Source organism: Oncorhynchus tshawytscha, linkage group LG17 (genome assembly GCF_018296145.1).
Source record: "Oncorhynchus tshawytscha isolate Ot180627B linkage group LG17, Otsh_v2.0, whole genome shotgun sequence".
NCBI lineage: Eukaryota > Metazoa > Chordata > Actinopteri > Salmoniformes > Salmonidae > Oncorhynchus > Oncorhynchus tshawytscha.
In genome coordinates this window covers 6,020,306-6,308,663 of record NC_056445.1, presented here as the reverse complement: position 1 = coordinate 6,308,663, position 288,358 = coordinate 6,020,306, and the positions used below count along the sequence as shown (strand labels likewise).

The window sequence follows — 288,358 nt, the reverse complement described above, 5'->3', positions numbered from 1 at the left end:
CCAAATATGGTGCTGCCCACATGAAGAAATACTATAGTATACCATGGTATGAATAATATAGTATTCACTGTAGTGTTTTGCTAACTTTACTGTAGTAGTCACTGCAGTGACAATATAGACAATAGACTTTTTATAGCCCGGCTACTGTTGTGAAAATCCCTCATTTTTAAATGTATTTGTGTTACATTACTCAAAACAGCAGTACAGTATTTTTTCATCAACATCTTTATGCTTTCATAAATAAAATAAATTCATGACAAAAAGACATTCAAATGCGGATGTTTATATAAACTACATTTTAGTTGCACTTCTACCCAGCTCCACGACCACATGTAAAACCTTACTAAGAACATCAATTTATTTGTTGTATCATCAATTTCTCTTGCCAAAACATCTTGATGGCGTTGACCAGTTCATCTTTGCCTGTCAGCTTGGCAGAGTTACAGATTACTGTTCTCAGTTGATGCCAAACAACTTTGATCGGATTTAAATCAGTAGACCTATATGTAGAGATTTTTTTTATTATTATATTCTGTAGGCCTACCAAAGGTGTTGTAGGTCTTTTATTCATTTATTTTTATTTAACCGTTATTTTACTACATACCTTTTGCTTTGTAAACAGCCAAACTTACCATCAAAAATAAAGTATGGGCCTTAGTGTAACCTTTATTTAACTAGGCAAGTCAGTTAAGAACAAATTCTTATTTACAAGGACAGCCTACTCCTTCCTCGTGCCCTGTGGGGATTCTTTAGCTAAATAGCCCAATACTGTACTGCCAACCATCACGTTGTACAGCGCCATATTTTCCATTCCATCCTAATGGAAACCCTGAGGGTTTTTCATTTTTCTTGGAATAGAAGATCATACTATGAATCAAATGAATTAAGCCAGTACCATTCAATAGTTTGGAAGGGACTCCCAGGAATCCCAGTTCGACAATTAATGACTGATTTGTTCCATAAAGTTCCATCATTTATGTCCAAATAGCCACTTGTTGTTAGCGTGTTCAGCCCAGTAATCCATTTTCATGAGGCGTGAGCATTTCATCCAGACAAAAACTCAAAAAGTTTTGATACAGTCCTTTAGAAACATGTCAAACGATGTATGGAATCAACATAAAACATCAATAATGTTCCAACCGGAGAATTCCTTTGTTTTCAGAAAGGCACTGGAATGAGAGGTAACTCTGTCGGGAGCGCGCGTGTTGAGACCGAGGCTCTCTGCCAGACCACTGACTCAAACAGGTCTCATGAGCCCCTCCTTCATAGTAGAATCCTCATTCAAGTTTCAAAAGACGGTTGACATCTAGTGGAAGCCCTAGGAAGTGCAACCTCATCCATATCTCAATGTGTACTCGGTAGGCCAAGCTTTGAAAAACCACAAACCTCAGATGTCCCACTTCCTGGTTGGATTTTTCTCAGGTTTTCGCCTGCCATGTGAGTTCTGTTATACTCACAGACATCATTCAAGCAGTTTTAGAAACTTCAGCGTGTTTACGATCCAATACTAATAATAATATGCATATATTAGCATCTGGGACAGAGTAGGAGGCAGTTCACTCTGGGCACACTATTCATCTAAAAGTGAAAATGCTGCCCCCTATCCCAAAAAGGTTAAGGAGAAGTCTATCTTTAATTATTTGAATAACACTTGTATCTTTTATCAATGTTTATTATGATTATTTCTGCAAAATCACCGGATGTTTTGGAATCAAAACATTACTGCACGTAAGGCGCCAATGTAAACTGAGATTTTTGGATATAAATATGCACATTATCGAACAAAACATACATGTATTGTGTAACATGATGTCCTATGAGTGTCATCTGATGAAGATCATCAAAGTTTAGTGATTAATTTTATCTATATTTCTGCTTTTTGTGACTCCTATCTTTGGCTGGAAAAATGGCTGTGTGTTTTTTCGACTTGGCGGTGATCTAACATAATCATATGTTGTGCTTTAAATGTAAAGCATTTTTGAAATTGGACACGATGGGTAGATTAACAAGATGTTTATCTTTCATTTGCCGTATTGGACTTGTTAATGTGTGAAAGTTACATATTTCCCAAAAATATTTCTGAATTTTGCATGCTGCCTTTTCAGTGGAATGTTGTCACTAGAAAGGTTAATAAAAAAATTATAAAAAATACTTATTCAAAATGCAGATTGTTGATTTAGTTATGGATCCATAACAAATTACTATGGGAATAAATATCAGTGATTTACATAAATATTGGAACAAAGTTGTCTAATGAAGGCAAACTATTTACAATCCTCCAATCCGGTAGCTTACTCCCGAACGTCACGTTGTACAGCTCCCTATTTTATATTCCATCCTAATGGAATATAACCCTATAACCCTGACGGTTTTGTTTATCTCTGAAAAGAAACACCATACTATTAATTAATCCCATATACTATGTTGTTACAAAAAAAGTTTTTAAATTCTCTGGTAATGCCAATACAGAATACTATTAAATGCTTCTCAAAGATGCCCGCTGGTGGTCAAACTAGCAATAACTTGCAGTAACAGAAAAAATGGCTTGCAATTAAATTACATGCCACAGAATGCTGCGGCAGTACGCAAGTTGTGCCTCAGTTTGACACAACTTTTAAAGAAGGAACCACTGTAGATACTACTCTGGTAAATATTCTCTAGGGGGGAAACCAGATCATTATAGTAATAGCAGGCCAGGCCACCATCAGCCAAGGGATTTGTAATTAATTCAGTTATTATTATGTTCTCCACTTCTCCCATTTCCCCCAATTCTTAGAAACAGCACAGCTAGGAAAATAAGGAAGGCAGCATGTGACTACACACACAGGAACACACGAAAACACACACACACAATAAGATGTCATGGAAACACTGAACACATGAAGAGCCATGTGACAAGATGTTATGAGAATCATGACAATAACAATATCTCCTGACTACTGAGCAGCAGCAGGCTTCTGCAACTACACGATAGCTACTAGCTGCTCTAGCAGAACAATGTGGAGAAAGAATTACGACTGGTAACAGGATTCTAGGATGCCTTCTGAAAGGCAGAGCAATGCTGTATGACACACACACACGCACATGCACACACACACACATACACACTCTCATACACAGAGTTAGAGGGTTGGAGAAGCTTAGCTCCCAGCTAAGACAAAGGCTACAGATGGCTCCTTTTTCCTTTGTTGGGGTTTGAGTTGGAGAGCTGAAGTGCACCAGCATATACACACCAAACCCACAAAAATAAATTGCTCACACACTCACACACACACACACACGCACACACATACCAACCATGTCAATCAAAATCCCCCATCAAACACCAAATCATGCCCTACCCCCGCCCCCCTTTACCTCACTTCACCCCTACACTACATCAGTGGTTCTCAAGTAGGGGTCACGACCCTAGAATACATGTTTTCATACATATTTTAATTGGCTACTAAATTATTGTCTCAAACACAGCTGCGCATCTTGATTGTTGACCAATGACTACACTTCGACCAACTAACACATCCCTGTGTATAGTTAGGGATGACATGTTGTGTGACTTTTAACACATCCCTGTGTATAGTTAGGGATGACATGTTGTGTGACTTTTAACACATCCCTGTGTATAGTTAGGGATGACATGTTGTGTGACTTTTAACACATCCCTGTGTATAGTTAGGAATGACATGTTGTGTGACTTTTAACACATCCCTGTGTATAGTTAGGGATGACATGTTGTGTGACTTTTAACACATCCCTGTGTATAGTTAGGGATGACATGTTGTGTGACTTTTAACACATCCCTGTGTATAGTTAGGGATGACATGTTGTGTGACTTTTAACACATCCCTGTGTATAGTTAGGGATGACATGTTGTGTGACTTTTAACACATCCCTGTGTATAGTTAGGGATGACATGTTGTGTGACTTTTAACACATCCCTGTGTATAGTTAGGGATGACATGTTGTGTGACTTTTAACACATCCCTGTGTATAGTTAGGGATGACATGTTGTGTGACTTTTAACACATCCCTGTGTATAGTTAGGAATGACATGTTGTGTGACTTTTAACACATCCCTGTGTATAGTTAGGGATGACATGTTGTGTGACTGTGTTGACACAACATGATTTGTATAAATGTTTCAACACATTTTGTGTCAATTCCTGCAATTGATGTCTTAAAAGCTGAAAATCACACAACACACCCTAGATGTGTTTGATTATTGACCAATCACATTGTGGATCCGAAGTTTTCATGCATCTACGTCGTGGCCCCACACTCTGGCCCTCAAGCTCTGAAAAATGAAGTGACAACTGACAGCCTGGAGTGAGCCTCAGCCAGCCAGCAGGAGGAATAAGAAACAAGGTACATTTACTCGTTATCTAAATGAGGTGACCATTTGAGGCTAAAGCGGAGCCGACATGGCAACATTTTAGCCATGTTTTTACATGCACATTGATTGACTGATTAATCTTATGCTACACAAAGATAAATAACATATATTTATCTAAACTAATCCTATCAGTTAGTTCGAATTTTTTGCACCTGCTACTGAAATGGTACACTTCGCCAGATACGTCTTGGAGCAATTCCTACCTCATGGCTTGGTTTTTGCTCTGACATACATTGTCAACTGTCGTGACTTTACATTCATTAATTTGATGACTGTTAAATATTTCATCCACTAACTATGTTTATTTGTTACCCAATTAAATTGATAATGTAACAATTAACTCATTAGAATTTGGGGCACCACGGAATAAGTTGTGTAGAGGGTTACCATCTCCCGATTTAAACTCTTTAACTATTTAATTGATAAAGTCATCTTATTAATCATTACCTATTATAATATTATCATTCTGAACAGTCGTAACCTTCTTGGATCTGCAAAAACCCCAGCCTTGCGCATTATTCAGTACTACACAAATTGGTTGAATCATTTACTTCCACTCTCACATCAAAACATACCTGCAGATGAGAGACACATGAATAGAGAGCATGATTAAGCCTTGTTTGTTTTATTCTAACACAGTCAGTCATCATAATCATCAGGTGAAATACAAAACTGACCTTGGATCATTAACTCTGGGACTACTACATCTCTATCTGCATTTCAATGTAAAGTATCTCTTTAATAATACTTCATGTTGACCCAACCAAGTGACCTCTCACTTATGATCATGCTGTGCCCTCTGTGTCAGCCAATTCAGATGTGGGAGGGGTTCACCAACACAGCTGATATAACCTAAAGGATTTAGGGAGAAGGGGGAGAGGGATGAAGTGAAGGAGAGAGACTGTTATTGTGTGTGTGTGTGTGTGTGTGTGTGTGTGTGTGTGTGTGTGTGTGTGTGTGTGTGTGTGTGTGTGTGTGTGTGTGTGTGTGTGTGTGTGTGTGTGTGTGTGTGTGTGTGTGTGTGTGTGTGTGTGTCTCACCTGGTGTCCACACTAAGTGGCTACAGAGTACTTTAGGCTGAATAACAGACACATGAGGACAAACAATACAAGATAATGTCATTATTAGACATAAATACCACTTGAAACTTGATGATGACTTGATCATTTGAATCAGCTGTGTAGTGCTAAGGCAAAAACAAAAATGTGCACAGGTGTTTGGAGCATTCCGACATGCCACAGCTGGTGAGGTGTCAGGTTCGCCTCTGTACTTAAAAAGGGTGATTATTCCAACTCTCTGTGAAATGCTGCAGATGAGGTAGGAACACATATCCCACACAGAAGAGGTGGTTAGAATACGACAGGTCAAAGTCTCCTTCTTCATCCAAACTGTGCATGTGAGACAGGTTCCATGTACAACAAGACAGGCAGAGAGGAAGAGAGAAAAAGAACACAGAACAGTTTAATTACCTCTGGTTATGGACACTTTTGCCAGCAATAAAGCTTCCACGGCCTGTTCCTCGGATAGTGAACATCTGTCAATATCTACATTTTCGACCCCTTGATCAGCTTGCACTCTGAAAGTAAAGGAAGTAGCTTATTTTTTGTAGAAAACAATAACTGAGATGTGACCGTTCAAACCTAATGCAGCAGATGTCATTTTCAGGATACGTCAATACAGCACAGAAAGCTTAACACCAGACTGGTATTGTACAAAATAATATACTTGCCTGTTGTATCTTGAAAAAAAGCATTGGAATTTAAAGTGAAATGTTTAACCTATTAACCTGCTGCATTATTTATGTATTACCAGTTGAAGAACAACTCCAATTTCATACATCATTGAAAAGGAATAAGTAAGAATAAAAAAAGTTAAATTAACTTCTTAGATATGATGGAGACATTATACATCTTAGTACCTTATCAATGTATGATTTGTATCAATGTGGACGAGAGACAGGGGAGCAGGAACAGAGTATTTTTGCCGAGCAATGCAACGAAGCTGGATCATTCTGGCAATGATACCTGCACCAAGACTCCCTAACTCTTGGCCATTGTACACGATGGCCCATTGCTCTGAGACTTCATTTGACCATTCTAAAGCCCGCATGGGGGCATCTTTGCCTTAAATGGCGTTGACTTTCTGGTCAAACTCTTCATCTGACATATCAGAATAGTATTCCCTGGCAGACTTAAAGTGTTCTTTCATCCGTCTGTAGAAAAAAAAGCTAACCGTTACACTGTCATGAAATGTGATTATATATTGACTATGAAACAAATAGGACATGGTCTGCTTATGAGTTTCCATGAAAGAAATTTAGATGAATTCAACTGAAAATGGCAAGAACAGGCATTTGTAGCTAAATGCTTTTGGTTAGCTTGAGAATAATAATTGCATGATTTATCATTCTACGGCATGTATGTATGTATGTATGTATGTATGTATGTATGTATGTATGTATGTATGTATGTATGTATGTATGTATGTATGTATGTATGTATGTATGTATGTATGTATTTATGTAATATAGTGCAATGTTATGAACTGACACAGGCTATGTAAAAGTTGGACGGAAGAACGCCCAGTGCCGCTTACCTGAGATGCCTTCATCACACTGTCCTTCTTCTTAGGTGTTTGCTATGACTTCCTTTGTGTCGGAAAGGAAGGCTGAAATGGCCAAAATGGAGGGTGGTTGATAGTGAGTTTTGTTTTCAAATACATTTTTTGTTCTCTAAATATTCAAATATTTGGGGGGAATAAAATGCATAAAGTTTTGCGCCCTTTACAAAAACAATTATTTTTGATTGAAAATAAAAAAAGTTTTGCTCTTGACAAAATACATCCATTTGTTGCAAGTTGGGGAGGGGGGCTAATAGCTGAACAATATACTATTCAACCTTTACTAAAGAATAGTCTAATAGCTGAGCTAGGTGTGAAAAAACCTGGTCCTATCACAGACCAGTTTTGCCCTAACGACCAAGGAGGAGTTAGAGCACTGATTATGCTTTTGGGTCCCAATGCACTACTGTGTTTCTAACTGACAATGAATGGGCAATATAAATCAAATAATAAACTGTTAATTGTGCCCAACTTCAAATGAAACAAGCAGGGAGCAGGTTTTGAACCCTCAACCTTCTTGCCCAAAGACCAGGGCATTATCAACTCTGCACCATAAGCATACTCAAGCCACAGTCGATAGAGCGCGTCCTTGCAGTAGCTTGCTACTCAATGTAAGAAAGTAATGCCTTTTCAAATAAGTTACCTTACACGTTATGTTGTCTGACAATTTGTTAGCTACGCTGTCCCTATGAACCACATAGCATATCATTACAGCAGTATGTACCGGTATGTTAGCTATCTACCTAACGTTAGTAGTTATACATCAAACTTGACAGTATATTAACTGTAGTCTATCTAACTATCCAACGTTTATTGACTTGATTATTCCCATCATTCTAAGCTTAGCTAAATGGTATAGTTGATGTGTGTTCTCAATGGACATTCGAGTGCTTTCGTAAATTCGCTCTGGCTATCTACTCCAATTTCAGAGCACTCTCGCTTGAGTGTACCAGAGCGCAGAATAATTAATTTACGAGCGCTCAACACCCGTTGAATATGGCAGGTGTCACTAAATTTTGGCAAAAAAAGCGTAACTAAATTGTTTCCTGCAGCACATTAACAGTACCAACGCTCTTTTTAACACCAAAAAAAGGGTGAGTAAAAGAGTCTCATTTGCTCTGGCTATCTACTCCCCCGATTTCAGAGCACTCTCGTCTGAGTGTACCATAGCGCAGAATAATTAATTTACGAGCGCTCAACACCCATTGAATATGGCAAGTGTCACTAAATTTCGGCAAAAAAGCGTAATTAAATAGTTTCAAGCAGCACAGTTACAGTCACCAACGCTCTTTTTAACACCAAAAAAGGGTGAGTAAAAGTGTCTAATTTGTGTCTGGAAGTAGCTAGCAAGCTAGCCAACGTCAGCTTGGGTGCTTGACTGCCGTAGTAAGAGCAGAACGCTCAAATCAACCCTACTCCTCGGCCCAAACGTCCAGTGTGCGCTCCGAGAGTGTTTTCTGTTTTTCATGGAATAGAAACACCATAATATTAATCAAATTAATTAAACAAGTACCAGTCAAAAGTTTGCACACACCTACTCATGCCAGGATTTTCTATATTTTTACTATTTTCTACATTGTAGAATAATAGTGAAGACATCACAACTATGAAACAACACATATGGAATCAGTTAAGAACAAATTCTTATTTACAAGGACAGCCTACTCCTTCCTCCCTTTCGGAGGATTGATCCCCAGTCCCCCATTCGGTTCGCACGACACAGGGATTCTTTAGCTAAATAGCCCAGTACTGTACTACCGACCGTCACGTTGTACAGTGCCATGTTTTCCATTCCATCCTAACAGAAACCCAGAGGGTTTCTCATTTTTCATGGAATAGAAACACCATAATATTTTCTAATTAATTAAGCAAGTACCAGTCAAAGGTTTGGACACACCTATTTATTCCAGGATTTTTCTATATTTTAATTATTTTCTACATTGTGGAATAATAGTGAAGACATCACCACTATGACATAACACATATGGAATCAGTTAAGAACAAATACCCATTTACATGGACAGGACTCATTTCTCCCCAGTTGCGTGCCCTCCCCATCTCTGGTCATGCCAATATGGAAGATCAAAGATGCCCTCTGGTAGTCACCTAGCAATAACTTGCAGTAACAGAAAAAATGGCTTACAATTAAATAACCTGCCATAGAATGCTGCGGCAGCCTGCAAGTTGTACCGCAGTATGACGCAACTTTTAAAGGAGGAACCACTGTATATGTAGCCACCCTTGTGGAACGGAGCACACAGTGTACTATGACAGTGTCATTGTCTCCTGCTCTTCCCTGCAACAAGAAGAAGAGTGATGTAGTGCTGCATTCGATGACATGGCCTCCACAATCACGCGACATGATTGAAACGGTTTGAGATGAGTTGAACTGTAGAGTGAAGGAAATGCAGCCAACAAGTGCTCAGCATATGTGGGAACTCCTTCAAGACTGTTGGAAAAGCATTCCTCATGATGCTGGTTGACAGAATTCCAAGACTGTGCAAAGCTTTCATCAAGGCAAAGGGTGGCTAATTTGAAGAATCTGAAATATATTTAGATTTTCTTAACACATTTTTGGTTACTACATGACTCCATATATGTTATTTCATAGTTTTGATGTCTTTTGTCAAGCCCTGATCAGTTTCACCTGTTCCTGTGTTTGTCTCCACCACCTCCAGGTGTCGCTGATTTTTCCCAGTGCATTATCCCTGTGTTTCCTGTCTCTCTGTGCCAGTTCCTCTTGTATGTTTCCAAGTCAACTAGCGGTTTCCCCGTTCTCCTGATTTTTGCATTCTCCCTTTTCTAGTCCTCCTGGTTTTGATTTTTGCCTGACTTTTTACCGACCTGCCTGACCATTCTGCCTGCCTCGATCACAAGCCTGTCTGCCACTCTGTACCTTCTGGACTCTGATCTGGTTTTGACCCTTTTGCCTGTCCACGACCATTCTCTTTCCTACCCCTTTGGATAATTAAACATTGTAAGACTCCAACCATCTGCCTCCTGTGTCTGCATCTGGTCTCGCCTTGTGCCTTGATAGTCTTCACTATTATTCAACCATGAAGATAAATGTAAAAATAAAGAAAAAGGTTTGAGTAGGTTTGTCCAAACTTTTGACTGGTACATAATATATAATATATACACTACAGTTCAAAAGTTTGGGGTCACTTAGAAATGTCCTTGTCTTTGAAAGAAAAGCACATTTTCTGTACATTAAAATAACATCAAATGGATCAGAAATACAGTGTAGACATTGTTCATGATGTAAATGATTTTTTAATCTAAATTGTAGATGGAACCATCACTCCTGTGTTCAGATTTTTTTATCTAAATAAAAGGTGTACAGAGGCCCATTATCAGCAACCAAATGCATCAGCATTTGTGGGTTTTGATTACAGGCTCAAAATGACCAGAAACAAAGACCTTTCTTTTGAAACTCATCCGTCTATTCTTGTTCTGCGAAATGAAGGCTATTCCATGTGAGAAATTGCTAAGAAACTGAAGATCTCGTACAACGCTGTGTACTACTCCCTTCACAGAACAGCGCAAACTGGCTCTAACCAGAATAGAAAGAGGAGTGGGAGGCCCCGGTGCACAAATGAGCAAGAGGAACAATACATTAGAGTGTCTAGTTTGAGAAACAGATGCCTCACAAGTCCTGAACTGGCAGCTTCATTAAATAGTACGCGCAAAACACCAGTCTCAACATCGACAGTGAAGAGGCGGCTCCGGGATGCTGGCCTTCTTGTCAAAGTTGCAAAGAAAAAGCCATATCTCAGACTGCCCAATAAAAAGAAAATATTAAGATTGGCAACAGAACACAGACACTGAACAGAGGAACTCTGCCTAGAAGGCCAGCATCCCTTAGTCGCCTCTTCACTGTTGATGTTGAAACTGGTGTTATCTTTTGTTTATTTTAAGTCCCATCCTTCAGCTCCACTCAAACCCTCCCATCTCTAAACACCATACAGTTTTGATTTCTATTTGACATATATTTTTCAACAGTGCTGTGATGTTTCACAAAAGTTCTGAACCTTTCTATTCTCATAGTTTCTACAGATTGTAAATGAAATATTTAAAAAAAATGAAAAGTATATTATTTTATTATTAGTCGATCGACAATGACTTTTTAAAATCACCCAGCAGTGCTATTTGCAGAGTTCGCTCCAGGTAAATGTTGCAATTCTTCAGCCATTCCTGAACTTGTGACCAAAAAAAAGCTAAAGTGGAAGTCAGAAGTTTACATACATATTAGCCAAATACATTTAAACTCAGTTTTTCACAATTCCTGACATTTTATCCTCGTAAAAATACCCTGTCTTTGTCAGTTCGGATCACAACTTCATTTTAAGAATGTGAAAAGTCAGAATAATAGTAGAGAGAATTATTTATTTCATCTTTTCTTTCTTTCATCACATTCCCAATGTGTCAGAAGTTTACATACACTCAACTAGTATTTGGTAGCATTGCCTTTAAATTGTCTTCCACAAGCTTCCCACAATAAGTTTGGTGAATTTGGCCCATTCCTCCTGACAGCTGGTGTAACTGAGTCAGGTTTGTAGGCCTCCTTGCTCTCACACACTTCTTCAGTTCTGCCCACAAATGTTCAATGGGATTGAGGCCAGGGCTTTGTGATGGCCACTCCAATACCAATACATTTCTTCAAAAAGTACGATCTTTGTCCCCATGTGCAGTTGCAAACCGGGGTCTGGCTTTTTTATGGCGGTTTTGGAGCAGTGGCTTCTTCCTTTCTGAGCGGCCTTTCACGTTATGTCGATAAAGTACTCGTTTTACTGTGGATATAGATACGTTTGTACCTGTTTCCTCCATTATCTTCACAAGGTCCTTAGCTGTTGTTCTGGGATTGATTTGCAATTTTCGCACCAAAGTACATTTATCTCTAGGAGACAGAACGCTTCTCCTTCCTGAGCGGTATGACAGCAGTGTCGTCCCATGGTGTTTATACTTGTGTACTATTGTTTACACAGATGAACGTGGTACCTTCAGGCATTTGGAAACTGCTCCCAAGGATGAACCAGACATGTGGAGGTCTACAAGGTCTGATTTCTTTAGATTTTCCGATGATGTCAAGCAAAGAGGCACTGAGTTTGAAGGTAGGCCTTGAAATAAATCCACAGGTAAACCTACAATTGACTCAAATTATGTCAATTAGCCTATCAGAAGCTTCTAAAGCCATGACATTTTCTGGAATTTTCCAAGCTGTTTAAAGGCACAGTCAACTTAGTGTGCGTAAACTTCTGACCCACTGGAATTGTGATACAGTGAATTATAAGTGAAATAATCTGTATGTAAACCATTGTTTGGAAAAATTACTTGTGTCATGCACAAAGTAGATGTCCTAACCGATTGTCAAAACTATAGTTTGTTAACAATACATTTGTGGAGTGGTTGAAAAACAAGTTAATGACTCCAACCTAAGTGTATGTAAACTTCCGACTTCAACTGTACATATGGACAGTACTAAAACAAATTCTCTAATGATTCTGTCTCTTCGCAGCAAAATCTGCAGAGCTGGGAAGTTTAAAAAAGTTAGCCTAAGCAAGTCATTGTTAATGATTTACATTATCTCATTCTGTCACTCTATGACAATTTACATTTGTTATAGCCTACCTTTGTTGTTGCATTTTTGCCGTTGCATTTGAATCTAGTCTACTTTTTTTGTCTACTTTAAATTGTGGGTCTTGAGCTAGGTTATGGCAACTGCAATACCCTGCCATACCCAACAGACGCCCTTGGGAAGGGCAGCCCCTGTGTTACTACTGTGTCAGTCCCACGTGCTGGATGGAACATTTCAACACTAACACATGCTTCTGTGTTCCTAGAGAGAGAGAGAGAGAGAGAGAGAGGCCAGGCAATATGGATTCAATTAGCCCTATTATCCTAATCATAATCTCTACATGACAGACTGCGCTAGAGGACCACAGAGAGCAGAGGGGAAGCAGAGAAAGGAGGACAAGAGAAGAAATTAGGAGGGGAAAAAAGGGGGGAGAGAGAAGTAGAGCAGCGAGAGTGGTTTGGCTTCCAATGAACAAAGGACTCATTATCAATCAGCTTTGATGCATAAGAAATCAACTTCTTGATTCCTCATATCTCACTCCCCCTGAAGAAGCTACTCAGGAAGGAGAGGATAATTATTGGAGAATGAATGGAGTGTGTTACGCCCCTGTACCATGTACAAGGGGCTCTGAGACCTAGTGAACAGCGCCATATGAATCTAATCCATTGTGATTCATCCATTATTGCTCTGAGGGATGTGTGTGGGTGTCACATGAACCATGACAGCTAGTGTGGTGTGACGCGACATGACCCTGTAGACTAGAGATGCATAGTAACGAGAGGAGGGTGGTTGTCCAATCTCTGTTTGGGTTGTAAAGAATGATAACTACCTTCTTTGTAGTAAAATGATTAACATTTTTTTGTCACTTGATGTGGTTTATCAAATGTGTAAATGTAGCCTACATACTGTATGTGTAAGATAGGCCTACATTTGAAACAACTCACTTTTGACTGACAGAGGTCTGAAAAGGGTTGATTGATGGGGGACAGATGATTTTGGGAGTGAATGGGTGTGACCCTGTCGCCCTACTGGACAGGCTCTGTGTCACTGTGGTCCTGAAGCTCATACAAACTCAATCCATCTGTCAATCATACAGGCCAGAGTGGGAGAGGCTGCCTTTCTCACTTCAGATAGAAGAACAATGCACAGGCACACAAAGAAGAAGCAGACACTTCTTACTCGTGTTCTGTGTATTATGTGTGTGTGTGTGGGGGGTGTTCCTAGAAGTAAGGGTGTGCATGCCTGCATGTGTGTGTGTCAAGTGCATGTGGCATGCATCAGTTGGGAGGTGAATATAATGAGGGGTGTGTTCCTAGAAGGGAGGCGGCAGGCCGTGGCACATGGGATCCTTTTCACCGCAAAAGAAAGAAAAGGAGGGAAAGAATGAAGTGAAGGGAAAATCCCCAATGGACCTTGAGAAGATTTTGAGGTGAAGGGGGAGGGGTTCAGGAGTCGGAACAGATGGCAGGCCAGGCCGCCTCCCCCACCTTTCCCCCTCCTGGAAAACTTAGAGATGTTGAGCAGGGGCAATTAGTGGCAGAAAGGCAGGGGAGGGGGAGGCACACATACAGTACACACACACACAATGGCATATTAGCAACAGGCATTACAGTCACAGAGGGCCACTCCATCATCTCCGCCCTCAATGGGGCTAAAGAGCACCTCCCTCCCCCTCCCTGTCTCCGGTGGGGCTCACAGCTCCATTAGCCCACCAGAGACAGGTGCAAGGTGTCACCTGTCACTCAAACCTCCCCCACCCTCCTCACCCTATAGCACTTCTTAGCCTTCACTCACTGCCCCCCTTCCCTCTAACCTACCCTCATCCCCTCCTCACCCCCCTTCTGCCACCCTGATGATGACAAGACGCAGCCCTCCATATCCTCCTATATACTCTGCTAGTGAGAGGAGAGGAGAAGAGAGGAGAAGAGAGAGAGGAGAGGAGAGGAGAGGAGAGGAGAGGAGAGGAGAGGAGAGGAGAGGAGAGGAGAGGAGAGGAGAGGAGAGGAGAGGAGAGGGAGAGGAGAGGAGAGGAGAGGAGAGGAGAGGAGAGGAGAGGAGAGGAGAGGAGAGGAGAGGAGAGGAGAGGAGAGGATGCAATAGTGTGAATATTGGAGAAAAAAAAGCTCTACTATAGTAAAGCCACATAACAAGTACAGCGGTACAACACCTGAAGGTGAGTATTGTATATTACTATAAACCCAAACAGAACCCCCTCCTCCTCCTCTTCTTCCTCCTTTTCCTCCATCCCATAATGGTTCAAGCCCCAGTTTCCACAGCAATTACCAGCAATCCATCAGCAAGCAGACATTAATAGCCCGGCCCCATGGGAGTTGTAGGATCATTTTAAAATATTTCCCCAGAGGGACTACTACTGAAATGTCCAACGCCCACAGGTGTCCCCGGGGTCGTGCTCCTCGTAAAGTCCAAGGGCCACAACAATTTCCCAAATGTGACAGGAGAATGTGGGGATGACAATCAAAAGCAGGAGGGGAAAGGGTTTTACAATCAACCACTATCACAGAGGCTTTGATGCCCAAATGATGTTCATTTTTTCTTATGATAATTTTATTAATTGAATTAGCTAGTTTTTTTGGTGATAATCAATTGAGATAATAATAATGACAGCTTTATTTTAGTACTTTTCATCCATTGTGATCCTCAAAGCAATGACATGAATATCGCACGAGAAGAAGGCCCATACAAGGCAGGTGTATGCGGATGTTGGAGGAAGCATTACTATGTGCAGCATCACACCTTCAGATGATTCTTGGCAGCCGGTTTTGCAGCAAGTTGAGTTGAGTTGAGTTCAGCTACTATAAGATTGTGCTACTACTGCTGTTCTGTTCTCCATCCTCAGTACTGTATCTGCTGCCAAGCTTCCTCTTCATCCTACTCCTCCTGCTGCTGGTACTCCTACTGTCATATGGTAGGATCTCAAATGGCACCCTATTCCCTATATAGTGCACTACTTCTGACCAGGGCACATTTGTACTATATAGAGAATAGGGTGCCATTTGGGACAGAGCCTATGAGAAATACTACATCATAAATACCATAAATACCATTACGATGAAAATAGTCAATGACGTATGTAAAAAAAAAGTGCTATATTGAACCTAAAATGGTTCTTTGGCTGTCCCCATCGAAGAACCCTTTGGAGAACGCTTTTTGATTCCAGCTATAAAGAACCCTTTTGGTTTCATGTAAAACCTTTTCCACAGAGGGTTCTACCTGAACCCAAATGGGTTGTACCTGGAAACAAAAAGGGTTTTCCCATGGGGACGGCTGAATAACCCTTTTGGAACCCTTTTTTCTAAAAGTGTATACGGCTGTAAAGAAATATCTGAGCCGCATGTGTCTCCATATACTGGAATACTTCCTCTAAGTCTAAATGGCATTTTTTTTAAATCAACTTGTTTCTTCTCTTCTTTTTTCTCCTCTTATCTTCTCCTCTCCCCTCTCTTTCTCTCTCTTTCTCCTTTCCTTCCCCCTCTCCTCCCCTCTCTTTCTCTCTCTCTCCACCCCTTTGTGTGTGTTGATGCAGTAGCCTAGCAGTGTGTCCTGGCACGGAATGCCATTGTGCTGCCTGCGCTAGGAGGGCTCACAGAGCTGTGTGAAGCTATGCCAAGCCCACCACCAAAGCACCAAGCAGTCATTATCACCCTGGGTCTGATGATAACCATAGGGCTTGTAGAGAGCTGGCACAGGGCCTGGGTAGCATCCCAAAATGCACCCTCTTCCCTGTATAGTGCACTACTTTTGACCAGAGCCCAGCCCTGATGATAACTATGGGGCTTATGGAGTGTTGGCTGGCAAAGAGCTGGCTCTGGTACCCACTACACCCCCAGCTAGGCCCCAACCGAAGGCTTCTTATAGCCAGCTCGTCTTACTCTGCCCGCTGTCAGCCTCCCTCAGTAGCATAATCACCTCATATTATACTCCCTCTTATCCTCTTTCTTACCATAGGTACACACACACACACATGCATAGTTGCGCTCACACGCATTCAAATACACACATTTAAACATATACGCACACACTATAACCTCCTCAGTCAAAGCCTATCTACCTTCTGCTAGAGAAAAGCTAACCTTCTTATGTTGGCCCAGAGTTTGGTTTATAATTATCATCTTATTTATCCCCTCAGTCAGCCCACTGAGTTAGTCAGTCAGTCAAATCTTCAGGGATTAACTAATAAATTACAGGTTACACGCATTCTGATCAATAAAAGGCCATGAAAGAGCGTTAGCCCCTCTAGGCAGCTGACCTCAGCGGAGCTCAGCATTGTGGCCACAGTGACCCCTGACCTTTGTGTAACCCCGGCACATGCCACACACTCCTGATCCTTGAGCTGTGTTTGTTGTCACGTTAGCTATGTGAATGCACAATGAAAACTGGCAACCTCCGCTTCCCCTCGCTGCCCCCCTGCTACTTTCCCAACTGCTCCCCTCATACACGTTATGAAATGGTACACGTTAGCTGTTCCCATTACATAACCTGGCACATTTAGCCTTATCCTAACCTAACCAGGTGGTAGTGAATATTTCCTGTAACAAATGGCATTACTTAAAATAGGTCAACCAGGCTACCAGAGAGATATTTTAAACCTCCAAATTCAAGGATTACTTTGTTTCCCTTCACTTGGTCTGTCTCAGGTGTGGGGAGTGCCAGTATTGCATGATTCAAAAGGCTAACATATATGACAAAATCCTACGTTGTTGCTTTTCCGTTTCACGCACATCCATGTGTTTTTATGGAGAGAAGATAAATGAGATCCTTACAACATGTAAGTTTATTGTACATTGTAACAAAAATAGTCTAAGAACCTTATAAACTTGTAAAATAGCTGTTAAGTGCAGATTTCTCCATAATGCTAGGTGGCAAACAACATTAAATCGACTGTTGGTTTAAACCCTGCTCGCAACAAGTGAGTTTATATGTCTATATTTTTTTTTACATTGTGTTTTCAACTTACGTATTTGACACACATGATGTATGTTTATTTATACAGTAATTGTTATTCAACTTATCCTCACCTAGGATTTGAACACATAACCTCCTGGTTAACAGCATTCCAATCTTTCTGCTATGCCACCACACTCAATAGCTGATTTCACCTGTATTCCTACACTTTGGACTGAATCTCAGCTTTGTTTAAAATAAACAACAACAAAAAAGATGATTTTCATCATAGTGATTCAGGAACACAAATAACAGAATAAAATGCCCCAACATTAGACAATTATACAGAAAACATCAAAATGGCTTAATAAGTAAATTAAATCTATGGTGAGAAAAGAGTCCGATTCATTAAAATAGCAGTGCAGATGGCGTGCTTTTGCTGAGTTCAGAGATGTAATATAAGTAATACATGTGTAGAGGAATGTGTATAGGAATGTCGTAGATCTTGTGACTTTGTGGAGGTTCAAATCACTGGTGGGGTTATATTTTAGACCATCTGCAACCACCATCATGTGACGTCCTGCCGACTGATAAAATAAATGTCTTGAGAAACTTTAAGAAACATCCTAACATGGTCATCACCCTTACGAGAAAACCACCTGAATGTCAGGTGATCACCTGTTTTTACACGTGAAGTGTTCCAAAACCACGTTTTCACATGATTTCATGTGAAATGTCACAAGGTAATACCATGCGAGTCATCGAACAACTCATTCCAAAATCATGGGCATTAATATGTAGTTGGTCTCCCTTTTGCTGCTATAAAAGCTTCCACTCTTCTGGGAAGGCTTTCAACCAGATGTTGGAACATTGCTGCAGGGACTTGCTTCCATTCAACCACAATAGCATTCATCCCAAAGCTGTTTGGTGGGGTTGAAGTCAGGGCTCTGTGTAGGCCAGTCAAGTTCTTTCACACCAATCTCGTCAAACAATTTTTGTATGGACCTCGCTTTGTGCATGGGGGCATTGTCATGCTGAAACAGGAAAGTTCCTTCCCTAAACTGTTGCCACAAAGTTGGAAGCACAGAATTGTCTAGAATGTAATTTTATGCTGTAGCGTTAATGTTTCCCTTCACTAGAACTAAGGGGCCTAGCCCGAACAATGAAAAACAGACCAGTATTCTTCCACAACCAAACTTTACAGTTGGTACTATGCATTGGGGCAGGTAGCGTTCTCCTGGTATCTGCCAAACCCAGATTTGTCTGTCAGATGGTGAAGCGTGATTCATCACTCCAGAGAACGCGTTTCCACTGCTCCAGAGTCCAATGGCGGCGTGCTTACACCACTCCAGCCGACGCTTGTCATTGCGATCTTAGGCTTGTGTGCGGCTGCTCGGCCATGGAAACTGATTCCATGAAGCTGACGTTGCTTCCAGAGGCAGTGTTGTAGTGAGTGTTGCAACCGAGGACAGAACATTTTTACACGCTACGCCGTTGTTGCTCCGAGACGTTTCCACTTCACAATAACAGCACTTACAGTTGGCTGGGGCAGCTCTAGCAGGGCAGAAATGTGATAATCTGACATGTTGAAAAGGTGGCATTCTATGTCGGTGGCAGAAAAAGCCGAATCCACTCATTTGAAGGGGTATCCACATACTTTTGCATATAGTGTATTTGTACCTGTGAAGTTTTTTACTTTTTTGTACCCCAGGGAACAACACTGTACCCTAACCATATCTTTATTTGATTTTATTGGTAAAGTATGTTAATACATGTTCCAAGTAATATGGTGGCACTGCAGAATCATTGATGCATTCAACCAAGAGGATGCAAATTCAAATCCCCAAAACTTCAATATAAAGTATACTCTACGTTAAGTGTCCTTGTGTACTGCTAGTTTTACATTGATGGTGATAATTGGACAATTATTTACTTGATTCTGGGCAGCTTTTAGCTAGGTGCAGGAACGTAATTCTTGCCAATACATCCATGCACTGAGCTACACCGGGGTTAGGGGGGGCTATAGCCCCGTCACAAATTCTACGTAGCCTCAGTTAAGCCTCCTCTTTTAGAATTATTTTGTTTTTAAAGAAAGAAATATGTCAAAGTTAATAACCAGTCATTCTGTTCCCAATCCGAGCGCTGGCTGCGTACTCGTGCCGCGAGTGTACCCTATGACGTGTGTGTGTGTGTTGGGGGTCCGGTGTGTGTGCTCATGCACGTTAGGCTACGTTATGTGAGCTAACTTCTAGCTAGCTAGTCGTCCATCTTGCCCCATTGCAATGGGCCATTTTCTGATCAAGAGAAGAGCGCGGGTAGAAATTGAAAAACCAGACCTGAGGGGGCCAAAGAAGAAAGAAAAGAAAGATGAGTCGGAGAGAGAAACTCGTGAGCCACGACGTGATGGAGCATCAGAGCAGTTCGTCACTGCTAGCTGCTCCACAGCCACTGTTAGCTGCACTGGTAGCACAGCCACCTGATTTAAGCCAGTCACCTGTTGAAGAACCAAGGCACCCTCTTTTTCAGCATTATCCAGCCACAAAAGTTGGACAGCAGGATTGCTACTTCAATCGTAGATGATATGAGGATTATAAATGGCCGGAATATTCTATTTCAAAGGACAGTGTTTTCTGCTTTGCATGCCTCCAATTTCAACGTCCAGGAAACCATGGTGGAGAGAAGGGGGCATTTACTCACGATGGCTACCAGACCTGGAAGAAGGCAACAAGTTTTTTTCAAGACACAATGCTAGTGTGGAGCATGAATATGCAATGGCAGCGTGGAATGAGTGGACTGTTCAGAGAGAGTCTGGCTCAACAATATGCAATGCTCTAAGTGATGGACATTCGAAAATAGTCAGAGAGAACAGAGAGTATATGAGAGCAGTTGTGGTATAATTGCGTTACTCTGCATACCGGGGACTTTCACAGAGAGGAGACATAGAAAACGACATTGGCCGTCAACCAGGGAAACTTCCTGGAACTTTTACAGGTCATAGACAAAGTCGACAAAACAGTTGCACAGAAAATATCAGATGATGCTAGAAATGTACACGCATCATGATTTACAGAATGAAATACTGGGCAAACCCTCGACTCAGCAACCTTGAATGCCTGTCGATGACCAGAAGATTATAGACTCATTTGCGCTGAACCACAACAGACGCATCGTCCTTCAATAAAACAACACTTGCTGAGTCTCTGAAAGGCCTTTTATTTATTGACAGAGAGCGCCTGTCCAGCGGTGGGAACATGATCCAATCGCGTTGATCTGGATCTGGATGGAACAAGAAGACACATGCATATTGTCGACCAGTCGGCCTACAATCCCTTAGATTGTGGTGGTAGCCACCTCGTTCTACACCAGTGGACAAGCACAGGGTAAATGCACTTCTCATGTGGCTGCACTGTGGATATTCATTTCATTCCTGACGTTGTGATAGACATTTCATCCGTAACATTATAACCAATGCACAGCAGGACGCATGTGCTGAAGTCTTTCGCCTTTGCAACGTGAAAGACGTTCTTGTCGTTGTGGTCACTTGTATTAGTATTATAGCCATTTTGTTGAATATTATTTGGCCAAATTCAATTAAAAACTACATTTATATAGAATGTGCTGTGTGCCATATCTGCGTTTATTGAAAAAAATAGTCAAGTCATAAAAATAAACGATTTTCTTAGCACCCCCACGTATTGTTCAAACCCCCCCCACCGTGCCTGAATACATCTGTAGCCATATCTCTTTTATGCTATCCACTGATGACACATGCACACACACACACACACACACACATATATACACACACACACACACACACACACACACACACACACACACACACACACACACACACACACACACACACACACACAGATCTGGCTGCACTGTTTACATGTGGATGACTCAGAGGTTCCTTTAGCTCCATTTGTCCAGATATACAGTAATAGGATTTACCTATGGGCCAACTCACTCAATTTGCCTGTTGTGATGTGGTTTATTGACTGAGTGCCTCACACTAAGACAGTAAGACAAAGCTTTCTCGGCCTGTGTGGAACATTCCCATCCCTGTCAACACCCCTTCACACACCTCCAATCTCAATAAGCTTGTCAACTCTCTTCCTCCAACACCTCACCCCTGTCAACTCTCACCCCTTCAGCCCTAATCACCCTCTCCTCAACCCTTCACCACTGCCTTAATTTCCTCATCTGCTAAATTCCTGCTGTGTGACATCAATGTCCCCATGCAGCAACATGAGTGACAACCCGCTATGCTATCAGTTATCTATCCTATCTCCTTGTTTGTTTGATTGTTTTTGCGTACAGCTCTCCTGTTAGCGCCAGCGGTTAGCATCAGAACAGATTCCAGACTTTTCAGGCTGGAACAACATGACAGGGGTCAGAATGCCTGGAATGCTGAAAAACACAGATTAGCTCATTCCTGTTCTGTTGTCTCTGGACTAGAGTGGATGGGCTTGTGATTCTAAACTCTATTGTGTGGTGCTCAGGGCTTAGGACATCAGCGGCTGAACTCAGGTCCCCGGAGTGTGGGGCCACAGGACCTAAACCCTAAACACTAAACCATAGACCATGTATCATATCTCATACATAGTGTTAATTTCAATATGTAGAGTTTCTTTGGGGCTTAGGACATCATGGCCAACTGAGAGCCCACAGCCCATAAACACAAAACACTAAACCCTGAACTCTGCCCACTGACCAGCCAAAATCTATGTAAAGTGTGTCTTCTTGTCATCTGACTGAACCCACAAAGATGATTCAACGACTACATGTCAACAGTCTTAAGTGCCTTCCTGTCGTTGATTACTTTTCCATTACATATTATTTGTTCCAGCCTGTACGTTTCCATTCGATTAACCACTGACATGTGCTATACAAACATAAATGGCTAGAAGAGTATGGCAGAAGCCATGGCATTTGTGTAGTGTTTTCTCTCTGTCAATAGTAATCAACACTGCCACCTTGTGGTAGATCTTTGCAGTTGTAAGAAAATTCGAACTATTCTCATAATGTCCTATAGATTGCACCATTTATTAATAAAGAGTAAAAATCTATATTATGACTTCACTCAAGTATAGTATTCTATCCGATGTAACCACCACTTTTCAAGGGTGTCGGAAACATGTAAACTGTTTGCAAGTTTCATTGCTGAAACCTTTCACTACTGTGTTTCACATTTCACTGACATATGAAGCACCAGTATAATATTCTAGACACTAAAGAATCTCTCTCTCTCTCTCTCCCGCCCCTATTTTACATTTGACCCTTCCTGTTCCTGAAAAAACAGGTAGCAAACATAAGCTGACATTTAGTACACTTCTTCCTCCTTTGCAACAAATGAATAGTCGTTCCCATTCTTCCACCATTAGTATGCTAGGCCTACTGTAGTAGTTTGTCATATCTCTGATACTGTTTTAATCGTCATGGAATCATTCATTCAGTAACTTAAATGTAAACTCTGTTATCGTTGATAAGTCACTCTGATAATTGCATTCTGTCAAAATGAATTTCCCAATCACATGAGTAGTCATGTTTTACCATGTTATTTCTTGAACCTTTATTTAACCATCAGTGAGAATCTATGGCCTATTATAGGGGGCACGTACGTCAAAACAAATCAGGCGTATTTGAATTTCCTGCTTAATTCCTGATAATCTCTTACGTGCTGAAGTGATCTGTGTACGCATGTTGATTCAAGAAATAATGTTTTTTTATTTTTTATCTACCTTACCAGACAGTTATTTGCATATCACAATTAACTACATGCACTTCATCCCACAAACAAGGAAATAATCCATCCCACAACCTAGAAATAGAATCAATTCACTGCTTTCAGGAAGTAGTTCACAGGGTTGGTTTCTGCCAATGTGCACGTCAGACAACACTGCACGTCACCAGTAACGCAGAAGGAACACTGCTCTCTTCCTGGTATCCTGGTTAGGTGGACCCTAGTTTGCGTGTGTCATTCATTTGCCTATGATAATCTCAGGGAAGTTGTAGAAACAAATGAGGTACAGTAATTCTGAATCAATTAACTTCCTTTTTTTCAGAGAATAGGCGATAAGACTCCCATGACCTGGCTCCATTTATACAATAGAACTCTGTCTGACGCTGTGGTCAACAGTGGGAGAGGATGAGCAATGTGGGGGAGGAGAGGATGTGTGGTATTTTTGTCTGTCTTTGACAGTTGGATCTATCTCGATAGTCTAAATCAGCTTCCTTCGTCATCTCTTCTCCATCTACACAGATCTGAAATCACAGGTGAAGGCAACACGTTGGTTGCTGACTGGGCATCTGCTGTCACCTGTTCCTACACTGAAGGAAAGGAGATGATATGAAGTCATGTTGGACTATTGAGAAGTACTCTTGGATTTAGCAAAGTCATGTTTGTATTTATAGAAAGACCATTCAGAGGACTGGAATTCCAACCTCCTCCTCTTTGTGTAGGTTTACCAATGTTTAAACTGTGGTAAAGGAACTCCATCACAGCTCAACTCAAGGAAATCCCAATGCTGTGTACACAAAGACAACACAGAATTCTGGTCAATCTGACCAGGAAGCTCATTTACTATACTGGAGTCAAATGCTTCATCATTCTACTTCATGCCCACATGGTGGCTCAACCCTAGCCCTAGGCTCAATCCTAACCCTTACCTTAGTGTAAACATTTCCCCACACGAGTCAACTACACTGTTAAAATGAAGTGCTTTGTAACACCAAAACTAGCTGCAACTGAGCTGCCACCAACTAGAAGGAGACAAAACTTGAACTTTGCTGGAGTTTTGAAAAACATCATCTTGAGATGTTTTAAAACATTGTAACACCACTAAATCAAGCATTAAATAACCCCTATGTTGGTGTTTTTTCCACTCATTAAAGCTTCTAAACACCATTATGATGTTTTGAATCTTGTCTAGTGCATAATTAGATCCTTTTTTCTGAAGCGTCTTAATGTTTAACATTATTTTATGTATTTGATTATTTACCTTTATATACCATTTTGGCAGGCATTGCCAAGCACAGTTTTCAATCTACCAGCAGTAGCTGGCAATGGATCTGCATGAATTGAAAATGATACTCATCCACTGCCAATCAACAATGTGGGAACTGTTGCTGTCCACATTGAGCGTACATTTTTCTAACTGTTTCGATATTCGTTCCTCATGATCCATTTCACCTCATGGCACAGCAAGCTTAATACTAATATAGAAATATACTTTTCTTTCTTCAAACATGCATAGAACATTGTGTGAAAGAATCATGAAGTCAAAACATTTGGAATTACCCACAATCCTCTAAAAACAGAGTCACGTGGCAAGATAGTGAATGCAAGGTGATTAAAACCAAAGACTTCCAATGAGTTCAATCACTCTATTGTCTCTAGCTTTGGTTATCCTCATGAAAGATGCTTACATCTTGAGCAACATGTTAAAGATGCACGACACAGAAATCACTCTGCCATTTCCTGGTTTGCTAAAATTCTAACAGCTCTCCTAATTTCAGTTTATGTGACAAAACAAGCAAGTATTGTGTAGAGAATCATTGCACAATAACCAAAAATATAGTTTTTTCAGGTGTTGTGCTAAATCGAAAGTAAAAGACAAAAGCTAAACTTAAGCATAGAAATAGATTAAATTAGATTATTTTAGAAGAAATCTACCGCTTCTTAGACTTGCGTTCAATGATAATGACATATCTATATCACACATTTCTATGTCAATTTGGTTAGGTCACCCAAAAAGGTATATATTGCAGCTTTAAGATGGATTTACATTATCTTGGTCAAATCAAATGAACAAATCATTGAAACCACGTGCATACATTTTTTAAAATACATTTTGGGGTTATTTTGACACTTTACTGAGACTGTTATGAAATGACAGAGGGATTACAGATGGGTGGTAGAAGGGTTGGAGTGGGGAAATGTTATTTGGGGAGAGTTGTGACCTGTCTAAGTCAGGTGCGATACCACTAGACTACGGGCTCTGCACGACTTGCATTCATTCCCTATTAGATCATTATTAACATTAAGTTTATTAAAAGTATGTTCATTAAGAAATTATTCTGGGTTGAATTGAAATTGACATATATTGTTGGTTGTTTTTTGAGTCAATTTCAATTCACCCCAGAATAATTTCTTACTGTGTGGTTGAGTGGGTACAATTTCAACGAAATGTACCATCTTACCCCTCCTTTCTAAACTGTCCAAATAAAGCTAAAAAAAAATAAAGGTGGAATTCCACAAAAAATATTTGTATTTTTAAACTATTAATTTCATGAGAAACAATGTATGTGTTTTGATGCTGCTTTTTACATGCACTGAAATCACAAAGTTTTTTCATCACGCTCTCTTAAAAACACCAATAGTCAGGTTGAAGAACCAATTTGGGTGTTTCACATTCTGTGTATTAAAACACTTACATTGGGTTTACATTCAAACACTCTCCAAACACCAGATCTCAGCTTAGGTGCACTACTTTTCATGATTTCATTACACAATCATGGTGTTTTGAGACTTTTTATTTTTACAAGGTAGACTCCATTGTGTAGGTTAAAAGTCCAAGAAATAATTATGCAAGAAAGATAATGTATTGGTTTTCTTAATTTAACACTGAGGCAGGTTTGCTCAGGACAGCATAAAATAACTAGTGCTGGAGGGCTTTTATTACAGTTCTTCAAATGCACAGAAACACAGAAATGGCAGCAATAGGAGTTTATCTAGAATATAAATGCTAAATATTACAAAACATGTATTACAACCATCACATACATCACATACAGTAACATTTTTCCTCATAAAGTTCAAGTTAAATATATGAAAACATACTGTACACACAACACAAAAGCGTCTGAAATGTCAGTCATAGTCGACTCCTGTAGGCAGTCCCACCACAATAAACCGAGAACTTATTTTAGCTTTATAACTTTTTATTGGCTTCTTGTAACAAGTCTATCTATTTAGGCTTAGGCCTAAGTGCAATGTTCAGCCTGTGAATCATGTCAGTAAGTCAGTGTTAATTTTGTCAACAACTAATTACTAAGGTGATCAATTCGAAAATGCAATGCTTAAATGCTCAATTGATACGCAAACATTATAAATGCATTTGTATTTTCATATAGGTGCACATGATTCATGTCACGATAAAATTGCAATGTTAAAATGAAAATTGTAAAATGGTTTATTGAAAATTGGAAACGGTAAACAGAAATTCTAAAATGATTAACAGAAAATGGTCAATGCAATGTAGAAAGTGGCTTTTTTTATATTTTACAACTGCCCATTTAGCATGTTCTATTGTCTTTTCTTTCTTAATTTTCAATCTGTATGCAAATTGCTCCTTGGAGGTTTGGACTAGGAAAGAAACACAAACACCACCTGCAGTTGTACATTTTTGACATGTCATGCGCTCTGTTAACGATGGGGTTCAAACCTGATGTCTTGTAAACAAAAATAACATTTTAGCCTGCTAAGGCAAAGCTTAGGCAATGTAGCTTGGGGAACCAGACTTTGGTTTAGCGGACTAATCAAACCAAATCAAATTTTATTGGTCACATACACATGGTTAGCAAGTGTAGTGAAATGCTTGTGCTTCTAGTTCCGACAGTGCAGTAATATCTAACAAGTAATATAACAAATTCACAATGACTACCTTATACACACTAATGTAAAGGGATGAATAAGAAAAAGTACATGTAAATATATGGATGACCAATGGCCGTGTGGCATAGGCAAGATGCAGTAGATGGTATAGAATACAGTATATACATATGAGATGAGTACTGTAGGATATGTAGACATTATTAAAGTGACTATTTGTAAAGTGAAGAGTAATACCATTATTAAATCCATTATTAAATGTATTAAAGTGGCAAGAGATTTGAGTCTGTGTGTTGGCAGCAGCCACTCTATGTTAGTGATGGCTGTTTAACAGTCTGATGGCCTTGAGATAGAAGCTGTTTTTCAGTCTCTCGGTCCCAGCTGATGCACCTGTACTGACCTTGCCTTCTGGATGATAGCGGGGTGAACCGGCAGTGGCTCTGGTGGTTGTTGTCCTTGAGGATCTTTTTGGCCTTCCTGTGACATTGTGTGCTGTAGGTGTCCTGGAGGGCAGGTATATTGCCCCCGGTGATGCATTGTGCAGACCACACTACCCTCTGAAGAGCCTTGCAGTTGTGGGCGGAGCAGTTTTTGTACCTGGCGGTGGTACAGCCAGACAGGATGCTCTCGATTGTGCATCTGTAAAAGTTTGTGAGTGTTTTAGGTGACAAGACTAATTTCTTCAGCCTCCTGAGGTTGAAGAGGCGCTGTTGCGTCTTCTTCACCACGCTGTCTGTGTGGGTGGACCATTTCAGTTTGTCCATGATGTGTACACTGAGTAACTTAAAACTTTCCACCTTCTCCACTACTGTCCCGTCGATATGGATAGGGGGCTCTTCCCTGTGCTGTTTCCTGAAGTTCACGATCATCTCCTTTGTTTTGTTGACATTGAGTGAAAGGTTATTTTCCTGACACCACACTCAGAGGGCCCTCACCTCCTCCTTGTCGGCCGTCTTGTCGTTGTTGGTAATCAAGCCTACCACTGTAGTGTCGTCTGCTGATGATTGAGTTGGAGGCATGCATGGCCATGCAGTCATGGGTGAACAGGGAGTACAGGAGAGGGCTGAGAACGCACCCTTGTGGGGCCCCAGTGTTGAGGATCGGCAGGATGGTGATGTTGTTTCCTACCCTCACCACCTGTGGGTGGCCCGTCAAAGTCCAGGACCCAGTTGCACAGGGCGGGGTCAAGACCCAGGATCTCGAGCTTAATGACGAGTTTGAAGGGTACTATGGTGTTAAATGCTGAGCTGTAGTCAATGAAAAACATTTTTACATAGGTATTCCTCTTGTCCAGATGAGATAGGGCAGTGTGCAGTGTGAGATTGCGTCGTTTGTGGATCTATTGGGGCGGTAAGCAAATTGGAATGGGTCTAGGGTATCAGGTAGGGTGGAGGTGATATGATCCTTGACTAGTCTCTCAAAGCACTTCATGATGACAGGAGTGAGTGCTACGGGGCGATAGTCATTTAGTTCAGTTACCTTAGCTTTCTTGTGAACAGGAACAATGGTGGCCATCTTGAAGCATGTGGGAACAGCAGACTGGGATAGGGATTGATTGAATATGTCAGTAAGGATGCGGCTAGGGATGCCGTCTGGGCCAGCAGTTTTGCGAGGGCTATCACGCTTAAATGTTTTACTCAAGTTGGCCACAACGAAGGGGGGCCCACAGGCTTTGGTAGCGGGCCGTGTCAGTGGCACTGTATTGTCCTCAAAGTGAGCAAAGAAGTTGTTTAATTTGTCTGGGAGCAAGATGTTGATGTCCATGACGGGGCTGGTTTTCTTTTTGAAATCCATGATTGACTGTAGACCCTGCCACATACATCTTTTGTTTGAGCCATCTCGTGTTTGAGCTCTCTGTAGTCAACAACCTATTTTTCCTGATGAAACTAATGATGAGATGAAATGCTCTGGAAAAAAACTATAACTATTACCAATTACTTTTAATTGTAAAATGTAACGAGGCGAGAATTCCACGTGAGACAAATGGACATTCAATTTCACATGAAACTCCTTTAAATCTGTTTTGTCCAATTATAAGCATGCATCCCTGTGCAGAATATATAATGCAATCCTCTCATTAGCCGATAACATCTTTCTGTTGCATGGGCTGGTTGTATTGATCTGGCTCTCCCACAAACACGGCTCCCAGTCACTTTAATCACTAATCTCGGTCTCTCTTTTGAGCTGATGCGCAGACAGTATACTTAAATTGTAACAAACTAACCTCAATTAGAAACAATAATGTATTTTAAATCTTTGCTTTAATTTTAGTAATTTTTGCTCTGATCACATCAGAAGCTCTATTGTGCCATGTGCACTTTTATTAATCTGTGTTGGCAATAGCGAGGTGCAGTTGCTTTTTCCAATTGGGAAAACAAATGATTTTTGCGGAATATTAGGAGTATAGTAATACTTCTGGCATTGTGGGAAAGCTCATATTCTCCTATTTTGAAGGAAAGCAGGGTTTTTGTCAACTGAAAATAACAAAAATTAACAAAAGATTAAATTATAAAAATGTAACGAAGCTAAAATCTAATTTAAGACTAAATCTAAGACTAAATTAAAACTGCAGTAAGTTATGCCTTTCGCAATTTTCAAACGGAAGAGTGTAAGGTATGGGCATCTCTTTATGGAGAGTAGTCTGATCTTGGAGTCCTGGGGTGGCGCGGTCAACAGCAACAGCATGAGATTCTGAAAAGCATGTGGTATTATTAACCATGGGTATACACTGAGTATACCAAACATTAGGAACACCTTCCTAATATTGAGTTTAACCCCACATCCTCACTTCGCCAGGGCATGGACTCTACAATGTGTCGAAAGTGTTCCACAGGGATGCTGGCCCATGTTGACTCCAATGCTCCCCACAGTTGTGTCAAGTTGTCTGGATGTCCTTTGGGTGGTGGACCATTAGATGCACACAGGAAACTGTTGGGTGTGAATAACCTAGCAGCATTGCAGTTCTTGACACAAACTGGTGCGCCTGGGCACCTACTATAAATACATACCCTGTTCAAAGTCACTTAAAATGTTTTCCTGCCCATTCCCCCTCTGAATGGTACACATACACAATCCATGTTTCAATTGTCTCAAGACTTAAACATCTTTTTTTAGTCTCCTCCTTTTAATCTACACTGGTTTAAGTGGATTTAACAAGTGACGACAATAAGAGATCTTAGATTTCACCTGGATTCACCTAGTCAGTCTATGTCATGGAAAGAGAAGGTGTCTTAATGTTTTGTATACTCAGAATATAATTCTTTATGTGTCTATATTGGGTTAGGGTAAAAGCTAAGATTGGGGTTACGGTTGAGCCAGGTTGTGGACATGACGCTAGGGCTAGGGTAATGGTTTTGTTTGAGGCTAAGGTAATAGTTCCTACATGAAAAAATACTAGTTTACTACAGAATCCTACAGTACATACTATGTAATTCTATAGTAAACTAAAGTATACTGTAAAATACTATACTACACACTGTAGTATCCTTAAATCACGTGTAGTACTTATAAAATATAGTAGAATGTTGTAGTATACTGAAGAATACTATAGTAAATACTATTTAATTTGCATATACCTATTCCCCTCCCCATATCGCAATTTGTGCCACCCATGAGTGAGAAACCTACATGCCAAGTATAGACCCCCTGTTCCCTACAGCTTATAGAATATAGTAGAAGCTCTGATCTATTGGATCTGACCTCAATCCTACCTACAGATTGTGGAAAATGTGCTCTTTTAGTAGTTGTGGGCATTACAAATTAATTTCTGTGAGCTGGCACATTTGGCTTCCAAATGGCTTTTCATGCAAAATGCTTCTAAATTGGCCTAGAACCAGGGAAGAAAGAAAAAAATCTACATTGTAAATCTCAAATGGTAGGCTACCATTATGTCAGATTGTGAAATGCTCCGTCAATGTTTTTTATCTGGCCAAATTATTAGAAGGCAGGGGGGGGGGGAATGAATTGGACCAGATTGAGGCGTTCTCCCCACTAGTCTGCAAAAACACGACATTACTATAGTATATAATACCATTTTTTTACTACAGTATTTATACAATAGTTAACAGTAAATACTACAGTAAATACTGCAGTGAATACTACAGTAGAGTCTAAAAAAACACTACAGTGAATACTAAAGTATTCATACCATAGTATACTACTGTATTTTTTCATGTGGGTTGAACCGGTATGTGGACATAAAGCTAGAGTTGGGGCTATGGTTAGTGGATGCACGGTAGAATGGTCTTACCTGTTTGTTGTTTCAATGTACAGACCCCATGCCGTCCTTTTCTGTGCCTCCTCTGGTGAACTGTAGATAGATAGATAGATAGATAGATAGATAGATAGATAGATAGATAGATAGATAGATAGATAGATAGATAGATAGACAGACAGACAGACAGACAGACAGACAGACAGACAGACAGACAGACAGACAGACAGACAGACAGACAGACAGACAGACAGACAGACAGACAGACAGACAGACAGACAGACAGACAGACAGACAGACAGACAGACAGACAGACAGACAGACAGACAGACAGACAGACAGACAGACAGACAGACAGACAGACAGACAGACAGACAGACCGTGTACACAATCAGTCAGCACCCCATTTAAACCTGGGACATTAGTGCACTGTGCTAGCTCGAATTGATTATTTTCAGCACAGTTCCAGCAACTACGATTGATGCTGCCTAACCAGGCCAGTGCAGAACATCTTGGCTCTGCTTTAGATGACTGTGAAAGGGGTAGTTATCATTCACTCAGTTAGGGAGAGGTGGATACATACCAGTTATTAGGGCTTTGATGACTAGAGCTGCCACTATGACAGCAGCAGTGAGACAGGCCACAGCTGGCACCACTACCCAGATCAGCTCCAAGTAGCCTTGCAAGGCCGGAGTTTGCCCAACCATTGCAGGGGCATGGGCACGGCCACGGGCATCCGCTAGGTCCACTTTGAAAAGCAAAGAGAGAGAAACAGCAGTCAGAATCAAAGCTCTTTGCATGGTGGATTTCAGACAAAAAAAAAGGAGGACTCTTCAATGTATACTTCAGTGTGTTTTATATAAACAGTGGTCGTACACTTTGACTTCAAGCACCTTTTCAAAGCCATAGGATGTTTGTATCTTTATATCTTTCTGTGTAATATTTCCTAATACAACCTATTTTCTGTTTGAAACCTGAGTGGTTCGTGAATGTGTTGAAAATAAATATTTTTTGTTGGTATGAAGAATTCCATCATGTTAGCAGTGTTTCCTGAGCCCTGTCCATAAAGCCCGTTAAATAGACTGGAAGCATTGACTTTTTCCACATGTTACAGCCTGAATTCAAAATGGATTACATTTAGATTGTGTGTCACTGGCCTACACACAATACCCCATAATGTCAGTGGAATTATGTTTTTCAACTTTTTTACAAATTAAATGACAAATTAAAAGGTGGAATATCTTGAGTCAATAAGTATTCAACCCCTTTATTATGGGAAGCAAAAATGTGCTTAGCAAGTCAGATAATAACTTTCACAGTGTTAAACATGAACTTGGTGAAGTTATTCATTACACTTTGGACAGAGAGGAAGGAAACTCCTCAGGGATTTCACCATGAGTCCAATAGTGACTTTAAAACAGTTTAATGGCTGTGAGAGTAGAAAACTGAGGATGGATCAACGACATTGTAGTTACTCCACAATACTAACCTAAATGACAGTGAAAATAAGGAAGCTTGTACAGCATACAAATATTCCAAAACATGCATCCTGTTTGCAAAAACACCAAAGTAAAATTGCAAAAAATGTGGTAAAGAAATAAACTTTATGTCCTGAACACAAATAATTATGTGAGGGGCAAATCCAATCTACATATTACTGAGTACCACTCTTCATATTTTCAAGCATGGTGGTGGCTCTTTCATGTTATGTGTATGCTTGTCATCAGCATGGACTAGGGAGATTTTTACGATGAAAATAAATGAAATAGAGCTAACCGCAGGCAAATTCCTAGATAAAAACCTGGTTCAGTCTGCAGATATTGTACAATCCAGGTGTTCAAAACTCTTAGAGACTTACCCAGAAACCCTCACAGCTGTAATCACTGCCACATGCGATTCTAACATGTATTGGCTCAGGGTTGGTGATTCTTGTATAAATTATATTTTTCTGCAATTCATTTTCAATAACTTTGCAGAAATGTCAAAAAACAGGTTTTCTCTTTCCCATTATGGGGTATTGTGTGTAGATTAGTGAGTTTTTGTTTGTTTGTTGTAATCCATTGAATTCAGGATGTAACAACAAAATGGGGAATAAGTCAAAGGGTATGAATACTTTCTGAAGGCACTGTACATTTAGCATGTTCAGTGTCGTTCAACACACACACACACAGCCTCAAACAAAATATACTTAAGCTGTGAAGTCAACAGTGTTTGTGTCAGATAAGGGCCAAGGCAAGGTGTGCATGCCAGGATTACAGTTTAAAGAAGGTGGAATGTAGCTGAATAAGAGAATACCTGCCTTCTTGAGAATTTTGAATGAGTTAATGTAATGAAAGGGGTAAGGTGAACCACACAAGCGTGATGGGTAACCTTGCCTGAGGCTTACTAGATTTCCTGACTACTTGCGTTAGTTACCATTGCCAATACCTTGGCTTTAGCTCAATGGGCTAACATGGTTTTGTGGGCTAACACGGTCTTGTCGGAGACCCTGTAGGAACCCAGTCGGTCACTCGAGACTGAATGGTCACAAGGCTGAACTCAAGAGTTTTAAATGAGCTCACTTCTTCTTAAAAACCCCTGTACAATAGGTCAAAAAGTCACACAACACTCACAGCATCGTATATGGCAATGAAGGATGGTGACAGCATACTTGACGTTAAGCCTCTTCACCTGTCGAAATAGAATATGCATCTATCAATCAATATCAAAATGCCTGTGAAATCTATACATGTAAAAAACATTTACATGGACAGTATTCATCTTACCTGGACACAGGTGTTTGGTAGGCATACGTCCACAGTCAGGTTGAGATTAGCAGATTTCTCCTGCAAAAGGAAGACATAAAACATTTTAGTATACTTCAAAACACTCTCCTGTAAAAGGAAACAGAATACAAAAACATGTCAGTTAGCATTAGAAGAAGAAACAGATTCCCTTACGGCTTCTGTTGTACTTCTGTTCAGGTGTGTCCCCTCCCTCTCTCTCTCTCGAGTATCTTTCATGTACTACCTGGTATTGTGTTTGTCAGTTCTTCACAGTAGTAGACTAGCGGTTAAGAACATTGGGCCAGTAACCGAAAGGTCACAGTGAGGACATAACATTATAAAGACTGCTTGTGCAAAATGTTACTGTGAAAAAAGTGTGGCCTACTCAAACGCTGACAATCATAACTCGACTTTCTAATGAAGTGTTTTAATCACACCGGTTTGAGCCTACGCTGCAGGGACCACTTTCGAATGATTACACCCATGTATTCGTACACATTCATCAAATTGGAAATGAGCTATTATCATGCTGGTTAATGCGATGCATGTCTGTTGAATTTGGAAAAATCGGCCCCACCCCTCCTACTGAGCCAATCAGGAGCTGCTATTGCGTTGCGGCTGTGGCATACTGCATAATTTTTACTAAAAGGTACATGCTAAATAGTATGCAACGATGAGTAAAGAGTATGCAGTTTAAGTATGTAGTACGCTAGTATGGGTATTCGGACACAGCCACTGTCTCTGTGTCCTAAATTGAAACAGAAAAATTACACAGGAAAAGCTTTCTTTTTGTGGGAGCACTTTAGAAATATTTAGGACCAACGTATTCCTTGCCACCCACTCTGAAACTAACTTCAGCTCTTTGTTGAGTGTTGCAGTCATTTCAGTCGCTGTAGTAGCTGACGTGGATAGTGTTGAGTCATCCGCATACATAGAAACTCTGGCTTTACTCAAAGTCAGTGGCATGTCGTTAGTTACATTGAAAAAAGCAAGGGGCCTAAACAGCTACCCTGGAGAATTCCTGATTCTAACTGGATTATATTTGATAGGCTTCCATTAAAGAACACCCCCTGTGTTCTGTTAGACAAGTAACTCTTTATCCACATTATAGCAGGGGGTGTAAAGCTATAACACATACGTTTTTCCAGCAGCAGACTATGATCAATAATGTCAAAAGCTGCACTGAAGTCTACCAAGACAGCCCCCACAATCATGTTATCATCAATTTATCTTAGCCAATCATCAGTCATGTGTGTAAGTGCTGTGCTTGTTGATTGTCCTTCCCTATAAGCATGCTGAAATTCTGTTGTCAATTTGTTTACTGTCAAATAGCATTGTATCTGGTCGAACACAACTTTTTCCAGAAGTTTATTAAGGGTTGGTAACAGGCTGATTGGTCAGCTATTTGAGCCAGTAAATGGGGCTTTACTATTCTTAGGTTGCGGAATGAATTTAGCTTCCCTCCGGGCCTGAGGGCACACGCTCTCTAGTAGGCTTAAATTGAATATGTGGCAAATAGGAGTAGCAAAATCATCTGCTATTATCCTCAGTAATTTTCCAAAAAATATCTATTTTAATTCCAGGTTGTAAGGCAACAAAATAGGAAAAATGTGAAGGGAGGTGAATACTTTCGCAAGCCACTGTACTTAGGCCAATTCTGGGCAGTCATTCATTTTGATTCCGGCCCGAGTCCGACACCCGCTTCTGGGCCGATTCCTCATTGCTAGCTGGGATGAAAACAGCCTAACCAGCGCTGCTAGGGCGAGTGAATTGGTCAGAGTTTGGGTGGGGGCTGAAGCTTAAGATGATTATTATGGCATTATACACGGTCATTGTGAACCAGAGTGACTTGACACAGCAAAGAGCCAAGCAACGGAAACGACACAGGACATCTTATTTAATGAAAGGGGTTTCTGCCTTAAAATTCACCCATGTATACTGGTAAGAGTCTAGCTACAGTTTCAGATATTATACTTTTCTTTCGACAGAATGTTGTTTTCATTGCAAGTTAAAGCATATTGTTGACTAGCTAACATTGAACCTATTTGGTTAACGTTAAGATAGCTATGACAATCGGTTTTTATTGCAATACTCAATGGACTGGGATTATGGTTCATTGTTTAGGAATCGATGGCAACACGTTTTGATTATTTCATTGACCTCCAACATGATTGGCACTACTTTTATTGATCTCACATTACTTCTGTATTTTCCAGAGTTATGTGTAGTGTGTTATCATTTTAACTTTTTTTATTTTGAACTTTCCAAGATGATGTTTCTGTATGCAGTGCTGCTGCTCTGCACATTTGTAGGTAAGTGAAACTTACCTAATAATGAGGCATTATGTCACATTTTCTTTTCATTAACTTATCTTAATGTTATTTTGTTGTTTGCATGTGCACTATCCTTCTGACCCCATGCAGCCAGGTCCCATCTACTTTTTAACTCCTCGTAAGTGTGGCTTGTTTGGTGTCACAACAAGTCAACTACGTGATTGATGAAGGCATGTCATCCAGCAAAGGCAGCAGCGCAGTCATCAACTACATCAACTACTGCACCATTTCTTCACCAACTACGGAGTCGGGGAAACACATGTGGACCTGAATTGTGATAACTGCAGTGGCCAAAACAAGAACTCTGGTATTGTGCCTGGTTGGATCATTCACAAGCTCCACCACAGTCTGGACCTTCACTTCCTGATCGCAGGCAACACCAAGTTTGCCCCCGACTGGTGCTTCGGCCTCATGAAGCAGCGCTTCAGAAAGACCAGAGTGAACACTTTGTCTGAGATTGCTGGTGTTGTGAAGGACAGCACTGTGATGGGTCAACATCCCACAGCTGGTTGGACTGGAGGATGGTACGGTGCTGGTGGAAAGCTATGGCTGGCAACAATACCTGTCTCCGTACTTCAGGCCGCTGCCACAGTTCAAGCAGTGCCAGCACTTCAGGTGAATATAATTTTCAGTGCATTGTATGAGGTTATTCTTCTTATCTAAACTTGGGAGGTGAATTGATGTAGTGCAAGGTTATAATGTCTTAATTTTTTTTATTTCCTGTTTTACAGCTTCGATGCTCTTGAGCCTGGTGTTGTTGTCGCCAAGGAGCGTTCAGACTATCGGGACCAGGTTTCAGCTGCTGCGCAACGCTGACATCCTTCCTCCCATAGATGGCCTGCCTGTACAACCACCATCTGGACTGGACACAGCTAGACAAACGTATGTTTTTGAGAAGATCAGGGAGTTTTGCGACGAACAGGCTATGGACATCACATCCCCTGCACCAAAGTCAAGGGCAGGACAGAAACAGGCTCTCCGAATATAGCTTCCCTTGTTCATGCGTGGTTCGGACAGACCAGTCATCAGCACTATCTGTGGTGCCTCTATTCAAATGATTCTCTCCTAACACACACGCCACTCATTGCTCCAACTATTTGTTTTATTTATCCTGCAGCTCAGTCACTTTACCCCTGATTGTATGCATATAACTACCTCCTCTATCACTGATATTTTTATTGTTCATGTACATACTTATATTTACACTATTTATAATATTGCTACTATGCAAGTAACCCTTTGGCTGTACCATTTACACCTTCTGTGGAGACCCATCCACTTGGCAATATCTGGCTGGGGATAGAGCATTTCTTTCACATGACCCATCAATTTGGTGTGTCTGGGTAAGCATAATCTAACATTTATAAAATATTTTTATCTGGACACTTTGTTTACCTGTAATTTTTCCTTATTGTAGGCTGCTACTTTTAGTCTTAATCTTTACTACACTACTCACGGTTTAGCGCATGGCCTCACATGTGAATCCTTAAAGAGATGGGTGGAGCTGGCTTAAGAGGGTGTGAACAATGCTGAATGGGTGTAGACAAAGGAGAGCTTCCCAGGTACCAAAACATTCAAAGGCCATTTTCTCAAAAGTGAATTTACAAGTTTATCAACTTTCCGAATCACTTTCCCATTGTTCCTCAAATGCAGTCTCTACTTTTACATCTGTCAAGCATGGAATTAGCTGCCAAACGAGATTACATTATTGCTCAAGCTACATACAGTATGTTTTATAATTGAGGCATGATGACAATTGTTGACACTGTTTTTCTGTTTGACAATGTGCACAGTTGGGTGCCAGACTGATCCCCTGGTTATGAACGGATGCTGGGACCTACCAGAAAGTGCAAATGTATCATACGATGTCTAGCAGTGTGGTTTAGTGACCTCCCCCCCAAAAAAAAATTCATTCACTGTTCACTTGCTATTTTCACAGCTTTTCTATGGAATGCCGTTTGGGTCTTTGAGTGTCAAAAAGACAATACATGTCAAATAACACTATCTGACATGTTAAATAAGCTTTTCATTTGACAGGCCAAATAACTGCTGAATTTTTCCCGTGCAAGCCAAGCTCCACCACTACGATCAGTAGCACTGTCAAAGAAAAGTCTGGAAACAAGCACAACCGGCCACGAAAAATGTGTTTACAATACCGTGTTGGTAAGAAGTCATTATTTGTTCGACCGACTGGGAAAAAGTCTGTGTGAGCATTTGAAATAAGATCAGGATCAATTGAGCAGGATCAAAAATGTTTGCAAATATCTTTGGTACGGATGTTATTAGCAACTTCTGCGGTAGCTAGCAATCTTTAGCTTTGTACCTAGCTAGCACCAATGCAACCAGCCTGAAAACAATGACCAGTAGAAACTGCAGTCATTTTCAATATTTTTAGCAATGGTTTAGGAATCCATGTGAGTAAGTATTAGCTAGATAGCCACTTGTTGTTGAACTCCAGTTCATGAAAATAACTAGCTAGCTTTTTTCCCAACGTCGTCTTCAGAGTTGTCACTCTAAAACATCCACATTGTATTATTTTTCCTCTGGAATAGTGTTCAATACACATAGTATGTTGACTGGTAGAATAAATGTGGCTCAATTCAGTGGTTTTAGAGTCCTGCAGTAAGAGCTACGACAATAATATTCCCTGGGTGTCACTGAGTAGACTCATACCCCATCTCATTGATCCACAATCCATAGGTATGGCTGTACAGTGAAATAAGTATGACCCCAATGCAATTCTAAAGTCTAATACGTCCAGTGTGATTTCAACAGATTTTTCTCAAATTAACAAATTATTGTCTTTTGTTGAATTTATATAACAACATTCCAACCTCGTTTTGCATGATCTATTCAATTATGGCATAATTCCACTATGTGTATTCATTTGCATCACTGTCAATGACACGCAAACTGCAAATTCCATTATTGTGGCTATTCCTTATTGTGCCTAGCTTCACATAGGTGGGTCCGACCACCAATAATCAAATAAGAAATATCTTGTAAATTAGAAGTATTTTAGATGATGACACCTAGCTAGGTAGTTAGTTAGCTAACTATAGCTACTGAAACAGATAGTTGTTTTGCTATGTTTTTGGGAAATAACATTGTTTACATCCTTCAGCTAGCTAGCTTTTTTATGACCAGCACTGTCCAGAGCTTGGGGAAGTGTGTCTGCGCTCCTTTGGAAGCTGCGCGAGACAAAACTTTACCAGCATCATGGCATACGTATCGGTGAATCGTTGTGACATGTGAAATATGAGTGATAGTGTAATCAATGTGTAATAACTATGTAAAAAAAAATGTATGAACGTGTTAAATTATGTGACATGCAGTCATATTCAGGTCCTGATTGGTCAACAAGCGTATTTGACGCGTCAAACTGTGATTTGACGTGTAACTTTTTTGACGCTGAAAGATCCAAACGGCGTTCCAGACCTCAGAATAAAAGTAATTTCGATTTTCAAGTGCATCAGCAAAAGGTTTTGTCCTTTCTTTAGAACAAAATGCAATTGACCACTTGGCTGTCTATTACATCACACTGTCCCAGGCCCTCCCAGTCAATACCACCTCATACGATTGCCTGCTACAGTTTTCACAGGCTCATCATTTTTACAAAATGACCCACTTCATTACTTTGATACATTTGATAACCCAACTGTGAAACATAATTTATGTAAACTGACATTATTTATTGCTTATTTTTTACTTCTTAGAATGTCCAGGGCATAACCTAGCCTGTGGCCACCATTCAATTTAGCTTTTAATTATATCTGAAGTGTAAAAAAAGGTGGAATGGAGCGATCAGGTTGGTTTCACCAGGCTAATCATAACCCACTACATGTGTGTGTGTGACCGACCAGTATCTTTGATGAAGGGTCAGGAGCTGATCTATGTTGCTTTGCCCATCAGTGGGGCTCTGGCAAAGACCTCACCTCTTGCCTCACTCACCATTGATCGGGAAATCAGAATTTGGTAGGTTTAGTCTGACTTCAACATAGTTCATATCTGACACAAACATATACTATCTCTAACTGCCATAGTTAGAGATAGGTCTTATCAGAACAGGGACTGTGTGTATGTGTTGACAGATGCATGAGATTCAGAGAGACCTGGCACTCAACACATCCACCACGAGGTGATTACCGATAATACAGTACAGCACAAAGGTATTGTAATAGCAACACCCTTTTCATTCCAGGTGTCAACTCTGCCTCAACTCTGCCTATTTCTACAGATGGACTGGATATGATTTTGCCAGACGGCAGCCTCAGTCACTTGACGTATTCAAACATAGTACCTGTTTGTGTGTCAGATACAGTATCACCTATCCTCACTGCCATTGGTAATAGAAGAGTGACTATGGAGACATTGAAGAGGAAGTCCAGACTGACAAACTGGCTTGATACCGATGTATCTGAATGGAGAGAGACCTGGCACTCGGCATGAACATTTTACAAGACAAGTTTTACCTGTATTGTCTTTTTTTATTATTGATTTGAATGTATCAGTCAACATGGGGAGGGAGAAACCCTGTGTATTCTCCAGCAGGATCAGTGAACTCCTGGTGTATACGGGACACCACACAGGAAGATATGACCACTCTGACAAGTTTGACAAGGTAACCCCATTTACCACCAGACAAAATGCTGATAGGCACAGTATCTGTACCAGCTGGGAATGACATGAAAGGTGCACATTGTTACATTAGCAGAACACTGATGCTATTGTATTATGGAAAGGGTTGTTTATTCTACATGGACCTGAATGTTGTCAAAACATGTAGTTTAGAATATCTACACAAATTCAGCAATTTCATTCTTCTCATATTGTTCTGTAGGGTACTGACCTATTCAAGCTTCCTCCAGAATCTCACCATACTGTACATCTGCCTGTAGTTATTGAACTCAACCTGCAAGATGTTTCTTTGTTGTGATTGAGTGGGGGGAAACAGCTGTGGGCAAGGTTCTGACAGATGGGTGTGTCTTTGTGGTGGTACGGAGCAAATTAGTTTTGCATGGCCTGTCATGGCCCGCCAGTATTTCTTCAGGAGCAAGCCAAAAAACGAGGCCAAATCAGCGGGTGTAGTTCCCCTTTAAGTTGATCATGCACGCTGATTGGAGTCATCCTCGGTGGTCAGGATGTGTTGCACCTGTCGCTTCGTTAAGTTTCACCTGTGCTGGCACAGGTGATATTTAAGAGCTGCAGAGCCAATGCTCCAGTTGGCATGAGAGATGTTGGAAGAGCTAGGCTGCACTTTAACTCTCAAAAGTCTATGACTAGAAAGACGGGTGTTGTATGTGGAGGATGAGGGCTGCAGTAGGTATCTCAGATAGGGGGGAGTGAGGCCTAAGAGGGTTTTATAAATAAGCATCAACCAGTGGGTCTTGCGATGGGTATACCGAGATGACCAGTTTACAGAGGAGTATAGAGTGCAGTGATGTGTCCTATAAGGAGCATTGGTGGAAAATCTGATGGCCGAATGGTAAAGAACATCTAGCCACTCGAGAGCACCCTTACCTGCCGATATATAAATTGTCTCTATAATCTAGCATGAGTAGGATGGTCATCTGAATCAGTGTAGTTTGGCAGCTGGGGTGAAACGGGAGCGATTACGATAGAGGAAATCAAGTCTAGATTTAACTTTAGCCTGCAGCTTTGATATGTGCTGAGAGAAGGACAGTGTACCGTCTAGCCATACTCCCAAGAACGTGTATGCGGTGATTACCTCAAGCTCTAAACCCTCAGAGGTAGTAATAACACCTGTCGGAAGAGGAGCATTCTTCTTACCAAACCACATGATTTTTGTTTTGGAGGTGTTCAGAAGAAGGTTAAATGGTAGAGAAACTTCCCTGTCTCCCTCTTTCCTAACCCCTCCCTCTCCCTTCTCCCTCCCACTCCCCCCACCTCTCCTTCTCTTTCCTACCCCCTTCCTCCTCTCAACTTAAGGTGGTGGGGGTTCTATTCTTTTAGTTTGACTGTATCAGGCAACTCTAATGGGCATCCATGGTGGGTGTTAAGACCCTACTCTAGCTTGGCCAGCACTCCGTAGGCACCCCCATTGATGCCTTTCAGAACCTATTTTAAAACCCCACCTGGTTTAGTTTTGGTTGTCAGTGACTCGTTTGTTCGTTCCCTTTATGTTGAGCAATGATTTTGGGTTGGTTATTAGGGAAGTCGTACAGTCAACACAGCTCCTTGATACAGCAGACTTCATAGTAAGCAAACACCCTTATTTTTTTAAATAATAATTACTGTTGCCTATGATAAGAATTAGGTGCAGATAGACATGTATTTACCACATGTACAGGGAGTGTGTGTTCTGGGTGGCATGCAGAGGTCCCCGTCTTCACACACACATGAAGAGAGAGGGGTGCTCTGACCCGTGACGTTAAAACCAGCCCCAGCTGGTCGACACCCAGGTCCCAAGCTGGAGAGCAAGGCAATATCATCATTCAACATTACTTACTGTATGATCACCTGCAGTATAGAGCCCCACAGTGGAGGTGTCATAATACCCATAAAACCTAGTGGTCAAACAGGGAAACTTTCAATAGTTTTTCCACCATTCATTTCTCCCATAGGGGATTTTTAGAAACACTTAAAATAAGGCCTGTGCCTCATGTAGACTTACCCTGGCGTGGCGTATTGATAACCATGTAAATCTCTCTCGGACAAGGTGACTTTTATCAATATATTCGACTCGATTTACTCAGACTTGAAAATAGTAATTAGCGTCAAAGTAGACATCATGCAAAACTACAAATCCCTGCAAGCTCCTGCACGTCATCTCTGGCCGATACCTTTACTTCAATTGTCAATTTAAAACTTGCACAAGACTGTTCACAGAATTGTCCATTTAAATAAATGTACCCTATTTATTCATTACTACATTTAGCTAACATTAAATAGTTCATCGAGAGATTCTTATCTTTGCCTCAATTCGGCAGGCTCGTCCAGATCATCATGGCATTTGTAGTTCATTATGATAGCAAATGAGCATTTCAATTTGAGGAGGGAGGGGGGGGGGTTTAATGGTCAATACAGGCAATATACTGAAAAAAGTCACCTTCTCCCAGAGAGATTTACACGGTTATCAAACATCACACCAGGGTAAGCCTAAACGAAACGCAGCCCTTATTTTAAGTTTCTAAAATCCCTATGGGAAAAAATTATATATATATATATTGGTAATACTAGATAACGGACCTGGGTTCAAATAATATTTGTTTTCTTTCAAAAACATTTGAGAGTTTGATGCAGCATGCCTGGAGTGCCATATGGCTGGGGTTTGCACTTCTGGTACTATTCCATTGGTCCATTGTGTCAGACAAGTTCAAAAAATGCTATTTGAATCCAGGTGTGCCATAATATTGCATTAGTGTAAAGACTGATACTAGAGTGTGGGTGGTTTCTTATCCTTGGGTGTTATGGGTTTGATGTACAAACTGTGGTACCCGTTTCCACTTAAAAGTCCGTCATTCACGACTTCAGACGGATCACTCATGATAATTATAGGCACACTATTTACAGAGAGCTATTACCTTGGAAATTCCCATCTGCAAAGGGGCACCGGATCCAGGATCCAGAGTCTGTGGTAAACTGTACATAAAACAGCCAGGAGCATGCATTTGTTAGATGAATTTGTTCTGCACACTCAAAGGGGATATGTACAGGAAAGTTCAGATAGTAAGTGCATTCAGTCGTTGAATACAGGCGAAGGTGGTGTCTCACCTTCATGCAAAGCTGTGGGTGTGGATCCACTGTGGAGAATGTTATCTGAAAGGAAAGTTAAATGAGGACTTGAATCTATAATAGTTATTGTAAAACAGTCATCTGGTGATATAGCCTTGGTGCCTGACTGTTTCTATGTCATATCAGTCTTTTGTCTTTGAAACAGCCCTTTAACTGTGAAGGAGTTCAGAGGTACAGATGTGAGGCTGATTGATAGAGGCACCTAACCTTCTCCCTGTTGAGGGTCTGTGATGAACCAGCCAGATCGTCACACTCATCGTACCCTTGTTTTTGGCACAGTGAGATCACCGCAACAACAGGACACACCGGTTCCCATGACAACAACTCCTCCACCGGGTCAAAGTTAATGCCGGACCACAACTCCTCCAGATCTTTGGAGAAAAGAGACGCGGTCAAAAGCAATGCACTGACAATCTTGCAAATTTCGCAATCAACCAATTAATAAAACATGCAGTGTAACAGAAATTGAAGGACACTCACTGTCTCTGAAGGGAAAGACTTGAACTCTGGGTGCATCAGAGGTGGCAGACCAGCCCTGTGGGATAAATATATACAGTGCATTCAGAAAGTGTTCAGACCCCTTGACTTTTTCCACATTGTTACGTTACAGCCTTATTATAAAATGTATTAAATAAAACATCATCAATCTACACACAATACCCCATAATGACAAAGCGTAAACAGGTTTATAGAAACGTTTGCAAATGTATAAAAAATATTAACTTATTCGAATAAGTACTCCGACCCTTTGCTATGAGACTCGAAATTGAGCTCAGGCGCATCCTGTTTCCATTGATCATGCTCCTGAGTGGCGCAGTGCATCTCAGTGCATAAGGTGTTACTGCAGTCCCTGGTTCGAATCCAGGCTGCATCACATCCGGCCGTGATTGGGAGTCCCATAGTGAGGCGCACAATTGGCCCAGTGTAGTGTGGGTTTCATTTTAAAAATTGTCCTTGAGATGTTTCTACAACTTGATTGGAGTCCACCTTTGGTAAATTCAATTGATTGGACATGATTTGGAAAGGCACACACCTGTCTATAAAAGGTCCCACAGTTGACAGTCCATGTCAGATTAAAAACCAAGGCATGAGGTCGAAGGAAATGGCCGTAGAGCTCCGAGACAGGATTGTGTCGAGGCACAGATCTGGGGAAAGGTATAAAAAAATGTTCTGCAGCATTGAAGGTCCCCGAGAACACAGTGGCCTCCATCATTCTTAAATGTAAGACGTTTGGAACCACCAAGACTCTTCCTAGAGCTGGCTGCTCAGCCAAACTGAGCAGTCGGGGGAGAAGGTCCTTGGTTAGGGAGGTGACCAAGAACCTGATGGTCACTCTGACAGAGCCTCTGTGGAGATGGGAAAACCTTTCAGAAGGACAACAATCTCTGCAGCACTCCACCAATCAGGCCTTTATGGTAGAGTGGCCAGAAGAAAAAGCACATGAAGGGCCCACTTGAAGTTTTCCAAAAGGCACCAAAGACTCATCACCATGAGAAACATGATTCTCTGGTCTAATGAAACCAAGATTGAACTCTTTGGCCTGAATGCCAAGCGTCACATCTTCACCATCCCTACGGTGAAGCATGGTGGTTGCAGCATCATGCTGTGGGGATGTTTTTCAGCAACAAGGACTTTGAGACTAGTCAGGATCGAGGGAAAGATGAGCAGAGCAGAGTACTGCAAGATCCTTGATGAAAACTTGCTCAGGACCTCAAACGGGCGAAGGTTAACCTTCCAACAGGACAAAGACCCTAAGCACAAGGCCAAGGCAATGCAGGAGTGGCTTCGGGACAAGTCTCTTAATGTCTTTGAGTGGCCCAGCCAGAGCCCGGACTTGAAGCTGATCTAACATCTCTTGAGAGACCTGAAAATAGCTGTGAAGCAACGCTCCCCATCCAACCTGACAGAGCTTGAGATTATCTGCAGAGAAGATTGGGAGAAACTCCCCAAATACAGGTGTGCCAAGCTATTAGCATCATACCCAAGAAGACTCGAGGCTGTAATCGCTGCCAAACGTGCTTCAACAAAGTACTGAGTAAAAGGTCTGGATACTTGTTTAGATGTCATATTTTTGAAGTTTAAAGAAAAAAAAAACCTTTTTTTGCTTTGTCATGATGGGGTATTGTGTCTAGATGGATGAGGGAAAACATCAATGTAATCCATTTTAGAATAAGGCTGTAAAGTAACAAAATGTGAAAAAAGTCCAGGGGTCTTTCGAATGCACTGTAACACCACAATTTCCACAATACAGTCCAGATCGTCATAGACATTTGATTACATAAAGGTCAAACAAAATTATCTAACAAGAAGATAAAGATTGACCTAACTAGATAATGATCAGTTAAAAATCTTTACCTCGATGCAGAGACAGGGCAACGGTGTAGAATACTGCAGAGTAGTATTCTTCAGCACATCCTCCTTTCTGATCTGCGGAGAGGGAACAAGGGTCAGACCTGGGTTCAAACATTATTTGACATACCAGTCTACCTGGAGTGCCAGATGGGCCTGGTTTGCAAATTTGCCACTATTACAAATGAAGTTGGAAGTGTACATACACTTAGGTTGGAGTCATTACCACTCCATAAATGTCTTATAAACAAACTATAGTTTTGGTAAGTCGGTTAGGACATATACTTTGTGCATGACACAGGTAATTTTACAAATAATTGTTTCCAGACAGATTATTTAACTTATAATTCACTGTATCACAAGTGGGACAGACGTTTACATACACTAAGTTGACTGTGCATTTAAACAGCTTGGAAAATTCCAGAAAATTATGTCATGGCTTTAGAAGCTTCTTTTGACATCGTTTGAGACAATTGGAGGGTGTACCTGTGGATGTATTTCAAGGCCTACCATCAAACTCAGTGCCTCATTGCTTGACATCATGGGAAAATCAAAAGCAATCAGCAAAGACCTCAGAAAAACAATTGGTTGAACCGAAAAGTCTGGTTCATCCTTGGGAGCAATTTCCAAACGCCTGAAGGTACCACCTTCATCTGTACAAACAGTACAAGCAAGTATAAACACCATGGGACCACATATCCATCATACCGCTCAGGAAGGAGACGCATTCTATCTCCTAGAGATGAACATATTTTGGTGCGAAAAGTGCAAATCAATCCCAGAACAACAGCAAAGGATATTGTGAAGATGCTGGAGGAAACAGGTACAAAATTATCTATATCCACAGTAAAACGAGTCCTATATCGACATAACCTGAAAGGCTGCTCAGCAAGGAAGAAGCCACTGCTCCAAAACCGCCATAAAAAAAGTCAGACTACGGTTTGCAACTGCACATGGGGCCAAAGATTGTACTTTTTGGAGAAATGTCCTCTGGTCTGATAAAACAAAAATAGAACTGTTTGGCCATAATGACCAATGTTATGTTTGGAGGAAAAATGGGGAGGCTTGCAAGCCGAAGAACACCATCCCAACCGTGAAGCACGGGGGTGGCAGCATCATGTTGTGGGGGTGCTTTGCTGCAGGAGGGACTGGTGCACTTCACAAAATTGATGGCATCATGAGGTAGGGAAATTATGTGGATATATTGAAGCAACATCTCAAGACATCAGTCAGGAAGTTAAAGCTTAGTCACAAATGGGTCTTCCAAATGGACAATGACCCCAAGCATACTTCCAAAGTTGTGGCAAAATGGCTTAAGGACAACAAAGTCAAGTTATTGGAGTGACCATCACAAAGCCCTGACCTCAATCCTATAGAAAATGTGTGGGCAGAACTGAAAAAGTGTGTGCGAGCAAGGAGGCCTTAAAAACCTGACTCAGTTACACCAAGCTCAAATTCACCCAACTTATTGTGGGAAGCTTGTGGAAGGCTACCTGAAACGTTTGACCCAAGTTCAACAATTTAAAGGCAACGCTACCAAATACCAATTGAGTGTATGTAAACTTCTGACCCACTGGAAATGTGATGAAAGAAACAAAAGCTGAAATAAATCATTCTCTCTACTATTATTCTGACATTTTCACATTCTTAAAATAAGGTGGAGATCCTAACTGACCTAAGACAGGGAATTTTTACGATAAAATGTCATGAATTGTGAAAAACTGAGTTTAAATGTATTTGGCTTAAGGTGTATGTAAACGTCCGATTTCAACTGTATATTGGTTCCATTGTGCAAGGCAAGCTCAATCAAGCCCAGGTAAAGTACTTAATTTCAAATGGCATTTGAATCCAGGGTCTGATCGAGTAGAGCACAACTGATTTATGATGCCTGTCTCATACCATCTGGTTGAGGCATTTCTATGACCTTCCTCTTCCCTGTGTTACTATCAGAGTATGCACAAAGTGTTGACTATCACCTCTTTTACAACACTTACTGGCAGTGGGAGGAGTGCCTCAACATTATCAGTGCCTAGCCTGGAATCCACACACTGCTTTCATTTCACTGAGTGAAACAATAGTGAAATATACATTATGGATTCCAGGCTAACCAGGGTCTCACTATTTGAACATTAACGTTTTAAGGTCTCCATCTCTTTAAGGTCCATCTCTTTAAGGTCTCCATCTCCTGGAATCTTACCAGTGCGTTGGCCCCTGTGTCTCTACAGGTGTAGTCTTTTCTGTGACACAGTCTCAGGTGATAGTCTTTATCCTCCAACATGTCTGAGACAGACACAGCCAGCTCCTTTCTGTCTGAGTCCACAGTGTACGCTAGCCTCCCAGCTGTCATAGGACACAGTCAGTCAGTAATCACACAGTCAAGGGAAATGGATGCACTGCCAATATATGTAGGCTGATTTGTACACAAGGAAATGCAGAATGAGTATGTTGTTGTCGGGTTTGGCAAGGCAAAAAATGTAGCCTTGTTGAACGCAGAAATAGTCTGTCATTGTAACCCATGCTAAGGGATATCTAGAGTGATTCAATTGTTGTGAACTATAGAACAATAGAGAAATAAAATCTAGCAAACTTACTGATGCATTCTGGAATGTTACTCCGAAGATCTCTGCTGCTACATTCTGAAATATAGTTTAAAACCAAGTTAAGGTTTGTTCTCTGTAAAACAAACAATGCTTCGACATATGATCATTGTGTATGCACATTGAATAAGAGCATGACTACCCTGCTAATCATGCTGGTCTATGCTGTTTTGCTCAGCAGGGTAGTGTGACTTTCGGTTAGGAAATGAGGGTTTTATGACATTTAAGTGTTTGCTGACTAACTAGTTTTGCTTATGAACGCCTGCAGTGTCAGTTTACTCACCCAACTCAATAGCTCTTAAATAATCAAAGTACAGTCAGGTTTAACCAACATGATCCACTGGGAATCTGTGTGTGCAAGATGCTGAAATGGCGATTTCAATCAATCGGTTGATATTATGGCCACCTAATCATCTCCCTCATTCCTAATTGGCATATAACCTCACCTCTACACCATGCTAGCTGATGTGTAGTGAGCGTTCTGGCACAAGATGGTTGCAGTGAATCACCCGTGAGTGCCACACATTGTTGCTGGAAGAGGTAAGTTTCCCCCGTATTATGTAAAGCGCTTTGAGTACCTCAGTTAGTAGAAAGGCTCTATATAAATCCAATCCATTATTAGTATGATTATTATTCACCATTGATCACGGTCCTCATCCTCACCTGGGACTTGGTAAGTGCTTGTCCAGGTGACTCCACAGTAGCTTGGATTTGTCTTTAGAGTGACGTGAACGTATTGACCTGGCCACACCTCAGAGCAGTCATTCTGAACCTCCAACTTGAGAAAGCGAGAAGGAAAAGAAACAAATAAACATACCAGCCATTACAAGTGTTCTTAAGCCAGATCCATATCTGTTCCTATCAATAGAGAAGTGTTTTTGTTGCCACAAGCACACATTAATGTACAGAAATGTTTTGCTTGGCTTTGATTAACAAAGTGTAATGTTCACAACAACAAAAAATATCTGACTGTACCTGTTGTCCCTCCAGTCGCTCTGTAGTAGTGTGTGGTAGTTTGTAGTGTGGTAGGGTGCATGGTGTGGTAGTGTACTACTGTACCTGCTGTCCCTCCAGTCTCTCTCTGGCTACTCTGGGGAAGCTGACGAGCCTACAGATTTCCAACATCATCCCTGCAGTGACAGTGCATATGGAGATGCCATGGATGTGCTCTGAGGAAAAGTAGCATTAAAAAAATCACGAGAATGCAAGCTATACAGGGTCAGTACAAGTGCCGTAATTACAGTGTATATGTGTGTGTGTGTGTCTCAGGGTTGGGCTCAATTCAAATAGAATGCAGTCAATTCAGGAAGTAAACAAATATGACATTTCAATAATCAAATAAAGTTATTCTCAATAAATTGAAAAGTAGAAATTATTTATTTAAAAACTTTTTAAATGGCAGAAATGTTTCATATTTAAATTTTAGCACTTCCTGAATTGGCTGCCTTCAACCTGTGTGTGTGTGTGAGCGTACGTGCATGTCACATGCGCTTCAGGAAGCAGCGTGACCCTGAATCAAAGGGCCAGATAAGATATTATCGCAGGGGTTTCCCCTCTCAGGCCACCATCTCGCTCTCAGCTGTACAGAACTGACTATGGAAGTACATACTATGGCTCCGTTCATTGTGGTCTATCTGGTTTCAGTGGTATGCTGTTTTCACAACATAGGTTGCATTCCAAAAACTTAACAGAAACACCCTCTCCCCTCAGCTCTCAAATTAAGTGGACACTTCTGATGACATGCTATGACATGCTATGTCTGACGAGTATACACTTGCAGGGCAAGGGGCGAGGGAGGAAGGAATTTTTTTTTTTAAATGGACCACCTTCGCCAGGAAATTTGTCACTCGTTCGATTGTGTTTTCAGCCACCGGTAGCTTGTGGGTGCTTTTTATGCGCTACAGTCAATAATGATTGCATGTCTATTTATATTAACTATATAATTATTAATATATGCCTACAAAAACATGATTACTTTTGTGTTTGTGCATTAGTAGCACAATTTCTAAATGATTTACATTTGTTTTTGTTTTTTTCATAATGCTTCAGCAAATATACATTATGCCAGCGGTGTTGGAAGGCACAATGTAAGTAACCTAATTGATGTCCCTCTTACTGCTCTGAATGCCTCTGCTGATCCCACAGCCTTTGTATGCGGTAATCATGTGCCTATGAACCAGAGTGATACTGTTAGCACTGAGGCGGTGTGCCCTAGTAGGAAGTCCACTGTGTGCAGCACTAACACAAATAACATGAGCATGTCTACTTCTGATAAGCTTCCCAGTAAGCAATAAAAATAATCAAGCATCCCAGAAAAGTGCTAAAAATAGCCCACGTTAGCACATGTACAGTGGGGCAAAAAAGTATTTAGTCAGCCACCAATTGTGCATGTTCTCCCACTTAAAAATATGAGAGGTCTGTAATTTTCATCATAGGGACACTTCAACTATGACAGACAAAATTAGAAAAATAAATCCAGAAAATCACATTGTAGGATTTTTAATGAATTTATTTGCAAATTATGGTGGAAAATAAGTATTTGGTCACCTACAAACAAGCAAGATTTCTGGCTCTCACAGACCTGTAACTTCTTCTTTAATTAAGAGGCTCCTCTGTCCTCCACTCGTTACCTGTATTAATGGCATCTGTTTGAACTTGTTATCAGTATAAAAGACACCTGTCCACAACCTCAAACAGTCACACTCCAAACTCCACTATGGCCAAGACCAATTGGGAGGACCTAGTGAATGACCTGCAGAGAGCTGGGACCAAAGTAACCAAGCCTACCATCGGTAACACACTACGCCGCCAGGGACTCAAATCCTGCAGTGCCAGACGTGTCCCCCTGCTTAAGCCAGTACATGTCCAGACCCGTCTGAAGTTTGGACTTCCCGTAAATCCTTGACGTTAACAAGGCAGAAAATATTTCAACATGAAATCTCAAAACAGAGAGCCCAACCTACCACTGAGCTGAAGAGCAGTGTGAACTCGAAAGTGAAGAGAGCACTTCTGTTTCCCCTCACACCTCATCACTGTGGACAGGCTGACGTTGTGGAAGACAACACTGGTGTTTAGGCCTGCTTTCTGGGTCCTGCATGGGGCAAAGGAATCTGTATGGGGAAACAGGAGGTTAAAGTCAGTGGATGTATTCAAGTTCAAGCTTTTTTCCATAATAAATTCATTGGAAATCTTACTCACATTCAAAATAGCTAAACTTTCAGGACAAATGTATACAAATATACAACAAACAGCAATATCCAACATCCAGCAATGTAATGACAAGAAAGGAGTCAACTCTACTCATACTTCATGCGAAAGCCCTGACTACTACCTTATCAGATGATAGATATCAAATCAAATTTTAGTCTACTTGGACTATGACTATTGTACTGTATGGGGGGGTCCATGCTTCAATGAACAAACCTGCAAAAGTTGTATCACTCAGACCACCCATACCTCAAACATTGGAACTTTATCCTTGTATTGTAAATGTATTTCAGACATCAATTTATATCTGATCACAGGACCCATCAGAGATTTACCATAGTGTCATTGTCAACACAATCATGCACACACACAGAGTATAACAACATTGTTTGTAATGGGTATATTGTAATGCACTCACAGTGGGTTTTACTTTTGCAATGGAGGCCCTGCAGAGAGAAGATGAAAGACAATGTAAGATATTTATTTATGCACTTGATATACACTTTATACTACTTATACACATTATACACTTAACAGAGTACTCACAACCCCAGCTGTGCAGTACAACAACAAAAAACAAGCCCAGCTGGCCACTATTCCGGCTAACAATTCTAGGGAGAGAGTACATTTTTGTAACATTACCAGTAATGTTCCCCTAATGTTTGTTTGTCCAGTTTTCCATTAGTTAGGGCTACATTATGTAAGCAAAAACCTTCTGAGAACCTTTTTCAGCATGTTTGTGTGAACATTCCCTCAAACAGAACATATCTAGAATGTGGTTATAATGTTCTCAGAATATACAACAACGTTCTAGACGCGTTTCATGGGAAGTTTCAAGAACATTTGCGTCCAGTTTTCTAAGGGTTAGGAGAATATTGCAGGAACATTTGTGGATCAGTTGTCAGGACATCGCCTGATTGTCCCAAAGAAAAGTTCTCTCCCCGAAAAATGTAATTACACATTGTTGCTGTTGCCAAGCCCATCAAGGCCCTGATTGGTGAACCACTGATCTTTTTTGTCTGTTGGCAAGGTTATGGATACTGACACACACAATGCTTTTCACTTACATATTTGACAAACATGATTACATTGTGCATGTTCATTTCTACAGTCATTATTATTCAACATGTCCTCACCTGGGATTTGAACTCACAACTTATCAGTTCACACCATTCAGATCTTTTTTACTCCACCATGCCTGTCAGTTATCAGTTCATTTGACTGTTCTCTCATCTTTGACTTATTTCCAACAATTTCTCTATTCTGCCCTACAAAGACAAAGTGCAGTAAATAGGAATTTGGTTTTAAAGTCTTTGATCTGTTGTATTGGCAAGGTACAGTATATTATCTGATAAATGTGGTATTTAGTTTCCTGACACAAGAACAAGCCAGTTGATCAGAATGCATCATGGTATCAGAAATTGCGGTCTGTCTAGAAAGAAAAATACATTGAAGTCAGGGGAGTCATCCTACTCTCACATTCTTAGCAATATATGTTAATGTCATTATTTGGCAACAGTTACAACACACCCATCTGATCTAAATAAAATGGGTTTCTCATTCTAGATAGATGAGCATCTAAAAGAAAACTCTTGTCTTTTTGAAATCCACACCACATGTAGAACAAACGTGTCTGATTAGGAATCCCATCGGATTTCATCACTGCATTTCTAGCGTCATACACACCTTGACACACCTGTATTTGGGGAGTTTCTCCCATTCTTCTCTGCATATAATCTCAACCTCTGTCAGGGTGGATGGGAAGCGTTGCTGCACAGCTTTTTTCAAGTCTTTCCAGAGATGTTCGATCGGTTTCAAGTCCGTGCTCTGGCGGGGGCATTCAGAAACTTGGCAGGACATTCACAAACTTGTCCCGAAGCCACTCCTGCGTTGTTTTGGCTGTGTGCTTAGCCTCTCTGGGATAGGGGGCGGTATTTTCACGTCCAGATGAAAAGTATGCCCAAAGTAAACTGCCTGCTACTCAGGCCCAGAAGCTAGGATATGCATAGTATTAGTAGATTTGGATAGGGAACACTCTGAAGTTTCTAAAACTGTTTGAATAAAGTCTGTGAGTATAACAGAAATGATTTGGCAAGCGAAACCCCGAGCACAATCCATCCAGGGAAAACATTTCTTGAGGTTAATCTGTTTTCCATAACTTTTCTATGGCAAGCCCGTTTTAATAGAAATATGCTTGCAGTTCCTATAGCTTCCACTAGATGTCAACAGTCTTTAGAAATTGGTTGATGTTTTTCTTTTGAGAAATTATGAAGTAGCCCTGTTATTTTCCTGTGTCACTCCAGGTGCACTCTAATGTTTTGGTGCGTGCGACCTGGAACGTGCTTAATAATAATAAAAAATCCCCATCAAAATCGGTCAGTTTAAGCTACAGATATGTTTTTTTTGCATGGGCTGCATCTCAATCTATAACCCCTGCCAATAGCCTGGTCTCATAAACTAGACGTAAAATCCGGGACACTCAAATTAGTATGATATGTTACATTTGGTATGGTTACATAAGACAGGTGGTTACTTAAGGCAAAAATGAAAGTAGGATGGATGGGTGTGTGGATAATGGGAACATCTAGCAACACAAAGATCGTGAGTTCAAATCTGATCACAGATAACTTTTGCCTTTTAGGTCATTAGCAACTTTGCAACTACTTACTACTTGTTAGCTACATTGCAACTAAACTCAGCAAAAAAAGAAACATCCCTTTTTCAGGACCCTGTTTTTCAAAGATAATTTGTAAAAATCCAAATAACTTCAAAGATCTTCATTGTAAAGGGTTTAAACACTGTTTCCCATGCTTGTACAATGAACCATAAACATTAATTAATTAATTAAAATTAATGAACATGCACCTGTGGAACGGTCGTTAAGACACTAACAGCTTACAGATGGTAGGCAATGAAGGTCACAGTTATGAAAACTTAAGACACTAAAGAGGCCTTTCTACTGACTCTGAAGAACACCAAAAGAAAGATGCCCAGGGTCCCTGCTCATCTGCGTGAATGTGCCTTAGGCATTATGCAAGGAGGCATGAGGACTGCAGATGTGGCCAGGGCAATAAATTGCAATGTCCGTACTGTGAGATGCCTAAGACAGTGCTACAGGGAGACAGGACCGGACAGCTGATTGTCCTCGCAGTGGCAGACCACATGTAAGAACACCTGGACAGGATCTGTACATCCGAACACAACACCTGTGGGACAGGTACAGGATGGCATCAACAACTGCCCGAGTTACACCAATAATGCACAATCCCTCCATCAGTGCTCAGACAAACCGCAATAGGCTGAGAGAGGCTGGACTGAGGGCTTGTAGGCCTGTTGTAAGGCAGGTCCTCACCAGACATCACCGGCAACAACGTCACCTATGGGCACAAACCCCTCGTCGCTGGACCAGACTGGACTGGCAAAAAGCGCCCTACACTGACGAGTCGCGATTTTGTCTCGGATTCGCGTTTATCGTCGAAGGAATGAACGTTACACCGAGGCCTGTACTCTGGAGTGGGATCAATTTGGAGGTGGAGTGGCCATCATGGTCTGGGGGGTGGTGTGTCACAGCATCTGAGTGAGCTTGTTGTCATTGCAGGCAATCTCAACGCTGTGCGTTAGAGGGAAGACATCCTCCTCCCTCATGTGGTACCCTTCTTGCAGGCTCATCCTGACATGACCCTCCAGCATGACAATGCCACCAGCCATACTGCTCGTTCTGTGTGTGATCTCCTGCAAGACAGGAATGTCAGTGTTCTGCCATGGCCAGCGAAGAGCCCGGATCTCAATCCCATTAAGCACGTCTGGGACCTGTTGGATCGGAGGGTGAGGGCTAGGGCCATCCCCCCCAGAAATGTCTGGGAACTTGCAGGTGTCTTGGTGGAGGAGTGGGGTAACATCTCACAGCAAGAACTGGCAAATCTGGTGCAGTCCACGAGGAGGAGATTCACTGCAGTACTTAATGCAGCTGGTGGCCCCACCAGATACTGACTGTTACTTTTGATTTTGACCCCTCCTTTTTTCAGGGACACATTATTCCATTTCTGTTAGTCACATGTCTGTGGAACTTGTTCAGTTTATGTCTCAGTTGTTGAATCTTGTTATGTTCATACAAATATTTACACATGTTAAGTTTACTGAAAATAAACACAGTTGACAGTGAGAGGACGTTTATTTTTTGCTGAATTTACATAGCATGTTAGCTAACCCTTCCCCTAACCCTTTAACCAAACTTCTAAACTCTAACCCCTAACCCTCAACCCTAGCCTAGGTAACGTGAGCCAACTAGCTAACTTTATCCATCTCGCTAGAATTTGTAACATATCATACGTTTTTCAAATGAGTAACATATGGAACTTTTGCTAATTAGAAAGTATTGTACATTTTGCAAATTGCAATTCGTAACATATAATACAAAATGGTTGATGGACATTTGCTAATTAATACATAACATTTGAAATGTAACATATCATACTAAATGAGGTCGCTCAGATTTACATAATATAATAATACGAAATGCTCAGAGACCAGCATCTGCTGTGAAAGTTGGCAGAGCTAAAGTGGTGTTTTTCAGACCATGAAACGCGGTCTTCTCACGAAAACGTCTGTAGCATCCGAATGGAAATACCCCTCTATGGAACGATGAGACTCTCACGAACACGATGGTGTTCTCAGTTTTGTTCTACAACTCTCACAAGCATCACGGGACTCGTCTGAAGTCCGTACAGCCTATCTGCATACTTCTGTCTGTAGCGTCCGAACAGTTTGGGCTACACACTAATATAACCCCTCTATTGAAAGGTGAGTCTCTCACGAACACATACATGTGACATACATGTGACATACATGCGTCCGAACAGTTTGGGCTACACACTAATATGACCCCTCTATTGAAAGGTGAGTCTCTCACGAACACATACATGTGACATACATGTGACATACATGTCACATACATGTCAGTTGTTTCGCTCCGAGACTAGTCTGAAGGTAGCTGACCAAATTCAATCGGATTATTGTTTTCAATATTTTTTAATAGCTTAATGGATCCAGAGGAGGCTGGTGGGAGGGGATATAGGAGGAGGGGCTCATTGTAACAGATGGAATGGAATTAATGGAACGGAGTCAAATGTGATTTCCATATGTTTGATGTGTTTCATTTATTCCATTCAAGCCATTACAATGAGCCTGTCCTCCTATAGCTCCTCCCATCAGCCTCTGATGCGAACACAGGCAGAAAGTATCAAGGCTAACAGAGGAGTACACTACAAAGCAGGATCAATGAGTTAGCCAGATAACATTGACAAGCAACCAGAAATAACTATTTTATAGCTCATATTCTTGATGATGAATGTTGGGATCACAAAATCAACCAAATTTGCTAGTGGTGCTAATACAGATGTAGGATCTTAATTTGATCCAGTTTACAGCTACAGTACAGCAGGAAAATAGTCCTGCAGCAGGAACTTTCCATTATTATATGGATTGTAATTCATGGACATTTTTTGTAGCGGTTGATACATTTTTCGTTTGGGCAAAACCAGTCTGACATTTTAAAGTGGAAATTCTGAAATTTAGGAGCCTTTTTAAACCTTGAATACAGTACAAGTCTGCATTTCATGGAAAGTTCTCAGCAACAGAAGAGGGATCAAATTAAGATCCTACATTTTGTAGCTCTTAAAATACTGCATGTGATTTTTCAAAGTTAAATACTTTAAAAAATAATTTTACACACTTTATATCTGATTCTGGGATTAGTCATTAAAGTTCAGAATGGAGTATATATTTCATATAAATATATTATATCAAGATTTTAAATAACACAGCTACCCTTTCAAAGCCTCCCACGACCCAATTTGGGTCTCCAACCACCAGTTAAGAATCTATCCAGTGCGTGATATAGGGTCGTTTTGTAATCGTTAAACTACATCACAATATTGAAGTTTCAAATGGTCAACACACCTAAGTGATAACTCTTCATGTCCTACACTCAGCCACTGTGTTTCACTGTATTAAATGTAAAAGTTCAGTCAGAGTATAGTCAGAGCCACTGCCAAATGAAGTGATGAACTCTAATGGTGTAGCAACTCTACAGAATCATAATAATCCTTTACTTTGTTTGGTTGCCATGGTAGCTCAGAATATATGGGGAATATGATATCAAGGTTCTATTACGTGCAAGAGGGAAAATATGATACACTGATACTACAACCTATTGGTCATGGTATGACAAACACTACTCTCACTTCTGATTATTGTTAACAGTACAGTATGCTCTGTTTGTAGTTAAGCTATAGTCAGTTTTTAGAAGCAATAGTAATCATATTAGCAGTAGTATTCAAAGTGAAAGACACTTGAGAAGTGTTTGAAACAGAAACAGTGTTTCCTCAGAAACATACAGGAAGGGTGATTTCCTACCTTGGAGCATCTGGTTTTACATTCCTGGATCCTCTCCATTCCTTCCCCTTGGGCCAGAGAGAGCCCATAGAGAGACACCATCAATATAGTAGTTAAAATCATCTTCACTCCCAGTCCTGCGACCTCACTATAGTGCTGAAGTCTGTTCAAAGTTTGGTTGGGAGATGTCTTCTTTCAGGTATGCTGGTTTGGTATTGTACTCTAGCTGTGTGAGGCAGGCGGCTGGTCTGTAGCTAACCCTGTCTGTCACTGTGCCTGTTCCAGTAAGGGATGGTTGTAGTGTAGTAGATGGTTCACAGACAAGAGAGACAAAAGCCCCACAGATGACAAGTAGGGCAATGATTGCATTTTAAATAGAGGGAAATCTAGAGCCTGCCCACAAGGCTCTCTCCCTATCCCTCTCCCTCTCTCTCTCTCTCTCTCTCTCTCTCTCTCTCTCTCTATATATATATATATATATATATATATATATATATATATATATATATATATATATATCGCTCTCTCTGTCTCTCTTTCAGTTATTCTTAACCACTTAATTGTTTGAAATCTGTTTTCTTATAAACATTTCAAGACACTCTAGGCATTGCCCAGGTATATTGGCGAGAGCTTAAGACAATATTGTGCAATGTATCAAGGTGGGGCAGCTTTTAGTCTTTTTTTTCTGTCAGCAGAATTATTTCCTTCGGGTTCCTAAAGAAAGTATTTCCTTTAGAGTCAGATATTTTATGGGCTACATGCAGTAGCTAGTATTAGTACTGCTATGTGTACTTAGTCCAAAATATGTTACAGTATTGCTATTGTAAGAAAATCAAACATACAGTAACTCATCATACAACAAAAATATAGATTGTAATTTGTCCATGAAATGTAATGTTTATGCATTGCCGTTATGAATAGACAGGTGCAGATTATGCAGATTATGAATAGACATAATCTGCACGTGAGGAATTTGTCATGTTTGTGAAGGAAGTGATCTGTGGAGTGTGGAAACATCCTTACAGTACACATACAGTACCGACACTGCACTGTATCAATGTTGCTATGTCCACAGTAATCTCAGTTAACCCAGAACTAAAATTTTGCGTAATTTGTACCTTTTACGTTTACGTATTCTGTCCACGATAGATTGTCTGCAGTGCCATTTTGCCATTTCACAACAAATGTTTGTATCATAGAGGAAAATGCCTGTTACATCCTGAGACATCTGTTTTAACTGTAGGTTTAGTATAGACCACGTTTATAGAAAATAGCACGAAAAGGTCCTCCCGAGTGGCGCAGCTGTCTAACGCACTGCATCGCAGTGCTTGAGGCGTCACTGCAGACCCTGGTTCGATCCTGGGCTGGGTCGTAGCTGGTCGAGACCGGGAGACCCATGAAGTGGTGCAAAATTGGCCCAACTCCATACGGGAGTTGCAGTGATGGGACAAGACCATAACTACCAATTGGGGAGAAAAGGGGCTAAATTTAATGTAAACATGTATTAAAGAAAAGAGAGGAAAAGATGGTCCTAGTACACAGGACTGTATTGGTTGCTGTGTGTAACTTGACAGGAAAGACCACTGAAAAACTGAAGTTTCTAAAGAGTAAACCAATGATCTTCCATTATTGAAATGCCACCATCAATCAGAACCATATACAGAGATATATGGCTCTGGCTACCATTGATTCACATCTGAAGTTTCATCGTCATGGAAGGCTTTGATGAGATAAACTGGAAAAGGAAACAGAGACATGTTCCCCTGTTTATCTCAGACAGTGATTGCAGTCATACAAATGTTCTCATAGCGCATTCACAATCAAACCATTTTAAAAAAGGAGCATTTTTCAATAAACAACATGTCGATGTGTGCCTGTAGCCATGGTGAGAATGACGCATTTTCTTTATTCAACCATAAAGCCCCCATGGCAGCTGCTGACAGAAATGAAAACATCTCAAAATACCTGCAGAAGATGCACCCGGACTATATTCAAACATCTGTAGCATAGTTTTAGTGCAGCCATACAGTTAAAAATGGAAAAAAAGAAGGAAAAACCCGAAAGCGAAAGAGAAAAAGAAAGAAGGGACCCTCTTTGAACTTCTGAAGGAAATCCCATGTTTCTGATGCTTGGAAAAGAGACAAGATGTTGACATGTCCTCACAGGTGTAGTTGTATGGGCTATCCCCGTGTACCCAGGAGCAATATATTACTGGAAGTTGATGTTCTTCTCTAGCCTTAAAATCAAATCAAATTTTATTGGTCACGTACACATGGTTAGCAGGTGTTATTGCGAAGGTAGTGAAATGCTTGTGCTTCTAGTTCCGACAGTGCAGCAATATCAACAAGTAATCTAACAATTCCACAACAACTACCTAATACACACAAATCTAAGTAAAGGGATGGAATAGGAATATGTACATATAAATATATGAATGAGCAATGACAGAGCGGCATAGGCAAGATGCAATAGATGGTATGAAATACAAATCAAATAAAATTTGATTTGTCACCTGCGCCGAATACAACAGGTATTCGACCTATGACCTTACAGTCAAATGCTCACTTACAAGCCCTTAACCAACAATGATTTAAGACTTTCCGAAAAAAAGAAAATAAATAAGTAGAAAATAGAAAATAAAAGTAACAAATAATTAAACCGCAGCAGTAAAATAACAAGCGAGGCTATACGCAGGTAGTACCAGTACAGAGTCAATATGCGGGGGCACCGGTAGGTCGAGGTAATTGAGGTAATATGTACATTTGGGTAGAGTTAGAGTGACTATGTATAGATTATAAACAGAGAGTAGCAGCAGCGTAAAAGAATGGTCTGCGTAGCCCTTTGATTAGCTGTTCAGGAGTCTTATGGTTTGGGGGTAGAAGCTGTTAAGAAGCCGCTTGCCATGGGGTAGCAGAGAGAACAGTCTATGACTAGGGTGGCTGGAGTTTTTGACAATTTTTTTATTAAAGTGGCATTAAATAAAGTGACAAGTGATCAATTTGTTAGAGTGGGCAATGATTTCAAGTCTGTATGTAGGCAGCAGCCTCTCTCTGTTAGTGATGGCTGTTTAACAGTTTGATGGCCTTGAGATTAAAAAATAGCTTCTATCGCTCTGTCCCAGCTTTGATGCACCTGTACTGACCTTGCCTTCTGGATTGTAGTGGGGTGAACAGGCAGTGGCTGAGGTGGTTGTTGTCCTTGATGATCTTTTTGGCCTTCCTGTGACATTGAGTGCTGTAGCTGTCCTGTAGGGCAGGTAGTTTGCCCACGGTGATGCGTTGTGCAGACCGCACTACTCTCTGGAGAGCCCTGCGGTTGTGGGCGGTGCAGTTTCCATACCAGGCGGTGACACAGCCCGACAGGATGCTCTCAATTGTGCGTCTGTAAAGGTTTGTGAGGATTTTAAGCCTCCTGAGGTTGAACAGCCTCCTGTTGCGCCTTCTTCACCACACTGTCTGTGTGGGTGGACCATTTCAGTTTGTCCATGATGTCCATGATGCTGAGGAACTTAAATCTTTCCACCTTCTCCACTGCTGTCCCGACGATGTGGATCCCTCTCCCTCTCCTGTTTCCTGAAGTCCACGATCATCTTCTTTGTTTTGTTGACAATGAGTGAGTGGTTGTGTTCCTGACACCACACTCTGAGTGACCTCACCTCCTCGCTATAGGCTGTCTCGTCATTGTTGGTGATCAAGCCTACTACTGTTGTGTCGTCTGCAAACTTGATGATCGAGTTGGAGGTGTGCATGGCCACGCAGTCAAGGGTGAACAGGGAGTACAGGAGGGGGCTGAGCATGCACCCTTGTGGGGCCCCAATGTTGAGGATCAGCAAAGTGGGGATGTTGTTTCCTACCTTCACCACCTGGGGGCGGCCTGTCAGGAGGTCCAGGACCTAATCGCTCAGGGCAGGGTTGAGACCCAGGGCCTCAAGCTTGATGATGAGGTTGCAGTGTACTATGGTGTTGAACACTGAGCTGTAGTCAATAAACAGCTTTCTTATGTAGGTATTCCTCTTGTCCAGATGGGATAGGGCAGTGTGATGGCGATTGCATCATCTGTGGACCTATTGGGGCGGTATGCAAATTGCGGTGTGTCTAGTGTGACAGGTAAGGTGGAAGTGATATGATCCTTCACTAGTCTCTCAAAGCACCTCATGATGACAGAGGTGAGTGCTACGGGGCGATAGTCATTCAGTTCAGTTACCTTTGCCTTCATAGGTACAAGAACAACGGTGGCCATTTTGAAGCATGTAGGGACAGAAGACCGGGATAGGGAGAGATTAAATATGTCCGTAAACACACCAGCCAGCTGGTCTGCGCATGCTCTGAGGATGCGGCTAGGGATGCCGCCTGGGCCTGCAACCTTGCGAGAGTAAACACGTTTAAATGTCTTACTCACGACGGCCAGGAAGGAGGAGAGCCCACAGTCCTTGGTAGTGGGCCGCGTCGGTGGCACAGTGCTATCCTCAAAGCGGGCAAGGTGGTGTTTAGTTTGTCTCGAAGCAAGACGTCGGAGTCTGTGACTGATTTTCTTTTTGTAGACTGTGATTGTCTGTAGAACCTGCCACCATACGTCTTGTGTCTGAGCCATTGAATTGCGACTCCACCTTCTCCATGTACTGACATTTCGCTTGTTTGATTGCCTTGCGGAGGGAATAACTACATTGGTTCACGCTTTCAGTTTTGCGCAAATACTGCCATATATCCACGGTTTCTGGTTAGGGTAGGTTTTAATAGTCACAGTGCGTACAACATTTCCTATGCACATCCTTATCAACTCACTCACCGAATCAGCATATAAATCTATATTATTCTCTGAGGCTACCCTGAACATTTCCCAGTCCGAATGATCAAAACAATTTTGAAGCATGGATTCCGATTGGTCAGACCAGCGTTGAATGGTTATTGTCACTGGTACATCCTGTTTGAGTTTCTGCCTATAGGAGTGGAGAAGCAAAATAGAGTAGTGGTCAGATTTGCCGAATGGAGGGCGGGGAGGGCCTTGTATGCATTGTGAAAGTTAGAGTAGCAGTGATCCAGTGTTTTGCCAGCCCAGGTACTACAATTAATATGCTAATAGAATTTAAGTAGCTTTGTTCTCGAATCTGCATTGTTAAAATCCCCAGCTACAATAAATGCAGCCTCAGGATATATGGTTTCCAGTTTTCATAAAGTCCAGTGTAGTTCCTTGAGGGTCGTTGTGGTATCAGCTTGAGGGGAGATATACACGGCTGTGACAATAACCGACAAGAATTATCTTGGAAGATAATACGGTCTGCATTTGATTGTAAGGAATTCTAGGTCAGGTGAACAGAAGGACTTGAGTTCCTGTATGTTGTTACAATTACACCATGAGCCATTACTCATGAAACATACAGCCCGCCCTTCTTCTTCCCAGACAGATGTTTATTCCTGTCGGTGCGACGAACAAAGAATCCCGGTGGCTGTATCGACTCCAACAGCATGTCCCCAGAGAGCCATGTTTCCGTGAAACAGAGTATGTTTCAATCCCGGAAGTCTCTCTGCAAAGCAACCCTTGCCCTAAATTTGTCAATAGCATGTAAGTGACGTAATTAATAGCATGTAATGATGTTGCGAAGAGAGACAGATAAGAGGTTGTCAGACAGGTCCTTGTTTTATGATCTCATATAATTAATTAGTCTTATCTCTCTGTGTAATGACTCCATCTACTGGATATGACTGTGTATTACATTGTGTTTCTAGAAAGGTACAGTAAGAGGTACAGTATGTTGGTCAGCATCAACCTGTCATTCAGAGCAGGTGGGGCAAAGGCTGTTTTGAGCCCCACCTGTTTAGGAAAAAAGCCTCACCATTTTGCATATTATTTTGGCATTAATAAGTGTCAAATATCAGTTTGACAACAATGCAAAAAATATAATAAAAAGTTTGGGGTCACACAAATGTCCTTGCTTTTGAAAGAAAAGTACCTTTTTTTTGTCCATTTAAAAAAACATTAAATTGATCAGAAATACAGTGTAGACATTGTTAATGTTGTAAATGTTGTACAGCAGTGAAGGCTGCTGAGGGAAGGACAGCTCATAAATAATGAAAGGACATCAAACACATGGAACCATGTGTTTGAAGTATTTGAAAACATTCCACCAATTCCTCTCCAGCTGTTACCACGAGCCTGTTCTCTCCAATTAAGGTGCCACCAGCCTCCTGTGACTTACAGTAAATATATACACACATTAAAATACAAAAACACAGTCATGGGAAGCACAAATAATACATCCCAAATCACCCAGAAAAACAGTTACATTCTTCCACAAATAAGTCACCCATTAATACTTTAAATTGCCCGAGGGGCACCAGAATATCAAGATGAAATATATTTAGAATTTTGTTCCAGCAATACGGTGCATTAAAACTAAAAGCAGATTTACCTAGCTTAGTGGAGACCCTAGGAAACTCAAGAGTTAACCAATCCCGTTAACGGGTTAGGCAACTCAGGTGTCTATACTTCAACAGCAAAGTTAGATAAGATGGAAGTTTATGAAGTAGGGCCTTGTAAACATAAAAGGAGTAATATAGAGCTCTATGGGTCTTTAGCGAAGTCCAGCCAACCTTTCGATACAAGATGCAGTGATGAATATCAAAAGTGTCTCCTGTAACAAAATGAAGGGCACGATGGTAGATGGCATCCAAAGGTTTAAGAGGAGCATCAGAAGCACTTTGATAAATAATATCACCATAATCAAGAACAGATAAAGGTTCACTGAATAATCTGCTTCCTACTGCTTAGAGAAAGGCACTATCTGTTTCCATAAGAAAAGACAACTTTAAATCCTAGCTTCTTAAAGTTAAACATCAAATCCATAACATATGGACTTGATGAAGCTACCCGACTAGAGCTACCTGCTGCAGAAAGGTAAGATTTCTCCATCACTTTATGTAGAATACTTAGCTAGATCTTCTGTCGGCTGATGGTGTGAATTGACTGAGAAATAATGAACCACCGTTACTGTAAATGGTTACATATCTGGAAGTTTGCATAGCTAACTTAGCAATTGCTTACACATACAACAACATCCAGTCAAGCTATAGACCAGGGGTGTCAAACTCATACCGTGGAGGGCTTAGTGTCTGCACTATTAAGACCTAGACAATTAAGACCTAGACAACCAGGTGAGGGGAGGGGTGAGGGGAGAGGTGAGGGGAGTTCTTTAATAATTAGTTACCTTAATTCATCAATCAAGTTCAATTATGTGTGTGTGTGTGCGTGTGTGTGTGTGTGTGTGTGTGTGTGTGTGTGTGTGTGTGTGTGTGTGTGTGTGTGTGTGTGTGTGTGTGTGTGTGTGTGTGTGTGTGTGTGTGTGTGTGTGTGTGTGTGTGTGTGCGTGTGTGTGTATTCTGAATGTTCCCGCAGGAGAAAAGCACAGTATGGCATCTGAGCTGATCATCATGAATGTCATGTAGTCAGCAGCCAATACAGTAAGTTAAAATAACACTTTTAATTGGTATGGGTATACTAAACCAACGTCTTTTCCTACTCACTGAAGGCAGATGTAGGCTATACCCTTCAGTTGTGAACACGACTATTGCTGTGATAATTGGCCTACTTCTCTGAATGTATACAGGTGTAGGATCACCCTGTTGTTGCAGGAAATGTCCTGCACAGCAGGAAATGCAAACTTGTACTGTATTCAAGATTTAAAAAGGCTGAAATTTCCACTTTAAATATATCACTATTCTTGGACTTCAGCTGAGACCCTCCTCTCCTTCCCCACCCTTCAAAGAAATACCCCAATTTACACTTCCTGTTAAGCATGATGCTCTCAAAGTGTCTCTCCATTTCTCTCATGTCGTGTGGTTTTAGCTCACTCTCTCTTTCTCTCCAGGATACATCAGGGGAGTTGTTTTTCTGTTGGCACCGATCCCATGCTGACAGGCTGCCAAGTCAACTACTTTATCCCCCTCATACTAAACTTTGCTCACTCTTGTTCAACTGCCCTTTGATTAAATCAGTTCAATTCAATGTTCAAGTGTGATTTTTCCTGACCGTTGACAGATAGAGGGATGTGGGTGTGGGGGGAGAGAGTGTCATGGAAATATTCACTCAATCATATTTCTCTGATACCGGAACTTGTGAATTCAAATAGACTTTATTACAAGGTAACAAGCCGAGCTGGCCCATAGACCAACTGCCGGACTCAGTCTCAGTCCTTTTATACAGTTTCATGCTTATTCAAGTTTCATAGTCCCTCCACTTTATGCTAATAACCATATCACCTTGGCTTTACTCCACCATTGTTTCCAAATCTAAGTTATTTCCTCTAGGCGGGGTTTCCCCTCCCCTCTAGGTCCTTGGATCAATTATATTAGTGGCGAGCCTATACATTATTTCCAGAAAGTAATAAGTGCAGATTACTCCAAGCAATTATAAGATTGCTACATGCCATTATTGGACTATAATATTACTACGGGCCATTATAGAATTATACCAATAAGTATACTTAATCCCAGGATTACACATAGTGCCTTTGCTTACTTCCTTTAGTGCTATTTTAGCCACTTAACAGAAAACACCCATAAGAGTGGATAGATGGGTGTAGATGGGATTGGTTGAAGAAACTCCCTTTCCTCCTACCTCCCTTCCTTCTCTTGATAAGTAATACAAGTGAATGAAATTGCTGCATATATCCTGTGATCCAAAATAAAATAAAATATTTTCTACGTTTACAAGCGAATGCTAAATTAGATTTCATGATATTACTTTGTCTTTACACATCTATTTACTACAGGCAAAATGCAGTCACCATCCACCAGTTAGCACTTCCTGTTTTTAAGCCTGTTTGCGCATTTTAAGGTAAAGCACTTTGAATGAAGTATCAAAAATGTGACACTGGCTGTATTATTATGCATATCAGGCTTGAGGCTACAGCCCACGAACAAATGACCAGACAGGATACCCCACACTCCTCCAGTACACTCTTTTTCCACGTCCCCACTTACTTACACACATACAATTCAAGAAAGATCTGTGTGTATTCACAAAGTCTCCCATTAAATGGTCTGTGTCTCAATTTCCTGCAACAGGGTGATCAAATTACGATCCGACACCTGTATACACTGAGTATACAAAACATTAGGAACACATGCTCTTTCCATGAAATAGACTGACCAGGTGAATCCAGGTCAAAGCTATGATCCTAGATTGATGTCACTTGTTAAATGTACTTCAATCAGTGTAGATGAAGGACCGGAGACAGGTTAAATAGTGTTTTTTTAAGTCTTGAGACATGGATTGTGTATTTGTGCCATTCAGAGGGTGAATGGGCAAGAAAAAAACATTTAAGTGCCTTTGAACAGGGTATGGTAGTAGGTGCCAGGGGCACCAGTTTGTGTCAGGAACAGCAACGCTGCAAGGATTCTTATGCTTAAGTATCTCATGTGTATCAAGAATGGTCAGAATGGACATCAAATCAAATCAAATCAAATCAAATGTATTTATATAGCCCTTCGTACATCAGCTGATATCTCAAAGTGCTGTACAGAAACCCAGCCTAAAACCCCAAACAGCAAGCAATGCAGGTGTAGAAGCACGGTGGCTAGGAAAAACTCCCTAGAATCACATCCAGCCAACTAGACACAACTGTGGGAAGCATTGGTGTCAACATGGGCCAGCATCCGTGCGGAACTATTTTGACACCTTGTAGAGTCCATGTGCCATGAATTGAGGCTGTTCTGAGGTTTTCCTAATGTTTGGTATTGTTGAAACAATAGTTGTATTCACAACTGAAGAGTATAGCCTATGTCTGCCTTTCAGTGAGCAGGAAAGGATGTAGGTGATGTATACACATACCAATAAAAGGGCTTATTTTAACTTATTGTATTGGCTGATGTAATTACGTGAAGTTCATGATGATCACATGAGATGCCATACTGTGATTTTCTGCTGCGGGAACATTCAGAACTCTCTCACCCCACAAACACACACGCACAGATCAGCTCTGACTATTGCTTGATTGGATATTGTTGTATGTGTAAGCAATAGCTAAGTTAGCAAAGCAAAGTGCCAGATAGGTAACCATTTGTAATATCTGCTGTTCATTATTATTCGGTCAATAAACACCAGCAGCTGACAGAAGATAGAGCTAAATTAAATAAAGGAGAAATCTGGCCTTTCTGCAGCAGGTAGATCTGGCCGGGCAGCTTCATCTTGTAGCATGTTGAGGGACTAACTCACTTCCACTAGCTATTACTAGCTAGCATGTCTATAGTCAGTAACCAGGTGGGGCTAGCTAGCAACCTGCTAGCTAGAGCAAGCCAACTGTCACGCTGGTGTAAAGAATTTTGGAGACAGACGCAGGAATACACAATAGGGGTTTTTAATACACCCAAAACAAACATGTATACAAAAACACTGGGCTGTACCCAAACAAAAGAGCGAGGGTAAACCTTGTTGAACGCCACGGGATGATACCCATAATACACAATATATATCACGCATCATAACAGCTGCACCAACATATATGTACTCACACCACCAACAGACATGGGAACAATAACCGACAAAGACAGAGGGAACAGAGCACAGATATAACATACTAATCAGTGGGAATTAGGGGCCGGGTGTGCACAATGAAGGTTCCAGAGGGATCCATGACACCAACTTTGATCAGCTGTTGTTGAGTTTGTTATATTGGCATGCTAACTTAATCTTAAGTTCTGCATCTTAGCTAACATAAGTATTTGTATCTTCCTGTCACACTCACACAGTTTAATCATTTCATTGTGCTGCCAACCCAGACTGTAAACACACACCCTAAGCCCCGTGAATATTCTATGAGGGGGGTGTACTTCCAGGTGTGAACAAATAGAAAAACAAAAATAAAAAATGGAATTAATATTGTTGTTATTTGTTTTTCATTATTCCATGTCCAACCAATTTCAACAATATAAATGAGAAAACAAGTCCTATCCGATTTTCATTTTTCAAATTCAGAAACAAAAAAAGAAAATGAGCTGTTTTCTGTTTATCCATTTTTGACTCGACAATCAAAATAATATAACTGTCACACCCTGACCATAGTTTACTTTGTATATTTCTATGTTTTGGTTGGTCAGGGTGTGAGCTGAGTGGGCATTCTATGTTTCATGTCTAGTTTGTCTATTTCTATGTCTGGCCTGGCCTGATATGGTTCTCAATCAGAGGCAGGTGTTAGTCATTGTCTCTGATTGGGAACCATATTTAGGTAGCCTGGGTTTCACTGTGTGTTTGTGGGTGATTGTTCCTGTCTTTGTGTTTGAGGTGCTGGCTAGCGGAGTAGAAACTTGAAAATAAAAGAGCCGCACACTCTAGGAGCTCAGATGCAAAAATGTAATTACCAACGTTTCGACAGCCAAGCTGTCTTCATCAGGGTATAATCACAAACACTGCGGGATGACTCATTTATATAGTGTCAAAAGACACAGGTGTCTGTATTCATGGCCAAGAGTGGCCTAATATCATTGGTTAATAATCAAATATTAAAGTGTCAGACAAAGAACAGCATACAAACAACAAATGGATAGCATATGATCATAGATTAATTTGACTACACAAGTTTACAAACAATTACAATGGCAAAGTCACAATAATCATAAGAATGGCTTCAGATCAAAGTCTACGTTGAGACCGAAGGGCGCAAGGGTCTTTAAATTGAAGATCCAGGCAGCCTCTCGTTTTAACAATACATTATCAAGGTCACCCCCTCTCCTAGGGAGGGTGACATGTTCGATGCCAATATAACGCAGAAACTAAATCGAGTGGCCCGCCTCCAAGAAGTGGGCCGCAACTGGATAAGTAAAGTTTTTACACCAAATGGTGCTACGATGCTCTGAGATACGTACTTTTAATTCGCACTTTGTTTTATCTACATAATTTTTACCACAAGGACAAGTTATAAGATAAATAACTGCCTTAGTTTAGCACGTAATAACACCTTTTATTGGGATCTGTTTCCCTGTTTGTGGGTGTTTGAAGGATCTACATTTATAAGTGCCATTGCATTGAGCACAGCCATTATATTTATAATTTCCATCCAGTAGGGGCGTAAATAGACAGGAATATTCAGGAATATCTTGGGGTGGTAAATCAGAGTTTACCAATTGGTCTCTGAGATTTCTGCCCCGCGAGAATACGACCAAGGGAAGGTCTGAAAACACATTACCGAGACTATCATGGGATTTTAGGATGTGCCAACGTTTGTGAACAATTCCCTTAATTTGTGCAGAGCACTTTGAATAGCGGGTAGTTAGAACGCAAGAATGCGTCTTTTTGCGAGACTGACCTTGAAAAAGGTCCTTCTCGTTTTGTTTAGAATTTTTTTCAATGGCAATATTAATCTGATCATTCTTGTAGCCCCTCTCCTTGAACTTTCTTTGCGTCTCAGCCATATTTCTGTCGAAATCGGACTGTTTTTTGCAAATTCTTTTGATTCGACAGAATTGGCTGTAGGGCAAACTATTTTTCAAGGGAAGTGGGTGACAACTATCAGCCCTCAACAAACTGTTACGATCAGTAGGCTTCCTGTAAAGATCAGTGTACAGAACATTATCTTCACACAAGATCAGAAGATCAAGAAAACTGATTTGACGTGTATCAGATTGCATAGTAAATCTCAGATGCTCAGATTTGCGCCCCTACTGGATGGAAATTATAAATGTAATGGCTGTGCTCAATGCAATAGCACTTATAAATGTAGATCCTTCAAACACCCACAACAGGAAATCGATCTGAATAACAGGTGTTATTATGTGCTCCACTAAGGCAGTTATTTATCTTTAACTTGTCCTTGTGGTAAAAACAAAGCGTGATTTAAAAGTACGTATCTCAGAGCATCATAGCACCATTTGGTGTAAAAACTTTACTTATCCAGTTGCGGCCCACTTCTTGGAGGCAGGCCACTCGATTTCGTCTCTGCGTTATATTGGCATCGAACATGTCACCCTCCCTAAGAGAGGGGGTGACCTTGATAATTTATTGTTAAAACGAGAGGCTGCCTGGATCTTCAATTTAAAGACCCTTGCGCCCTTCGGTCTCAACGTAGACTTTGATCTGAAGCCATTCTTGTGATTACTGTGACTTTGCCATTGTAATTGTTTGTAAACTTGTGTAGTCAAATTAATCTATGATCGTATGCTATCCATTTGTTGTTTGTATGCTGTTCTTTGTCTGACACTTTAATATTTGATTATTAACCAATGATATTAGGCCACTCTTGGCCATGATTACAGACACCTATGTCTTTTGACACTATATAAACGAGTCATCCCGCAGTGTTTGTGATTATACCCTGATGAAGAGCGCTTGGCTGTCGAAACGTTGGTAATTACATTTTTGCATCTGATCTCCTAGAGTGTGCGGCTCTCTTTTACTTTGACAGTATTACCTGATGTAAACTTAGGCTACAATTTGGATGACAGTTACTGTATTGAAAATGCACAAGGCTGCACTTCTATGGCATATATCAATTTCAATAGTACTATTTACATATTACTGTATGTGGGTATTTGATTGAAAGAGACTGGACAACCCAAGGGGCACAAAGGAAAAAAAACGAAATTAGAAAGAAACACAGGAAACCACCCCTAAGGCATAACTTTGCCCGCAGCACTGTTGTGCTGTCTCTACACATCCAGACGTTCCTGTCTGTCGGCCCACATATTCTCATCCACATCACATCGGATATTTTCCCTTCCAATGCAACGTGGAAAGAATCTTTTGGAATGCCTTATCCATCCTCTGCAGGTGTCTACTGTGATGTCCTCTCATGCTGCATCCATTGCAGCCAGCAGGGTCATCTGTTTGTGTGGCTGACGATCGTACATCTTCCACCTCCATGCTGAAAATAACTCCTCAATTGGGTTAAGGAATGGTGAATAAGGTGGGAGGAATTATATGAGCATCCTCGGTTGGGTCACAAACCATTGCCTTATGATGTTTGATCGATGGAAACTCACATTATCACAAATGACCACATACTTTGGCAAATCCTCTCTAAACAGACCCCTCTCATCATCAGGGATGAGAGCCCTGTAGAGAGTCTCTAAAAGGTTGAGTAGATGCTGGGTGTTGTATGGCCCTATAAGGGGGATATGGGTTAGGACACCATGCTCCGAAATAGCAGCACACATGGTGATATTTCCTCCCTGTTGGCCTGGCAAATCCACAGTAGCTCTGTGACCGATGATATTCCGACCCCGCCTTCTGCATTTGGTCAGGTTGAAGCCAGCCTCATCCACGTATACAATGTTGTGAGAGGGTTCACTTGATTCCAACTCCATTATACGCTATATCCCAGAACACACAGTTGAATTTGTTTTGGTAAGGAAGAGTGACATAAAATGTACATATATTGCATGTCCCTTCCACAGCAATGGAAATGTGTGCAGTTTATGCTTACTGTACTATGTATCACTATAAAATGTTGCTGTAAAGTAGTGCCTGAAAAGGCGTCCTCTGCCACCGGTTTGAGGTAATCTTGCAGTCCTATGTGGGGAAATGCAGTGATGCATTGCACACTTTCACATAGACAAAAACTACGCGAACACACATTTTACTGTAAAACATACAGGTGGGTGCATGTAAGGTGCAGTATGTATCTGTATAGAGTATATTTCTTTATGCTGTGAAATACAAGTGGACTACTGTAATATGAAGCATTGTAGGAAGTATACAGTATACTGCTTATATACAGTAACAGTGCACTGTACACTGTTCTCTCTTCGAAACGTTTGAACTATTGAGGACTCGGTTGATCTCCCAATATTCGGCTACACCCTTCGACCCGCCTCAGCCATTGTAAGGCCATGATTGACAACATGGTCTACAATAGTGGCCCTTATGTCATCAGATATGCGCCTATGTCCTCTTCTGCTTCTTCCTCTGTTTTGCCTTCCACCACGCATCCGTGCTCCTCTTCTTCCTCCTCTTGGCTGTTGAACCTGTTTGTTTCCTGGTCCATCCATTATTGGAAAATTGCAACTCTGTGTTGTGGTCTGTCTATATATGCTTGCCAATTGATTCTTCATGAAATGCACCTTTGAGCAATTTAGACAACTGGTTGATTGTTAGTTGAACTAACACTTTCCATTCCTTCATGAGAGAGGGTCAATTTCACCTGCACGATTCATTAATTCACGTTTTTGTTCAAAAGGTCTAATAGAAATGTGTAAAACTATGCCTGACAGTTTGACAAATAGTTCAACAATTTTGCATGTAATGGCTTATGCAAGGACCTAATACCTAGATGTTTTGAGGGGTAAGACTATTCAACAGAGAACCATCTACTATATTTTGATCAACATGACATGATCAATTGATAATGTGGAAAAAAGCTGACACATGTACATTATCAATTGCAATTTGTTCAAAGGAATAAGAAATTGCTTTAATGATGTGCACAAGTGACTAGATTATTTGGAATTTGTGCAAGTAGTATCAAGAATTGCACTTTTGATCTAAGAAATGCACCAAAGCGACTGAGAACTGTAATCAGCGATTTCCCAGCCATCCTCACTATAGACTGTAAAAATAATTGTCATGCACTGTTGCACCTACGATACTAATCTAGTGAGCACTATTGGTGCATTCAAGACAACTGGGAACTCTGAAACAAATGAGGTAAAATCATGGCGTAATAGTGATCTTAAGGTCGGAAAGTCGGAGCTCTAGAAAGATGCCAGAATTTCTAAAGGTCGGAAAGTCGGAGCTCTAGAAAGATGCCAGAATTTCTAAGTTGGATGACCATTGAAAGCGATTGTTCCCAGTCCGAGCTTGTTTTCTTTCGATATCCCTGTTGTCTTGAACGCACTGAAGTCGGAAGTCAGAGATTTACAAGTTCCAAGATCTGAGTTCTCAGTTGTTTTGAATGCAGCATATTACCAGGGTTCGACCTCTATTGAGAACTTCCCCAGGCTTACCCATATTAGGGAAGCCTGGTTCTCCATGAGGCTATCATTAAATACATATTTTTGATTTCAAGTGTAATGTTTGGGCGTTTCCATGAAACACAGAAGAACAGTTAATTAATGTTTTTATTTTTGTCACTGTTAGCTACTACTAGCTAGCATGACTATAGCCAGTAACCAGGTAGGGCTAGCTAGTGCCAGCTAGTGCATTTTGGCATATTGCGGACCCAATTATAATAACACACAGGGGAGCAACTTTCACTGGGGACAACATTCAGAAATTGCATTTTTGTCCCCTCCAGTTTTATAATTTGAATGTGATACCAAACAAGGCAACAGTGTTTTTTAGGACCATGCAGACCCTCAGAATGGTCAGGTAGGGTGTTTTGAAGTGTTTAACCGACTGGATAAAACATTTATAAAAATGTAAAAAAGATATAGATATATAAATGTCCCCCCCATTTCTAAAACCAAAGTTGCCCCATGATAACACACACCTCTGGGAAACTCCACGATGTGTGTAAGTCCAGGGGTTGTCCCTGACAGGTTGTAGACGTTGTCTACAATGCTCAAGACCACAGGATAAGTGATACCTTTGACCCTCAACTGTTAGTCAACCCTATAGCTCAGTGCTCGTGCGGTGGCCCTGGCGACCAAATCCAGCAGCTTGATAGGTTGGAATCACATGACTCTGTTAATCGCGAGTGTATTTCCGCGTCCACAAGGGGACTTTAGCTCTCTCTCCAGCGGCTTTGAATAAAATCCTGAATAGGAGGAGGTATTTTTTGCATCCTTCGCGCTGTCGTCGAAACGTGTCGCCGAGCTGGGGGGAAATTCGGGAAAGGGGAGCCGCGCTGGAGCACCGCACAGCACCGACACACGACGCGGCACGAACATGCTCACTCGGGTTAAATCTGCGGTGGCCAATTTCATGGGAGGCGTTGTGGCTGGTGGCGCTGAAGGTGACTATTCCGGATCAGAACTGCCGCTGAAATTCCCATACACGAGACCCGAATTCCTAGGACTGACCCAGGATGAAATCGAGTGCTCTGCAGATCACATAGGGCGGCCGATTCTCATCCTCAAAGAGACGGAGAGATTGCCGTGGGCCACTGGTTACGCAGAGTAAGTACGTTAGCCTAAACTGATGTAGCCTATAGATACGTCCATCTTCCAAGATTTGTCAACCCTTTCTTTAGTTTCATTGCAAGGCTGCACCCATAGCCCATCTCTGCCTCAGCATCCGCTGCCTTTTACAGATAACGGTTTTGGAACTAGATTCAAATGCGTGCCACGTAATAGAATGAAACATGTAGGCTATTGCCTATCGTAGATTTGTGTTGTGTGTCACAGTCCAATATGTTATTCGCATGAAACAGAGAGAGAGTGTATGCATGTATGAGGATGGAGGAGAGAAGACAGCATCTGGGAATTATCATGTTATTTATGGCCATGGAGTTTGCGTGCCACTGACAGCTCCTTGCCTGTCTGCTCCCACGCACAGCTCAGCTCAGACGCATGAGAATAAATCTTCCAATGTAGCCTGCTCATCTGTAGATAGATGTAGGCCTAATAGAAATTCCTTGTGTAGACCCATGCATTTACTGGAAACGAAAACAATCCTGAAGTCCTAACTTAAATGTGTGATAATAGCGAAATGTTTGCCATAATAGCTCATTGAAATAGCCTAATCCTTTGTCTTTATGCAGTTATTTTATACTGCACACTATTATGCTGATTTTAATGGCCCACGTGTTTCATTCTCCCATTTATCGCCTGTTCTCCGCAAGTCAACATCGACAGGGCGAAATTCCATCAGATCTCACTCAGTTACATCATCCAATATGCAGCAGTTTTCCACTTCAGAAAAGGGGTCTAGCTCTCATCAGTCCTGGGAGCTGGGTCTTTACCAGTAGCGGTGTGTGAGTAAAATCACTGGGGTAGCCAAACCAAAAAAATAGCTATAATTTGGTTACAACCTATGTATATGTATATATATACATACATACATACATACATACATACATACATACATACATACATACATACATACATACATACATACATACATACAGTGGGGCAAAAAAGTATTTAGTCAGCCACCAATTGTGCAAGTTCTCCCACTTAAAAACATGAGAGGTCTGTAATTTTCATCATAGGTACACTTCAACTATGACAGACAAAATGAGAAAAAGAATTCCAGAAAATCACATTGTAGGATTTTTAATGAATTTATTTGCAAATTATGGTGGAAAATAAGTATTTGGTCACCTACAAACAAGCAAGATTTCTGGCTCTCACAGACCTGTAACTTCTTCTTTAAGAGGCTCCTCTGTCCTCCACTCGTCACCTGTATTAATGTCACCTGTTTGAACTTGTTATCAGTATAAAAGACACCTGTCCACAACCTCAAACAGTCACACTCCAAACTCCACTATGGCCAAGACCAAATGGGAGGACCTAGTGAATGACCTGCAGAGAGCTCCACTATGGCCAAGACCAAAGAGCTGTCAAAGGACACCAGAAACAAAATTGTAGACCTGCACCAGGCTGGGAAGACTGAATCTGCAATAGGTAAGCAACTTAGTTGAAGTGTACCTATGATGAAATTACAGGCCTCCCTCATCTTTTTAAGTGGGAGAACTTGCACAATTGGTGGCTGACTAAATACTTTTCCCCCCACTGTGTGTGTATATATATATATGGTCTCCTCCCGAGAGTGGCGCAGGGTCTAAGGCACAGCATCTCATTGCAAGAGGCGTCACTACAGTCCCTGGTTTGAATCCAGGCTGTATCACATCTGGCCGTGATTGGGAGTCCCTTAGGGCGGCGCACAATTAGCAGAACGTTGTCTGGGTTTGGCCGGGGTAGGCTGTCATTGTAAATTAGAATTTGTTCTTAAATGACTTGCCTAGTTAAATAAAAAAAGACAAGAAGAAGACACAGTTGCAGAATAAATTCAACCACACCTTTGTTTCATCACAAAACTGGAGAGCATCTTCTTACATGACCTACAGAATGGTCAAGCAAGTTCATGTTTCCGAAATTTTCAGACTACGAAACATCTATTGATTTAGAACCATGGAGAGTTACCACAAGACGCAAAGAAAACAGGAGCGGCCTCCACTATTCCAGCCCCATTTCAACTTCAACGTCATCAAATCTCCTATGCAGTGGCGACCCGTCATTGAGCCCCACATCTTTAGCAACAAAAAATATGTTTATACACTGCTCAAAAAAATAAAGGGAACACTTAAACAACACAATGTAACTCCAAGTCAATCACACTTCTGTGAAATCAAACTGTCCACTTAGGAAGCAACACTGATTGACAATAAATTGCACATGCTGTTGTGCAAATGGAATAGACAACAGGTGGAAATTATAGGCAATTAGCAAGACACCCCCAGTAAAGGAGTGGTTCTGCAGGTGATAACCACAGACCACTTCTCAGTTCCTATGCTTCCTGGCTGATGTTTTGGTCACTTTTGAATGCTGGCGGTGCTTTCACTCTAGTGGTAGCATGAGACGGAGTCTACAACCCACACAAGTGGCTCAGGTAGTGCAGCTCATCCAGGATGGCACATCAATGCGAGCTGTGGCAAGAAGGTTTGCTGTGTCTGTCAGCGTAGTGTCCAGAGCATGGAGGCGCTACCAGGAGACAGGCCAGTACAGATTGGCAAATTTGCCACTGGCGCCCTATGCTCTTCACAGATGAAAGCAGGTTCACACTGAGCACATGTGACAGATGTGACAGTCTGGAGACACCGTGGAGAACGTTCTGCTGCCTGCAACATCCTCCAGCATGACCGGTTTGGTGGTGGGTCAGTCATGGTGTGGGGTGGGGTGGCATATCTTTGGGGGGGCCGCACAGCCCTCTATGTGCTCACCAGAGGTAGCCTGACTGCCTTTAGGTACCGGTGCGGTTGGCCCTGGGTTCCTCCTAATGCAAGACAATGCTAGACCTCATGTGGCTGGAGTGTGTCAGCAGTTCCTGCAAGAGGAAGGCATTGATGCTATGGACTGGCCCGCCCGTTCCCCAGACCTGAATCCAATTGAGCACATCTGGGACATCATGTTTCGCTCCATCCACCAACGCCACGTTGCACCACAGACTGTCCAGGAGTTGGCGGATGCTTTAGTCCAGGTCTGGGAGGAGATCCCTCAGGAGACCATCCGCCACCTCATCAGGAGCATGCCCAGGCGTTGTAGGGAGGTCATACAGGCACGTGGAGGCCACACACACTACTGAGCCTCATTTTGACTTGTTTTAAGGACCTTACATCAAAGTTGGATCAGCCTGTAGTGTGGTTTTCCACTTTAATTTTGAGTGTGACTCTAAATCCAGACCTCCATGGGTTGATAAATTTGATTTCCATTGATAATTTGTGTGATTTTGTTGGCAGCAAAATTAAACCATGTAAAGAAAAAAGTATTAAATAAGAATATTTCATTCATATCTAGGATGTGTTATTTTAGTGTTCCCTTTATTTTTTTGAGCAATGGATATGTTCTTAAATATATATATTAATCGATTTAAACAGTAACCCTTTTCTCTCCTATCTTTCAAATACCACTAAGCGTCTCACTGTTTGACTTCATCTAAAATCATTGATTTTAGAAAAAACATGTCTATGAGTGGCAATCTCTAAAGTCCTTACATTTCCTTAATCAATCTGTCTTGATCCTAACAATAATCCTAAATCATCACAGATGTCATATATCCCTGTAAATGTAATACTATTTAAATAAAAACTTCTTAATAGTCAAACAAAGCCAAAACAAATGCTAACCATATCAAATCCTTCCTACACTAATAAGCTCTTTCCTTCAGGCATCCACAGTATTTTATCTGACAATAACATGAATTAACCTTAAAATCAGTTTCATCAATAATTTAATATATGTTGCATAGTGTTTATTTTCATAAATACGTTTTTATGCTTATAAAATCACTATTTTTCTATGTAATTTCCTGCCCTATTGGCTTAATATATCTCCTATCCAAACCTCAATGTATCTTATCTCCCTTATTTATTATCAATGATAAATAGGATTTTTTTCTGTTGAAATACCAAATCAATAATAGCCAATTCAAAAACTTCACAGCCAATGTGGTAAAACAGAATCCTGAACCACTTTCTCATCTGTGGTTCAAACTATAATTATATCCCCAAACTATAAACTCCATTATAATTAATTTACCTTAAAACTAGTATCCCAAATGACCACAAATTCATTATACAAATGGCTCTCCCCCAAGAGATAGCCACGATAAGGTCAAAGGTCATACCACCCTTTTATAGTCATGTTCCATACCACATTAGACATATTAAAGAACCCTTTATCCTTAAAATAAAAAATAAAAACTTGTGTAATTAAAACTCAGAATATAAAAACTCATAAAATTCCATATGTGCGCGTGCCCCTTTAAAATACCTTTGCACTAAAACAAATAGTCCTAGCAAATATTTTATGTGTGTATATTTGCAAACCTTAATGAAAAACAAAAACTTCCAGGCCTTTTTCAATTTTGTCGTTTATGGCCTCAATCTCACCCACTCTCCCCAAGATTATAGTCCCAGGAAACATCTAAAAGAGAGACAATAAAACTCCCATTCTCCCAGAAAAACACAAAACGCCTAAATATTCACTATGCATTCACTATGCTACATCGATTCAGAAACTCAAATCTCCCTTTCTCACAGCCAAATATAGTCCAATACACGCCACAAATCAATGATGCCCACCTAGCGAATCTGCTGCTAGTTTTTAGCATCTTTCCTGACTACCCTGACAACTTACAGCTACTTTTAAAAATGTATTTGGAAATGTTTATCAACTTTTAAAAAGTGACTCAAAACAATAATGCACACATTTTCCCTCTAAATGACACAAACAATTTTCTCTGTCACCCCCAGTCACAACATCATTACCGTGGCGACAAAAGTGCCTTGCGAGTGATGTCATCAACAGGCGCTCAACCTAGACCCAAGCCGCAACGACTTTCAATGAATTGTAAATAATTGTTGGCTGTCTGCAGCAACAGCAGTACCGGTTAGATAAACCAAACCTAATTCATCACATCTGTTGAATCTTGAATTAGGACTTACAACATTAATCAACATCTCTCATCTCTCAATTCGCTAAATTTATAAGAATATTTCGATGGGCACAAATCTATCGTAATTGTCTCTTGATTATTATTTAGAATTCATTAGATTTAAGTAACTGTCTCGTCTTTGATTCAGCATTTTAATTACGACTCTATTCCCAATACATTATTCAAACAGATCATTTAGTGAACAGACATCGTCTTGTATCACAATTCGCTTCGTTATTATTTTAAACTGAATGAATTAGTCTATTAATTTAACCTAAACAATCTATTAAAAACGTTCAATTTATCCCTTCTATCAATTTGAACCAAACAAGATATTAAAACGTTCAGTTTATATCTTATACAAACATTAGCGACCATATCTTTCTCAGCAAAACATACAATTTGTGTAATTACAATCAAAAACTCTGAAATCAGTCAACGCCTTGGCTGGGAACCAAACCCGGGACTCCAGCTTGGAAGGCAGCTATGCTCACCACTATACCACCAACGCTATGTAAATGACTAAGATTTTCTGCAAATAGACCCATTTTACAATTTTCTGTATTCGTAACTAATCGGGACAGCAGAAAATAGCCCTAATTTAAAAGCCCAAAGTTTTCCTCAGTGAGGATTCTCATTAATCTCGCTCTCTTTGTATCTGACCCCTTTTTTCCCCCTGATTGTCGCTCCTGCAGCTGTATTCTCACAACCACTATTTCATCGATAAGATTACCTCTGTATACCCGAGAAGGATATAGTTTGTTACCCTCATCCCCGCCCAATTAGCTAACTTTTTCATCTGTGGGAGCGGAGGGCAGCGCATCTCGGCTCTTTTTGGGTTTCCTCCTATTTTCACCCTCACCCTCTCTTTTTTGCTAGGAATGCACTCACTGCCTTATCAAAAACACCCCAAGAGCTAAGTTTTGTCGGTTCAACCATATTTTAACTACCTTATCTGCTTACTTAATCCACAACCCATTCGTCTCTGCCTAGTGGGAATGGTGTTCATTAACTTTAATTACTCCTTGTCCGTGTCACACAATCCCTTCTTATGAACTCATATTGTTAATCAGATATAATAAAACAGAGTATAAGTTTACTTAGTTACAGATCCATTTAAAATGAGAATATTGTTTAGTCATTTATTCATAATATTCCTAACATCAACGTCTTGGCTATATTTCCTATTCGTTTTGCAACTAATTTCATTTTCAACTCAGGTTGCATGGCCTTAACTTATGTACGGAATACTATGTGATAGGTGCGTGTGTAACCGTATATAAAGTATGCTAATGTTTGGTGTGAATTGTGATAGACGAATCAGAATTAGTTAGATAACATTGATAAATAAGATGTTTTATTTACATAATAATGCTTATGTGAGATATTTGTCATTAGGAAGTATTCTTTTTGGATGATACTGTTTGCAGTTTGCAGTTATCCCTTCTCTGCTAGGGCTCAGTTACTTAGGGCCCAGAGAGGGGAGAGGTCAGGTTAGTCTTATCTGTGGATGTGTCTGTAACTATTCTTAAACCATGTGAAGGGATGGCGTGATTAAAGGGGAACCAGTTAGTTGTCTCCACAATGTCTGTGTGCCAGTCACTCCTCTCCGTGAGATTGTTCAGGAGGGATTGTATTTGAGATGGGGGTATCTAGAATTGACAATTGATATATGCCATTGGATGAGGTAATGTTTTGGTACTATGTTGTACCAAGAACGAGAACTAGAACCTCGTTTTAGGAGAGCAAACTGAACAATAATTTATAGCTAATGCTGTCTGGCTATGGGATACTCCTCTCTCAAGTAAAGTCTTCCTTTGTATTGTTCTTAAGATCTGTTATTTGTCATGTGAGTTGAGAGGGGTGTGTCTTGCCTATAAATGATACTAAGAACTGTTTTGTAAGCACTCTCAGAGAATTCATTTATAGACACTGAATTGATCTGAGAGTCACAGGGCTATGGTGAAGCTCATAATTAAATATGGACTTTATGATATAACTCTGACTTGTGTGTGGTTTGCTCTCTCATGATTTGGTAATACAGGACATTTCCACGACAGAAGGCATTTGGGAAGTGGTGTAAGGTACTACTTAAGTATTTTTTTTTTGGGGGTGTATCGGTAAATTACTTTACTATTTATACTTTTGGCAACTTTTACTACATTCTGAAAGAAAATAATGTACTTTTTACTCCATACATTTTCCCTTACACCCAAAAGTACTCGTATACATTTTGACAAGAAAATTGTCAAATTCACACACTTATCAAGAGAACATCCCTGGTCATCCCTACTGCATCTGATCTGGCAGACTCACTAAACACAAATGCTTTGTTTGTAAATTATGTCTGAGTGTTGGAGTGTGCCCCTGGCTATCCATCAATAAAAATAACAAAAAACTCTACCGTCTGGTTTTATATAAGGAATTTGAAATGATTTATACTTTTACTCAAGTATGACAATTTAGTACTTTTTCCACGACTGGATGTGGCTGGGGGTTATAGCGTTTCTTTCACATGACCCATCAATTTAGACAAGTGTGTCTGGGTGAGTGTCATCTAATATTTAGAAAATATTTTCATCCGGACGCTTTCTGTTTGCCTGGAAATGTTCCTTATTGTAGACTACAACCACTTTTAGTCTTAATCTTTGCTACACTACTCACTGTTTAGCACATGACCTCACATGTGAATCCTTAAAGAGATGGGTGGAGCTGGCTTAAGAGGGTGTGAACTATGCTGAATGGGTGTTAACAAAGGAGAGCTCTCTAGTAGGTACCAAAACATTAAAATGCCCTTTTCTCAAAAGTGAGTTTACAAGTTTATCAACTTTCAAAGCAGAATTACTTTCCCATTGTTCCTCAAAAATGCAGTGTATTATATACCATTTTGTAGCTCGGAGTCTCTACTTCTATCCAATGCAACAACAAACAAAAAACATTTGACATTTTGCTACATAAGACTGATTTGAGCCGGTCAGTCACACATGCCCTTTTTAGTTATCCTACATTTTTGACTTAATGTACAGGGAGAACACTGTAAGAATGGCCCATGTTCTGAATTCTGTCCCTGTACATTTCAAAAGTGCTGAACAAATAGTTATATTGACTCCGTCCGTCCTAGCTCGTTCATTAATGTCTTAATCGAAATTACGGATTGCCTCGTATTCGCTTGTTGTCCCCTTATGCCGTAGTTTGTACATCTCAATTGTCAGTAGAAACCATTGGCATTCTGCTACTCCTCTGTAACATATTTTGAGGCGTGCTTTGTATGAGGCTATATTTGTTGTACCCATTAGTGTGACTGCTGTACCCCACAGAATACAGTGGAATCCCATATTTTTTAAATCTAAAATCTTTGATCTGTAAATCTACAGTAACTTCCTGGCTACTGTGCTGCCAGTAATTTACTGTAATTCAGCACTACCCCACAGACTACAGTACCATGCTGTATTTTTGGTATCTGAAAACCTTTTTCTCTAAATCTACTGTGATTTACTGGCTACTGTGCTGCCAGTAATTTGCTGTAACTCAACAGCACCACACAGAATATAGTACCAAACGGTTTTTTTTTGAGTGCCAAAAACATTTAGAACATTAGTGGGTGCATGATATTGTTGTTTCTGTCTCATTAATATGTTTTGAGGCGTGCCTTGTGAGGGGCTATATTTGTTGCGCTGTTACTGAGAGTGTTGTACCAATTTAACGGAAATGTGGTAGTAGTTCTCTAACAATGTAATGTGTATAAGGAACATATCAGTGTGGCAGCAAGACTCAAACCGTAAATGGTTGAGTGTTTAGTCCCTGCCACTTTAGAAGGTTTTGTTAAGACCTTTACAAGTGCAAGTGATATAAAGCACCACATATTATTGGTATGCTGTAATATATGATTACATATTCACTGTTAGCAATTGCTGTAATTTTATTACATTACTATTTAACAAAGTACTGTATTATTTACTGCAGCATTCTGTAAATTACGGTGCACAGTGGACACATTTTGTGGGAGGGTAAAGAGTTGCTGGCTCATTAACCGATTTCGAGCCAACCTGCTTGCACCAATCCCATGTAATAACAGTCAACTACTGTTAAATACTAATATTAAGTTTACAGTAGCATTTAATTTCTACAAGTATAGTAGGATAATTTTACACTATTGTGATGTCCTTTTAATCAACCTTAGTTTAATGCACTGATTGTAAATTGATTTGGACAAGAGCATCTGCTAAATTATGTAATGGGAGGAGGGCTGATAATCGGCAGTAATGAGTAATCTGACAATTTGACTGTCTGATCTGGAAGAAACTGTGGGGTTCATCCAGACTACTCCATACCATTGTTTTTCTCCTTGTGGCCTTCTGGCTGTTTTCTCAATCATAACCTCACACAATCCTTGGAGAACAGCCACTAGAGTAATCACATTGTGGCCTAGCATCCCTGAGACTCATTGAGCTATCAGTGAAGAGGAGAGAAGTGTTTGACTGACAGAGGTGACACTATCTCTCTCGCTCTGTCTGACCCTTGGGTGATTTTCACACACACAAAGACACACACACACTCACACACAATGTTTCAGAAACAAGGTTTCTGCTCTGAGCAGTAGATATTGAGTATGGGTGATGCTGCTACATTTGCAGAGCAGACACCCACAGACTGGTGCTACAGTGAGGTTCAAAAGTATTTGAACAGTGACAGTTTTTTGTTGTTGTTTAGGCTTTCTACCCCAGCACTTTGGATTTGAAATTATACAATGACTATAACTATAAGTGCAGACTGTCGGCTTTAATTTGAGGTATTTCCATCCATATTCCCCCATTTTAGGGAACCAAATGTATTTGGTCAAATTCACATATATATATCAGTATATCACAAAAGTGAGTACACCCTTCACATTTTTGTAAATATTTGAGTATATCTTTTCATGTGACAACACTGAAGAAATGACACTTTGCTACAATGTAAAGTAGTGAGTGTACAGCTTGTATAACAGTGTAAATTTGCTGTCCCCTTAAAATAACTCAACACACAGCGTTATGCTAATTAGTGTCAGTTGATGATTACGCTCCCGGATCCGGGATTGGTAGTTACAAGAGTTAATTAATGTCTAAACCGCTGGCAACAAAAGTGAGTACACCCCTAACTGTTCGAAGAAGTATGGATCATCCTGATTTTGACCATATAGATTAATGAGCCAAATCTCTTTTTCATCGACTTTCATATTCAAAAAGATCATTCCTAACTAATTTGCACATTCAGATCAAAATGTATGTTAATTAATATCACACCTTTTGAGTTCCTTTGTCCATGACAGAAAATTATTTCACCATCCCATTCCTTTTTCCACACAACTTCATCTAAGGATGTAGAGTGAGTTTCCTGTAAACAGTATATGTTATATTCCTTTTCTTTTAGCCACGTAAAGACTGATCTTCTTTTTTTATAATCTGATAAACCATTACAATTATAAGTAGCTATACTTATTTCACCCCTTACCATAAATAGATACTATTCTCAGTCTAAATTGACCATAATTAGTGCTTGTAAAGTTACTGCCATCAGAGGTATTATGTCAACTAGAGCTTTCAAATGTCTGATATTTAGAATTCAAGAAACAGGTTCTAGCATTATATGTTTTATTCTCTTGCCTGTTTGCCTGTGAGCCAATGCCACAGATGTTAGAAAAGTGAGACAAAATATTGTGTGTAGTAAATCTGAGTAAGTTGAAGTGAATGATATTGGATGTGATTTAGTGAGAGTGTGTACGATGTCTGTATAAGAGTAAGACTATAATGCATGCTGTCCAAATAAATAATAACCCCGCCAATTTGCATGGTTGAGTGTCTATGTGTGTAACATGTAGTGCGTATAGCCTTAATATTCATGATGATAATCGTAATCAATATTGTATCACCATCATAGTTGAAATGAAATGTGCTAAGGTAAATGGATGAAAACTCATGAAAAAACTCTTAGATGGTATCTCCTTATAAGGGAAGGATGAGTCAGAGCTGTGCGTTTGCGCGCTCATATTTATCATCTGTTGCCTGTACGGCTGTAACTTCTTCTGGATGCTTTTACAAGACCAGTTTATGTTTTTTCCTGCTACACTCCTAGAAACAAAGGTTTATATTTGTTCTTAAAGGGGTACAAGCACTAGTCACCGTAGTGGTACCATGCAAGATACACCTTTGTACGTTTAGTTATAGGTACATAATACTTAAGATTTGACCTTTCTTACATATAGGCCACAGGTACAGAAGAATGCCTTAATAATAGGTAGCCTTTGTAGGGTACCACCACAGTGAAAGAGCCATTTATTTATTGTAAATGGCAAAAATGTACCTGTGACCACTCTACCATAGACCACTTAAACTGGTACAACACTTCCACTAACGGTTGGCTAAAAATAACTGACTGAAAGCCACGCCTCCAAAATAATTTCCCAGTGTGCCTAGCCTTTTTAAGTGAATTGTTAATTACCACTCATGACTGTTTTTTGTGAAGGTTCTTAATTTGTTCATTTGCAGTCCTGTGGCCTTCACCAGTTCCTAGGCAAACATCATTCAGATGTAACTCTTTATGACAAATTACATAGCGCATAAGGCCTTATTTTGAGGCCTAGATTTACCCTAATTCAGTGGCCTGAAACTCATGGTTTACAGGTCATATCAGGCTTGTAAGTAGTTACCCTACCTGCAAGTCACATTATACTGCTAACAAAGTTATGTGTAAATCCTATAGGACTCCAGCCAGAGTTACGCTATCCAACAGTTGGAATTTGTATGTCTGCCAGCGTTAGAAATATACAGGATAGTACCTAAGCCATTTAAACTGGAACGATTTCAGTAACTGGTGCAAAATATCCAACTAACTGATTGGATTAGTTTAGAAAAATATGTTATTTATCTTTGTGTAGCATAAGATTAATTAATCAATCAATCAATCAATCAATCAATGTATATGCAAAAGCAGATATTCAACAACAACAAAAATCTACTTTATATAGAGCATGCTGGGAAATACATATTTGCCTTTTAAGATACCGCCACAGTGACAAAGCCGTTAGTCCTCATTGTACTTTATGGTGGGTATTGAGGGTTCACAAAATATGTTTGTACCCTGGGAAACAGAAATGTAACTTCACCTTGGAGTGTGATTGTTCCATTTTTGTATTAAAAATATTGGTCACAGAAATGAACCATTTATACTAGATTATCCATACAAGTACCCAAAAAGGTACCAAACAGAACCATGTGAGATCATTGTGTGCCTCTGAAGATACATGATGTGTATTTTGATCTTTTTGTACCTCAGGGCCCAGTCTTTAAAATGTTATCTAATCAAATGTTGGCACTTGGATAGGATTAAATGCATAGAAATACAATGAATAGAATGGGCGTATCATTGACTATAATTGGGACTCCCATTCTATTCATTCTATTTATATGCATTTAATCCTATCCGATTGCTGAAATCCAAATCCGAAAACTTAATTCTTTGGAAAACTGGGCCCAGGGAACTATTTGTAGCCTAACCGTAGGGTGAAAACAATTGGAGTTGAAGCGTTTTTTGATAATTGATGTTAAAGGTTTAAAAATGGCATGTTTATTAAAACCCTTTTTTTCAATAAATTATTCAATTTGTTTGAAAACACTGTATGTAAGCTTTTAAATTATATCAAAGTCAATCTGTCTAATAATGGTAGGGTGGGGTATGCAAAATGGTTCAACTTTGAGCACCTCTATATCCTTAATGTTTTGGCATTCAGTTAAAAAATGTAACTTTCTGACCATTTCTTCGTATGCAAGTTTGTTCAAATCAAATGTGGTGCGGTCAAAAAGTGATTAAAATCAAATAGAATGACCCCTTACCATTATTTCTAAGAGTGTAAGTAGCTAATCCTGTGTGTTTGGTATGTGCTCCCCTCTCCTCCAGGGTGATCAACGCAGGTAAGAGTTCCCTGAATGAGGACCAGGCGTGTTGTGAGGTGGTGGTGGTGAGAAAGAGACCAGGAGACTCCACCACCCCCATTAAGACCCCCACCGCCAAGAGAAGATCCTCGCTGCCCAACGGAGAAGGCCTGGGGTTGAAGGAGAACAGCGCTGTGAGAGACAGAGGCAAACACACACAGGCACACACACACATGGGTGCCCATACATGTACAGTGCATTCGGAAAGTATTCAGACCCCATGACTTTTTCCACATTTTGTTACGTAACAGCCTTATTCTAAAATTGAATAAAAAAAAAAATGTCCCTCATCAATCGACACACAATACCCAATAATGACAAAACCAAAACAGGTTTTTAAAAATTTTGCAAATGTATATATTTTTTAAAAACAGATACCTTATTTGCATAAGTATTCAGGGCCTTTGCTATGAGACTCAAACCTGAGCTCTGGCGCCTACTGTTTCCATTGATCATCCTTAAGATGTTTCTACAACTTGATTGGAGTCCACCTGTGGTAAATTCAATTGATTGGACATGATTTGGAAAGGCACACATCTGTCTATATAAGGTTCCAGTTGACAGTGCATGTCAAAGCAGTAACCAAGCCATGAGGTCAAAGGAATTGTCCGTAGAGCTCCAAGACAGGATTGTGTTGAGGAACAGATCTGGGGAAGGGTACCAAAACATTTCTGCAGGTCCAAAAGAAGGTCTCAAAGTATCTTCCATCATTCTTAAATGGAAGAAGTTTGGAACGACCAAGACTCTTCGTAGAGCTGGCCGCCAGGCCAAACTGAGCAATCGGGGGAGAAGGGCCTTGGTCAGGGAGGTGATCAAGAACCCGATGGTCACTCTGACAGAGCTCCAGAGTTCCTCTGTGGAGATTGGAGAACCTTCCAGAAGGACAACAATCTCTGCAGCACTCCACCAATCAGGCCTTTATGGTAGAGTGGTCAGAAAGATGAGCATAGTACAGCGAGATCCTTGATGAAAACTTGCTCCAGAGTTCTCAGAACCTAAGACTGGGGCAAAGGTTCACCTTCCAACAGCCAAAGACCCTAAGCACAAAGCCAAGGCAATGCAGGAGTGGCTTTGGGACAAGTCTCTTAATGTCCTTGAGTGGCCCAGCCAGAGCCCGGACTTGAACCACGATCAAACGTCTTTGGAAAGACCTGACAATAGCTGTGCTGTGACGCTCCCCATCCAAGCTGACAGAGCTTGAGAGGATTTGCAGATAAGAATTTGAGAAACTCCCCAAATACAGGTGTGCCAAGTTAGTAGCGTCATATCCAAGAAGACTCGAGATTGTTGAAGCACCTTTGGCAGCGATTACAAAGTACTGAAGTACTGCGTAAAGGGTCTGAATACTTAGTCAATTTTTAATTTTTAAAATGAGGCTGTAACGTAACAAAATATTGAAAGTCAAGTGGTCTGAATACTTTCCGAATGCAGTGTACACACACACACACACTCTGTTACGTCCGTTGTTAGAAGGAGACCAAGGTGCGGCGTGGTAGGCATACATTCTCTCTTTATTTGAAAACGCAACACCGGGAAGAAACAATGAACACAAACCGAACGTAAAGCTAGTCGTGCATAAAGCAACAAACAAAGACAAGATCCCACAAAACTCTAAAGGAAACTGACAACTAATATCTTGGGAATCAAACACACCAACATAGAAACATAAAACCTAGAAATCCCACCCTGATCACACCCTGACCTAACCAAATAGAGAAATAAAAAGGCTCTCTAAGGTCAGGGTGTGACTCTCTCTCTCTCTCTCTCTCTCTTTCTCTCTCTCTCTCTCTCTCTCTCTCTTCCACACATTCTCTCTATCTATGTGTAAGCACATACACAGTTGTCTCTTTCCCTTAATCCATGATACTGTTGAGATTTAACCAATAGGCCATGCACATCCACTGGCCTTTCTTTTTCTCAGAATCCTATACCTTGTCTAGAGACTATGTCAGTGGTCTGTGGTCTACTGCTTCCTGTGTTGCCTATTGCCCTGAGCAGGCCGGGGGTGACTGTCACTCAGCCAGTGCCAGCAGGCACATCACAGCGCTGCTCAGTGATTGGTTTGACCTCTGTAGCGTACACATGTGATTGGTCAGAGTGAGTCATGATGCGTTACTCCAGTATTGCTGTCTTATAGAGCGAGCTCGTTACATGACTCCTACAAAATTACAAAACAAACCGAAATGTCTTAACACCAGCATTTCAGCTTTGTTTTTCATTGCTCTTATCCACTCATGCAATACGTTCCCTTCATCTTTTCTGCCATAGTTTCAATGATTTTGTATTTGAAGCAGCAGGGTACACATGTAACCTCCAGTTGTTTGATGCCATAATTGTCTCTACTCTGATATAATTGCCTAACCTTTTTTCGCAGCTGTTGAATGGGGCTTGTTGCAAACCCACAGTGCGCACACAAACACACACACACACAGAGCGAGAGAGCAGAACCCAATAACCCTTATGTACTGAATGTTCTACAGGGGTAATTTGTCATTCAAGCAACTCTTTCTCTCCCATTTGATGACTTAGTTCTCTGAGAAGCTGTGCTGATATATCTAATAATAGCAGGCCATTGAAACACTAGTGTGGCTGAATGAGTGGGGATGGTTTATTATGTAGAGTTTAATGTGTATACTCTGATCCTCTTATAGAGCCCTTCTAGGGACAAACAGACAGGCTCTTGGCCAGAAACACATGAGCCTGGTACTACATTGACTGGCACGATAGATTTTGTACATACTGTATTAAAGCAACAGTTGGCCAGTTATAACTACGGTAGTTTGATTACCCATTTAGAAATCCTCCCGAATGAAGGATGAACTGTGATTAAACACCATGAAAATAATCAGTTTAAATTAGATTAAGCATATTAATCTGACATGCTCCCGCCGGCCACCTCCAGGAAAATATTTGATGAAATTAAACACACAATAGCCTCCTGAGTGGCGCAGTGGTCTAAGACACTGTCTAAAGCGCTGCATCGCATCGTTACATACACCCTGGTTTGAATCCAGGCTGTATCATAACCGGCCGTGATTGGGAGTCCCATAGGGTGGCGCACAATTGGCCCAGCGTCGTCCGGGTTTGGCCAGTGTAGGCCATCACTGTAATTAACTTGCCTAGTTAAATAAAGGTTACATTTTTAATTTATTTTTCTGATAGCAAATCAATGCTATTGAAAAATAGACTACAAAGTATCCATTCTATTATATTTCTAAGCAAACATATTTATATTGTCCCCCCCCCACACACACACACCCCTACAGGACTCAGAGAGTCTGGTATTCTACTACTGGGCATTGTTCGACGGCCACGCCGGCTCCGGGGCTGCAGTAGCAGCCTCCAAGCTCCTCCAACACCACATCGTCGAGCATCTCCAGTCTGTCCTCGAGGTCCTAAGGAACCATGCCGTTTTACCGCCCACCATCTTCGGTGAGGAGTCTAACCACCACATGACCCCCGGGATCCACCGGTCCACCCTGACTCGGGCCGCGTCACTCCGTGGAGCCGCTGGCGCCCCCAGCTCCCCCTGCACCCCTCCACCACAGAGGTTCTTCACAGAGAAGAAGATCCAGCACGATAGCCTGGTGATGGGAGCCATGGAGAACGCCTTCAAGGAAATGGTGAGTACCTGCCATGGCTGTTGTTGTTGCGTTGTGTGCATCTCAATGAGACGCTATTGTTTGAGGGAGAATATCAGAGTTGCGGAGATGTTGCCTCTGTCCTGGTTAGATGTGCCTTGTAGGTATTTTTCCTCACAGACCTCTCCCTTCCACCTCAGCCCCGACCCGTCATCCCACCACCACCTTCACCCATTTCTTTACCTAACGTTTAATTGATTACGTGATTGAAATAAACCTTGCAACAATTAAACCATTAATAACCTGGGGCACCACGGAAGCATTCATTTATATAGAGCAGTTATCTCCTGAATCCACTCTCTTAAAGTTCTGAAGATTTCAATTATTAATCGTCACCTCGATCGGTCTCATTCTGATTGTCGTAAGTACTTGGTTATCTGCATGAACCCTAGTTGAATCAGAAATACACAAATTGGTATAATTATTTATTTACTAAATACCTAAATAATCACACATAATTACATATATATATATATATATATATATATATATATACACAGGATAGATCATACATCGATTACTAATCATGTCATGAAAAGCCCCTAGTGGGCTAACCCGATATGAGGGCTGGTTACACAAAGGAAGGGGGTTGGGTTTGAATGAAAGAGCGGGAAGACTGAGGGACAAAGGGATTTGGTCTCTATCGGACCTTGAGACGCTATGCTACCGTAAATACAGAATATTATGCATTCTAATAACCACCCTTTCAGGAAAGGAAAATGCAAGATATATATTTACTCTGAGCTGCACTTCGATAGATGGGTCGAAGATTGAAGACTGGTTTTCCCAGCAGAGATCACCATTGTCCTTTTGAAGAATCTTTCTGGTCGTAGTGTTGTAGAGCGCATACGTTAAAGAACCCTGTTGTTCTTAGGAGATTGTCTGTCCTTTCCTAGGCCACGTACGTTTACAGCTGCAGCTGATAACTCAACGTCTAGGAGGTATCACTTCTTCTTTAGTGAATAATAGTTCAAAGTTCATACCAAGTTGCCATAATCAGCTCGCGCTGTATTCTGGCTGGTCTATTTGAAATTCACCATTCCAGCGTGGTGATCGTCACCTCCACGTTGAAATTCGCCCTTTTAAATGTTAGGACAGCAGTCCTAACATTTGTGGAACTAAATGTTATTTTTGTTAGGGTGTAGTTAAAATTAGCCCTTTTAAACGTACGGACACCAGTTCTCACGTCATCGGGAACTGAGGTTTATATCCGTCAATGGGCTTTTGTATTGGGGGAGAGAAGGGCGTGTTTCATAGTTCTCAACCAATGTCTGTTCACTTGGGTGTGGCCACTGACTGGGCCTACGTTTTACTATGAAACAATCTTGTTTAGGAGGCTAAAATGACATTTAATCATTTCACAAATAGTTTCATATTTAAATATTTAAATTGCACAACAATTCCATGTGAATCTGATGCACAACAATTCCATGTGAATCTACACTAGAATGTGTAGACTTTCCAAGATACAATTTGTCATCCAATCATCAGATATAATCTCCCAGACACCAACTAATATTGTTCCATTCCCCAGCCTTTTGATGTTACCGTACTTTCTCTGTGGTAACACAAAGCTTTCCAAGAGTCCATTCTCTAAAGTGGAGAGAAAAGGGGGAAATGTATTTATGGGGGGTCATAAACCCCACCCAGCAGGGCAATTTTATGACACAACACAAATGATTAAGTGCATTTTATGCAACACATTCATATAAAATCCCAAGTGGCAGATAATTACAGTCAGAGATGGGCAGTATTTGTGTTGCATGTATTTGAGATATGTATTTCAATTACTTCTAAGTATTTTGTCATTTGTAATACACTTGGCTGAACTACACCCCAATGCATTTTGTTACAACATACTTTTCTATAGCGTTTTTTTTTTTATAATGGTTCACAATTTTGTGCCCCCCTTTCAACCTGCATTGGTATCAGAGGTCTAATGCACTATGGCGTGATAAGAAAGCCTACTGAATTAACTAAATATAAATGTATATGTAAAAATGAACAATTGCAACGGCATGCTGAGAATTATTCTAGCGAGCTCCGCCTGAAACGTGGCCAATAGAAGTATGTTTATTTTCACATTTACATTTTGTTCATTTAGCAGACACTTTTATCCAGAGTACATTCAACTAAGGTAGATAAACAACAGCATATCACAGTCATAGACGTTTCTGTAACCGTTACGGATTAAACAAACAACTAGAGCTGAACTGTTTTCTCTAGTATACATAGTTTTTCCTATACTGACCACTTTTGCGTAATTCCTTGCTCTGCTGAGTTTCTGATTATCGCCATGGTTTCTGTGTGTTTCTATACAATTTATTTTACGCACCAGTGCATAGTCTGTCTTTTCCGCACGCAACTCTGATAGAGTATCTTTTACCCATGTCCTTTGTATACATTCCTGTGTGCTATTTTTCATGTTGCATTCATTTTTTAAATGTTTTTCATGACGTGATAATGTTGTAGATTTGTTTTGTATAGAGTTATTTACCTGTCATGTGACATTTACCTGTCCCCACCCCTATTTCTAGACACACGTCAGCTCCCGTCGACAACGCTGCCTCATTTTTTTATTAAATAGATTTTAAAATACTATATATATAATATATATATTTTGTAGTTTATTTTGAGACATTGATCTTAATGGTATTTTGTCGTTGTATTTTGTCATTTTTACCCAGCCCTGATTACAGTCAGTTACCAACAGCTGTTTTTTAGGCAGCTAGGCAGCTTCCTCATAGTAAAGCTAGGCTTTACTCATAGTATTTTTTATATTCAGACTCAACGCTCCTCATCGCTCAGAAATGGTGTACTGTATATGGCCTCTAGATGGCAATATAAGTTAATATAGGATGCTTTCAAGTCTCCCACCCTGAGCTTCTTCCCATGTAAATTTAATCTGCCTTACTCAAGCTTATCCTATCTCATGTTCCCCTAACATTTAGTAAGGCTAAGGCCAGTGAAACTGCCTGCATTTTGAAGATCCTGAGGCTCAATCACCCAGGAGCATGATACTGTAACCTTTAAAGAGCATTACCTGCTGCAGGGCTCAGTTAAACTATCCATCAGGGCAGAAAGGATGTATAGTACAGTAGTATGGGAGATGAATATATGAACATATCCTTTCTCTAGACTGAGTACACTGGTAGGCTTACTCCGGCTGAACTTACTGTATGCGTTGGCTGTTCTTTTTAAAACTCATACCGACTTAAACTGTCTTCCAACTAGAGGTCGACCGATTATGATTTTTTCAACGTCGATACCGATTATTGGAGGGTCAGAAAAGCCGATACGGATTAATCGGCCAATTTTTTCAAATGTATTTGTAATAATGACAATCACAACAATACTGAATGAACACTTATTTTAACTTAATATAATATATCAATAAAATCAATTTAGCCTCAAGTAAATAATGAAACCTGTTTCATTTGGTTTAAATAATGCAAAAACAAAGTGTTGGAGAAGAAAGTAAAAGTACAATATGTGCTATGTAAGAAAGCTAACGTTTCAGTTCCTTGCTCAGAACATATGAAAGCTGTTGGTTCCTTTTAACATGAGTTTTCAATATTCCCAGGTAAGAAGTTTTACGTTGTAGTTATTATAGAAATTATAGGACTATTTCCCTCTATATCATTTGTATTTCATTAACCTTTGACTATTAGATGTTCTTATAGGCACTTTAGTATTGCCAGTGTAACAATATAGCTTCCATCCCTCTTCCCGGTCCTCCCTGGGCTCGAACCAGCAACACAATCACAACAGCCACCATCGAAGCAGCATTACCCATGCAAAGCAAGGGGAACAACTACTCGTAGGCTCAGAGCGAGTTTGAAACGCTATTAGCGCACGCTAACTAGCTAGCCATTTCACTTCGGTTACACCAGCCTCATCTCGGGAGTTGATAGGCTTGAAGTCATAAACAGCGCAATGCTCGACACACAATGAAGAGCTGCTGGCAAAACGCCCGAAAGTGCTGTTTGAATAAATGTTTACGCACCTGCTTCTGCCTACCACCGCTCAGTCAGATACTTAGATACCTGTATGTTCAGTCAGATTATATGCAACGCAGGACACGCTAGATAATATCTAGTAATATCATCAACCATGTGTAGTTAACTAGTGATTATGATTGATTGTTTTTTATAAGATAAGTTTAATGCTAGCTAGCAACTTACCTTGGCTTACTGCATTCGCGTAACAGGCAGTCTCCTTGTGGAGTGCAACGAGAGAGAGGCAGGTCGTTATTGCATTGGACTAGTTAACTGTAAGCTTGCAAGAGTGGATCCCCGAGCTGACAAGGTGAAACTCTGTCATTCTGCCCCTGAACGAGGCAGTTAACACACCGTTCCTAGGCCGTCATTGAAAATAAGAATGTGTTCTTAACTGACTTGCCTAGTTAAATAAAGGTATACAAAATAATAAAAATAAAAATCTGCATATCGGTGCCCAAAAATACAGATTTCCGATTGTTATGAAATCGGCCCTGATTAATCGGCCATTCCGATTAATCGGTCGACCTCTACTTCCAACCCCCACAGAGTTTGAAATTATCTATTTATTGTTGCATATCTTTACTTTGTCTCAGAATGTCCTGCATTTCCCAGCAAAAAATGTATGTACTCTTTGAACTCCGGTCTGGTGGGAGTGGAAGGGCATTATCATGGCAGTGCCCTCAGCTGCCCCCGTCTGTGCTGTTCAGAGTCATCAGATGGCCGATCAGCATCCAAGCAGAATGCGTAGGAGAGAACCCCCCCCCTAGCTCCTCTCTCCCGCACAGACACCTTCTGCACAGACGGCACACACAGCAAACACACACACCTTTCACAGTTCAGTGCATCTGCTTAGCCCCAGATCACTGTTTCTTGCCTTTTAGTTGATTCTCTTCCTTAGAAACCTCTGAAGGAAGTCTTATTGCTTTAACTAGGTGTTAATTGTATGTTATATTTGTATTCTGTCACCTATTAGTTTCATAGATTTTTGGGGGGTCAAATTAAAAGCCAACATGTTATTCACTGTATTCACATCTAATTTCAGGTTGACAGGTTGTGTGTGTGCGTATGTTTTCAGGATGCCCAGATAGAGAGGGAGAAGCAGGTGTATAACATCACTGGAGGATGCACAGCACTGTGTGTTGTTTATCTGCTTGGAAAGCTATATGTGGGAAACGCAGGAGACAGCAGGTTAGTGTGTGTGTGTGTTGTATCTATCCTGATTTGATCCTGAACTGCTTTGTCCCAAAAATACACAAACCTACTCTTAACATATTGGTGGTACTCTAGGCTAATCTAACATGTCAGTGTTTCCCCTATATTCATTTTTTTCATTTTGTTAATATTTCTTCCAAGAGGCTCTTTTTAAAGGGATAAGTGTGAGATTTTGGCAATTAAGGTCAATGTACTCGCCCCCATGGAAATCGAATTAGCGTAATACAAAAATCCACATAAAAATCTTGATTTTTTTTCGTATTGGATGAGTCTCAATCCATGGATCTGTGACAGCGCTAGAGCAGTGTTTGTCAGACCATGAGACATCCCAAAAATCTGTCTTCTTACCAAATCGTCTGTTGTGTCTGAACGGTTTGGACTACAAACTATTATGACCCCTCTATGTAAAGGTGAGAATCTCACCCCCACAAGCATCTTGGGTCCAAAACAGTTTGGGCTACACGCTAATGCCCACAGGCACCACAAGACTCATCTGAAGGTCCTCACTACCTGTTAAAAAAATCTATGAAAGTATATATGGAGACAGTTTAGTGCCAAAATAAGGGGTTAGATACATGTAAAAATATATATATGTATATATATATATATATTTAATCTTATATCTCAGATATAGGACAGACACTTCAGAACAAACGTCCTCTAGATTTTTCTAGATGCATTTGTATGGGCTAATAGCAGTAAGGCCCCCCCCAAAAAATGTATCAACTAATTTTTGGTATCTTTTTTTTATACTTCAAGCAGTCTTAAAAATCAAATAGCAAAAGGATCCTTGGTATGACCTTCCATGTAGCTTAGTAGAACCCCCCCCCCACCCCAGTTTAGATAGGCCTTAGACTTTAATGGGTTAGTACAATATTTTGTTTCTACTTACCCAGAGTCAGATTAATTCATGGATACCATTTTCATGTCTCTGCATGCAGTTTGAAGGAAGTTAGATGTTTCTGTAGACTTCTGTAGACTAGCATTTTCCAATGCTATGTAGCATTGGCTCGCAAAACTACCTTCAACTTCCTTCAAACTGCACACAGAGACATAAAAATGATATCCATGAGTTAATCTGACTCTTGGTAAGTAGAAACGAAATATTGTGCTATCCCTTTAAAATATAGGAAAAAATGTGGGGGAAACACTGACATCTTAGACTAGCCTAGCGTACCGCCAGTATGTTATGAGTAGGTTTGTGTATTTTTTGCGACAAGCAAGTTCAGGATCAAGATCTCAGTTCAGGATCAAGATTTTGTCAATTATCTCTGTAAATTCATAGTGACAGGTTACAACATACTGTACCAGTCAAAAGTTTAGACACACCTACTCATTCTAGAGTTTTTATTTATTTTTACTATTTTCTTCATTGTAGAATAATATTGAAGGCATCAAAACTATGAAATAACACATATGGAATCATGTAGTAACCAAAAAAGTGTTAAACAAATCAAAATAGATTTTATATTGGAGATTCTTCAAAGTAGCCACCCTTTGCCTTGATGAAATCTTTTCACACTCTTGGCATTCTCTCAACCAGCTTCACCTGGAATGCTTTTCCAGCAGTCTTGAAGGAGTTTCCACATATGCTGAGCACTTGTTGGCTGTTTTTCCTTCACTCTGCAGTCCAACTCATCTCAAACCATCTCAATTGGGTTGAGGTCGGGTGATTATGGAGACCAGGTCATCTGATGCAGCTCTCCATCACTCTCCTTCTTGGTTAAATAGCCCTTACACAGCCTGGAGGTGTGTTGGGTCATTGTCCTTTTGAAAAACTAATTATAGTCCCACTAAGCGCAAACCAGATGGAATAGCGTATCACTGCAGAATGCTGTAGTAGCAGTGCTGGTTAAGTGTGCTTTGAATTCTAAATAAATCACAGATAGTGTCATCAGCAAAGCACCATCACACATCCTCCTCCATGCTTCACGGTGGAAACCGCACATGCGGAGACCTTCTCTGGATCTCACAAAGAAACGTTGGTTGGAACCAAAAATCTCAAATTTGGACCAAATTACAGATTTCCACCAGTCTAATGTCCATTGCTCGTGTTTCTTGGCCCAAGCAAATCTCTTCTTATTATTGGTGTCCTTTAGTAGTGGATTCTTTGCAGCAATTCAAACATGAAGACCTGATTCACTCAGTCTCCTCTGGACAGTTGATGTTGAGATGTGTCTGCTACTTGAACTCTGTAAAGCATTTTCTTTGGGCTGCAATCTGAGGTGCAGTTAACACTCCTTTCCTGTGGCGGTCCTCATGAGAGCCAGTTTCATCATCGTGCTTGATGGTTTTTGCTGCACTTGAAGAAACTTTCAAAGTTCTTGAAATTTTCCAGAATTGACTGACCTTCATGTCTTAAAGTAACTCTTTGCTTATTTGAGCTGTTCTTGCCATAATATGGACTTGGTCTTTTACCAAATAGGGCTATCTTCTGTATACCATCCCTACCTTGTCACAATTGATTGGCTCAAACGCATTAAGAAGGAAAGTAATTCCACAAACTAACTTTTAACATGCCACACCTGTTAATTGAAATGTATTCCAGGTGACTAGCTCATGAAGCTGGTTGAGAGAATGACAAGACTTAGTGCAAAGCTGTCATCAAGGCAAAGGGTGGCTACTTTGAAGAATCTCAAATATAATATATATTTTGATTTGTTTAACACTTTTTGGGTTACTACATGATTCCATATGTGTTATTTCATAGTTTTGATGTCTTCACTATTATTCCACAATTTAGAAAATAGTATAAAATAAAGGAAAACCCTTGAATGAGTAGGTGTGTCAAAACTTTTGACTGGTACTGTATATGTTTAGCAAACAGAGTGAACAGTGGCGCGAATGAGTGCCCTACAGTGCAGAGGCATTCATCAGTTTTATTTCAGGTGGTCCTACATAATTACATTTTCATGCATTTTGGCTACATTTGCCATCCCCTGCTGAAAGAAAATCTGTGTGTACATTATTAATTGTACCCTTAAGTGCTGAAGGCACCATAATATATTGTGTTGTAAATGAGAGAGTATGTGTGGAGAAGCCTGGCAGTTACAGGATGTCTAAATACCTTTGGTCCACTGACACTGTACTGTACTCACCCAGGAGTGAACATAATATTATGCTCAGTGAAACCAGTCAAATCCAGGTATATACTGTACTATATACCATATACCGCCTACATGCACACTGTAAAGGGGTTACCATGAATTTGACAGCAATTTACAGGCAGCTCAGTGGCAAGTAAAATTAAGTGTTTAATATTACAGTACACCTACTGTAATATAAATACGGTATCAAAGCAAGTACTGGGTAATGACACAGTACAATACCATAAAATTGACTTTATTGTACTGTAAAAAAGTCGATGCTTCCTTAAGAGAAGAGGGGTTTGTATTTCTGTATTTTACTATAATTACAAGGGCTTGGTTCAAGCAGGTTGGCTGCTAGGGAAACTGACTTGCCTAGTTAAATAAACGTTAAATAAAACCATATAAAAAATGAAAGGAAATGTGCACAATCCGTATTTTCTTTTGATGTTTATTTTCTGGCAGAATGTACCTCAATTGGGGATTTGCACCATTCTGCTTGAATTTTTATTTTTTATTGTTTGGACCTTTTCTTTATTTTGTGTGTGTGTGCTTGTGCGTTTGTGCGTGTATCCCCAGGGCGATCATTATAAGGGACGGGAAGGTCATACCCATGTCCACAGAGTTCACTCCAGAGTCAGAGAGACAACGGCTACAGTTCCTGGTGAGAAGAGAACCGTGGCTCACTTTTTTTCATGGACACCAGTCATTTACATTTATAATATATAGCTAGCTATGATTATAAGTCAGGATACCTTGGACCCTGCATGAAAGGTTACAGTGTGTGATTCTATACAATATCATGAGACTCCCTTGTTGTTTTTTCTTTTGAGCTTCAAGGATATTTTAGAAATGTCTGACAGATTGCCTTGGCTGTCAGGGCATAGATGGCCCTGTCTGAACATAGCCTACCAAATGTAATGTAACATTTTCTGTCTGTGTGCAGGGCTTCATGCAGCCTCACCTATTGGGAGGAGAGTTCACCCATCTGGAGTTCCCCAGGAGAGTACAGAGGAAGGAGGTGGGCAAGAGGATGCTCTACAGAGACTTCACAATGAATGGATGGTCAGTACACTTCATCTACCAGATTGAATTGGTTACAAAACACATGTAAACTGAACAATACAGCCTTCTAAAAGCAGTCTCTGTATGGGTATCTTTCCATCATCTTTATCCACTGTACTGTATGTAGGCCTACCTATAGTTATTGTGCGCCTGTTCTCTCTACCCTATCTCCTTCATTGTTAACCACCCTATATAGCTACACTTATCACCCTCCTTTTTTCTCTCCCTCTCCATCTTTATTCATACCAAGTATCTATCACTATTGCTGCCCCTTTTCACTCCATCGTAATTCACCCTAAGTATCTCTCCCTCTATCCCCCCCTTTACTCCCCTGGTGTGTGTGTCAGACAGGGTGCTGTGTGCAGTACTCGCATGGTTGCTAGGCCCACCAGGCAGGATGGGCGGTGCTCTCTCTGTTTTGTGTCTCTGCAGTGTGTTAAAGGGATGGATGGTGTGTGCCTAGTGCTTGTACAGACACCCTTCCTCCTTGTTCTTTAGATGAACTGTGGAGGAAGGGGAGAGAGAGAAACAGGGGAAAGACAGAGGGAGGTAAAGAGATGCATGGGTAGGGGAGAGGATGAGAGAGGCTGGGCTGGGCTGGGGATGAGGGCAGAGGGAGCAGAGGCAGCATGTGGCTGGTGCTACAGTGTGGAGCTCCTTTATACAGTGGTGAAGCTCTGCTCTCCTGGGACACAGCATTCAGCTCAGTTTGGACCAGGATGGACTAGACAACTCACTGTGGGGAAGCAGGCCATGTCTCATAATGCGTTATGTCTAATCCTCTGTATTTAGAGCAGCCAGGTCACACCAAATCCACTTCAGTATTCAACATGTGTCGGGGTCCCCAGGATGTCAGGAGATGCCTTCAATACCGGTCACTAGGGGCAACGTAAGCACCTATTACCATAGAGGAATGGCTTAAACCCCGCTACGACTCCGAGGATCGCGGGTTCAATCCCGGTGCTAGGCACTCGTTTAAATGTTTTCTGTTTTTAACCCTGTCCCTTACCTTATCCAGTTTGAATTCATGTTTAACTTAAAGGGACATTTCACCCTGGCTCTGCATATAGTCATTACTATGTTAACAACATTACGTTTTTGTCATAAACATAAACAATGATCCATAACACAAGCATTTCACTGGTAGTCAGGAAGTTTTGACTTCCTGTGTATTTGTCTGCTCATATGGAACCACAAAGTCCGACATTCATAGCGAATGCAGATACCGCTCCGCTAGGTAGATGGGGCGTGCCCACCAACTTGGATTTAGATGGTGTTGTTACTTCGAAAGAACAACACACAGTAATCTCAGTACTTCTCTATACCAAATTTCTTGGGGAAACGTTTGATAACGTTTGTCATCATGCCAGTGTGGTGTTCTGTGCTAATTAAAAATGAGTTATAATTCACCGTTCTACCTACCAGAGATTTACCCTGATGCTTCCAGTGGCTTGTGGCTATGATGAATGATGTTTACGGTGACCAAAGATTATCAGAGGGATTTTTTTAGGCTGAATTGATGGAGAATTCATTTCGACGCCAGCTTTTTTCCTTCACAACAAAACAGAAGATTCTCAATTTAAGGTAACCTACAATTAGCTAGCTTGCTAGCCTAGCTGGACTAAATTAGCTAGCTCGCTACAGTACTGTATTGAACTCTGAAAGCCATCAGTTAAATCGCATAGCTATCTTTTGGATACACACTAATGTCAAACAATTTGGCCTAAGCAATGCTAGTCACTGCTAGACTGGTAGCTACCTTCAGCAGATTAAACATATTTGACTAACGTTAATGTAAGCTAGCTAACGTTTGCAAATAAGAGTATCTGAATCTTGTAGCCAGAATTTTCACTCTTGTCTGAAAAACACTTGTTACTAAAAATAGAATTGCCAACATAGTTAACTCTCTGTTTGTGTGTTGTTAGCAATGATTAATGTGTATCAATTGTCTATGGTTAGTTAGCTTGTTGGTTCTCAGCTGGCTAGACATCTTGCTGCCAATTTAGTGATGCTAACTAGCTAACAGCAAGCTGACAATATTAAAATGTCCATGTTAGGTGTGCTAAGCTAGCCAGTCTAATACAGATCAATACAATTAGTGGTGTGGTTGAATTGTGTATTGGTATGTATTTTGTTTTATGTGGTACAGAATCCACCAGGATGATTTTCCAACTGCTGGCTCTCCACAAGGTGAAGGTAAGTTGACAAAAATATTTACGAGTTGAAGGCTAAGATAGCTCAATTTACAATAAGCAACATGAATTGGGTAGTGTTTGTATGAGTTTGTGTTATGGGGTTAGATGTAGGACCACAGAGTACCTCCCAGACCATGTAATCAATTTAGTCTACTCCTTTTCTCTTTTTACCTTTTCTCTTTGTAAAACTCTGGTTATCCTCAGGTCCTGCTGAAATATACACGAGCATGAGGGAGCGGACACACCTTGCAGTTATAGAGTACCACAAGACTGTGGGACAGAAACCACCAAGGGACACTGAAAGGTATAAAATCAAGACACAACCACCACATTCTTCTCTCTGCAGATTCTCAAAAAACACAATACAAAAACACTACTACAAAAATCCCCCTGCCAAGGGAAACTATTGACAAGAATGATCTGTCAAAGTCAATGGGCTGGGGGAAGTTTACAAACAGGTCTTTGAGATGAGGGAGTTTTTTTTGGTTGTGCAGGGTTGTGTTTAGAGACAGAAAATGTACTGTTGTGTATGAGAGCTATTGAGGTGCCATTTCTCCTCAATCAGTGTAAGAACTGCCCTCCTAAGAATTTTCAGACCTATTGCAGCCTTTCCTCTCAAATGCAGCTCCCAATGTCCCTCATTGTCCCAAACAATACACTAGCCTGTCTCTAAACACTTAGGTCCCATTCAGTTGACACTTTTATCAATAAAGCTGTGCCCTACGTCCCTTCCCCCAAATTAGTGTAAAATGCTAACACCACAACCATGTCTTTCCAGGAGACGTGCAGTACCAGCAAAGAGATCTGCAAGAGATCCAAACAGTTGGTGTTTAAGAAGGTCTATGAGCCCTGCACTCACCACTTCTGGCAGAGTCTTATCCAGCTGGCTGTACGCCGCAGACAGGACAAGACCATTCACCACAAGCACAAAGAGTCTCAGCGTCCCCAACCCACCATGCCAAACACCATTGTCAGTGTACCGAAGCCGGATAAAGGACAGTGTGGCTCAACATAAGACCATGTAGAACGACCATAAAATAAATACAGATATTTTCTATTAATCTTAAAAATGTGTCTGCCTTTATGGATTCACAGAATATTTGTATTTAAGTTATACAGGGCTTTATAGCATCAAACAGATGTTAAAGCTTGTTTACAGTCCGTATATTGACATGCCTGTAGACAATTGTCGTAGCAACATCATGAACATTCTATTGTTGTCCGACATCAAACTTATCGTTGTCGTTCTGAAAAAGTATAAACACAAAATGACAGCCTCTGCATAACATCAGCAGCCCCGTGCTCCAAATAGCATACTTTCTCTATTTTAATAATAGAGATTAAACACATTTAAAAAATATATATATTCAGTAAATGTCAACCAATCAAGCCAGGCAACTAAAAGCAATTTTCTAAACAATATTTTGGTTTGTTGCTAGCTAGTGTCTAAACGTCTAGACTTTAGTTACTTTTTTATTCATTATTACAGGTAAATAAACCCACAACATCATTATTTACAAGCTAATGGCGAGCTTACAGAAAATAGGTTACTGCCACAGTGTGATGAAATAAAAGTAGGTCATTCTATCTGACAATTTTAGAACTCCTGCATCATCTGGTCTCAGGAGGATTTGGTCTGGTTGCTGTGGCAGTCCGGTAACCACGTCAATGGACGTTGCGACAGTCGCAGAGACTTATTTTTTTTCATGTTTACAGATATTCCACCCCCAGAGTATAAACTGGCCTTTAGACATCCTCCCCCAAAAAAGATTTGTCAATTTCTAAAATACAGGGGAATGTGCACTATTTAATGCTAACTCAAAATGGGAACTGGGTGATCAGCAGATGAAGTGAGAGATGGTCATGATGAAATTGCCATTCACAAAGAAACATACAGGAAGAAAATACAGTATGATCAATGTAGTAAAGTGCAGGGAATATTTGTCTGAGGTGTAAAGTGCAGACATTTGTTGATCAGCAAATGATGGGAGGGGTGTTGTCATGATTAACATGCCATTCAGCTCCTCTTGTCATCATAATGTCCAATCTATTGAGAGGGATACAATTTTGCTCCAATGAAAACACACAGGCGAAGGAATTATGTTTCTCTCTATCTAGAATCCACTCCAGGAAGAAGCCCAGGTACCACATGGTATTGTCTGTAAGACAAAAAAAGATTTACAACAGTAAATTGTTGCATTATTGTTTCTCCTCACTGTTAGTAAATCTAGCTGGCTGGATAGCTAATAATTGTTATTTACATCTGTTTGGAATCCTATCACGTGTCATGCTTATAGTTTTTAGATTGTTTATGATTATGACAGTGGATGCATTTCAATATCAACCTTTGTCAATTATATTAAATAGCTAGCTAGTAAAATGATTTACAGTTGTTGATGTTACATATGTTTGCCAACAGGTTACACATGTGAGGCTTGGCACATAGCAAGTTTGCAGGCACCAGACAAACTAGCTAGCCAACTCCAGTCAAGCTAACATTTACTGGTAAACCTAGCTTTAGGTTGCTGGTTGTCATGTTAGTAGCTTGCTGTTCAGTAGAAATTTCTATGAAAAAAAAATATATACGTTTTACAATCAAGATAAAATAGATCTTGGATTTGTAAAAACCTCTTCTCTTTTCAGTCATAGATATGGCTACCGGTAGCTGTTTAGCTAACTTAGCTAGCTAAACTAGCTACCTACCTAAATTAGTAAACATAACAATAATTTGAATGGCAATAGAATATCAAACAATACTCCCTCGTCAAATTTGTGTTGATGAGAGGAATCATTTGAAGCCATTGCGGTCTGGTCAGTTCTTCGTTTTTCACAAAGAATTTTATGTTGTGTCTGCCTCCCTTTCAACAAAGCCTGTATTGGGGGAGGGACGGGTCCAGATCAGGAGGCACTGCACCACAGGAGTTGTAGTCTTTCAGAGACTGGAAAAACAATTGTCACCTTGTATACAGTGCCTTCAGAAAGTATTCATACCCTTGGACTTATTCCACATTTTGTTGTGTTAAAGCCTGAATTCAAAACGGATTAAATTATTATTATTTCCTCACGCATCTAAACACAATGCCCCATAATGACAAAGTGAAAACATGTTTTTAGAAAATTGTGCAAAGTTATTGAAAATTAAATATAGAACTCACATAAGTATTCACACCCCTGAGTCAATACTTTTTTTGGGGGGGCTATCTTATGTATATCACCCCTACCTTGTCACAACACAACTGATTGGCTCAAACACATTAAGAAAGGAAGTCCACAAATTAACTTTTAAGAAGGCACACCTGCTAATTGAAATGTATTCCAGGTGACTACCTCATGAAGCTGGTTGGGAGAATGCCAAGACTGCGCAAAGCTGTCATCAAGGCAAAGGGTGGCTATTTGAAGGATCTCAAATATAATATATATTTTGATTTGTTTAACACTTTTTTTGGTTACTACATGATTCCATATGTGTTATTTCATAGATTTGATGCCTTCACTATTATTCTACAATGAAGAAAATAGTACAAATAAAGGAAAACTCTTGAATGAGTAGGTGTCTAAACTTTTGAGTGGTACTTTATGTATAGAAAATATATACACTACCTTACAAAAGTTTGGGGTCACTTAGAAATGTCCTTGTTTTTGAAAGAAAAGCACCTTTTTTGTCCATTAAAATAACATCAAACTGATCCGAAATACAGTGTAGATATTGTTGATGTAGTAAATTACTATTGTAGCTGGAAACTGCAGAGTTTTAATGGAATATCTGCATAGGCCCATTATCAGCAACCATCACACCTGTGTTCCAATGGCACGTTGTGTAAGATAATCCAAGTTTATCATTTTAAAAGGCTAATTGATCATTAGAAAACCCTTTTGCAATGATGTTAGCACAGCTGAAAACTGTTGTCCTGATTAAAAAAGCAATACAACTGGCCTTCTTTAGACTAGTTGAGTATCTGGAGCATCAGCATTTGTGGGTTTGATTGCAGGGTCAAAATGGCCAGAAACAAAGCCCTTTCTTCTGAAACTCATCAGTCTATTTTTGTTCTGAGAAATTAAGGCTATTCCATGCGAGAAATTACCAAGAAACTGAAGATCTCATACAACGCTGTGTACTACTCCCTTCACAGAACCGCGCAAACTGGCCCTAGCCAGAATAGAAAGAGGAGTGGGAGGCCCCAGTGTACAACTGAGCAAGATTACAAGTACATTAGAGTGTCTAGTTTAAGAAACAGACACCTCACATGTCCTCAACTGGCAGCTTAATTAAATAGTACTTGTAAAAACACTACTCTCAATGTCAACAGTGAAGAGGTGACTCTGGGATGCTGGCCTAGGCAGAGTTCCTCTGTCCAGTGTCTGTGTGCTTTTGCCCATCTTAATCTTTTATTTTTATTGGCCAGTCTGAGATATGGCTTTTTCTTTTATACTCTGCCTAGAAGGCCAGCATCCCGGAGTCAACTCTTCACTGTTGACGTTGAGACTGGTGTTTTGCAGGTACTATTTAATGAAGCTGCCAGTTGAGGACTTGTGAGGCGTCTGTTTCTCAAACTAGACATTGAGTTGGAGGCGTGCTTGGCCACGCAGTCATGGGTGAACAGGGAGTACAGGAGGGGGCTGAGCACACACCCTTGTGAGGCTCCAATGTTGAGGATCAGCAAAGAGGTGTTGTTTCCTACCTTCACCATGTGGGGGTGACCCATCAGGAAGTCCAGGACCCAGTTGCACAGGGCGGGGTTCAGACCCAGGACCTCGAGCTTGATGATGAGCTTGGAGGGTACTACTGTGTTAAATGCAGAGCTATAGTCAATGAACATTGTTCTGACATAGATATGCCTCCTGTCCAGATGGGACAGGGCAGTGTGCAGTGTTGTGGCGATTGTATCGTCTGTGGATCTATTGTGGTGGTAAGCAAATTGAAGTGGGTCATAGGTGGCAGGTAAGGTGGAGGTGATATGATCCTCGACTAGTCTCTCAAAGCACTTCATGATGACAAAGGTGAGTGCTACGGAGTGATAGTCATTTAGTTCAATTACCTTTGCTTTCTTAGATATAGGGACAATGGTGGCCATCTTGAATCATGTAGGGACAACAGTCTTGGATAGGGAGAGATTGAATTTATCTGTAAACACACCAGCCAGCTGGTCTGCACATGCTCTGGGGATGCAGATAGAAATACCATCTGGGCCGGCAGCCTTGCGAGGGTTAACACGCTTAAATGTCTTACTCACGTCGGCCACAGAGAAGGAGAGTCCACAGTCCTTGATAGCGGGCCGTGTCGGTGGCACTGTATTATATCCTCAAAGCGAGCGAAGAAGATGTTCAGCCTGTCTGGAAGCAAGACGTCAGTGTCCTTTTTCCTTTTATAATCCGTGATTGTCTGTAGACCCTGCCAAATACGTCTCGTGTCTGAGCCGTTGAACTGGGACTCAACTTTGTCCCTATACCGATGTTTAGCCTGCTTGATTGCTTTGCGGAGGGAATAACTACACTGTTTGTATTCTTCCATATTCCCAGTCTTCTTGCCTTGGTTAAATGCTGTGGTTTGCGCATTTCAGTTTTGCGCGAATGCTCCCATCTATCCACGGTTTCTGGTTGGGTTAGGTTTTAATAGTCACAGGGGATACAACATCGCCCATGTACTTCCTGATAAACTCATTCACTGTATCAGTATATATTATTTTCTGAAGCTATTCTGAACTAATCCCAGTCCGCGTGATCAAAACACTCTAGAAGCGTGGATTCCGATTGGTCAGACCAGCGTTGAATAGTCCTTACCACAGGTGCTTCCTGTTTGAGTTTCTGCCTATAGTTGGGGAGGAGCAAGATGGAATCGTGGTCCAATTTCCCAAATGGAGGGTGGGGGAGGGCCTCATATGCATTCTGGAAGGTAGTATAACAATGGTTGAGAGTTTTTAGCAGCGTGAGTACAACAATCAATATGTTGATAGAATTTCGGGAGCCTTTTCCTCAAATTTGCATTGTTAAAATCCCCAGCTATAATAAATGCAGCCTCAGGATATGTGGTTTCCAGTTTGCATAAAGTCCAGTGAAGTTCTTTGAAGGCCGTCGTGGTATCGGCTTGAGGGGAGATAGACCACTGTGGCTATTATTGACTAAAATTATCTCGGGAGATAGTAAAGTCGGCATTTGATTGTGAAGATATTCTAGGTCGGATGAACAGAAGGACTTGAGTTCCTGTATGTTATCACAGTTACACCATAAGTCATTAATCATAAAACATACCTCTACCCTTCTGCTTCCCGGAGAGATGTTTGTTCCTGTCGTCGCGATGTACTGAGAATCCAACTGGCTTTACAGAGTCAGACAGTATGTCTCGAGAGAGCCATGTTTCTGTGAAGCAGAGTATGTTACAATCTCTGGTGTCTCTCTGAAAAGCAACACTCACCTTGAGCTTATCAACTTTATTATCCAGAGATTGGATATTAGGTGGGTGATGTGCACGCTTCCTAAATTGGACCAGAAGACCCGAGTATCTCTCCTCCGCCGGTGTTGTTTTGGGTCAGCCTCTGGAATAAGTTAAATTGCTTTGGGGAGAGCATCAAAGGATCCGCTGCAGGGAAGTCGTAATGCCAGCATTAGTTCTGGTGAGTTACAGCCGTTCTAATGTCCAATAGTACTTCCTGGCTGTATGTCATGACACAAAACAATTCCTGAGCTAATAATGTAAAAATAGTACATAAACAAACAAAATACTGCAGAGTTTCCTAAGAGCTAGTCACAATGCTACCATCTCTGTCGGCGCTATCGTTTAGCTCCAGTCAACCCCTCCCATCTATATCTGAACACCATCCATGTTTGATTTCTATTTTCCATATATTTTTCAACTGCGCTGTGATGGTTCACAAAAGTTCTGAACCTTTCTATTCTCAGATTTTACATATTGTAAATAAAAGAAAATGTTTTGCTAAGAGTACTATTATATTCTTGATCGATTGACTATGACTTTTTAAATTACCCAGCAGTGCTATTTGCAGAGTTAGCTCCAGGTAAATGTTTCAATTCTTCAGCCATTCCTGAACCTGTGACGAAAAACAAGCTACATATGGACAGCACCAAAATAAATGATCTAATGACTCTGCCTCCTCGCAGCAAAATCTGCAGAGCTTGGAAGATTGTATCCTCCATATATATAACATTCTATTGGTTGCAAGAAGTTCTGAATCAGCTGTTGTTTTGCGTGTCAATTCATAAACCATGTGCCATGGAATCGGTACATTGAAAATCTCTTCCCAACTGTTTTGCAATTTATATGGCACAACTGTCAATTTTTTGGTCCTTAAATGAAATTGGTATATATTTTTATTCATCACAATTTTCTTTAACCATTTATATTCTTTAATGCAGGGCCGACAGACAAGTTCCTTACTTTTCCCCCTTCTACTTGCCTCTTCCATTTTTGTGGTAATGCTGCAATTTGTTGGTTGAAATTTTGGGTAGAGCAGACATTTCCATATGTCTGTGTTACCTGCATGTATGGCATAACTCCACCAGTCCTATTTATGATATAATTTACAAAAATGATACCTTTAAAAAAAAAGTTTTTAGATATTTTTTAAACAATTAGCATATTTGAGTTTACCCACAATATTTGTTGTAATATTTGTTCTGGCTTTTCAGGTGGATTAAATTGAAATTGCAACCAACTTTCTAAGGCTTGTTTAAAAACAATGATATTTTGGAGATTTCGTTTTCTAATAACCGAAAGTGAGCAGTTATAATCTGAATAAAAGGAAAGAGGCCATTCTTGAACATGGGGTGAGACATTCTTACTAATTTACTAGAGAACTATTTCAGATTTAAGTATAACTTTTGTTTGACTGATGCCTTTAGTGAGATGCTTTAATATTTAATGATTTATGCCCTCCGAATTCATATTCGTTATATGAATAGGCCCTTTTAATTTTGTCTGGCTTGCCATTCCAAATAAAGTTGGATATTTTTTGTTCATATAATTTAAAAAGCAGGTCCCTAGGTGTAGGCAAAACCATACGCAAATAGGTAAACTGTGAAATGACTAAAGAGTTAAACAGGGTGATTTTCCACAAATAGGTGTTTTCCTTTCCATGGTAGCAAGAACGTATCTATTTTTGTTAACTTTCTATAATAATTTATTGGAGTGAGATCATTTCTTTCTTTCGGGATTTGTATACCAGTTATGTCCACATCCCCGCCAGACCATTTTATTGGTAAACTACACAGTAATGTAAAAGTTGAATTTTTTAGTGATCCAATAAGTAATATAGTACATTTTTAATCCAGAGAGGTTAGCAAAAGAATCTAGATCCTCTACGAGGCTGTGGAGGGGTTCTAATTGTGGTTTTAAAAGAAAACATGAATCATCAGCGTACAGCCACAGATTTCTAATCTCTTAATATTATTGTTGGATCTAATTTTAACAGCTAACATTTTGATGCCAATAATAAATAATATGCCTGTCACGACTTCCGCCGAAGTCAGTTCCTCTCCTTGTTCGGGCGGTGCTCGGCAGTCGGTGTCGCCGGTTTTCTAGCCATCACCTATCCACTTTTAATTTTCCATTTGTTTTGTCTTGTCTTCTCACACCTGGTCTTTATTTCCCTCATTACATGTTGTGTATTTAAACCTCTGTTCCCCCCATGTCTTTGTCCGGAATTGTTTATTGTAAGTGCATGTGCACATTTTCTCTGGTGTGCAACGGGTTTTGTACCCATTTGTTTATTGTTCTGGTTTCCGGTGGTTTTATGTATAAAACTGCTCTGTTGATTACCCAGTTTTGCTCTCCTGCGACTGACTTCCCTGCCGCCAGTTACGCAGCCCCTTACAATGCCGATAGTGGACAACTTGTTTTATATTTTTTGCAGTATTTCTTAAGTGACTTGTTGCAAACAGGATGCATGTTTTGGAATATTTTTATTCGGTACGGACTTCCTTTTTCACTCTGTCATTTAGGTTAGTATTGTGGAGTAATTACAATGTTGTTCATCTATCCTCAGTTCTCATATCATTAACATGACCATGCGATCAGTGCGATCAGTATAAAATAGCCACAAGCATGACTAGATTTTTTTTCTTGCAACTCCCCTTCCAATACACGGAAAGTTGTCATAGGGTGCATTGTTTGTGGACACTTATTTGTGAAACATCTCACTGACCTAGAAATCCCTCGGACATCAAAACCAACCCATGGTCCCCCAGGGTGAAATCCCCCTTTTAACCGTCTCTAAACCATGAGCTACAGCTCAGAGGATTGCGGGTTCAATCCCAGTGCGAGGCCCTCGTTTGTATTTTTTCTGTTTTAACCCTGTCCCAAACCTTAACCCTTTAACCTCAAACCTTAACCCTTTAACCAGTCGGAACGAATGCCTTAACTTAACTGTTGAGTTTTGACCTTTATGGACAAACGCCAATACTGAAGTGAGACCGTGAGATTTTGCTGGTTTAGAGAGAACCGGCATTCTGCTGGGATGTGCATGTGTCACACCCTGACCATAGTTTACTTTGTATATTTCTATGTTTTGGTTGGTCAGGGTGTGAGCTGAGTGGGCATTCTATGTTTCATGTCTAGTTTGTCTATTTCTATGTCTGGCCTGATATGGTTCTCAATCAGAGGCAGGTGTTAGTCATTGTCTCTGATTGGGAACCATATTTAGGTAGCCTGGGTTTCACTGTGTGTTTGTGGGTGATTGTTCCTGTCTCTGTGTTTTCACCAGATAGGGCTGTTTTGGTTTTCGTTACGTTTCCACGTTTGTTGTTTTTGTAGTTTTTTGTATTGATTCGTGTTTTACGTTTGTTGATTAAACATGGATCGCAATCTACACGCCGCATTTTGGTCCGACTCTCCTTCACCAAGAGAGAACCGTTAAAGCATGCGTCTACGCACTCCATTCACTAATTAATGTCCTTGGGAAGGCAGAGTGGTTATAATGAGTGAGACAGTGTTTCACCTTCATCTCTGTAGTATACCCAGAGCCCTGGGTCTCGTATGAGAGAAAGGTAGACTTAACGGAGAGATGTGGGCTGAGCAGAGCCTGTCTGTTTAAATATGCTGTTTGATGTTTTGAGAGTACAGTATATTATCATTACCACAGTGAGCTGATTCAAGAAGGTTCAATAGCGGCTAGACGAGGAGGGGGAACTTGTTCAGTATCGCTCTCCATTATATGGATGTGTACTGGTATTTTTTGAAGCTATTGCTCTGGATGGTACAGTTTCTCTATGGGTCACATTAAATGTTATTATATTGTTATTGTTATTATATTGTTATTATTGCAAAAATCGCTGAAGTTGAGGACTTTTATCTCCCTCACCAACTTCAAACATCTGCTATCTGAGCAGCTAACCGATCGCTGCAGCTGTACATAGTCTATCGGTAAATAGCCCACCCAATTTACCTACCTCATCCCCATACTGTTTGTTTATTTACTTTTCTGCTCTTTTGCACACCAGTATCTCTACCTGTACATGACCATCTGATCATTTATCACTCCAGTGTTAATCTGCAAAACTGTAATTATTTGCCTACCTCCTCATTCCTTTTGCACACAATGTATATAGACTCTCTTTTTTTTCTACTGTGTTATTGACTTGTTAATTGTTTACTCCATGTGTAACTCTTTGTTGTCTGTTCACACTGCTTTGCTTTATCTTGGCCAGGTCGCAGTTGTAAATGAGAACTTGTTCTCAACTAGCCTACCTGGTTAAATAAAGGTGAAATAAAAATTTAAAAAATAATAAAATTATTGGAGTAGTCAACATGATCTGCCCATCCAGTGTAGGAATAGAGGAATAGAATGAGATTCTCTTTATTTCTATTCCATCTTCGGTATTGTGTACTACTGCAATGTTCTTTGTGTCCCAGTCACAGTAGTAAACAAGCCCTCATAACAGCCTCCCAGTCACTAACCACATTTCCTCCACAGTTTTTATGCTAGTAAATTCCTGGCATATAAGATACAAAAAAACAAGAAGTGTAATGGAAACAGGAAGTGTCGGTACAAGTTCATAAATGTTGACAGACAATTTGTTCGTTCAACATGATCTTTTTGTGTAGGTAAAATGAATAATGCAACGAAATGCACATAGAAGCACAATAATTTCAAGGTAAATTTGCAGTCATATTACTTTGTGTGCGAATTGAAAAAGAATGCACAGTTTAGGCTACAGGTTGGTGAAAGTGCACGGTGATGAGCTCAATGCTCCTTTCCAATAAATATCAAGGGTCTTAATTTGTATGCTAGTGACATGATGATTGATGCTTAGCTGCCATTAACAAACAATTATCCATCCCGTGTCCACTTTATCAGTGAACTGTTGTCTAGAGAGCATGTGCGAAAACCAGTTTGGGCAAGTTTGTCATTTATCGCAAAAGTTTGTGTGACAAAACGAGTGGACAATGCAATTCAATGGAAACACAGGCATAAGCGACATAAGGGGTCGCCGACGACAGTTTTTTGGAAGTCAGTCGAGGTCTCAATTTATTGATGAGAGTTAGAATAATATAATATACAGGGTGCAACTTTGAAATTCGGTTGTGCATCAGCAGTTTAAAAAAAAATCTCATACCAGTCACTGACAGTGACTCAATTAGCCATTATAACTGCAAAAACAAATCTCCACTCCCTCCATGGTAAAATGGGTAGAATTGCAGGAAATCTGCTGTAAAACTGCAAAAAATGTCTGCCCCATGACAAAATTTGTAGAACTGCAGGAAATTAACTTTAAAACAAATGTTTCTCTCCGCCATAGGGGGGTTTACCCGCGATTTGGTTTGGGATATTATCAAATGTTTTACCTGTAATTTGGTTTGGAGTATTATCAACAATAAAATACTTTGAAAGCAGTATACTGCACCATACAAACACCAATCCCCTCAATTTCATCCATTTACTTATTAGGATTATGGTAACATTTTACTTTTTACAGCATAATACAGTCAATTCTATGGTATTGTAATGTGTGTCATTACACAGTGCTTGTATTGAGTGTATTTAGATTACAATACCTGTACTGCAATATGAAATACAGTAACTTTCTTGCTAGTGAGCCGCCTGGAAATTACTGTGAAATTCACGGAAACTCATTTTGAACCTTTATTTAACTAGGCAAGTCAGTGAAGAACTAATTCTTATTTACAATGACGGCCTACCCTGACCAATCCTGGACGACGCTGGGCCAATTGTGCGCCGCCCTATGGGACTCCCAATCACGGTCGAAGGTGATACAGCCTGAATACGAACCAGGGACTGTAGTGATGCCTCTTGCACTGAGATGCAGTGCCTTAGACCACAGTGTGTGTATGTGAAACTATAGGAAGGGTCATGATTAAACTTGCTGACTGTGGCTCTGAAGAACCATAATGGCTCCCTGGCCTTGTTATAAAGGAAAGAAGGAAAAACTACATGAACTCTAACATAATTGAAATATCTCTCTGAGGTCTCCATCTGCTTCCCTCGTTCTCAGCTGATTTTTACTGTTTCTTTCTCCGTCATCTCGCTTTCTCTCTCCACCTCAATACCTCGCTCTCCCTCTCCTCCCTTTAGCAACAGGTATAATGAGGACCATCAAATACAGTGTGTGTAATGCTCAGCGCAATAAACCATGAAATAAAAACCCATTATTGTCTCCTCTTTCCACACAGGGCATATAAAACCATAGAAGATGAGGACCTGAGGTTCCCACTAGTCTACGGCGAAGGGAAAAAGGTTGTTTGTGTGTGTGTAACGTGCGTGAATGCGAGAGAGTGTGTGTGTCTGTGTTTAAATATGAATGTGAACAGAATTTATAACAGAGTTTATTACATAGGAAAAAAGTATGTATATCTTTTTAATAGTTTAATAGTATCTAGTTTAATAGTATACTAACTGGTGTCTTTAAATCTCTTCCTCAGGCCAGAGTAATGGCCACCATAGGCGTGACCAGAGGTCTTGGTGACCATGATCTTAAAGTCCATGATTCCAACATCTACATCAAGCCTTTCCTGTCCTGCTGTCCAGAGGTAAATCCAATTATGATGCACTGTGTGTAGCATCCTGGCACCATTCTACACACACACACACACACACACACACACACACACTATCTTGTACAGTGCCTTGCAAAAGTATTCATCCCCCTTGGCGTTTTTACTATTTTGTTGCATTACAACCTGTAATTTAAATGGATTTTTATTTGGATTTCATGTAATGGACATACACAAAATAGTCCAAATTGGTGAAGTGAAATGAAAAAAATTACTTGTTTCAAAAACTTCTAAAAAATAAAAGCCTGGAAAGTGGTGCGAGCATATGTATTCACCCCCTTTGCTATGAAGCCCCTAAATAAGATCTGGTGCAACCAATTACCTTCAGAAGTCACATTTTTAGTTAAATAAAGTCCACCTGTGTGCAATATGTGTCACATGATCTGTCACATGATTTTAGTATATATATATACACCTGTTATGAAAGGCCCCAGAGTCTGCAACACCTCTAAGCAAGGAGCACCACAAAGCAAGCGGCACCATGAAGATCAAGGAGATTTCCAAACAGGTCAGAGACAAAGTTGTGGAGAAGTACAGATCAGGGTTGGGTTATAAAAGAAATATCCGAAACTTTGAACATCCCAAAGAGCACCATTAAATCCATTATTAAAAAATGGAAAGAATATGGCACCACAACAAACCTGCCAAGAGAGGGCCGCCCACCAAAACTCACAGACCAGGCAAGGAGGGCATTAATCAGAGAGGCAACAAAGAGACCAAAGATAACCCTGAAGGAGGTGTGGAGCTTTGCAGCGGAGATTGGAGTATCTGTCTATAGGACCACTTTAAGCCGTACACTCCACAGAGCTGGGCTTTAAGAAAGTGTCCAGAAAAGCCATTGCTTAAAGAAAAAAATAAGCAAACACGTTTGATGTTCTCCAAAAGGCATGTGTGAGACTCCCCAAACACATGGAAGAAGGTATCTGGTCAGATCATCAAGGAAAACCCTATGTCTGGCACAAACCCAACACCTCCCATCACCCCGAGAATACCATCCCCACAGTAAAGCATGGTGATGGCAGCATCATGCTGTGGGGATGTTTTTCATCGGCAGGGGATGGTAAACTGGTTAGAATTGAAGGAATGATGGATGGCGCTAAATACAGGGAAATTCTTGAGGGAACCCTGTTTCAGTCTTCCAGAGATTTGAGACTGGGAGAGAGGTTCACCTTCCACCAGGACAATGATCCTAAGCATCCTGCTAAAGCAACACTTGAGTGGTTTAAAGGAAACATTTAAATGTCTTGGAATGGCCTAGTCAAAGCCCAGACCTCAATACAATTGAGAATCTGTGGTATGACTTAAAGATTGCTGTACACCAGCGGAACCCATCCAACTTGAAGGAGCTGGAGCAGTTTTGCCTTGTAGAATGGGCAAAAATCCCAGTGGCTAGATGTGCCAAGCTTATAGAGACATACCCCAAGAGACTTGGAGCTGTAATTGCTGCAAGAGGTGGCTCTACAAAGTATTGACTTTGGCGGGGGTGAATAGTTATGCATGCTCAAGTTAGATTTTTTTTGGTCTTATTTCTTGTTTGAGTGAAACAATCTTCAAAGTGAAATGAATGTTGTGTAAATCAAATGATACAATCCCCCCAAAAATCTATTTTAATTCCAGGTTGTAAGGCAACGAAATAGGAAAAATGCCATGGGGGGTGAATACTTTTGCAAGCCACTGTATCCAGCTCACGCCTTGTGCACACATTATAGCTCTTTTTATGATCCAAGTAGCTAGGTGTATATTACCCTCGACCGAGTGAAAGTGTTGTTTTTTCAGTGGATTGGCTAACTGGGTTTGTGACAGCGCGTAAAGATAAAAGTTATCAGACTCGTAAATAGTTCAAGGAAGGAAAGGGCGATGCGTAATATTTTGGGCCTTGCTTGGTTCCTGGAGTACTTTTGTCCACCTGACCCTGGTAGTTTCACAGCTCTTCATCTCACTCATAGTCCATCCATTGAGTCTGTCTCATTCAGTCTGATTCACTTCCGGCGCCGACAGAGATGGCCGCCTCGCTTCGCGTTCCTAGGAAACTATGCAGTTTTTTGTTTTTTTACGTTTTATTTCTTACACTAGTACCCCAGGTCATCTTAGGTTTCATTACATACAGCCGAGAAGAACTACTGAATATAAGATCAGCGTCAACTCACCATCAGTACGACCAAGAATATGTTTTTCGCGATGCGGATCCTGTGTTCTGCCTTACAACCAGTGTAACGGAGTGGATTACATGCAGCGACCCAAAAACGACTCAGAAAAAGAGGGAAACGAAGCGGTCTTCTGGTCAGACTCCGGAGACGGGCACATCGTGCACCACTCCCTAGCATTCTTCTTGCCAATGTCCAGTCTCTTGACAACAAGGTTGATGAAATCCGAGCAAGGGTAGCATTCCAGAGGGACATCAGAGACTGTAACGTTCTCTGCTTCACGGAAACATGGCTAACTGGAGAGACGCAATCCGAGCGGTGCAGCCAGCGGGTTTCTCCACGCATCGCGCCCAGACAGAAACGAACATCTTTCTGGTAAGAAGAGGGGCGGGGGCGTATGCCTTATGGCCAACGTGACATGGTGTGATGAAAGAAACATACAGGAACTCAAATCCTTCTGTTCACCTGATTTAGAATTCCTCACAATCAAATGTAGACCGCATTATCTACCAAGAGAATTCTCTTCGATTATAATCACAGCCGTATATATCCCCCCAGCAGACACATCGATGGCTCTGAACGAACTTTATTTAACTCTCTGCAAACTGGAAACGATTTATCCGGAGGCTGCATTCATTGTAGCTGGGGATTTTAACAAGGCTAATCTGAAAACAAGACTCCCTAAATTTTATCAGCATATCGATTGCGCAACCAGGGGTGGAAAGACCCTGGATCATTGTTACTCTAACTTCCGCGACGCATATAAGGCACTGCCCCGCCCCCTTTCGGAAAAGCTGACCACGACTCCATTTTGTTGATCCCTGCCTACAGACAGAAACTAAAACAAGAAGCTCCCACGCTGAGGTCTGTCCAACGCTGGTCCGACCAAGCTGACTCCACACTCCAAGACTGCTTCCATCACGTGGACTGGGAGATGTTTCGTATTGCGTCAGACAACAACATTGACGAATACGCTGATTCGGTGTGCGAGTTCATTAGAACGTGCGTTGAAGATGTCGTTCCCATAGCAACGATTAAAACATTCCCTAACCAGAAACCGTGGATTGATGGCAGCATTTGTGTGGAACTGAAGGCGCGAACCACTGCTTTTAATCAGAGCAAGGTGTCTGGTAACATGACTGAATACAAACAGTGCAGCTATTCCCTCCGCAAGGCTATCAAACAAGCTAAGCGCCAGTACAGAGACAAAGTAGAATCTCAATTCAACGGCTCAGACACAAGAGGCATGTGGCAGGGTCTACAGTCAATCACGGACTACAGGAAGAAACCCAGCCCAGTCACGGACCAGGATGTCTTGCTGATTGTGGACTTCAGGAAACAGCAGAGGGAACACCCCCCATCCACATCGATGGAACAGTAGTGGAGAGGGTAGCAAGTTTTAAGTTCCTCGGCATACACATCACAGACAAACTGAATTGGTCCACTCACACAGACAGCATCGTGAGGAAGGCGCAGCAGCGCCTCTTCAACCTCAGGAGGCTGAAGAAATTCGGCTTGTCACCAAAAGCACTCACAAACTTCTACAGATGCACAATCGAGAGCATCCTGGCGGGCTGTATCACCGCCTGGTATGACAACTGCACCGCCCTCAACCGTAAGGCTCTCCAGCGGGTAGTGAGGTCTGCACAACGCATCACCGGGGCAAACTACCTGCCCTCCAGGACACCTACACCACCCGATGCTACAGGAAGGCCATAAAGATCATCAAGGACATCAACCACCCGAGCCACTGCCTGTTCACCCCGCTGTCATCCAGAAGGCGAGGTCAGTACAGGTGCATCAAAGCTGGGACCGAGAGACTGAAAAACAGCTTCTATCTCAAGGCCATCAGACTGTTAAACAGCCACCACTAACATTGAGTGGCTACTGCCAACACACTGTCAATGACACTGACTCTACTCCAGCCACTTTAATCATGGGAATTGATGGGAAATGATGTAAATATATCACTAGCCACTTTAAACAATGCTACCTTATATAATGTTACTTACCCTACATTATTCATCTCATATGCATACGTAGATACTGTACTCTATATCATCGACTGCATCCTTATGTAATACATGTATCACTAGCCACTTTAACTACGCCACTTGGTTTACATACTCATCTCATATGTATATACTGTACTCAATATCATCTACTGTATCTTGCCTATGCTGCTCTGTACCATCACTCATTCATATATCCTTATGTACATATTCTTTATCCCCTTACACTGTGTATAAGACAGTAGTTTTTTTGGAATTGTTAGTTAGATTACTTGTTCGTTATTACTGCATTGTCGGAACTAGAAGCACAAGCATTTCGCTACACTCGCATTAACATCTGCTAACCATGTGTATGTGACAAATACAATTTGATTTGATTATTTGCAGCTCTTTATTCATTACACAGGCAGTTCAGCCAGGGTCTCTCTACCTCTCTCATATTATGGTGCCATTATTATAGTGTTATCGTCTTTAGATCAAAGGCAGAGAGAATAGCTACAGTAGCCTGCTCCCACACAGTTGTATGGTATGATGATAGAAGAGTTGGCTAAAGCACATACACTACGGGTTCAGGGTGTACAGTACCACAGTTCCTCTGTCATGGTCAAACCAAGGTTGTCTGATATCAGACTCAGAGATCCTATTTGATTATATATGTAATTGGTGTTCTCTCCTGAATAAGACCCGGTTGTTTGTTACAGGTGAAGGTGTACAATAGGGTTCCCTAACTGGTGGGCAGGCCGCGGGTGGTTTTATCTGGCACCGCCAAGTTTTCCCATTTTTATTGTTGGACATAAGACTTTCAAAAACACCAGGAAATTAGCTCCAGATGATTTAATTTGGGAAATTTGTTCCCAAGTATTCCCAAGCATAATAGAGATACACGTGATCATATACAAATGTAAGCAAGGTTTGAAATGATTATGTTTTCTAAATGTTCGGGCTTCTTGCAGTCAATTTGCAGTCGGGCCACGGCTGAATCTAGTTGATGATCCCTGGTGTACAACCTGACTCAGTACGAGCATGGTGCTAACTCAGTCTGCTATTGCTGTTATTGTGCACAACCTGACCCATTTTTGTTGTTATTCTTTCTAGGTGACGGTGTACAACCTAAACCAATACGAGCACGGTGCTGACGACGTCCTGGTGATGGGAACAGATGGCCTTTGGGACGTCCTCTCCAACAAGGAAGTCAACGAATCAGTCTCCACCTTCTTGGCCAACTGTGACCCCGACGACTTATACAGGTAGGTGTGTGTCTGTGTGCAAGTGGACCTGCGTGCGTGTAAAAGGACATTTTTCAATAGTTTTCCATGACATCCTTCGCACATTGTATTATGCAATTTTGTAAATTGAGTAAACATCCAACATCTTACAAAGTAAATACAACTATTGACAGTGGACCATTTTTGCCAACACACCCCTCCACTTCATGTCTGTGACCAGGTACACGATGGCTGCTCAGGATCTGGTGATGAGAGCGCGGGGAGTACTGAAGGACCGAGGCTGGCGGATCACTAATGAACGACTGGGATCTGGAGACGACATCTCCTGTTACATCATCCCTCTGATGTACGGAAACCGCCAACCCTAGAACCACCTACAGGCCATGAATGGAGCAGACTCCCATCTCTATGGCAGGATCCCTCCTCAACCAGCAGTACTGTACCCCTCTCTTTTTGACTCTCTCTCTCTCTCTCTCTCTGTGTCACCCGCCTCTCAGTGCTGTACTATAAGTGATAATCCTTCAAGATGTTACAATGTTCCCTTCTTCCCTAAACAGGTATGAGCTTCAGATTGTGGTATGTGACCTGAGATCCCAGTCATGTGATGCTGACCTATGCAGCTTTGTTTCCTGCTTTGCCACAGTGTGGCTTCAGAGGAGTCACTTCCTGAAGTACAGTGTTTCTTTCAGACCTACCAAGGTTGAGTACAGAAAGTGGTTTTTACTAAAAGTATGTCGTTTTGTAGTATGTAGTTTTCTAAAACATCTCACTCGTCTCAACTGGAAAGGGAGGCTGAACTTAGTGAAGATCACATTTTTTGACTTGATGTAGCCTACGCAATGAAGATAGATTCTGTATCCCTCACCATAATCTGACTGAGCAAGGTGCAATAGTTTACTATGGTACTGTTTGTGTATGACTTGATCTTGTTTTTTCTCATTGGTGTAAAAATGGCCATAGTCATTCAAAAAACAATAAGTTAAGAGTTCTATCTTATAATGTATTCATAGACCAAGACCCACGTTCTGTTACAAATCTTATGATGTAGCCGTATATTTATTTCTGTTAGATCATTATTTTAGGCTGATAATGTTCAAGATGTTTATTTGCATGTAATGCTGCTTGCTTTGGGAAATTGATGGAGATATAGTGGTTCAGACTGAACCCAGAGACAAGAGATGTCTTTGCTGACGGATGTTTTTGGGTTTCATATACTCAATGGAATATTAAGTATGTTGGCCTACACCATTGCCACTTCAGCTTGTGCCATTCCATGCGTATTTTACTTTTCAATATTGTAAGAGGATTTATTTATACTGATTGATGTATTGTCACACTTGATCCTTCAATTCAGTGCCAGTAATCCACTTATGTCATACTGCACCATTGTTTTATTATTTTCATAAATACCATTGATAAAACATATGAATTGATGTAAACATATTCTATAATTTCCTACATGTTACATTGTATATTTTGGTGACATTGTCAGCTTTGATGTATTGTTGATGGTGGCTGAAGTTCTGGATGAAGTTTTCACAGATGACGTGCTCGAAGATGGTTTCCTAACATGAGATACTAAGTTCTGGCTCTTGACTCTGCTATCTACCCATCAGACAATGTGCTACATTTAGGGCTATTTCCAATCAGATCTGCCTTAACCCACGATAACTGACAACTGCATAGCAGTTTGTGTTTTTATTTGGATTATTTTTGAGGTGTAACATCGTTGGAGCTGTCAAATCAGCAAGTGATAGGCATTATACCTATCGCAGACATTGCCATTGGATGCACAAGTCGCATTAGTATAAATCCCATGCAGCCTTGTTGTTTCAAGCTCAAACATTGGAATGTGTGCTGTAATCTACACCCCAATTAGGCTGAAATCAATCCGTATTCATTTTGTTTAATGAGTTTCAATTTGAGTGTCACTTTCTATATAGCCTACACTTTCTCATTCTGAACTTCTAATGCGGGTGGGTTGTATAGACAGGTGTGGTTTTGTGACATGATGAGAAGAGCTGCTCCAACGCAGTTACACCGCTGACATCACCTAAACAAAAGCAAGGAAATTGCTATGCAGTTGTCGGTAATGGCAGGTTTACGCTGAAACGGATTGAATAGGCCTGAAAGGTCTTGCACAGCCAAAATCATGTTTATGAAATTTGATGATATTTGGATGAAACCAGATCAAAGTAGGATGACCAAAGTATGAAAAATGACTATTGCTTCTACATTGATGAAGGTTTGATCATATAGTTACTGGTCCATTCCCCCATTTGGATTCAGGAGGCGGATTATTAAGGGCTTTTTGTGACATTACAAAATCCTCTCATTTTAATACACCAATTTAAATAGGTATCGCCTTGTAACAAATATCGCAGAGGGGAGTGGTTTAGGTAGCTAGTCTAGTGGTGCTACAATTTGACTGCAGCATGTCTGCAAATACAATGAGGTTTCCCCTATTCATCTAAGGCAAATATACTTTGGTTTGTAGCTAGGAACTGGTTGGCTCGGTCTTCAGCCAGCATGGAACAAAAGCGGAGGAATGGTTCCCCAAAACCCAAGTAATTACACATGTCAAACGGGAGATTCATCTAAACTTCTTGACTATCGTTAATAGTCATGTTATATGGACATTGCCTGACTCCCCGGACAGTAAAAAAAAAAGAGATACACTCATCTAGTCCCGGGTCAGACCACCCTTTGCCTCCAGAACAGTTTGAATTCCTTGGGGCATAGATTCCACAAGGTGTCGGAAATGTTCCGCATGGATGTTGGTCCATGCTGACACGACAGCACCACGCAGTTGCAGCAGATTGGACGTCGGAACGTGTGGTACGTTCATGCTGTGAACAGGTTTGGTCAGTGACAATGTTCAGATACGCTGTGGGGGTTCAATCGTGGCTCAATTGGTATCAAGGAACCTAATATGTGCCAGGAAAACATTCCACACACCAGTACACCACCAGCCTGTACCGGTTAACACCAGGCAGGATAGGTCCATAGACCCATTCTGCTTACGCCAACTCCTGACTCAACAGGAACTGGGATTCCTCGGACCAGAGGATGTTTTTTCACTCCTCAATTGTCCTGTGTTGGTGATCGTGTGCCCACGGGAGCCGCCGCTTCTTGTTTTTAGCTGATAGGAGTGGAACATGGTGTAGTCATCTTCTGTAATAGCCTATCCTTGACGAGGATTGACGAGTTGTGCTTTCCGAGATGCCGTTCTGCACGCTACTGTTGGACTTGCGCTGTTATTTGTCTGTTTGTGGCCATCATGATAGCTTGTACGATTCTTGCCATTCTCCTTTGACCTCTCTCATCAACAAGCTGTTTTTGCCCACAGGAATGCTGCTGACTGGATATTTTTTGTTTGCTGCAGCATTCTCGGTAAACCCTAGACACTCGTTTGTGAAAAGCTCAGTAGGGCGTTTCTGTGATACTGGATCCGGTGCGCCTGGTACAGATGATCATACCATGCTCAAAGTTGCATAGGTCACTTGTTTTGCTCATTCTAATGTTCAATTGAACAGAAACTGAATGGCTCAATGCCTGTCTGCCTACTTTATATAGCAAGCCATGTGACTCAGTGTATGTAGGAGCATTTTTTGTGAAACCATGTGCCATTGCTTTGTGTATCAGCAAATTTACTTGAGATAATCTTGCCGCAACACTGCGTCCATGTTGCTTGACATACAGTTGAAGTCAGAAGTTTACATACACTTAGGTTGGAGTCATTAAAACTTGTTTTTCAACCACTCCACAAATTTCTTGTTAACAAACTATAGTTTTGGCAAGTCGATTAGGACATCTTTGTGCATGAGAAGTCATTTTTCCAACAATTGTTTACAGACAGATTATTTAACTTATTATTCACTGTATCACAATTCCAGTGGGTCAGATGTTTACATACACTAAGTTGACTGTGCCTTTAACCAGCTTGGAAAATTCCAGAAAATTATGTCATGGCTTTAGAAGCTTCTGATAGGCTAATTGACATAATTTGAGTCAATTGGAGGTGTACTTGTGGATGTATTTCAAGATCTACCTTCAAACTCAGTGCCTCTTTGCTTGACATCATGGGAAAATCAAAAGAAATCAGCAAAGACCGGCGAACATTTTTTTAAAGACCTCCACAAGTCTGGTTCATCCTTGGGAGCGATTTCCAAACGCCTGAAGGTACCACGTTCATCTGTACAAACAATAGTACGCAAGTATAAACACCATGGGACCATGCAGCCGTCATACCGCTCAGGAAGGAGACGCGTTCTGTCTCCTAGAGATGAACATACTTTGTTCCGAAAAGTGCAAATCAATCCCAGAACAACAGCAAAGGACCCTGTGAAGATGCTGGAGGAAACAGGTACAAAAGTATCTACATCCACAGTAAAAACGAGTCCTATATTGATTGACACAACCTGAAAGGCCACTCAGCAAGGAAGAAGCCACTGCTCCAAAACCGCCATAAAAAAAACAGACTACGGTTTGCAACTACACATGGGGACAAAGATCGTACTTTTTGGAGAAATGTCCTCTGGTCTGATTAAACAAAAATAAAACTGTTGAGCATCGTCATGTTTGGAGGAAAATGGAGGCTTGCAAGCCAAAAGAACACCATCCCAACTGTGAAGCACAGGGGTGGCAGCATCATGTTGCGAGGGTGCTTTGCTGCATGAAGGACTGGTGCACTTTACAAAATAGATGGCATCAATAAATGGCAACATCTCCAAACATCAGTCAGGAAGTTAAAGCTTGGTTGCAAATGGGTCTTTCAAATGGACAATGATCCCAAGCATACTTGGAAGGCTACCTAAAGCGTTTGACCCAGGTTAAACAATTTAAAGGCAATGCTACCAAATACTAATTGAGTGTTTGTAAACTTCTGAACCACTGGGAATGTGATGAAATAAATAAAAGCTGAGATAAATCCTTCTCTCTACTGTTATTCTGACATTTCACACGCTTAAAATAAAGTGGTGATCCTAACTAACCTAAGACAGGGAATTTTTACCAGGATTAAATGTCAGGAATTGTGAAAAATTGAGTTTAATGTAATTGGCTAAGGTGTATGTAAACTTCCGACTTCAACTGTAGGCTTTTCTCAAGAACTGTCAGTAAAGGTGAGCTCCCCACCCACTCAGCCTATTAGCTCCCTGCCCACTCAGTGTGTCTTTTCAGGCTTCCTGGCTGTTTGACATGAGAGAAAAATGACTTACTCAGACATTGAGCATTGTTATTGTGGAAAAAATATATATACACTGCTCAAAAAAATAAAGGGAACACTTAAACAACACAATGTAACTCCAAGTCAATCACACTTCTGTGAAATCAAACTGTCCACTTAGGAAGCAAAACATTGACAATACATTTCAAATGCTGTTGTGCAAATGGAATAGACAACAGGTGGAAATTACAGGCAATTAGCAAGACACCCCCAATAAAGGAGTGGTTCTGCAGGTGGGAACCACAGATCACTTCTCAGTTCCTATGCTTCCTGGCTGATGTTTTGGTCACTTTTGAATGCTGGCGGTGCTTTCACTCTAGTAGTAGCATGAGACGGAGTCTACAACCCACACAAGTGGCTCAGGTAGTGCAGCTCATCCAGGATGGCAAATCAATGCGAGCTGTGGCAAGAAGGTTTGCTGTGTCTGTCAGCGTAGTGTCCAGAGCATGGAGGCACTACCAGGAGACAGGCCAGTACATCAGGAGACGGAGGAGGCCGTAGGAGGGCAACAACCCAGCAGCAGGACCGCTACCTCCGCCTTTGTTCAAGGAGGAGCACTGCCAGAGCCCTGCAAAATGACCTCCAGCAGGTCACAAATGTGCATGTGTCTGCTCAAACGGTCAGAAACAGACTCCATGAGGGTGGTATGAGGGCCCGATGTCCACAGGTGGGGGTTGTGCTTACAGCCCAACACCGTGCAGGACGTTTGGCATTTGCCAGAGAACACCAAGATTGGCAAATTCACCACTGGCGCCCTGTGCTCTTCACAGATGAAAGCAGGTTCACACTGAGCACGTGACAGACGTGACAGAGTCTGGAGATGCCATGGAGAACGTTCTGCTGCCTGCAACATCCTCCAGCATGACCGTTTTGGCGGTGGGTCAGTCATGATGTTGGGTGGCATTTCCTTGGGGGGGCCGCACAGCCCTCCATGTGCTCTCCAGAGGTAGCCTGACTGCCATTAGGTACCGAGATGAGAACCTCAGACCCCTTGTGAGACCATATGCTGGTGCGGTTGGCCCTTGGTTCCTCCTAATGCAAGACCATGCTAGACCTCATGTGGCTGGAGTGTGTCAGCAGTTCCTGCAAGAGGAAGGCATTGATGCAATGGACTGGCCCGCCCGTTCCCCAGACCTGAATCAAATTGAGCACATCTGGGACATCATGTCTCGCTCCATCCACCAACGCCACGTAGCACCACAGACTGTCCAGGAGTTGGCGGATGCTTTAGTCCAGGTCTGGGAGGAGATCCCTCAGGAGACCATGCGCCACCTCATCAGGAGCATGCCCAGGCGTTGTAGGGAGGTCATACAGGCACGTGGAGGCCACACACACTACTGAGCCTCATTTTTACTTGTTTTAAGGACACTACAGGCTGATCCAACTTTGATGTAGTGTGGTTTTCCACTTTAATTTAGTGTGACTCCAAATCCAGACCTCCATGGGTTGATAAATTTGATTTCCATTGATCATTTTTGTGTGATTTTCTTGTCAGCACATTCAACTATGTAAAGAAAAAGTATTTCATAAGAATATTTCATTCATTTAGATCTAGGATGTGTTATTTTAGTGTTCCCTTTATTTTTTTGAGCAGTGTATATAGTTGGGCAAAAAAGTATTTAGTCAGCCACCAATTGTGCAAATTCTCCCACTTAAAAAGATGAGAGGCCTGTAATTTTCATCATAGGTACACTTCATCTATGACAGACAAAATGAGAAAAAAATCCAGAAAATCACATGGTAGGATTTTTTATACATTCATTTGCAAATTATGGTGCAAAATAAGTATTTGGACAATAACAAAAGTTTCTCAATACTTTGTTATATACCCTTTGTTGGCAGTGACAGAGGTCAAACATTTTCTGTAAGTCTTCATAAGGTTTTCACACACTGTTGCTGGTATTTTGGCCCATTCCTCCATGCAGATCTCCTCTAGAGCAGTGATGTTTTGGGGCTGTTGCTGGGCAACACGGACTTTCAACTCCCTCCAAAGATTTTCTATGGGGTTGAGATCTGGAGCCTGGCTAGGCCACTCCAGGACCTTGAAATGCTTCTTATGAAGCCACTCCTTCGTTGCCCGGGCGGTGTGTTTGGGATCATTGTCATGCTGAAAGACCCAGCCATGTTTCATCTTCAATGCCCTTGCTGATGGAAGGAGGTTTTCACTCAAAATCTCACGATACATGGCCCCATTCATTCTTTCCTTTACACGGATCAGTCGTCCTGGTCCCTTTGCAGAAAAACAGCCCCAAAGCATGATGTTTCCACCCCCATGCTTCACAGTAGGTATGGTGTTCTTTGGATGCAACTCAACTCGTCGTGTTTGGAGGACAAAGAATGATGAATTTTTACCAAAAGGTTCTATTTTGGTTTCATCTGACCATATGACATTCTCCCAATCTTCTTCTGGATCATCCAAATGCTCTCTAGCAAACTTCAGACGGGCCTGGACATGTACTGGCTTAAGCAGGGGGACACGTCTGGCACTGCAGGATTTGAGTCCCTGGCGGCGTAGTGTGTTACAATGGTAGGCTTTGTTACTTTGGTCCCAGCTCTCTGCAGGTAATTCACTAGGTTCCCCCATGTGGTTCTGGGATTTTTTCTCACCGTTCTTGTGATAATTTTGACCCCACGGGGTGCGATCTTGCGTGGAGCCCCAGATCGAGGGAGATTATCAGTGGTCTTGTATGTCTTCCATTTCCTAATAATTGCTCCCACAGTTGATTTCTTCAAACCAAGCTGCTTACCTATTGCAGATTCAGTCTTCCCAGCCTGGTGCAGGTCTACAATTTTGTTTCTGGTGTCCTTTGACAGCTCTTTGGTCTTGGCCATAGTGAAGTTTGGAGTGTGACTGTTTGAGGTTGTGGATAGGTGTCTATTATACTGATAACAAGCTCAAACAGGTGCCATTAATACAGGTAACGAGTGGAGGACAGAGGAGCCTCTTAAAGAAGAAGTTACAGGTCTGTGAGAGCCAGAAATCTTGCTTGTTTGTAGGTGACCAAATACTTATTTTCCACCATAATTTGCAAATAAATTCATTAAAAATCCTACAATGTGATTTTCTGGATTTATTTTTCTAATTTTGTCTGTCATAGTTGAAGTGTACCTATGATGAAAATTACAGGCATCTCCCATATTTTTAAGTGTGAGAACTTGCACAATTGGTGGCTGACTAAATACTTTTTTTTGCCCCACTGTATATAAACCATTACAATAAAAAACATGATTTAAAGAGTGACTAAAACATGATCCACAATATATTTTTCTTTTCGTATGTTTTTAGGGGTATTTCTAGGAATGGGGGTTTCAAAGAAAGTGATCGCACTTGGAAAGTGTGGAAATTGGATATGCAGTATTGTATTTATTATCCCAAAGTGTCCAGAAAGACTGACTAACGTACTGTAATATAACTTAAGTTGTAACCTATTTATGGATTGTTCATACTTAACTATGTGGTATGAATTTATAGTTAATGTGTTAAGCCTTAACTACTAGATGAATGGGAAGAAAGAATGAAGACTGTGCCACCCACACCTGTGCATGGAAGCCAACTCAAGTTTTTGGTAGTATAAAATATAATAGCTGTACTGGAATTAATACATTGCTGAAGGCTATTTGGACTATTTGATATGAAGTATTTGTTTGTCATGAATTTGTACACTTTCTAGAGTAGAACAATAGAGTCAAACAGAGGTTATGAAACGAAAAGTGCATTTTGACATTATTACTTTGTATCAGATATATTTAACCTAGCCTGGTAGCTGATTTGTATGTTTTTTAAAAATCCAAGTCCTCTGTCAGTCTTTGTATGCCATAAACTGTTGCTTACACGGCAGTGGAGTTGGTTAAAATGCACAAACTGGGCTGGTACCAGGCTATATTTGCCTCTCCTGTTGCTGTATATTTTAGTAGCCTACCAGTTGCTGTTGTTTTGTTCCAAATCATCTCTCAAACCCACACTCATCCATGTGACTGATAATGAAAGGGACTGGAATTGAGGCCATTCCCTGGTGATGAGAAGATTGAAGAATGTCTGTGTTTTTCTCGGAACAAATTAAGGAGAGTGGTGAAACGCTACACATTTTGATGACAATTTGACTAATCTAATTTCTTTTACCCTCCTACACCTTTATTTTGTAAACTAGAGGTAATTTCAGTCAAATAATATTTGTAAATGTTTATGGTATGTATTTATGTGTAATGACGACTTTGGGGAAATGTTTTACCTTGTGTTATTAATTAAATGTATGTGAACACTTGAACCCAAAATGTGTGTCTTGTATCTTGCGTTATTAGAGGACTTCTATTGGGACCTGAGACTGTTAACAGCCCTGGCCAGAAATCAATAGTTCCAGAAAGCATTAAGTTTCAGTCAAAATCAATCAATCTGAAGTGGCATTAAAATGGCACTGAGGCACAAAAACAAATCAATGCCATTGCTCTTTGCATTCCCACTTCTTCTTGAGGAGAGTAAAATCAACATACCAAGTCAATATTGCTCTAACAGGTAATTGTCAGAGGGGTATGGACATGGAGGGGGTTCAGTCCTGATGATGATTGAATGTTGTGTGGCTTGTGAAAGTATTCACTCCCCTTCACATTTTCCCTATTTCGTTGCCTTACAACCTGGAATTAAAATGGATTTTTAGGAGGTTTGTATCATTTGATTTACACAACATGAAGCTTTGAACTTTGAAGCTGCAAAATAATTCTCTCGTGAAACAAACAAGACAAAAAAACTGAAAACTATTCACCCCCGCCAAAGTCAATACTTTGTAGAGACACCTTTTACAGCAATTACAGCTCCAAGTCTCTTGGGATATGTCTCTATAAGCTTGGCACATCTAGCCACTGGGATTTTTGCCCATTCTACAAGGCAAAACTGCTCCAGCTCCTTCAAGTTGGATGGATTCCGCTGGTGTACAGCAATCTTTAAGTCATACCACAGATTCTCAATTGGATTGAGGTCTGGGCTTTGACTAGGCCATTCCAAGACATTTAAATGTTTCCCCTTAAACCACTCGAGTGTTGCTTTAGCAGGACGCTTAGGATCATTGTCCTGCTGTAAGGTGAACCTCCGTCCCAGTCTCAAATCTCTCGAAGACAAACAGGTTTTCCTCAAGAATTTCCCTGTATGTAGCACCATCCATCATTCCTTCAATTCTGACCAGTTTCCCAGGCCATGCCGATGATGCTGGTCAGCATGATGCTGCCACCACCATACTTTACTGTGGGGATGGAGTTCTCGGGGTGATGGGAGATGGGTTTGCACCAGAGCGTTTTCCTTGTTGGCCCCCAAAAATTTTTTGGTCTCATCTGACCAGAGTACCTTCTTCCATATGTTTGGGGAGTCTCACACGTCTTTTGGCGAACAACAAACGTGTTTGCTTATTTTTTTCTTTAAGCAATGGCCTTTTTCTGGCCACTCTTCCGTAAAGCCCAGCTCTGTGGCGTGTACAGCTTAGTGGTCCTATGGACAGCGCCTTCAGGGTTATCTTTGGTCCCTTTGTTGCCGCTCTGATTAATGCCCTCCTTGCCTGGTCTGTGAGTTTTGTTGGGCAGCCCTCTCTTGGCAGGTTTGTTGTGGTGCCATAATCTTTCAATTTTTTAATAATGGATTTAATGGTGCTCCGTGGAATGTTCAAAGTTTTGGATACTTCTTTTATAACCCAACCCTGATCTGTACTTCTCCACAACTTTGTCCTGACCTGTTTGGAGAGCGCCTTGGTCTTCATGGTGCCGCTTGCTTAGTGGTGATGCAGACTCTGGGGCCTTTCAGAACAGGTGTATATATACTGAGATCATGTGACACTTTGAGGCCCCTAAATAGGGTCTGGTGCAAGCAATTACATTCAGAAGTCACATAATTAGTTAAATAAAGTCCACCTGTCTGAAATCTAAGGGGGTGAATACATATACAACACACCACTTTTCCATTATTTTTAAATAATTTTTTGAAAATGTTTTGACTATTTTGTGTATGCCCATTACATGAAATCCAAATAAAAATCCATTTAAATTACAGGTTGTAATACAACAAAATAAGAAAAACACCCAGGAGGATGAATACTTTTGCAAGTGATTGCTGCAGCAAAACGGTGAAAATTATTTTAAGTCGGGTATATCACCTAAAACAGAAAGTTTGTTTTCTTCGTTATATGTATTACTTTAAATGCATTTAGATGCATCCAATTTGTTTTTTTCAAGACAGACTGGAGACCCCTACTTACTCTAATTGGAATATGAAAACACTGTGCACCTTGAAGTGTGTTTGTGTCTTACCTGTCCCCCCCACCATTTTTGCCTTATAAGCATCAGTCATTTGGCATGGTTACATATCATACTATTTTGAGTGTCCCAGATTTACATTTGCTATGTTATGCCTACTCGGAGACCATGCTATGCACTGGCAGGATTGACTCTGTAATCTGTAAAAAAAAGTTATTTGATATGTAGTAGGGCTAGTAGTAGTATTATTGCTATTTCATTAACAACTAAGAGCCCCTGGGTGAATGAGAAACTGCAAGTTAATATTTTTACTCGATTTAGAATGGAAAAAAAAAAAACAAGTGCTCAAGCTGGTGGTGATGATGACAACTACATGACCAGAGGTATGTGGACTCCAGCTCGTCAAACATCTCATTCCAAAATCATGGCTATTAATATGGAGTTGGTCTCCCCTCTGCTGCTATAACAGACTCCACTCTTCTGGGAAGGGCATTGTCATGCTGAAACAGGAAAGAGCCTTCATCAAACTGTTACCACAAAATTGGAAGCACAGAATCGTCTATAATGTCATTGTTGCTGTAGCGTTAAGATTTCCCTTCACTGGAACTAAGAGGCCTAGCCCGAACCATGAAAAACAGCCCCAGACCATTATTCCTCAACCAAACTTTACAATTGGCTCTTTGCATTTGGGGCCGGTAGCATTCTCCTGGCATCCCCCATAGCCAGATTCGTCTGTCGGACTGCCAGATGGTCCATAGTCCAAAGGCGGAGAGCTTTACACTACTCCAGCCAACGCTTGGCATTGCGCATGGTGATCTTAGGTTTGTGTGCGGCTGCTCGGCCATGGAAACCCATTTCATGAAGCTCCCGATGAGCAGTTCTTATGCTGACATTGCTTCCAGAGGCAGTTTGGAACTCGGTAATGAGTGTTGCAACCAAGGACAGACAATTTGAAGGGGTGTCCACATACACTATATATACAAAAGTAACTATCTATAGGCTAACACTTCTGTCATTAATATGCCCAAAAAATGACACACATAGGCCTAATTGAATGGTAAGTAAATTACAACAGCACAAATCCAGTTACTCAGAATGCCAAAAAAGTAGTTTGGATCGGTCTATCCAAACATGTTTTTGCTCTAGAAAAATAATAATCCAGGTTTCTTTGATGTGCATATCACCAGCACCGGCAAGGCAGTCGTTTGCGCAGTTATCTCCACAGCAGGCCATGTCACAACCCGACCAACAGCACAAACTACTACCTCAGCCGGAGCACAGCGGAAAGGAACGAACCAGCGGTGTCATCCGTGTGTCTGCCTCCTGTCCAAACGGTTCAGAATGACCATATGAATGAACTGTTCCATGATGGCGCGGTCATATACAGTATCTGTATCGTTAAACACTTCCCATGCATAAAACGCAATTGAAATCCCACCCAAGTCCCCGTCTCCTGATTTCACTGCCCTTCCCCGAAAATGACTTGGCTGGACATTGCATCATGCCTCGGCCAAGTTCTCGTTTTAGACCTAGGCTACACAGCGTAGCAGCGGTCTCGAATGAAAGATGTGACATTTTACAGACCATAGGAATTAATACAGGGAGAATATTGAATACCACTATAGCCTAATACTTTACGACAAAGCTTTATCACAATCCAATAATTACGAACAGTTAAATGGCATACACACAACCTTATAATTGTGATTGGTTGATCCAGCCCAGCAACGCAATATTGTCTTGTGCGCACACCGTATAGTCGGCGCAAGTAGCAGACAGCCATCTCCCCATGTCCTTTGTCAAGAAAAAAATAAAGGCAGAACAATTATCTGTGCAGTCGAGCTTTTAAGAAAAATGCACACGCGCGCGCAGCTCGGTCTTGCGCAAGTTGCCGCATACTCTGTCAGTGTGCTCCAGCTCCTTTCCGCGATCCGTGTGGAAAGGGAATGAGTAGTATGCGATCAACTGTGGATACAATTCGCGGGAAACGTCAGACTGGGCGTAAAGAACAGCTCCATTCGTATTGGTTATTAGGAAAGGTAGTATTTCAATTCATGCGCAAAATGTTGGCCATTGCGATTTTGGGTGAAATTCTAAAATGCACCAGACCGATTCTGAAGAAGTCTCTAATGGATAAGCAAGTCAGTCAGACAAAATGGTCATCTATGTTTGTGCTGAGCTTCAACACCTCAGAACCTCGGACAAAATATGTTTTAGTATAGTATGAATAGGCCATAATAGCCAGTCATGGTCCAGCTTCAACCTCTACTTCCAATTTCTTGGTTGAGCCAGGAATGCTCCTGTGTTATACATTTACCTCCCGAGGGCACGAACACCCAATCCGAGTCATTATCAATCAAGTTAAATATATAGCCTACACAACCTTAAGGTTGGAAATTCCGAATAGTTTACAGAGAAAAAAAGAGTTCTAGGCTTTACACAACTTTATTGAAGTTTGTGTGTAAATATACATGCACATTTCAAATGTAAACCCAAGTGAACTCAAGCGCAGCCAAACCTGGAAACCCCCATGTCATGCAAAGGATGCCTGAATATATTCACCTTTACAAAAAAAATCAGAACAATAGAACATCCTGTCAAAAAGATCCAATCACCCAGAAGAGAAAAGCACAGGTAAGAATTCTGTCTCTCCCAAATGGCACCCTATTCCCTATATAGGGCACTACTTTTGACGAGAGCTCTATGCAGTATAGGGCGCCATTTCTGACAAAACCCCGAATTTGTGGTCTATGAACCCAAATCCCCATTACATCTTCGATCTTGCCAAGGTCTTTAAATATATGTTTTATTATTTTTTAAATGCTTCCATATAAATAAATAAATGTTATCAAATGTGCACTCACAGAGTGAACTCTTATGTACAGTACTATATATGCTATATGCAATCACCACATCTCACCCACTCAGGCTGATCAGTAATTCAACCATCCACCCATCCCTCCCACTCTCTAGAGAGAAAGACCCTACTCCACACACCAACCACAATGAAGCATTATTTTCCCTTGGAAGAGAGGACACATACAGCAGTACCCAGGTATTTCTATCAAAGGTAATGAACCCCCTACTAGTTCCCCCCTCACATTTAACCAAAGCAAGACAAGAGGCACAAAAAAAAAAAAAACCTGGTGTGGATCAGTTCAAGTCAGTCATTCAGCATACATTCCGGCTCTCGTGTTTGATTTTTTAAAATATTTTTAATTGGTTGATTTCCGGTAGCAGCGGTCGCTATTCATGGATGTTTCTATTGGGGACAGCAAAGATAGGGTGTGAGGGTGTGTACATAAGTGTTCCTGTGAGTGTAGGAATGAGTTTCAGCTCGTATTGGTGTCCTATGTATCGTATGTCCTGTTTAAGTGTAGGTGCGCGTGCGTTTGTGTTTCGGGGCCATGCACAGACAACGTGACGTAATAATGTGCTAAAGGCTACATTCTGAGATTAAGAGTTAAGGCTGAGGTGATCCAACCAAGAGACAGAAATCTAATGTATCACCAATATTCATAATCTCAAAAAGCCTCTAGAAGGAGCAGGTAGTGGAGGAGAGGCTCAATAAGCCGTGTAAAGCTAGTAACGCAACATAAAGCCTGAGAGGTGGGTCCGATCCAGAAAAGCCCTTACCTCCTAAGCAAACACGTCTCCTAATCACTTATGAAGATCTGAAAGAATTGGATGTAAGCAATATGGTAGTAGTTCCACCTTGTCATGTGACAGGTAAGGTGCATTTTCCGCCCCATTTCTCATCCCCATCTGATAATTTCAGATCTACAAAAGTGTCTAGGGGTTTAAGGGTTGTTTCTGGACCTTGACCGTGGCTTCATGCGGCTTGGAGGATACTTACTGTAGTGACCAGCGGAAGAAAAAAAAATAACAGAACTTAATCACAAGGCTCATATTGTGTACATTAGTTGTGTGTCTAAATGGAAGTTCACCACATGACTAGTTTGGCTGTTTTACATTATGAAATGTATTTTGCTCTTCTTCTTCCTCCTCACATACACAAAGCAGAGTAGGAGGGCTGATCTAGGATCAGGTCCCCCCTGTCCATATAACCTTATTCATTATGATCATAAAGGTTGAAAATGATCCTAGATCAGCACTCCTAATCTACACAGAGCAGTCACTATGTGTGGATGCGTGTTCTGTTGACCACAGTGTTTAAAGGCAGCATTCAAAGCGTTTTAACTGAGAAGACCTTGGCTCAGAGTAATTTGTAAAACAATTGCAGTACGTGGCACTAATATACAATTCATTATAAAAGCAAAATGGGAGTGCAGGTGACTGTGCAACAAAATAAAAGTGTAAGGACGAATCCCCAAAAAGGCTTCAGCGCATCATGAAAACTTAATAATAATAATAATAATTCAGTGTTCATTCAAAAAAAATATTTACAAGGCCTAGCTTAAAAATAATGGTATGCCAATGCATTGCTCTCTCAGAAATATAAAAACATAACCAAATTAAAGCAGGTGGGTGGGAGAGAGGGAGTATCGGTTCGAAGCGCCAAAGCAGTGACACCACTTGACTGTGACATTCTGTGTTTGATACTATGATGAACTGAACTCTGGCCTTCCTAACACTTCTAATGGATCCATTCGATTTCAGTATGATGTCCTTGTTCAGAATCAGAACAGAGCTTGACATCTTTTTCCTCCAGAGTGAATGATTCATGTAGAATGGACATGGAGGAGAATCACTGCGACCCGAATAAGACCGGTCGGACGGACCACAGACAACTATAGGCCCTGATTTCTTTAGTAATGTTGCTTCGGTGTTCCAGCACTAACAAACTTCTCAGTGGTTAGTTTCCCCTGGTAGCCCACTCATTGTAGGCCTGGATGGTGTCAGAGATCAGCCTCAGGCCTGGCACACTGCTCTGTGTCTGTCGATATGGCTTAGGATGGATATTATTGTCTCTCGCTCTGTCTCCGTTTCTCCAGCTCATTTGGTTTTCATGGTGACATTGTCGTTGACATCCTCTTCGTCGCTCTGAACTGAAGCAGAGGCTCCCTGGGATGAGGTGACGCTCTTCCTCTCCTCCTTCCCTTCTCTGTTCTCCTCCACCTCCTCTCCATCCTCCTCTCTCTCCTCCTCCTCCTCCTCCTCCTCTCGGTCCAGATTAAAGTAGCCTGTTCCCTTCACTGTGTCCTGGCGCTGGTAGAACAGCACGTACGCTGCTTTGGACTGAACACACACACACACACACACATATATATACATATATGAAGTGCACATTCAATTCACACTGGGCAGTGCTGTGTATCTGACAAGATGTTAGAAGACTATGGAACTCACCACTATCTGATCTTCGTTGGCTGGAGAGACACTGCTGTCGTCAAAGTTGTACCACTTGTCATCATCCTTGTTCTTCGCATAAGCAGTATCTATGTGTCCCAAATATAAGATGAGAAGATGAGCATTTGTCTGCTAAAAGCAAGCATGGATTTAAGACTGTTGATTCAACTTCCTTGTTTGAATCAACTCGGATAAGACCATGGCTAGCAATGTCTGAATTTACAATTTTGAATACACATTACGTTCAAATTCACATTACGCTTCTAGTGTTTATGACTAAATTGTCAAATAAAAAGACTTAAATTCAGACTTACAGTGTCCTCCTCCCATGCCTCCATAGTGGTTGGAGACCGCAATGAGATCGTAGCGACAGGGACCAGCATTAGGGTCGATCAGGAACTCTGACATTTCCATGTCACTGGACAAAAAAAATCACACAAAGAACCATTCATGAGGGAGAGAATTCCTTGTTTTCTCTTCAAGAGATATTTAACATTTGTATAAGTGATTTAGGCAATGAGGCCCTTTAACCTTTAACTAGTTCCCCAGAGTCAGATGAACTTGTGGATACCATTTTTATGTCTGTGTCCTGTATGAAGGAAGTTAGAGGTAGTTTTGTCAGCCAATGCTAACTAGCGTCAGCACAATGACGAAGTGTATGGGCATGCAGGTCAGCAACTTCCTTCAAACTGCTCGCAGAGACATAAAAATTGTATCCACAAGTTCATCGGACACCGGGGAAATAGACAAAAATCCAGAAGCATCCCTTTAAGCCACAGGGAAACAGCTGGATGTTTTTAATTTACACAATTATACTTGTTCATAAACTTTGACAGAAAAGTATGTCCGTCTGGTCAAAACCGTACCTGAGTGGGAAGTCGACTAGTGAATCCAGCTTGTCCCTCATATATCTGCTGTAGGAGAAGCGTTTCAGATGGACCACCAGGACTGGAGGCAGAGACCACAGGTCTAGCTTCTTAGTGGCCTGCTGGTGCTCCTTGCAGTTTGGACAGTACCTGGGATAGATTCATGAATTATTATATTTTATGTGACAATTTTTTTTTTTAAAGCATACACATTCTTAGTACCTGAGACAGGCAGGACAAATTACGCATCAGCCCAAATTACAGAAGATTTTAGTTCTGGGTTAATGGAGATTAATATCTTGTTAAAACATGTTAATATTTATTTTGAGAGAACTATTCTTTTAAATGTTCATTATTTTCTTTATTAGCCTTGACAATATGAAGTTAAGTCTCACCATGGGTCCTCAGCTCCGAGCTTCTCTTTGGTGGTGAACAGCTCGATGCAGTCTTTCAGTTTGAAGAAGGCTTTCTTCTGAGGCTTATACTCCATGCTCTCATGCTTCTCAAAGTCCTGTTCACAGACAGTGAGATGTGTTATTACTTATTTAGTACAGTATTATTACCATCCAAGGCTTAAAGAGAGACATTAATTCTTCAACAGTGTTTTCCAAGTCTCTCCTCATATACCTCCAGCCATTCTAACTATTTGATCTACAAACTAGCACACAAGGTTTGGGAAACACTATTTCAGTTTGAATGCATAAGGACAGACACAGTCTGACGTGAATTGATATACTGTACACCAATCTGTATTTATTTAGACAGAGACGCAAACATTTGTAAATTTGGCTCTATACTCCAGCGTTTTTGATTTTAGATCAAATGTTTCATATCAGGCGACAGCAATCAATGTCACATGTCATAATGATGAGTGAAAGTTAGAGGAACAAAAATCATACCCCCCAAAAAAAATGCTAACCTCTCACCATTACCAATAACAGGGGTGGTTAATATTTTTGGGGGATAATGATCTTTGTGGCTCTGTAACTTTCTTACGTATCAATATTCATGATTATCCATAATCATGGTACCATTCACATTCATGTCTTTTAAAAATAAAAATACAGCCCCCATCCCCGCAGGCCATCATTGTAAATAGGAATTTGCTCTTAACTGACTTGCCTAGTTAAATGAAGGTGAAAAAATAAAAATAAAAATAATAAAAAATGTAGAAGTGTTCAGAAACATTTATTCTTATTTACAATAAAAGTGACTCCAAAATGACAATACATTATTCACCATTCAGCTTCTACTGGGCAAAACATTATCCAAAACACAACCAAAACAAACTGCAAATGCATCCAACAAGTTTGAAGAGTCACAAGCTTGATATAGTCTAGGAATATGGGACCAAATACTAAACTTCTGACTACTTTAATACACTATAAGTTAATTTGTCCAAATACTTATGGGGGAAAAAAGTATTCCAATGGGGGGACTAGATACACAGTGACTTCATTTCTAAATGGTAAAACATATGTATGAATATACACTCAAATAAAAAGGTGACATTCTGTACTGTCACCCCTTATATGAAACATTTTATCTCAAATAAAAAAATGCTGGAGTATAGGGCCATATTTTCACATTTTATCTTCACTGTCCAAATAAATACAGAGGGTAGTGTAAGTAAAATGGTTTCTAGTGTTAGAGGAGAGTAGAAAGCCTTACCTCCGTGATACCCTCATCAAAGTGTTTTTTCTTGACCTCTGGTTCCCAGTCCAAAGAGAGATAGGACTGGTCTGTTACAGAGAGAGAGCAATATCCCCTTAAAGACTCAATGTAAAGGTGAGAATATAACAGAACAAGAAAGGTGGATTGGGCATTAAGAACTAGTAGAGGCACTGCTTTGTGCTTACAATAAGTATAATGTTACTAGAATGTTACCATGTTATTATCTTTATTTGAGGGTTTCAACTTCATCTGCGTACCATATGTAAAATGCCCATCTTACCACTGAGTCTGAGGTGTCCCTCGTCGAACCGGATGTGCCGCGGTTCCTCCTTGATTAAGCTGAAGTCAGTCTTGCCCATGTTGTTAAACTGGAATGTAAACAATCTCTTCTTCTCCCCCATCGTCATAGACGTTTGGTTCTGGTGACCTTTGGTCCCCGAGTTCTCTCCCCCTGGACCAACCCCGTTCTCCAGCTCGTTGTCCCCACCACCCACAGAGTCCTCTGATTGGCTGTTGTCATTCTCAGAGGGCAGCTCCTGGTCCTGACTGGATTCGTCATCTCCATCCTGCTCATCAGTCTCCATCTCGCCTGGAATGGAGTGGATCAGCTGATCAGATTTTGGAATAGCTTTATCGACAGGGGTGACATTTTTTACTTAACCTTTATTTAATGCTGAGACCATAGTCTCTTTCGCAGACGAGCCCTGCATGAACACATCAATAAAACAATTACACTATACATATCTATTTACACATCTATTTACACATCAATTACAAAATACATCAAAGGGAAACACAGAACACAATCATATGAAACAAACACATTGTTCAGGAAAAGTCCCAGGTGAGTGCATGTGTAAGTGTGTCTGTTTGAGCGTGTGTGTGTTACGTACTGGGAGAGCCCTCCTCCAGGACCCCATTGGTAGCATTGCCATTGACAATATGTTGTTTTGAAGAAGGGGTTGTCTCCTCAGTGTCCTCCTCCTCAACGACAGAACGCAAAAACCGACTGCACCATACAACACAAAACACTAATATAATCAGTTCCCATTCAAAACATACAGACATAGTCCAACAACATCAAACTGCTCAACATCATTTATATGCTCCCCCCGAAGAAAGAAACATCCACCCTCAGTGCTGTTATTACTCAGTTCATCAGTGCTCCCAGGAGGAGAAAACATTTCATGAGAAAACATACAAATCGGGACATTGTGTCAAAGCCTTGTTTACACTAGAAACTAAAAAGGTTCCTTAGAAACAATGAAAAGAGCAATCAAATGTATTAATATATTCATTTTTACATCAACATCGGTCACAATTAGGCTAAGTAATTAACAAGAGCGCAGAGCACAAGGGTAGTTAATGGCAGTTTCTGAGATGGTTACCTACTCACCAGAGGCGTAGCAATAGCATGTTGTAAAGCTTGCTGTAGTGTATGTATGTGATTTTTGGAATAAATTGTATTTTTTTCCTCAATCAACACAATACACCCCATAATGACAAAGCAAAAACTTAAATATCACATTTACATAAGTATTCAGACCCTTTACTCAGTACTTTGTTTTGCACCTGCATTTGGGGAGTTTCTCCCATTATTCTCTGCAGATCCTCTCAAGCTCTGTCAGTTTGGACGGGGAGCATCAGGATCGAGAGAAAGATGATGAAAAGAGCAAAGTACTTGATGAAAGCCTACTCCAGAGCACTCAGTACCTCAGACTGGGGTGAAGGATCACCTTCCAACAGGACAATGACTAAGCACACAGCCAAGACAACGCAGTAGTGGTTTCGGGACAAGTCTCTGAATGTCCTTGAGTGGCCCAGCCAGAGACCGGACTTGAACCTGATCGAACATCTCTGGAGAGACCTGAAAATAGCCGTGTAGCGACGCTCCCTGTTTGAGAGGATTAGTGGAGAAGAATTGGAGAAACTCCCCAAATACAGGTGTGCCAAGCTTGTACCGTCATACCCAAGAAGACCCGAGGCTGTAATCGCTGCTAAAGGTGTTTCAACAAAGTACTGAGTAAAGGTCTGAATACTGTTGTAGAACACGTGTGTGTGCGTGTGACCCACCAGAGGTGTAGCAGCAGCATGTTGTAGAGCTTGTCCTCGCTGAGTGTTCTGGGGACAGTGATGAGGAAGGGCTGGCCAAACAGAGGAGTGGAGGTGTGGTTGTACCCTGACTGCTTGTACTTTTCTCTAAGGTGGACTGGGATCACCACATGGTCTGTGTCCTCCTGCCGGTTCACTGCCACTTCAAAGCTGTACAACAAGGAGAGTTATTTTCCCCCCCATTAATTTAATCTTTATTTACTATGGCAAGTCAGTTAAGAACCACCCTCTGCGGACTTGGAAACAACCAGATGCATCCGGTTTTCAGGGGAAATGGAAAGAGCCTGTGACGTGACTTCCGTTTTTGCATGTTAACAAGGCGACACTCCATCTTAACTCCTCCTCCATATTTACTGGATTGGTTGAACGGTGCACAAGAGAACCTGTGCAGATTTTTTTCTTTCTCGTCTGAACAAGAAGGTAAGAAACCCCGCTCAGATGCATGCTACGTTAAGTTAGTTACTAAGATCAAATGCACTGCCACCTCAAAACTACAGAACTATAGGGTAGGGTGAATGTGTTGCAGATGTTTGCATCTTTGGTAAGTTAAGGGTCGTATTCATTCGGGCATACCGTAAGCAGAACGTTTTGCAAAGGAAAACAGTGTTTCCTATTGGACAGGTTCAGGTAGTCCCTTCTGGTTTCAGTCCATGCCCTTCTGTTTGGTGCCTAATGAATATGACCCAGGTTTTTCAGATCTAACACTTGAGGGAGAGTAGACAGTGCTTCATCCAACTGCCTTCATCAGAAAAGTCTGTATCTGACACTCACACATAAATGTCATCCCTCTCCATGATGCTGCTGAGGTTCTCATTGGTGGCAAAGATACGATGGAACCGGTGGTTGTAGATATCTGTTACAATCATCTGAATTTGGAAAGAAAATAAAAACATCTTAAGTACACAGTGCATTCGGAAAGTATTCAGATCCCTTGACTTTTTCCACATTTTGTTACTTTACAGCCTTATTCTAAAATTGATTAAATAGCTTTTTTTGCTCATCAATCTACACACAATACCCAATAATGACAAAGCAAAAACAGATTTAGATTTTTTGCAAATGTATAAATAAAACATTTAAATATTACATTTACATAAGTTTTCAGACCCTTTACTCAGTACTTTGTTGAAGCACCTTTGACAGCGATTACAGCCTCGAGTGTTCTTGGGTATGATGCTACAAGCTTGGCACACTTGTTTTTAGGGAGTTTCTCCAATTCTTCTCTGCAGATCCTCTCAAGCTCTGTCAGGTTGGATGGGGAGCGTCGGTGCACAGCTATTTTCAGGTCTCTCCAGAGATATTTGATCGGGTTCAAGTCTGGGCTCTGGCTGGGCCACTCAAGGACATTGAGACTTGTCCCAAAGCCACTCCTGTGTTGTCTTGGCTGTGTGCTTAGGTTGTTGTCCTGTTGGAAGGTGAACCTTTGCCCCAGTCTGAGATCCTCAGTGCTCTGGAGCAGGTTTTCATCAAGGATCTCTCTGTACATTGCTCCATTCATCTTAGCCTCGCTCCTGACTAGTCTCCCACTCCCTGCAGCTGAAAAACATCCCCACAGCATGATGCTGCCACCACCATGCTTCACCATAGGGATGGTGCCAGGTTTCCTCCAGACATGACGCTTGGCATACAGGCCAAATAGTTCAATCTTGGTTTCATCAGACCAGAGAATCTTGTTTGTCATGGTCTGAAAGTCCTTTAGGCGCCTTTTGGCAAACTCCAGACGGGCTGTCATGTACCTTTTACTGAGGATTGGCTCCCGTCTGTTCACTCTACCATAAAGGCCTGATTGGCAGCGTGCTGCAGAGATGGTTGTCCTTCTGGAAGGTTCTCCCATCTCCACAGAGGAACTCTGGAGCTCTGCCAGAGTGACCATCAGGTTTTTGGTCACTTCCAAGGCCCTTCTCTCCCGATTGCTCAGTTTGGCCAGGCGGCCAGCTCTAGGAAGAGTCTTGGTGGTCCCAAACTTCTTCCATTTAAGAATGATGGAGGCCACTGTGTTCTTGGGGACCTTCAATGCTGCAGAAATGTTTTGGTACCATCCCCCAGATCTGTGCCGACACAATCCTGTACGGACAATTCCTTCAACCTCATGGCTTGGTTTTTGCTCTGACATGCACTGTCAACTGTGGGGCCTTTCCAAATCATGTCCAATCAATTGCATTTACCACAGGTGGACTCCAATCAAGTTGTAGAAACATTATAAGGATGATAAATTGAATCCGTTCAATTTTGAGTCTCATAGCAAAGGGTCTGAATTCTTATTCAAATACGGTATCTGTTTTTTATTTGTAATAAATTTGCTGAAATTTCCCAAAAACTGTGTTCACTGTCATTATGGAGTATTGTGTGTAGATTGATGAGGAAAAAAATAATTTGATCAATTTTAGAATAAGGCTGTAATGTAACTAAATCTGGAAAAAGTGAAGGGGTCTGAATACTTTCCGAATGCACTGTACACCATTCCAGAGCGTACATTTTAATTTAGCCTCTATTTAACCAGGTATAAAACCCTTGAGGTTGAAAAACAATTTTATGAGGGAGAACTGATTTAGTTAAGAGCAGGCAGGACAGACGTTTGTGTGTGTGTGTGTGTGTGTGTGTGTGTGTGTGTGTGTGTGTGTGTGTGTCTATCTTACCTTCTCAGCAGGGACACCAGATAGAGTGGAGAGCGAAGTACAGAGGTCTGATATGTAGCCCACCTTGGGCACAGTCAGTTTATACTGAAACACAGAGAAAGACAAATGGCCATTAAGCCGGGGTCCTAAGATCAACTCATAACTTAATCCGCAGGAGCAGAATTTCCCAAACCCCATGAAGAATGAATAGCTGCAGATTCATTAAATATACACCAAGCCTTCAAAATGTATTGATAAAAAGGACCTCCCTCCAGATTCCTTCTGTCCCTATTCAGAGCATAAGCTGATTACAAATACTCAAATCCACTTCAGAGGATATCCATTAAAAAGCAGAGAATATTGTGGGTGACCACAATATGTGAAGGATGACTAATTTCTAGGTAGGCGGTAACAGCTCTGTACCTGTGTGGGTTTGGTCAGGGGTCCAGACTGACATTAGTCATTTTCACTAGGTACAAAACAGAAGCAAACAGGCCAAAACGGGGAGGTGCTATCCAATAAGAAACATTTGTTCTTGTTTTCAGTTGTAAAAGCTTTTGCAACAGTGTGCACTAATGAATACAACCCAGATACTATAGTTACCTGTGTGGGTTTGGTCAGGGGTCCAGACTGACATTAGTCATTTTCTCTAGGTACAAAACAGAAGCAAACAGGCCAAAACGGGGAGGTGCTATCCAATAAGAAACATTTGTTCTTGTTTTCAGTTGTAAAAGCTTTTGCAACAGTGTGCACTAATGAATACAACCCAGATACTATAGTTACCTGTGTGGGTCTGGCCAGGGGGTCCAGCCTGACCAGGTAGACCTCCAGAGTGCGCTCCTTTTTCATGGGCAGCGGCAGTGTCAGGTAGCAGAAGGGGTCAAAGGTGACGGAGACCTTGGCGCAGACGGGGCACACCAGGGTGGACTTGAAGAGGCCGTGGAAGATGTCCACGATGATGGAGTCGTTCCTCTTGATGTGGTTTTCCCACGCCTCCTCGGCCACCACCTACAGACACACAGAGGGGAGGGAAGATAGTGAGGAACCATTTTTGACAAAGGGTGAAATAGCAACAATGGAGTGTCTGGAGGAGGTATAGTACTATGATATCGTTTAATTCCCACTACTGGTTTTGCTTTTCTCCTCAGCCACGACATACAGTTACACAGAGGGGAAGGGAAAGACTCAAACTATTTAGATATGCAGTGAAGGGACACATGGAGTGGGTGGTGGTACAACTATTCCCAAAACTCCTTGGCAAACACCTACAGTCGTCACACAGAGGGGAGGGATATGGCTGAGATACCATTTTGACATAAGCCAAGAGAACACTATGGAGTGGTACACTGTTTTTATTAATTGTTTTACTCTAGATACATGCCTACAGTCTTACAGAAGGGAAGAAAAGCAATGCCATCAGAAACATAGCCGAGACAGACTATAAACTATAATAATGGTTGTTACAGCCATGTCTCAAGGCTATGAGACACCATTTCAACAGACTAAAATGACACAGTGGAGTGACTGGAGGTGTGAACACTGTTTGCTCCCACTGCGACTGGTTCTCCTTCAGAAACACATTGGCTACAGAGTCGATAATGAGGTTATAGAGTTGGCGCAAGATCTGGCATATTTCCTGCCATTCAATTGGTCATTAATATTAACGATATACCCATTGATTCTTGAATAGAAATGCCTCATTGGGCTGAAACACCAAACTCAAGATTGTGGCTTTAAAGATAAAGATTTCCATTTAAACAATCAACGCACAACAACAACTGAATGAGTGTTGAGTGCCAGAGAGAGCAAGACTACCTGGGACCACAGAGAACAATTTGCCCAGCTGTGTACTGTAGTTGTGGTGCAATGTATTTGTTGTGCATGGTCCCTGACAAATTGTAAAGCGAATGAAACTAAACTAATAAAATAAAGAGTGACAGCAAGCTAGCAGTAACAGACCTTGTCAGGCCTGCCCTCAGCATCTTTGAGCAGGATGTAGGGTTTCTTCCTGATGCGGTTCAGGTCCTCGTGTAGACCATCCAACAGGAAGGCCAGCAGCTCGTGAGAGTCCTGCTGCTGGTAGCCTGAGAACTGGGGGGCGAAGCGACCCACCTGGGTCTGGAGGGAGGGGAGAACATAGACACACACAACAGGTTCAGCAACAGATCTATAGGAAATTCCAAATTGACACCTCACCCCTAGGGAACTTGTGTAGATTGAATTGGTGGAAGCAAGCAAAATAGCACAGATTCCACCAACCTGTAGCCTGTCAGTTAGCAAAGTAGGAATATTGCCATATTTCTTACGTGTGAGATCCTTTCTGATCTACTCTAGAGCAGTGGTGTAATCGATGGTAAACGCACGTAAACACCGTTTACGCACCTTTTCTATTTTGCGTGAATGTTTACCCACCCATTGCGGAAAACCAGATTGAGGAAAACCAGATTGAAAGTATAGGGAGCGTTACTTTACTCACCACGAACGGAAATCAGTATTTACTCACCCATTCTTTCTACCACTACATCACTGCTCAAGAGACTCGGTTGTTGTGGCTTGTGGGTCTAAGGGTCAATTTGGGATTGGGCACATCATAGTTGCATTTCAATCCAGAATCAAGGCAGAAGTGAGGGAACAACTTTCAGACCATGTGAATTTCAGAAGTTGGTATGGGTACAGTACAGGGTTGGAGTCAATTCCATTTAAATTCCAGTCAATTCAGAATGCAAACCAAATTCCAATTACACATTTTCTCAATTAAAAAGCATTGAAGATAATTGGAATTTCAGTGTACCTTCTGAAATGCCTGGAATGGAAATGGACTCGACACCAACCCTGGTGCCGAAAATTACCTTGAAAGGCCGTGGTGTGACGTAGCTGTACTTCCCAGACCACGACTGCTTGGTGATCTCAGCGTAGGCCTTGGCGATCTCCCCTTTCATTCCCAGAGGGTTGTCCTCGTTCAACTCATCGTTGTACTTGTCTTTCAGGAAATACTCGGTGAGAGGAGGTACATTACTTAAACACTGCAGAAAAATATAAAATATATAAAAACGATTAAAGGTGGGAAAAGAAGCAGTAAAATATGCAAGAGACAGGGAATAATGAGAAAATCCAACAGTCAAAGGAATCACCTAAACCACCAGTATATTTCAATGCCAAAGGTCAATCAATACCCGCAGCTATTCCTGCCATGATACAATTAAAACCAATGCATACACTTCAGAGTTAACAGTTTTATGTATATTTTTATTTAACTGTTATTTAACCAGTCAAGTCAGTAAAAAAACTCATTCTTATTTACGATGTTGGCCAACCAAAAGGTAAAAGACCTCCTGCAGGGGCAGGGGCTGCAATAAAAGGGACCAAATACAGATCACGACAAGAGAGACACCACAACACTACATAAGACAACAACATAGCATGGCAGCAACACATGACAACACAACATGATAGCAGCCCAAAACATGGTACAAACATTATTGGGCAAGTTGAGGGGTTAGGGTATGGTACCTGCAGTGCAGAGTTCATGAAGCAGGTGTTTCCCAGGTTGGAAAGACCACACAGGCCAGCCCGCTCACTCTGCCTGCCCTCGGAGCACTCATAGCTGTTATAAGGGTGGTAGGACGGAAGGCTGTAGCTGGAGTTTTTCACACTGAAGAGGTTACATAACATCAGTCAGGAATAAATAGAGAACATGGACTTAGCCTATTTCATATGGCTGGATAAAATTACTGGATGTTACCAAACAAATGCAGGCATAAAGTAGTGGCGTAATAATGTGCTGTTTGAATGACGTACCGTTCAATTTATTTTTGTTAAGTAATTGCCTTAATCTTGTTTGGACCCCAGAAAGAGTAATGGGGATCCTTAATAAATACAAAGGCTAGTGCCCACACACAAACCTTAAACATTTCAATTCAAACCCCCCAAACACAATTTCTTCTCATAAGGTCTTTCTAAATTCTCGTTCAATGTGGGGAGAAAGGTACAAAGTAAGAGAACACAATTGTACAATAAAAACAAAAAGCTGAAACCAACATAAAAAAATGAAAACACCTACAGTATATAGCACAGCTCCCAATAGGGTCGGGTGATATTATGATAGCATTGTCTATTGACAATTATTGACAGCCAACAGATGGTGACAACTTTGTGATGTGATAGATGAAAATAAAAACAATAACAAAAATAAAACATGCAACATAAATTAAGCCGTAATCTATGGATTTCACAACTGGGCAGGGCTGTCAACTGGGGAGCCAGGCCCAGCCAATAAGAATGAGTTCTTCCCCACAAAAAGGTCTTTATTACAGACAGAAATACACCCAAGAAATCCCCCACCCCTCCACAGACGATCCTGCAGGTGAAGAAGCTGGATGTGGAGGTCCTGGTCTGGCGTCGTTACACATGGTCTGCTGTTGTGAGGCCGGTTGGATCTTATGCCAAATTCTCTAAAACGACGTTGGAGGTGGCTTATGGTATAGAAATGGACACTCAATTCTCTGGGAACAGTTCTGGTGGACATTCCTGCCGTTAGCATGCCAAACGCACACTCCTTCAAAACTTTAGACATGTGGCATTGTGTTGAGACAACTGCATATTTTAAAGTGGCCTTTTAATGTCCCCAGCACAAGGTGCACCTGTGTAGTGATCATGCAGTTTAATTAGCTTCTTGATACACCACACCTGTCAGGTGGATGGATTATCTTGTCAAAGGAGAAATACTCAATAAAACAGGGATGTAGACAATTTGTGCACAAAATTTAAAAATAAGATTTATGTACGTATGAAAGATTTCGGGGACATTATTTCAGCTCACGAAACATGGGACAAACACTTTACATGTTTACATTTTTTGTTCAGTGTGTGAGATACTGTTAGTCTTGTGGTGTGTGTGTGGGGACACCTACTCATCATAAATCTAATTCCAAAATCTTGGGCATTAATCTGGAGTTGGTCCCCCCTTTGCTGCTATAACAGCCTCCACTCTTCTGAGAAGGCTTACCACTAGATGTTGAAACATTGCTGCGGGGACTTGCTTCCATTCAGCCCACAGAGCATTAGTGAGGTTGGGCAGTAATGTCTGGCGATTAGGCGTTCCAATTAATCCCAAAGGTGTTCGGTGGGATTGAGGACAGGGCTCTGTGCAGGCCAGTCAAGTTCTTCCACACCGATCTCAGCAAACCATTTCTGTATGGACCTCGCTTTATGAACGGGGCATTGTCATGCTGACCGAAAAGGGCCTTCCCCAAACTGTTGCCACAAAGTTGGAAGCCCATCATCTAGTACATCATTGTATGCTGTAGCAATAAGATCTCCCTTAATTGGAACTAAGGGACCTAGCTTGAACCATGAAAAACAGCCCCAGACAATTATTCCTCCTCCAAACTTTACAGGTTGCACTATGCAGGCCTGCCCAAAGTATAGTGCAAAAGATGCATAAAGACAATGCTATCGCCAAACCCAGATTCGTCCGCCGGACTGCCAGATAGTTTAGCGTGATTCATCACTCCAGAGAACGTGTTTCCACTGCTCCAGATTCCAATGGCGGAGAGCTTTACACCACTCCAGCCGACGCTTGGCATTGCGCATGGTGATCTTAGGCTTGTGTGCGGTGCTGCTCGGCCATTTCATGAAGCTCCCGAAGGAACAGTTATTGTGCTGACATTGCTTCCAGAGGCAGTTTAGAACTCGGTAGTGAGTGTTGCAGCTGAGGACAGACGATGTTTACGTTCTTCGGCGGTCCCGTTCTGAGCGGCTGAGACGCTTTTACTCCTAGACGTTTCCACTTCACAATGTCAGCACTTACAGTTGACCGGGGCAGCTCTTGCAGGGTAGACATTAGACAAACTGACTTCTTGGAAAGGTGGCATCCATGACAGTGCCACATTGCAAGTCAAGGAGCTCTTCAGTAAGGCAATTCTACTGCCAGTGTTTCACTATGGAGATTGCATGGCTGTGTGCTCATACATACATGGGATGTTTTGACATTTTAAGGATAGAAAATGTAGTATATCTGAATAGTACATGTCCAGCAATAGTTAGAGTATAGGGATCAACTAGAATAAAGTACATACACTATAAACAAAAGTATGTGGACAACCCTTCAAATGGCTATTTCAGCCACACCCGTTGCTGACAGGTGTATACAATTGAGCACACCGCCATGCAATCTTCATAGACAAACATTGGCAGTAGAATGGCCTTACTGAAGAGCTCAGTGGCTTTCAATGTAGCACCTTCATCATAATCACCAAACAGTGCCCGACCTCAGTAATGCTGGTGGCTGAATGGAAGCAAGTCCCTACAGCAATGTTCCAACATCTAGTGGAAAGCATTCCCAGAAAAGTGGAGACTGTTATAGCAGCAGGGGGAACCAACCCCATTTTAATGCCCATGATTTTGCAATGAGACGTTCCACAAGGTGACCACAAACCTTTGGTCATCTAGTGTACATATGAAGTGGGTAAAACAGTATGTAAACATTATTAAGTGACCAGTGTTCCACGACTCTGTACAGCACATAGGACAGCAACCTCTAAGGTGCATGGTAGAGTACCCAGGTGGTAGCAGCACAGTTGAAAAATATATGGCAGGTAGAAATCAAAACTGGATGGGTAAAGAGATAAATTAAAAGGTCGAGGGTAGCTGAAGGGTGGGACTATAAGGAAAAGAGGGATAACTGAAGTAAAATGTATAGTGGACGTAAAAATTATTCACTGCATTTGGTAAGTATTCAGGCCTGGACTTTATCCACATTGTTACAGCCTTATTCTAAAATGGATTAAAATAGTTTCCCCCCGCCATCATCAATCTAAACACAACACCCCATAATGACAAAGTCCACACCAAAAAAAACATTTTTGTGAATGTATCAAAACAGGAAAAAACTGAAATATCACATTTACATAAGTATTCAGACCCTTTACTAAGTACTTTATTGTAGCACCTTTGGCAGCAATTACAGCCTCAAGTCTTCCTGGGTATGACGCTACAAGCTTGGCACACCTGTTTTTGGAGAGTTTCTCCCATTCTTCTCTGCAGATCCTCTCTGTAGATCCTCTGAAGCGCTTTCAGGTTGGATGCGGAGCGTAGCTACACAATTATTTTGTTTCAAGTCCAGGTTCTGGCTGGGCCACTCAAGGACATTCAGAGACTTGTCCCAAATCCACTCCTGCGTTGTCTTAGCTGTACAGGACCTCTGTACTTTGCTCTGTTACTTTTATAAATGTAACCTTTATTTAATTAGACTAGTCAGCTGAACAAATTCTTACTTACAGGTTTGGCCGGTGTAGGCCGTAATTGTAAGTTACAGCCTACACCGGCCAAACCCAGAAGACGCTGGGCCAATTGTGAGCCGCCCTATGGCAATCACAGACTGTTGTGATACAGCCTGGATCTTTCCCTCGATCCCGATTGCTCAATTTGGCCGGGCAGCCAGCTCTAGGAAGAGTTCTGGTGGTTCCAAACCTCTTCCATTTAAGAATGATGGAAGCCACTGTGTGTTTTGGTACCCTTCCCCAGATCTGTAAATCGACACAATCCTGTCCCTGAGCTCTGCGGACAATTGCGTCGACCTCAGGGCTTGGTTTTTGCCCTGACATGCACGGTCAACTGTGGGACCTTATATAGACAGGTGTGTGCCTTTCCAAATCATGTCCAATCAATTGAATTTACCAGGGTTGGACTCTAATCAAGTTGTAAAAACATCTCAAAGATGATCAATGGAAACAGGATGCACCTGAGCTCAATTAAGTCTCTTAGCAAAGAGTCTGAGTACTTATTTACATAAGGTATCTGTTTATTTTTTTTTTATACATTTGCCAACATTTCTAAAAACCTGTTTTCACTTTGTCATTATGGGGTATTGTGTGAAGATTAGCGATTAAAAAATATTTTTAAATACATTTTACAATAACAAAATGTGGTGAAAATCAATCAACTAAATGTATGTATGTATTGGAAGTAGAAGTCTAAGTATTTTCCATTAGTTTACTCCAATTAGGGGAGGAGTGGTAGGGTTAGGGAACCATAAGGAAAATATATTTAAATAAAATATGGGGGATTGGGAATTAGGCAAACAATTACATTGATAAAAGTCAGTCTGCAATATTAAAGCTGAGCAACACTATCTGCATCTAAATAATTACTAATATATATATATATATATTTATATATATACAGTAGACTGTAAAAAAAAATATTTATGCAAGTCAAGGAACTCAGATTTGATCCCATATACCTTGTCATTGAGATAATTATGAAACCATTGGCAAGCATCAGTTCTCAACCCTATCCAGGACAGCTTATTCAACAGACATGGCAGCACAAAACTTTAAGGCATTTGCAATATAATTTACAACAAGCATGGTAGCCGTAGTGGTGCTATGTTTAGTTCTGAATCCGTATTGATTAACATTAAGTACACCATTTACAGATAGAAAATAATGTAGCTGTTTGTGGTCCAATGATTCAAGTTTTTTTTCGCAAGACAGGGGAGCCTGGAAATGGGATGATAATTATCGAGATCACTACTATCCCCACCCTTACGGAGTGATAGCACCAAAGCTGCTTTCCACACTTGTAATATTTTCTGATACTAAAGTTACATTTTAAAAAGTGTGTTACTATGCCAGCAATGAGAGGCACTGCATGCTTAAGCAAAGACAGGTCCAAAATGTCAGCCTCTAATGACTTCTTAGTGTCAATAGCTAATAAATGGGCAATAACTGCTGTTTCTCTGAGTTGCCAAAAAGAAAAACCGAGACTAACATTTTCCAAGTCATGTGAGGTTGACTGATTATCCATCGAGGCAACTGGAAGCTGTATGTGGGCACAAACAGTCAACTGACTGGCCAAAACCAGTATGATGACCATTTCTTTAAATAGGAAACCAGCAGAGATAAAATGCTGATTAAAAGCATCATAAATCTTAGCAATTTCCTACATTATTACTGAAAAAGTTTAGGCAGGGAAGTAGCAGAATTACCTGGCTTCAGTGAATTAACTGTTTTTCGGAATTTAGCGTGTTCACTAACAGTCTGCCATAAGCGCTTAGGAAGTAGTTTGATTTGGCCTGTAACCTAGCTCACTACGGTAAGAGAGATCATTCAGACAGTCACTGCTCCCCAAAGATTTGCCATTGCCTGAACTTAGCCTCTGCCCAGGCTTTCAACATCTTTCGTCAAAATCCATAGTTTCATTCGATTTCGTGCCACAGCCCAACTTTTGTTTTAGCGGATATTTAAAAGGCTTATTTGTTATTTTACTTGTTGGGGGTGTGGCTAATGCGGGCGATAGATTCATATATCAATGTTTTATGGATAATAACGATAGGACAAAAGGTTGTTGTCGCCCAACCCTAGCGCCCAATAATTACTCTAAACCTGAGGACACAGTCAGCACATCTTAAAGACAACACACTTTGCATATAGCCTCAACCCTAAAGCCATGAGGTACAGCAAAAGGCCTTGCAACAGCAACAACAGTCAGACCTCTGGGAGTGGGGCGACGCTGCATCCCATTGATCAAGGGGTGGTGTAGCAGCACCACCAGTAATACCACCACCGGCCCCAGCAGTAGAAGTGTTAGCATTTGCAGCCTGTTCACAGCTCAGCTCTCTCTCCACCACCACCCTGCTCCTGTCTAAATCTGTCAAGGCGTTCGTCCTCAGCTCTGTCCTCAGCTCTGTCCTCAGCTCTGTCCTCAGCTCTGTCCTCAGCTCTGTCCTCAGCTCTGTCCTCAGCTCTGTCCTCAGCTCTGTCCTCAGGCACCACCAGCAGCACAGGAGCATCTCATCTCAAACGCTCTAACCATCCGACACCAGCCTCACAAAATCCATCTCCATAACGCGGCCCTAGTCCGGGGCTTAGTTCGATCCAGTCCTAATCCGATCCCAAAGTCCAGTTGTCGCTCAGCTCACTCCTTGCCCAGGCCTTGGTCCCAGAGCTAAATCCCAGTTCAGTTCAGACACGCAGCAGAGAGGCACAGTAAAGCGAGGCCCGTCCCGAGCACAACACAGTCAAACACAGCTAACGGAAAAAAAACTCCCTCCTTCTCCGTTAGTGTTCAAGTTTTGCAGTGCCTCTTCTCACTCGCTCTCCGAGCCCTGCTATGTGACAGTGTCAATCCCTGCCCTGCCCTCTAGCATGCCCCTGCCCTGACGTGTGCTCTGCCTTGCTGCTACCAAAGGATAGCCTATTTATAGCAGCAGCTAGCTAAGCTACGACGATGGTCAAGAATCCGCTTCAGGAAGTAGAGGTACACAGATGGAGAGAGCGAGAGCGAGGGAGGGGCAAGAGTGGTAAAGGGAGAGGGGAGACAAGATAGAGGTGGAGTACAGTGGTACAGGAGAAGGAGAGATGTAGGGTGAAAGAGAGGAAGGGGTACAGGAGAGAGACAGATGGGTAAAGGATAGAAAGGGGATGTTCCTATCAAGATAGAGGGATGAGAGAGCTCAAGAAAAGGGAGGGTAAATAGCAGGGGGGGTGACAGAGGGGGCCTGACAGCAGAGAATTCCTGCTGAGGCTGAAGAATGCATTGTGGCCAAATACAGGTACTTTCTCTAGTAGCTAGCTAGCTTCTTTAATATGCAATTAGGTATTCATATAACTGGGTCTCCTTAAGAATCTACTGTAGCCTGAGTAGAGAGCATAGCTGGAGGAGGATGTGAGGAGAATAATTAAGTAGGCATCTATGTCGCAACACACACAGAGAGCGAGAGAGAGCGGAGGTGGAAAGGGGGAGAGTGCAGATGAAATGCATTCTGAAGGTCACACAGGGACTGCAGAACATGCAGCACAATAAGCTCAGAGAGAGAGGAAGAAGAGGGAATGCATAGAAAATGCGAATGAAAGGACTCACTGTACACAGGGAGTCTAGGGACAGTGGCTCAGAACATATGCATCTTGTCCCACCCTATCCACAATCAAACAGTCAAAGACAAAAGACGCATCCTAGCATACTTAAACCTGGTTTGAAACATCCCAGATTAAAATAGCACCCTATCCATTATTCAATCCCAGAGCGGACCAAGCTGGCACTGTACAGTGAGGAGTGGGTTGACAGGAAGGGGATCTGCAGGGAGATCCTATTCCCACATCGCCACCATGGAGTCCACAGAAACAAGAACACAATATGGAAATACATCTACCATTAGTGTGCAATGGTGAAAACAGTGACGTGCTCGAACCGTAAGTGTGCTACATACATACATACATTTCTCAGTAGTGTGCCCGTATTTCTCAGATGCCGGGTAAAATCAAATTGCACATAGCCTATTTCCGCACACAAGCCTTCAGTGAGAATAACCTACAGTGTTGAGTGACACTGATATTACACCCATTCCAGCATGCAATGGTTCACAACTACAGTGGAAAATAAAACATTCCTCTACTATTAGGCTATTGTTCAACTACTGGACAGTGACAACACAATCCACACCCACAGCAGTGGTGTCCAACCAAGGTCTCAGAGTTTCTGGGTTGCATGAGGCTCACACGAGCTATTGATTCTCACTCGAAGCACCCACACAAAATTACTCTTCTTCAATCAAATTAGTTAAGATTGAAATGTCAATTAAGCCATAATTCCGTCAATAGATAATGACTTAATCTGAGATGACATTCAAATACAGTTTACTACCCGAAGCTCGTTGGACCCATGATAGAATACACTGCTGTGAAAACAGATAAAAACCATAAACCATGCAGGCAACTGCAAATCCCCACATACAGTGCCTTCCGAAAGTATTCGGCCCCCTTGAACTTTGCGACCTTTTGCCACATTTCAGGCTTCAAACATAAAGATATAAAACTGTATTTTTTTGTGAAGAATCAAAAACAAGTGGGACACAATCATGAAGTGGAACGACATTTATTGGATATTTCAAACTTTAACAAATCAAAAACTGAAAAATTGGGCATGCAAAATTATTCAGCCCCTTTACTTTCAGTGCAGCAAACTCTCCAGAAGTTCAGTGAGGATCTCTGAATGATCCAATGTTGACCTAAATGACTAATGATGATAAATACAATCCACCTGTGTGTAATCAAGTCTCCGTATAAATGCACCTGCACTGTGATAGTCTCAGAGGTCCCTTAAAAGCGCAGAGAGCATCATGAACAAGGAACACACCAGGCAGGTCCGAGATACTGTTGTGAAGAAGTTTAAAGCCGGATTTGGATACAAAAAGATTTCCCAAGCTTTAAACATCCCAAGGAGCACTGTGCAAGCGATAATATTGAAATGGAAGGAGTATCAGACCACTGCAAATCTACCAAGACCTGGCCGTCCCTCTAAACTTTCAGCTCATACAAGGAGAAGACTGATCAGAGATGCAGCCAAGAGGCCCATGATCACTCTGGATGAACTGCAGAGATCTACAGCTGAGGTGGGAGACTCTGTCCATAGGACAACAATCAGTCGTATATTGCACAAATCTGGCCTTTATGGAAGAGTGGCAAGAAGAAAGCCATTTCTTAAAGATATCCATAAAAAGTGTCATTTAAAGTTTGCCACAAGCCACCTGGGAGACACACCAAACATGTGGAAGAAGGTGCTCTGGTCAGATGAAACCAAAATTGAACTTTTTGGCAACAATGCAAAACGTTATGTTTGGCGTAAAAGCAACACAGCTCATCACCCTGAACACACCATCCCCACTGTCAAACATGGTGGTGGCAGCATCATGGTTTGGGCCTGCTTTTCTTCAGCAGGGACAGGGAAGATGGTTAAAATTGATGGGAAGATGGATGGAGCCAAATACAGGACCATTCTGGAAGAAAACCTGATGGAGTCTGCAAAAGACCTGAGACTGGGACGGAGATTTGTCTTCCAACAAGACAATGATCCAAAACATAAAGCAAAATCTACAATGGAATGGTTCAAAAATAAACATATCCAGGTGTTAGAATGGCCAAGTCAAAGTCCAGACCTGAATCCAATCGAGAATCTGTGGAAAGAACTGAAAACTGCTGTTCACAAATGCTCTCCATCCAACCTCACTGAGCTCGAGCTGTTTTGCAAGGAGGAATGGGAAAAAATTTCAGTCTCTCGATGTGCAAAACTGATAGAGACATACCCCAAGCGACTTACAGCTGTAATCGCAGCAAAAGGTGGCGCTACAAAGTATTAACTTAAGGGGGCTGAATAATTTCGCACGCCCAATTTTTCAGTTTTTGATTTGTTAAAAAAGTTTAATATCCAATAACGGTCGTTCCATTTCATGATTGTGTCCCACTTGTTGATTCTTCACAAAAATACAGTTTTATATCTTCATGTTTGAAGCCTGAAATGTGGCAAAAGGTCGCAAAGTTCAAGGGGGCCGAACACTTTCGCAAGGCACTGTAACCACCTCAAGCCTTAACCCAGAGCCATAGATGTACAGAGTCCACAAACTATCCTTCATATTGGCACCAAACATTCCATTAAATCAATAACATTCTAATTTGTACTCTTTGCCTAGATAGAACCTTTGGCACCAAGATCGCTGATGTTCAAAACTCGACATCTTCAGAGTTTGCTGAATTCCGTAGTGTCTCTCTATGGCTCTATGTGCCCCAGCCCAGTCAGTCAATTAGACAACCCTCTCTATGCTCAATAGTCCTTACTTCCTGCTGTTGAAGCTGCTGTTATGATTGTTTGTGAGAGATGAAGGGGAGATCTTTGGCAAAGCAGAAAGATTGGAAGTACCAGATGACCTTCAAAAGATAAAGAAAATCATGAGTTAGAGAGAAAGGATAAAGGCTCTCAAAGAAGAGGATTTTGAGAGATGGAGGGTTCATTCAAAAAGTATGGAAATAGGTTAAACCGGGGGTTTTCAAACTCGGGTCCAGGTACTGCAGGGCGTCTGCCATTTCTATCAATATCACAAGCTGCAACAGAATATCATTGTGGATACAATGAGTCTCTGCGTCCAGTATGAAGTTAGTTAAAGGTAGTTTCACGAGCTAATGCTAACTAGCGTTAGCCCAATGACTGGAAGTCTGCAGGAACAGTTAGCATGCTAACTGTTCCTCAAATTCTGGGGAAGTAGATAAAGGGCTTCATTGCCATAATCTCCAACTATCCCTTTAAAATTGAGGAAATTATAGTAATTGGAGCTGATCACAGGGTTTGCTCTATATAGGAAATTCTTAGGCGGGCCATCCAAGCGGTAATTTTAGGGATGGAAAAAGATGTCAACTTAAATTACCAAACCCAGATAAAAATCATGCATAAAAGATATTGAACTATGATTTAATAATACCAACTTTGAGAACTAACAAAGAAAGCTAGAGTCAGGGAGATCGAAAACTCCAAAAACCGGGCATTCAATGCACATGCCCATTGATTTTGTTATGGTTGAACAGAAGAACAATGCATTAGCCATTGGAAAATGCATAAAACTGCAAGAAATATGCTATAAAAAAATCAAAATTGTCTCTAAGCTCCATGCCAAACCATGTACACTGCTCAAAAAAAAAAAGGGAACACTTAACACATCCTAGATATGAATGAATGAAATATTCTTATTAAATACTTTTTTCTTTACATAGTTGAATGTGCTGACAACAAAATCACAAAAATTATCAATGGAAATCAAATTTATCAACCCATGGAGGTCTGGATTTGGAGTCACACTCAAAATTAAAGTGGAAAACCATACTACAGGCTGATCCAACTTTGATGTAATGTCCTTAAAACAAGTCAAAATGAGGCTCAGTAGTGTGTGTGGCCTCCACGTGCCTGTATGACCTCCCAACAATGCCTGGGCATGCTCCTGATGAGGTGGCGGATGGTCTCCTGAGGGATCTCCTCCCAGACCTGGACTAAAGCAACCGCCAACTCCTGGACAGTCTGTGGTGCAACGTGGCGTTGGTGGATGGAGCGAGACATGATGTCCCAGATGTGCTCAATTGGATTCAGGTCTGGGGAACGGGCGGGCCAGTCCATAGCATCAATGCCTTCCTCTTGCAGGAACTGCTGACACACTCCAGCCACATGAGGTCTAGCATTGTCTTGCATTAGAAGGAACCCAGGGCCAACCGCACCAGCATATGGTCTCACAAGGGGTCTGAGGATCTCATCTCGGTACCTAATGGCAGTCAGGCTACCTCTGGCGAGCACATGGAGGGCTGTGCGGCCCCCCAAAGAAATGCCACCCCACACCATGACTGACCCACCGCCAAACCGGTCATGCTGGAGGATGTTGCAGACAGCAGAACGTTCTCCACGGCGTCTCCAGACTGTCACATGTGCTCAGAGTGAACCTGCTTTCATCTGTGAAGAGCACAGGGCACCAGTGGCGAATTTGCCAATCTTGGTGTTCTCTGGCAAATGCCAAACGTCCTGCACGGTGTTGGGGTGTAAGCACAACCCCTACCTGTGGACGTCAGGCCCTCATACCACCCTCATGGAGTCTGTTTCTGACCGTTTGAGCAGACACCTGCCAATTTGTGGCCTGCTGGAGGTCATTTTGCAGGGCTCTGGCAGTGCTCCTCCTTGCACAAAGGCGGAGGTAGCGGTCCTGCTGCTGGGTTGTTGCCCTCCTACGGCCTCCTCCACGTCTCCTGATGTACTGGCCTGTCTCCTGGTAGCGCCTCCATGCTCTGGACACTACGCTGACAGACACAGCAAACCTTCTTGCCACAGCTCGCATTGATGTACCATCCTGGATGAGCTGCACTAACTGAGCCACTTGTGTGGGTTGTAGACTCCGTCTCATGCTACCACTAGAGTGAAAGCACCGCCAGCATTCAAAAGTGACCAAAACATCAGCCAGGAAGCATAGGAACTGAGAAGTGGTCTGTGGTCTCCACCTGCAGAACCACTCCTTTATTGGGGGTGTCTTGCTAATTGCCTATAATTTCCACCTGTTGTCTATTCCATTTTCACAAAAGCATGTGACATTTATTGTCAATCAGTGTTGCTTCCTAAGTAGACAGTTTGATTTCACAGAAGTGTGATTGACTTGGAGTTACATGGTGTTGTTTAAGTGTTCCCTTTATTTTTTGGAGCAGTGTAGAATTCCTGGAAATTTGATGAACTGCTCAATTCTCTCAGGTCAATAGAAAAATGTGTAGAATTGCTTTGAAACAGCAACACTTTCTCTATGCCACCAAGACGCCTTTCTAGGTAATAGACTGTTAGAGCTAAACCTTCCAATGAACTGTGGGGAGGTCAAAATAATTAAACTGTTTACCAAATCTATTAATTTTAAAAAGTCTACCTGCCATTATCATTCACCTGAGACAAGACATAACGTATTATGGGGTTCCTATGTCGCCAGTTTGCCTGGGCGGGGTCCCTGGGCAAGAAAAGTTTGAAAACCCCAGAGTTAAACGATAAGAGATATGTCAGCAACTAAAGCCAAGCAAATAGGATAGAAGCAAATATGATAGGGAGTTGAAATTCAAAGACGAAAGACTGTAGGAAAATAGCAGCAAAAATAATCATAAGGGTCTGCTGGGTTGAACATAAATGTATACATTGAATGAATAAAACAAACTTCGCAGAATAAACTAGCATAGAGAAAACTCAGCCTCAGAGGAACCAATGTCTTTCAATCCCCAGGCCAAGTGAGAGTAATTCCTAATTGGAAGTCAATGGAAGGTCATGGACCCAGCCAGACACACTCACTTAGGTGCAGAGGAACCTCTAGGCCACGATCCATCCTCATTCTTCTGCTCTATTACCAGGACCTGCATGGATATCAGAAATAGAAACATAATACACATATAAATATATGGAAACATAATTACATACATGTTAAACTTTCTTCGCCAGATTGGCCTACAATACCATAAATGTAGTACTATGGCAACACTCGTCTTGTAGTATTTCAAAATCTGTTTTACAATTGCATCTACTTACAGTAGGGCTACACGATATGGGCAAAACAAACAAAGCTATTTTACCAAATATTGCCATTTTACTTCCGATAAAAATCAAAGACATGGGAGAATGTTTTGTTTTTTGTGAACTGTTGGAATCATAGAAATAATGATTTTTTGTCAAGAAGCAAAGTGGAAAGCAACATTGCTCTTGTTTGGAACAATCTTTTGACTGCATTTGACCTAATAGAACAGCATGCAACTTATTGTGAATCTACCAGCGAGGAGGAGAAACTGTGCTGCTTGAGTGACAGGGGGCGAGGCTTGGTGTTCACGAGTCCAAAAAGTTGGACCCATTACGAAAATTAAAAAATAAATATTTATATTTTTAAAATCAGTTCTATTGTCACACACTGAGGCTCTATGACTGTAGTCTATTGCCACTTTCATGACTTATGATTGGCCAACAACAAGCTACACTCTCTTGAAACGCAAGTGCAGCGGCATAAATTATGAAATGTCTCTTGCTCTCCCTACTGCAGCATTCACATTTGGATCTGTACAGTCCCTTCAGACAAGTCGGTTAAAATTACACATGCCTGAGACCCGTGACACTTATCAGACCCGACCTAGACCCGTAACATTATCTAGCTTGGGTCCGGATACGGTCTCAGGTATTCGGGTACAGGTGGATCCGTGAAGATCTCTAATGTGTGGGAAGTAGTCGGAAGGGTAGAGAGGGATAGAGACAGAGTACAATGTAAAAACAGACATAACACAAGGCTGAGAGGCATTTCAGAATATTTCCATGCAATATGGATTTCTTGCGATTTCTATGTGAACTCGATTGGAAATGCAGAGCTGCTGCACAATCTGTTTAATGAATCTGCTTGTACTTCTCAAATCGGTTTACTGCATCTAGTAAAAAGTAGTAATTTCCCAATCTCATAATACAGGGAAAAAGGGAGATGAATCATATCCCTAAGTATCCCTTTGCCTCTTAGTTGGCTTTGTCGTGGGCAGACTGAAAAGCCAAAGTGGGGGCCTGGGTAGTGTCCAAAATGGAACCTTATTCCATATTTAGTGCACTACGTTTGACCAGGCCCTAAAGGGCCCACATGGTAGAAAATGTAGGTGGGGAAAAATAAAAATGGCACAGCACAGAGTCCAGAGAAACAGTTGCTTTCAAACTAGGAAAGGGAAATCCTTAATCGACATCCACGTCTCTGGTGCCCGAGGAACAGTAAACTCTGCTATCGCCAGAGAAAAACCACCCGCCAAACACCAGTCTCTTGACATGCACAACTGAAATTAAAGGGCAACTACACACCAAAATGTTTTACTTTCTTTCCCAGACCTCAAAAGTTGTGATTTAAGCATTGTTGTGGACAAACAAAATTGGATGTTCTATTAAGTGTGATTTTGAGAACAAAAACCTAAAACAAAATAAAGGGGAAAACAAGGCTGATAGTTTTTTGGTGCTATGCCAAATGTATTGGCTGGTAGATTTTCCCCAACTTTGTCTTCATGAAGTTTGTTTTTGGCAATATTCATAAACTATGTTGTGGATCGTTCAAAATCCACTTACATTTGTTTACACATCGTTCAGTCACGTTATACTAGTAAAATAACAAGGTTGTTAGCTAGCTATCTAAACACTTGGGTGCACAGAAAAACCAGGGAAAAGGATAGCTTGATTAGAAGATAAATCATCATAGCAATTAATTAATGACTGATTTCATGCATGTCACCACTTAAATGTGAGGCTCTTAAAGAGACCGTTTAAAATGTGATGTAACTCATCTCAATAGGTCCTTCAAACTCAACCTCAATGCCAGTTTGCAATTTCATTGTTCCTCTCTAATTAGGGACCGATTTAGATCTGGTCACCAGGTGGGTGCAATTAATTATCAGGTAGAAAAGAAAACCATCAGGCTCCGTGCCTCGTAGGGTAAGAGTTCATACCCCGTCAATAGGTAGAGCTTTTACACAATGTAGAAACCTAATATTCCAAAAATGACTATAATTTCAATGGCAGGTTTTTGTATAAAAACATTCTAGTTTTTAAAAACCAATGTCTTTACACGGTTAAATATTAGAGCATAGCATGTGCTTCAGGTTGTCATGAAGTTGGCCTGTTGGGGGAGGTTTATGACCCCCATAAATACCTTTCCCCTTCTCTCTCTCTACTCTATAGTGGTGACTCTTGTAAAGCCTTTGTAACAGAGTCTAGTAACATTGAAAGGTGGGAAACGGAACCATATTTCGGTAATCCAACCAGTTGAAAATATGCGTTGGTACTTAATGAACATGATCTCAGATCAGTTGTTGTCTGAGACATTACTACTAATGACAGGATGACAAACTGTCTCTTGGAAAGTCGATTAGATTCACATGGAATTGTTGTGCAATTTAAACGTATTTGTGAAAAGATTAAATGTAATTTTAGCTTCTTAAATGAGAGAACAGTTTGTCATAGGGAAACCCTGCTCACTCAGAGGCCCCGCCCAAGTGAACAGACTTTGGTTGTAAACTATTTAACGCGCCCTTCTTTCACCACTATATAAACCCGTTGACGAAAATGTGAGCTTTCTGTACCGAGGACGACGGTCATACGTTAAAAGGGCTCAGATAATAACCTAACGAAATTAGCATCATGTTCAATGTGAAGGTGACGATCGACACGCTTAAAGGATGAATTTCAACTATACCAACCAGAATATAGCACGAGCTTAAAAGTATGGCAACTTGGTATGAACTTTGAACACTTCACTCCAGAAGTGATACCTCCTAGCCGTTGAGTTACCAGCAGTTGCTGTAAACGTGGGCTAGGAAAGGACGGACGACGTATCCAGTCTAACACACACACAACGAAACTACAACGTATTCAGTTTACCACCAGAGACATTCTTCAAAGGACAAGAGATCCCTGCTGGGCAACCCGGCCTTCCATCTACAACCTAGTGAAGCGCAGCTCAGAGTAAATATTTATTCCATTTTCCAAATGGGTGGTTATTTAGAATGCATAAGATTCTGTATTTACAATAGCATCCCGTTGTTACTCTGTCTTCCTGCTCTTTCATTCAAAACCCAACCCCCTTTCTTTGTGTAACCAGCCATCATATCTATTCCGTCCGGTAGGGACGTTTTCTTTTATGACATAATTTGTAATCAATGTATGATCATTTAGGTATTTAGTAAATAAATTAAGTCAAATTTTGTATTGCTGATTCAACTTGTTAGCCAGGGTTCGTGGAGATAACCAAAAAATGTACAACTTTCAGATGAGACTGAATATTGACTGCTACTGATGTAAAAGATTACTAGGTCTATATGAGTTTATTCGGAAGATAACAGCTCTATAAACATTATTTCGTGGTGCCCCGACTTTCTAGTTAATTACATTTACCTTATTAGCTTAATCAGGTAATATTAATTACAGAGAAATTATTTTATAGAATAGCATGTCATATCACTTAATCCGGCATAGTCAAAAACACAACAAGGTAATCAATTTTATGTTTTACTCTTAACTTTAAGTTGGAGGCACTAGTACAACCAATGACATTTTAATTTAGAGTCCTGAATGCACTATGTAGGGAACAGGGTGCCATTTGGGACACACTCCTGTATATCCTCTAGAGCAGCTGTTACCATCGAGTGGAATGTCCCTCCAGTGACCCATTGCCCAGTTGTCTAGATTAATCCCTGCTTGTAAATGGATGTTTAGGCCTAGGCTACTTCTGGTAAACTCCCCCAGGTGGGGGGGAAAGGACACTCCCAGCTTCGCTGTTCTTTGGAGCCAGACACTGAAGATGTGTATAATAAGACGTGTAGGCTATATGTAGAGTTGAAGTCAGACGTTTACACACACTTACGTTGGAGTCATTAAAACTCATTCTTCAACCACTCCACAAATTTCTTCTTAACAAACTAGTTAGTTTTGGCAAGTTGATTAGGACATCTACTTTGTGCATGACAAGTAGGTTTTCCAACAATTGTTTACAGACAGATTATTTCACTGTATCACAATTCCAGTGGGTCAGAAGTTTTCATACACTAAGTTGACTGTGCCTTTAAACAGCTTGGAAAATGCCAGAAAAGTATGTTATGGCTTTAGAAGCTTCAGAAAGGCTAATTGACATAATTCGAGTCAATTGGAGGTATACCTGTGGATGTATTTCAGGGCCTACCTTCAAACTCAGTGCCTCTTTACTTGACATCTTGAGAAAATCAAGAGAAAAATCAGCCAAAGCCTCCTTGGGAGCAATTTCCAAAAGCCTGAAGGTACCACGTTCCTCTGTACAAACAATAGTACGCAAGTATAAAGACTGTGGGACCATGCAGCCATCATACCGCTCAGGAAGGAGACGCGTTCTGTCTCCTAGAGATGAACATACTTTGGTGCGAAAAGTGCAATCAATCCCAGAACAGCAAAGGACCTTGTGAAGATGCTGGAGGAAACAGGTACAAAAGTATCTACATTCACAGTAAAACGAGTCCTATATCAACATAACCTGAAAGGTCGCTCAGCAAGGAAGATGCCACTGCGCCAAAACCGCCATACAAAACCCAGACTACGGTTTGCAACTGCACATTGGGACAAAGATTATACTTTTTGGAGAAATGTCCTCAGGTTTGATTAAATAAAAATAGAACCTTTTGGCCATAACGACCATCGTTATGTTTGGAGGAAAAAGGGGGAGGCTTGCAAGCCGAAGAACACCATCCCAATCGTGAAGCACGGGGGTGGCAGTATGATGTTGTGGGGGTGCTTGCTGCAGGAGGGACTGGTGTATTGGAGTGGCCATCACAAAGCCCTGACCTCAATCCTATAGAAAACCTGTGGCCAGAACTGAAAAAGGCATGTGCGAGCAAGGAGGCCAACAAACCGAACTCAGTTACACCAGCTCTGTCAGGAGGAATGGGCCAAAATTCACCTAACTTATTGTGAGAAGATTGTGGAAGGCTACCTGAAACATTTGACCCAAGTTAAATAATTTCAAGGCAATGCTACCAAATACTAATTGAGTGTATGTAAACTTCTGACCCACTGGGAATGTGATGAAAGAAATAAAAGCTGAAATAAATCACTCTCCACTATTATTCTGACATTTCACATTCTTAAAATAAAAGTGGTGATCCTAACTGACCTAAAACAGGAATATTTACTAGGACTAAAGGTCAGGAATTGTGAAAAACAGAGTTTAAATGTATTTGGCTAAGGTGTATGTAAACTTCAGGTACTTTATTATAATTACCGTGGATACTACACTGAACTAAAACAATAACGCATCATGTGAAGCGTTGGTCCCATGTTTCATGAGCTGAAATAAAAGATCCCAGAAATGTTCCATACATACAAAAAGTGTATTTCTCCCAAATTTTGTGCACAAGTTTGTTTACATTCCTGTTAGTAAGCATTTCTCCTTTGCCAAGATGTCACACCTCTCAGGTGGTGGGTTATATCAAGAAGCTAATTAAACAGCATCATCATTACACTGGTACACGGTGTTAAGATGTCACCGAAGAGGATTGCTGACGTTTTACATACTTCTAACCAACTGTGCTATTTTGTTAGTTTTCTTGCGTTGTTTAACTTATTTTGTACATAATGTGGCTGCTACTGTCTCTTATGACCGAAAATAACTTCTTGACATCAGAACAGCGACTACTCACCCAAAAACTGGAAAACCTTTTTCTTTAATGTGTCTGACGAGAAGGATATACTGCTTTCCCGGGAACAAGCCCAAAACCCCGTAATTTGCGTGAAGCCGGAGGAAAAGGGGGCAGAGGTCGGGCTGCCTTATGAGAATTCGTAGGCGTGCAAGTAAACTCCCACTGCCATCCGTTCTTTTGGCTAACGTGCAATCATTGGAAAATAAAATGTATGACCTAGAATTAAGATTATCCTACCAACAGGACATTAAAAACTAATATCTTATGTTTCACCAAGTCGTGACTGAACGGCGACACGGATAATATAAAGCTGGTGGGATTTTCCATGATTCGGCAGAACAGAGAAGCTACGTCTGATAAGACGAGGGGTGGGGGTGTGTCCATTTGTCAATAACAGCTAGTGTGCGATGTCTAATATAAAGTAGTCTCAAGGTATTGCTCACCTGAGGTAGAGTACCCTATGATAAGCTGTAGACAACACCATCTATCAAGAGAGATCTCAACTATATTATTCCTAGCCGTCTATTTACCACCATAAACCAATGGTTAAACTAAGACCGCACTCAACCAACTCTATAAGGCCATAAGCAAACAAGAAAATGCTCATCCAGACCACCTTTAATCCACACACAGATGCATACAAACCACTCCACCATCCATTTGGCAAATCTGACCATAATACTATGGACTGGACTGTTTTGCCCTCACAGACTGGAATATGTTCCGGGATTCATCCAATGGCATTGAGAACTATACCAACTCAGTCACCGGCTTCATCAATAAGTGCATCGAAGACGTTGTCCCCAGTGACTGTACGTACATATCCCAACCAGAAGCTATGGATTATAAGCAACAACTGCATAGAGCTAAACTCTAGAACTGCCGCTTTTAAGGAGTAGGACACTAATCCAGGCTGTCTCACTGTTGTGTCGTCAACAAACGTAATGGTGTTGGAGTCGTGCTTGGCCAGGCAGTCGTGGGTAAACAGGGAGTACAGGAAGGAACAAAGCACACATCCCTGAGGGACCCCGTGTTGAGGATCAGCGTGGCAGATGTGTTGTTGCCTACCCTTACCACCTGGGAGCAGCCCGTCAGGAAGTCTGGTATCCAGCTCCTTGATTTAGGCAGACCTATTCTTTAGCTCGGTGAGGATGTTGCCTGTAATCCATGGCTTCTGGTTGCAATATGTTCGCACGTCGGGACTAAGTTGATGCACTTATTGATGAAGCTGGTGACTGAGGTGGTATACTCCTCAATGCCATTGGATGAATCCCGGAACATATTCCAGTCTGTGCTAGTAAAACAGTCGTGAAGCGTGGCATCCGTGTCATTTGACCACTTCCGTATTGAGCGAGTCACTGGTACTTCTTGCTTTAGTTTTTGCTTGCAAGCTGTTCTGTCCTGCCAATGCATGGAAAACCCTGACAATTGTATAGTATCTGTGTCATCGTTCAGCCACGTCTCAGTTAAACATAAGATATTCGTTTTTAATGTCGTGTCGGTAGGATAGTCTCGAACGGAACTTATCCAGTTTATTCTACAGTGATGGCATGTTGGCTAATAGAACGGATGGTAGAGGCAGGTTACCTACTCGCCGACGAAATTTTCACAAGGCACCCTGATCTCCTTCACTTGTATTTCCTTTTCTTCAGGCGAATTACAGGGATTTCGGCCTTGTCTGAGAGAAAAATGATATCCTCATTAAAGAAAAAATCTTTGTCCAGTTCGAGGTGAGTATTCGCTGTTCTGATATCCAGAAGCTCTTTTCGGTCATAAGAGACAGTAGCATCTACATTATGAGAAACCCCCCCCACAAAATAGCACAATTGGTTCGGAGCCTGTAAAATGGCAGTCATCCCCTCCAGCGCCATTCCTAATAACAAGAGCATAGAGAATTTCCTTGTCAGTTTGCATGGTGTGGAATAATCTAGATCCTATATAACTGGTGCGATGACAGGACAGGAAGTAGAGACAATGTATAAATAGCCTGATATCCGAGGGTTATTTCATACCTGTCCTTGGTAGAGTCCTGCGTCCTGTATAGTGCTGTCCGGTTTGTTCAGAGGCTCAAAAGTGTTGCTCATGTACTTGTTCCACAACCTGGTCTCTTTCTCGTCTGGGATACTGAACAGTTTACGCATCTCCTTCTCAATGGTGTCTGCATGACAGGAGGTTATAGAACAAAGGTAACAAATAAGCAACATGCCATATACATTGAGTATACAAAACATGTAGGTGACAAATTGAAAAAATTACACACATGCACCTCCATACTTAGGGCAGAGAATAATTGGGTGTATAAATCTCTCATGCTCTGATAAATTGGCAGCAGATTAATTCATTACTTTATAGAAAAGTGGTTAAGGGCGCTGTACTGCAGCGCCAGCTGTGCCACCAGAGACTCTGGGTTCGCGCCCAGGCTCTGTCTTAACCGGCCGCGACCGGGAGGTCCGTGGGGTGAAGCACAATTGGCCTAGCGTCGTCCGGGATAGGGAGGGGTTGGCCGGTAGGGATATCCTTGTCTCATCTCGCACCAGTGACTCCTGTGGCGGGCCGGGCGCAGTGCGCGCTAACCAAAGTTGCCAGGTGCACGGTGTTTCCTCCGGACACATTGGTGCGGCTGGCTTCCGGGTTGGATGCGCGCTGTGTTAAGAAGCAGTGCAGCTTGGTTGGGTTGTGTATCGGAGGACGCATGACTTTCAACCTTCGTCTCTCCCAAGCCCGTACGGGAGTTGTAGCGATGAGACAAGATAGTAGCTACTAAACAATTGGATACAACGAAATTGGGGAGAAAAATGGGGTAAATATTTATTTGTATTTTTTTAAAGCAAAGTCAGTGTTCAAACAAAACAGATAGTGACCTTCCCTTGTGATTTTACTGTTTAAATTGACCATTAAAAGGCTGGCAATACATCCGATTTTCATAAACTTAAAAGATTGTTTGTATTATCAGTGAAATAACTAAGAGCAATGGTGCAAGGGAACCAAAGTAAACAACCAACAAGTCAAATGAAGAACTACAGAACATGTCAGGATATGAATACAAAATCCTCATATCACGAAGAAAATGAGTGGAATTGATCCACAAAGAGGAAAATGGAGAGCATTTTAAAACAAATATATTACTTATTAATTCTCTGTCAGGTAGAAGAGAAGTTCTCCTGGGCAATCACCGTGACTGGTGCTAATGGATGGGAATGATCGATTCATGAATTCTCTGGCCGAGAAAAGTGGACAGCTGCTACATTTGTCAGGTTAACTGTACAATGAAAATAATGGTCATACCAATGCTTACTAGGTTTACACCAATATAATGCTACTCTATAACTCAGTTGGTAGAGTATGGCGCTTGGTAGAGCATGGGTTTGATTCCGAGGACTACCCATACGTACACGCATGACTATAAGTCACTGTAGATAAAAGTGTAGGCTAATACTTATAATACTATTATTATAAGCATTTCGGTGCTTGAGGCATCACTACAGTCCCTGGTTCGATTCCAGGCTGCATACAACCAGCCGTGATTGGGAGTCCCATATGGCGGCGCACAATTGGCCCAGCGTCATCCGGGTTTGGCCGTCATTGTAAATAAGAATTTGTTCTTAACTGACTTGGCTAGTTAAATAAATGTAAAAATAAAAACGGGGTAGAAAACGTGTGGAAATAATCCATGAGGAAAAGAGACTAGAGTTTCTTCTAAATAAAGATACTATCTGCTCCATTCAATCTGTTAGGGAGAATAAGTGTCTGCCTACCTATCGTGTCCGCTTTGCTGAAGCGTCTGGTGACCACGTTGTCCATGTTGCGGTCTTCACACAGCTTCAGTTCTGTGAGGTACACCTCCACCTTGCAGTGCTTCACAAACATACCCTGTTCTACCACCTGTCGAAATATGTCAATAGATTGTGTCTTACATCATGACAGATGGCAAAAGAAAACTCATTAACAAATATGATTGTTTTTCAAATTAAACACTTGACAATGTTAATGTTCTCTTACATGACAGATGGCATGAGAAGAAAATAGTTATCACTCGGTTACCATTTTGGCTATTAAACTCATTACATTGTGAATTTTTATCTAATCATTTGTTGTACATGATGGCATATGAAGGAAACAAATATTTTGTGCTAATTAAACTCATGACATTGCTCCGATATGGGCAAGATTTGCATTGCTGATTGAGTACAAGTTGGAACTTGCTGAAACTCTTCAACATTGAACAGAGAAGCAATCACCAACTTCACCAAGGAAACAAGAAATAAAGAACACAGCATATGGCAGTAGAAACAAATTAAGAATTTGGCTACCCAGTTAATAGGACTATCTACACACTGAAAGCATTGTAAGTGTATAAACTATAGGCTATACTTTCTAACTCCGTTGATAGGAGCGTATGACGGAGAATCTTAATATAGCCCCAGAGTGTAGACGTAGCTGAAGGGTCCATTCCTATTCATTTCACACAGCCCCTCCGCTGGTGGCTGGCCCCACACCGTAGGGTACAGACCCACCCTAACCCCAGGCAATGAGATCAGCTGTAGGCATGGATCAGATTCACCCACCAGACATCACCCACTGCCCTTCTTATAATATGAATGTCCGGCAATGGCATGCTAACAGAGATAAAAGGCAAGTTAAGTCCCACAGTAATAAACTGACAGAACAGCCAATTTCGAAAACAGCTATGCTAAGAACCAACCCCGATCCACCCCGCCCTCTCGCTTTCTGCTTAGGCTCTCTCCCTTGTTCGCTCTTCCTTCGCTCTTAAAAAGCCTCTGCCGCTCTCTCTGTTTGACCTCAGGCAGCATTCCCCTATTTGGAAAAACAAGGACACTAGAATCACTCCCCAGGTGATAGGTTCTCTACGTTGAAGCTGAGTGGACCCGCAATAGGAGAACCCGGAAAATCAATTCCAACAGTCTGACAACACGGTAAAAGAACCCCCAAAAGTGAGAAATAAATAAAACCTCCTGCATGTTGTGTCTCGAAGCTCGCTCCATGTTGCGGTGTTTCAGTCATCCAGAGCACTCTCTGAAAATAGAAACGGCCAGGGCCACTCGATACCCTCCGCAACATACATGGCAAAAAGGGGAGGATCAATGGGGAGAGAAAAATAAAGCACTGCAGCAGCCATGATGCCATGACTGGCTAGATTTGAAAATGCAGAAAGCCATGTCTGGGCTCACGGAAGTACAGTTGGCCCAGCTGGCAGTTAGCCGTTAGAAATAACCCTACGTTATCATAACCCCATTGGTGTTTCCAGGAACACAATCCTTATGTGAGTTACTGGCTTATATTGTAGTCAGTTGTCAGAGTTAAACCAAAAGCACACTGAATAAAAAAGCAACTAAATAATATCAATGTAGCCTACTTCCACTTTAGAAAATCTGATCTGTGGACAACATTGAATCAGTAAGCATCTGTACTCGGGACCACTTTAGGTTTAAAAACTAATCAAGTCCTTATACAGAATGTTAGTTTCGGTCCATGTATTACAAATAATAGCTAGCATATTTGGAATACCGGTAGCTAAATTGTATCAAAAACAGCCCAGCTGCGTTTCTCTTGAAGAAGAAGACGGTGAGAGGCTAAACATTGAGATTCAGTTACTAGCTGGGAGGGACTTAATATCGATCTAGAAATCAAAGTTATCCTGGTATCCTTTTTCACAATCATCCCAATCTGACCTGAAGTATATTGATCAATCCAACCCTATAGAACACATGCAAGATTGACACAAATGGAAACTTCTCAATTACTCCTCACACCACAATAACCTCTTTGGCTACAAGTAGGTTATCGACAAACAGGCCAAACGGCGACCATTGAAATGTAATTGTGCACTGACCATATTATTCACCACTTCACATAAAGTACCTGAGCCTTGTGCTCTGACAGAGCTTCTCGTTCATCTGACTACCGCTGAGGCACTGGTGCTACGTACACTGTACCCAATCAGCTCTTATACCCATACAGTAGGTCTACATTACTTTGTTTATTTGACCACTTAAAAACAACGATATTGGACCACACCAGCCATAATTAGCCACTAATGTCACTCATCCTTACCTTGCGTGAGATAGGCTCTTGTCCCTCCATCAGTGGATACCAGCTCACTAGCTTATTCCAGCCTTCAGTTGGGATCAAGATGTAGTCCAGCTCATCAATGAGGTGCTCCTTGATGGCCAGAACATCCCCATCTACTCGAGAGAGTGAGACAACCAGGTCATGTTCATTAGGCAACAAACAATAGAAAATGGACTGACACGGAAGGACTACCTGAACCTGGCCAATAACAAACATACATTTTTGTTTGTTTGTCATAATGAATATGACCCAGGTTGTGGCGAAAGAGGGATTATTAAAGGTAAACATTTTAGGACGATGTACGGCTAGGGTTATAATGGGGTTGTTCAATTGGGACAGCTTCAATGGTGGTAGCCTACTCATAATGGCAGTTTCTTATACAATAAAACAAAGCAACAGATAGCTTTCTATAGACCAGAGAAAGGCTACCCTTGAACATTTTCATTGAGGTTTAGAGTATATTATAGACCTACTTTTTCTGTCATACTTAGTCTACAGAAATTGCATGTATAACAGCCTTTAGTTTGATATATTAGGTAAGATACATCATGTTGATCACTCTAAACATCCTGTACTGCGCAAAACAGTGGTGGGGTCATCTAGACACACTGGGGATGAGTAAAAAGAGCATGTTATGAGGTCACCTTTTCCACTAATCTCTCCAGAGATGGACAATAAATATTGCATCATGGAGGTCTGAGTGTGGTGCATCTTACCACTTGTAAGGAGCCCCGAGTTGTCCACTGGTCCAGGGTAGACATTCTGGTCTCCCATCTGATATTTGTCCCAGCTGTCAAAGCCCACATATTTCTTCCACTGTTTGAACCAGTGGCTGTCCACTAGGTACCTATGTAGAAAGTGCACCGATGATTTAGATTTGAGATCACGCTAGATTAGATCTAATGAGTTTGGGGTAGCAGATGGTATCTGATAAGTAAAGATGTTTTATTTATTTATTTAAAAAGTGTGTAGCTCCAAAGTACAGGCAGGGTACCCACTAACCAGCACAGCTGAGAGAAGGACCTCCAGTTACAAAAGTCTCTGTTTCTCATTCAGTTGATCTTTGTTAATTAGAGAGAACTCGAGACAAAGGGGTCATTTCAGAATGACCAGCAGCTGATCTGTTTTTAGTTCAAAAAAATAACTTTCATTGACATTCATTTGGAGTAACGTTAAACAATGTAAAGAATGTTACAATTACCATGAAACGGATGCTTGCTAACAGTGTGAGCGAGACAAACGTTAGCTAGTTGGGACACTTGATTGTCACTAAACATCAATTATGTCAGCAGCTAACTGTTTGATACTGGCACGTTTGTGAGTGTGTTAGTTGGCAAGCCAAGTCATTTCGACAGTTGCTTTTCATGACTCCTCCCTGACTTGCCAGATGAGCTCACGTCACGGGCAAACCACTTGAAATCAAGCTAGCCAGCTTTGATTCGCAAGATCATGAAACTGAAATCATTGGGGAAATAAATGTATTTTACTAGCTACGTTGGTAACGTACCTATGTGTCTAGACATTCCCATGTTGGCAAATAACTTGGTCAATAGAAACTGTGGAATGTGGCGAAGCCGCTGGCTAGCTTTAGCTGACAGAAGCTGACAGCTAACGTTAACTGGCAAGGTAACTGTCAACACGGCCTGTCACACCCGCTCTCCGCTGCTTTAGCACTTTGACAGCCACGGTAAGGTCAGCCAGCACCTTCCTAAGACCTTTAAAAAGTTACCAGCAAACTCTTACCAAGTATCTCCCTTTCGTAGCTGTGTTTTCAGCAGTGCTGCGACTTCTCCTCTCTGGGTATCCAGATCAGCCGCTCCTCCTTCCGCCATCTTTCCTTGGACATCACCCGCTGCATGATGGGATAGAGAAGCGTCTCACACGGGCGTAAAACAGCCCTTTTCAGCCAATCATCAACCCGAACTGTGCCTAGTAGTCGGCGTGGATAGCGCTACTTCTAATGGTTCACAGCATGTGCCCTGAATATTGCTAGATCATTGTGGCTCTGATTTATAAAATATATATACCTAGAATAGAACTTGGTCCAAGAAAGACAGGAAAAGACTTGAATAGACCAGAACAATACTGTGAAGTCATTTTAAAGCCTTCCCTAGTGAAGAGTGATCCCACAAGGATCATAATAGCATAGAACATACTGATACTACACATTTTGTTTATTTAAAAACATACAGATTCATATTTATTTTGTACAGTCTTTTGTAGTCATGTTACACAGAAAATCAATCATTAAAATATTGTACACGTTTTCTATAAGCCCAACCGGTGTTAGCTCTTGTTAAATTGACAAAGATGACACAATACATCTTCGTTTAGCAATGATCCACATTCTAACATCAACAGTTATTCATCTCATTTGTAATGTACAGCTTCCTTTACTCTCCCACTGAGCCCACAGTGGTTGAATCAATGTTGTTTCCACATAACGTCATTGAAATTACGCTTAACCAACGCGGAAGACGTTGAATTGACATTGTGCCCTGTGATGATTCCTTTAATACATGGAATACAATACAGTAGGCCTAACAACAATCTATCACTTGGCAATAGACCAACAATAAAATACATGTGGAGATCAGAGTCCATTGAACAATGAGAAAGAAGCTTTTGTAATTGAACAGTTGACTTGTTCTATACCTGAAAGCACATTAGGTTGTGTAAAAGAGCAAAATTGTTCCTTTCTCTCATTGCTTATCGGGCTGCCTGATACACTTTATCTTGAATTGGAATTTCAGTTCATTTCCCAAAATGACTAAACTGAATTCGTCACTCCAATGGTGTCACTGGGGTCTTATTAGCAGTTTGAGTCCTTCACCCCCACTGGGAGGTAGCCATCTTTGATTGGTACCCCTACTGGCTCCATGCCTCCCTCGCCCTTGGGGTCAAAGGTGGCCAGCATCCTCTCCTGTTCTCTCTTGGATTTGGGTAGGTCGTTAGAGGGCTGGAGGAGGATGTGAATGCGCTGCAGAGAAGATTTGAAATATTTATAAAGAATAATGGACTGAGTAGATTGAGATAATAATGTTTGTAATGCTGTGTATCAAAGAGGAATGAAACAATGGCCATAAAAACACTGGACTGAGAAACGTAAGGTTACTTGCTTAACCCTGGTTCTCTGATAATATGGGTGAGACATCCAACTGTGGGGTTCACCAGAATAAGTAGCTCGAAGGACCAATTATACACAAGTGTTGGACACAGACAGGTCACGTGGTGAATGAGGGCACTCCCCCTCCCCTCATACTAAAGAGTCACTCACCTGCCCTCTGATCACTCTTGAACGAGACAAACTTCCTCACACGCTTGCGACTAGGGGAATGTGGTGAGATGTCGCACTCATAATATTAGAGAACCGGGGTTACACAAGTAACCTTAAGTTATCTTTCAATTATTTGTTTTGACGTCTCACTGTGGGATACGGCCAACTCCCATATCGCACATGCTCTCTGAAGCCATGCAGTCTCAATATCAACCCTCAGAGGCCCGACACCGAGGACAGTATGCACCAATGAAGGCGCAGTGACATCTTGTCGGTAGAACCTCAAAAGTATGAGGGGATGCCCAACAAGCCACGTCACAAATCTCCTGCAAGGAGATGCCCTTGAACAGTTCCCAAGAGGTGGCCATACCTCTGGTGGAGTGAGCTCTTAGGCCCTCCAGAGGCTGTAACCCTTTGCTATTATAGTCCAACACAGCTCAGCATTCAACACCATAGTGCACACAAAGCTCATTACTAAGCTAAGGACCCTGGGACTAAACACCTGCCTCTGCAACTGGATCTTGGACTTCCTGACGGGTGGCAAGGGTAGGCAACAACACATTTGCAACGCTGATCCTCAAACCGGTTCCCCTCAGGGGTGCGTGCTTAGTCCCCTCCTGTACTCCCTGTTCACCCACGACTGCGTGGCCAAGCACGAGTCCAACACCATCATTATGTTTGCTGATGACAACGTGGGTAGGCCTGATCACTGACAACAATGAGACAGCCTATAGGGAGGTCAGAGACCTAATCAGTGTGGTGCCAGGCAAACAACCTCTCCCTCAATGTAAGCAAGACAAATGAGATGATTGTGGACTACAGGAAAAGGAGGACGGCACAGGCCCCCATTTACATTGACATGTGTTATTTCATAGTTCTGATGTCTTCACTATTATTCTACAATGTAGAAAACACACACGCAAAAGGTATGTGGACACCACTTCAAATTAGTCGATTCGGCAATTTCAGCCACACCCGTTGCTGACAGGTGTATACAATCGAGCACACAGCAATGCAATGCAATCTCCATAGACAAACACTGCCAGTAGAATGGCCATACTGAAGAGCTCAGTGACTGTCAACGTGGCACCATCATATGATGCCACCTTTGCAACAAGTCAGTTTGAACTGCCCCAGTCAACTGTAAGTGCTGTTATTGTGAACGGCTTAGCCGCGAAGTGGTAGGCAACACAAGCTCACAGAACGGGGCCATTGAGTGCTGAAGCGTGTGGCGCGTAAAAATCGACTGTCCTCGGTAGCAACACTCACTACAGTGTTCTAAACTGCCTCTGGAAGCAACATCAGCACAACTGTTTGTCAGGAGCTTCATGAAATGGGTTTCTATGGCCGAGCAGCCACACACAAGCCTAAGATCTCCGTGCGCAATTCCAAGCGTCAGCTGGAAGGGTGTAAAACACCCTGCCATTGGACTCTGGAGCAGTGGAAGCACGGTCTCTGGGAGTGATGTATCACGCTTCACCATCTGGCAGTCTGACGGACAAATCTGGGTTTGGTGGATGCCAGGAGGCTACCTACCCGAATGCATAGTGCCAACTGTAAAGACCGCCATAAGGTGATGGCCTTCGTAAAGGTGAATATTCTACAGAGGTCGGACGAAGCAAATGGCTGAATGTTCCCCTATTTGGCGATTAGGGTAATGGACGAATGTGTCTACCACTGCAGACTCAGTCTTTCTTTTGTAGATCCTGTATAGCGTTGCCAGTGGTATCAGTTGATATTGTTATTATTAGGTAACGTTAGTGCCTTAGTTCTTGTGAGTCAATTCTCCTTTTGTTTTAAACTTTTTATTTTATTACCATGAAGCTGCCCATTTCTACTTATCGATGGTACCCGTATCCAGGGTTGATAAAGCACAGTTATATTATTAGATTACATTCATTTCTTTAAAGATGGTGCAGCTAACTTGGTGGTATTGCTGTAAGATGTGATTTGGAAAATGTTTTATACTTTCGTTTAAAACAGCCTAACTTTGGGTTTTAAAAGTGTTTATTATTCGTTTATTTATTATGCGCAACTTCACTATTTCAGCAGGGCTCTTCACACAATAGGTTTAGTGTTCCCCCACCACAACATGTGTGGATATTGAAAAATGTTTAATGGATCAGTTATGGTAATATGGCATCTATCCTTTTCCCACCTGGCTAGGTTTAAAATCATGAGACACACAGCTGGTTGCTCAATCACTTTTGCTCACTGGAATGTTAAATCTGAAATCGAAAGGCACATCTCCGCACTTTTGACCACTCATTTCAAAGGAGGGTGGATTGGTCAATGACATCATTCCAATTTTCATTCTAAAACTAGAGCAGCGACCATTTTAATTTGTAAAAACATACCGTTCACAATGTCAAGTGTAGAGGCAGACTCAGCAGGCCGTTTCATTATTGTAGTAGGAAGACTATATAATACACCTGTTATCTTGGCTAACATTTATGCACCAAACTGGGATATCAGTTAGTTCTTCAAATGTATTTACTCAATTACCAAATACAGACACACAGCACCTAATACTAAGTGGTGATATGAATTGTGTACTTCTGCCCAATCTGGATTGTAGCTCTCCTAAGGTATAATTTTCATCAAAGACAGTATCCACGATTCAGCTATTTCTTAAGACATATGGCATGTCTGATGCGTGACGTTGACACAATCCCACAGCTAGGGATTATTCTTCTTTCTTACCAGTTCATAAGACCTTATCACGTATAGACTACTTTTCCCTAGACAAGTAGCCTATACGAGCAGGTGTATATCATCTCAAATGAAGCTATTTCTCAAGCTTAATCAAACCCCTGGAATGTCTCCTCCAACAGTATGGGAATCAATGAAGGCTTACCTAAGGGGACAAATGATTTCCTACAGCGCAAGATTAAAGTACAATATTCAACACCTAGGGGATCTTACAAATAAAATCTTGGATTTGGATGTGGCATATTCACACTATTCATCCGCAGATTTACTAAAACAACATTTGACACTTCAGACAGTGTGCTCTTATTTCAACTCGACAAGCTGAAAATCTAATAAATTAATCTCTACACAAAAATTATGAACATGGAGAGAATTAAGGGAAAAATGATTTTTATATATATATATACACACACACAGTGCCTTGCGAAAGTATTCGGCCCCCTTAAACTTTGCGACCTTTTGCCACATTTCAGGCTTCAAACAAAGATATAAAACTGTATTTTTTTGTGAAGAATCAACAACAAGTGGGACACAATCATGAAGTGGAACGACATTTATTGGATATTTCAAACTTTTTTAACAAATCAAAAACTGAAAAATTGGGCGTGCAAAATTATTCAGCCCCTTTACTTTCAGTGCAGCAAACTCTCTCCAGAAGTTCAGTGAGGATCTCTGAATGATCCAATGTTGACCTAAATGACTAATGATGATGAATACAATCCACCTGTGTGTAATCAAGTCTCCGTATAAATGCACCTGCACTGTGATAGTCTCAGAGGTCCGTTAAAAGCGCAGAGAGCATCATGAAGAACAAGGAACACACCAGGCAGGTCCGAGATACAAAAAGATTTCCCAAGCTTTAAACATCCCAAGGAGCACTGTGCAAGCGATAATATTGAAATGGAAGGAGTATCAGACCACTGCAAATCTACCAAGACCTGGCCGTCCCTCTCAACTTTCAGCTCATACAAGGAGAAGACTGATCAGAAATGCAGCCAAGAGGCCCATGATCACTCTGGATGAACTGTAGAGATCTACAGCTGAGGTGGGAGACTCTGTCCATAGGACAACAATCAGTCGTATATTGCACAAATCTGGCCTTTATGGAAGAGTGGCAAGAAGAAAGCCATTTCTTAAAGATATCCATAAAAAGTGTCGTTTAAAGTTTGCCACAAGCCACCTGGGAGACACACCAAACATGTGGAAGAAGGTGCTCTGGTCAGATGAAACCAAAATTGAACTTTTTGGCAACAATGCAAAACGTTATGTTTGGCGTAAAAGCAACACAGCACATCACCCTGAACACACCATCCCCACTGTCAAACATGGTGGTGGCAGCATCATGGTTTGGGCCTGCTTTTCTTCAGCAGTGACAGGGAAGATGGTTAAAATTGATGGGAAGATGGATGGAGCCAAATACAGGACCATTCTGGAAGAAAACCTGATGGAGTCTGCAAAAGACCTGAGACTGGGACGGAGATTTGTCTTCCAACAAGACAATGATCCAAAACATAAAGCAAAATCTACAATGGAATGGTTCAAAAATAAACATATCCAGGTGTTAGAATGGCCAAGTCAAAGTCCAGACCTGAATCCAATCGAGAATCTGTGGAAAGAACTGAAAACTGCTGTTCACAAATGCTCTCCATCCAACCTCACTGAGCTCGAGCTGTTTTGCAAGGAGGAATGGGAAAAAATGTCAGTCTCTCGATGTGCAAAACTGATAGAGACATACCCCAAGCGACTTACAGCTGTAATCGCAGCAAAAGGTGGCGCTACAAAGTATTAACTTAAGGGGGCTGAATAATTTTGCACGCCCAATTTTTCAGTTTTTGATTTGTTAAAAAAGTTTGAAATATCCAATAAACGTCGTTCCACTTCATGATTGTGTCCCACTTGTTGTTGATTCTTCACAAAAGAATACAGTTTTATATCTTTATGTTTGAAGCCTGAAATGTGGCAAAAGGTCGCAATGTTCAAGGGGGCCGAATACTTTCGCAAGGCACTATATATATATATATATATATATTTGTTTTTAAATGTGAATCATATTTTTATTTGGCGTACCCCTGACGGCATTGCACGTACCCCAGTTTGGGAATACCTGCTCCAGAGAATACATATCGATATGGAGAAGACATGCTGTAATTCAATTTAAAATAGTTCAAATCGGGTGCATTCATCAAAGGCAATACTATCCGAGATTAGACCAGAAATAGATTCCACTTGTGATCGATGTAAGCAGGCTCCTTCTACTTTATTACACGTTTTGGACATGCCTGAAATTGACAGATCTCTGGATAGAAAATGTCTCAAAATTTGATAAGATACTGGAAAGACCTTTAGAACCTTCTGCCTTTATTGCATTATTCAGAGTGGCACCACAGGAGGCCCCTCAACAGTTCTACAGGCAACATGCTGGCATGTACTACTCTTCTAGCTAGACGTCTCATACTATTTCAGTGGAAGGATCGGTTTCCTCCTACTTTTAATTATTGGATAAAGGAAGTTATGCAACATCTCAAGCTACAGAAAATGCGCTACTCCGTCAGGGAATCTGCAATTATACTTTATAATATCTGGCAACCTTTCCTATCCTTTGTAGAAGACATGAACCCAGCTAATTTCAGAGCTCCATAAACCAACCCAAATTAGAATTTATCATTATTTTTTTTTTCAAATACAAAGATCTTATTTAACAATCTATTTCATTAGATTACTCATTGGATATCAAGCCTGCTTTAAGTCTAGTTTTGGGGTGGGGCTCTGTTAGAACATGGGGGGTTGATTTGGTAGGGGACCCGTGTGAGTTCTGCACTCTAACTGTTCTGTATTATCTGTATAATCATAAAAAATGCCAAATAAAAAAAAACTTTGTTGAGATCGGTGGAAGAAGCCCTGACCTCAAGCACATCAGACACCTTTGGGATGAATTGGAATGCCAACTGCGAGCCAGGCCTAATCGCCCAAAATCAGTGCCCGACCTTAGTAAATGCTCTTTTGACTGAATGCAAGCAAGTCCCCACAGCAAAGTTTCAACATCTAGTGGAAAGCCTTCCCAGAAGAGTAGAGGCTATAGCAACAAAGGGGGAACCAACTCCATATTAATGTTCATGATTTTGGAATGAGATGTTTGATGAGCAGGTGTCCACATACTTTTGACCATGTAGTGTATGTTGTGTCAAGAGGAAAGGAACCTAAATTCACCTCTCTGAACGTTCCTTCTGTGGTGGAGAGTTTGTAGATCATCCAGAAAGGGATGCAGACCATGGAGGCAAGAGCCAGGAGCCAGCCTATCACATAGCCCCACCAGGGGTACACATACTCATTGTTGTACTTCAGAGGGGTGTACTTGATGAGGGAGAATGCAAAGGTTGCCTAGAGAAAAAAAACAAGTATTTGATTTAGAAGTGGGCCTTGACTGGGGCCGTCAACATTTACAACTGTAACGGGTGTTTTTCCAAATCATGGGATCTGTCTAGGGCCCAGAGTTTTTCCTGGTCAGGAAAGAAATCCTTTCCCTAACCATAACTAATGACATGTTATACTGTATATGAGAGTTTACATGGGTTTGTAGGTTACTCACAATGCATGTGGCTGGGGTGACATACAGCCAGCAGTATTTAATGTAAGGTCCTGGACGGTAGCCAATCATGTCTTCGATGTTATCATAGAAGCGGTCGACACCTGGAACAACATACAGAGACAGGCTAACCATGCTGGGTTTGGTCAAAAGAGCTGTGGACACAAATGTCAACATTTGAGACTATGAAGCAGTCTCTGAACAGTACTATCAAAGGTGAGGAATATACAGTGCATTCGGGAAAGTATTCAGACCCCTTGACTCACATTTTGTTATGTTACAGCCTTATTCTAAAATGTATTAAATAATTTTTTCTCTCATCAATCCACACACACAATGACAAAGCAAAAACTGGTTTTTCGAAATGTTTGCTTTTTTTTTTTTTTTTTAACACAAAAAAAAAAAAATAGTACATCACATTTCCATAAGAATTCAGACCCTTTACTCAGTACTTTGTTGAAGCACCTTCGGCAGCAATTACAGCCTTGAGTCTTCTGGGTATGATTCTACAAGCTTCGAACACCTGTATTTGGAGAGTTTCTCCCATTCTTCCTTGCAGATCCTCTCAAGCTCTGTCAGGTTGGATGGGGAGCGTCACTACACACTTATTTTCAGGTCTCTCCAAAGATGTTCGATCTGGTTCATGTCCCGGCTCTGACTGTGCCACTCAAGGACATTTAGAGACTTGTCCAGAAGCCACTCCTGCATTGTCTTAGCTGTGTGCTTAGGGTTGTTGTCCTGTTAGAAAGTGAACATTCTCCCCAGTGAGGTCCTGAGCAATCTGGAGAAAGATTTAGTAACGAAAACTGTCTGTACTTTGAGCCGTTCATCTTTCCTTGGATCCTGACTAGTCTTCCAGTCCCTGCAGCTGAAAAACATCCCCACAGCATGATGCTGCCACCACCATAGTTCACTGTGGGGATGGTGCCAGGTTTCTTCCAGATGCTACGCTTGGCATTCAGACCAAAGAGTTCAATCTTGGTTTTGTCAGATTGGAGAATCTTGTTTCTCATGGTCCGAAAGTCCTTTAGGTGCCTTTTGTCAAACTCCAAGCAGGTTGTCATGTGCCTTTTACTGAGGATTGGCTTCCGTCGAGCCACTCTACCATAAAGGCCTAATTAGTGGAGTACTGCAGAGATGGTTATCCTTCTGGAAGGTTCTCCCATCTCCACAGAGGACCTCTGGAGCTCTGTCAGTGACAATTGGGTTCTTGGTCACCTCCCTTACCAAGGCCCTTCTCTCCCAATTGCTCAGTTTGGCCGGGTGGCCAGCTCTAGGAAGAGTCTTGGTAGTTACAAACTTCCTCCAGTTAGGAATGATGGAGGCCACTGTTGTTGGGGACCTTCAATGCTTCAGAAATGTTTTTAGTACCCTTCCCCAGATCTGGGCCTTGACACAATCTTGTCTCAGAACTCTACAATTCCTTTGACCTCATGGCTTGGTTTTTGCTTTGACATGCACTGTCAACTGTTGGACCTTATATAGACAGGTGTGTGCCTTTCCAAATCATGTCCAATGGAAACAGGATGCACCTGAGCTCTCATAGCAAAGGGTCTGAACACTTTTGTAAGTAAGATTATTATTATTTTTTTTATAAATGAGCAAAAATGTCTCAAATCGTGTTTTGTCATAATGGGGTTTTGTGTGTAGATTCATGAAAAAATAACATTTTATCAATTTTAGAATAAGGCTGTAACATAAAAATGAGGAAAAAGTGAAGGGGTCTGAATACTTTCCCGAATGCACTGTATTCCTGAATAAACCAGTTACAGTTCTGTCTTTGTGGGATTGATATGGTGTAACTATCTTTTGAACGGTTCCATCAGATATTTTGTTGTTGTTGTAGAATTGTATTCTAACTTACCATAGACCCATGCGATGGAGACCGTCTCAAAGATGGCCATGAAGAGAAGACACATGCCACTAGCAGCATAGTAGTCCATCAGCTGGAATACATATAACCCACCCTGAAGAGAGACAAGAAAACAACTCAAAAACACTCGAGACCGGTGTGGAAGAACTTCTGGCCTGCACAGACCCCTGACCTAAACCCCATCGAACACCTTCAGAACGAATTGGAACGCTGATGGCGAGACAGGCCTAATCGCCGTAGCAAGGTTCCAATATCTATTGGAAAGCCTTCTGTTATAGCATCAAATGGGGACCAACTCCGTATTAATACCCATGATTTTGGAATGAGATGTTCGAGCAGGAGTCCACATATATATTTTTTTAAACCCCCTTTTTCACGACATCCAATTGGTAGTTACGATCTTGTCTCATCACTGCAACTCCCCAACTGGCTCTGGAGAGGCGAAGGTCAAGTCATGCGTCCTCTGAAACATGACCTGCTAAGCCTCGCTTTAATTTATTGTTTTTTATTTAACCTTTATTTAACTAGGCAAGTCAGTTAAGAACAAATTCTTATTTACAATTACGGCCTACCGGGGAGCAGTACCTTGTTCAGGGGCAGAACGACAGAATTTTACCTTGTCAGCTCGGGGATTCGATCCAGCAACCTTTCGGTTACTGGCCCAACGCTCAAACCGCGCCGCTTCATAACACCTGCTTGCTTAACCCGGAAGCCAGCCGCATCAACATGTCGGAGGAAACGCTCAACTGATGACCAAAGTCAACTTGCAGGTGCCCTGCCCGCCACAAGGAGTCACTAGAGCGCGATGAGTGAAGGAAAGCCCCCTGGCCAAACCCTCCCCTAACTCGGACAACGCTGAGCCAATTATGCGCCGCCCTATGGGACTCCCGGTCACAGCCAGCTGTGACACAGCCTGGTATCAAACCTCCAGGCAGTAGTGATGCCTCAACACTGTGATACAGTGCCTTAGACTGCTGCGACACTCAGGAGGCCCCTGGTCATGTAGTGTACAACTGTCCTGAACCACAGTGATGAGGCTGTTAATCACTCTAAAGTGGTTTCTGTCCGCAAAATGAAAATGTCCTAGGTAATAAAACAAATCAGGGAATATATTTGTTTTTAACGCAATCTCGACCAGCCACCTGGTAAGTTAGACTTGATGTCTGTCTGCATATTACAGCTAAAGAACACATTGAAATAGGCCTTGAGGGTTTCTCCCCAACCCAGTCCCCAGGCAGGTGTCTCCCCCTAACTAACCCATGAGGGTTAATTCCAAATTCCAGATGTGATGCCTACCTCCATCAACATGATCAGGCCCATGAGGAAGGAGATGAAGGCCACTAAAGCCAGAAAGAGCTCCCTGCGGTTCTTACGACGAAACACCTCGGGATACATGTCCACCATGGCCGTTGTCAAGCTCTCTACACACACAAACTGGAGAGAAAGGGAGAGGTATTTTAACACATCTCAGTTCTAGGCATGTTTGGTAACAAATAGTAAGCATCTCTGATATCATGTTAGGCTAGGTATGTTTGGTTACATAGATAACAATGATCTTGGATCGCCACTCAGTTCTCGTTGTACAGAAGTGGTCCGTTTTGTCCTTAACTGGGCCAATTTTCTTGACAGTACGTTCATAAACATTGTAAATGAATTAGGAGGCCTTACTTGACTGTCCAACCCTAGCAGGATGATCATGATAAAGAAGAAGACGGCCCATAGTGAAGAAAACGGCATCATGGCCACAGCACGAGGGTATGCAATGAAGGCCAGGCCAGGACCTAATGAAGAGAGAACAGGGAATCATATATAATAGCGAAATAACATTATACCTGCATTTGAACAAATTATTGAAATGATCTAAATGAACAACTAGGTCACATTAAAAACACACACTCACCAGACTCTGCTACCTCTGAGATGGGGACATCCTGTTCATAAGCCATGAAACCCAGGATGGAGAAGATGGCAAAGCCTGCCACAAAGCTTGTCCCACTGTTCAGGAAGCACAGGGCCAGGCAGTCTCTGCAAAACAAGATCCCAAAGACATGAAGATTTAAGGGGAGTTTGTTTCCGTCTTATAAGGGAATAATAAAAACAGAACCAATAATTACCATAGTGTGTGTGGTGTGTGTGTTTGGTAAGAGTGTTTAATGCATCTTTAGCGTACTTGTAGCAGTTGTTGTTGTACTTGTTGTAACTCCCCAATGCTATGAGGGAGCCTAGACAGATTGCATAGGAGAAGAAGATCTGGGTGCCTGCATCCATCCATACCTGTTATACAGAGAGAGGTGAGGGCACAGAGGCCAGTTAAGCAACTACTGTAGGAGAAAAATGACTAATAAAGGCAAAGGTGTGTCATCTAGGGATGGTATTGGATCATACCTAAGATCATGAATAATGATGCCGTTTTAATAATGTTTACATATCTTAAATTACTCATATCACATCTATATACTGTATTTTATACCATCTACTGCACCTTGCCTATGCAGCTCCGCCATTGCTCATCCATATATTTATATGTACATATTCTCATTCATCCCTTTAGGTGTGTGTGCATAAGGTCGTTGTTGGGGAATTGTTAGATTACTTGTTAGATGTGTGTGTATTTGGTAGTTGTTGGGAATTGTTAGAATATTTGTTAGATATCACTGCCCTGTTGGAACTAGAAGCACAAGCACTTCGCTACACTAGCATTAACATCTGCGAACCAATAACATTTGATTTGAATAAAACAGTGCAAATTACAAGCCTCCTTTTAAAAAGTAATGGAGAGTGACCCGTTTTTGTTTTGGCAGGTTTCCTGACTGTGGGCCACCATTTATTTATTTATATATAAAAACATGTCCCAAAAGCATGATGCACATGGTAAAAATAAAAAACACACCATTAGTTATGTGTTGTCAGAATGTGAGAGTTAAAGAGCAACATGCGGAGCACCACGTTGCATGCTTGTTTCACCTTGCTCTTCCTCTTTGTCCCTAATGAGTTTACCTAATCATTAAGGACCACTGACACCGCAGAGGTGAATTGTCAACCAGTCAGTTAAACGTCTTGTGGTCTAAACATTGATTAACAAGCCCCACCTCTCAAATCCACAACCAGAGACTGAAGATCTGAAAGGTGAGAACGGGGCAGCAAAGGGCCCTGGGATGATGACGCAATCAAAATATGTGCCCTGCTAGGGTGTAGATGGGTGGACTTCGAGAAAGGGCAGGAGAAATCTGTGTTGCAATGCCATGAATCCCACCGGCTCAAACTCCCTGCAGACAAACACAATAGGTTTTGGTACGGAGTTTGCCAAACTCTAAAATCTATGGCATGAGCCATGCTGCGGCTGAGTCCCAATTCCCAAATTTCCCAGTCCACCATGTGGAGAAAAGCACTTTGATGATGCTGAACCTGAAAATACCGGGCTTTGGTCCAGACCAGGCTAAGCCAGTTGAGGGCTGAGCCCTGACACCCTGAGGGGGGGAGTCTAGCAGCTGGAGGGTCCTGGAGGTCAGTGTTCCCCTTCAGTGCAGTGTCCCTGCCCCTCCGTGCAACCCCACCACTCACAGCCTCCTACAGACTCTTTCATGGAGCACAGATGGACCGAGCAGAAAATAGCATTCCAGATAACCCTGGGATATTTACACTCACACCTGGAGGACCTTCACCCAAGGACCTTATTCCAAACTTCAAATTCCCTAGTCTGGAAAGACATAGGGTAATATTGAGATAACTATTATGGACAATTTCTTTGAAATCATACCAGTCTCGAACATACCTCACTATGTTCTGATAGTCACCTCATTGTAAAATACTGAAAGTAGACTGTTTGCTATTCTGAGTATAAAATGTCATTTCATAACATTGCTCCCACAACAATAAGCTACCTGATGCAAGTGCGTGGTTCAGTCAACAGGGTTTCTACTATGTAACAGCAGGGGACAGGGGTTCTTATTGTTGTGGTACCTACCTGAGGGTCTGCTAGTCTTGACAGGTCAGGGTAAAGGTAGAACTTGATCCCTAGGTCCGCTCCAGGTAAAGTGACGCCACGAATCAGCAGAACTATTAGCATCAGGTAGGGGAAGGTAGCTGTGAAGTACACCACCTGTAGATTGGATGGAATCATATTGAAAAAGTCAGTGATCTAACCCATCAGGGTCATAACACTTTTTTTTATTTATTCCTCCTGTTTCACTCTGCTTCCTCTGTGTAGATCTTTACACTCGTACCCGTATACGGGTTCAAAATAGAAGATTTGGACACTGATAAGCACCTAAATTGGAACACAGTGGCTGTACGGTAACATGCTATACATGACCTCAGAGCTCAAGGTTTCCGCTTTACAGACCAGTATTCGTTTAGACTGACAGCGGCTCTGAACTTGAACACCGCACATGACAAGAAGTTGCCCCCATCCCTCCCGCTAGTTGGGCAACTTTTGCAACATTTTTGTTGTCTGAATGAGGGAAATGCTGTAAATAAATAAGACGACGTATTTCGAAAAGATGAGACGTTAAGGATTATAATGAATACAGCTTTGATGTTATACAAGCAAGCCATACACCCATTAGTCCAAATGTGCACTTCACATTTCCTTATCATAAAACCCATGTAATATACACTGTTAACGTTTATGCTCACTATGCTCGATGTACAGTTACAAGATGATATGGCGTCATACCATTGGTTGCTCTGAACAGAATGCCCGTTTGTGGTATTGTGAACACGCATTTGAATGCACTTGTCACCCTATTCTATGCACACCAAAATTACAATCTGCTTCCTGGAATTGCCTTGTGAAAGCCTCACACTAAGATTGTATTTTAATGAACATGACCCTGATCTGTAACTTAGCTAGCCATGTTGGCAATGGAACACTTTAAAATTATGCCCACCTGACCAGATTGCGATTTATAATGGACCTTTTGTGGAATGCACAAACAACAGTAATTGTGTAAAGTGCAGGATGCAGGGATGTCTTCATTTTACATTACATTTTAGTCATCGAGTAGATGCTCTTATCCAGAGTAATGAGTGCAAACATTTATATATTTGTTGGTAGTGGTCCCCCATGGGAATAGAACCCACAACCCTGGTGCCACAGGAGGCTGCTGAGGGTAGAGCACCTCATAATAATGTCCAGAACAGAGCAAATGGAATGGCAAACCATGCATTTCATATCATTCCACTGATTCCGCTCCAGTCATTACCACGAGCCCGTCGTCCCCAATTAAGGTGCCACCAACCTCGTGCCATGCTCTACCAACTAAGCCACATGGGAGTTCCAAAGAAAACTACAAGTCTGCTTGATCTAGTTCCTCAACGGCACAGTAAGGAGAGTACAAGAAAAGCACCTTAGTGGAAAATGGTTCTTTGAGTCATAAAAGTGCATTGAAATGAGGTAGGAACTGTGCACACTTTGGAGAGTTGTGTGGCCACTTAGAAACTCCAGTTAGACCTTTCACTCAAAAAATGTTTTTGGGGGGGTGCACTTACCCCAAATATCCCATGAATATTCGTATCATGTTACTGAATGTATCCAGAGTATTTTCACATTTCGTTGTCAACAAACGTGGTGAAACATACATTTGCACCACAGTAAATGCACATAAAATGTAATGTTTGGAATCAACCTAGATTCAGATTAAATGTTTTGTCATCACCTTTAGTCTAATAATTTTCCCATAATCTCCAAATGGTTCCCTTTTGATTGCAACCACTGTTATGCATATACTTTCAATATTTCCTCTGTAATAAACATTTCAATTGATCCCAATCCATATAGGCCAACTCCCACAAGTGTAAGGGGTTAATGAACAGGACTCTGGTGGAGTAAATAAATAAAGACAGGAAGAATTGAAAGAAACAAGTCCACCTTCCCAGTGGATTTGACCCCTTTCCAGATGCAGAAGTAACACATGACCCAGGCGATGGCCAGACAGAAGGCCAGGTCCCAGTTCAGAGAGCCCATGTGGTCGATGCCAGAAGACAGCCTCAAGGCTCTTCTCCTGAATAAACACATAACACAGGTGGTCAGAACAAAATCACAACGGATGAAGTGCAATAACAATTCTAGTTTAGATATTCTGATTTTAAGTACCCTCAGCTACTCCAAATAAGGTTAAAATCTTAGACTTGAGGGTCCGGTTTCCAGGACACAGATTAAGCCTAGCCCTGGACAACAACAAAAATATTTGAATTGAGATGTGTTGAATAACAAAGAGAGGTGCTATGAATACTTACTCCCAGAATTCAATGACAGGGGATGTGGAGTTTTCGGGCAGGGTGTAGTTGACAGAATCGTTCCTCCTCTGAAACTCCACGCAATTTTCTTAGATAAAAATGTTCACACGTTGCATCATTACCACCATAAAATCACTGACAAGTGTTAAAAGCAGTAATAATTCAATCATTTTTTATTTGTAATATCGCTCTATACAGCAAAGCCACTTAAAAAACAATTTAAAAAGCGGACATTTCCATTATTATTGTTGTCTCACCTGTATTCCAGGTGTTGTTACAGGAGGACCAAGGGAGTTCCCAGGAGAAGGAGAAAGACAGGTAGAAGATTCCCCAAGCCAGAACCACAATGTAGTAGGAGTTCAGCAGAGCCACAATGATCTGGGTGCCATAGCCAAGACCTGGATCAAAGACAGGGACAGACAGGGAGGAATGGATAGAAAGTAAATAAAAAGTCCCACTTTGTAGTAAGTGTCACTCAAACCAGGAAACATGGTAGTAACTATGTAATTACAATATAAGTACACATTGTTTATAACAGTGACACATGAAAAGGGGTAAAAAGCTCAGACACAAACCCTTATTGTATAGCATAACTTTGTTTACAGTATAAAGGAAGATATAGTCCCATAGGAAAGAGCAGGTTACCCTCAAAGAGTGGACTGATCTTCCTCCAACAGGTGATGCCTCCCTCGCTGGTGTACTGGCCCAGAGCAGTCTCCAGGAAGAACACAGGTATGCCACAGGTGAACAGGAAGATCAGGTATGGGATGAGAAATGCACCTGGGGGATGGGAAATGGGGAGTCATTCAAAAAAATATACAGTGTACAAAACATGCTCTTTCCATGACAGACTGACCAGGTGAATCCAGATGAAATCCATGATCCCTTATTGATGTCACCTTGTTACATCCATTTCAAAATCAGTGTAGACGAAGGAGAGGAGACAGATTAAAGAAGGATTTTTAAGCCTCGAGACAATTGAGACATGAATTGTGTGTGTGTGTGTGTGTGTGCGCCATTCAGAGGGTGAATGGGCAAGACAAAAGATTCAAGTGCCTTTGAACGGGGCATGGTCGTAAGTGCCAGGAGCACCGGTTTGAGTGTCCCAAGAACTGCAATGCTGCTGGGTTTTTTACGCTCAACTGTTTCCTGTGTGTATCAAGAATGGTCCACCACCCAAAGGACATCCAGCCAAAAGCAAGCCAATGGTCAAAAACGGGACATTGAGGAAAGAGGACAAAGGAAGCTGACACAAATTGTGCGTAACAGACATGCTACAATTAGTAAACTGACAGTCAAGCACAAGATTGGTGTCCAAAGACCCATAAAGGAATGCACAACTTGTCGTTCCTTGACACAAATGGGGTATGGCAACTGACGACCTTACCGAGTCCCACTTCCTTCAGTCAAAAACAACAAACTGCGGTTGCAGTGGACTAAGGAACAAAAACACTGGATACTGGATGATTGTAAAAAAAAATTGCCTGGTCTGCTGAATCCCAGTTCCTGCTGATGGGAGGACTAGGGTATGGAGAAAACCACAAGTACATGCATCCATCATGCCGCGTGTCAACACTTCAGGCTGGTGGTGATGGTGTGGGATGTGTTTTCATGGCACACATTGGGCCCCTTGATAAAATTCTTAACATTATTGCCAATCAGGTGCATCCCTTCATGGCAGCAGTGTATCCATTTGCAAATACATTTTTGTCAGCAGGATAATGCCCCATGCCACAAGACTAGGATTGTCCAGGAATGGTTCCACAGACATGACAGTGAATTCCTCTTACTGCAGTGGCCTGCCCAGTCACTAGATCTCAATCCAATCTGTGGGATCAAATCAAACCTTATTTGTCACATGCGCCGAATACAACAGGTGTAGTAAACCTTACCGTCAAATGCTTACTTACAAGCTCTTAACCAACAATGCAGTTAAGAAAATAGAGTTAAGAAATATTGACTAAATAAAACTAAAGTCAAATATAAAGTCAAAAATAAAATGAAAAACAAGAAAATAGCCAGGCTATATTTTATTTACTTAACTAGGCAAGAACAAATTCTTATTTACAATGAAGGCCTACCCCGGCCAAACCCTCCCCTAACCCGGATGACGCTGGGACAATTGCGCACCACCCTAGGGACTCCTGATCACTGCGGGTTGAGATACAGCCCGGGATCGAACCAGGGTCTGCACTGACGCGTCTAGCACTGCGATACAGTGCCTTGGACCGCTGCGCCACTCGGCAGCCCTATATACAGGGGGTACCGGTACAGAGTCAATGTGCGGGGGTATAATTTATTTGAGGCAATTTCTACATGTAGGTAGGGGTAGAGTGACAACGCATAGATAATAAAACAGCAAGTAGCTGCAGAGTAAAAACAAAGGTGGGGGGGGGGCCTTTGTCTGACACCACCTAGTATATAGGTCCTGGATGACAGGAAGCTTGGCACCAGTGATGGACTGGGCAGTACGCACTACCCTCTGTAGTGCCTTATGGTCGGATGCCGAGGTGATGCAACTGGTCAGGATGCTCTCGATAGTGCAGCTGTAGAACTTTTTGAGGATCTGGGGAACCAGAAAATCTTTTGTCTCCTGAGGGGGAAAAGGCATCGTTGTGCCCTATTCACAACTGTCTTGTTTGGAACATGATAGTTTGTTGGTGATGTGGACACCAAGGAACCGCTCCACTATGAAGCTGTCAACCCGCGCCCCGTCGATGTTAATGGAGGCCTGTTCAGCCAGCCTTCTCCTGTAGTCCATGATCAGCTCCTTTGTCTTGCTCACGTTGAGGGAGAGGCTGTTGTCCTGGCAACACACTGCCAGCTCTCTGACTTCCTCCCTATAGGCTGTCTCATCGTTGTCGGTGATCAGGACTACCACTGTTGTGTGGTAGGCAACCATAATGGTGTTGGAGTCATGCTTGGCCAGGCAGTCATTGGTAAACAGGGAGTACAGGAAGGAACCAAGCACGCATCCCTGAGGGGCCCCCGTGTTGAGGATCAGTGTGGCTAATGTGTTGATGCCTACTCTTACCACCTGGGGGCGGCCCGTCAGGAAGTCCAGGATCCAGTTGCAGAGGGAGGTGTTTAGTCTCAGGTTCCTTAGCTTAGTGATGAGCTTTAAGGGCACTATGGTGTTAAACACTGAGTTGTAGTCAATGAATAGCATTCTCATATAGGTGTTCCTTCTGTCCAGGTGGGAAAGGGCAGTGTGGAGTGCGATTGAGACGGCATAATCTGTGGATCTGTTGGTACGGTATGCAAATTGCTGTGGGTCTAGTGTTTCTGGGATAATGGTGTTGTTGTGAGCCATGACCAGCCTTTCAAAGCAATTCATGGCTATACGTGAGTGCTAAGGGGCAGTAGACATTTAGGCAGGTTACCTTCGCTTTCTTGGGCACAGGGACTATGATGGACTGCTTTAAACATGTAGGTATTACATACTAGGTCAGTGAGAGGTTGAAAATGTCAGTGAAGTCACATGCCAGTTGGTACGCGCATGCTCTGGGTACACGTTCTGGTAATCAGTCTGGCCCCGCGGCCTTGTGAATGTTGACCTGTTTAAAGGTCTTGCTCACATCGGCTACGGAGAGCGTGATCACACAGACGTCCGGAACATCTTGCAGGCTTTAGTGTTGCTTGCCTCGAAGCGAGCATAAAAGGCTGAGATGGAACGAGCGAGTCGGAGTAAAGATACACTACCAGCCAACTTGACAGAACTGTGGAAAGCATTGGAATTAACATGGGAACGATTGACACCTCGTAGAGTCCATGCCCGACGAATTGAGGCTGTTCTGCAGTCACAAGGGAGTGCATCCATTTTTTACACTTTTTAAAATTTTTATAGCTCAGGTCATCCCGGGAATCTATCCTGGCGTTACAAGTGCCATGCTCTACCAACTGAGATACCGAGGACCATGAGTCAATGATAAGGTACGCCTAAGAAAGTCAGAATTACCTCATGTAGACACTATAATAAAGGTGTTTCATCCATAGGGTTTCACAGACATACATTCCAGTCTGTGAATAATCTCAATGTCAACAAATTTGATTTTCACGCAGAGTTTATGACGCAACGCAGTCTGTCGACTTTTGACGTCAGCCAATCTGAGGATGTTTAGAGTGCTTGGATGGATGGATTTCCGGAGCATGGCAAACGCTGCAGGGGCAACTGCTTGACCACAGGCTATTTAGGACGGAGGGGAAACAGCTGTGACATTCTCTGACCCTTAACCTCTGATCGCATACACCCCACAGAGAGAAACATCTGATGTAGCACCTACATAAGCATTTCCCTAAACCCATGGCCTGATCTAAATAGGCCTGAGTCCCAATTAGACCCAACAATGTTTTTATAGCTAGGCCTCAGTGTATGTTATTAATAACAAACGTTATTACATTAAAAAAGCCATTTGCAAATCGGTTGCTGGAGATACACGGTTGAAGCTGTGTACCACTAGGACCTAAAATGAACAAGTCAAGAAAATAATTAGCAAACTATTATTTTCAATTAAGAACAAATCCTTATTTAAAATGACGACCTGTCAAACATTAATACATGCTCGTCTTTGTGACTCCAAATTAAACGTCTGTGACCTAGCCTGGGCTCATCCTTTAGAACTTACCTCCTCCGTTCTTGTAGCAGAGGTAAGGAAAGCGCCACATGTTCCCCAGGCCGATGATGGATCCCATCACAGACAGGATGAACTCCAGTTTGTTGCTCCATTGGCCCCTCTCCTGCATCTTCTCCTCTGACTGGAGCTGAGGGACAGGGACCAGGTCCTTCAACATGCTGCTGTTCTTGCCATTTGAGAGGCCCGCTTGAACTATTTCAAGCAATAAAAACACAGAATGAGTTTGGCTGTTTTCAAGACAAGTAGCTACATGTAGTGACGCACATACACGTATATGTAATTTAAAATGTAAAGTCACATGTAAGTAACCTAGGTACCTGTCTGGTTGAGTTATTATTCCACTTCATGTCAAGCCATGTTGGCCAAGGAGTGGAAAGTTAGCAAAACAGGTTCCAGATTTCAGGGTAACATGTAAGTACGTCAAGTACATTGATACTGCGCCATATCTTTTGTCTAATGACTCCTCAAATAATGTTTGTGGCTCTCTCAAACTGCCATCTGAAGAACTTAATGTACTTAAAAAAAAAAAGGCAGAGCTTTACACAATCAAGTTCAGGCCAACCTTAAATTGATTAACATGTGGCATTGATCACCATGTGCCATTATGTCATGTACATACTGTACTGACATTGATCATGAATGGGTGGGAGCGGCAAAAGCCCTGAGACCGCATGCTTACAGAATTGATTAACTCTTTACAAATGTTTTACATTGAAAATCTAAAATCTGGGCAAACAGCCCAGGATGATTCCACACTATAAACCTTAGATCTCACACTAAAATATGCCCAGAGATGAAGTCATCTTACAACTTATTTGATACAAAATAAAAATGTAGAAAAAGACATGACGTACCATGTTTAACACCAATGTCTTAGAATTCAAATATAAGTACGTACCATTCATTGTTATGGGGTGTCTCAAGTCTCAAGTTTGGCTCTCAGTCAGTGAATATTGATCTGTAGATATTCACATTTTAGTATTTAACATGAGGAGCAAACAGGGGGTGGGAGGGGTTGTAATCCTAAATTTAGGCTCAGCCTCCAATCTACTCTCTACCCATATGACCCCTCCCCTCTTAGATACTCCCACTTATTGAGTCAGTTGATTCTAAACACTTAAAATAGTCATTCACAAGGCATACAGGACCATGTAACAAATGAATCAAAGATTAATTATACAATTTGTTTTGGTTAATGATCCAGTGTCCAACTGCAATCACCTACATCCTGTCTCGTGATCAACGTTTGCCTCTCTGGTTAGCATGTCTTTTAAAGAGGTGAGTGGGTGAAAGCAGCGGAGGTCAGGACTGGATTTTACTTGGCTTTGTTTCCACTGGTTAGTGGGTTTCCCTAAATACAGTAGCTGAAGCAGATGTGTTCAGAATCACATTAGATGCAATTAACGCACCTTTACTGCATTCCCCTGCACAGGTACACTAATGGAACACTAATGTGAATTTAAATCCTGCGATTAGATATTTGCACGATTAGACTTATCGCCAAGCCAAACAATGAATTAAAGAGGGCAGACAAAAGAAAACACAATGAGTTCATAGCATTGTTGCAAGAAAATTGATTTCATATTGGTGTACAACAGTCAACTGACTGCCAATATTAGATTTTTTTTTTTTAAACTCCTAATGAACCTTTCCTTCTCCTTTGACAACTCCTACAGACTAAGACATACAGGTTGATCTGGGATTGGGCGTGAGACGAAAACATGTGAGAAACATGGGAAGCCACATGCGGCCAGGGAGATTCTGCTAGATACTATGGGTCTCTCGTCATGGGTTCAATACCAGAGGTTGTGTCCTGAATCCTTTGATCCCACGGCTCCAGAAACAGTCAGGCCTTCTGATGACCCACCCCAAACTATCTAAGACATTGGTATTGAACTTAAATGACATATTAAATCATCTCAAACAGGAAATTGTATATAATGGTATTGAAAATAAAAGAAAAAAATGCTGCTCCTTACTCATTTGACTAGGAATTGTTTATTAAAGGTGAGAAAACAAAAACAGCAACATCCAATCACTTAATTGCTTAAAACCTATATACACATTATAAATACGTATTACTACATACAACCATTGTTCCTAGTCCTACATGGAGCTGTTACTTATTGTTTGGGGCCAGGCAGAGAGGAGAGGATACTGAATGTGCATCCCAAATTTTTACATATACATTTTTGTCATTTAGCAGATGCTCTTATCCAGATCGACTTACAGGAGCAATTAGGGTTAAGTACCTTGCTCAAGTGCATATCAATAGATTTTTCACCTAGTCAGCTTGGGGGTTTCGAACCAGAGACCTTCCGTTAACTGGCCCAACACTCTAAAAAGCTAGGCTACCTTCCAACTCAGTACAGTCATCATGAATATGTGGAGGTGTAACATTACAACCCAAATGGCACCCTATTCCCCTTATAGTGCACTACTTTTCACCAGAGCCCATGTAGTGCATAAGAAACAAGGTGTCATTTGGACACAGATTTACAGATTCATGATGACTGTACTGAAGTTTCTGACTGTAGTAGGACAGGCAGATTGGCTCCAGATAATTATCAGAGGGGGTTAGAGAACGTTACAGACCTGAAACTGAAACTCGAGAAATAGACAAAACATACCATGGTCATTCCGAGTCGTGCAGTAAAAACCGCTCTGATACTCTGTGCACACAGTGTTCCCTGTATTATAAGGCCTTCTTTAACAGTTCTGAATTAGAGCGAAACAAATCCTCATCAACAATTGGTTCCCATGGCAAAAGAGAAGAGGGAGAGTGGGAAAAAAGGTAATCTGGAGTTTCAGTCTGTGATGCAGAAAATACCTCTCTCGCATCAAACAGGACCACAAGCTTTTAGCTTAAAGTCTCATTTCTTTGTAGTATTATGAGAGTCATGGGAGTATCACGATCCAGTCTTGAGGATACCCCTTAATTTGAAGCTTCTTTACCACTAAGTCAAGATGAGCGAAATATGTTGGTCAGAACATGTTAGGGTCTTCCAGACTCAAATGGTCTGATGCGAGCTTACCGGGTGTGTGTGTGTGTGTGTGTGTGTGTGGTGGCCGACTGTAAATGAGGTCTCTGTCCTGGGTCTGCGCTAGCTGCTCTCATGAGTGTCCGGCTGCTGCTGTTGGGGGAGGGCGATAGAGGGAGGCATCATTTGGGTCTGGGTGGGGGGCATCATTATGGAGTGGGAGGGGGGCATAATGATCTGGCTCAGCCCGCTGCAGACTGGCACTTCCAGCACCACCGGCTCCTCACAAACACGCTCCACCTTCACCACTGCTGTCACCCCTCCTCCTCCTACGCCCATGCTTCTGCCCAAACTTCCAACTACGCCCCCACTCAAGATGGACGATTTGCAGGTGCAGTCGATGCAGATGTAGTCCTCCTCCTCGGCCATCTCGCAGGTCACACCCACACACACCTGGTGGAACCACTCGTCACAGCCGCCGTCGCACTGAACCCAGTCCACCTGGCATAGGGAAGAGAGACAAACATACAGGCGATCACACCTTCTGTTAACATCAGGATATAATATCATCAGCTAGTGCTCAGAAAAGGCCATTGCCCTTCAGATTCACAAGCACTACACTTGCAGAGTTTCTGCTTTTTAAAGGAATATAGCATTATGGACATGAAGTATGTATAATAAGCATGATATTTATGTTGCATTGTATTATGGTGCATTTAAGCCTAATCCAATCCAGTCCCCCTTAAAGTTCTGTAAAGCTGGAGGATATCACCATGCCTCTGATGTGTTCTGAGAGCACAGGACTGGGAGGGTGGTTAGGCTAGTCATTGACTTAGTGTCTAATTTACAGTCACTTCCAACAGCACATATCTTGTCCTGTTAATACGTTATGTGTAACTCTCTTTAAGGTGTTCCAGTGCTGTTATCAGCTGTTGATATTCAATTGTTCCATGATGCTCACTTCCAAAGATTTTTGCTTCAGTGTCAAATATTAACTCGGAATACTTAGCACTTCATCATAGTCAGCAAACAAAAATCCAAAGTGAGACATTCAGTTTTTGCTCTTAAGAGCTAATATCATTAAACCTCTTAAAAGGAAAGTATTCAAAACTCCCACTACTGTTTGTAAAGGTGATTGTGACATACTAAGAGAGGAGATTGCTGTGGAACAATTAAAAATGAAACATCTTATTCGCATAAATGTCCAGTGATTTATTTGTAAAAACAGTTAGAGTGTCCCAAAATTATGGATGAATTGTAGAATGAAATGTTGATCTTAATTTAAGAAATTATATACAAACTAATTGAAAACATTAAATTAATAAAAATGACAAAATGTCTAAGAATAGGAGCTACTCCTTAGTAAAGACACTAAGATCTAGGTCCTAATTCCATTGACTGAATTTTACCGACACATCTCTACTTGTACTTGGGTCAAAAACAGACTTGTGTTTTTGATAGGACACACCCTCGCAGGCCACACACTGAACCCATCTCAGGCTCTCACTGACCTCTTTTGCACCCTGCTAACCAATATACCCTCACACCTATCAATCATCTATGGAAATCATGTCAGAACGATTCTGAGTCGCTACATCCTCTCTCAAATGAGCCCCTGTCCCCTGGCAAAAATGCTCCTTAGGCTATATTCAAGGTCTGACAACAACTGCAGCAGATGCACTGCCCTCTGCTGGCAAAAGTACGGTCTCAGTCAGTCGGTCTGGATGGGACATTTGAATATCAGGGCAGAAGTCAATCCCTAGGCTGAGGTTGTACCCATAGACACAATAATAGCCCCACCTAGGTGTTTTGACCATATTCCTTACACCCCTCCAGTTATTTTGAAATGTGCATCAAGTAGTGTATATTGGCGATCAGGGTTGATACACACACACACACACACACACACACACACACACACACACACACTATAGCTGTGTATATGCTTCTCGTGTCGCTCTCACCTTGTCCTTGCAGGGTCTCATACAGTTCTTGGATGCACAGACCGCGTTCTCATCATTGGAGTCCTCAGCTCCGGACCAGTCGTATTTTGATGGTATATCCAGGATTTTCTTCTCTTTCCTTTTCTCCAGTCCCTCCCTGACAGCCTCAGCCTTGATCACAGCTTTCTCCTTCCTCTTTCTCTCCTTCTCCTCTTTAGCGAGGCGCTTGGCCAGCTGTTTCAGTTCACGGTTCTTATCCGGGTTCAGCTTCAGCTTCTTCTTCTTGGGTTTCCCCAGCGGGTCTAAGAGGCTCCGTTTCGGATCCTTTGAGGACTTGGGGGACCGCATCATGTCTCCGACCCCAGAGACAGCTGCCATGAGAAGCTGGTGCTCCGCCCTCTCCAACTTCCTCTTCCTCTTCTTCTCAGAGTCCTTCATCTTGATCTTCACCGGCTTCTCAAACTGAGAATCCTCATGCTGGGAAGGGAAGACAGGAAAGAGGGATGGACAAAATTGCTCAATCAATAATCTCTACTGAAAGTGCTTTTAAGTCCATTAAGTAGACTTAATCAGGATCCAGGAAATAAGCCTTGATATCACCCATGTTCAGCTCAGATTCTAACATGTGTTTTCAGCCAGTGACTGTTTTCTTTACTGGAGCTGCCCTCTTGGCCAGGTCTACCTTGACCTCAATGGCTCAACCTGGTTAAATAAAATAACATGCACTGAACAAAAATATAAAACACAACATGCAACAATTTCAAAGATTTTACTGAGTAACAGTTCATATAAGGAAATCAGTCAATTGAAATAAATTCATTAGGCCCTAATCTATGGATTTCACATGCCTGGGAATACAGATATGCGTGTTGGTCACAGATAGGTAGGGGGGTGGATCATAAAACCAGTCAGTATCTGGAGTGACCATTTGCCTCATTCAGCATGACACATCTTCGCATATTGTTGATCAGGCTGTTGATTGTGGCTTGTGGAATGTTGTCCCACTCCTCTGCAACGACTGTGCAAAGTTGCTGGACATTGTCAGGAACTGGAACACGCAGTTGTACAAGTCGATCCAGAGCATTCCAAACATGCTCAATGGGTGACATGTCTGGTGAGTATGCAGGCCATGGAAAAACAGACATTTTCAGCTTCTAGGATTTTTGTACAAATCCTTGTGACATTAGGTTTTGGTGGCGGATGAAAGGCACGACAATGGGCTTTAAGGATCTCGTTATGGTATCTCTGTTCATTCAAAATGAGATTGATAAATGCAATTGCGTTCATTGTCCGTAGCTTATGCCTGCCTATAACATATCCCCATCGCCACCATGGGGCAATCTGTTCACAACGTTGACAAAAGCAAACCGCTCGCCCACACAACTTCATTCATGCTGTCTGCCATCTGCCCGGTACAGCTGAAACCGGGATTCACCAGTGAAGAGCACATTTCTCCAGCATGCCAGTGGCCATCGAAGGTGAGGATTTTCCCACTGAAGTCGGTTATGCCTCCAAACTGGAGTCAGGACGACAAGCACGAAGATGAGCTTCCCTGAGACAGTTTGACAGTTTGTGCAGAAATTATTTGGTTGTGCGGTTGTGGTAAAGAAATTAACATTCAATTCTCTGGCAACAGCTCTGGTGGACAGTCCTGCAGACAGCATGCCAATTGCACACTCCCTCAAATCTTTAGACATCTGTGGCATTGTGTTATGTGACAAAACAATACATTATAGAGTGGCCTTTTATTGTTCCCAGCACTAGGTGCACCTGTGTAATGATCATGCTTTTTATATCTTGATGTCACACCTGTCACTTCACATGCGTTAATATTTTTGTTTTGTATAAAAATAAGTATATAAACCAGTGCCTCTCTCCTACCTCCATGACCTGTAGGAACCTCTCCTCAGAGGGAGGGTGTGTGGCCTCCAGGATCCTCCAGATGTGCTGGGTCTCATCCAGGGACACCTCCAGCAGGTCCCCCACCATCATCAGCTCCTCCAGCTGGGCCTTGGCCGGGGAGGACAGATCCAGCACAGGGGGCTCGAGGGAGCGGGGAACCAGGGGCGTCTTCCTGGGCTGCTTCCTGGGGGTGCTCTGGTCTGGAGGGTAGAGGGTGAGAAGGAGTCATCAATCAACCAATGACACACACATTTACCCTTTCAATATCTACAACATTTACATGTATAGTTTAAGGTTAAGTACCTTGAGATTCTCATTTCTAAATAAAGGTCCCAAAGACAATACACATAAGGAAAGGAAACAATACACCAAAACAAAATTAATGGATGACACATTTATAAGTTACTACTTTATTTTTGGGGCTCCCGAGTGGCGCAGCGGTCTAAGGTACTGTATCTCAGTGCTAGAGGCGGCACGACAAACACTAGGGTTCGAATCCAGGCTGTATCACAACCCGGCTGTGAGTCCCATAGGGTGGCGCATAATTGGCCCAGCGTCGTCCGGGTTTGGCCGGTGTAGGCCGTCATTGTAAATAAGAATATGTTCTTTTAAAAAAAATAAGTCAATTAAGTATGACAGATTTGCGTAGCCATGTCTTACTCTGAGGGCAGGACTTGGAGGCAGAGGAGTAGGCGTGTTCAGCACAGAAAGATGGTGTGGTGGGCCACATGTGACTGACTACTTCCTCCGACTTGACAGGGATCTCCTCATCACAAAACAGATACGGCTTCACCTCACCCGGGTCCTGACACACACACACACACACACACACACACACACCACACACACCCACAGAGCGTGAGAGCGCAAGAAAGTGGGGCAGGTGAAGACACAATGCTAGAAAAGCAGGGTTTGCTAAGTGCTGTGTCTTGCTAGACATAAATTGAACAGTAATGTTTTACTAGCTTCGTTACCACTCTGTCTAAAACATTGCCTATAGAAAACTAGCAGCTATATAGTTGTATATGGTTTTATTTTAATTGATTCAACAGGTATTTTTTGATATTTAAAAAAAATACTCTTGACGTTTGAGAAAACTCTCCATAGGCCACACCACAGTACCTTCATGTCGTAGCCATATGTTTCCCTGATGTCCTCGTCTGAGTCGGTCTCCTCGTCATCGTAGTCGACAGACTGGCGTGGCGAAGCTGCCCTGCTGAACCCTGCCTGCTGGAATGTCTGGATGTGACCCTACGGAGAGAACAGATCTCAGTCATTCTGGTTACTTCTCATCAGTAGTAATATCATCACTGTCATGAAGATACCTGTATATGAACCCCCTATAAATACCTTTATACCCTTTTTCGCTCCACTCTACAGAATGGAGAGCACTTGGAAAGCCCTTTTGTTACCATAGAGAAAGTATGGTAACATCAAAAGGCTGGGGAATGGAACAATAATTCCCTTTCTCAACCAGTTGAAAGTGTCCGTTGGTACTTAAAGAATATGATGTCAGATAAGTTGTTGTCTGGGACATTATTACTGATGATAGGATGACAAACTGTATCTTGGAAAGTCTACACATTCCAGTTATCAGATGCACATGGAATTGTGCAATTCAAACGTTTAAATATAAAACTATTTGTAAACTTCTAAATGAGAGAATTGTTTTCATAAGTAAACTTATGCTCCCTCAGTGGCCACGCCCAAGTGAACAGACATTGGTTGAGAACTATGAAACGCCCTTCTCTCCCCCAATACAATAGTCCGTTGACGGATGTAAACCTCAGTTCCCGATGACGTGAGGACTGGTGTCCGTACATTTAAAAGGGCTCATTTTAACTACACCCTAACAAAATTAACATTTAGTTCCACAAATGTTAGGACTGCTGTCCTAACGTTTAAAAGGGAGAACTTCAACATGGAGGTGACGATCACCACGCTGGAATGGTGAATTTCGACTAGACCAGCCAAAATACAGCACAAGCTGAATATGGCAACTTGGTATGAACTTTGAACTATTATTCACTAAAAAAGTGATACCTCCTAGATGTTGAATCTCCGAAGAACAAAAGGGTACTTCAACGTATCCGCTCTACAACACTACGACCAAAAAGATGCTTAAAAAAAACCCAACCCCCTTCCTTTGTGTAACCAGCCGTCACATCAGGTTAGCCCACTAGGGGCTTTTCATGATATGATTAGTAATCGATGTATGATCTATCCTGTGTGCACACACACGATTATTTAGGTATTTAGTAAACAAATAATTATGCCAATTTGTGTATTTAATTTTTTTATTTGACCTTTATTTAACTAGGCAAGTCAGTTAAGAACAAATTCTTATTGTAAATGACGGCCTAGGAACAGTGGGTTAACTGCCTGTTCAGGGGCAGAACGACAGATTTGTACCTTGCAAGTTCAAATCCCCGAGCTGACAACCTTCCAGTTACTAGTCCAACGCTCTAACCACTAGGCTACCCTGCCGCCCCAGGGCGTATTGCTGATTCAACTAGGGTTCAAGCAGATAACCAAGTACTTACGACAATCAGAATGAGACCGATCGAGGTAACGATTAATAATTGACTGCTATTGATATAAAAGATCTTCAGATCTTTAAGAGAGTGGAATCAGGAGATAACTGCTCTATATAAATGAATGCTTCCGTGGTGCCCCAGGTTATTAATGGTTTAATTGTTGCATGGTTTAATTCAATCACGTAATAAATTAAACGTTAGGAAATCGATTTGATAACATAGCATGTCATAATTTAATCATAGTCAGAGACACGACACTACCGTGGAACCAATCTTTCTGTTTTTCACTCTAACAAACGAGGAAGAGGGGACATAAAAAAAAAACACTTCAGTCTGTTCATCTCTTGACTTACCTTATCCCAAAGCACCTTGTTTAGAGGAATGACTGATCATGAGATCCATATAGAGAGTTAACAGACAACTTTTTTTTACACTGGACGCCATGTTAGCGTCTCCAAACTCACTATACTTGGCTCTGAGTACCATACGGCACCATTAATCTCTTACCTGCAGGTCAGGGTTTGCGGCAGCCTTCTGCAGCTCAGCGTTGATAATCTTTTCGGTCTTCTCCCGGGCAGCCTGTTCTACCATCCTCTGACTGAGCACCGACAGCTTGGCCAGGGCCGAGGACAGCTCGTCTGTAGCCAGGGCCTGCCTGGCGCGGTCCTGCAAGTAGAGAGGATTTAGATTAATCAATTCCATTAATAAACAGAGATAAGAGTTGAAATAAACAACATTTAGTTAGATTCAGAATGTGTGGCTTTTCACCCTTTCACATATACTTCTTACTAAGTTTTGCAGGTAAAACTCCTACCGACTTTGATTAAATCAACTCTAGCAACCATAAAATAATTGATTCTGAAAACAGGTGTTGAACTCATCCCTACCTGCCAGCCCATGGCTCTCTCCGTCAGGCACTGTAGGGCCTCTCCCTCAGGCAGACGCACCGGCAGCTTCTGGAGGGACACCAGTAGGGACAGGATGGTCTCCAGACGCGGGCGACGCGAGCGCTGGCACAATGGGCACAGGAACTTTGCCTCCTTGCTGTTGCTCTGCCAACCGGCTGTGCCCATGAGCTTCTTCTGAGAGCCCGTTTTCGGTAACGGCACGCAGGCTCCGTGGAACCAGTCCTTGCACAGTTCACACTGCAACATAAACCCGCTGGCGGTCTTACGACACAGACAGAACTTTACCTCCTCGATACGGTCAGACATGGCCATCTTAGCCAGGTTGGCAGCTCGGAGGGAGTGGATGGCTTCAACCTCTTTCTGCTCCTTGGATTTGAATGCCGCTACAACGGTGGCCGGGTCGCAGGCGTCTTCGTAACTCTCGTCCAGGTCACTGAGACCCTCCAGGTCGAGACCTCCTCTCTCCTTCTCAAGGAGCTCCTTGACTCGTTTGCGTTTGCCCTTGCTGTTGCCGTAGATACCAATATCCACACGTGGACTGAGGACCTAAGAGAGAACACACAAGAATAGAGATTAGCAAAGACGCTATCTAACTACCAGTCCTATGATAATATTGGTCCTATTCCCAACTACCTACAGTATAGACAGATGGAATTCACAACGATTTGCAAATGTTCATTCACCAACTTCTGCACCATTCTACATAGCTTAACCTTTTGCGTGTAGGGGGCAGTTTCTTCGTTTTTTGGCTAAAAAGAACGTACCCATTTGAAACTGCCTATTTCTCAGCCCCAGAAACTAGAATATGCATATAATTCAGATTAGGATAGAAAACTCTAAAGTTTCCAAAACTGTCAAAATATTGTCTGTGAGTTTAACAGAACTGATATTGCAGGCGAAAACCTGAGGAAAATCCAATCAGGAAGTGCCTCTTATTTTGAAACCTCTGTTCCTATGCATGCCTATCCTCCATTTAAAGGGATATCAACCAGATTCACTTTCCTACGACTTCCCTAAGGTGACAAAAGTCTTTAGACATAGTTTCAGGCTTTTATTTTGAAAAAATAGCGAGAAAGATCACATTGTGTAAGTGGATAGGTGGGGGCTCTCAGAGTGAGTTTTGCACAACAGAGTAAAGCGGCCATTGTTTCTCCCTGTCCTATTGAAAAACCTACACTCCCGGTTGATATATTATCAAATATATATTTTAAAAACAACCTGAGGATTGATTATAAAAAACATTTGACATGTTTCTGTGGACATTATGGATATTATTTGGAATTTGTCTGCGTTGTTGTGACCGCTCTTTCCTGTGGATTTCTGAACATAACGCGACAAAGCAACGGAGGTATTTTGGATATAAAAATAATCTTTATGGAACAAAAGGAACATTTGTGGGTAACTGGGAGTCTCATGAGTGAAAACATCCGAAGATCAAAGGTAAACGATTAATTTGATTGCTTTTCGTGACCAAGCTACCTGATGCTAAGTGTACTTAATGTTTTGTCATGCGATCGATACATTTACACAAACGCTTGGATTGCTTTCGCTGTAAAGCATAATTTCAAAATCTGAGAGGACAGGTGGATTAAAAAAAAGGCAAAGCTGTGTTTTGCAATATTGCACTTGTGATTTCATGAATATCAATATTTTTTTGTAATATTATTTGACTGTGGCGCTATGCTATTCAGCGGTTGCTGATGACAATTATCCCGCTTAAGGGATGGGTAAGCATCAAGAAGTTAAGCAAATATCTCATATTGCACTCTAGGGTCAGCATAGTCTGTAAAGGGCTGCTTGTTGGGGAAAAAAATATTTCAAACTACCATCTCAGCAACATACTTAACCATGCTTTCTCAGTGCATGGGTACAGCCCAACCCAGGGTATTATGACTTACCTGTAGCAGGGTGTAGGTGGAGTTCTTCTTGAGGAAGGTGCGTGCGGTCCTCTCCCTCCAAGCGCGGGCCGAGGCCACCTGGGATTCGACCTGGGGCAGGGGATCCAGCCGGACGGGGATGGAGCGACCCCTCGCCAGCAGGCTCTCCAGCTGCTCCAGGTACGCATAGTTACTGCCACTCTGGAGGGAGTGAAACGCACAGGGGAAACATAGGGGGAAATTAATCATGTCGATAAAAAAAAAAATTATGCATCGCACAGTATCACCCTTCCCATTCATCATTCATGTTCTGATAATATAAATTAAACTTATCTGGTAACAACAACCATGTTTCCATCCAACTATATATATGCAGTAAAGTTTGTCGGATAAAAAAAAAAAAAAAATCTAATAATCACAACAGGCCTGATGGAAACAGTATAAATTGCCAGTAAACTTTCCAAATTTCGACAGAAAAAAAATACAGGGGATAATTGTTTTGTCGGTGAAATAGATAAATAGGACCAATGCAGTGGAAATGCTTGGATGCGGATTTGTTGATGGTGTTACCATCATGTTGCAGTAAATAATATGGTTGTGTAGTTCTCCCAGTATGTCTTGGAAAAGTATTCATACTGTACAGTTTATTAGGCTACAGACTACATAAGTTATGAACTTCACAGGGTGGTGAAAGTGCACAGTGATGAGGAGCTTGTTGCTTCTTCCCAATAAATATTGAGGGTCTTAATTTTATGCTGGGGACATGATCGGTTTTCACACTGGTTTTCACACTGTTGCTGGTATTTTGGCCCATTCCTCATGCAGATCTCCTATAGAGCAGTGAAAACCTTGTGAAGACGTAAAGAAAATGTTTGACCTTTGGCCGCCTTTCCTTCCAGTTCTCTGCTGCCAATGACTGGAACGAATTGCAAAAATCACTGAAGTTGGAGACTTCTATCTCCCTCTCTAACTTTAAGCATCAGCTAGCTGTACATAGCCCATCCAACTACCTACCTCATCCCCATATTGTTTTTATTGACTTTTTTCTCTTTTGCACACCAGTATCTCTACTTGCACATCATCTGCACATCTATCACGCCAGTGTTAATTTGCTAAACTGTAATTACTTTGCGACTACGGCCTATTTATTGCCTAAACTCCTTACGCCATTTGCACACACTGACTTTTTCTATTGTGTTATTGACTGTACGTTTGTTTATTCCATGTGCAACTCTGTTGTTGTTTGAGTCACACTACTTTGCTTTATCTTGGCCAGGTTGCAGTTGTAAATGAGAACTTGTTCTCAACTGGTCTACCTGGTTACATAAAGGTGAAATAAATAAATAAAAAATAACCCGGACGAAACAACGTATAGCTGGCGACCAAACCCAGCCGCTATAGCGCGATGGGACAAGGAAATCTCGGGCGGCCAAACCCTCCCCTAACGACGCTGGGCCAATTGTGCGCCACCTCATTGTTCTCCCGGTCACGGCCGGCTGTGACAAAGCCTGGGATCGAACCCAGGGCTGAAGTGACACCTCAAGCACTGCAATGCAGTTCCTTAGACCGCTGCGCCACTCGCTTAAAAATCTTTCGACAAATTGATGGAAACCTAGCTAAAGTAAGCTTTTAACAAATGAGCAAGCCGTTCCATTGCGTATAAACAGAGCCGAGTGCATCACATACAAATATTTAGAGATGCCTGCCTATACTGTAGCTACATCTGTATCACATCACAAATTGAATCTATACTCATCAGTAATTACCGTGTGACGCGACACTACCTGAATGGCATCCACCTTGGCACTCCACTCCTTGGCCTTGTGCAGAGCCTCTCGGAGGGCCAGGACATTGGGCAGGTAGGCCGGGATGTTCCTGGCCTCTATCACAATGTTCTCTAGGGTTAGCATGCTGTGCCGAGGCCTGGGGGAGGAGACACAAGAAATAATGGATTTAGAGAAATTCATTTCACAGGCATCCTTTGATGCAATATGCTAAACAGGAATTGGGTCACATTCAGAAGGGGTAAAACGTTTTGAAACCGAGTGAAACTACCTGAACTTGTCCAGTAAGACCAATTTGTTAAACATTTTTGCGAAGGTGTACACTATTGAACGCGACCCAAGCATATGACACCAAAGCTATAGGCAGGTGACTTAAGAACAGCATTATCATATTCACATTTACCTGGCCTGTAAGGCAGATGAGAGAACTGTCCTATAGGTATGTTATGTGTATCTTCATCATTACCTGGCCTGTAGGCAGATGAGAGAACTGTCCTATAGGTATGTAATGTGTATCTTCATCATTACCTGGCCTGTAGGCATGCGCGGGCCTTGTCCTCCCATCTCTCTGACACAGTGAGTATCTCCTGCAACTCAGTCATGGCCTTCTCCACAGCATGGTGTGGTGCCAGCCCCACCCCAGAGTCTATCAGCCGCTTCATCAGCTCCAGGGTCACCCGATGGGGCTCTGCCAGCATCACACGCACCTAATCATAACAAAACGTTTCAATTGAATATTATTCCACTCCCAGAAAACTATTTTAGACTGCTGAAGAAACCACACAAACAAACTGAGGTAAAAAACTAATGTACAATAATATCATCAGTCATCACCTCATCCAGCCAGCGGGCCTGCTGCAGCTCCTGTTTGAGCCTGGGCAGCTCAGGTAGTTCCACATCCAGACCTCCACCCAGGTCTAGCAGGGCCTGCAGCTTGGAGGAGTCAGGCAGCTCGTCAGCCAGGGCTAGCTGGGCTCTCTCATGGAAGTCCTCCACGTTCTCTAGTAACTCCTGGGGGAGGGAGGGAGGGATATGGTGTTATATACTAACAATCAAGGACTACTAATCAACTAATACTGGTTTGGGGACAGGTCAACTTCAGTGATGTAATACAAATAGAGTAGGATGTCAGAGGAGGAGAATTCCTGTACATCTCTTAATAATGGCCAGTGACTATAATGTTTGGGACTTACTTTGACCTGTCGAGCCTGTCCAATGACACAGGGCAGTTTGAACAGCTGCTCTACAAAGACCTTCAGCTCCTCCACTGTCAGCTTGTTACGAGTCCTGCTGCTCTCTGGACGCTGCCTGGTACTGGAATACAGAGATATATACTTTGAGTTGATGTATTACTCACAGGTAGGGGTATAAACGTTAAAATGGTGCTTGAGGTTATGTCCCGATGTGCGACCCTTCTCCCAAAGTGCGCACTAGCACACTCTCCCCCTCACAGATTCTTTGGTGTAAAAACAAAGGAGAATGCTTGCACCGATCCAATGTTTTTAAATCCATGGTGTGGAGTGTGCAAGTACACAATTCAGGAGAAGAGAACAGGGATATAACAGCGGCGTGTGTGTGTGTATCTTGTACTCTACGGACCTGTGTCTCTGCTTGCGGCTGAGCAGTAGCTGGGCCACAGAGGAGCAGGTTTCGGCCTCCTTCACCATTTCTCTCAGCCGACGGAACAGACTGTTCTCTGGGTACTTCCTGTCCTCTGCATCCTCCAGAAGAACCTTCAACTCTATCAGGTCTGACAAAGGGAGAGGAACAGCCACACCCTAAAACGGAAGCACGAACTGCAGCCGAAAGCTGACTAAGACATTTAAACTGCTTCCATCCGTGGACAAATAGGTCTACCAGACAGACTGAATCTCAACCCATGCTTCAAGAGGCCACATTGTTCCTAACCCATCTGGACAAGCATACGCTATTCCGTCATCCTGTCAAGGTACCATATCACCTCCATACAACACCCTACCCTCCAACTCGTCAAGCTACGCCAGTACAGAGACAAAGTAGAATCTCAATTCACACAGACAGGAGAGCAAGAAAGATAAGAATAGAGGAGAGAGCAACATGAGGCATGGGGAATCGTAGTACAATTGTTCTAATATTGTGCCGAGTATTTCCGCCTTTACAGTATAGATAGTCCACCTACCTTTCTTGTTCTTGTGGTCAGCAGCTAAGGCCTCAGTGACCCGCTTGGCCCAGGTGTCATAGGACTGGGCTCTGGACTTCACCCCATACAACATGGAGGGAAACTCCTCCAGATCATAACGGTAGCTGGAATATAAAGAGACAGAGGAGCGTCAGCACCTATTTAATATTGATTGCGCTATGGGGTTAGTGACCCAGATTAAACCTATTCATAAATTTAAAAACTACATTCAGTGGAGAGGAGATTTATTCTGGGCCAGTGAAAATACATCTTGTTAGACTTCAGTGCAGCTTGACATTATCGATCATAGTCTGCTGCTGGAAAAACTTGTGTTATGGCTTTATACCCCCTGTTATAATGTGGATAAAGAGTTACTTGTCTAACAGAACACAGAGGGTGTTCTTTAATGGAAGCCTATCAAATATTATCCAGTTAGAATCAGGAATTCCCCAGGGTAGCCATTTAGGCCCCTTGCTTTTTCAATTTTTACTAATGACATGCCACTGACTGAGAAAGGCCAGAGTTTCTATGTATGCGGATGACTCAACACAATACACATCAGCAACTACAGCGACTGAAATGACTGCAACACTCAACAAAGAGCTGCAGTTAGTTTCAGAGTGGGTGGCAAGGAATACGTTGGCCCTAAATATTTCTAAAACTAAAAGTTCTGTATTTGGAACAAAACACTCACTAAACCATAAACCTCAAATAAATAATGTGGAAATTGAGCAAGTTGAGATGACTAAACTGCTTGGAGTAACAACACTAAATTGTAAACTGTCATGGTCAAAACATATTGATGCAGTTGTAGCTAAGATGGGGGGGAATTTTGTCTATAATAAAGCGATGCTCTGCCTTAACACTATCAACAAGGCAGGTCCTACAGGCCCTAGTTTTGTCGCACCTTGACTACTGTTCAGTCGTGTGGTCAGGTGCCACAAAAAAGGACTTAGGAAAATTGCAATTGGCTCAGAACAGGGCAGCATGACTGGCCCTTGGATGTACACAGAGAGCTAACAATAATATGCATGTCAATCTCTCTTGGCTGAGAGTGGAAGAGAGATTGACTTCATCACTACTTTTATATATGAGAGGTATTGACATGTTGAATGCACCGAGCTGTCTGTCTAAACTACTGGCGCACAGCTCAGACACCCATGCATACCCCACAAGACATGCCACAAGAGGTCTCTTCACAGTCCCCAAGTCCAGAACAGAATATGGGAGGCACACAGTACTACAGAGCCATGACTACATGGAACTCTATTCCACATCAAGTAACTGTAAATTTAGATTGAATTTAGATTGGACCCCAGGAAGTGGCTGCTGCTTTGGCAGAAACTAATGGGGATCCATAATAAACACAAATACATCCAAGTCCTCACTGATGCATTGACAGGTAAAACTACTGTCATTAATCAGTGGGCTCTTATGGGGGCTTCTGAGCAGTACAGAGTTCATAACTACTCTACTTCATTCATCCATCAATCCATCCATTCCTTCTCACCAGAGACACTTGTAACTCCTTAAATTAATTTATTCACTCACTCAAAAACCAACCCTCTCTCCGTAATAGAGCTGGGATGATAAAAATTATCGACACCGACCATACCAATCACTTATCGTTCATTACGATAAGTAGCCTATATGTAAAATTTGAAATGAAATAAGTTTGTTAACATGGGTGATTCTTAATAGGACAATTGATAGCTACAACCATTAAACTAGTAGTAGTACAACGGATAATAAAAACTGGCGCACATTCTTATGAACTTATGTCCATATCACCCGGCTGTACTCCTTACCGTAGACACTTGTTTCCCAAGGGACAGTCACAGAGTTCCTTGGCGTGGTGCAGACAGACGAGACGCTCTGGGCTGCAGGGACACGTCAGAGCCGACAGGAAACATGTGGTCTTACACTTCTGACACTGACGCTCGTCATCAGGGACCAGCTCAAACACCTCCTGCTCCGAGGACAGCACACCCTGCAGTCACGGAGAGAAATCGCAAACATGAAAACAAACCACTTTAACTAGAGTGGGAGGACGAATGTGAAATTACATAATTGATTCACTTTTGGGGTGTTAATTTGAAACATATCTTTGGGATTGTGTGATGTCAACATTGTTGTATCGTGTATCATCATAATGTATTCCCAAGTAAACCCCGCTTGCATTACTTCACCCTCTGTCCATCCTGTAAAGTTTTCCTAAAATGGCAAAAAGTTGTTTATATAGAAATCCCCATTGGGCCCTGTCCCTCACCATCTCCTGCACGGACTTTCTGAGCCGTGTCTCTTCCTCCATCATCTCTCCCATCTCTCTGAAGACTGCAGCAGCCAGCTCCACATCCAGGCTCTCGGGGTCGGCAGCCATCTTGCACAGCAGCTCCTCGTGGGAGAAGACGCAGTAGCGGTGGAGCCGCCGGTAGTGGGCCACACACTGACGACCCATCGGGAGCTGGGAGGGAACGGGGACACAAAGAGAGAGAGAGAAGAGAGAGAGACAGAATGTCAGAGTATTTAATCGATTCCTTGGATCTTTTCTCCTAGCCTCCTCAAAATATCAAGGAGAAGCAAAGAGAACATTGGAGGGGGAATATCTAAGATGATAATTTCACCAAGACAGCATTGCGGCCAGTAAGAAGGGTCTAAAATACTTGACCTAAAATAATTTAATTAAGCTCCCAATGTGGCTTGGGCGGTATACCGGGCTATTTGGAAATAGCCACTTGATGGTTTTCCAATACCATCAATAGCATTGAAATTATTTGTTTTGCTTTTGTTGTATTTTTAATTTAAAATTTGAAGCTACTTAAATAAATACCTGCAGTCAACTTGCGCAATATGTTAGGAGATAAAGAAGATTGTGCTCTGCCATTTCACTAGTCACATAATTTCTCATTATTAAGCGTAACGGTAGTCCCCAGTCACGTTGTGTTTGTTTGCCTTGTGAGTCACTGTTGTGCAGCATGCACCAGGTGATCTAGTTAAAGCATAAAATTCACAACTTAATGTTTGCCAGCTAGATATCATAACTAAGTTAACTGTCTAGAATATGCTAAAAGCTCTTGCAGTTGTGCATATGGTTTGCTAATTTAGTAGCTAGTTGGCTAAGTGGTTAGCTCTTACGAAATCAAGCATTCACTTAGTAACAGCAGAGAATCCCCTCCTGGATCAAAAGCCTTGCTGTCTAAAATTAGTTTTATTGCGCGCATCATTTTTGAGTTAAGTCAACAACTATAGAATATTTGCAATGCGCTCGTTAGCATTCACTACGGGATTTTACATGTACTTGTTAGCATTGCTAACCTTCGGATTAAAGAGAATCAGTTGGGTTTGAAAACAGTCCTGGTATTACCGAATCTCTCAGTATGGCACAAGGTCGGTATGAAGGTATGATAATCTGGATACAGCCCAAACCAACTTCCAATTTCAAAATTCCAATTCAACATTATGGTAATATTTGTTAAAACACAAACACTTTAAACACACCCAGTCTGCGGTACAGAAGTTGACAGCCTCAGCAAAGTTGTATCCCTGGTTGAAGCCACTGTGGTAGGCTCTGGGAAAAGTCACCACAAATTCCCCTGCACACTGGTTGGTCCGGAAAACCTGAGTGGTATAAACACACACCAGTAAGACACAATGCAGACTTGATCTCGTAAAAGCAGTGTTGGTAAAAGTACTCAATTGTCATATTTGAGCAAAAGTAAACATACAGTGGGGCAAAAAAGTATTTAGTCAGCCACCAAGTGTGCAAGTTCTCCCACTTAAAAAGATGAGGCCTGTAATTTTCATCATAGGTACACTTCAACTATGACAGACAAAATGAGAAAAAATAAAATAAAAATTACATTGTAGGATTTTATGAATTTATTTGCAAATTATGGTGGAAAATAAATATTTGGTCAATAAAAGTTTCTCAATACTTTGTTATATACCCTTCGTTGGCAATGACAGAGGTCAAATGTTTTCTGTAAGTCTTCACAAGGTTTTCACACTGTTGCTGGAATTTTGGCCCATTCCTCATGCAGATCTCCTCTAGAGCAGTGATGTTTTGGGGCTGTTGCTGGGCAACACGGACTTTCAACTCCCTCCAAAGATTTTCTATGGGATTGAGATCTGGAGACTGGCTAGGCCACTCCAGGACCTTGAAATGCTTCTTACGAAGCCACTCCTTCATTGCCCGGGCGGTGTGTTTGGGATCATTGTCATGCTGAAAGACCCAGCCACGTTTCATCTTCAATGCCCTTGCTGATGGAAGGAGGTTTTCACTCAAAATCTCACGATACATGGCCCCATTCATTCTTTCCTTTACACGGATCAGTCGTCCTGGTCCCTTTGCAGAAAAACAGCCCCAAAAGATGATGTTTCCACCCCCATGCTTCACAGTAGGTATGGTGTTCTTTCGATGCAACTCAGCATTCTTTGTCCTCCAAACACAACAAGTTGAATTTTTACCAAAAAGTTCTATTTTGGTCTCATCTGACCATATGACATTCTCCCAATCTTCTTCTGGATCATCCAAATGCTCTCTAGCAAACGTCAGATGGGCCTGGACATGTACTGGCTTAAGCAGGGGGACACGTCTGGCACTGCAGGATTTGAGTCCCTGGCGGCGTAGTGTGTTACTGATGGTAGGCTTTGTTACTTTGGTCCCAGCTCTCTGCAGGTCATTCACTAGGTCCCCCCGTGTGGTTCTGGGATTTTTGCTCACCGTTCTTGTGATCATTTTGACCCCACGGGGTGAGATCTTGCGTGGAGCCCCAGATTGAGGGAGATTATCAGTGGTCTTGTATGTCTTCCATTTCCTAATAATTGCTCCCACAGTTGATTTCTTCATACCAAGCTGCTTACCTATTGCAGATTCAGTCTTCCCAGCCTGGTGCAGGTCTACAATTTTGTTTCTGGTGTCCTTTGACAGCTCTTTGGTCTTGGCCATAGTGAAGTTTGGAGTGTGACTGACTGACAGGTTGTGGACAGGTGTCTTTTATACTGACAACAAGTTCAAAAAGGTGCCATTAATACAGGTAACGAGTAGAGGACAGAGAAGCCTCTTAAAGAAGGTCTGTATAGTTGAAGTGTACCTCTGATGAAAATTACAGGCCTCTCATCTTTTTAAGTGGGAGAACTTGCACAATTGGTGGCTGACTATATACTTTTTTGCCCCACTGTAGCTAAAAGTAAAGTAAAAGTATTTGGTTTTACATATACTCAAATATCAAAACTAAAAGTAATTGAAAAATATACTTAAATTAAGTATCTAGAGTTAAAGTAAAAGTATAAATAATTTCAAATGTCTTATATTAAGCAAAACAGATGGCACAGTCCTTTTTTTATTTTATTTATGGCTAGCCAGGGGTACACTCCAAAACGCAGACATAATTTACAAAATTAAGCATTTGTGTTTAGTGAGTCTGCCAGATCAGAGGCAGTAGGGATGTTCGCTTGATAAGTGAGTGAGAACTGGACCATTTTCCTGTCCTGCTAAGCAAAAACGTAACAAGTACTTTTGGGTGTCAGGGAAAATGTACGGAGTAAAAAGTAAACCATTTTCAAAAGTAGTCCAAAATATGAAAAGTACAGATAACCCAAAAAACAACTTAAGTAAAAATACTTCATAGTGCTACTTAAGTACTTCACAATACTGCGTAAAAAGGGGCAAGGGGCAGTATGATTCAAGCATACAGGATCAGATCCCCACCCCTGTCCATATAAACATATTCATTGTGATCCAACTGGCAAAACTGTTCCTAGATCAACACTCGTACTCTGAATCACTTGATACATATGGCCACTGATGAAAACACACACTACATACAGGCACGCCGTGCTCCATGAGGACGTTGGGATTCATGATGGTGACAAGCTGGTGCAGCAGGTCAGGCTGAGAGTCAAACAGCTCTGGGGCCAGCTTCTTCATCACGGACTCCAGCTGCTCTGCCGCGTGGGCCGGGACACCATACCACGTCTTAGGCTCCCCCCTGGAGAGGCAGAGAGAGAGCATGAGAGGCAGAAAGAGCACGAAAGGCAGAGAGCGAGAGGGGCAGGGAGCAAGACACAACAAGTACAGAATTGATTAATTTCTTCAGAAACACGTTGATCTGACAATGGTGTCTGTGGTCTGACATTGAATGCACTAATGGAGGAGGGGTCAATGTCAGTGATGGCAAAATCGACTACATTTGTCCCAAGAGTTGAGCAGTAAGTAAACCGACCTAGAGTCCCCTCTGATTCTACCATTAAGCATGTACAGGCCTAAGGCTCGACAGAGATGCACTAACATTCTAGAGCAATATTGCCATAATTGGGTCCTGGCAGTACATTTCCAAAAAATGAAAATCATGATTTTCTAAAACAAAAAAACAGATGTCAGAAACACAAATATAACTTCACCCTGAACACCACCATAATTGAACACACTAAAAATTACACCAACCTTGGACTGACCATATCTGCATCGTGAAACTTTAATATGGCAGCGAATGCACTCAAAGAAAAGGCATTGTATGCAATAAAAATGAAATTATTCAAAATCAACATCTTAATTAGAATTTGGCCATAATATTTGACAGTGTAATCCTATCAATAGCTCTTTACAGAAGTAAAGTTTGGGGGCCACTCAAACTGGAATTTAAAATGTGGGACAAACATCCAATTGAAGCCCTACATGCAGAATTCTGTCAGAAAAATCTACAAGTCCCTAGAAATACACCAACTAATGCATGTAGGGCAGAATTGGGCCGCTTTCCAGTAGTAATGAAAATACAGAAAAGAACATTACATTTTTGGCTACATCTAAATTCAAATCCAAGTATGCAATTTTAAGCACTTAAAATCCAAGAGGTGAGCCCAGAAACGAGCCCTCTCAGTCAGCTGATGTTGGACCTAACCAACCAAGCTGACACCAGCAGTGCTTAAAAAAAAGAATTCCAATAAACAAAATCATGAACCAATCAAAGGACTCATATTTACAACAGTGGAAAAACTAAACAAATCCCAAAGCGTACTAAATTGCTATCTGACCCTAAACAGAGAATATGAATTGGCTGATTATCTCTACTCTGTCAGAGACACGAAGCAGAGACAGATCCTTACCAAGTACAGGCTGAGTGACCATCAATTGGCAATAGAAACTGGCAGATATAAAAAGACATGGCTACCCAAAGAGGAGCGTGTATGTGAATACTGCATGACAGGTGAGGTAGAGACAGAGATGCACTTTCTCCTTTACTGTGATAAATATTCATCACAAAGAGATTCATTATTCACAGAAATGGCAACATTTAATCCAAAATGTAACTTATTAAACCCAGAGGAAAAACTCAAAATACTCATGTGCGAAGGAGCAATGGCTTCTCTTGCATTCAAATATGCATTTGCCTGCCATAGCCTGAGGGACACTGAATAATAACATCTGCATAGTAAACAGTAACTTACTTATTATTAGTATTATTGTTGTTTATCATTCCAAATAGTAGTGGTATGTGTGGTAGGGTGATGGTAATGATAGCAGTTTAGTGATGGTGGTGGTAGTAGTAGTAGTAGTAATGATGATGATGATAGTTGTAGTACTGATGTAAATGGTGAAGATGACAGTTATTTAGTTAGTTTCATTTTCCAAGTTTAGCTTTTCATATTTATTACATTTCTCCTATATTGTTATTTTTGTATTTCATTTTGTATTATTATTTACTGTTTTATATTATTATTTGTTATTGTTTATAATTGTATATTGTATAAGTTGTTGCTTTGGAAATAATGACAATGTTTTTCATGCCAATAAAGCACCTTGAATTTGAATGAGACAGACCGAGAGAGAGACCGAGAGAGACTTTATTTTTATTGAATTACTGACCAGGAGGTCTAAGAAACTTCAGGCCCTCAAATTTAGAAAAGCATGCAGACCTGATGGTCCTAAATGAGATGCTCAAACTCACTAGTGCAAAATTTAAATTGGCTATATTAAAAAACTGTTTAATTTGTTCCAGAGTGTAGCTTATTTCCCTGACATCTGGAATCAAGGACTCGTAACCCCAATCTTTAAGAACGGAGACAAATTTGACCCTAAACATTACAGAGGCATTTGTGTGAACAGTAACCTGGGGAAGGTTTTCTGTAGTATTATAAAATGTAAGAGTTCTAGACTTCCTTAATAAGCACTATGTCTTGAGTAAAAGCCTAAATTGGATTTATACCAAAACATTGCACGACTGATCATATTTACACCCTACACACCCTGATAGATAAACATGTCCACCAAAATATACACTTGCTTTAACGACTTCCAAAAAACATTTGATTCTATTTGGCATACGGGACTGTTCTACAAAGTTATTGAAAGTGGTGTAGGGGGTAAAACATGACATGACCCTTCGCCAGGTTTGCAATCTGAGCCCTGCATTCTTCAATATTTACAATAACGAATTCTAGAAAAATTCTCAGCCCCTGGTGTTAGTCTCCACAATTCAGAGGTTAAATGCCTACTCTCCGCAGATGACCTATACCTGCTGTCACCCACAGCACATGGCCTACAGCAGAGCCTGGACCTGCTAGAGCAGTACTGCCAAACCTGGGCCCTGGCAGTAAACTCCAAAAAGACAAAAATAATGATTTTCCAGAGAAGATCCAGAGCCAGTCCTCAATTGGTACAAAATATTTAGAGTACTGCACACACTACAATTACTTAGGTTTAAAAATAAGCTCAACTGGACATCTTAATGAGGCAGTGAATGAACTGAGAAAGCACACAGAGCATTCTACGCCATTAAAAAGCCAATTCAAATTGAAATAACTATTAAAAAATTTCTAAAACTAATTACAATACAGTGACCCCCTCTCAGATCATATACCAACCCTGCAATACCAAGAGCTGAGCAAAGAAAATAGTCCTCTCATCCAGCTGGTCCTGGGGCTGAGTTCACAAACCTGTTCTACTAACACACTGAAGCCTCAGGACCAGAACATCCAAACAATCAGAATAAACCAAATTACTACACAGTCAAAACAAAACTACATTGCTTATTGGGAAACACAAGCACAAAGCAAAATGCAGTGCTATCTGGCCCTAAATCGAAAGTACACCCTGGCTAACTATTTGACCATGGTTGCTGATCAAAACCTTAGAAAAACCTTGACAAAGTACAGACTCAGTGAGCACAGCCTTGCCATTGAGAAGGGTAGACACATGAAAACCTAGCTCCATGTAGAGGAAAGGCTGTGCAGCCACTGCACAACAGCAGAACCTGAGACGGAGCTGCATTTCCTGACAAAATGTGAAAAATATAAAACAATTAGAGTGTCATTTCCCCAAATTTGAAACCCTTATTCAAGGTTTCATAGACCTCTCTGATGAGAGTAGGCTACCCGTCCTGTTGGGGGAGGACGCAGAGAGCTGTGGGTTGGCAGCGCACTACATTGCTGCCTGCCATAAGTTGAGGGACAGTGTCTGACAGACCAATCAACCTACACATGTACTCTACTGTATGCTTATTGTTATTGTTCAATGTATGTTTATTTTGACCCTTGGTTATTGTTGTTACTGTTGTCCCCATTGACAATTTTGATTCTCATTTTTTTTCATATTGTAAATATCCAAAATAAGTATTTGCAATATGTACATTGTTACGTCATGCCAATAAATTACATTTTCAGACGAACAGACGGGCAGACAGACGGGCAGAGAGAGAGAGGCACAGAAGACAGTCAGAAGAATGAAGATGGGAGTACAATTGTATCTACGACCCATTGCAACATTGTATATGGTTTACATTGTTTAGTACATGTGTTTGTCGGTCTCTTCCCACTGAGGACTGTGTTAAGACATTTTATGTATGTCCTTTGGACTAAAATAAACAGTATTACTCAATATTTGGGCAAGCGGTCGATTTAGGACAAGGCATTTCTGTTTGTTACTTTACCAGTGCAGGAAGTTGATGGAGTAGCTCCAGTGGTCCTCGATGTGCCAGCAGAATGAGGAGAAGCACATGCCCACGTAGAGCCAGGGCACCTTCATGCCAGAGATATCCACGTTTATGTGGGTAAGGACCGACTGCTCCAAAACTGGCATGTTGTTCAGGTTCCAGCCTGAGTTGGCGTACTCCTACAGAAGAACAAGACAGAGGTGATGGAAGTTACTTACTGGTCAAAAGTAACATAAAAGCCGTTAAGGGCGTGGATTTCATACCGTAGCTCTTTCTCAATCTTAGCACGATCCCTTGTGTCCTCTCTCTACTCCATAAAAGGCATTAGAGGACAAGGTCCAAATGTAGGAACAACAGATCTTCACCTCCAATGCGTTTTGAAAAGGCGGCGAAAGACTAACGAGAAAGAGCCTGGGTCCTTTGTCCAAGTTGGTGCAGTTACCTCTTGGTCTCCCAGCAGCCGTCTCTTGCCGTCCCTGACAGGGAAGCCACTGCCCACCTCCTTAGAGCTGATGTCAGCTCCATACTCCACAATGACATCCTCCTCGATGGAGCTCACCAGACGCCAGAACTCCTTCTCCACCAGCTCTGTCGGCACCATCTGGGGGTGCAGAGAAAGGAGAATACAAACACATGCATTGTTTACATGTGATTGGACATTAGGGGGAGAGAAAGGTTAGATGTTCAACTTTAAACAGCATGAAGGATGAAAACATCACCCAAAGAAAGTGGGTCGACAGCATCTGACTTGATTTTGAGATACAGACCTAACCTGAACATATGTATTCCAAAAGCATAGATGTTTTTTGATTCTTGCCTATAACTCAAGGTGACCGTTTGATTTTGATACGTACGTGCACGGGCATGTTGAAGTAGTCTGACTTGAAGTGGTCAGCCATCTCTCCAAAGCTCTGGAGGGTGTACTCCCTCACGGCTTGCTCAAAGCCAAACGCCTCCCGCGGCTTACTGCACTCCTGTAGGGTGAAACGGGGTGAGACAGCCAGTGAGAAAACATCATCCTATCCCATAGTCCTCAACATGATTTATGTACAGAACCAAGCAAAAGTTTGGACATGTACTCATTCAAGGGTTTTTCTTTATTTTTACTATTCTTTACATTGTAGAATAATAGTGAAGACTTCAAAACTATGAAATAAAACATGGAATCAGGTAGTAACCAAAAAAATAATAATGTTAAACAAATCAAAATATATTTTATATTTGAGATTCTTCACCGTTTTCCTTGATGACAGCTTTGCACACTCTTGGAATGCTCTCAACCAGCTTCACCTGGAATGCTTTTCCAACAGTCTTGGCGTTCCCACATATGCTGAGCACTTGTTGGATGCTTTTCCTTCACTCTGTGGTTCAACTCATCCCAAACCATCTCAATTGGGTTGAGGTCGGGTGATTGTGGAGGCCAGGTCATCTGATGCAGCACTCCATCACTCTCCCGCTTTGACAAATATTCCTTACACAGCCTGGAGGTGTTGGGTCATAGTACTGTTGAATAACAAATGACAGTCCCAATAAGCACAAACCAGATTGGATGGCGTATCGCTGCAGAATGCTGTGGTAGCCATACTGGTTAAGTGTGTCTTGAATTCTAAATAAATCACAGACAGTGTCACCAGCAAAGCACTCCCACACCATCACACCTCCTTCTTCACGGTAAGAACCCCACATGCAGAGATCATCCGTTCACCTATTCTGTCTGTCTGACAAAGACAGCAGTTGGAACCAAAAATCTCAATTTGGACTCATCAGAAACAAGGATAGATTTCCACCGGTCAAACGTCCATCGCGCATGTTTCTTGGCCCAAGCAAGTCTTCTTATTGGTGTCCTTTATTAGTGGTTTCTTTGTAGCAATTTGACCATGAAGGCCTGATTCATGCAGTCTCCTCTGAACAGTTGATGTTGAGATGTGTCTGTTACTTGAACTCGGTGAAGCATTTATATGGCCTGCAATCGGAGGTGCAGGTAACTCTAATGAACTTATCCTCTGCAGCAGAGGTAATTGTGGGTCTTCCATTGCCTGTAGCGGTCCTCATGAGAGCCAGTTTCATCATAGTGCTTGATGTTTTTTGCGACTGAAACTTTCAAAGTTCTTTAAAATTATCCGGACTGACTGAGCTTCATGTCTTAAAGTAATGGTGGACTGTTGTTCCTCTTTGCTTATTTGAGCTGTTCTTGACAAAATATGGACTTGGAGACACATTTTCCGAAAGGGACACAATAAAGAAATAATTATAACTCAAACAACTTCTGCAAAAACCTTCCATCAAGTCAGCTGTCATGTATGTTTCTTAAGTGAGGAATCGGCTTCGGAGTGGGTAGTGGAAGAGTCACCAGAGTTCCATACCTCAGCGACACACTTGGGGCATCGCCAGTCCCCCTTGGGGACATCCTGTAGGGGCGGAATCAGACAGAAGGTGTGGTAGCTATCATCACAGCCGTCACACAGCAGGAGGCGATCCTCCTCGTCGCCTCGCCCACACATCAGGCACATGTACAGGTCAATCTGGGGGATCTAGAACAGGAAATACAGAACAATAACCAGTCAAACAAATGATTACATTCAAAAAGTGGTCCATGCAACTAAAAACATGTTTTGCGCCATTGTCCACTAGTGATTCATTTGTAAGTGAGTAGAACAGGACAATACAGACAGATGAAAAGTGGAAATCAACTCACACTTACAAAATTGAGATTATACAATAATAGACAGACACAGATGAGGAAGTTAACTGGTGACACTCACAAAGTTGACCTCCAGGGTCTCCTTGCGTGGTCGCATCTTAATGGCGAAGGCCTGGGCCTTCAGGTGACGCTGCTTCTTATTCAACCCATCTTCTTCTCATGTAACACAAGAGAATAGAATTGTTCCAACAACGAGCTGAGGAAATTGACATTACACAACTTTTATTTCCCCCCCCCAAAAGAAAATATAGAAAAAAACATTACACTAATTATGCACCAAAACATTTAATGGGTATAGCAACCATCGTTTCGGCACACAGTGCCTTCTTCAGGGTTACATGGTAAATGATTGAACCAGGTTATGTAGACAAACAGTGAAATTAGTGCAGCCAATGAACAGTGAAGGGAGTATCATAGTAATTGAGGTAATGAGGGATGAACAAATGTTTTTAAAAAATACTAATATTTTACAGCATGCCAAGATGTAAATAATTGCTCAATGTATTCATCATCTTATGTCAACATGACTAGATATAATAGAAAAATCTTGGTCCACCGAGAGTAGTCTGTTCTTTCAACCAATCCATTGGTAGACAAAACATATTGTACATAGTGTATTTTGGCCACGCTGCGTTAAAGAAAATTACTGTGAGTGTGCCTGTGTGACTGGCACACGTTCTCACTCCTCTCCAGCGAGCAGGCACTACAGCACAGCAAGTGTTCATCGTGCTGTCCGTTCTGAAGCTGCAACATAAGTACAGCCATTTAATGTCTTACTTGTTCTTCTGACTGAAAACTTCTGTTACCAAAATTGTTTAGGAAAACAATTCCCTCAACCCCTGCTCTGTTTACGCAATGCATTGCATCCACATAGGCCTGACCTATAGACTATCATAATCACATCAACAAATTGGTTAAAAACTCCGTGACAGCAAAATGGATGTGGAGGACAAACTTGAAAACTGGGGGAATGTTTACTGGTTGCTCAGGAGGGAAAGGGGAAGTCAAATCTGTGGAAGACATTTGACTTAGTTGTGGAAACTACTGGAGATCCAGACAAAATGAGGGTATAGGAGCAAGCTTTGCATGAGTAGTGTGTGTCAAACAGGTGCTGTTAGATTACAATATAATTGTTCTGCCCGTTTGGAACACTGTAAACACTAAATTAAAATCATACCAGAGACTGTTAAAACAATGTAATTATTTTTTTAAACTTGTATTACAGCATAGCAAAGATTTACATCAGCTGAATTTGAGAAATTGCTTTACCAAACATATTGCGGTAGCTTGAGGCTAGGTGCTCACAGAAATCAGTAGGCTATTAAACAAGACACTCAAAACAGGCAACAGAAGCAGGATCTGTCTTATTTCTTTAGATATACATGGATGATTTAAAAAATAAGGCACATTTAACAGTTATGCTATTGATTATAGGCCTAATTAAGTTAGAGTTTCCTCTTGCCTCAATTTTCATAGTCAATTAGAGCAAAAATGGTTTCCTCGTCTCTTCACTCCGCTGCTGCCTCCACCTCTTAGTTCACAACACCAATATGCTGGTTAACTTCGCTATTATGCACATAGCAACATATAGGGAAAGGTGCCAATTCAACGACGCACTGAAGATTGCTTCAGAACGACAGACAGACAACTATCCATCCCGGGAGAAAACACATTTATCAGTCAAATAGTGTTCACTAATGTTGCACCATTATTCTTACATAACATAACATAACCATTTACAATTTCAGAAGCATGTCAGAGTGATGGACTGCGGGATCCCTTTGGCTTCTGCAATGGATTAATCCACTGAGGCATGTGAATCAAACAGCTGTCTTGTGCACAATAAGAATACAAATCTAGTTTTAGAACACCTACTCATTTAAGGGTTTTCATTTGGACCATTTTCTACATTGTAGAATAATAGTGAAGACATAAAAACTATGAAATAAGATATGGAATCATGTAGTAACCAAAAAAGGTGTTTAACAAATTAAATGATATTTAAGATGATTCAAATAGCCACCCTTTGCCTTCTTGACAGCTTTGCACACTCTTGGCATTCTCTCAACCAGCTTCATGGAGGAGGTCACCAGTGGTGTAAATTAGTTACTACTTTAAAGTATTTTTACTTGAGTATCTGTACTTTTTATATTTGACACCTTGTACTTCACTCCTAATTAAAATAATGTACTTTTTACTCCATACATTTACCCTGACACCCAAAGGTACATATTACATGTTGAATGCCTAGCAGGACAGGAAAATGATCCAATTCATGCATTTATCAAGAGAACATTTAAGAATAATGGAGGCCACTTTTGGACCTTCAATGCTCCAGATGTGACTCGACACAATCCTGTCTTGGAGCCCTAAGGACAATTCCTTTGACCAGAAATAGTTTAATTTTAAAGTACTACTAAGTAGTTTTTGGGGTATGTGTACTTTATACACTGCTCAAAAAAATAAAGGGAACATTAAAATAACACATCCTAGATCTGAATGAATGAAATATTTTTATTAAATACTTTTCTTTACATAGTTGAATGTGCTGACAACAAAATCACACAGAAATGATCAATGGAAATCAAATGTATCAACCCATGGAGGTCTGGATTTGGAGTCACACTCAAAATTAAAGTGGAAAACCACACTACAGGCTGATCCAACTTTGATGTAATGTCCTTAAAACAAGTCAAAATGAGTCTCAGTAGTGTGTGTGGCCTCCACGTGCCTGTATGACCTCCCTACAACGCCTGGGCATGCTCCTGATGAGGTGGCGGATGGTCTCCTGAGGGATCTCCTCCCAGACCTGGACTAAAGCATCCGCCAACTCCTGGACAGTCTGTGACACATGCCAATTTTGGCCTGCTGGATGTCATTTTGCAGGGCTCTGGCAGTGCTCCTCCTGCTCCTCCTTGCACAAAGGCGGAGGTAGCAGTCCTGCTGCTGGGTTGTTGCCCTCCTACGGCCTCCTCCATGTCTCCTGATGTACTGGCCTGTCTCCTGGTAGCGCCTCCATGCTCTGGACACTACGCTGACAGACACAGCAAACCTTCTTGCCACAGCTCGTATTGATGTGTCATCCTGGATGAGCTGCACTACCTGAGCCACTTGTGTGGGTTGTAGACTCCGTCTCATGCTGCCACTAGAGTGAAAGCACCGCCAGCATTCAAAAGTGACCAAAACATCAGCCAGGAAGCATAGGAACTGAGAAGTGGTCTGTGGTCTCCACCTGCAGAACCACTCCTTTATTGGGGGTGTCTTGCTAATTGCCTATAATTTCCACCTGTTGTCTATTCCATTTGCACAACAGCATGTGAAATTTATTGTCAATCAGTGTTGCTTGCTAAGTGGACAGTTTGATTTCACAGAAGTGTGATTGACTTGGACTTACATTGTGTTGTTTAAGTGTTCCCTTTATTTTTTTGAGCAGTGTATTTTTGACTAGTTTTACTTTACTACATCCCAAAAGAAAATTTACTTTTTACTTAGATTTACATACCCGTTACATTTGGAATGCTTAGCAGGACATGAAAATGGTCCAAATCACGCACTTATCAAGAGAACCTCCCTGGTCATCCCTACTGCCTCTGATCTGTCAGACTCACTAAACACAAATGCTTCGTTTGTAAATGAGTGTTGGAGTGTGCTCCTGGTTATCCGTAAATTCAAACGAAAATAGTGCCGTCTGGTTTGCTTAATATAAAGAATTTGAAATGATTTATGCTTTTCATACTTAAGTATATTTTAGCAATTATATTTACTTTTGATACTTAAAAACATACACTTTTAAACTTTTACTCAAGTTGTATTTTACTTGATGACTTCCACTTTTACTTGAGTAATTTTTCTTTAAAAAAAGTTTTCCTTTTACTCAAGTATGCCAATTGGGTACTTTTTCCACCACTGTCTTTGACCTCATGATTGGTTTTTGCTCTGACATGCACCATCAACTGTGGGCCTTACACCGGTGTGTGCCTTTCCAGGTATTGTCCAATCAATGAAATTTACCACAGGTGGACTGCAATCAAGTTCTAGAAACATCTCAAGGATGATAAATGGAAACAGGAGTTCAATGTCAAGTCTCATAGCAAAGGGTCTGAATACTTATGTAAATAATGTATGTTTTAAAAATGTTATAAAATAAGGTAACATTTCTAAAAAACCTGTTTTCACTTTGTCATTATGGGTATTATTTTTATAGTTCCTCAATGTTTTATTTTCATACATTTTATAATAAGGCTGAAACGTAACAAAATATGGAAAAAGTGAAGTGTCTGAACAACACCGATACCGATTATTGGAGGACCCCCAAAAAAAAGCCGATGCCGATTAATCGGCTGATTTCTTTTTAATATTTATTTGTAATAATGATAATTACAACAATACTGAATGAACAGTTATTTTAACTTAATATAATACATCAATAAAATCAATTTAGCCTCAAATAAATAATGAAACATGTTCAATTTGGTTTAAATAATGCAAAAACAAAGTGTTGGAGAAGAAAGTAAAAGTGCAATATGTGCCATGTAAGAAAGCTAACCTTGCTCAGAACATATGAAAGCTGGTGGTTCCTTTTAACATGAGTCTTCAATATTCCCAGGTAAGAAGTCTTAGGTTGTAGTTATTATAGGAATTATAGGACTATTTCCCTCTATACCATTTGTATTTCATTAACCTTTGACTATTGGATGTTCTTATAGGCACTTTAGTATTGCCAGTGTAACAGTATAGCTTCCATCCCTCTCCTCGCCGCTACCTGGGCTCGAACCAGGAACACATCGACAACAGCCACCCTCGAAGCAGCGTTACCCATACAGAGCAAGGGGAACAACTACTCCAAGTCTCAGAGCGAGTGACGTTTGAAACGCTATTAGCGCGCACCCCGCTAACTAGCTAGTCATTTCATGTCAGTTACACCAGCCTAATCTCGGGAATTGTTAGGCTTGAAGTCATAAACAGTGCAATACTTGAAGCATTACGAAGAGCAGCTGGCAAAACGCACGAAAGTGCTGTTTAAATGAATGCTTATGAGCCTGCTGGTGCCTACCATCGCTCAGTCAGACTACTCTATCAAATCATAGACTTAATGATAATAATAACACACAGAAATACGAGCCTTAGGTCATTAATGTGGTCAAATCCGGAAACTATAATTTCGAAAACAAAACGTTTATTCTTTCAGTGAAATTCGGAACCGTTCCATATTTTATCTCACGGATGGCATCCCTAAGTCTAAATACTGCTGTTACATTGCACAACCTTCAATGTTATGTCATAATTACGTAAAATTCTGGCAAATTAGTTTGCAATGAGCCAGGTGGCCCAAACTGTTGCATCCCTGACTCTGCATGCAATGAACGCAAGAGAAATGACAATTTCACCTGGTTAATATTGCCTGCTAACCTTTCTTTTAGCTAAATATGCAGGTTTAAAAATATATACCTCTGTGTATTGATTTTAAGAAAGGCATTTATGTTTATGGTTAGGTACACGTTGGAGCAATGACAGTCCTTTTTCGCAAATGCGCACCGCATCGATTATATGCAACGCAGGACACGCTAGATAAACTAGAAATATCATCAACCATGTGTAGTTATAACTAGTGATTGATTGATTTTATAAGATAAGTTTAATGCTAGCCAACAACATACCTTGGCTTCTTACTGCATTCGCGTAACAGGCAGGCTCCTCGTGGAGTGCAATGTAATCAGGTGGTTAGAGCGTTGGACTAGTTAACGGTAAGGTTGCAAGATTGAATCCCCCGAGCTGACAAGGTAAAAATCTGTCGTTCTGCCCCTGAACGAGGCAGTTAACCCACTGTTCCGAGGCAGTCATTGAAAATAAGAATGTGTTCTTAACTGACTTGCCTCGTTAAATAATGTTGTTAAAAATATAAAAACAACAAAAATACATTACTAAATAATAGGCAAAAATCGGCATCAAAAATACCGATTTCAGATTGTTATGAAAACTTGATATCGGCCCTAATTAAATCGGCCATTCCGATTAATCGGTCGACCTCTAGCCTGAATACTTTCCGAATGCACTGTATAGTGCCATTATATTTCCTACATTCTTTATATCTGGTTTAAGTTTACACTGAAAGTATTTTAACATTCCGAAACGCATTTACAAATTATTCAAAAAATAATAAAATAAAAAGTTTGGACTTAAGCGTCCCGAAAAAATGTTGAGGCAGGCTGCCCAACAGTTTCAAAAGTAGAAAAATCCCTGAACACTTACTTGTCGTTGCAGCATCTGCTCTGAGTAAGTGAAGTCAAATAAATACTAGCTAAGTTCCTTACCAGCTGGTACAATCTCTAACCCAACCATCTTGGGAACACTGCCAAAGATATGCAGGGTCTTGGGCTCTTTTATTTCCCGCTAGGAGAGGAGATAAAAACATAAAACAACATCAAGGAACGTTCCTGGGACAAGTCCAAAATGTCACCCTTTTCCCTATATTGAGCACTACTATTGACCAGAGCATTATGCAGGCCCGGTCAAAAGTAGTGTAATATATAGGGAATAGGGTGCTATTTCAGATGCAGAGTCCTGGAGAGATGTCCAGGAAACAGTTTGTCATTCCAACAGGATCGACAAACATCAGCCACTGACCCCATCGAGAGTTCCACTGACTGCAGCTGGGGAATCTAGGACATGGAGGGGCAGAAGCTGGGTTGCTGTTCATTTAAAAGGTAGCCAACAATAGTAATGTGATATTGGGCTTGGATAATCAATGAATCCATGGCGATACAATATACAGCCTACAGAGGTATGTCATTTGGATGTCTTTATGCCAAAATACACAAACAAAACTGTATTTTATTTGTCACATGCGCCAACTCCAACAGGTTACCTTAGTGAAATTCTTACTTACAAGCCCTTAACCAACAATGCTTTGAGAAGAAAATAAATGTAAACAAAATAGATAAGCAGAAAATAAAAAAGTAATAAATAATTAAAACAGCAGCAGTAATACAGTAAGTTAACTCTGGACTAACTCTAGCAGGGTCTCCGTTAACTGGTAGTAGCCGGCTTCTGGCGGATAAAGGTTTTTTTTTTTAAACGCAAATTTTCTGGGAGAATAAGAAAAGAATCACATTGCGAAATAGTGCTTATCGGTCTATAGGTGAATTTGCATACTGTTATGAAATTAAATTGGCACGCGTACAGTATATTCGTTACGCATCTTATTCATCACACGCGTACAGATACAGAGCCTTTGAGCAGAAAATCTGTCAAGACAGCACAAGAGCTGCTGCTACAGTATCTCTAACAGCAAATGCATAGGCAACGGTAGACAGGTTTCATCAGCGCATCACACACACCACTTTGCAATGAACTTGAGACCGTATGCATTTTGAAAACATATACTTAATTGTTTGAAACCTGAACGTTTTAATACGAGGCACGTCTTAACTTGCTTAAAAGTAGTCGAGCAAAAATCAGACCATATCCACGAAGGCAATTATTTTATATCACCTTTCTTTCATTGTCCAATAGCCAAAGGAACAATCATTTTAGATCTGTCCTCTTTCTACATTTCTAATGGATATTTTCATCTCGGTCACATGAAACCACTCGCATGTGCCCTTTTGACAGCCGTGTTCTCACCAATTGCATTATTTGCGCATAGACTGCTACACATTGCTGCGCTTATGTGAAAAAATAGTTTATCAATATTAAGCTACATTTTCTAACCTGTTGCATCAGACTAATTGCTTTTTAAAGTTTTCTATGTAGCCTAGATCAGTTTGACAGCGAGGCTAGTAATTTTGCTATTCGTTACGTGTCTTGTTGGCTAAGGAAACTCTGTACCGGTATGTCCTGTATATAGCCTCGCTACTGTTATTTTATGGATGATCCTTAATTATTATTATTTTTTTTATATATATATATTTTTTTACTTCAGTTATTTTTGTAAATAGTTACAACACTTTTTTTGTAGAACTGCACTGTTGGTTAAAGGCTTGTCAGTAAGCATTTCACTGTAAGGTCTACACCTGTTGTATTCGGCACTTGTGACAAATACAATTTACAAGCCCTTACAGTAACCACATGACCCCATGACACAGGGTGACGAGCAGATTTGCCAAGAGAGAGAGAGAGAGAGAGAGAGAGAGAGAGAGAGAGAGAGAGAGAGAGAGAAATCTCTCTTGATGTTATGGGCACTTTGCGCAGACAGAGCGCACGCAAGGCGAAGGCTCTCTGGCTATTGAGAATGTAGCTAATGAGTCCAGAGCCAGCACACAGGCTGCAAAGGCCCTCTTGCTAATGAGAATGTATCTCTATCCAGCAATTGCATTTCCAGTACATTAAGTCCACAAACAAGTTAGGCAAAAAAACAGAAGAGTAAAAAGGCAGATATTTTTAGTAAATCACCATGTGAAATCAAAATAAAAGTGATAAAATAAAATATAAAAACAGTCTCCGGTGATCACCTCATCACCGACCTCAGACTTCAGACGGCGAGAGCGTCGCTCAGGGAGCGGGCAGTCCTTGTTCGGAGTCCCATCACTCAGGCTGTCCCTCTCTCTGTCCTCTTCATCCTCCTCTTCCCCCATGCCCTCGTCCTGCTCCTCTCCATCATCTCCCTCCTCGTACAGACGGTGGATACCCTGAGGGGGACAGAGAAGGTAGGGAGCAGAGGTAAAAGACCACAACAGAGGCAGGAGAACACCTACAAACCCACTTCACAACAAGGTGGTGGTATGGTAGGTTTTACTGTTGCAGATGTAAGGTGTTGGTTGCTAGCTTCTTGGAGTGGTTGAATAGAGCAGGGAGTAGTAACATTTATACCATGGCATTGTTGAATACACATTTCTGATTGGCATTATAGAGCATGCATTATTTAAGTGATAATGCCCGATAAGCCAGTATTGGAGGATATATTGGAATGGGTGTTGTTAGGCCCAAGGGAAGACAAACCGTGCCAATATATCCTCCAAACACCGGCTTCAAAGGCATTATCACTTTTATACAACAAGTTACATATTCAAATAATGACTGACATATTTTCATTAAAAACATTATTTTGATTAATTTATTCATACTATTTAATCATTCTACAAGATATAGTCCCGACATAAAATCTAGGGTTGCTACCCAAGCCGGCTGGTCATGCATTCTATTGGTTCAGTTGCTAGATACACGACCCAGTCGTTCAGTCTTTTTGTTCGTTCAAAACGTTCCATTGCCTTACTGGCTGGCAAAGTTCTTATCCCGTGCTTGCTAACTTAGTCACGTCAAACAATGAGGTGCGATTTCACCTGGCATATAAACTGTGCTCTCGTCAGCACACTGTTGAGCAAGCCAACACAATCACTTCAAACACTGAAGCTGTAAAGACTGCAAACTAGCTGCACTTTGTTTTGTTTTACCTTTTGTCAATTCACATTTCTTTGTATATATCCATAAAAATGATGCCAGCTGATTCATGATTTCAACTGAATGAGAAACGCTGCCTGCCTCTGTCTCGTCCTGACTCCCACACGTTCATTACTATGGGACAGCTGGAGATCCAATTTGAATATTGCAACAATATCACAAATGTCTGGAGAGACAGACAGCAAAGTTTATACTAATCTTCGCTGTTGAAAACTAAGTGTTAGTCTAAAAGAAATGTGAGAATATCTAGATGCTTGTTATAGTGAAGATCAAGTTTATAATTTGCCTGGCTGGGCTGATGAGAAAGTGGATTGCGCAGTCAGACAGAACAGAGTAAATAGCCATTTTAACATCATAGATTTAGCTGGTGGAAACTTGTGGAATAGACACTGGCTGGAATGCGCATTTAACCAATCAGCAATAGGCTCACCCGTTGTATAATTCTCTATAACACATGGTATATCTGCACGGTAGCATTCAATGGCTATAGTTCGTTCTATGTTTGAGCTTCTTTTGAAAGCAAAATTCTAATGAAAAACATTATTGAATTTGATTTTCATAATGGCAAGCTAGGACTGATGGTTTGGTTAGCTAAACTAGCAAGTCTGATTGGTTAGCAAAGGCAAGTACTGTAGCTATCTAGTAAACTTGCTAGCTATTCCAGTGGATGTTGAACACATTTCTAGCTGCAAAGGTGTTAAATTATAGCCAAGGTATAAAAGGGATAATCAACTCGAGGCTCTATGTGTTCTCTGGAAAAAAAATGTGACTCCGTAGAAGGTTAGTTCCATTCCACTAGCACGTTGTGGAAACCACCTTCCACATCGTTCATTATTTTCCATAGAACGCATTGCCCCTCGTTGATTATCCCTCACATGTTGTGATACAGAACCAGAAGAGGCTGGTGGGAGGAACTATAGGAGGACGGGCTCATTGTAATGGCTGGATTGAGTCTATCCCAGCCATTACAATGAGCCTGTCCTCCTATAGCCCTTCCCACCAGCCTCCTCTGTTCAGAACACTGTAACAAATGTGGCTGTACCATGACAAAGCACAAAAGGAAAGAACCACATGACAGGGTATTGACATGAGTTGTGAGTATGTAAATGTGGGAATACACAGCACAAACCTATGATGATCCACACCTAACACTTGCCGAAAGAAGGCTGAAGCAATTCACTACCTCTATTGACATCACAGAAACATTTCTCAGACTCCACAGACACCTAGCCTAAATGTTAGTGTGCATGTGTCGGCCAATAAGTGCTTACAGTGAGCGTTGCTCCAGACTGGAAGAGCTCATAGGGGTAGAGGATCCTCTCAAAGTGGGACCGCAGCAGAGAGCCCATACCTTTCCCCGGGGGGAAACCCATCCTGCTGGCCACCTTGGACCATCTCTTCTCCTTACACACTGTTCCAAAGCCTCCCTCGGAGGAGACAATCTGAAATACGTTTTTTTTTAAAGATGGTTGTGGTTGACTCATACACAAAAAGCATATTTTCAGAAAACTAAGGAGACATTCAAATGTACACCAGCACTTAGCACCTCGTTGTTGTCCTAAAACAAAATCCAAAACAAACTACTTACTCCTCAGGTATAAATAAATTACAGTATACTTACAAACACCACCCTGCATGTTTATAAAAAACAATATACTATTCAGGTTAATGGTCTGACTCCGGTCTTACCTTGCTGAGCTGGTACAGATCAAGGATCTTCCTCTCCACATGAGGGAAGCGCAGCCTGGACCCCTGCAACTCCCAGAACTTAGCAATCTGATCCAGGAAGTTGAGCTTGACTCGAGTGAGGGCCTGAAAGCAATGGGAGAGGTGAGGGAAGGGAAAGGTACACAAACACATGAAAGTCAATTCAAATGAAAAATCTGTCACAATCCACCATAAACAGGAGTATAAAGAGGTCTCTTTGGGTGCTGAATCCTAGGAGAAATCAAAGTAAAGACAAAGCCTACACATTCCAGTGAGTAATATCCTTTAAAATCTTAATGTAGGCTAAGCTACAACTTTTGACCATAAAAACCCTTCCTAAAGCAGGCCTAGGCCTACCACCCGTTCAGCCAGCACTGTTAACTCAGTCATTGTATTCAAGAGTGCTGCCCCCAAAATGTGACGACAGCTGCAGTCAATGCACATAAGGTCTGCACTGTCCAGCCACAACAACATATAGGCTACCTCTTCACAAAAAAACATGAGTACTCGTAGACCTCTACATCTTTATTAAAAGACATAATAACATATGGTTAAATAACATACATCTGTGAATGACTGACAAACTCAGCTGAGTTGACTACTTACTTAGGCCTAAATAGAGGTATTGCCTATACCTTATAATAACCACAAACAGGCCACCTAACTGTATTTCCAGCATAGCCTTCACAGTGTTGTAACTAGGTACAGTATACTTACCTCCAATTCATTGAGTCTCTGGACTCTGGGAGTGAAGCGGAAGTTGCGTACGTCGCAGGCGAAAGGGGGTGCCCAGTCCTAACAGACAGAAGATTACAATTGAAACCAAATTAACAACTTTGGTTCAGATTTTCATACAATGAAGTAATGAGGAAGTAAAAGCAACAATAAAAAAAGAAGAAAACACTTGTCAACATAAACATTACATAACACTTCAAATCCCATTCACACATAAATATAGGGATGTGTGGATACAGATTAGGAAAGAGTCGGCCCAGGAAATTAGATGTTTTTGAAAAAAAAAACACATAAAACCTATAAAAACGTTTCAAATCGTTCCGACATTACTGGATATGACACAAATAATTTAAGTCCCTGTAGTCTAAATGCGTCAAAGCCTTATACGCAAAAGACAAATAATATTGGAGCACAGTGCATCAAAGAAAACCTCCCAGAAGCAACTGTCAAGTTTCAGTTGGTGCAAAATAGACCAAATATAAGAGGGTTAGCCTAATCACGCCAAAGGTTCCATGTGGGAAATAAGAGTAAGAGAGAAAAATACAAAAGGGGCAATATTAGACATACATTTGATTTGCACAAGGCCAGATATGAAAAAGACGAAAAGTAGAGCATTACGGTTCTAATTCCACGTCCTGCTACTGTTAGCCTATCCCCCACCCCCCCATTACTCTTTACAGCTAAATACATGGATATTGTTGATATTGTAGTCATGATGTAATAAAGACCTGAAAATATAGGGCATCAAATGAAAAGCACCTAGAAGTTCATTTAAAATTGTTAATAGTTCAAAAATGTATCTAGACATCATCTAATTCGTGTAACGTTACTTGATATTCCGAATGTAAGTTGCGATCAGTCCAGGAAACACCAAAAAAAGAAAACAAAGAGTCATAGACGGGAGTCTGGAATAGAGGCCGCTGTTTTAAAGACGACTTTACTCTAACTGTTTGGCAAAATATAAACATCCAAAATCATTGTTTAAATAAAATGATTAACAAACATGAAATTTGACTCACATTTGACCTCCACAAGTGAAACATTCAACGAGTAAAATGGCCTTACCTAACTAAAAATGTGCGTCGGGCTAGGCCGAAAATACCATAAGTAGATGACATGGGCACAAACCAACGCAGGCGTAAATCTTAAAATGGAAGCAATGTGTTATATTCCAAAAGCAGAAACAGTGAGGTTACCTCGGGCGGTCGAATTTTGCAGATCCCAGTTCTCTCTGCAATAGGTCGAATCTTGTTTATAAATCCTAGTGGATCCGAAAAATCTTCCCAACTCGGCTCAAAAACTGGGCACTCAGGAGGGGGTACGAATTCAGCAAAATCGGACATGATGAAATCACAACTGTTAAATTTTCTTTAAAAAGCCAATCGTACTTGTGTTAAAAATGTATTATGTTGACATCTGAGTGACATCAGTCCATGATTAGGCCATCTTTCAATTAGCACACATATTGTTGCTTCGGCAACTTCTCCTTCATGTTCATGATTGTTTTAGTATCAAGAAAAAATAATTTCAATGAAGACAATTTCTTGATATGCCAACAGCTGGGCGACATGACAATATCGTTGAGTTGACGTCTCAAAGACAAAACTGTAAAAATATCAAAAATAAAATGTCCATTCCTATTCCATTTTAAGGAAATTACTGGGCCAAGCCGGGCGGCGTCCACCCCCACCACTCCTGTGCAGCAACGTAAACTGCAGAACTGAGAACTACCTGGAGCGCAGGACAAGATCAGTCAAAAGCGCCATCGCTCCCCTGGACATATGATCCCCCATCAAAATAAAAACGGCCGAAAAAAAATTGCATTTATAACTATTCTAAGCTCCATATTCATCGAATAAACATTATCCACATTATTTGCGATTTCACTTTTGAATATCCATCGGTTGTGACATCTTCATGTGCCAGGATATTGTATTATTTCATCCAGATTTCGCAATATCATCCATTTAAAGTTGCGCCTCGGTGATTATCCAATCTAATTATGCCATTCTTGAGTCGTTTTCCAGCCTAAATGAGTGCGATCCTCTTTCATCCGGACGAGAAGCTGATGGCCATCAACATTGAAACGAGGGCAGTTAGCTAGCAATTAGCACACATTGTTGATCAAACCGTGTCCACTCCGACGTCCATTCATTTGAAGGAGAACGTTAACTTAGCTAGCTCGTCGCTACAACAGACAGGGGGATCCGTGGAGTTGAAGGGTCGACCTTCCCGATGCAGCAACAGACTATTTGCTCCACAATAAACCAGACAAGCTAATTGAAACCATTCTCACGCATACGGTTATCCTGCTTCGTGTCACTCGAGTACTTCTAGCTGCTGTTGTCATTAAAAACGACGATACTTCCTAGCTAATTTAGCCTAGCCACACAGTGCTGTGACTGCTTGCTAGTTGCTGGCGAAAAACTTCGCATGGTCTTTCTTTAGTTTGCTCGCACAGTTCTAGAACAATATACCTTTTTTCAGGATAAACATTTCGTCTAAAATTGTTCATTAGACGCCTATGTTGCTCAACACTTTGGACTTTCCAATATTGTATATATTGAGATACTATCCACCTTTCTTTTACTAGCAATGACCATATCACTACCATGTACCAATCCTCCACTTCCGCCTCCACATCCGCTTCAATAAAACTAGAACCATGGTTTTACTTATTTCCTTATACAAAATCATGTCTCCAGATATGTGTACATCAACATTTATGGTAAATTTGTTGTAGTTTTGTAAGGTACTCCGTTCTTAACCAAGTGGAGGAAAAAACATCCTCACAAGTCGCGCTTTCAAGACCACTCGGATTCGGGGGGGGGGGAAAGAGGTCAAATCGTGACGTAAGGGATATTGAGGTCGGAGAATTCGGAGCTCGAGGATGATCCAAGTTTCCGATTTGGAATTTCGAGTTGGATGACCGTTCAAAACAAATTTTCCAATTCGAAACACATTTTTCCGAATTGCAAGTTGTATTGAACACACTGAGGTCAGATGTCGGAGATTCCCGAGTTCCCAGTTGAATGGAACGCTGCATGAACTCCGACTTCTCTCCCATTATGGCCTCTTCGTTTTTTTAAATGTAACTAGGCAAGTCAGTTAAGAACAAATTCTTATTTATTTATAAACCGGGACAACGCTGAGCCAATTGTGCGCCGCACTATGGGACTCCCAATCACAGCCAGTTGTGATACAGCCTGGATTCGAACCAGAGTGTTTGTAGTGACGCCTCTAGCACTGTATCAGGAAATGAAAGCAGTATCAGGAAATGATCTCCATAACAGATTTTTCGGCAGTTAAGTGTAACAACTAAACATTATTTATAAAAGCAATCTATTCATATATATTTTTTCACACTGTATTTTCTTGACAAGCATGATTGATAGCTGTTCTTGTAGTTTATGGTTGACCAGCTGGTTGGCCATTAGCCAATCGGCGTTTCAACGAGTTCAAAGCATGTGTGAATGTATCCAAATTGCAACGAGTAATTACCACCTTCCCATGTGGTTATGCTGCGTTCATGTGCTCGTCGAAGTATTTGATTTCGATAATATTGCTTTGTTTCATTCATTTGCTTTTTGGTCTGACTCTGCAAACTTGTTAGATGCATTTGCTGTTTGTTTTGCTTGTTTTTCAGTTTATGTTGTGCCCAATAGAAATTAATGATAAATAATGTATTTTAGGAAGGTAGAAAGAAAGTCATTTGAACCGGTGATTCGTAACATTTGGTACGTTTGGGGTCCTGGGGACCAATGCACTCAAATCTTAAACATTTGAACCGGGGGCCAATACCTATCATGAATCGTTACATCCCTAATGTTTCCTACTCTCCTTGTCTGTTCCAATCTCACTGTGTATTTGCTTCCTTTCAGGATTAGAAGACACTGGGTATCTCTCCTCTGATGGCTGCCATGAATGGTCACGTCCCTGCGGTCAAGCTGCTGCTGGACATGGGCTCAGACATCAACACTCAGATCGAGACCAAACGTAACACAGCACAGACCCTGGCCTGCCAACGTGGAGCACTGCGTCAAGGTGAGAGCAGCCATCATCGGCTGAACCTGACATGTTATGTTATCTGGGCTAGAGTCAAAGACATTAGGAATGATGTTTGGTGTTAGACTGTTTGGTGCAGTATGTCACTGACCCATACGTTCTCTCTGATTGGTCAAACTCCTCTCATGGAGGCTGTGTCAGATGGCTATACTGAGATGGGGCATGTGCTACTGGCCAAGAGCGCTTACGCCACCTGTCCAAACCTCCCAAGACACCGTGTGCACCATTGCTGCAGACAAGGGCCACTACAAGTTCTGTGAGCTCCTCATCAACACGTAATTACTGTTACAGTCTACCTTCAGTATGAGAGTGAGTGTCATTTCAGTCAGAATACCATTCCTCTCCAGTCTCATTGCTCAGACCTGCAACTCGTCTCTGAGTGAGTTATTACAGTGTTATAACCAGCAGTGTGTGTAGTTCGGCATTTGCTTCTCGCTAAAGTCCAAACTATTCACATTTCCTCTCTCCTTTAGTCTGGTCCATCTCAGAGCTGTGACCAATCAAATCAATTCAAATCAAAGTTTATTGTGCACCGAATACAACAGGTGTAGTAGACATTATAGTGAAATGCTTACTTACAACCCTCATATCCCGGGCATAACATGTGACTTCAATCTGAGTGAATATGTATTATGTTGTAGCTGGTGCTCTGCTCCCTACCCTGCGATTTGTTGTATGAATTGCTGTGATTTGAGGCTGTAGTTTATGTTTTATTTTTATTGTATTTGTGTGTATAAGGGGACACTGCTATGGTGGCTGTGTGGCTCAGGGCTATGTTCCCTACTCCCTACAAAGCATTTTGTTGTATAAATTGTAATAATATAATTTTTTCTTGTTTTTCTTGTTTTGTTTTTTGGTATAAAATATAATTCTGAGCAATGACTAAATGTCTACTTGTTAATTGTTTCAGGTTGTTAGTTTACAACTATCAGGGGGGTTGAAGGATAATATGAATTTGCATCAGGACACTTCTGAGGGGACTCTGGCGATACATCTGCAGGATCGACTTATTTCTGGCAGACAGAATGGGCCGATTCTGGGCAGTCATTCAATATGACATCGTTGCTAGCTGGGTAAAATGTCAGAAGATCTTTTAGTTTTAGTTACAGCACAATAAAAAAGCAATACAAATTGTTGTTACCGCCACCAACTTGTACAGGGTGTAATAAAAGCCATGGTTGATGCTTTTTGCCTACTGTAAACATTGCACTCAGAAATTAGGATATAAATAGTACCCCAAACTGATCCAAATGTAGTATCGATTCAAATGTTACGAATCGCCACTTCACTAAATGTTTTTGTTCAAATTACTTTCTATCTATCTCCCTAAAATACATTATTTACCATTCATTTCTATTGGGCACAACATAATCTGAAATCAACCAAAACAAACAGCAAATGCATCCAACAAGTTTGTAGAGTCACAAGCTTGATGTAATCATTGAGTGCTAGGAATATGGGACCAAATACTAACTGCTTGACTACTTTAAGATGCATAAGCTAATTTGTTCCAATACTTTTGGGCCCCTAAAATGGGGGGACTATGTACAAAGGTGCTGTAATTTCATGGATTATTTGATATGGATTACAATACCATCCAATTAAAGCGGACAGTCTGCACTTTAACCTTATAGTCATTGTATCATTTCAAATCCAAAGTGCTGGAGTACAGAGCCAACACAACAACAAAATTGTCACTGTCCCAACACTTTTGGAGCTCACTGTATGTTGACAGTCATTGATCTACAAGTCATTTTGCATGAAGAACAACTCCTGGCAATATCAGTAGCTTTGTCAAATTGAGCGCTGTCTACAGCTTTGCATGTTGACCACGGAGAGGTAGGCCTATACCTGATCTGGCACATCTGTGCATCTCCTTCAGCATTGAAATGTTTGTAAAATGGTTTGCGCAGTATTATGCTTTATTAGTTGAGTGACAACCAATGTCATATTCTAGGTTATTTTTTATCAAATGCACTGTTCAAAAGGGTGTTTTACTGGAATAAAAGTAGCCTAAACTACCGCTGGAGGCACAACTCTCAATCTGGCTATAGGTAGGCTACATTCTGATCAGGGTTTACATTAGATTTTATTTCAATTGTTCAGGTTCTCCCGTCAGCAATAGTTTTGGTAGTTTTACTTGAAGCAATCAATATGCATGGTCATTTTCAGATATACAGGGTAAAGTTCAGAATTTCATGAGGACAAAAGAGTGCATGATCGAAGCTACCAAAAAAGTGCATGATCGAAACGGGAGAAGAAGAGTTGCTCAATCCAGAGTCTGTCAAAACTTCCAAACAGTCTAAACCATTCTATTATGAGACAGGGTCAAATCCAAAGTTGTGCTATATATTCGTTGGCTATGTTATAGTACATTTTTTAAGATACGTATTGATACATTACTAGCTCTAACACTTTTAATCAGCAATGGGCTGATAGTGGGGTGGTAGATTCCCAGTTTCCCTTATAGCTCAGCTACACACACACACACACACACACACACACACACAGCTCAGAGAGATCCAGCTCAGAGTCCCAGCTCATTTACAGCAGATTACTTTAGAATGGAAAATGAATGTGTTTAAGCAACAAATGTAAGAGCATCAAACCATGTCAGGTCGCAATTGTAAATGAGAACTTGTTCTCAACTTGCCTACCTGGTTAAATAAAGGTAAAATAAATAAATAAATGTCATATTGCATCGAACTGAATCGCATCATTCATTTCTCTAATCAAACCCGAATCGTTCCTGTATCGTATCAGAGCCCATATATGTAGATATGTATCAAATATTCTTGAAAGGGAAAGATACACATCCCTATGAAACATAACATGTGGACAGGGGTGATTATACTGTACACACAGGAGTTGATTTCAGCACCAGCGTTTAGGAGGATGTTGATGCAGCCCCCTGAGTGGGCCAGGCTGAGAGGAGTGTAGTCTGAAACATTACTGTGCTCCTTATTAGCCCTGTGCAGCAGCAACAGCTTTGCCACCTGGAAGGAATGGACCACACGTTTAGTCAATCCACAAAACACCTTTGTTGAATTTCCACTTAGGACATTTGTATTTTGTACTCTTTCTGGGGTCCAGCAACTTTAAGGCAGTTATATACAATTAAAAATATTACATGACATTACAATTCATAACACTTTTCACAACACATTAAGTAGGAGCTCTCAGGCCACTACTCTACTACCACATATCTACAATACAAAATCCATGTGTACATGTGTATAAAGTGTGCGTGTTAGCATGTGTATGCGTGTGTGTCTCTTCACAGTCCCCGCTGTTCCATAAGGAGTATTTTTCTGTTTTTTAAATCTGATTCTGCTGCTTGCATCAGTCATCTGATGTGGAATAGAGTTCCACGTAGCCGTGGCTCTATGTAGTACTGTGCGCCTCCCATAGTCTGTACTGGACTTGGGGAATGTGAAGAGACCTCTGGTGACATGTCTTTTATTTATTTGTTATATATATATATATATATAATATATATAATATATATATATATAATATATATATATATATTTATTTATTTATTTTTACCCCATTTTCTCCCAAATTTCGTGGTATTCAATTGGTAGTTACAGTCTTGTCTCATCGCTTCAACTCCTGTACGGACTCGGAAGAGGCAAACGTCGAGAGCCGTGCGTCTTCCGAAACACAACCCAACCAAGCCGCACTACTTCTTGACACAATACCCACTTAACCCGGATGTCACGTCTGCTCCTGCTCCTCCACTCCGGCCTACGACGTCACCAGAGCACTAACCACCGGTCCTGGGATTCATCATAATGCACACTGGCACTCATCATAATGTGCACATGTGAATCATTATGATTCACACCCGGACTCCATTACCTTCATAATTTCCTCCAAGACGGCCGTAGCCCATGTTTACTCACCTGTTGGTATTGTTTATCGGCGTACTACCTTATGTTAGTGTCGTGTTCTTGGTTTTGTAGTTTTATTAAACGTTGCACCTGCTTCCAACTCACCGCCCCATCATTACAGAATACCAACTCAAAATATGGAAGCAGCAGGACAACCAGACATCTCCCAGACGATCAATGAACAAGGTGACCTTCTTTGTCAACACCATGATCAGCTGGCTCAACTCAGAAGATGTTCTCCGCAGTCTACAAGATCTCAACAGAGGAGTATATTCTAGAACCAGTCTACCCAACGAGTCAGCACATCAGCCCATTCAGCAACCCATTCAGGTCAGCGATGCCCGTCTATCAATCCTGGAGAAATATAATGGGACACCATCCAAATGCCGTGACTTCCTCATTCAGTGCTCCCTCTATTTCGCACATCAGATGGGAGCTCCCACCACCGAGAGGTCTAAGGTTGCCACGGTTATTTCTCTGTTGACTGGGCGGGTATTGGAATGGCCTCCGGCTGTCTGGGAGAGAGGAGAGGAGGAGCTTGAGTCTTATGAGGGGTTCATAGCTTTGTTTAAATGTATTTTCGATCATCCTGCCGGTAGAGAGGGAGGTGAGCATCTACTTCAGATCCAGCAGGGGAATCAGACGGCTGCTGAGTATGCGCTTACCTTCCGGACAGTAGCAGCTTTCAGTGGATGGAATGAGCTAGCGTTAAGCACATTCTTTAGAAGAGGTCTGCGCGAGGAGGTCCAGACAGAACTTGTCTGCCGAGATGACAACCTCACCCTGGACGCCCTCATTGCTCCTCCGGGAGCATCGGCATCTCCATCACTTCTCTCCCTCCTTCGGCAAGTGTTCGGGATCAGAGCCTGAACCCATGGAGGTAGGGGTCACATGCCTTCCCGCGGCGGAATGACGCAGACGAATACAGCTGGGGCTCTGTCTGTACTGTGGCCAGGAAAGGCACAAGCACCAGCAGTGTCCGATACTTCAGAATCCGGGGTCCACTAGAGCAGAGGGACGGTCACATGATGTTACATCCACTGGACCAGAAGTGAGTATTCCATCTACTGCTCTTCCTGTTAGACTCTTTTTAGTACCCATCACTCTGGCTGACTGTCCCTCGTGCCCCGTATCTACAGCTTTAGTGGATTCCGGTGTTGCGGGGAACTTTACGGATCAGACCTTTGCCTCCTCTGTCAATATTACTACCTACCCATTTCCCTCTCCTTTTCCGGTTCAAGGTCTCGACTGTCGGCCTCTAGGATCCGGAACCATCACACACATCACCCAACTACTCACCTTCACCATGGAGCCCAATAACCAAGAAAACATCCCCTTCTTCATCACCAGTGCACCAGTTCACAAGATCATCCTCAGCCTACTTTGGCTTCAGCACCCTAACCATACCATCTCATGGTCGAGGATGAGAATCACTGACTGTTCACCTGAATGCCGGAAGACCTGCTTTCCTGTCCCCTGTGGTTCCACGTGGGTTGAGAATCCTGTGGATGCCCTCCAGCCCAACATCTTGGAGGTATTCTCCAAGACCCGCGCTACCTGTCACCCTCCACATCGCCCCTGGGACTGTGCCATTGACCTGTTTTCCGGTGCTACACCTCCGTGCAAACACATCTACTCTCTGTCGGTGGCTGAGACACAGGCCATGGAGGACTACATTCAAGAGGCGCTCCAACAGGGTTTCATCCGCAGGTCCACGTCCCCTGCATCGGCTGGTTTCTTCTTCGTGGCCAAGAAGAAGGGAGGATTACGCCCTTGTATCGATTACCGTGGACTAAATGACATCACCATGAAGTATCAGTACCCTCTCTCGCTGGTGCCGTCAGCCATCGAACAGCACCGCAGGGGCCTGGTTCTTTACCAAACTGGACCTGCGGAGTGCCTACAATCTCATTCGCATTTGGGAGGGGGATGAGTGTAAGACGGCGTTCAGCGCGATGTCTGGTCACTACGAGTACTTGGTTATGCCCTTTGTCTTAGCCAATGCTCCGTCAGTGTTCCAGGCATTCGTCAACAAGGTGTTCAGGGACATGCTCGGACGTCAGGTGATTATGTTCATCGATGACATCCTGATCTTCTCGAACAACCTGGGAAATCACATCACTCACGTTCGAGCAGTTCTGGAACGCCTCTTGGCTAACCACCTGTTCATCAAGGCGGAGAATTGCCAATTCCACCAGAGGGCTGTCTCCTTTTTGGGCTACCAAATCAGCCCTGCAGTGAGTAAGGATGGAGGACAAGAAGGTAGATGCTATCACGTTCCTCATAATGAGGAGACCAAGGCGCAGCGTGATATGAATTGCATTCCTCTTTAATAAAAGAGAACACTGAACAAACTATACAAAACAACAAAACGACAGTGAAACAATATATAACGAGTGCTGACATGCACCCATAGACAATAACCCACAAAATACCCAAGGAATATGGCTACCTAAATATGGTCCCCAATCAGAGACAACGATAAACAGCTGCCTCTGATTGAGAACCAATCTAAGCAACCATAGACATATAACCCCCCCCAAAGGTGCGGACTCCCTGCCGCAAACCTAAACATATATGGGAGGGTCTGGGTGGGCATCTAACTTTGGTGGCGGCTCTGGTTCTGGACGCTGCCCCCCTTCTTTACATTGAGCCATCCGCCCTTGTAGCACTGACCCGTGGATCATCGCCGGAGGCTCATTGCTGCGGTTCATCGCTGGCGACCCCGGACTGGGAACCTTTCCTGTAGACCCCGGACTGGGGACCGTCGCTGGAGACCCCGGGCTGGTGACACGCACCTCAGGGCGAGTGCGGGGAGGAGGAACAGGGCGTACTGGGCTCTGGAGACGCACAGGAAGCCTGGTGCGTGGTGCCGGCACTGGTGGTACCGGGCTGGGGACACGCACCTCAGGGCGAGTGTGGGGAGCAGGAACAGTACACACCGGGTTGTGACGGTACACTGGAGACCTGGTGTGTATAGCCGGCATAAATTTTTCTGGAACTTTGACACGTTTCAGGATGAATACGAGGAACTGACACAGGTGGCATTGGACAGCTAACATGCTCCTCAGGGCGAATGCCATGCATACTACACCAAACCAACAGCTCTCTCTCTTCACTCTCCTCCAATCTGTCCAATAACTCCTCGACAATCTCAGACTCACCCCTCAACTTCGCCGACTGCTCCATGTGCCTCCCCAAAAAATCTTGGGGTTTCTGTGGCCTACCTCCCCGACGTTGTTGCTGTCCTCTCTTACTTCTCTGTTCCTCCTGCTTTGTTTCCACCTGCCTCCATGGTAGGCAATCCTCTCCTGCCAAAATCTCCTCCCACGTCCAGGATCCTTTACCGTCCAGTATTTCGTCCCAGGTCCATTTTTCCACCAAGCGCTGTTCCTCCCTTTCACGCTGCTTGGTCCAGGTTTGATGGGTTATTCTATCACGTTCGTCATAACGAGGAGACCAAGGCGCAGCATGATATGAATACATTCCTCTTTAATAAAAGAGAACACTGAACAAACTAAACAAATCAACAAAACAACCGTGAAGCTATATATAACGAGTGTTGACATACAACTAACCATCAACAATAACCCACAAAATACCCAAGGAATATGGCTACCTAAATATGGTCCCCAATCAGAGACAACGATAAACAGCTGCCTCTGATTGAGAACCAATCCAGGCAACCATAGACATATAAACCCCTAGACTAGTAAACACCATAAACATACAAAAACCCTAGACAGGATAAAAACACATATACCCACCCTCGTCACACCCTGACCTGACCAAAATAATACAGAACACATGGATAACTAAGGTCAGGGCGTGACAGATGCGATAAGATCATGGGATCAGATCATCCCACTCTACCTTTTGTGGTTGAGGTAGACGCATCGGAGGTGGGTCTGGGGGAAGTTTGGACACAACGACAGGGGAGACCCACTAAAATTGTATCCTTGTGCTTTCTTCTCCGAGAAACTGTGCCCCGCAGAGAGCAATTATGAAATCGGCGATCGGGAGCTCTCGGCGGTGAAGTAGCTGGAGGATGCCAAGGAACGATTCGTCATCCTCACCGACCATCGGAACCTTGAGTACATATGGAGACTGAATCTGCGCCAAGCCAGGTGGGCCCTCTTCTTCACCAGGTTTGACTTCACGCTGACCTATCGCCCAGGTTCTAAGAACATCAACGCCGATGCCCTGTCCTGTATCTACAATTTTTTATTTAACCTTTATTTAACCTGGTAGGCTAGTTGAGAACAAGTTCTCATTTACAACTGCAACCTGGCCAAGATAAAGCCAAGCAGTCCAACACAAACAACAACAACACAGAGTTACACATGGAACAAGCAAACATACAGTCAATAATACAATAGAACAAGTCTATATACAGAGTGTTCAAATGAGGTAGGATAAGGGAGGTAAAGGCAATAAATAGGCCATAGTGGCGAAATAATTACAATATAGCAATTAAACACTGGTGTGATAGATGTGCAGAAGATGAGTGTGCAAGTAGAGATACTGAGGTGCAAAGGAGCAAAATAAATAACAGTATTGGGATGAGGTAGTTGGATGGGCTATTTACAGATGGGCTATGTACAGGTGCAGTGATCTTTGAGCTGCTCTTACAGATGGTGCTTAAAGTTAGTGAGGGAGATATGAGTCTCCAGCTTCAGTGAGTTTTGCAGTTTGTTCCAGTCATTGGCAGCAGAGAACTGGAAGGAAAAGCTGCCAAAGGAGGAATTGGCTTTGGGGGTGACCAGTGAAATATACCTGCTGGAGTGCGTGCAACAGGTGGGTGTTGTTATGGTGACCAGTGAGCTGAGATAAGGCGGGGCTTTACCTAGCAAAGACGTATAGATGACCTGAAGCCAGTGGGTTTGGCGATCAATATGAAGTGAGGGTCAGCCAACGGGAGCATACAGGTCGCAGTGGTGGGTAGTATATGGGGCTTTGGTGACAAAACAGATGGCACTGTGTTAGACTGCATCCAGTTTGCTGAGTAGAGTGTTGGAGGCTATTTTGTAAATGACATCGCCAAAGTCAAGGATCGGTAGGATAGTCAGTTTTACGAGGATATGTTAGGCAGCACAATTCGAGAGAGGCTCCTGTCCAGAGGGAAACCCATAATCCCATCCTCCCGAGTCGTGGGTCCAGTGGTTTTGAATGTAGATGTGGACATCCGCCAGGCTCTAGAGAGGGAACCCGCACCCCGGAATTGTCCTCCCAGGATTGTGAGACAGGATTGTGTCGAGGCACAGATCTGGGGAAGGGTACCAAAAAATGTCTGTTTCATTTAAGGTCTGCAAGAACACAGTGGCCTCCATCATTCTTAAAATGAAGAAGTTTGGAACCACCACGACTCTCCTTGAAGCTAGCTGCTTGGCCAAACTGAGCAATTGGGAGAGAAGGTACTTGGTCAGGAAGGTGACCAAGAACCCGATGGTCACTCTGACAGGGCTCCAGAGTTCCTCTGTGAAGATGGGAGAACATTCCAGAAGGACAAACATCTCTGCAAAACGCCACCAATCAGGCCTTTATGTTAGAGGGGCCAGATGAAAACCACTCCTCTGTAAAAAGCACAACAGCCCGCTTGGAGTTTGCCAAAAGGCATCTAAAGGACTCTCAGATCAGGAGAAACAAGATTATCTGGTCTGGTGAAAACAAGATTGAACTCTTTGTCCTGAATGCCAAGCGTCATATCTGGAGGAAACCTAGCACCATCCCTATGGTGAAGCATGGTGGTGGCAGCATCATGCTGTGGGGATGTTTCTCCGTTTCGGGGACTGGGATGCTAGTCAGGATAGAGGGAAAGATGAACGGAGCAAAGTACAGAGAGATCCTTGATGAAAACCTGCTCCAGAGCACTGAGGACCTCAGACTGGGGTGACAGTTAACCTTTCAACAGGACAACGACCCTAAGCACACAGCCATGACAGTGCAGAAACTCCCCAAATACAGGTATGCCAAGCTTGTAGCGCCATTCCCAAGAAGAATTGAGGCTGTAATCGCTGCCAAACGTGCTTCAACAAAGTACTAAGTAAAGGGTCTGAATATTTATGTAAATGTGATTTTTCAGGGGGGTTTTCTATACATTTGCAAAAGTGTATAAAAACGGTTTTTGCTTTATCATTATGGGGTATTGTGTGTAGATAGGTGAGAGAAAAAAACAATTGAATCAATTTTAGAATAAGGCTGTAACGTAACAAAATGTGGAACATGTCAAGGGGTCTGAATTCTTTACGAATTCACTGTATGATGGTATTGCTAAAGTAGGAAAATGTTTAGTAGGAAACAACTTTGCCATCATTATCATGTAGTCGCTAGCTACTATATAGCTCTCGAAAACCCTAGGCGGAATACTGCCTTCTCCCTATAGCTCGCCAGCTTGTTTTAGTCAAGGCGCCAGGGTTCCGGTCTAGAATAACGGTTTCGATAGCTCCTACAGTTTTGCTTCATTACTACAATTTAACAGACGACCGCCCCAGAAAGACAATTTCCATACACGGCCACATAGAGAAGTCAGATTTGAAAATTACTGATAGCTAGTCTATTTGAAATTACGTTAATTTCTTACATTCACCTTTTCATGTTTATTCAAATACTTTTCATTCAAATCCGTATGGTTTGGTTTCAATACTTAAATACCAATCGGTAGGTCCAGGTAGTCACAAAAATAGATGGGTGTTGGTTATATTGTGATTCTAATAAATGCAGCAGGAGTTTTTTTTCTGTGAGCGGTAGGAAAGGACATGGAGCACCGCTCCATGATCGATGAGCAGAATTTCCAACCCAAACTAATTTATTTATATTCCCCTTTTTTTGTAATATCCAATTGGTAGTTACAGTATTGTCCCATCACTGCAACTCCCATACGGACTCGGGAGAGGCGGAGGTCACGAGTCTTGCATCCTCCGAAACACAACCCTGCCACACAGCTTCTTGACACTTAACCCGGAAGCCAGCCGCACCAATGTGTCGGAGGAAACACTGTACAACTGGTGACCGAAGTCAGTGTGCATGCGCCCAGCCCGCCACACAGAGTCGCTAGAGCGGGATGGGACAAGGACATTCCGTCCGGCCAAATCCTCCCCTAACCCGGATGATGCTGGGCCAATTGTATGTCGCCTCATGGGTCTCCCGGTCGTGGTCATCTGCGACACAGCCTCGAACCTGGGTCTGTAGTGACGCCTCTAACACTGTGATGCAGTATCTTAAACCGCTGAGCAGGCCCCCTGCTCACATACTCAGATTAGCACAAGTAGGTTGAAATATCAAAACGAACTCTGAACCAACTATATTAATTTGGTCGAAACACATGAAACATTCATGGACATTTAGCTGGCTAGCTTGTTGTTGCTAGCTAAAAGGCTTTTTTTATCTGGATCTTTGTAGAATTTTGACACATTTTTAGTCTAATAATCTCTCTTCTGTGGACTTTATATGACGGTTGGCAACCAACTTTACGGTGCATTACCACCACCAACTGGACTGGAGTGTGGACCTCAGTTCATCTTTCAGTCACCCACGTGGGTATATGCTCCTTAAAACCAATGAGGAGATGGGAGAGGCGGCACTTGCAACGTGTCAAGTGTTAAAAAATAGAACCAAGTTCTATTTTAGCGCCTTGCTAGCAGATGTTTGTTGACTCACGCAAGCAGTTTGGATGAAAATATTGAATAATATGAATGTTATTGTGGTTAAAAGCGTTGGGTCAGTAACCGAAAGATCGCAGGTTCAAATCCTTAAGCCAACTATGTGAGCAAGGCACTTAACCCTAATTGCTCCTCTAAATCGCTCTGGATAACAGCATCTGCTAAAAAGTCCATTTGTTTTGCATCGCATGTGCACGCGACCCGGGCGGTGTTGTCATCATGTGAGTGTTTGTACACGTGATGTTGGTCAATATCTTCTTTAAGTAAATCAATCAAACCTTTATTAATGCAATTGCAGACAGAAGTTGACAACGGAAACACAGCACGTATGTTTCAGAGTAAGTTCTGCAAAATAAAAAAGGTCAAAGTTGCTTTAATATACTTGCAGTCAACCCCTAGTGATGTAACTACCTATGTCAACACCTTCTACTCATGAGACCAAGCCCATGCATATACAGTTATACAAACTTGCAGGAGAAAACAATAGTCCAGTGTTTTCTAAGGGCTCAGCAGTAATTGTACATTCCCATGTGGCTTACAGTGGTGTGTCTGACTTGTCTCTTATCTATTTACTCCCGTACAGGGGTCTGTGTCAATATATCTCTTTTAGTCTTGTGGCGCTTTCTCACAGACACCCAATTTTGACTGCAATGGCTCACACATCTGCTCAGACCATTTCTTATAAGAGGCAGAGACTAGAAAAGAAACGTGGAATAGTATTAAACCTTATAATGCATATATTGCTAATATGTGGTCTAGGACCCTATAAATTTAGTGTGGGAGGGTCTTATAGCCCTTCCCCTTCTATTAATACAACATAAGTGTCACACCTTGGTCTTAGTATTTTGTGTTTTCTTTATTTATTTGGTCAGGCCAGAGTGTGACATGGGTTTATTTTGTGGTGTGTTTTTGTATTGGGGTTTTAGTAGGTATTGGGATTGTGGTTGAGTAGGGTTGTCTAGCGTAGTCTATGGCTGCCTGAGGCGGTTCTCAATCAGAGTCAGGTGATTCTCGTTGTCTCTGATTGGGAACCATATTTAGGTAGCCTGGGTTTCACTGTGTGTTTGTGGGTGATTGTTCCTGTCTCTGTGTTAGTTGTTCACAAGATAGGCTGTATAGGTTTTCGCGTTACGTTTGTTGTTTTGTATTGTTCATCTTTATTAAAGAACATGAGTAACCACCACGCTGCATTTTGGTCCGCTTCGCCGTCTACAGACGAACGCCGTTACAATAAGCATAATCAATTATTATAATATATCAATCATTTGGATGACCATTTGTGATGTTTCTGGGACATTTTGGAGTGCCAACAGAAGAAGATCTTCAAAGGTAAGCATGAATTATATTGTTATTTCTGAGTTTTGTGTCGCACTTGGCTGGTTGAAATCTGATTTTCATGTGTTTGTATGCGGGGTGCTGTCCTCAGATAATCACATGGTCTGCTTTCGCCGTAAAAGCCTTTTTGAAATCTGACACGACTTGGTTAACAAGAAGTTAAGCTTTATTTTGATGTATTCTGTTTTGTGAATTTTTATTATGAGTATTTCTGTTTTTGAATTTGGCGCACTGCAATTTCACTGGATGTTGTCAAATCAATCCTGTTACCGGGATCAGAGAGGGAAGGGATCACTAAGAAGATAACAAACCCCTCACAGAAAGTTGACAATAGTGTCTGAAATGACAACACTATCTCTGCAACTAACACCCTTATGCAAAAATTCTGTCCCAAATACATGCCCCATATGTACTTAGCCTCTGGTTACAAATACATTTGCACAAAAATCATTCCATCTATTCCCATAACCCACTTATTGTCACGCCCTGGCCATAGAGAGGCTTTTATTCTCTATTTTGGGTAGGCCAGGGCGTGACTAGGGTGGGCATTCTAGTTTCTTTAATTCCATGTTTTCTGTTTCTATGTTTTGGCCAGGTATGGTTCTCAATCAGGGATAGCTGTCTATCGTTGTCTCTGATTGGGAATCATACTTAAGCAGCCTGTTTTTCCACCTTAGTTGTGGGTAGTTGTCTGTGTTAGTGGCCTGTGTAGCCCCAGTGTAACGGCTGTTGGAAGGAGAGGACCAAGGTGCAGCGTGGTACATGTTCATGCTTTTATTAGAACTGAACACTGAAATAACAAAGAGACTGAACGAAAACCGAAACAGTCCTGTCAGGTGCAGAAAGACACAAAACAGAAAACTACCCAAAAGACAAGGTGGGACAAGGCTACTTAAGTATGGTTCCCAATCAGAGACAACGATAGACAGCTACCTCTGATTGAGAACCACACCCGGCCAAACACACAAAAATAGAAAACATAGAATGCTCACGCCCTGACCAAACCAAAATAGAGACATGAAAATGATCTCTAAGGTCAGGGCGTGACACCTAGTCAGCTTCACGGTCGTGTTTGGTGTTTCTTTTTGTTGGCGACATTCTTAATAAAGGATAATGTACACTCACCACGCTGCACCTTGGTCCGGTCATTTTCAAGACGACGTTTGTGAGTCAAGTCAATTGTACTGTATCATCCAGAAAGCCATATGTATTGATGCGCTTTAACATTAGAATTCTGATAACATGGTAAAACAAAACCCCTACTAACAATGTCCTCGTCATGGTTATACAACCCAAATTTAGAATGGCAGTCCTTAGTGCTCCACGTTGAGTCTATCACTCAAATTCAAGACCCTCAACTTAGCACACACCGATAAGGTTAGAATGTGGACCATAAAACAGACCATAAATTACCCGTATTAACTTTATAACATTATAGCCCCAGTTTGTCCCTGTTTTACGGTCTCGAGAGGCATGTTAATGACAGGTCGGTATCTCAATGCATTTGAATCCAAATTACAATAAGCTTCCGAGTGTGTAAACCATGTCGCACTCCTGAGAGAAGTTGATAGCTTCGACTGGATGCTGTGTACTGGTTGCTGGCTTGGACTCCGGTCTCACGGTAGGAGTGGTGAAGGATAAGTTCGTAGTGAACATAATTTCTTCAGCAGGTTGGGGGCGTGAAGTTCACACTGTTATCGTCAATTTATTCCTTCCATGCATCAAGACACCATCTTCAGTCACTATCATCATAACTTTGAAAGAGGACAGACCAAAACAAAAAGGGAAAATGCAGCAAATTCAAATAAAACGATATAAAAATTCTAACTTTCATTAAATCACACATGTAAGATACTAAATTAAAGCTACACTCGTTGTGAATCCAGCTAACATGTCAGATTTTAAAAAGGCTTTTTTTGCGAAAGCATAGAAGCTATTATCTGATGATAGCACAACAGTAAACAAAGAGGGTAGCATATTTCAACCCTGCAGGTGCTACACAAAACGCATAAATGAAATATAAAACATGCCTTACCTTTGACGAGCTTCTTTTGTTGGCACTCCAATATGTCCCATAAACATCACCATTGGTCCTTTTGTTCGATTAATTCCATCCATATATATCCAAAATGTCAATTTATTTGGCGTGTTTGATCCAGAAAAAAACAGCTTCCAAATTGCGCAACGTCACAACAAAATATTTCAAAAGTTGCCTGTAAACTTTGCCAAAACATTTCAAACTACTTTTGTAATACAACTTTAGGTATTTTTAAACGTTAATAATCGATCAAATTGAAGACGGGTTTATCTTTGTTAAATACAGGAAGACAACAAACCAAGCTACTTTTCAAGTCTTGCGCAACTCTCAACAGTGTTATGCAGTTCCTAGATGGCCATTCTTCTTCATTGCACAAAGGAATAACCTCAACCAAATTCCAAAGACTGGTGACATCCAGTGGAAGCGGTAGGAACTGAAAACAAGTTCCTAAGAAATATCGTTTCCCAATGAACAGACAGACCTAAAAAAAAAAAAAAATCTGCGGTTAGTTCCCGGGTTTTGCCTGCTACATAAATTATGTTATTCTCACAGACATGATTCAAACAGTTTTAGAAACTTCAGTGTTTTATATCCAAATCTACTATCTTATATTCTTGGCATGAGTAGCAGGAAGTTGAAATTGGGCACACTATTTATCCAAAAGTGAAAATGCTGTCCCCTATACCTTAAGAAGTTAAGACATTCCTGATTCTGGAAATTCAGACCAACTTTTCACCATATAAAACATTCCCAATTGTCTTAATATCAACATTTCTAAGACAACTGTCAAAGACCTTAACAACACACCTATTGAAACAATTTTTCAAACTTTCTTAAACTCCCTTATCATAATGGCAACCTCCCCGCCAAGTTACCCCTTAGGGAGAAATTCCAACCGTACAGCAGACCCAATCTGGTGAGATTTGTATCAAAACAAGACAAAAACAAACAACACAACAACAGGAATGCACTTCTTTATATGAACTAGAGGTGGGAAAAACATTTCTTCCTTTTATAGGCAGACAAATTTGCATATTAACCAAAGGCCCCAGGGGACCGGTAATTCAAAAACAACAACACTGCCTGTTAAATCAAAAATAAACTAATTAAAATAAGAAATCAAATTAGAATTACAACTCTTTAACTCCATAAGGAAATAATTGTATCCCGTAAGGTAATGGTAAAATAGACCAGAGACAGTTGTCCCTCATTCAGGGCAGCGCTCGCTCTCTCCTTCTCATGTTCCAAATCACACATAGGACTATTGCTAAATTATAAACTTCTTCCTAATTATTACTGTCTACATAGCCAATTTAAATCTCACCCAATGTCTTCAGTCTTTCTTGTGAGGCCTCACCTGGAAGTCAGAACAGACGTCATTCAACCCCATGAAGTGTTTTCATTCCCTTTTCTGTCCATTTACCTCAGAAACCATTTTAAAAACATTTCAAACATTTACCTCATTCTGCATAACCAGTTTACAACTTAATTAAAAAAGACCACACACAATAAATCAAACATGGCATTAACACCACTGGTGGGCCAGGCCTTACTTATTTGGGAGCTCCCCTTACGGCCGAATCCGAATACCTTTTATACTTTATAAAATGCCAGAATTGTACTAACTACTCTCCCAAGGCAACAGCCATGGGAAACTTTTCACAGGGATAGAAAATAAAAATGTTGTTCATTTTCATTTTGCTAAATCTTAATCAGTCCAAACAATTCGAATTCTTAATTTCCCATTAACTTCCCATTTCCTTTGTTACCTTCACTAGTCTACATCTCTGTTATCTTTAACTCAGAGGCCCTCTCAATCACCATCACCCAGCACATTTCCCTTCCACTCTAACACTTGTTTCCCTCTACAATCTCTACTATACTCTACCTTTAACTTTCTGTCTAACGGTACTTCACCAGGTGAACAAAAAGTTTTAAATTGCAGTCAAAACTAACATGTTAAGACCTGTTCACAGGAAGGACACTGTCCTCCCTCCACTCATTAATTGTTATTTATTTTTTATTGAATATCCGAAATATACAATATTCGTGCAGTGAAGCCGCTCAACAACTACATCATACCAGTCATCCAACAGACTCCCATTCAGAGCGACACACAGAAGCATCCAGGGTCAATGCCCTGCTCAAGGGCACGTTGACAGATCTCCCACCAGGCCAAAAAACGTGAACCCGAACCATTCAACCATTCGAGACCCCTCCCACAGTCCCCCCCAATAATAAAAATAAAAAATACAATTAATTCCATTCCCCACCCCCAAGAACCAACAACCAAGAGAATGAACTAAAGAGACAAAAGAAAAAGACAAACAGCAAACATCATAGAATGATGGTCAACCTTTTACCTTTGACCATCATTCTATCTCCGCACAGCTACTCCACTCCCAATTGTCTCCAATTCCACATCCCACCCCTCAGCTTCCCTCAGCCCATCCCATCAGCCACCCACTTCAGGTTTCAACGCAACACATATGGTTTGATGTTTAACGTACAATTTCAATCTATCTAATCAAATGGGATCCACAGATTGCGTGTTGAAGACAAATACTTTTACTAAGAGTATTAGTATGTTAGTAATTGACTGACCTGGTCTCTCCAGATCTCCTAACAGTACTATTTCTAGGGTCAATTTTAGATCAATGCTATGCATTTTCAGCCATTCCTGAACCTGAGACCAGAAACAGGCTACTCGAGCGCAATACCAAAATAAATGGTCTATTGATTCTGTATCCTCACAACAAAATCTGCAGAGCTTTGATGATTTTATGCCCCAAAAATTCAATATTTTGTTGGTGGCAAGAATTCTTTATAATAATTTTAGCTGAAAAGCACAAAGTCTTGAATTTTGCGTTGTTTTATATATCAACTCATACACCCTGTACCATGGCATCGGTACATCAAACATCTCTTCCCAACTATTTTGCAATCTGTATGGCACACTTGTCAACATCCTGGTCCTCAAATGAAACTGGTATACTTTCCTATTTATGCTATTTTTATTCCTCTGCCAGTTTTGATCCCTTACATTGGGCAGACAGACCAGCTCCCCACCTCCTCCCGCTGCCTCGTGCCTCCATTTTTGGGCTAATGCTGTAATCAATTGGTTCTTGGATTGAGCAGACCTTCCTGTACAATTCTGATGAACTCCATGAAGGACATAACTCTACCATTCCAATTTACAATATAATTTAAGAACAAAATACCCTTTTCAAACATCTTTCCCATAAATACAGGTGTCACGACTTCCGCCGAAGTCGGTCCCTCTCCTTGTTCGGGTGGCGTTCGACGGTCGACGTCACCGGTCTTCTAGCCATCACTGATCCACTTTTCATTTTCCGTTTGTTTTGTCTTGGTTTTCTACACACCTGGTTTTCATTTCCTAATGACATGTTCATGTATTTAACCCTATGTTTCCCCCATGTTTTTGTGCGTGATTGTTTCTACGTTCACTCTGTAATTTATGGCTGGTTTTTGACGGGTGCTGTTCTTCACCCGTGTGTAATTTGATTACCGTTATTTGTATTGGTCAAGTGTATTGTTACCTTGTGTCTTCTTTCTGAGTAAAGTGCGTGGCTCACTCATTCTGTTCTCCTGTGCCTGACTTCATGCACCAGCTACACCCACCTTTTGACAACAGGTATTTTATCAACCAGCCCATTTGAGTTCAGCCATAATATTTGTTGTAATATTTGTTCTATCTTTTCAGGGGGATGAAATTGAAATTGTAGCCAGCTCTGCAATGCTTGTTTGAAAAAGAGAGATACTTTGAAAAAAGTATAATTTTCAATTAATCGAAAATGAGACATGGCAATCTGCACAAAGACAAACTCATTAATAGTTTGTTTTAATCCATCCCAATGTTTATGTACCCTTTATTTAGCATGTACTACCCTTAGATACGGCAACATTTATCTCACCACCGAGTCTAACAATTTAGTCCCGTATATGACTGGTCTCTTTTCCCCATGATTTTCCATAACCACTGCACTGCATTGCAATTCATGTTTATGAACACACATTTTAAAAGGTAATTTTAGGTTTGGCAACCCCAATGCTGGAGCCTGATACATTTGCTTTTTCAAAACTCTACAAACAATTACTCACAATATTAACTCCACTCTAATTACTCGTGACGCCTCACTTTCGTCAATTCTATAAATCTATTTCAGAATAAGACAAAAAAATGTATCATGAAATTAAAACTCTCAGGGTTTCCTAAGTCTGCGAGGAGTGATTGGTCGTACCAAAGAACGCATTATTATATATCGCATTATTTATATATCGATCATGTGGTTTGTGACTTCCAAAATCGAAACCCCCAAATATGTTCTCTTGTTTCGCTGGTTGTACTTTCCCATATGATGCTTTGTGACCCTGCTCTATCAAATAGTTTACTAATGTGGTGATGTCTGGCATGTTTTTTTTTTGTCTTTTTACGCCAATAACAAATTCACATACTGTATCAACACAGAACTCTCAAATGTACACCCTTTAGCGATTGTTTAAATGTGGCGTGATACAAACCAGACTCATATCAAACATCTCCAATCGAAAATCAAATCAAGAGTCGGCTTTCTATTCCGCAACAAAGCCTCCTTCACTCACGCCGCCAAGCTTACCCTAGTAAAACTGACTATCCTTCCGATCCTCGACTTCGGCGATGTCATCTACAAAATGGCTTCCAACACTCTACTCAGCAAACTGGATGCAGTCTATCACAGTGCCATCCGTTTTGTCACTAAAGCACCTTATACCACCCACCACTGCGATCTGTATGCTCTGGTCGGCTGGCCCTCGTTACATATTCGTCGCCAGACCCACTGGCTCCAGGTCATCTACAAGTCCATGCTAGGTAAAGCTCCGCCTTATCTCAGTTCACTGGTCACGATGGCAACACCCATCCGTAGCACGCGCTCCAGCAGGTGTATCTCACTGATCATCCCTAAAGCCAACACCTCATTTGGCCGCCTTTCGTTCCAGTACTCTGCTGCCTGTGACTGGAACGAATTGCAAAATCGCTGAAGTTGGAGACTTATCTCCCTCACCAACTTCAAACATCAGCTATCTGAGCAGCTAACCGATCGCTGCTGCTGTACATAGTCTATTGGTAAATAGCCCACCCATTTTCACCTACCTCATCCCCATACTGTTTTTATTTATTTACTTGCTCTTTTGCACACCAATATCTCTACCTGTACATGACCATCTGATCATTTATCACTCCAGTGTTAATCTGCAAAATTGTAATTATTCGCCTACCTCCTCATGCCTTTTGCACACATTGTATATAGACTCCCCCCTTTGTTTTCTACTGTGTTATTGACTTGTTAATTGTTTATTCCATGTGTAACTCTGTTGTCTGCTCACACTGCTATGCTTTATCTTGGCCAGGTCGCAGTTGCAAATGAGAACTTGTTCTCAACTAGCCTACCTGGTTAAATAAAGGTGAAATAAATAAATTTAAAAAAAACAAAGATGGACTATTTGTAAACATTATTCATGCTCTCGCCCATATATACTGCCAATTTTAATAGGTTTCCTAATATCCACTGTTTTTTATTCTCGCAAAGATTATCCAACCCCAAAATCGTCTTTGCATTTTTCCCATTAACCCACTAAATATAATGTGTTTATTGCGTAATTTTAGCCAATTATCGAGCTCTATTGCTACTACACTTACTTTTCCAATTACCAACGGCCCCATACACTACGCTTCTGTCTTTTTCCACCACCCCCACAATATCCATTTTTATAACAGTTTTTTTTATCAATATACTCTCATACCCAAGCTGTGTACGAATACCCATACTAATATATTGTACACTACATACTAAATGATTAAATACTTCACACTATATACTATTAGTTCATTTTAGTATACTGTAAATAAATGTTAACTTTTAAGTTGAGTGTTGCTATGCAGCCTCTTGCTAGCCTGTTACCATAACAAATTACTAGTTTAGACATTTTAAGACTTCGGGTGTTTGGAAATTCAGACTTTTCAGAGCTCACACTGCCTGCTCTGACCGAGGAGCAGATCCTTGAGTTCTGACCTCACAACGGCAGTTGCTTTTTCCCAAGCTAACTGGCTAAAGTTGGCTAGCTTGCTAGCTACTTCCAGACACAAATAAGAGAACACCTCACTCTGACCATTTTACTCAACCAAGAAGAGTTGGTTAGGCTTTTTTCATGTTATCCAAAGCGTTGGTCACTAACTGTGCTGCTGAGAACAATTTAATTACTTTCTTTTCCCCGATGTTTACTGACACCAGCCATATTCAACCGGTGTTGAGCATTAGTAAATTCAACAGTTATTCTGTGCTCTGGCACATTCAGATGAGAGTGCTCATTGACACAATCTTTAAATGTCAACTGTCTCTACGTCGTGTCAGTCCATCTGTGGGTTGTAAAGGGTTGGTTTCAGTTGAGGGTCTGGTTTTCCAACCTCCCCCCACTGCCCTCTGTTTGCTAGGTTTGTTTCGACATGCTCTGGTGAAATCTCCCTTCTTTCCTCAGTTGTAGCAAAGTTCCTATCCTGTAGTGGTTGTCGCCCAGCCCGTCCGCCAGCACTGGCACCCCCTCCCCTTCCTCCACCCCTTCCTCTTCCCTTCTGTCCATTGTTTGGAGGAGCTCCCTGAGCCTGCCACTGCTGGCCCATCCTTGATTTAAAAAGTCAGAGTTCATGTGTACGGAATGGATTTTCACTCCTTATGGGCCGCCTCCTAGGGGTCTGCTGGTCAGTTGTATCAGGTCTTGTTGGGGCTAGAGCTGCGGTGGGGGAGACGGCTGAACGAGCTGCTGTCGGACAACCAGGGCTGGTTCTAGTGCAGTGGATAAAGGGTATAATAGGGGGTGATCATCATCATCCATGTGTCATGACTCTCTCCTTGCTGAAGGCCTTGGATCAGCTTGGCAAATGGCTGACAGAAGAGAGGGGGGATTTGGAGAGGAGAGGGGGGATTTGGGCCGGTTTTGACACCTTAACACCCGGTCATAACGACCCGCAAAAGGGTCTTTCCTGCCCTGCAGTATTGGGAAAGAAATGTGCTTAGTGTAGAGAGAGACTCTTGCCTCCAAAACCTTTTACTCCAAAAACATTAACTTGGGAACAATATTTATAAGATGTCTTAAGAATGGTCCGTGGGGATCTAAAGAATAATCCTGTCACATTGCTTTTCATTTTGTGGTGTCATTAAAAACTCTAACATTTCTGTAACTTAGGAAGGAAACACATTCTAGCTGTAAAGGTTCCATCCAATAGGATGTTAATACAATATGAGGAATAATTCAACTCTTTTTGAAAAGATAGAAATGTGATTTTACTCTTCTAATGAGAGAATGGTTTTTCATGTCCGTTTTTCATGTTCATGTCCGTTTCATGACCAGAGTGCTTAAAAGGACTCACCAAGAATTAACATACCAGACCAGAAAGCGTGAAGCGGTGGCTACATGTTGAAATGGATAGAATCTCTGAAACTACCAACACAAACTGAGAAGATAATCTACACTACGAGACCAGTCTGCAGCTGTGCATGTAAGAGTGGTCCTAGAACTTTGACTAAAGACATGAGGTGGAAAGGAGAATCCCATCTCAGACAACCGTTGGTGCATTTGAAGTATCTATTTAAACAAACACTTCACTATTGGAGAAGCTCTACAACTAAGGACATTGTGACCTCTGGTGGACAACCAGAGCCTTACATCGAGCCACTCCCTATAGACAGATCAATTGGTTTCAACAGAGAGATGACAGAGAAAGACATCTAAATATATACATTGCATTTCTTATCTGAATGAGTGGTGGTTCATGTGCAAAGTATTACTATTCTTTTGAGCGTAGGTTCCAAATGTGTCCAAGTGTTGCCTCACTTTGTCTCTCCCTCTCTTTACCTACCCCTCCCTCTCCATGTGTAACAAGCCGTCATATCTTGTCAGTCCACTAGGGGCTTTTATCTTGTGTAAGTGTGTTTTCTGTGTTATTATTTAGTTAGTAAGTAAATAAATAAATAATTAAATCAATTTCTTTAGTACTGAATAATCAGGAAGGCTGGGGTTCTTCCGGATCCAATGATTATGCGACTTTCAGAATCAAATCAAATTCAAGTAAAGGTATTGGAGTGGCCATCACAAAGCCCTGACCTCAATAGAAAATGTGTAGGCAGAACTGAAAATTGCCTTTAAATTGTTTAACTTGGGTCAAGCATTTCGGGTAGCCTTCCACAAGCTTCCCACAATAAGTTGGGTGAATTTTGGCCCATTTCTCTTGACAGAGCTGGTGTAACTGAGACAGGGTTGTAGGCCTTCTTGCTCGCACACGCTTTTTCAGTTCTGCCCACAAATTTTCTATGGGATTGAGGTCAAGGCTTTGTGATGGCCACTCAATACCTTGACTTCGTTGTCCTTAAGCCATTTTGCCACAACTTTGGATGTATGCTTGGGTTCATTGTCCATTTGGAAGACACATTTGCAACCAAGCTTTAACTTCCTGACTGAAGTCTTGAGATGTTGCTTCAATATATCCACATAATTTTCATACCTCATGATGCCATCTTTTTTGTGATGTGCACCATTCCCTCCTGCAGCAAAGCACCCCCACAACATGATGCTGCCACCCCCGTGCTTCACGGTTGGGATGGTGTTCTTTGGCTTGCAAGGCTTTTTCCTCCAAACATAATGATGGTCATTATGGCCAAACAGATCTATTTTTGTTTCATGAGACCAGAGGACATTTCTCCAAAAAGTACAATCTTTGGCCCCATGTGCAGTTGCAAACTGTAGTCTGGCTTTTTATGGTGGATTTGGAGCAGTGGCTTCTTCCTTGCTGAGTGGCCTTTCAGGTTATGTCGATATAGGACTCGTTTTACTGTGGGTCTTGATACTTTTGATCCTGTTTCCTCCACAAGGTCCTTTGCTGTTCTTCTGGGATTGATTTGCACTTTTCGCACCAAAGTACGTTCATCTCTAGGAGACAGAACGTGTCTCCTTCTTGATCGGTATGACGGCTGCGTGGTCGCATGGTGTTTATACTTGCGTACTATTATTTGTACAGATGAACGTGGTACCTTCAGATGTTTGGAAATTGCTCCCGAGGATGAACCAGACTTGTGGAGGTCTACACTTTTTTTCTGAGGTCTTGGCTGATTTCTTTTTATTTTCTTATGACTTCAAGCAAAGAGGCACTGTGTTTGAAGGTAGGCCTTGAAATACATCCACAGGTACACCTCCAATTGACTCAAATGATGTCAATTAGCCTATCAGAAGCTTCTAAAGCCATGACACCCTTTTCTGGAATTTTCAAAGCTGTTTAAAGGCACATTTAATTTAGTGTATGTAAGCTTCTGGCCCACTGGAATTGTGATACAGTGGATAAGTGAAACAATCTGTCTGTAAACAATTGTTGGAAAAATTACGTGTCGTGCACAAAGTAGATGTTCTAACCGACTTGCCAAAACGATAGTTTGTTAACAAAGAATTTGTAGAGTGGTTGAAAAATGAGTTTTAATGACTCCAACCTAAGTGTATGTAAACTTCCGACTTCAATTGTACACTGCTGTTCAAATGTTTGGGGTCACTTAGAAATGTCCTTGTTTTTGAAAGAAAAGCACATTTTTTGTCCATTAAAATAACATGAAATTGATCATAAATACAGTGTAGACTTGTCAATGACTATTGTATCTGGAAGCGGCTGATTTTTAATGGAATATCTACATAGCTGTAGAGGCCCATTATCAGCAACCATCATTCCTGTGTTGCAATTGCACGTTGTGTTTGCTAATCCAAGTTTATCATTTTAAAAGGCTAATTGATCAACAGAAAACCATTATGTTAGCACAGCTGAATACTGTTGTCCTGATTCAAGAAGCAATTAAACAGGCCTTCTTTCGACTAGTTGAGTATCTGGAGCATCAGCATTTGTGGGTTTGATTACAGGCTCAAAATGGCCAGAAACACTGAAACTCGTCAGTCTGTTCTTGTTCTGAGAAATGAAGGCCATTCCATGTGAGATATTGACAAAAAACTGAAGATCTGGTACAACGCTGTGTACTACTCCCTTCACAGAACAGTGTGAACTGGCTCTAACCAGAGTAGAAAGAGGAGTGGGAGGCCCCCGGTGCACAACTGAGCAAGAGGACAAGTACATTAGTGTCTAGTTTGAGAAACAGACGCCTCACTAGTCCTCAACTGGCAGCTTCATTAAATTGTACCCGCAAAACTCCAGTCTCAAAGTCAACATTCTTTTGCCTCAACGTCTGTTCTTTTGCCCATCTTAATCTTTTATTTTTATTGGTGAGTCTGAGATATGTATTTTTCTTTGTAACTCTGCCTAGAAGGCCAGCATCCCGGAGTCGCATCTTCACTGTTGACGTTGAGACTGGTGTTTTGCGGGTATTATTTAAAGATATATATATATATATATATATATTTTTTTTTTTTAAATAAAAGGCATTTAGCTTGTCTGTGTAGATTAAGATAGCTGCCATGGCCACCATTGTCTGTTCTTTCCTGCAAGTTTCCATACAGAGGGATGTCGTCACATACTGCAGTCGCACCCGGCTCTTATCTGTACGCCCAGACTTATAACTAAGTCACACAAGACAACAAGCCTGCGTCAGGGGATTCTCTAAGTAAAAACAGGATAGTATGTCTAATTTTGTAATTTTCCACGTCAGTACTCATGGATGCCAAGGGAAGCCAGGATTCCCCCCAAAATGTACCAACAAAAAATGACAAAACATACATTTTTTTTGTATCTTTCATCTCTCTGTGTTTCATTATTTTCAGAGCGAGTGAAACAGCGCAAACTCTTTTTATCAGTATGTGTAGCCCATATATCTGATGCTGTCTGGTCAAAAAGAGTATGACATTGTTGCCGCCCGTAGCATTGAGTGCAAGGGAAGCCAGCGAGCATTTGGCCACACTTGATTAAAAAAAATCATACAAAAATTGATGATCAGCATTGAGCTAAACTGAGTGATCTCAACTGTGAATGGTCCTGGTGCATCAAAAGTGTCTAAGGAAGCCAGTTTATATTTTACTTCACATCAATCGCATCAAAAGCAGAACAACATTTACAGAAAAAATGTAATTGTTGCATCTCATTGTGTCGTTGTCCTCCGGTGGCTAGTTAGCTAGCTAAAATCATCCTTTTCCTAAATTAGCCATGGATGGAGATAGGGATTTGGACTTGTGGTTTTACTTAATTCTCCATAATAGCCAATAATTATATGGTCAATTCTGAGCAAACCATAAATTCATACATTGTGCCCTGGCCTGAGAGGATGGAAGTTCAATATGTAGCTAGATGTAGAAGGCTAATATTAACTAACTGACCTTGCGCATCTTTGCCCATGAAAGGAAGTTAGGCTAGCAACAAACAAACGAAAAGTGTGTCCTGTATGACAGCCATAGACTGTTTCATCAACATGAAAGAAAGGAGGATGTCATTAGCGTTTCTTTACAAGTGGGTGTTTATCTACTTTCACGGTCACACCCACACACACATACCAGCCTTCCCATATGTATCTTAAATTGTTTTTGATATCTTTTAGTTGTCACTGTATTAAACTAAGCATACGTGATATGATGAAGTTGAAATGGTGCTGAAATAGTGGAGGCATCTCCTGTTTTCTTTTCAACTTGCAGTAACTCTCCAGTTCTTATTATACCTCAGTGGTTGTAGTCCTTAAACGGAAATGAGTTAGCCCTGGCCATGGCAGAACGAACCAGATGTATCTGGGATCCTTGGGATGTCCCCACCCTAAACCTTAACCCCTACCTAAACTTTCCTAATCCTAACCTTAACCATTTTACATTAGAACTTCCATGGGGTATGGATGTCCCAAGGATCCCAGATAGCACAGACCGTTCAGACATTCCTATGGGTGAAATGAATTGGGAAAGAATGGGGTTTTTGGGTAAATGCTGAAAATAATGTCCAAGGTTAACACAGGCTTTGGAGATCTTATACGTTTTATTCTATGTGATAATATCAGTCAATTAACATGACACTTTTTGAATTATTATTGTGAAGCATTTGTGTGCTTTGTGCTTGTTTTGTTTCATAAATCCTTCCACATTCACAAAAAGTGACATTAGCTGATGGGGATTATCCAGTGTTGGGGAGTAATGAATTACATGTAGGGTGAATTCAGAAAAAAGTGGGAAATCATATAAACTGGGACATCTTAATCCTGGCATGTTTTTTTCTTGGTCTGACAAGTGAAAATCAAAACTATTGTTACAAACCACATTATCAAAATCACATCGCTTCCTTGGTGTGACATCATCGAGGTGTGCAAAGCAAGATTCAAACAGGAAGATCACCCAACGAAGCACATGGTAAGATTAGTGACAGTTTGTTTTCCTGTTTTGATATTGTTATAAAACTGTCATAAATAATACACTCTGCCAAATTGTGATGTGCGTAAATGTACATAATATGTACTGGTGCATTCAAATAAATAAAAAAGTTGACAATATTATGTCGCAATTCAGTAATTCAGTAATTGTTGTTGTCCCGCTTTACCAACCATAGGTAGCTAAAGTAGGACAGCATGGAGTAGCTAAAGTGGGACATTCTTATAGGCTTTTCCAATAGAGGAACGAGATCCAGTTTACATTAGCAATCCCCTGTACTTAGGTTAGTCAGGGCTTAGACCAAGATGTACTCTTAAGGAGCCTACCATTACTCCTTAAGGTCCAGGATCTTATGTTAGGTAGGCTGGCTCTGACAGCCAAAACAACCAAATACTCCATCCCCTTTGCTGCTACAACAGCCTCGACTCTTCTGAGAAGGCCTTCCACTCGATGTTGGAACATTGCTGCGGGGACTTGCTTCCATTCAGAGAACGTGTTTACACTGCTCCGGAGTCCATTGGCATTGAGCATGGTGATCTTAGGTTTGTGTGCAGCTGCTCGGCCATGGAAACCCATTTCACGAAGCTCTCGGCGTACAGTTACTGTGCTGACATTGCTTCCAGAGGCAGTTTTGAACTCTGTAGTGAGTGTTGCAACCGAGACGTTTCCACTTCACAATAACAGCACTTACAGTTGACCGGGACAGCTGTAGCAGGGCAGAAATTTGATTGACTGACTTGTTGGAAAGGTGGCATCCTATTGCCAATGTTTGTCGATGGAGATTACATGGTTGTGTGCTCGATTTTTATACACCTGTTAGCCACGGGTGTGGCTGAAATCGCCAAATCCACTAACTTTAAGGGGTGTCCACATACCTTTGTAAATAGAGTGTATCATGTGTATCAATATGTTGGAATGATGTCGAAAGAGGTTACAGAAGACAGAAATGCACAGTGTCTCATTTTTTCTGAATTCACCCAGTTAAACTAGTAATTAAACTTCATGTTGCAGTAGCTTGGTGGTAGTGTTTTCAGTACTTCATTTGTTTTTTGCCATGTAGCGGTGTTAATTCCTGGAACTACACACTACTTTTTTGGAAAAGGAAAAGGAAATGTGGTTGTAGGGGAGGATTTCATTTATTTTTCAGCATCAGACCTGCCTAGTTCTCACTTGAAACAGTTTTGGGGATACAATGCCTTCAGAAAGGATTCACAATAGGATTCACAATACTACCACATTGGAAAAAGTCAACTGAATGTTGTTCAAATGGATTTAATTGTATTTTTTTGTCAAAGATCCACACAAGATACTCTGTCAAAGTGGAAGAAAAATTTTAACATTTGTAAAATAAAATATTAAAAATAAAACACTAATATATCTTGATTAGATAAGACCTCAAACCACTGAGTCAATACATTTTAGAATCACCTATGGCAGCGATTACAGCTGTGAGACTTTCTGGGTACGTTTCTAAGAGCTTTCCACACCTGGATTGTGCAACATTTTCCCATTATTCTTTTCAAAATTCTTCAAGCTCTGTCAAATTGTTTGTTGATCATTGCAAGACAACCATTTTCAGGTTTTGCCATAGATTTTCTAGAAGATTTAAGTCAAATGTAACTCGGCCACTCACTGTCTTCTTGGTAAGCAACTCCAGTGTAGGTTATTTTCCTGCTGAAAGGTGAATTCATCTCCCACTGTCTGTTGGAAAGCGGACTGAACCATGTTTCCCTCTAGGATTTTGCCTGTGCTTAGCTCTCTTCCGTTTCTTTTTATCCTGAAAACCCTCCCGTCCTTAACGATTACAAGCATACCCACAACATGATGCAGCCACCATTCTGCTTGAACATATGAAGATTGGTACTTAGTAAGATGTTGTATTGGATTTGCCCCAAACATAACACTTTATATTCAGGACAAATAGTTAATTGCTTTGCCACATATTTTGCAGTATTACTTCAGTGTCTTTTTGCAAACAAGATACATTTTTTGGAATATGTTTCTTTTGTACAGGCTTCCTTCTTTTCATCTGTCAATTAAGGTTAGTATTGTGGAGTAACTACAATGTTGATCTATCCTCAGTTTTCTCCTACCACAGCCATTAAACTCTAACTGTATTAAAGTAACCATCAGCCTCATGGTGAAATCCATGAGCGGTTTCCTTCTTCTACAGAAACTGAGCTAGGAAGGACACATGTATCTTTGTAGTGAATGAGTATATTGATACACTATCCAAAGTGTAATAACTTCACCATGCTCAAATGGATATTCAATGTCTGCTTTTTTTACCCATCTAACAATAGGTGCCCTTAGCAAAGCATTGGAAAACCTCCCTGGTCTTTGGTTGAATCTGTTTGAAATTCACTGCTCAACTGATTAACCTTATAGATACAGTGGGGCAAAAAAAGTATTTAGTCAAGCCACCAATTGTGCAAGTTCTCCCACTTAAAAAGATGATGTAATTTTCATCATAGGTACACTGCAACTATGACAGACAAAATGAGAAGAAAAAATCCAGAAAATCCCCTTGTAGGATTTTTAATGAATTTATTTGCAAATTATGGTGGAAAATAAGTATTTTGTCAATAACAAAAGTTTATCTCAATACTTTGTTATATACCCTTTGTTGGCAATGACAGAGGTCAAACGTTTTCTGTAAGTCTTCACAAGGTTTTCACACACTGTTGCTGGTGTTTCCTACTCTCCTTGTCTGTTCCAATCTCACTGTGTATTTGCTTCCTTTCAGGACTAGAAGACACTGGGTATCTCTCCTCTGATGGCTGCCATGAATGGTCACGTCCCTGCGGTCAAGCTGCTGCTGGACATGGGCTCAGACATCAACACTCCGATCGAGACCAAACGTAACACAGCACAGACCCTGGCCTGCCAACGTGGAGCACTGCGTCAAGGTGAGAGCAGCCATCATCAGCTGAACCTGACATGTTATGTTATCTGGGATAGAGTCAAAGACATTAGGAATGATGTTTGGTGTTAGACTGTTTGGTGCAGTATGTCACTAACCCATACGTTCTCTCTGATTGGTCAAACTCCTCTCATGGAGGGTGTGTCAGGTGGCTATGCTGAGATGGGGCATGTTCTGCTGGACAAGAGCGCTTACGTCACCTGTCCAAACCTTCCAAGACACCGTGTGCACCATTGCTGCAGACAAGGGCCACTACAAGTTCTGTGAGCTCCTCATCAACAGCTAATTACTGTTACAGTCTACCTTCAGTATGAGAGTGAGTGTCATTTCAGTCAGAATACCATTCCTCTCCAGTCTCATTGCTCAGACCTGCAACTCGTCTCTGAGTTCACTTGTGAAGTTACAGAAAACGTTTGACCTCTGTCATTGCCAACAAAGGGTATATAACAAAGTATTGAGAAACTTTTGTTATTGACCAAATACTCATTTTCCACCATATTTTGCTAATAAATTCATTAAAAATCCTATAATGTGATTTTCTGGATTTTTTTTTTTCTTCGAATTTTGTCTGTCATATTTGAAGTGTACCTATGATGAAAATTACAGGCCTCTCTCATCTTTTTAAGTGGGAGAACTTGCACAGTTGATGGCTGACTAAATACTTTTTTGCCCCACTGTATGTTTCCATAGCCAACATCTCCTCCTGGGACAACGGATACACGTGACTCCTGGGCAGTGCAGCGTTTACCTGGAGGTTTATCACGCAATCCCCCTGTCGATGGGGTGGTAATTGGGTCGCCTTCTTTTTACAGAAGGCGATAGCCAAATCGGCATACTCAGTGGGAATGCGCACGTTGGAAACCTGGTCTGGACTCTCCACCATCGTCGCACCGATGGAAACTCCTACACACCTGCCTGAACACTCATCAGACCACCCCTGGAAAGCTCCCTGTCTCCACGAAATCTTAGAATTGTGAATAGCCAGCCAGGGAATCCGCAGCACCACCGGAAACGATAAGGAACAGACTAATCCGCTCCTTATGATCCCCCCACGTAATCATCTCCAGAGGAATCGTGGCCTCCCTGACCAGCCCTGACCCTAACGGTTGACTATCTAAGGAGTGCACAGGGAAGGGGGGGGTCTACCTGTACTAACGGAATCCTCAACCTCTGGGCGAGTCCGCAATCTATAAAGTTCTCAGCTGCGCCTGAATCGACTAGCGCCTTTGCTGGAGAGAAGGAGAAAACTTAAGGAAACAAATTAATAAAAACATGTGACTAACAGGAAGCTCTGGGTGAGTGTGGTGCTGACTCACCTGGGGTGACCGAGGAGTGTTCTGCCTGCCCTCTCGACTCCCAGATGGACTCCTCCAGCACCGACCGGAAGTGTGCCCTCTCCGGCCACAGCTGGTACAGGAGAAGCCTCCTCCTCCGGTCTCCCTAGATGCAGCCCCCCCCCCCTAGCTCCATAGGCATGGGAGCGGGAGGGCCAGGAGGTGGAACAGACAGGACCCTGAGCAGCCAGCAGATGGTCTAGCCGGATGGACATGTCTATGAGCTCGTACAGGCAAAGCGTAGTGTCCCGACAAGCCAGCTCCCTGTGGACGTCCTCTCTCAGGCTACACCTGTAATGGTCTATCAGGGCCATGTCGTTCCACCCCGCTCCAGAGGCCAAGGTCCGGAATTCCAGCGCAAAGTCCTGCACGCTCCTCGTCCCCTGCCTGAGATGGAACAATCTCTCACCCGCCGCTTGGCCCTCCACAGGGTGATCGAACACGGCCCGGAAACGGCGGGTGAACTACGGGTAGTGGGCCCTCGCCGAGTCAGGCCCGTTCCAGACGGCATTGGCCCACTCCAGGGCTCTTCCCGTCAGGCAAGAGACGACGACACTCACGCTCTCCTCGTCCGAGGGAGCCGGCCGAACGGTGGCCAGGTAAAGCTCTAGTTGAAGCAGGAATCCCTGGCACCCCGCCACCGCTCCATCGTACTCCCTCGGAGGCGCAATACGCAGAGTGCTGGTACCGGATCCCGCTGGAGGAGATGGTAGCGTTGCCGGTGGGAGGGTTGGAGGTGTAGTAGGGAGACCACTCCTCTCCCAGCGATCCATCCTCTCCATCATCTGATCCGATGCGATGGATGTGTGATGAAGGACTCGCTCCTCCATCGTGGGGAGAGGGGTAGTCGCTGCTCCTGCTGACTCCATACTTGTTGGTGCGGGCTTCTGTAATGCTCAAAGAGTGAATGGGTGTGGAGTCAGGCGCAGAGAGCAGAGGATACGGGAAAAAACACGCTTTAATGTCCTAACGAAAACGTACAATAGGTGATGCCTAATAATAATAATACACTCCACCTAAGTACACACTGGTATCTAACCGGACAGCGGAAAACCCACAATAAAGAACACCTCTTACATAATAGAAACAAGCCTGCACAAACACAAGCGGGCTAATTAAACTTAAATAACACCAACCTAAAACCCCCAACAAGGAACAGGTGAAAACAATTAGACAAAAACAAACGAAAAGGGAAAAGGGATCGGTGGCAGCTAGTAGACCGGTGACGACCCCCGCCGAGCGCCACCCGAACGGGAAGGGGAGCCACCTTCGGTGATATTCGTGACAGTCATATTTAAAATTAGCTCCCTGGATGCAATTCTAATGGCTTCCACAGGGTGTCAGCAGTCTATGTTCAAGGATTCAGGCTTGTAACTTCAAAAACTAATAAGAAATATCAGTGTTGGCAGAAGGACACAGTCTTGGAAATTCGTGTTTGCGCACGACATGAAGAAATTACACACCTGCTAAAATCAGTTTCCTATTGAACATACTTCTTTCTGTTAGAAATATTATAGTTTGATTAAATTTTAGATCTGAGGAGTACATAGAAACATATTTTGACATGTTTAAACAAAGTTTAGGGGTCGATTTTCGGATTCCTTTCTCTGAAAATTTAACGAGTAGATTACTCAAATCGATGGCGCCAACTAAACTGACTTTTTGGGATATAAAGAAGGATTTTATCTAACGAAAGAACCCTACATGTTATTGCTGGGACCCTTTGGATGACAAATCAGGGGAAGATTTTCAAAAAGTAAGTGAATATTTCATCGTTATTTGTGAATGTTTGAAACCTGTGCCGGTGGGAAAATATTTAGATGTGGGGCGCCGTCCTCAAACAATAGCATGGCATGTTTTCGCTCTAATAGCTTCTGTAAATCGGACAGTGCAGTTAGATTAACAAGAATTTAAGCTTTCAGCCGATATAAGACACTCATATGTAAATAAATGTTTAAAATCCATAATATTTATGTGAATTGTGCGCCCTCCAGTTTCACCAGAATTGTTCAGCTAGCAGGACCCCTAGACCTAAGAAGTTAAAGAACACCATCTGTGTTCTGTTAGACAGGTAACTCTTTATCCACAATACAGCAGGGGGTGTAAAGCCATAACACATACGTTTTTCCAGCAGCAGACTATGATCAATAATGTCAAAAGCCGCACTGAAGTCTAACAAAACAGTCCCCACAATTTCTTTATCATCAATTTCTCTCAGCCAATCATCTGTCATTTGTGCAGGTGCTGTGCTTTCTGAATGTCCTTCCCTATAAGCATGCTGAAAGTTTGTTGTCAATTTGTTTACTGTAAAATAGCTTTGTATCTGGTCAACCAGCTTCACCTTGAATGCTTATTCCAAAAGTTTACTAAGGGTTGGTAACAGGTTGATTGGTCGGCTATTTGAGCCAATTAAGGGGGCTTTACTTTCTTGGGTAGCGGAATGACATTTGCTGCCCTCCAAGCCTGGGGGCACACACATTCTAGTAGGCATCAATTAAAAATATGGCAAATAGGAGTGGCAATCTAGTCTGCTATTGTCCTTAGTAATTTTACATCCAAGTTGTCAAACCCTGGTGGCTTGTCATTGTTGATAGACACCAATACTTTTCTCACCTCTTCCACACTCACTTTACAGAATGCAAAATTACAATGCTTGTCTTTCATAAATTGGTCAGATATACTTGAATGTGTAGTGTCAGCGTTTGTTGCTGGCATTCCTAAATCATCCATAGAGTTTGCAGATGATACAACAGTGACAACGATGAGACAGCCAACAGGGAGGAGGTCAGAGACCTGGCCTGTGGTTCCAGAATAACAACCTATCCCTCAACGTAATCAAGACAAAGGAGATGATTGTGGACTACAGGAAAAAGAGGGCCGAGCAAGCCCCTATTCTCATCAACGGGGCTGTAGTGGAGCAGGTTGAGAGCTTCAAGTTCCTTGGTGTCCACATCACCAACAAACTAGAATGGTCCAAGCACACCAAGACATTTATAAAGAGGGCACGACAGGAGACTGAAAAGATTTGGCATGGGTCCACAGATCCTCAAAAGGTTCTACAGCTGCAACATTGAGAGTATCACTGCCTGGTATGGCAACTGCTCGGCCTCCGACTGCAAGGCAATACAGAGGGCAGTGGGTACGGCCCAGTACATAACTAGGGCTAAGCTGCCTGCAATCCAGGACCTCTGTACCAGGTGGTGTCCGAGGAAGGCCCTAAAAATTGTCAAAGACCCCAGCCACCCCAGTCATAGACTGTTCTCTCTGCTAACGCATGGCAAGCTGTAACAGATCACCAAGTCTAGGACTAAAAGGCTTCTCAGCAGCTTTTACCCCCAAGCCATAAGACTTATTCAAATGGCAATCCGGACTATTTGCATTGTGTCCTGCAATTTCGACATGGTCTGCATCTGGATCTTACCATCCTACCTGATAGTACGAACTGGCCATGACTGACCCAGCAGACCCAGGCCCGCTACACAATGCCATCTCCTCCCAAGGAGCCTCCATTGGTGGTCGACACGAGAGGGTCCAAACATTGGCGGAGCGCCTTGACCGGGCATTAGACATGCTGCATGAGCAATTCCGCAGGTTGGCTTGGGGGAAGAACGCCACGGTGGTAACCCCACTGCCCCTCAGTAACTTGGCGGTTAGCAGCTCCACCCCACCAGCCACTCTTCCTTCCTGGGAGCCCCGGTTACGAAACTATTCATTATTTGTATCCCCTCCGGGGCTCTCGTTGGGAGTGTAGACTGCTTTGCGGGAAGTTGCTTCCCCTTGTAACATGTAACCATCGTTGATTGCCTTTTTCCTCATGGTGTGCTCCTTTGACTCCGCTATCAGATGGGGTTAGCTCCAGGCAACACCGGCCAGTTGGTGTTGTGGTTTCTTTGCGGCAATTCGACCATGAAGGCCTGATTCACACAGTCTCCTCTGAACAGTTGATGTTGAGATGTGTCTGTTACTTGAACTCTGTGAAGCATTTATTTGGGCTGCAAGCTTAGGTGCAGTTAACTTTAATGAACTTATCCTCTTCAGCAGAGGTAACTCTGGATCTTCCTTTCCTGTGGCGGTCCTCATGAGATCCAGTTTCATCATAGCGCTTGATGGTTTTTGTGACTTCGCTTGAAGAAACGTTCAAAGTTCTTGAAATTTTCTGTGTTGACTGACCTTCATGTCTTAAAGTAATGATGGACTGTTGTTTCTCTTTGCTTATTTGAGCTGTTCTTGCCGTAATACTGACTTGGTCTTTTTCCAAATAGGGCTATCTTAACCTATGACCCTACTTTGTCACAACACAGCTCAAGGCACACCTGTTAATTGAAATGCATTCCAGGTGACTACTTCATGAAGCTGGTTGAGAGAATGCCAAGTGTGTACAAAGCTGTCAATAGTGCAAAGGGTGGCTACTTCTTAAATATAAAATCTTAAATATAAAATATATTTGGATTTGTTTAACACTTTTTTGGTTACTACTTGATTTCATAGTTTTGATGTCTTCACTATTATTCTACAATGTAGAGAATAGTCAAAATAAAGAAAAACCCTTGAATGAGTAGGTGTGTCAAGTTTTGACTGGTACTGTATATTCTATAACATTTGATAATTAGATATGATAATGTTTCACCAAGTAGTTTGGACGTAGTGAACTACTTTTTCAAAGTAACTTTGAAGATGTAGATGTAGTGTAGCTTCTTCTCCCGGTGTGAAGTAATTGGTAGTTTGGTAATTTATATTTTCAGAGTAGCTTCCCCAACACTGAGATTATATACATTTTTTTCTATGAGATAATCTCTTAAACCTGTGTTTATCACAGACCTTATTTTTGGCGTATATCCAAAAACCCTCCAAAAATGTAGTTAATTTCCCCATAGGCTTTGACCATGGCTGAGTTAGTGACTACAAAAATGCACCATTACTATTCTGCCCTACAAAAGCTAAACGCAGTAACTACACTTTTGGTTAAAATGGAGTTAAGACTGAAATCAGGCTTTGTAGTATCTGTTTTATCTTGTGACAAAATGTCTTGGTTCAATAATTTGTTCAAGTTTATTTGCTGTCCAGTCAATATGTTGTAAGTAGATAAATGATAATGCACTGATTTATCTTATTATGAAGTAATTTTTTATGCATATCAACCATGACCACTGATTTAACCTATGACCATACAAAGTCAAACATAAAAACAGAATGTTGGATAAACATAATTGTAACGGTTCTCTGCTTCCTCTTCCTCTGAAGAAGAGGTGTAGCAGGGATCGGACTAAGACACAGCGTAGTTATAATTCATGGTTCTTTTAATAACGAAACTATACATGAAATAGACTACAAAACAAGAAACATGAAAACCCGAAACAGTCCCGTGTGGTACAAACACTGACACAGGAGACAACCACCCACCAAACCCAACACAAAACAGGCTACCTAAATATGGTTCCCAATCAGAGACAATGACTAACACCTGCCTCTGATTGAGAACCATATCAGGCCAAACATAGAAATAGACAAACCAGACACACAACAGAATGCCCACCCAGCTCACATCCTGACCAACACTAAAACAAGGAAAACACACAAGAACGATGGTCAGAACGTGACAATAATAAGAAGAAGAAGAAGAATTGTGAAAGCACTTCTTTACACAAGAATAATCTCAAAGTGCATAAAATAAAAAGTTAAAATAGATCAATTATAATGACACAGAGCGAGACCCAGATGCAGACACAGGAGGCAGATGGTTCGAGTCTCTGATATTTATTGAACAAGAAGGGGCAGGCAAGGCAGGCAAATGTTCATAAACCAGGTCAGCCCAAACGGTACAGGGCGGCAGGCAGGCTCGAGGACAGGGCAGGCTGAATGGTCAGGCAGGCGGGCTTAGTGTCAGGGCAGGCAAGAGGTCAAAACTGGAAGGACTCTAAAAAAAAGAGACTAGGAAAAAAAGGAACTCGGAAACACGCTGGGAAGCTTGACAAAATGAACTGGCAACAGAAAAACAGAGAACACAGGAAAAAATACCCTGGGAATAATGGGGAAGACGGGTGACACCTAGAGGTGGGTTGAGAAAATCACAAAGACAGGTGAAACAGATCAGGGTGTGACAGTACCCCCCCCTAAAAACAGAAGACAAAGAGCTGTGAGACAAGCGCTTAATCCTGGACACATGAAAAATAGGGTGTATATGGAGGGTACGGGGTAACAGCAAATGCACAGCAGTGGGACTAAGGACTCTAGAGATGGGGAAAGGACCAATGAATCCACCTGGAGGGGCAGGTCCCTTGTAGACAGTCACACCCTTTGCCTGAGATGATAGCGGGGAGTTATGTTCCGGTGGCGGTCCGCTTGTCGACGGTACCTGGAGATGGTCTTGAGAAAAGCCGGCCGAGCTCTTTTCCAGGTACGCCGACTGTGGCTGAAGAGCATTTGGGTTGAGGGTACAGTGCCTTGCGAAAGTATTCGGCCCCCTTGAACTTTGCGAACTTTTGCCACATTTCAGGCTTCAAACAGAAAGATATAAAACTGTTTTTTTTTGTGAAGAATCAACAACAAGTGGGACACAATCATGAAGTGGAACGACATTTATTGGATATTTCAAACTTTTTTAACAAATCAAAAACTGAAAAATTGGGCGTGCAAAATTATTCAGCCCCTTTACTTTCAGTGCAGCAAACTCTCCAGAAGTTCAGTGAGGATCTCTGAATGATCCAATGTTGACCTAAATGACTAATGATGATAAATACAATCCACCTGTGTGTAATCAAGTCTCCGTATAAATGCACCTGCACTGTGATAGTCTCAGAGGTCCGTTAAAAGCGCAGAGAGCATCATGAAGAACAAGGAACACACCAGGCAGGTCCGAGATACTGTTGTGAAGAAGTTTAAAGCCGGATTTGGATACAAAAAGATTTCCCAAGCTTTAAACATCCCAAGGAGCACTGTGCAAGCGATAATATTGAAATGGAAGGAGTATCAGACCACTGCAAATCTACCAAGACCTGGCCGTCCCTCTAAACTTTCAGCTCATACAAGGAGAAGACTGATCAGAGATGCAGCCAAGAGGCCCATGATCACTCTGGATGAACTGCAGAGATCTACAGCTGAGGTGGGAGACTCTGTCCATAGGACAACAATCAGTCGTATATTGCACAAATCTGGCCTTTATGGAAGAGTGGCAAGAAGAAAGCCATTTCTTAAAGATATCCATAAATAGTGCCGTTTAAAGTTTGCCACAAGCCACCTGGGAGACACACCAAACATGTGGAAGAAGGTGCTCTGGTCAGATGAAACCAAAATTGAACTTTTTGGCAACAATGCAAAATGTTATGTTTGGCGTAAAAGCAACACAGTTCATCACCCTGAACACACCATCCCCACTGTCAAACATGGTGGTGGCAGCATCATGGTTTGGGCCTGCTTTTCTTCAGCAGGGACTGGGAAGATGGTTAAAATTGATGGGAAGATGGATGGAGCCAAATGCAGGACCATTCTGGAAGAACCTGATGGAGTCTGCAAAATACCTGAGACTGGGACGGAGATTTGTCTTCCAACAAGACAATGATCCAAAACATAAAGCAAAATCTACAATGGAATGGTTAAAAAATAAACATATCCAGGTGTTAGAATGGCCAAGTCAAAGTCCAGACCTGAATCCAATCGAGAATCTGTGGAAAGAACTGAAAACTGCTGTTCACAAATGCTCTCCATCCAACCTCACTGAGCTCGAGCTGTTTTGCAAGGAGGAATGGGAAAAAATGTCAGTCTCTCGATGTGCAAAACTGATAGAGACATACCCCAAGCGACTTACAGCTGTAATCGCAGCAAAAGGTGGCGCTACAAAGTATTAACTTAAGGGGGCTGAATAATTTTGCACGCCCAATTTTTCAGTTTTTGATTTGTTAAAGTTTGAAATATCCAATAAATGTCGTTCCACTTCATGATTGTGTCCCACTTGTTGTTGATTCTTCCCCAAAAAATACAGTTTTATATCTTTCTGTTTGAAGCCTGAAATGTGGCAAAAGGTCGCAAAGTTCAAGGGGGCCGAATACTTTCGCAAGGCACTGTATATTGACTTCTACTTTTTTATTTTTTTATTTTTTTATTTTTTTTAAGGGTTGGATCAGCTTAATATTGCTGAAAGATTGTTGCTTCCATCATTTCCAATCCCCCATATCTTACTTTTTTTGGGTAAATATATATATCCATATACATACACATATGCATACATATACACATATATATATATATATATATATATATACATACCTATATAGGTATACATACTTTTTTTAGAATGTACCTTTTTTTCCCCCCGCAAACCCTACCACCCTTCCCCCAATTGGATTAAACTAATAAACAATAACACTTAGGCTTCTACCTTCAGTTTATACATCTTATACACATTCTACAGACACAATCTATTTTGCAATAGTTATATTCTGTTTGTTTTCAGTCCTTCCTCTATTTCTGATGTCCATCCAGTTTGATTTCAATTTGTAACTGTGCTATTTCACAACATTTCTGAACCTATATACATTTTACAGACCCTGTATGTTTTACATTGGTTATCTTGTTATTAGTCCTACCCTTCAGCTCCATTCAAGCCCTCCCATCTATCTCTCAACACCATCCATTTTGGATTTCTATTTGCCATATATTTTTCAACTGTGCTGTGATGCTTCACAAAAGTACGGAACCTTTCTATTCTCATAGCTTCCACAGATTGTAAATGAAAAATACATATTTTTGCTAAAATAATTATAATGTTATTGATTGATTGACTATTGCTTTTCAAATCACCCAGTATTGCTATCTGCAGCATTAGTTCAAGGCAAATGTTGCAATTCTTCAGCCATTCCTGGACCTGTGACCAAAAATGAGCTATATATGGACAGTACCAAAATAAATGATCTAATGACTCTGTCTCCTCACAGCAAAATCTGCAGAGCTGGGGAGATTGTATCCCCCATATATATATTCTATTGGTTGCAAGAATTTTGTATAGTAATTTAAATTGAAACATTTGAAGTTTTGAATCTGGCGTTGTTTTGCGTATCAATTCATAAACCATGTGCCATGGAATGGGTACATCGAAAATCTCTTCACAACTATTTTCATTATGGCACAGCTGTCAGTTTTTTGGTCCTTAAATGAAAATGGTACATGTTTTTATTTATCACACTATTCTTTAACCATTTATGTTCTTTAATACAGGGCCGACATAGAAGTTCCTTACTTTTTCCCCTTCTACTTGTCCCTTCCATTTTTGGGGTAATGTTGCAATTAGTTGGTTGTAATTTTGGGTAGAGCAGACATTTACATACAGTATGTCTGTGTTAGCTGCATGTGTGACAACTTCACCAGTCCTATTTATGATATCATTCACTAATACCTTTTTTAAACATTTCTTCGAAAAATATGTTTTTGTTAATCAATTAGTATATTTGAGTTTAACCACAATATTTGTTGAATTCATATTCATTATATAAATAAGCCCTTTTAATCTTGTCTGGCTTGCCATTCCAATATATTTTGTTCATATAATGTAAAAAGCAGGTCACTAGGTCTAGGCAAAACCACAAGAGATTCCCCAAAATTGAAATATTCTAGGCATTTATATATAAACTCCAGTCGTACTTTATCAAAAGCCTTTTAAAAATCAGCTATGAAAACCAGGCCTGGTGTCCCCGATATTTCATAGTATTCTGTTGTTTCCAGTATTTGTCTTATATTATCTCCAATGTATTGTCCATGTAAAAAAAACTGTCTGATTAGGATGAATAATATCTGTCAATACTTTTTTAATTCTATGAGCCAAGCATAGTGCAAGGATTTTTGCATCATAACACTGAAGTTTAAGAGGACTCAAACATTTTTACGGACTGGATCTTTACATATACTGTACCTCTTGGTTCCTGTTTCAGTAATAATGATATCAGACCTTCTTGTTGCGTGTCTGATAATCTACCATTTATATAGGAGTGGTTACAACATACTAATAATGGTCCTCTGAGTATATCAAAAAAAGTTATGTATACTTCCACTGGTATGCCATCCAGCCCTGAAGGTTTCCCAGCCTTAAAGGCTTTAATTGCATCAAGAAGTTCCTCCTCTGTAATTTGGATTTCACATGAGTCTTTCTGTACAGATGTTAATTTTACATTATTATTATGAAAAAGATCCATACAATTAGTTTCAGTCAGTCAAGATGGAGGAGACTGAAACGAAGACATATTCTTAAAGTACTTTACTTCCTCTTTCAAAATATCATTTGGTGAATAATGCGTGACTCCATCATTTGTAACAATTTTCAATTTAAAAAAATTGGTAGCATTTCTGTATTGAAGAATGAAAAAGAATTTAGTGCATTTTTCCCCATATTCCATCGAGTTCGCTTTATTTTTTATAATATATTACACTGGATCTTTCACAGGAATAAGTTCCTCCATTTATTTTTGTTTTCTCCTCTAACTTATTATGTGCCTCTATGTTACAGTTTTTATTGCTATCTAACTGTACTGTTAGTCCTTCAATTTCCTTTGTTAATATGGACTCTTTCTATCTAAATTGCTTTTGTTTTATAAATGAGTACTGAATTGCATAGCCTCCAAAGACACATTTAAAAGTATCCCATACAATAATGGGATCTGCTGTACCTATGTTATGTCTGAAAAAGTCCGTTATAAATCCTTCTGTCCTAATTCTAAACATTTTATCATCTAGCTTTGATTACATTTCCAATATCCTCGCCCATGTGGAAATTCTGTAAGAGTATATATGCCAATTATGTGATGATCCAACCGCATTCTGTCCCCTATCAACACTTTTGTAACTTTTGGTTCCAGAGAGAATGACATAAGAAAGTAGTCAAAATGACAAGCTTGACAAAGCCTCCGCCATGTATATCTCACGAGGTCAGGGTATTTAAGTCTCCATAAATCCACTAATTCCAATATAGCCATGACATTCATGATTTCCTTAAGTGCTGAGCGTGATAGTTTGTTGTGTGACTTCTACTTCTTGCTCCGGGAAGAGTGGGGGCTGATACCCCATGGAGTACTCGAAGGGGGAGAGTCCAATGGCCGAGCAGGGAAGAGTGTTCCTAGCATACTCCACCCACACCAGTTGCTGGCTCCAGTTGGTGGGGTTAGTAGAGATGAGACACCGAAGTGTCATTTCCATGTCTTGATTGGCTCGCTCCGACTGGCCGTTGGATTGGGGATGAAACCCGAAGGACAGGCTGGCCGATGACACGATAAGGGTGCAGAACGCCTTCCAGAATCTGGATGAGAACTGAGGACCCTGATCAGACTATGTCGACCGGGAGTCCATGGATTCGGAAGACGCCCCAGCTCATGGTGCAGCACGTCTCCTTGGTGGACGTAACTTGGGGAGAGGGATGAAATGGGCAGCTTTGGAGAACCTGTCCAGCACCGTAAGGATGGTGGTGTTGCCATCTGACGGGGGGAGGCCCAGTGTCAAAATCCAGGGAAATATGGGACCAGGGGCGATGAGGGACAGGGAGTGGCTGAAGGAGGCCAGATGGAGCTTGCCATGGAGTCTTATTTTGACCACACACCGTGCATGCGGCAAAGAAGGCCGAGACATCAGGAGCCATGGTGGGACACCAGAAGCATTGTCGGAGGAAAGCCAGAGTTTGATGGGCACCAGGGTGACTGGTAAGCCTGGTGGAGTGAGCCCATTCCAGGACCTGAGACAGGCCGAATCAGGGACGAACATCCGGTTAGCCAGACCCCCCCCAGAGTTCTGGTACTTGGTGGAGGTATTATAAATTCTTATGATCAGTCCACACCAAAAATGGATGTTCCGCCGCTTCCAGCCAGTGCCTCCACTCTCCCAGCACCATCTTAACTCCCAAAATCATAGTTCCTTTCGGAATTGAGACGATGGGACAAGAAGGCACAGGGATGAAGCTTTTGGTCCTGGACAGACCATTGGGACAGGACGGCCCCCACTCCCACATCAGAAGCGTTGACCTCAACCACAAACTGACAGGCCGGTTGCGGATGGATGAGGATGGGGGCTGTGGTGAACCGCTGCTTAAAGTCCACAAATGCCCTGTCAACAGCTGGGGACCATGTGAACGGTACTTGGGAAAGGTGAGTGCAGAGAGGGGAGCCGCCAGGGTGCTGTTGCCCCAAATGAAACAGTGTTATAAATTAGCACACCCCAGAAACCGTTGTAGCTGCACCCTGGATGTGGGTTGGGGTCAATCCACCACCGCCCTCACCTTTTTCAGGATCTATCTGGACATTCCCTTCAGCAATGACGTATCCCAGGAAGAAGATAGTTGAGCGGTGAAAATCTCACTTCTCTGCCTTCACAAACAATTGAATCTGATCAGCCTGTCAGGAATGGAGATCAACCACCCTGTATATTTAAATATTATCCATAAAACAAGAAGTGTCCCTTAGAACTATATACATATTAGTTATACATCATGTTAGCATGAAATCTACTAGCAATCAACAAAAATATATGTGCGGATCCACCGTGGGCTCTGCCACCTCAACCATACTGTCAATCTATCATCAATTCGTCCACTCCTATATATAGAGTTTATTTCGTGATCTCGACAAAACAACGGTTGTTATGTTGTGACCATGAGAAAAATAAGTTGTGATCTCGACATAACGAGGGAATTGATTTTGTATTCATATGTCCTCTCTAGACTTCCGAAGATAATGGATAGGCTATCCTCGTGTTACCCTTTGGTCCCTGCCCATCAACTCCTCTCCAGGCTACTGGGCTTTGCTGGCAGGGACTCAGGGGGGGATTAATACATTGACAATGAATGAGGAATCATCTAAGTAAATATGACTGTGAGAAAAGAAATGCATAATGTTTTTTAATTTTTTAACTTGGTATATTGTTCTTTGCTTATGTTGATTTCCATGAACAATTAAAAAACGCCTTTCGAATTTAACAAGCTATTTTGTCCTGCACTAGTCGCTGTACCATAGAAAGTCGAAGTGCATGCTGGGAACTGCGTGAGTTTTTTTTTTTCGGGCGGAGATAATGTTGTTTGCACAAATGGTAGCAAGCAATTTCCATTAATAGAAGTTTGTATTGCACGTTTATTGTACAAAATTACTATTATGTGTCCTCTACTATTGTTCAGTTTCATTTACACTAGGCAGCTATTTAATAATTAAGTTGCGTCATCCTTCGTAGTAGCAAATGTGTCATCTAGCTAACGTTAGCCAGCTAGCTTCCCAACCGCAGAGTTAAACCTTTGAAATTAATATTTTTATACTAACGTTGGCTTAACCTGCCATTACTGGGGGTCATTTCGGAAGGTAGTATTCTGTATGAACCATGAACTTTGCTCGTACAAGACATATGCCCAACTGATTTCGACGTTAATTAACAGACTGTAGAGAGACTAGCTAACATTAGCTAGTATCCGCTAGCTAGCTAACAGTGATTGGTTTCCAAGCACCCAAGTCCATCTTGAATAGGCACACAGCTATAACAGAGACAATGGATGAGAGCCCAGAAGCTGCTGTGGACAACGATGACCTTGTTATTATTGTGGAAAACGAGGCAGAGAGCTTGCCAGCTGAAGAGGAGAGGGCGAAACAGCTAGGGGGTAGCCTCGGTCTCATGGACACCTGCCCTGTCTGCAAGTTGAATTTCCATAACAGAGAGCCGAAACTTCTGCCATGCCTCCACTCTTTCTGCAATAAGTGTCTTCCACCTCCTTCAAGGAACTTAGTCAACACTGAACAACGGCGCGACCCGCAACTTCAAGCGGACAGCTCGAAACCACGTGAGATCCGTCAGTTTGTTTATCGGAAAGTTGATTACTGTAGTCCGACTACTAGTCACTAAAGTGCAGGATAATCATTGCAACTTTTCATTAAAACGAAGATTTCTTTTGTAACTTGGCCTTAATGGATTTTCAAAATCGTCTGTCAGATTGGTTGTAATATTAATAGATGCCTTACTCATTTCTGTGTGTTATTTCACTGGTTCCAGTCAATGTGATCCGCTGCCCAGTGTGTCGACAAGAGTGCTGGGAGGTGGAGGTGCTCGATAACTTCTTTGTGAAGGACTCTGTGGAGGTTCCCAGCAGCACAGTGGAGAAGACCAGTCAGGTGTGTTAATATTGGTTACCAGGAAGGGTCACAAATGGTACGCTCAAATGGGTTAAACATTTTTCAGATGGTGAATCCTTGTCCGGTAATAAGTGCTTACTGACCGAGACCCAGGACACTTACAGTGCCTTTAGAAAGTATTGATACCCCTTGACTTATTCCACATTTTTAAAGCTTTTTAAAGCTTTAACACATCAAAATTTGATTTGATTTGATTTGATACTTTGTAGAAACAGCGATTACAGTTGTGAGGCGTTCTGAGTATGACTTGAAGAGCTTTCCACACCTGGATTGTGCAACATTCGCCCATTATCCCTTTCAAAATTCTTCAAGCTCTGTCAAATTGGTTGTTGATCATTGCAAGACAACCATTTTCAGGTCTTGCCATAGATTTTCAAGCGGATTTAAGTCAAACCTTGAACTCACACTCAAGAACATTCACTGTCTTATTGGTATGAAACTCCTGTGTAGATTTGGCCTTGTGTTTGAGGTTGTCCTGCTGAAATGTGAATTCATCTCCCAGTGTCTGTTGGAAAGCAGGTTTTCCTTTAAGATTTTGCCTGTACTTAGCTCAGTTTATTTTTTTGTCCTGGAAAAACTTCCCAGTCCTTAACAATAACAATCATACCCATATCATGGTGAAGCCACCACTATGCTTGAAAATATTGAGAATGGTACTCGTAATGTGTTGTTTTGAATTTGCCTCAAATATAACACTTTGAATTCAGGGCAAAATGTTAATTGCTTTGCCACATTTTTTGCAGTATTACTTTAGTGCCTTCTTGCAAACAGGATGCATATTTTGGAATATTTTTGTTCTC

The 288,358-nt window shown here is 41.6% G+C and overlaps 6 protein-coding genes and 1 long non-coding RNA gene across 19 annotated transcripts in view; 3 read left to right on the top strand and 4 right to left on the bottom strand.

The window, feature by feature from the left end:
• Nucleotides 1–28,595: 28,595 nt before the first annotated feature.
• Nucleotides 28,596–59,053, bottom strand: il17rel (interleukin 17 receptor E-like). The gene is made up of 18 exons (XM_024376823.2): nucleotides 58,739–59,053; nucleotides 52,743–52,770; nucleotides 52,081–52,227; nucleotides 50,177–50,286; nucleotides 49,781–49,895; nucleotides 49,112–49,156; nucleotides 48,718–48,860; nucleotides 46,527–46,598; nucleotides 44,652–44,706; nucleotides 44,379–44,542; nucleotides 44,151–44,195; nucleotides 43,961–44,018; nucleotides 42,716–42,846; nucleotides 34,084–34,143; nucleotides 33,931–33,988; nucleotides 31,902–32,066; nucleotides 31,355–31,414; nucleotides 28,596–29,796 (listed from the first exon to the last, which is right to left on the bottom strand). Exons 1-18 carry the CDS (start codon nucleotides 58,838–58,840, stop codon nucleotides 29,666–29,668), a joined length of 1,689 nt encoding a protein of 562 aa, XP_024232591.1. The 5' UTR covers nucleotides 58,841–59,053; the 3' UTR covers nucleotides 28,596–29,665.
• Nucleotides 59,054–75,315: 16,262 nt separating this feature from the next.
• Nucleotides 75,316–126,069, top strand: LOC112216762 (protein phosphatase 1H-like). 2 transcript variants are annotated; one of them, XR_006079203.1, is made up of 11 exons: nucleotides 75,316–75,759; nucleotides 88,670–88,838; nucleotides 91,971–92,327; nucleotides 97,422–97,534; nucleotides 101,224–101,308; nucleotides 101,591–101,709; nucleotides 116,545–116,608; nucleotides 116,794–116,901; nucleotides 122,177–122,328; nucleotides 122,528–122,741; nucleotides 122,865–126,069. XR_006079203.1 is itself a non-coding variant. In XM_024376822.2 (10 exons), the coding sequence occupies exons 1-10, from the start codon at nucleotides 75,530–75,532 to the stop codon at nucleotides 122,673–122,675; spliced, it is 1,545 nt and encodes a 514-aa protein (XP_024232590.1). In that variant the 5' UTR covers nucleotides 75,316–75,529; the 3' UTR covers nucleotides 122,676–126,069. The 2 variants fall into 2 exon arrangements, 1 of the variants encoding a protein (XP_024232590.1); XM_024376822.2 differs by having other exon boundaries at nucleotides 122,528–126,069.
• Nucleotides 126,070–136,194: 10,125 nt separating this feature from the next.
• LOC112216761 (ubiquitin carboxyl-terminal hydrolase 15) lies at nucleotides 136,195–176,822 on the bottom strand. 6 transcript variants are annotated; one of them, XM_024376815.2, is made up of 22 exons: nucleotides 176,669–176,822; nucleotides 175,642–175,772; nucleotides 174,908–175,038; nucleotides 172,591–172,717; nucleotides 170,848–170,993; nucleotides 162,963–163,036; nucleotides 159,953–160,042; nucleotides 149,853–149,994; nucleotides 149,192–149,365; nucleotides 148,302–148,460; nucleotides 147,126–147,350; nucleotides 146,364–146,447; nucleotides 144,499–144,593; nucleotides 143,689–143,877; nucleotides 142,509–142,624; nucleotides 141,896–142,204; nucleotides 141,613–141,683; nucleotides 140,337–140,452; nucleotides 139,942–140,091; nucleotides 139,390–139,493; nucleotides 139,076–139,164; nucleotides 136,195–138,964 (listed from the first exon to the last, which is right to left on the bottom strand). In XM_024376815.2, the coding sequence occupies exons 1-22, from the start codon at nucleotides 176,755–176,757 to the stop codon at nucleotides 138,722–138,724; spliced, it is 3,054 nt and encodes a 1,017-aa protein (XP_024232583.1). In that variant the 5' UTR covers nucleotides 176,758–176,822; the 3' UTR covers nucleotides 136,195–138,721. The 6 variants fall into 6 exon arrangements, with proteins under 6 accessions (XP_024232583.1, XP_024232584.1, XP_024232585.1 ...); XM_024376816.2 differs by having other exon boundaries at nucleotides 162,963–163,024; XM_024376817.2 differs by lacking the exon at nucleotides 159,953–160,042.
• Nucleotides 176,823–177,081: 259 nt separating this feature from the next.
• On the bottom strand, nucleotides 177,082–199,123 carry LOC112216760 (sodium- and chloride-dependent GABA transporter 2). Its single transcript, XM_024376814.2, has 15 exons — nucleotides 198,140–199,123; nucleotides 197,233–197,433; nucleotides 193,253–193,387; nucleotides 192,865–193,005; nucleotides 192,608–192,695; nucleotides 192,240–192,372; nucleotides 190,335–190,469; nucleotides 188,541–188,644; nucleotides 188,271–188,395; nucleotides 188,039–188,151; nucleotides 187,667–187,804; nucleotides 186,362–186,464; nucleotides 184,501–184,601; nucleotides 184,122–184,292; nucleotides 177,082–177,905 (listed from the first exon to the last, which is right to left on the bottom strand). Exons 1-15 carry the CDS (start codon nucleotides 198,144–198,146, stop codon nucleotides 177,738–177,740), a joined length of 1,863 nt encoding a protein of 620 aa, XP_024232582.1. The 5' UTR covers nucleotides 198,147–199,123; the 3' UTR covers nucleotides 177,082–177,737.
• Nucleotides 199,124–199,220: 97 nt separating this feature from the next.
• On the bottom strand, nucleotides 199,221–240,371 carry LOC112216758 (lysine-specific demethylase 5A). 6 transcript variants are annotated; one of them, XM_024376809.2, is made up of 29 exons: nucleotides 238,996–240,371; nucleotides 237,782–237,859; nucleotides 237,047–237,169; nucleotides 236,629–236,799; nucleotides 234,412–234,588; nucleotides 232,273–232,351; nucleotides 226,023–226,117; nucleotides 225,624–225,791; nucleotides 224,115–224,234; nucleotides 223,703–223,861; nucleotides 223,258–223,439; nucleotides 219,159–219,321; nucleotides 216,830–216,949; nucleotides 215,601–215,795; nucleotides 215,140–215,321; nucleotides 213,332–213,456; nucleotides 212,773–212,923; nucleotides 212,367–212,487; nucleotides 212,008–212,184; nucleotides 211,702–211,880; nucleotides 211,156–211,312; nucleotides 209,411–209,590; nucleotides 207,492–208,058; nucleotides 207,112–207,270; nucleotides 205,190–205,318; nucleotides 204,728–204,872; nucleotides 204,047–204,267; nucleotides 202,187–202,642; nucleotides 199,221–200,723 (listed from the first exon to the last, which is right to left on the bottom strand). In XM_024376809.2, exons 1-29 carry the CDS (start codon nucleotides 239,140–239,142, stop codon nucleotides 200,346–200,348), a joined length of 5,304 nt encoding a protein of 1,767 aa, XP_024232577.1. In that variant the 5' UTR covers nucleotides 239,143–240,371; the 3' UTR covers nucleotides 199,221–200,345. The 6 variants fall into 6 exon arrangements, with proteins under 6 accessions (XP_024232577.1, XP_024232580.1, XP_024232578.1 ...); XM_024376812.2 differs by having other exon boundaries at nucleotides 211,174–211,312; XM_024376810.2 differs by having other exon boundaries at nucleotides 226,023–226,114; nucleotides 238,996–240,370.
• A 271-nt stretch (nucleotides 240,372–240,642) lies between these two features.
• LOC121839764 lies at nucleotides 240,643–272,817 on the top strand. Its single transcript, XR_006079202.1, has 3 exons — nucleotides 240,643–241,843; nucleotides 271,913–272,405; nucleotides 272,780–272,817. It is a non-coding gene; the product is annotated as an uncharacterized LOC121839764 (long non-coding RNA).
• A 13,603-nt stretch (nucleotides 272,818–286,420) lies between these two features.
• The window catches only part of LOC112216757 (transcription intermediary factor 1-alpha), a 12,224-nt gene continuing 10,286 nt past the window's right edge, over nucleotides 286,421–288,358 (top strand). The window contains exons 1-2 of one of the 2 annotated variants that reach the window (XM_024376807.2): nucleotides 286,421–287,218; nucleotides 287,419–287,537. In XM_024376807.2, the coding sequence (XP_024232575.2) occupies nucleotides 286,921–287,218; nucleotides 287,419–287,537 (417 nt within the window). In that variant the 5' untranslated portion in view covers nucleotides 286,421–286,920. The remainder of the gene's footprint in view (nucleotides 287,219–287,418; nucleotides 287,538–288,358) is intronic. The other variant, XM_024376808.2, reaches the window with a different exon arrangement.

Excerpts from the sequence above, each read along its gene's own strand:
- LOC112216758 (XM_024376809.2), bottom strand. The coding sequence starts at position 239,142 with ATGTCCGATTTTGCTGAATTCGTACCCCCTCCTGAGTGCCCAGTTTTT. Across the intron at positions 223,862-224,114 it reads ACTTCAACATGCCCGTGCAC|ATGGTGCCGACAGAGCTGGT; the intron begins GTACGTATCAAA and ends CTGCACCCCCAG. Across the intron at positions 215,796-216,829 it reads ACTTCTGTACCGCAGACTGG|CTCCCGATGGGTCGTCAGTG; the intron begins GTGTGTTTAAAG and ends GTTCCCTCCCAG.
- LOC112216760 (XM_024376814.2), bottom strand. Across the intron at positions 190,470-192,239 it reads GGGTCAAATCCACTGGGAAG|GTGGTGTACTTCACAGCTAC; the intron begins GTGGACTTGTTT and ends TCCAATCTACAG. Across the intron at positions 188,396-188,540 it reads TACAACAACAACTGCTACAA|AGACTGCCTGGCCCTGTGCT; the intron begins GTACGCTAAAGA and ends CTTGTTTTGCAG.
- il17rel (XM_024376823.2), bottom strand. The coding sequence starts at position 58,840 with ATGATTTTAACTACTATATTGATGGTGTCTCTCTATGGGCTCTCTCTG. Across the intron at positions 48,861-49,111 it reads TAACATTCCAGAATGCATCA|CTGGGAGGCTAGCGTACACT; the intron begins GTAAGTTTGCTA and ends GTCCTATGACAG. Across the intron at positions 29,797-31,354 it reads TACATTGAAACAACAAACAG|AATCTCATGCTGTTGCTGTT; the intron begins GTAAGACCATTC and ends CATGCTTTTCAG.
- LOC112216762 (XM_024376822.2), top strand. The coding sequence starts at position 75,530 with ATGCTCACTCGGGTTAAATCTGCGGTGGCCAATTTCATGGGAGGCGTT. Across the intron at positions 116,902-122,176 it reads TCCTGTCCTGCTGTCCAGAG|GTGACGGTGTACAACCTAAA; the intron begins GTAAATCCAATT and ends TATTCTTTCTAG. Across the intron at positions 122,329-122,527 it reads GACCCCGACGACTTATACAG|GTACACGATGGCTGCTCAGG; the intron begins GTAGGTGTGTGT and ends GTCTGTGACCAG.
- LOC112216761 (XM_024376815.2), bottom strand. The coding sequence starts at position 176,757 with ATGGCGGAAGGAGGAGCGGCTGATCTGGATACCCAGAGAGGAGAAGTC. Across the intron at positions 163,037-170,847 it reads CAGGACTCTACCAAGGACAG|ATATCCATGCAGGTCCTGGT; the intron begins GTATGAAATAAC and ends TTTCTATTTCTG. Across the intron at positions 146,448-147,125 it reads CCCTGGCCAGACCCACACAG|TATAAACTGACTGTGCCCAA; the intron begins GTAACTATAGTA and ends TCTGTGTTTCAG.